Source organism: Globicephala melas, chromosome 17, assembly GCF_963455315.2.
Source record: "Globicephala melas chromosome 17, mGloMel1.2, whole genome shotgun sequence".
Taxonomy (NCBI): Eukaryota; Metazoa; Chordata; class Mammalia; order Artiodactyla; family Delphinidae; genus Globicephala; species Globicephala melas.
Genome location: NC_083330.1, coordinates 23,584,500 through 23,872,857, shown reverse-complemented (window position 1 = coordinate 23,872,857; position 288,358 = coordinate 23,584,500). Strand labels below are relative to the sequence as shown.

The 288,358-nt window shown below is 41.5% G+C and overlaps 1 protein-coding gene across 1 annotated transcript; it reads left to right on the top strand.

Moving 5' to 3' along the window:
- Window positions 1-56,512: 56,512 nt before the first annotated feature.
- Window positions 56,513-262,674, top strand: ZNF704 (zinc finger protein 704). The gene is made up of 9 exons (XM_030839175.2): window positions 56,513-57,016; window positions 101,082-101,323; window positions 224,597-224,700; window positions 229,489-229,721; window positions 242,915-243,015; window positions 250,603-250,870; window positions 253,027-253,131; window positions 260,733-260,830; window positions 261,540-262,674. The coding sequence occupies exons 1-9, from the start codon at window positions 56,513-56,515 to the stop codon at window positions 261,649-261,651; spliced, it is 1,767 nt and encodes a 588-aa protein (XP_030695035.1). The 3' UTR covers window positions 261,652-262,674.
- Window positions 262,675-288,358: the final 25,684 nt, after the last annotated feature.

Genomic DNA, 288,358 nt, shown 5'->3' with positions numbered 1-288,358 from the left:
CTATCAATAATCACTTTAAATGTCAATAGACTAAATGTGCCAATCCAAAGGCGTAGGGTGGCTGATTGGATAAAAAAAAAAAAAAAAAAAGACATCTATATACTGCCTACAAGAGACTTACTTCAGAGTTAAACTCATATACATATTGAAAGAGAGGAGATGGAAAAAGGTATTACATGCAGATGGAAATGAAGAGAAAATTGGGGAGACAATACTCATAGCAGACAAAGTAGAATTTAAAACAAAGTCTAGAATCACCTCACACCTGTCAAAATGGCTATCAACAAAACGTCTACAAATGACAAATGCTGGCAAGGATGTGGAGAAAGGGAACCCTAATATACTGTTGGTGGGGATGAAAATTGGTACAGCTGCTATGGAAAACAGTATGGCAGTTCCTCAAAAAACTAAAAATAGAACTACCATGTGATCCATCAATTCCACTCCTGGGTATATATTTGAAGAAAACAAAAACACTAATTAGAAAAGATATATGTATCCCAATGTTCATAGCAGCATTATTTACAATAGCCGAGATATGGAAGCAACCTAAGTGTCCATCAAGAAATGAATGGATAAAGCAGATATATATATATACACACACACAAACACACACAACATACCTGCAACAACATGGGTGGACCTGGAGGGTATTATACTTTTTTCAGGCAAAGACACATACTGTATGTTTTCACTTATATGTGACATCTAAAAAATAAAATAAAACAGAAACAGACTCACAGATACAGAGAACAAACTAGTGGTTACCAGTGGGGAGAGGGGGAGGGGGAGGGGCAAGATAGGGCAAGGGGATTAAGAGGTACAGACTACTAGATATAAAATAAATAAAGTACAAGGACATAATGTACAGCACAAAGAATATAGTCAATACTTTATAACTTTATTTATTTATTTATTTTTTGCTGTGTTGGGGCTTCATTGTTGCATATGGTATGGGCTTTCTCTAGTTGCAGCGAGTGGAGGCTACTCTTCATTGCTGTGCGCAGGCTTCTCATTGCCGTGGCTTCTCTTGTTGCAGAGCATGGGCCCTAGACCACACAGGCGCCCATGTTCCCTGCATTAGCAGGCAGATTCTTAACCACTGTGCCACCAAGGAAGTCCCAATATTTTATAACTTTAAATGGAGTGTAATCTATAAAAATATCAAATCACTATGTTCTACACCTGAAATTAATATAGTATTGTAAATCATTTGTACTTTAATTTAAAATAAATGAAGGTTTTAGTGGAACAGCTTTTTTAGTCTTTGCTGCAAATAAGGATCTTGCCTCTTACCGGTTTCTCCATTCCAAAAACTCCATTCCAAAAAACTCATAATCCTTTAACCAAACATGACTCATCAGTTGGCTATTCATGATGAGGAATTTTCCAGGAGGCTTCTTGTTTCCATGTGCACCCAGCCCTCTCTATAAAGTTTCCAGATGTTCTCAAATGTGCTGAACACTGAATATCACAGCCTGCCCCTTGCCATAAACCTCGGTTGCAAACATATAAGACTGTATGTCCAGCTAATGAAGTTTCTAATCCATTTCAAACAAACAAACAAAACCTCATACAATAAATAAGTAAATTTAGCAAGGTTACAGAATACTAGATCGATATTTGAAATCAAAAGGATTGCTATAGCAACAAAAAATTAGAAGATAAAATTTTAGAAAAGATCATTTACAGTAGCATAAAAAATGAAATGTTTAGGAATAAATTTAACAAAATACATGAGATATGTAAACCAAAAACCTTAAAACATTGATGAGAGAAATTAAAGAAGAACCAAATAAATTGATATACAATGTTCATGGATCAGAAGACTCAATATCCCTGAGATGTAAGGTCTCTGCAAATTGATTTATAGATTTAATGCATCAAGACCCCAGCAAGTTTTCTGTAGAAATTGATAAATGATAAAAGAGCAAAATTGGAAAATTTATACTCTCTTATTTCAAGACTCACTATGAAGCTACGTAATCAAGACAGTATGGCACTAGTAAAAGGAGAGAAATAGAGATCAATGCTTCAGAATGGAAACAGAGACACACATATAGGATAAGTTGATTTTTTTTAACAGAGGTGCCGAGATAATTCAATGGAGAAAGGATAGTGTTTTCAACAACTGATGCGACAACTAGATACCTTTGGGGTAAAAAAGAATGTACATTGACCTTTATCTTAAAATAAGTGTAAAAAGTAACTCAAAGTAGATCATAGACCCAAATGTAAGAGGTAAAACTATAAAACTCTTAAAGGAGTTTAAGAGAAACTCCTCAGAGAAAAATCTATGAGATCTTGGAGTAAGAAAAAGTGAATACATATGTCAAAATTGATTGAATTTTATTCTTAAACTACATGCATTTTATTTTACATAAATTATACTTCAATAAAGTTGACCAAAATTAAAAAAAAAAAAAGAAAGAAAAGAAAACCAGTCCATCTAAATTTGGAGCTTAAATGGATAATTTCCTGTTTTCTTTCTCCTTTTATTCTGCGTTAGCCACTCTTACCTTCATTCTAATCTCGACCTCAAAGTCTTAGCTCTTGCTGTTCTTGTGCCTAGAATGTTCTGCTTCCACCTTCACAGGACTGGCTGTTTCTCATCATTCAGCCCTGGTTCAGATGCAGTTTCCACAGAGAGGTTTCCTCTAACTGTCCTAGATGGTCCTCACTGAGTCCACATCCAGTCCACACCAGTCATGATCTATCTTATTTCTCTGTTCACATTCTTAATAAGAATTGTTGCCAATAATAAAAAAACTGATTAATTTCTTTTATATAAATTGTCTGTCTCCCACTGGAAAGTGAACTGCACGAGGGCAGGGACTGTCTCTTCACCACTCTATTCCTAGCACATAGAACAGTTCCTGGTATACAGCAGGGAGTTTAATAATTTTTTTAATGAATGAATAAATGGATATGATCTAGACAAATTTACCAGTGTGAAACTTCCCTTTTTCCTTAGTGATTTTAGATCAGTGAGGTGTTACTGGACCCGCTATGCTATAATTTTCCTTTGGATCACAAATGACCTGCTTTCTCATATAAAGTACATCCTTTTAATATCCTATTTAATTCAATCTTGGTCTGGGAAGCTTCTGTGTCAAAGATTAGTCTTTTCTTTCCCCGCATACACAGTCAAGTCTGAATTAAGTACTTCCTTGTGCCCTAATACAGATGTGAGAAGGGCAAACTTCTCTGAGACCTTTAAAAAAATCCAAGATGACAACTGTGTCTATTTTATGTTCATCCTGGCACTAAAACCTTTCAAGATTTCCAGACATCTATAAAGTCATGGTCTTCCCTTCCTAAATCCCAGGGAGTTTTATTGAAACAAATTGTGCTTCTCTAACATCCTCCCTCTACAATTTCTACCACTTCCAACAATGAAAATCAGAGCTATTCTATTGGATCAAGGGCTCATTTACATTTCCTCTACACTTTACACTTCCTAATGGATTAGTAGAGCTCTATTCCTGCTACTCTATTAATGTGTTAGTATCTGATGTCGTGAAACAATATATGAGGCTCACCTAAAAGTACATATTATTTTGAATAAACTTGACTCATCCAAGTGAGAGAATTTAAATGTAAAGTGAGTTTAGATCAGATTACAATTGTAAAAGAAAGATGAATATCTTGGGACCAAAGTTGCTCCGGTAAAAATTATCTTCTTAGAAGAGCTCCAAGCCATATTCCAAGCAGAGAGGACTAAAGAATGAAGATGTCTCTTACTTTGATTTGTTTTTAAAGAAATCTAGGGACAGAAGGATGAATTATTTTACTCTAGACTTGGAAGAGCTACATGAGCTTCAAAAGGAAGATCAAATAAAAAATATTTGAAAGCACACTAAGGGCTGCCAACCAAAAACTTTAACCCTAGAAAAAGCAAAAGCAAATTTCTGTGAGTGGAATATAAAGATAATACTATATTTTTCTTGGAAAATACTGAAACTGCCTGGGTGCCATCTCATCTGAACTTATGGGTAAGTCCTGAAGAAGCCAGAAAGAAAGGACGTATAATTAACATTCAGAGAAAATAAGAGTTAGGGGGGCTCTGGTGTGTACCCTATAATTGCTTACATTGCAGTAAAGTGGTTTAGCAAGTCTCTAACTAATTGAAGACGTATTTTATTCTCCATCTAGTCATCTTTCATTCATTGTATTTTTAGTCCCAGTGATATGACACATACTGTCCAGGACCTGTAGGAAGGATCTTGTAAAAAATAAAAAGATTTTGCTCCCTAGGACAAAATCATCATAGGAGAAACCCATGAGCCATTGGGTAGCAAAAGAATTTATAAACAGAAGAGTAATATAGAAGCTTGAGGAAGAGAGTAATGTGCTGTACTACATAGGGATAAGATGGCTCTTATACTCCCAAGTACTCAAAATAAATTTCAGGAAACCGTTCCTGAAAGGAAAATCAGGGGGTTTTACCAGAAGGGGAAATAGGTGCTGGACATGTGAAAACAATAGCTTTATGCTCTCTAGCCACTGAGCTCTCTGCTCATCTGACTGGAGCCCCCCTGCCCCCACCCAATGGCTGGCCACTGAGAATTAGGATAGACACTCTGGTGTCCCTTAGGCACTGACAAGGATGTAGCAGTGAGTCTCAACTTTTTCTATTCATGGAATCCTTTCAAATGTTAGAATTGTGGGCAGTACTCTCAAAAGGAGTAATACTTCAAAACAACACTAAACAAGTTAGTAATAATGATGACACCATCCCTACGAGAGTTTAGCAATGTCTCACAGTGTTTATAAAACAATCCACTACTTACAGGGTCACAAGGATTTAGGGGTCTAACCGCCCTGTCTTTTCTACTCTTAAAGTGGCATTTTGGGTGTTTTAGTAAACGTTCAATTGGTGGCTCTCTCCTTTTGCCTCCTGCTAGCAGACAGTTGAACCCTGCTCTCTATCGTGTCCTGCTCAGCTCAGTGTTCCATTTAAAAGATTTATTGCCACACCATACATACTCGTTAGTAGCAAAAACACACTCTACACCTTGACCCCAATGACAGCAAAGCCATATAAACCATCTTTGATCTATAACCCAATATGGCAGTTTCCAAACAGCCATCTCCTGCAGGATGTCAATATTTGTGATGTTACATGGGCGAAGAGGGGTTTCATCAGTCAAATAAGTCTGAGAAATACTGTATCGAACAAAGTTAAACCAATTTCTATCCTGCAGAGCCTTTGATATACCAATGTGCCTACAAATCTCCAAGATGTAATTATCAGTGTTTACCAAAGTTATCTGACCATGAAATTCTTTGATTTACAAAAATATCTTAGGGCCAATGGACCATGGAATCTGCTTTGGCCTCCTCACTCTTCCCCGTCTTTATGCTTTCATGATGATGAGGCTTCTGATCAAATATCCCTCTTCCTTCCTCTTTCTCACCTCCTTTCCCACCCTGGTAATATTTTCTGCCTGGTATCCCATGCTCTAACCACAATAAGCTTGCCACTCCCCAAAATATCCAAGTACGTTAAAAAAAAACAAAAAAACACAGGTTGGAATATATTGCACTTCCACTTCTGCCTTGGGAAGCTTCCTAGCTCTCTTAGGAAAAAAAAATCCATCACTGCCTCCTCTGTACTCCTTCTACTATTAAAGTGTGCATTTATTACTACAATTATATTTTGCTGTAATTATTTCTTTGTACGTCTTCTTTTCCACTGTATTTATAACTACCCATAGGCAGACAATATATTACTTATATATGTATTTCCAGTGCCTAGCACAAGGCTAGCTGTAGCAGAACGAGAAAAATTCTGAATTTAATTCAGTTGAGATAATCGTGCAAATAGCCATTTGTAGGAAAAAAAGAATCCAGAGGCCAGTACTATTAGTTTGCTTAATATGACTGTGCCCAATATAATATAATGGTTAGTTTATTGACTCATTCATTCATTTGAAGATTATTATTCAGTGAACATATGTTTTGTGCAGGCTTCTCAGGAGATATGCAAAGTTTAATCAAGCATAGTTACAATCTCAAAGCTTTGGGAAAGTCTGAAAAGTAGACATCATCCTTGACAGTGCCCTCACCTGGCTGCTTATATCCAATCCATCATCCAGGATCATCCATCTTAAGTATTTCTCAACTCTGACACTTCTCCATCACCACTGCTACCTCCCTAGTCCAAGGAATCAGTCTCTCTCACCTGGACCACTGTGATCACCTGGTTTCCCCACAACAACTCTAACTCCATCCAATCCCTTCTCCACACACAAGCAGAATGATCTTTTCTAAATGCCAATCCAAGTTTGTCACCCCACTGCTTAAAATCCTTCAATGGCTCCCTATTGCTCTTACGTAAAGACCAAAATCGTTAAAATACCTGCAAGGTCTTGAATGGTCCATCCCCTGCAAATGGCCAATTTTATCGTGTAACACTGGCCCCTTGTTTCCCATATTGTAGACAAACTGAACTCCTTTTCATCCATCAAAGCTGTGTTCTTTTTTTTTTCTTTCTTTTTTCTTTTTGCGGCACGCGGGCCTCTCACTGTTGTGGCCTCTCCCGTTGCGGAGCACAGGCTCCGGATGCGCAGGCTCAGCGGTCATGGCTCACGGGCCCAGCCGCTCCGCGGCATGTGGGATCCTCCTGGACCAGGGCAGGAACCCGTGTCCCCTGCATCTGCAGGCGGACTCTCAACCACTGCGCCACCAGGGAAGCCCAAACCTGTGTTCATTTTATCTGGAATGATCTTCCTTCTCACTAAATGCTTACATAACTCCTCATCTTTTAGAATTAAACCCCAGTATTTATTCCTTAGGGAAGACTCCCTGTCCCCCACCTCCAGTCTAGGTCAGTTTATTTTTTAATTTGCCTTCAATTTGTCAGTTTATTTTTTAATTTGCCTTTAATTTGCCGTGTTTCTTTCTTTCACAGCAGATAATTCAGTTTGTAATCATACATTTATATAATTGTGTAATTAATATCTGTCTCTTCCACTTAACTGCAAGCTTCATGAAAGCGGTTAGTTTTGGGGGCTTGTGCTTGTTACTGTATACTCAGCATCTAGCACAAATAATATATATAACAATATAAATAACATAACGTAGAAATAAACAGGTGTCATAACAAAAGTTCATTAAAATGTTAACTGAGCTCAGAAGTGGAAGAGGTTTCATTTAGCTGAAATAATCAGATAAGGCTCTATGGCACTGAAAGACAACTGGGCTGCACCCTGGAGTCATGTGGGGAACTTTAAGGCATATTGATGTAGGGGCCTCAAATAGAATTACCATATGATCCACCAATTCCACTTATGGGTATATACACAAAAGAAATGAGAGCAAAGACTCGAACACATATTTATACACCAATGTCCATAGCAGTATATTCACAATAGCCAAAAGGTAAAAACAATCCAAGTGTCCACCAACAGGCAGTGTGGTATATAGCAATACATACAATGGAATATTGTTCACCCTTAAAAAGTAAGGAAATTCTGATATATTACAACATGGATGAAACTTGAAGACATTATGCTAAGTGAATAAGGCAGACATGAAAGGACGAATGTATGATTCCGCTTCTGTGAGGTACCTCGAATTGGCAAATTCTTAGAGACAGAAAGTAGAATAGTAGTTACCAGGTTGGAGAGGAAAATGGAAGGAAGAGTTAGTGTTCAACGGGAACAAAGTTTCTGTTTGGGATGATGAAGTTCTGGATACGGATGTTGTTGATGGTTGCACAACTCATGAATGTACTTAAGTGAATGATTAATGAACTTGACCCTGGAGAATGGATGAAGTGGTAAATTTTATCTATCTTTATTTCACCACCTTAAGAAAAAAGGTCTCAAAAAAGAAAAAAGTCCTGATGACCACATCCAACCTCTGTAGGTTCTGACTGAATTGGTCTGGGGTGTGGTTTGGACATTGGGATTTTTCTTAAAACTTTTGTGCAGTCAAGGGTGAGAAACACTGTTGCTGGAGCCCAGGAAGCACACTTGGCTGTGAGAGACTGAAAAATGACGGAACAGGGCAGTGACATCAGCAAGATGGCAGACTAGGAAGCTACAGGCACTGTTCTCCCATAGAAACACCAGGTAAACAACATACACATCAAAGCACTTTTGTGGGAACTGTACACATCAGTTGGGATCTATACCAACAAGGCAAATCCCTAAACAAGAAGAAGCCACAGTCAGAATGGTAGGAAATTTCAGTGTTTTTGTTCACCCTTGCCCCATTTCCATCCCAGCGTGATGAAATAAGGAGGAAGCCACCCAATTCCCAGTTCCTTTCTCAGGATGAAATGAAAAAAAGTGGAACTTGTTTGCACCCTTCAGGCTTGTCTGGGGGTTACCAAAGTGACTGGTTTCACTCTTGCCTGACACAGAGGGCTGCTAGGAATCGTGCTATAATTGGGATATCAAACTGGAGGTGGCTGAAAGCAGTGGCCATAGGGAGAGCTGCAGGAGGACTGCAGCCCAAGAGATTACAGGCAGAAGAGTGCAATAGAATATCTAAGGCCCTGAGAAAAAGCAGAAGTGAGATTCTAAGGGAAATTATGACATCTAAAAGTAGTCATGTATGTGGGTGAATTGGGGTGGCAGGGGAGAGGAACAGGACACGCATAGGCCCAGGGAAGAGGCATCAGCAACTACCATGAGAATAGACATATAGCTCAATGGAACAAAACTGAGAGTTCAGGGGTGAAAAAAACACCTTCATATTTGTGGTCAATTGATTTTTGGCAAGGATACCAAGGCAGTGCAACAGGGAAAGAATAGTCATTTCAACAAATGATGCTGGAACAACTGAATATTCACATACAAAAGAATGAAATTGGACCCTTAACTTACAGCATACACAAAAATTATCCCAGAAACTCTTAGAAGAAAACACAGGCATAAATTTTCATGACTTTGGATTAGACGGTAATTTCTTAGATATGACAAAAGCACAAGCAACAAAACAAAAAATAGATAAATTGGACTTCATCAAAATTAAAAACTTTTATGCTTCAAAGAACACCATTGAGAAAGTGAAAAACAACTCACAAAATTGGAGAAATTATTTTTAAATCATGAGATTTAACAAGAGACTTGTGTTTAGAATATATAAAGAACTCACAACTCAATAACAAGACAATAACCCAATTTAAAAATGAGCAAAGGGCTTTCCTGGTGGCGCAGCGGTTGGGAGTCCACCTGCCGATGCAGGGGACACGGGTTCGTGCCCCAGTCTGGGAAGATCTCACATGCCGCAGAGTGGCTGGGCCTGTGAGCCATGGCCGCTGAGTCTGCGTGTCCAGAGCCTGTGCTCCACAATGGGAGAGGCCACAACAGTGAGAGGCCCGCGTACCGCCAAAAAAAAAAAAAAAAGAGCAAAAATTTGAATAGATATTTGGGCAAAGAAGACATATGAATGGCCAAAAAGGACATAAAAACGTGCTCAATATCATTAACCATCAGAGAAATGCAAATTAAAAACACAATGGAATACCATTCTACTCCTGGTGAAAATGCTGTGAATTGTTGAAATGTCAATAAAGGATTGAGAATATTACATACACTTAGTTGATAAAGCAGTGTCAGGGTTTCAGAAGATTGACTTCAATTTTGAAAGAAGGTATACTGTGGGTAAGATGCTATCAAACAGCATTGTATGCTACAGAGAAATCTTCTATGAAATCAATCAACGCAGAAAACCTCATTATTTTCTTGTTTTAAGAAGTTGCTATAGCCACCCCAACCATCAGCAACCACCACCCTGATTAGTCAGTAGCCATCAGCACCAAGGCAAGACCCTACATCACCTCTGAAGGCTCAGATGTTGGTTAACATTTTTTAGCAAGAAAGTATTTTTTTTTTTTTTTTTTTTTTTTTGCTGTACGCGGGCCTCTCACTGTTGTGGCCTCTCCCGTTGCAGAGCACAGGCTCCGGACGCACAGGCTCAGCGGCCATGGCTCACAGGCCCAGCCGTTCCATGGCATGTGGGACCTTCCCGGACCGAGGCACGAACCCGTGTCCCCTGCATCAGCAGGCGGACTCTCAACCGCTGCGCCACCAGGGAAGCCCAAGAAAGTATTTTTAAATTGAGGTATGTACATTGTTTTATTAGACATAATGGTATTGCACACTTAATAGACTACATTATGATATAAACATAACTTTTATATATACTGAGAAACCAAAAAATTCATGTGACTTGCTTCATTGCAATATTCAGTTTGTTGCAGTGGTCTGGAACCAAACCCAAAATAGTTTTGAGATATGCCTATACCAGAAAAACTGGGGAAATCAGAATAAAATCGGTTGTAGTAATGTCAATACCCTAGTTGTGATATTGTACTACAGTTTTTACAAGATGTTATTACTGAGGGAAACTGACAAAGAATACCTTAAATTTCTCTGTATTATTTCTTACAACTGCATGTACATCTACAATTATCTTGAAATAAAAAGGTTAATTAAAAATACATAAAAGAATACAATAAAATAAATATACAATAAAATAAAAATTTTGACTTAAAAAACATTAAGCAGAAGAAAATAAAGGGAGAAAAAGACATCATAGCGTGCAAAAGACAAAAAGTCTAATCTAGATAAAAATTTAACTCAAGCTACAGAAGCATATTACTCCACTCCCTTCTCAATATAGCACAACCAAATAAAAACATCAAATCCGTAAGGAAGGCAATAAGATTTTTAAAAGGACAATTTCTAGATGAAGTAAACAAGTTGAAAGACAAAACAGCAACATTTTAGAGCTAAAAAAATTAAGACAGAATAAAAACTGCTGAAAATTAAATTACTGAGCCAGTGAATGCAAATGAAAAAAACAAAACAATTATACAGAAGACAATATATATGGTAGATAAACATAATCCAATATAAGAATAATTGATACATGAGTCAAAAAAACCTCAAAATAGGAGATATATTCAAAGATATAATACAAGAGAATTGTCTGAATTTTAAGATATTACTGAAACTATAGATGAAAAGTGAATACCATGTTCTGGAAACATTTAAATTAGAATATCAATATCAAAGTTTATTCTAAGTACACCACTGAACTTGAAGAAAATCTTCAGGCATCTACCAGGAAAAATAAATCACCTATAAAGAAGAAAATCAAGTTGGTCTCAGACTTGCCTCAAACTCATTTACTGCCAAAAATAATGGAATGATGAAATTCGATTTGCTCACTACAAAATATGGCTCTGTATACTTCTTTTCCCAGGTAAGTATAAGTAATAGACACAGTAACCAGAATACTGGAGCCATAATTCATGTCGTAGCAATATAGGAAAGGAGCATGAGACATAGAAAGGAGCTCATGTTCTGAAACTGTCGGTGGTACCAAATTAATAGTGAGCTATTATCAGTAGTTTAGGGGATAAGACACAGATATTATCAATCAGTGATTATTTTGTACCCCAAAACTTTGCCACAGCTTTCCAACACTTCTAGAACACAGGTGTCTCACTTTACAGAGAGAAAATTAATGCTAAGGTAGAAGAATCATACTACATTCAGAGCATACATTGCTCTGAATCATACCGTTAAACCTGTTGTTTGAATTTTGTTCTACCTAACTCAAAGTCGATTCTTACCTAACAGTGTAATCATGTCTAGATAGAATACACAATTTTAATTTTCTTCTTTTGGCTTATTTTGTTCTAAAGTTTCAACAATGACATGTGTTGCTTTTCCTATTTAAAAAAAAAAGTAGGCTTTTAAAAGATTCACGCAAATGTTCTTTTTCATAGATATAATATATAAATCTAATCCTTGGCATTTTAAATCTCTTGATGCCAGTATGGCAGTTGAAATTGGTTGGTCATTTGAAAGCTTAGTGCACATAGTTTTTCTCACTTTTTAACTCATTTTAAGAGGGTTAAATACAAAATAAATACGGAAATAATGGTCACATGGCTTGGACATATATACACTACCAAATGTAAAATAGATAGCTAGTGGGAAGCAGCTGCATAGCACAGGGAGATCAGCTCAGTGCTTTGTGACCACCTAGAGGGGTAGGATAGGGAGGGTGGGAGGGAGGGAGATGCAAGGGGGAAGAGATATGGGGACATATGTATATATGTATAACTGATTCACTTTGTTATAAAGCAGAAACTAACACACCATTGTAAAGCAATTATACTCCAATAAAGATGTGGAAAAAAAAAAAGAAAGAAATAATGGTCACAAATTCAGAAATTAAATTGGCTGGATTTTACTAGTCTAGACTAACACAGTCTGTTTCCTGGAAATGTGTCTAAGCCTTCTGTCTTTTTTTTTTTTTTTTAACTGTTTGGATAAAACACACACACACACACCACACACACACACACACACACACACACACACACACACACACACACACACACACACACACACCACAGTACCACTATTCCTGTGGTGCAGTATGAAGCTGTATGGATTAGGACGCCAGAGGGATCCAGGCCTCACCCAATTCAGGGCCATTGCCACCCATGATGGGCAAAGGTCTTCTCCCATAGAACAGAGCATTGTAAGCCTAGTTGGAAACAAGCTTCCCTGGAAGGGGACAGATGATTCCCGCATGAGATGGCAGACTCAGCCTGGCCAGTTGACATCTCTCGCCAGACAAGCAGCCTCTGTCTGTCAAGTTCCTTGAACTTTGAGTCACTGGCTTGGGCGCCAAGCTAAGAACATGGCCAAGTCCTGAGCAGAACGCCTTTTCTCCCCGAAGAGCCAGCGAGGAATCAATGATGAGGAACCTGCCAATTTTCTGTCGCTTGGAAGGCTTCCAAACCCAGGATCATACTCAGGGAACCAAAGTCCCAGAGGCCTGTGTATGGAAGCAAACAGGACTCTTTTTCCTCTTTCAAAACATTGCTACAAGTAGGTCTGAAATACTGTGAGGAAATAATGTATTTCTAATTTGTCAGATAAGCAAAAGCAGGCAGTTAGCAGAGAAAAAGTGATCTCATGAACTGGCAAGTTTTTCTTCCTTCCCTCTCGGTCACACTCATTTATGTTGGGGTAAATCATTTTAAACAATTTCCTCTGACTTGGAAGTTTTGAAACAGAAGGGAATTCAAAGCACAGTTTTTGGTTTGGTTTGGTTTGCTTTGGTAGCTGTTCCTCAGAGTTCATTAAGGAAGGAGACAGTGGGACGTTGAGAGATTTAATGTCCCAGACTGTTTTTAAAGCCAAGGTTTAAGAAATGTTACCTCATACATAAACAGGAATGTTCAGTTACACTCAGGCAATTCTGTTATACTGTGGCCTTGTAAAGGGTCCATGATCTGGGGCAGTTTGTGGTTCCCTCTTCCTACCCCCCATTTTAAACAAGTACCCCTAGAGCAATCCCTATGATCACACAATGGATGAGGTAACAGCTAGAAATGATCTTTGAAGAAGTGATGATTTCACCAGAACAGGGGCTCAGATGATAACACTGTAACCTTTTGAAAGTCTGAAAGCAGTAATTAGAGGGTTACTTTCTGAGGGGCTGTCTTTATTTTCTTAGACTAGAAAACATCCATTTTCGAAAACAAGAAAAAAAATGGATACCTTAAAATGAGCAGAGCCCTTTGTAACTATGGTCATGGTAAATGGACTAAATGAAACTCTCACCTAGTTTATGACAAGACCTTCAATTTCCCTGAAATTTCATTTGGAAAGCAAGGAGGAGATAGCTGGTTGAATGAATGAATGCCTCTGGCATTCCTAAATCAATTGATCTCAAGTCCTTTTAAGAGTTCTCCTAACTTTCGAACTTCCCAGGACATTGGCTGCTTCTACAACTGTGGGTAGGTTTCAACTCATGTTCACAGAAGGGGAGGGGCAATTTCTCTGAAAGAAACGTGATTTGCAGAGATACAGCTCCATCTGACTGAACCACAGAAAACCAGGGCTCCTGCAGAGACAGCCCCTTTAAGCATCTCAGTCTAAATCATACAGAACAAGTTTCCAATGTCTCACAGGAGAGTTCAGCTTCTCAGAGCTATTGGCTTCTCATCGATCTTTATTTCATTCAATGGTCTTTGAATCACTTGGGTTTCTTTCTTAGAACAAAGAGAATTTATACCAGGGGGTATTCAAGTCTCTACATTTATTGTGTAACCCAAATATAAGCAGATCTCCTGTGGTCTCATCTCTATATTCAAAGGACCAGTCCAGCTGCCAGGTAGCAATTTAAGAGGATTTGAATCTTTATTTGCATCTCTCTCAGAGGTTCTAACTGAGAAGCCCCAAGCCCCTTCTTCCCCAGCCACAGGTTTTGTAACTCCTGCAGAGCCTGCAAAAGCCAGAATCCCCTCTCCAGCACAGCCCACTGCACCATCTCTCCCCTCTTCTTCTTGTGTAGCTCTGCATTGCCATGCTAAGAAATTTGCCCCATCTTCCTCCCTTTCTACCAACCTTTCCATCTCAGCCCTCAATTCTCTGACCCCTTTTTTATCTAGTCTACCCTCTTCCGTTCTCCCAAGTTTTCTTCATAAACCATCCAGGAACCCAGCTGGATTCTCACTTAGTAGGTGGGAAGGGAGAAGCAGAAATCCATGGATAAGTTGAGGGCCTGGGAAGGAAGAAACTGAATACATTTGTCCATAAAAACTCCACCCACCGCACTTGCAAGACAGAAGCACAGCTTGCAAGCACAGCTGATACCATCTTTCCCCAGATCCTAGAGCACCCATCAAAACCTCCTGGACCCTAACCTGCTGCAAATCTGTATTCTATTTCCCCTCTCAAGGGAGCATCTGCCAGAAAGAAGCTTCTAAGCACCAAGAAGCAAGGAGCAAGATAGCTGTGAATCCCAAGGGTCTGTAGCCACTCATACCTTCTTTCCTCCCCCTTCTCCCTTCTGCATTTTGACCCTAAGAATTACAGTTTTTTCTTGTGTGCAATTTATGGAATTCACACCCAATCTAACATGGCCAGAATATTGGGGGAGGGGGGGAGGGTGAAGGAGGGTAGAGGAGATGTGGAAATCTTTTCATTAAAGGACCCTCCGAGCCAATTTGGGTGGCAATCCCAGTCACTGGGCTTGCTGTTCTTTCCCCCGGAATCACATCTTGGAAGGTGCTTATTGAGAACGCTCTATAATCAGACCTGCTGCTCCGCAGAGGTAGAGCCAAATATTAGAGCCTCATGTCCTGAAATCTGTTGTACTGTCTGGTAAATGTGTCAATACTCACCAAAGTGCCCTGACTACTCTTTCTTTATTGCACCCAGGAATGTTAAAATATGAGGCCCCTTGATGTGAACATTCTCTCTAAAACTGAAACGTGGATTACTTCACAAGTCAGGGCTTGCAAAGCTATGCATGTGGCACTAGATTTATTGACTTTCTTCTCACCACAGAGTATCAACCATGCCATTGACTTTAAGATGGCTTTGTGTAAACTAGTCCATTGCTTAGAGTTTAATGGAAAAGTTGCTCTATCTCCCTCTCATTTAATACACACACGCATACATTTTTTTCCCATTCGCATCACCTTTATTATGTCCTCCTACATAATTCCTGGGCTCATCTCTTATGCCTGGCCACCCAAGCCTCAACTTATTTCTTCCCTCATCCACCTTTTCAATCCTGAATTACCTGACCCCCCCGGCCTTTCTTTCTTCTCCCATTTATCTCCCTTTATCCCGGCCAATACCGTCATTGACAACAATTATTTGGTGCTTAGTAAGTGCTCCTCACAACTCTGTTCATTTGGAGAAACACCAATCAGAGGTTTCCAAAGAGCGGCAGCACGCCCTGAAAATAAAGCTCAGAACAGGCCGTCTCGTGTCTATGCTTGAATAAATCCAGATCTCTCGGACCTTGTTGCTAAGTTTGGGTAAAACAAGAAGGCAGGTTCTGATTCAAGTCAGCAAATTTTTAAAGGAAATTAAGCAAATGGGTGCAGGTCAAGAGATTAAACTGAACTACTCTCTATGGAAGAGCTTCCGGCCAGTGACTTTACCCTGGTACCCCTCCTGAGGGATGGATGCGCTGGCATGGTGCGTGGACCTGCTGTTTTATTTGTTTGATTGTTTTGACCATCATACACTTCACTCATTCAAACCAGGGTTTCCTGAGTGGTGTTGCTTTCCAGGAGTGCAGGTGTGCAACAGGGAGAAAGGGGCCTTAATGGGGAATGAGGCATCCAGAGATCTGAGTTCATCAAATTGCTTAAACCTCGCTGGGTCTCAGTTTTATCTATAAAGTAAGGAAGTCACATCGAGTGACCCCCTAGATTCCTTGCAGAGCTGCTGATCTGTGATTCTTATTGGTTAACAACTGCAGTGCTGTTTGCTAGCATATAACGTGCAAAGTAATGCATTGTAGTTCGATGGCTCTGCAGGTAAGTCGTGAGGGGCGGGCATGAGAAAAGCAAAGTCAGGAAGTCTACAGTGTTTTGGCATTTGTAGACGAAAAGTTGTATATTCAAAATCCTGCCCTCACATAGGAAAGGAAAGCTACAGAATGGTAATTTATTTACTTATAATAGAAAGCTAGATTAGCCCAAATTGAGAATGTATTAGCTGTTTAGGTTGTGATTATGATTGCTGAGGAAAAAAAAGCTTTAAAATGCTTTGGGGGAGATCTAATTTAAAAGAAACAAATAGATTACATTTTCTTAATTTAGCAGTCAGTTAACTGTGACTCATCCTCCTTTCTCTGCTCATGTGACCAGGATAGTAAATACGGTATTGACAAGAAAATCTAGCCCGCCTGTCAGAAGATGCCAACCCTCCTCAGACTGAAACCCCAGTGAAAATGCGTTTATTTCCTGTTTTCTTTGCATAACCCAATTGCAGGGACGATGCCAGTGTTTATTATAGTGCCCTATGTGAAAAGGGGCTGATTGCTTATTTCTAACTTATGAACTGCAAATATTGTGACAAACCCTTGCGCCTTCCACTTCCTGCTTTTAGAGAGCCCTGAGTCTGAATGAATAGAGATGAATAGGTGCTTGTCTGCCTCCAGTTCCTGAGGGGATCTGCCCAAGCTCTGGAAAATCTCCTTTTCCTTCAAGGTGTTTTTCAACAATAAGAGCTTTAAGACAGATGTGCACTGGTTCATAAACCAGCTCTGCCTCCTAGAGTCTGTGGGACTTTGGGAAAGTTACTGATACTCTCATTGCTTGGTTTCCTCATCTACAAAGAAGATAAAAGTACACTTCTTTCATACAAACGTTGAAAGTAAATGGTACGAATTTTAAAGTACTTACAAGCATTGTATCTTTAGGGTAAATGTTGACGATGATATAGTAACTACTGCTGGTGTAATCATAGCAAACATTCATTGGTATGAGTTGTAATTAAGGTAATAATATAAATACACCCCCAACAGAAATACAGAGACGTGTACCTATATGGAGAGAAACCATCCCGCTCCATGCAGGGTAGCAAGCAGGGGTTTTTGTTTCCTCAAGGAGAAAATGTGGATCCACTTACTGTGTTTTTTTTTGTTTGGTTTTTTGGTGTTTTTTTCCCACTTACTGTGTTTGGAACCAAAGGACTCCAAGGTGAGTTGATATTGCTGCATTTGAGCAATGATTGGTAATGCTACACAAGTACCAGTGAGACAGGCTGGGACCTGGGACCTGGGACCCTTTGCTGCAGTGCTTGTACCTGGACAACCATCTCCTGGAACAAAATACAAAGAAACTCTAAGGGACTAAAAATAACTGTGTGCTTGCCCAGCTGGGGCAAATCATGAACAACAAGGTACAAAAAGACCAAAAACCTAACTGCCACTTCTGAAGAGCCAGGAGCAAAAGCAGGGTACTGCGCACGCCCCATGCACACACCACCACCAAAGGGGTGGGCAAACAACCTAAGACACCCCTCCGGCCAAACCTGGACGCACCCCTATCCTCCCGGCCGCCCCCCACGCCCCTGCCCCAGGGAGGGAGCAAGGGAACTTGTCGCTTGTTCTCACTCCCCCACTGCTGCAGCAGGAGCCCCAATAAAGCCTTGCCGGAATTTCTTGTCTGGCTTCTTGTCAATTTCTATTGCTTAAGGAGGCCAAGAGCCCTGGTCAGTAATACCAGGCAAGCAGGAAAGCGGCTGTCTTGCGCTTGGGCCAAATATGGAAGGACACCAGGGAGCCTCTTCCTACCGTGCTAGTATGGGAGTTAGGCTCTCTGCTTTCTTAGTCTAACGAGAGAAGGAATTGGTTGTGGAGTTGCAATTGCCAGGAGCCTGAACAGTAAAATTTGAGGTACCTCTCCTTTCTTCTCCTTCCCTTCTCCCTCACCCCCAACCAAGCAAACCAAAACGATTTCTCCTCCTAGCCTGTCATAAAGCTTAACTCCTGGAGAGTGATGATGTATTTGTTTGGAACTCAAGAGTTTGAAATTTTCAAAAGTCTTCTATGAAAATGCAAAGACCAATGGAACGCATACACACTCAAATCGTAGTACCCCAAGAAACGTAAAGAAAATATAATATAATGCCCTTATTTTTCCAAACTCAAAAAGTGAAACCCAAAAGCATTCAGTGATTTGTTTAAAACTACACAGTGGGATGGTGGCAGAGATGGGAGGACATTGCTCAGTCAAATACTCTTTCTACTGCCTCTTCAGAGCCATCATCAGCTGTGAATATTCTTGGGGAGGTAGGAATATTCGTAGCGTGGCCTATAACACTGGTTTTCAAGCTCAGTGTGGGCCAGAGCAACAGCTCTTTAATCTCATACACATGTTGTCCCTATAAGGCTTTGTTTCAGGAATAGTCTATGATTTAAAATGTATGGTTTTATGGTATCCCTTTGCAGCCATGAAGACCTGCTGGACAGCCGGCCTTGCTGAAGAAAACACAAAATACGTTGTCATGTGGATTGTGGTAAGAAGTGGAGAAGGAAACCCAGAGCTCTCGGTTCTAGAGAGGGAAGCTTAGTAAAATTAACACCATGAGGGGGTCTGTGCAGTGAGGGCAGCACCAGACGCATGAGGACTTGGGAGCAGAGGAGAAGCTGAGAGGGAGAGGAATGAAAAGAAGAGAAAAAAGGGCCACAAAAATGTTTTTTGCTACAGTTACATTGTAAATCCATGTGCATTTCATTCTGGTTTGTTAATGGTGTGCAACAGAAATGCACCCTGATTATTTTACATAAAAGGTCATATATTGGGCTTCCCTGGTCATGTGCTCACTTCCTGGCTGCAGGAGAGGAGGCTCTGGCCCCTCATCTTCACTAGTAGGAGGCAGGTATTACTCTCCACCCAGGCCATATCGTTTGGGGGAAAGGAATTTTCTGAAAAAAGAATTAGAGGTTCTTGAGTACAAATCTGCATCTTAGTTGGTGGATAGGAGGACGATTCTGAATACAGAATGGCACCTGTCATGTGGCCCTGACCCCTACCCTGGTCCCCATGCACTTCTAGTTGAGTCAGACAGCAGATGGGCTGTAAACGAAAAGCAAAAGAGCTTTTCTTACATTTTTAGGAAAACACTAAAATTACAGCTCTAGACATCAGGGTACCAGGGCACAAGCAGCACTGCTTGAGTTAAGGCTGATGTGAGTCCTCCCCCTTCCCCGTTTGCCACAGACCACTGGACAATATGCCCCATGGGGGAGGGAATCCCACGGAGGCAGCGGTGCTGCCACAGCACAGGAGCAGCTCCCAGCAAGAGAAGAAGTGTGTGAGCCAGGCTCATGCAGGTGGGAATGCCAGCCATTGACATCCGAGTTATTACCATCAATGTGACCTCATTAGATTCCGAAGCCTAATGAGGAAAAATTCAATATGTCCTCCAAAGAAAATTTTGAAGAGGAATGAAAGGGGCGTTGGGGCTACCTGGAGTGCCCAGGGGCTCTCCTTCTTACAAGCTGAGTCATCTTGGGCAAGTTACAGAATGCCTTTGAGATTCAGTTCCCTTGACTGTAAAATGGAAACCCTAATCCCCTGGGTTATTGTGAAAATTAACTGAGGTTGCCTGCTAAAAGTTGGCACCTGCCATCTGCCGCTACAAGGATTAAGTCGCTCGCTGCTGCAGTCCCTGACCTTCAACACACCCTGAAGGGAGTTCAGGGTGGAGATCAGGCATGAGGCACCCTGTGCTCTGGGAAAAACTGGCAGAACAGGTATTTAGGTAGTTAGATATTTTCAGAAGATTTTATGAGCCCAAATTCTTGCATCTCCACGTATCTAGAAAAGCACTAAAATCATTATCGGAGACATCTGCTCCTTGTGACTAGCAGTAAACGTCAGGAGACTAGCAGCAACATTCCACGAAAATGTGTGCTTGACTGCACGTCTCCCCCTTCACAAAATCACGTATGCACTGGCTTCCCCACTGCCTGCCTGCTCGGAGCAGTTCCTTAGCGTTACCTGAGATGCTGTCTCCCAGGCTATAGTCCTCATTGTGCCCCAAATAAAACTTAACTCATAACTTTTTTTTTTTTGCGGTATGCGAGCCCCTCACCGCTGCGGCCTCTCCCGTTGCAGAGCACAGGCTCCAGACGCGCAGGTTCAGCGGCCATGGCTCACGGGCCCAGCCGCTCCGCGGCACGTGGGACCCTCCCAGACCGGGGCACAAACCCGTATTCCCTGCATCGGCAGGTGGACTCTCAACCACTGTGCCACCAGGGAAGCCCTTAACTCATAACTCTTACATTGTGCATAATCTTTTCAGTTGACAAGATGAAAGGATCAAACACAGCCCAATATGCAGTAATGCTCAACACTTGGGAGAGAAATGTCTACATAATAATCACCATAAAATGCTAACAACTCACTGAGTGCTTCCTCTGCTCAGGCAGACTGTAGTTCTACCTCTGCTGTCAGACATCCCAGGTTCAAAATCCTGCACCTGCTACTCAGGAGCTAGCTGCGGGGCCTTTAGGCATGTTCCTCAACCTCTCTGAGTTCTCAGGGTCCACCTGCATGCTCTTACTTACCTCACCGGTTTGTTGAGAAGATTAACTGAGATGAAACGTGTAGAGCAGATGAAACAATGCCTGACATATACTAAGCTCTCAATAATGTGAGACATTATTGCTTCTGGTATTACCCTTATTTTCCACAATGCTACCTACCCAATATAAATAAAGGGGCTGCACTACCCTCACCTCAGTACATTCCTCCCCATATTTGGCCCACTGAGTTAAAGCAACAAAGGGTGACCAAAGATGTTGACATCATGGAGGAGAGGGGAAAATAAGGCCAGAGGAGATGAGGGCAAAGAGGGATAAGAGAAGAACTTGGTGCATTGATATCTGATCGTGGGAGATGGGCCCCCAAGTCACATTCATACACCTGTTTGGGCTCCAGCATTTTCCACCAAGCCCTGTAGTCTAGAAGAGCCCTTTGAATGTGATTTTTTTCTAAAGTTTGTAAGCAGGTAGGGTAGGGCTCCCCGAAGAAAGAGAGCCAGGCATGACTTTCTTGACCTAAGAGAAGCCAATGGTGTCCTAAGCCATTTTGTGATGTAAGCCTGGCCACAGTGTTTGCCCTTGAAGAGCTCTCAGTAATGATCTTAAGGGAAGTAAGGGAATGCAGGAACAAAGGAAAAGCAGTCAGGAAACAATAGTTCTGTGATAAACAGGGTCCTATTTCCTCCTAAGGGATATACATAATAATCTGGCCCTCATGACTTCAATCAGCTAAAGCTTGGACTCTGGCAACCTTTGCCCCAATTCTATGCTGAATTCTCCTCTGCTCAAGACCCTTTAAGCATGTACCCTTAGCTTAAAACTTCCCCAATTTTACTCCTTGGAGAGACACTGCTTTGGGAAAAATCCTCGGTGTTCTCCTTACTCGCTGCCAGCAATACGTCCTTTCTTCTCCCAATCTTTGGCTTGGTTGTGTCTTTTGGGTCAACACCCACCAAGAGGTGAACCCAGCTTTCGGGTAACAATATGACTGATCTTAGGAAGCAAATATTTAATTAGTACTCTCTAAGTGTGAGGGCTGCTACAGAGGTATTAAATTGATGGACATCCGGGCAAGATTTAAGGAGGAAGAGCCTTATTTGGGGGAAAAGTGATTCCAGTGCAATGATTAATGACTGGATTAGAAACGTGTAGTGCTCAGGGAAAACCATCTGTATATTTGAGATGCCCCGAAGTGCCTGGTATCAAGACTGTTTACAAAACATTGTAAAATCTTGAGAGATGTATGTATGAGGAAAAAGGAACACTGAAAAATAAAAAGAGAAAGAAGCTTAAAAATAGCAAGATGACCAAACCCAACTGCCTGCATTGTTTCAGGCTTTTAAGTAATGAGTGAAGGAGACATTTAGAATCAGGCAATTGAAAGAAGAGAAAAAAAGTTCCAGACGATGGTAAAATTACTAAACATATAACAAATTCAAAAGGGAGAGCACACAAAAAACATGTCATTTAGGAATACATGGGTGTCTGCTGTCTTGAACATCTTTGAGATCAGCGAAGCAGAGAGATTCAAGGAGACAGCAGGGCTCAAAATCAACTCAACTCCAAGAGCAGACTGATATTCAAAGAGAAATGGAGCAGAAGTCTTTGTTAATCATAATAAAGAATTTGCTGTATTCAAATGAAATAACAGCAAAGTGGAAGTATGCCAGGGCAATACCAGTTTTCCAAGCAGGAATAAAGGGAACGCTAGGAAATTACAGAGCATTCATCTCAATGTCTGTAATTTGCAAAATAATGGAAACAATAGCAGGGTAAGTTTGCCAAATGCATTTACAAATGAGTATCATTCCCTTTAATCAAGCTAGAGATAACCAACAAAGCAGGATAGAGGACTGGGGGGTTTGAATCTCTCTCTCTCGCTCTCTCTTTTTTGATGGGGCTATGACACAATTAATAATTACATATGACTTATTTAACTTTAATGTCCAGATTATTTTTATATAGTAGCTACTTCTCATGTGGCCATTAGAGACGAGAGTAAGATAAAAGTAAAGCAGAGAAAGATAGAGTACTCTGTCTCCATTGTATGGGATGTACTACTATATATTTTTTTGCTTAACAGCAAACTGTGGCAGAGAGCTAAAAGGGAATGTAAAAAATCCAAATAAGCCATCTTCTGAGCATGGAATCAGACCCCCCTGAGGTGCATTTATTCCTGAGGGCAGGTTGCTCTCTCAGCCCGCTCTTAGAACATCCTTCTTTCTTGACACTTTGCTGCAATTTAAGACCATTTTCTATTGTCCTGTCTTCAGTGAAGACCAAACTGCTAGACAGCGTCCTCCTGATGCTGGAAAACTTGCCTTTGGTCACCACTGGCAAGAGTCCACAGATTCAATGATTTCGCCATACTCCTTTGGCATTGGTTTTATATTAATTTATTAACTTGAATACTTAGCTCATTGGGAAAGAACCCTGAGCTTCTAGGAATTAGACAGCATGGAGAAACCAGGCTACTAACCCAGGTCAAGTGTGTCTGACCCGGGTTGGTACTGTGAGATGAGCAAAGCACTTGAACCTCTGGACGGCTGGCTGACAGGTGTCCCCACTAACCCATGATCTCTCCAGTGGTTCCAATACCCCATTAGTTCCACTTTGTTTCATTCATCCAATGTCCACAGCAGGTATAAAAACATTGCCCTCCAGTTCCTATCCTCTTTCTCGATTCTTCAGCCTTGAAAATGGCCTTCTTCTTGAGTAATGGAAACCACTGGGTTTTAAAGCTCCTAAATTTTCCTTACACATACACACAACCTTTTTACGTCCATTGCCGTTCTTACCATTTCAGGAGAAGATGCATTCTTTTCCTCGTTGAAGATTAATGTCTCCAACTGTGTGCTTCGGAATCCACCCCCTTCTGTCCCTCTGAGAGCCTCTCGCTCTTCAGCCTCCTTTTCAGCAGGCTCTAACCCTCCATCTATAAGCATTTTCAAGACTCTGACACATAAAATGCTTCCCAAAACCCAGTGCCACCTTCTAACTACTGACTGTTTTCTCTCCCTGCCTTCAAAGCTAAGATTCTTGACGAAATAATCTCTACTCACAGCGGCATTTCTTCACCCCCAAACCTGGATGTAACTAGTTTCCCATTCCTAACAATGCAGGGAAAGATACTCCAGCAAAGATTTCCAGCCTAGTTTATAGTGCCCAGGAACGCCCTGAGTAAGTGATACAGTTGCCAGATGAATGATGGCTGTTCTGTCTTACGGTAGTAGACTGCCACTCCATAGGGCTGTTTAAAAAATCTGTGTGGGGCTTCCCTGGTGGCGCAGTTGTTGAGAGTCCGCCTGCCGATGCAGGGGACGCGGGTTCGTGCCCCGGTCCGGGAAGATCCCACATGCCGCGGAGCGGCTGGGCCCGTGAGCCATGGCCGCTGAGCCTGCGCGTCCGGAGCCTGTGCTCCGCAACGGGAGAGGCCACAGCAGTGAGAGGCCCGCGCACCACAAAAAAACAAAAACAAACAAACAAACAAAATCTGTGTGTTTGGTCACTGCATAAGAACATGTAGATGTGTCATTACATATTAGTGAAAAACATGGGGAGGTTGGCCCACCAATCCCCTTCCCTGAGAACTCGGGGGTGAGATGCTAGAGTCACGTGTGATCCCCCCCACATGCTCCTCCCTCCAAGCTGTGAGTCTCAGCCAATTCAGCAAGGAATTAACAAGGGTGGGGTGGGGGGAGATTCAGTCTCCCCCCATGAGATTCAGTCTCCTCTGGGTTTTCGAACTTGGAAGATCAGGTAAGGTCCAATCTGGGATTCAGAGACAGCAGAGCATGCCTTCACGGGCATGTGAAGGAGGCGGGGAAAGAATGTGAGGGAGAGAGAGAAACAAAGAAAGAGACAGAGACAGAGAGAGGGTAGCTTTCCAGGCCAGGCTCCAGGCTTTCCTGAGGCCCAGCTGTGCTTCCAGACTTCGGGTTCTGTAAGCCACCATGTGTCCTCCTGAAGAATTATCTCCGTCTACTTTGGCTCCTATGTATGGAGCAACCAGAGTGATTTTTTTTAAAAAAACATCAAATCTGGTAATGGCCACACTGGCCTTCTTTTAATCTCTCCAACTCTCCATGTCCTCTCTGGCTACAGGACCTTGGCATGTGATGTCCTCTTTATCTAGACGTGCCTCCACCCCTGACTCCAGCCCTAACTTTTCTTCTCTAGCGCACGGTGGTAACTTTACATTTATTTATATGATTCTTTGACGTCTGACTCCTTTGTGTAGTCACCCATCAGCGTCGCTCAAATGCTTGGGCCAGTGCCAAACACAGAGTACACACTCAATGGTTTGTTGAAGGAAGGAAGAAAGAAAATATCAAAGTCACTGATTTTGCTGTGGTTGGAGATTTTCTGTTAAGTCCCCAAAATACCTCCCTTAGGTCATCCCATGATTTTAGATTTATTTCTCCCATTAGAGAGCGGACCTTCCAGGTTAGCAAGCGTCTTCTCCTCTCAGTACATCGTCTTTCACATGTTGAGACAGAGACCAGTCCTCTCTAAGGGTCTCTGAACACAAGCAAGTTTGGGGACACAAGCAAGAAAGGAAGGGGAAAGGCATCAAAGCAAGCCTTCCAAAGCTCACTTGTTACAGAGAGACACAGAGAGAGAGAGACAGAGAGAGCCATAAGACACTAAAGTAAATTAAAATACACATAATAAGCCACACGCTTCTGCAAAGAGCTTACAAATTTCTTTCCCATAAGCATATCAATAGAGAGGTGATTTCTTCTCACCCACAGAAATATGGTGTGAGGGTTTTTTTTTGTTTTTGGGGTTTTTTTCTTGTCTTCTGGGAATTAGAATAAGGTGAGGAAAGTGTCCTCTACTTTTTTTTTTTTTGCAGTACGCGGGCCTCTCACTGTTGTGGCCTCTCCCATCGTGGAGCACAGGCTCCGGATGCGCAGGCTCAGCGGCCATGGCTCACGGGCCCAGCCACTCCGCGGCATGTGGGATCTTCCCGGACCGGGGCACGAACCCGTGTCCCCTGCATCGGCAGGCGGACTCTCAATCACTGCGCCACCAGGGAAGCCCTGTACTTTCTACTAATCCACCACTGAGCCCCTGGCAGAGCATGACCTGCCACTTCCCTTGGGAAGCTCTCATTATGCTCCATCTGAGAGTGAGAAAGAATAAGGAGGAGAGGAAAACAAAGTGTGCTTTCCTACCTTCTTTTTATTTTGATTCCATAATTGACTTGGTATACCTAGCAGGGTTTCCATCTCCTTCTCCCTCACAAAATGGGATTTGGGGGTTTGGAAGGGAACTTCCACTGGAGTAGTAAAAATTCTTAGTTACTGTATGTCTTTAATATCAGTACAAGAAGATAGTATATCCAAAGAACACGCTTAATTACTCAAGTGCTTCCCACCGGGATCAAAGAATTCCCTTGTCTTCCCTTGAAAATCTTAAAAATTCTCTCCCATGTGTTAAAGCCTTCAAGTTCTTTACCTCCCAAGGAGGACCACTTTCCCTCCTTACCCTGAACCAGCACAATTCACTACTCACTACTCCAGAAAGTTTGCCTTTGATTAGCTTTAACCTACGTATGATGATGATGATGACAATGATGATTCAATCCACTCCGATCTGTGAGCCATCAGTGCTCATTTAATTGGTTTGCAGTAGACCACTGGACTTTTTTTTTTTTTTTTTTTTTTGCGGTACGCGGGCCTCTCACTGCTGTGGCCCCTCCCGTTGCGGAGCACAGGCTCAGGACGCGCAGGCTCACGGGCCCAGCCGCTCCGCGGCATGTGGGGTCTTCCCGGACCGGGGCACGAACCCGTGTCCCCTGCATCGGCAGGCAGACTCTCAACCACTGCGCCACCAGGGAAGCCCTGGACATTTGTTTATAATCATGAGATTCTTAATTGTTCTCATGTGCTTGTTTCTTTATTCAGTGACTGAAGTCCTTAAAGAAAAGGATCTTTATATATACACGCAGCACACACACACACACACACAGATACTTCTAATTCAATTACATTCCAAAAGCATTTATTCCATGGTACCAGTACCTGGCACATGGCTAAGGGCATACTGTGTACAGAATATACAGTAACTACCGAAGAAAACATTTTTAGAGTAGGTGAGACACTCCTTGCCTTGGGTATGTTGATAGACACCTAATTCTGTAGGAAATATATATGTATATATATATATGCATGTTTTATGTATATTCATATACACATGGGAAATAGGTCAAAAATTTTAGCTGACTTGTAAACATACGTGAACGTATAGAATGCACACATATCGGAACCAATAAGCACAATGAGAGATCATAAAAGCTGCTGAGGGGGTCGGGAAACCCTGCAGAAACAACACCTGAGCTGGGTATAGACAGATGAAGAACTTCCCAAGGAGAAGAGGAGAAGCTTCATCCCAGGTGAGAGAAGAACCGTACAGAAGCTAAGAGGAGACATAGAAAACTGGAGGTTAGGAGAGCAGGGAAAAGTTGGACGTGACTTGTGATGCAGAGATACATTTTAGTGAGGGAAAGCCTATGAAATGGGTCTGGAAAGACAGGCTGGGACCTGTTTGTTAAGAAATGTGTTCTTTACCCTACAGATAAAGAGCCTTGGAAGGCTTCTCGGTAGACATGAGAAAGGAGAGAATATGTGTTTCAACAAGATCTTCCCTGGCAGCAGTTTGGAGGATGACTGGAGGCAGTGGTTTGTGAAACTATAGAACAGTTAGGTGATGTGGCTGATAATAACCACATGAAGGCAGTGGCAGTGAAAGGGGTGAGAAGAGAAGGGCATCTCAGAGGAGGACTGAGGACCCATGGGTGGAGGCAGGCAGGTGTGGAGGACTTGGCAGTGAGTCCCCTTGAAGCTGCACAGCTTGCTTGGTGACAGAATTCCTTAATCTTGTAGAGCTATGGGTGGCTGAGTTTCTGCACCTATTAATATAGGAGTGGCATCCAGCTTTTCTGGGACCTGAAGTTTAATTAACTTGAAGAGCCCTCTTAGGAAAAAAATACAAGATAGGTACAAAAATGAATATTCATTTAGAAGGAGAGAAGACATCACAACAAATTACAAATAAAAAGCTGAAAAGCCCCACAAAATTCAGAAAATGACATCATAACTTTATTATAACCATTATTAATTAGCTGCCTGACACACCTCTACAACCCTTTTCCCCTACATCTTTTCTCTGAATTCAGGTAAAAGTTATATAACATAAAGTTCACTGTTTGAAAGCATACAATTTAGTGGTTTTTAGTTTATTCACGGTCATGTAAGCATCACCACTATCTAATTGCAAACTATTTCTATCACTCCCCCAAAATCTCTGTTACTATTAGCAGTCAGGCCCAATCCCCCCACCTCCCTGTCCCTGGGGAGCACTAATCTATTTTTTGTCCTTATGGATTTGCCCATCCTGGACCTTTCATATAAATGGTATCATAGAGTATGTGATCTTTTTTGTCTGGCTTCTTTCATAACATTTTAAGGTTCATCCATGCTGTAAGGACTTTATATCTTTTAAAATTTTTATTGAAGTGAAATTTACATCACATAAAATTAACCATTTTAGAGTGAGAAATTCAAGTGGGATTTAGTACTGATACATTCTCAGTGTTGTGCAACCATCACTTCTATCTAGTTCCGGAACAGTTTTATCACCCCCAGAGGAAACCCCATACACATCAAGCAGTTATTTCCCATTTCTCCCTCCCCCAACTTCTGGCAACCAACAATCTACTCTCTGCCTCAACGGATTTACCTACTCTGGGTATCTCACATAAACGGAATTGTGTTGTATGTGACCGTCTGTGTCTGGTTTCTGTCACTTCGCGTAATGTTTTGTAGCAGGTATTGGTACTTAATTGCTTTTTATGGCTGAATAATATACCATTGCATGAATATATCATAATTTGTTTATCCATTCATATGTTGATGGAAATATGGGTTTTTTCCTGCCTTTTGGCTATTGTAAATAGGACTACTACGAACATGAGTGTACATGGATTTCTTTGAGTAGCCATTTTCAATTATTTGGGGTATATACCTAGGAGTGGAATTGCTGAGTCATATGGTAATTCTTTGTTAACTTTTTGAAGAAGTGCCAAATCATTTTCTGAAGTAACTATACCATTTTATGTTCCTATCTGAATGTATAAGAGTTCTAATTCCTCCACATCTTCCTCAGCACTTGTTGTTTTTTTTTTTCTCATTATAGTCTTCCTAGTGGATGTGAAGTGGTATCTCATTATTGTTTTGACTTGCATGTTACTAATAACTAACGATGTTGGGCATCTTTATGCATACTTGTTGACCATTTGCATATCTTCTTTGGAGAAATATATATTCAGATCCTTTACTCATTTTTAATTAGGGTGTTTGTCCTTTTGTTGTTGAGTCATAAATGTTCTTTATTGTGTTCTTTGCTACCTATCAATTCTTCTATTTCCTTGCTGATCTTCTGTCTAGTTGTAGCCATTATTGAAAGTGGGACACGGAAGTCTCCCACAATTACTGTTGAATTGTTTATTTCTTCCTTCAATTCCGTTAGCTTTTGTTTCAGTATTTTGGAGCTCCATTGTTAGGTGTATGTATGTTTATAATTGTTATATCTTCCTGATGGATTGATTCTTCTATTATTATAAAATATCCTTTGCTCTAGTAACAATTGAAGTCTATTTTGTCTGATATTTCTATAGCAACTTGAGCTCTTTTTGTTACCATTTATACAGAATATCTTTTTCCATCCTTTTACTTTCAACCTACTTGTATTCTTTGGATCTAAAATGTGTCTTTTGTAGGACGACATATAGTTGGATCTTTTTTTAAGTCTGCTTTATCAATTTCTGTCTCTTAATTGGAGAGTTTAATTCATTTACATTTAATGTAACTACTTATAAGGAAGGAGAATTTCTGCCATTTTGCTATTTGTTTTCTATATGTCTTAGACATTTTTTGTCCCTCAATTCCTCTATTACTGCTCTCTTTTATGTTAAATAGGTATTTTCTATGTGGCATTTTAATTCCCTGGTCATTCCTTTTACTACATATTTTTGAATTATTTTCCTAGTGGTTGCCCTGGGGATTAAAATAAACCTCTTAATTTATAACAATCTAGTTTAGAGTAACATCAACTGAATTTTTTTTTAATAAATTTATTTATTTATTTTTGGCTGCATTGGGTCTTTGTTGCTGTGAGCAGGCTTTCTCTAGTTGTGGCAAGTGGGGGCTACTCTTTGTTGTGGTGCACGAGCTTCTCATTGTTTTGGCTTCTGTTGTTGCACAAGCTTCTCATTGAGGTGGTTTGTCTTTTTGCAGAGCACAGGCTCTAGGCACATGGGCTTCAGTAGTTGTGGCTCACGGGCTCTAGAGTGCAGGCTCAGTAGTTGTGGTGCATGGGCTTAGTTGCTCTGCGGCATGTGGGATCTTCCTGGACCAGGGCTGGAACTCGTGTCCCCTGCATTGGCATGTGTATTCTTAACCACTGCACCACCAGGAAAGTCCCTAACGTCAACTGAATTTTAGTATTCCAAATCTTTGCTCCTACATAGTTCAATTTTCCCTTCTCTCCTGCTCAGCATTGTTACTATTACAAATTACATCTTCATACATTGTGTGCCCATTAACAGATCGATAAATATTGCTTTATGCAGTTGCCTTTAAATCAGATAGAAAAAAAATAGTTTCAAACAAAAAATACAGTCATACCGTCTTTTTTTTTTCGCGGTATGCGGGCCTCTCACTGTTGTGGCCTTTCCCGTGGCAGAGCACAGATTTCAGACGTGCAGGCTCAGCAGCCATGGCTCATGGGCCCAGTCACTCCGCGGCATGTGGGATCTTCCCGGACCGGGGCACGAACCTGTGTCCCCTGCATCGGCAGGTGGACTCTCAACCACTGTGCCACCAGGGAAGCCCCCGTCTTTTATATTTACTCATGTAATTATCTTTATCAGAGATCTTTATTTCTTCATATGGCCACAAATTACCATCTAGGTGTCCTTTTATTTCAGCCTAAAAGACTTTCTTTAGCATTTCTTGTAGGATAAGTCTGCTAACAACAGACTCTCTTTTTGTTTATCTGGGAATATCTTAATTTCTCTTCATTTTTAAAAGATACTTTTGCCAGATATAAAATTTTTCATTGACTTTTTTTCTCTTTGAGCACTTTGAATGCCTTCTTCCACTGCTTCCTAGCCTCCATGGTTTCTGATGAGAAATCAGCTGTTTATCTTATTGAGGGGCACTTGTAGATGATTAGTCATTTTTCCCTTTGTGCACTCAAGATTCTTTGTCTTTTGATTGGTTAATTATGATGTGTATTATTGTGGATCTCTTTGAGTTTACCCTACTTGGAGGTTATTGAGATTCTTGGATTTGTAGACAATGCTTTTCATCAAATTTTAGTTTTCTAGCATTATTTCTTCAAATACTTTTCTCATCCTTTCACTTTTTCCTCTCCTAGGACTAACACTATGCATATGATGGTGCCCCACAGGTTCCTAAAACTTTATTCACTTTTTGCTTCATTCTTTTTTTCTTTTGTTCCTCATACTGGATAATCTCAATTGACTTGTGTCTGCAAGTTGTTGACTCTTCTACCTGCTCATACCTGCTGTTGAACTCCTCTGGTAAATATTTTTATTTCAGTCATTGCACTTTTCAGTTCTAGAATTTCTATTTGGTTCTTTTTTTTTTTTTTTTTTTTTGTGGTACGCGGGCCTCTCACTGTTGTGGCCTCTCCTGTTGCGGAGCACAGGCTCTGGATGCGCAGGCTCAGCGGCCATGGCTCACGGGCCTAGCTGCTCCGCGGCATGTGGGATCTTCCCAGACCGGGGCACGAACCTGTGTCCCCTGCCTCGGCAGGCGGACTCTTAACCACTGCGCCACCAGGGAAGCCCTCTATTTGGTTCTTTTAAAAATATAATTTCTTTTTATTGATATTCTTTATTTGATAAGACATCATTCTGATACTTTCCTTTAGTTCTTTAGATATGGTTTCCTTTAGCTCTTTGAACATATTTCAAGTAGTTTATTTAAAGTCTTTTACTAGTAAGTCCAGTGTCTGGACTTCCTCAGGGACAGCTTCTTTTAATGCTTCCTTTTCCTGTTTTCACCATTATTTTTTCTTTGCATGCTTCATAATTTTTAGTTGAAAATTGGGCATTTTGTATATTATAATGTGGAAGCACTAGTAATCAGGTTCTCTCCTCTTTTCAAGATTTGTTGTTTGCTGTTTATTTTACTTATTTTTCTCTATTTATTTAATGACTTTTATGAACTAATTCTGAAAACTCTGTATTCTTTGTCACATGTGGCCACTGAAGTCACTGTTCTGCTAGATTGGTAGTCAGCTAATGATTAAACAGATATTTCCTTAAATAACTCATACCAAAAATATTTCAAGTTTTTGGCCAAGGGGCTCTGTGTGTGTGGTTGGCATGCCTTCATCACTCAGCCTGGTAGTTTACAACTCTGCCTTAGCCTTCACTTTCTCTAGTGTAGAACCTCAAGGTCAGCCAGAGGTCAGATCCTACAGCCTTCTCATGTTGTTCCTGAGCACCCAGGGCATTCTAGGTTTCCAGGAATATGTGTGAGTTTTTCAAAGCCTTTATGGACATCTCATTTCCCAGTCTTTTCTCCCAAGCTTTGTGGTTTATGCCAACTGTTATCTATAGCCTCAGGCAGCAGCAGCTAAAACATTTGCCTTTAAATGCTTTGGACAAATGCCCCACTCCCTCCCAGTAGCTTTTGAACTGGACCAGTTCCAAATCAGGGCAAATAAAGACAAGTGTTTTGAGCTGGTCTTCCATGGAGCCACCAGATAAAAAGGAAATAATTACAATTCTTTGCAAATAATGTCCATTCTGTCCCTCCAGTACTGAAAATATGGGCTGTTTTTTCAAGGCTACCTCTGAGCTGGGGTGTGGGGAAGGTCCCAGGCTAGAATAAAATGCCACAAAGCTCACTGTTCCTACTGAGATTCGCCACTTTCCTTGAATAAGCACTTCCTGATTACTGCAAGCCCTTCGTTAATTTCCAGGGTTGTGGAAAAGTTGATTCTGACAATTTTTGCCAGGTTTTTCTTTTCTTTTTTTTTTTTTTTTTGCAGTACACGGGCCTCTCACTGCTGTGGCCTCTCCCAATGCGGAGCACAGGCTCCGGACGCGCAGGCTGAGTGGCCATGGCTCACGGGCCCAGGCACTCCACAGCATGTGGGATCTTCCCAGACTGGGGCATGAACCCGTGTCCCCTGCATCGGCAGGCAGATATTTAACCACTGCACCACCAGGGAAGCCCCCAGGTTTTTCTTTGTTTTTATGGAGAAGAAGAATATTGGCATTCTTTTCCACTTTCACTGACACCACCACTTCTCTCTGTATACTCTTTTATTATTTCTTCATATGAAAACAAGTTTGTAATGTGTTTCTATTGAAAAATTAGAAGGATAGTCCAGTCTTTCTTTTAGCATAGTTGATCAAACTTTAAAAAAGATTGACAGTTTAGAACAATTTCTTGCAGCTACGTGGAATGCCACATTTATAACTTCCTCCAGTTTCTTGTTCGGGCAGGGCTTCTTGCTAGAGCAAGCCCTCAGAGAACTCCAGCTCTTTGATCATAGTTGGCATGACTCCTGCAACTAGTACCCTAGCAGCTGGTTAGGTTTGGTCAGGTCCTTTCACCTCTTCCTCATATTCCTACCCACATTGGGCTGGTCCTGGGGTTGACGGAAGACACCTGGAAGCCTGGGTCTTAAAGTACCCTGGGCGCAGCGCAGCCTCAGTCTCAGACCCTTCTCCAAGGCTCAAAATTGAAGTCCAAACGCTCCCTGACAACTGCCAGAGGCAAGGTGTCACAAGAGGCCAGGTGGATATGAAGGTAGTGCTGGCAGTCTGTCAACCCTACCCACAACTCTTGGACCACCAGTAGGGCACATACAAAATAGACACAAAAGTGATTATACAATCAACCCAAATACCCATCAATTGATGACTGGATAAAGAAAATGTGGTCTATCCATACCATGGACTATTACTTGGCAGTAAAAACAGATAAAGTTCTGGTACATATTGCAACATAGGTGAACCTTGAAAACTTTATGTTAAACGAAAGAAGCCAGTCACAAAAAAGCACATGTTATATGATTCCCTTTATATGAAATGTCCAGAATGGGCAAATCTATAGAAAGAGAAGGTAGATCAGTGGTTGCCTGAGTTAAGGGTGTGAGAGTGGGAATGGGGAGAGACTGCTAATGGATCCTGGGTTTCTTTTTCGGGATGATGAAATGTACTAACATTAGATTATGGTGTTGGTTGCACAGCTCTGAATATACTAAAAGACACTCAATTGTACAGTTTAAATGGATGTGTTTTATGTTATGTGTATAATATCTTAGTAAAGCTGTTAAAAATTATGTATATAGAGGGGAAGCCCAGGCTAGGGCAGCACTCTTGTCCTCAGGCACGTGCTAGAGCTACTGCTTCTTTTGCTTCTCTCTGGAGGAGAGCATGCAACCTCGGAAGGGGCACTGATCAGTGAGGGGCCCTGAAGCTTGAGCTACATTCACTCCACTCCAAGGAAATCTGTCTTTGGATATGCTCCCAACATTCTTCTCCTTTCTTTTATTCTTTCTTTTTTTCTTTCTTTTCTTTCCCTTCCTTCCTTCCTTTCTCTGTTGGTTATGTGACTCCTTCAGGTTGGCAAAACTTTTTTTTAATGTTGGCAGATACATACTCAGTTAAATGAACATTCCCATCTTCACTGACTCATTTGTTGGGAACAAGCTACAGGTTAGGGTGAAGGGAAGTGGATGGCAGGGCCCAGAGAGATGAAAGGAGGAGTGACATTTTTAAAAATATCAATATGAGTGATACCTCCTCAATTTAAAACAATGAAAATCCATCAAACCAATCTTTTCTTTCATTTGTCTACAGGCCCTAGGACAGATGGTGACATTGGGGGCAGCAACCAGAAAATCCAAGTTGGCCTCAGAAGCAATGGTAGATTTGACGGTACCTTTGGAATCACATCTAAGGGATGCCTCGGCTCATGGAATTCCATCCCAGCCCCCGCCCTATAGATCCCAAGTCCCCTTTGAACAAGCACAGACATCTTTTCCTGATTCTTCCATAGTCATTTCCAGAACTGTGCCCAGGCTTTCCTATAAACCATTTTGATCTGGTTAACTTTGGGCTGAGTCATAGACCCTTATAGGACTAGAACGTTCTGACAGTTTTGGTGAATGCCCCTCTTGGGATGGGGAGCACTGTCAGTCTCTTTCCCATTCTCTCATCACCATCACTATTTGTGAAGAGAGCCTTGCCTCTGTGACCCTGGGGTTTGGCAAGGCACCAAAAGGTCCGTTTTTGTCAAGGAGCTTACCTCCCAAAAGGAGAGTGTGTTGTGGCACAATGTGTCAGCAGCCCCCAAACCTGCTTCCCCTACACCCTGGACACACGCAGAGTCAGGCTACATTTCTCAGTCTGACTGACAGTTCGCTGGGATCGTTTTACTGAGGTCTGGTCAAGTAGAATGCGGCAGAAATGATAGGCGCCACCTCCAGGTCTGTTCCCCTACCAAAACAGCTAAGCCCATGGCTCCGCTCTGCAGTTTTCACCTGGCTGGCGACCTGAACAGCCGTAAGTTAAAGACGGCAGAGCCAAAAGCAAAAAGGGGCTGAGGCCCTGAATCACCATCAGAAGACTGCCCACATTGGACTGTTAAAAGAATGGAACTTTTTTTTTTTTTTTTTGCGGTACGCTGGCCTCTCACTGTTGTGGCCTCTCCCGTTGCGGAGCACAGGCTCCGGACGCGCAGGCTCAGTGTCCATGGCTCACAGGCCCAGCCACTCCGCGGCATGTGATCTTCCCGGACTGGGGCACGAACCCTTGTCCCCTGCATCGGCAGGTGGACCCTCAACCCCTGCACCACCAGGGAAGCCCAAAAGAATGGAACTTTTATTGCATCAGACATTGATATTTGGAGGTTTCTCTGGACCTAGGGATGCCCTAACTAGAACAAATGTATTTTAAATGGGCCTGACCATATTACAATCAAATTTCATTGCTGTGTAACAGATTTCCTCAAAATGTAGTGACTTAAGACAACACACATGTGTTATCTCCTATTTTCTGGGGGTCAGGAATTCATGGTGTCTCTAGCTCCGGGGCTCACAAGGCTGCAGTCATTTCACGGCTCTCATGGCAGAGAAGCCACCCCCAAGCTCAGTCTTGTGGCTGTTGACAGCTGTTAGTTCCATGGCTACACACATGGCTATTAAATTCAGTTCCTCAGTCATACTAACCACATTTCAGTGCTGAATAACCACATGTGGCTAGTGGCTACTGTTTTGGAACAGTGTGGATCTAGGACATTTCCACTGTCACAGAAAGTTCTTCGGGACCGTACTGCAAAACCAAAACAAAACAAAAAAACTGCTCTCTCTAAAACGCTGACTTTTCCCAGAATTATGAAGCAATAAACATCTATGTTCTGAGGCGCCCAAACTCTCTTTTTCTGCCTCCATTGCCACTCATATTCTTCCTCTGTCTCTCTTTTCAGGAACTCAGCTGCAACTAGTTTCTCTCCTTCTTGAAAACCTGCTCTCAAGGAAGAAGTGATTAAACTCATTCACACTGAGGTGTAAGTGACTACCTTTGAACCTCATAATGTCCTCGAAAACATCTTCATTCCAACAAGACCGAGTCTACAGCTGAAGGAATAAATTTTTAATTGTAACACTTTATTTTTTTTAACATCTTTATTGGAGTATAATTGCGTTACAATGGTGTGTTAGTTTCTGCCTTATAACAAAGTGAATCAGCTATACATATACATATATCCCCATATCTCCTCCCTCTTGCATCTCCCTCCCACCCCCTCTATCCCACCCCTCTAGGTGGTCACAAAGCACCGAGCTGATCTCCCCCAGCGATGCGGCTGCTTCCCACTTGCTATCTATTTTACATTTGGTAGTGTATATAGGTCCATGACACTCTCTCACTTTGTCCCAGCTTACCCTTCCCCTCCCCCAATTGTAACACTTTAAATAGCCGCAGGGCTCATTGAGGTGGAGCTCACCCCACTGCCCAGCTGCACACCACCCACCCACCCCAGACTGGGAGTGGTTGGGGGATGGAATCCTCAAGTCTTACTAAATGCTTTTGGAACTTGAAGAATCCTTTCTGAAATGAGAATAGTCACCCCTAATCTATCTGGTTTATGATTCAGAGTTTCACACAGGAATTTCCCCGAAGTAGGTAACAATTTGGATATGGATGTGTTCGAACTTAGCAAAAAGCAAACACATCATATAGTAGAGACTGTCTCTCTATATTTATAACAAGAGGGCACAGATCGGGTGAACAGCGTTACGACGTTCAATGCTTAGCTTTTCTTCCTAGCATAAATGAATCCATCATTTAACTTGTTTCAGCCAGAAGGCCAGCCTTTCAATCGCAGAGGGGAAACAAGTTCATGGACAGAAGAGGCAGAAAGCGCAGGAAAGGACTCCGTTGGTTACCACCCAGGTGCTTTTCCACCTGAGCTCACAGGCCGCTTATTAGAGCCTGGCGCTCAATATTCACCCTGGAGGCTTGAGCAAGGTCGTGGCGGGTACGCACATAATTTGCCACATTGCCTCCCCGTGATCGTTCGGAAGCGAGAGGGGCTGTCTCTAATGACAGGTCACGAACATTCGCCAGGCGGTTCCTTTATGCCTGCCTCGTCGGGCTGGGCGCTGGCAGCCCTGCCATTCAGGCACTTGTTTTTGTTATGGAACAAAAGCCTCACTCCCAGCTGTGGCGCCAAAATCTAGCTCACACTGTACGTGTAACTGACAGCTCGGCAGCCGGCGGAGGGGAGGCCGGGCTGGGCTCCTCCAATCGAGGCACCCCTGCTTGCAACCCCGCGTGTTTACAGGCAGCCGTTGCCGGGTAGGCAGCCCGGGGAAAACCAGGACGTGGAGTAGCTCGGAGTGGGCGGGCGCCCCAGGAGAAAAGTGAAAGTGTGCGGCCAGCGACTCGCGAGGAAGACACGTTGTCACCCCGGGCCCGCGGCAAGGTGCTGTGAGTGTATTTGGTTAACGCCTGCAAGCAATTTCCCTGGCAAATCCTTCTAACTCCGTGTGCACAATCTCTGTGATTATAGGGCGATACAGTAGCAGAATGTGTCCTCTTCACTGGGGCGGGGGAGGGGAGGGGGAAGGAAGGGACTGATAGATACCCAGTTAAGACCTCCATACCCCATCAGGTGCTCTGCAGTGACACAGGTGAGAGAAAACTGAAGGAGTTGATGGCTTATAGGTTTGAGATGTTGATTGCTTCCTGCAACCCTTCAAAGCAGAATGTCATTGCCATCATCACGATGATGCTTATTAAACATTAAATCGTGTTTGCCGCTGTGTGCTCAAGCCACAGGTTCTTTTTACTTACATGGTTCAATAACTTGTCTGAGCCTTGAGTAGTGAATAGAGTAACATAGCAAAGAAAGTTCCCAGAGAGTGCTTTGCAAAATGAATATGCAAGATCTGTATCTGTTACACAGCAGGCAAAATAAAACAGATTCATGCCTACTCAGTGGACACCAGGAGACTGAAAAGCATTTAGCTTTGGGGGCAATTAAATGATTGTGAGTTTGGAGTTTCTGGGTTGGAGGCAGTAGAGCTCAGAGGCTGAACAGTAGCTCTGTAGTCTGCCCACCCAAGGGCTGCTGCTGCTTCTGCACCTGCTGGTTGTGTGATTTTGGACAAGACTTCACCTCCATTTTCTTATCAATAAAGTGAAGATAATACATCCAGACTTGCTGGGAAGGTTTAACAGAATAATTTATGTAACGTGGCTGGCACTTAGAAAGCGCACAAAAAATGAATGTGTTTATTTGATGCCAATGTATAATGGAGACTTTTCCACAGATAATGATATGATGATAGGCACATTCTTCCGCATGAAGAAAAAAGCATTTAGGGCAGTATACCTGGCACGTATGAGCACCCACTTACTGTTGGTGATGCTGCTGCTGAAATCAGACAGATCCTAGCTCTGCCTGGCTCTGCCAGTGCCTTAATTTTCTCATCTGTAATGTGGATGTGATAATAGTACCTATCTCATAGGACCACTGAGAGGATCAAGTGACATAACTCATGAAACTGACACCTGGCAACACTCAGTAAGTGTCAGCTATTATTACTACCTTCAGCATCTGATGGGTGATCATTCTAGAAATGATGGCTTGGTGATAGACTATATTTTCCTTGTAGTATAATTTAAGGACAGGAAGAGAATGAAGTTTTCCTTAGGAACATGTCCCATCATGTCTGTGCCCCTCTTCCCTTTAGATCTGGGTTCTCTCTTTTTCTCTAGGCTCCTACTGCCCTTTCGATGCCCCAGCTGCCCAGGACTCTGCATTCTGACATCACCCAGACCTTTCCTCTCTGTAGCACTTCTTTTTTAAATGCTTGTTTTGAGATCATTGTAGATTCACATGCAGTTGTAAGAAATCACACAGAGAGACCCTGTGTACCCTTCACCCAGTTTCCCCCAATGGTAGCATCTAGTACAATAGTATAATATCACAACCAGGATATCATCATTGATACAATACACCTTATTCAGATCTTACCAGTTTTACATGCAGTTGTGTGTGTGTGTGTGTGTGTGTAGTTAGTTCTATGCAATTCTGTCGTATGTGTAGATTTGTATGATCACCACAACAGTCAAGATTCAGAACAATTCTGTCACAAGGGTCCCTTGTCTGCCACTGTTTTTACCCTAGACCTTCTCTGATCCCACCTCCCCACCATTTTCACAAAACTTTTCTCTCCTGAAGTCAAAGACCTGCTAAGAGTGTGTGTAACCCATCACAGATAAATTCTGGCTAGGGGATTATTGGATGATAAATGTTGAATGGAGCATACCCCCAAGATCATTGTATTCTCAGAGAGAGCTTCAATAATTTTGCTCTGAGCAGTAGGAGAATATCAAGGGAGAAAGCAGAAGGAAAATGGGGCTCAGAATTATCACTCGACTTTTAATGTGCATGAAAAAGGTTGGGGTGGGGAAGAAACATAGAAGTCTCTTATAGGACCAGAAGTGTACTAGAATGATCCATCTAAATGGAAGTTAACACACACACACACACACACACACACACACACACACACACACTGTCTTAGTCTGTTTGGGTTTCTACAACAAAGTACCATAGATTGGGTGGCTTACAAATGGCAAACATTTGCTTTTCACAGTTCTGCAAGCTGGAAAGCACAAGATCATGACATTGGCAAATTCAGTGTCTGCTGAGGACCCACTTCCTCATAGACAGAGGTCTTCTCATTGCAACCTCACATAGTAGGAAGGGTGAAGGAGCTCTCTCACCCCTCTTTTATTAGGGCACTAATCCCATTCATGAGGATCCTGCCCTCATGACCTATTCACCTCCCAAAGCCCCTACCTCCTAATACCATCCCCTTGGGGGTTAGGTTTCAACATATAAACTTTGGGAAGGACATGAACATTCAGACCATAGCATACATCTTTAAAATGAGGTGTCTTGGGCTTCCCTGGTGGTGCAGTGGTTGAGAATCTGCCTGCTAATGCAGGGGACACGGGTTCGAGCCCTTTTCTGGGAGGATCCCATATGCCATGGAGCAACTAGGCCCATGAGCCACAACTACTGAGCCTGCGCGTCTGGAGCCTGTGCTCCATAACAAGAGAGGCCGCGATAGTGAGAGACCCGCGCACCGCGATCGAGAGTGGTCCCCGCTTGCCACAACTAGAGAAAGCCCTCGCACAGAAACGAAGACCCAACACAGCAAAAATAAATAAATAAATTACTAAACTCCTACCCCCAACATCTTCTAAAAAAAAAAAAAATGAGGTGGCTTTCAGAAACTTCTCCCCTTCAGCACACCCCCATTACCTATTGGAACAAATAAGAAGTCTATTTGCTGCAGCTCAAGAACTGAATCTCTTTCCTGTTCCCTCTGAAAAGCACAGGTCAGAAGTTAAACAACGAGTCAATGCCTAGACTTGCAATCTCCACCGCAGAGCCCTGTTTGATTACCTGTGGCCAGCCACAGCCTTTAAGTGCTGGTGACCCTGACATATTCTACAAGGCACAGAAAGCACTGGCTTAAAGCCTGACAGGGTGTGAGGGTGAAAAGCATTCCCTTTACAAATTTTGACATAATTAGAATGCATAATTTTCCACAAGTATTTTTTTTTGTCCCACAGACTTCTTTCAGAATGTGACTACAGGGCAAAACCCGGAGAGTGAGAAGTGGAGGCCTTGGGCTTCGTATCACAAAGATGCCTTTCTATCGAGGAGCAGAGCCCAGGCACAAATCCTCCTGGCTTTCTGTGATGCTACTGGCAATTGCAGAAAGGGTAGTGGGGTTGGGAGAGACAGGTGAGAAGGAGGGACACCGCTGGAGGGGATGTTCGGCGCAGATGTCTCTTATGTTCTGAAACTGTGGTACCTGTATCAGCACCACCCCCATTTGCGGAATCAGAGATTTTGAGGCTTGTGCCATTAACCTGTGGGGTTTTTTTTTCATTTCCTTCCCTGGTGGCGCAGTGGTTGAGAGTCCGCCTGCCGATGCGGGGGACATGGGTTCGTGCCCCGGTCCGGGCAGATCCCACATGCTGCAGAGCGGCTGGGCCCGTGAGCCATGGCCGCTGAGCCTGCGCGTCCGGAGCCTGTGCTCCGCAACGGGAGAGACCACAGCAGTGAGGGGCCCGCGTACCACAAAAAAAATAAATAAAATAAAATAAATTTAAAAAAATTAAAAAATAAAATAAATAAAATTTTATTTTAAAGAAAACTCAAGCATTAAATCACAGTTCATACTTTATATGGAGATTCAAAGATATACAAAGTTCCAAGTATAATTAAGTACTGGTTTTACTAATCTCAACGCCTACTTATTACTAACCCATTATGTTTGTTTGAACCTGTGTTTTAATAAACGCTCTGGGTGCTTCTGAGGCACGGCTGAAGTTTGAGAACCACTGAAGCTTACCACAAAAAGATGCAAAAATCAGTTTGTCAGCTCACTAGACTGGATAATCGTTCTTCTAGGGATGGAGATGGAAGAGTCGAGTATGACTTTAAATTCAGGAAAGAAATGTTTGAGCATCTACAAATGCTAGGTGCTATTCTAGCAAGATTGATGATGTCTTAACCTCACGGAGCTTGTCTTCTAGCTGCTGGTAATAAGTGCTCTAAAGAAAAAAAAAGCATCAGATTTGGAGGGCGGTTTTAGCAGGGGGGTGAGGAAAGGCCTCTTTAAGGACATGACATTTGAGCAGACGCCTGAGTGGAGTGCAGGAGCCAGTAGCCATGCTAAGATCTGAAGGAAGGGCACTCTGGCAGAAGGGACTAGAAGAGTGGACAGCCTGACATGAACATGAGTCTGGTGTGATCAAGAAAGACTGAGAAGGCTCTGTGGACAGAAGGGAAGGAGAGGAGAGCAGGTGAGTGAGAGGTGGGATTCTACAGGGTGTTCTAGGCCTTTCAAGGATGTTTCTATTTCTTCTGAGTCTGATGGGAAATTATCGGAGGTTCTTGGATAGGAGAGAGGTGTACTTTGTTTTCTGTACTTAAGACTGTTTGGCTGCTATGTGAAACCCTTTCCCTCACCTGGGTACACATTAGGGTGCCCTTAGCCACACTGAGTGGAGAAAAGAGATTGTCAAATGTTTCCAAATATGAGTATTCACATTTCTCTGTGGCACTGAAATCATGGTTCCCGGATTGAGAAGAGGAGAGGATGTGGCAATGGAGGGGTTCCTCCGCAGACCATCTAACACGTCTTGATTTCCCCGCTCTGGACCGTTGGTCCTTGTGTGAAGTGAATGATGGCAGTGCCGCTGCCACTGCTGAAGGCTTCCATCAGGCAGCTGAGCCACAAACCTGCACAGAAAGAGTTGTGCTCAAAAGTAAGACGACATAGACTTTGGAGGGGAAACATCAAAAAGAACTGTTATTTTAATGAGATGTGTCCTGGCATTGCCAAACATGTATTCCCATCCCCTGGGTGGAGTTCCTGAATTTTCTGTGCTGCCCCTGTGCCTCTGCCTCCATGCTGCCTCTCCCTGGAATGTCCTTCCTGCCACTTCATCATCTGGTGGATCCCCACTCACCTTGTAACACTTGGCTTCAGCAGGACCTCATTCCACAAGCCTTCTCTGACCTACCCTGCCCAGACTGGCTTCCTCCTTCTCCATCATCCCCAAATACCCTTGTAGACCATGCTTATGTCTTTACCAGAGGCACTGTACTAATGTGATCCCGTGGCTGTGTCCTCCGTTAGACCAGGAGCTCCTGAGTGCAGTAACTGGGTAATGGTCTGGGCATCTCAGAGTCCAGCAAAGACCTTGGCACACACAGGAGACACTCAATAGCCTTTTTTAAAGGATTGGCCTTCATGGCTGCATTTGGTTCGATTTGGTTTCATATTTTCAAATCTTGGTCTCGTGTAATCCATGGAAGGAGACAGAATGTGTACTATGTGGTGTCATTTGAAATGTGTGGGTATATGGTGTCAGGCAGGGTTCTTAGCCTCCCAATGTGACATGTCCCCTGCCATCTAAACTGAACCTGAAATTACTCCATTAAAAGTCACCCCTTAATTTAAACTCCACTGGCTAATCTGTAAATACCCCTCGAGAGCATAAACTTCCAAGTTCAGTGCTTCTTAACGAAACGTGCTTACAAACTACCTGGGGATCTTGTTAAAACCCAGATTCTGATTCTGGGGGCAGGAAGGTTAAGATTCTGCATTTCAAATTAGTTGCTTGTCTGCAGATCACACCGTGGTGGCCATGGTCTAGGCAGTGGTTCTCAAACCTTAGAGTGTATCAGAATCACCTGGGGGGGCTTCTTAAACCCTGCCCCCAGATTTTCTGATTCATTAGGTCTAGGGCATAGCTTAAGATTTTGCGTCTAAGAGGTTTCCGGGTAATGCTGCTGGTCAATGGAGAACCACAGCACATGTCAAATGTGTTTGCCTTCTTCACTCTTACACCAGCTCTGAGAGAAACTGGAGAACTTCCCACAGTTCAACAGTGGAAACACCATTTGTGGGAGCCAATTTCAGCTGCTGCTTCCTCATGCCATGATTTGACCCTGACCTGTATCTGCTATTTCTCCCATTCTCCTGAGGGACCAGTGCTGATTTCCACCACTCTTTGGAAACCCACCAGCACAGAGAAAATAGAAGCCCTTGGGTTTGAAGTAAATCAAATTCTTATCTGGCCTCCTACTTACAAAAATATCTGCAATCTATATCATTCTTGAGGTTCTTTCTCTCGTATGAGACAAATAAGTAACCCTCTACTAATGCAGTCAGTTTATCCACTGGGCTCTTAGGGTCTTTTGTCTTCAGTTACTCCTCTTAATTCCTATTTCTTTTCTATTTTATTCTAATCATATCCAAGTCTTTCTCATCTTCAAAAAATCCTCTTTATCCTATCTCCTTCCCTCCTTCCTTTAAGAGTTAAATTTCTAGAAAACAATAAAAACCTGAAATGTACACTAATTACTTCCTTAATTCTCAGCCATTTTTTAAATCCACTGCAATCTGACTTTCATTTTTAGGAGTCCCCTGAAAAATGCTCTTGTTAATATCACCAACTTGTTACCAAACTCAATTGGCAATTTTCAGTCCTCATCTGCCATCACAAAACATGTTCAATTACATTAGCAAACATCTACATATGCTAATGAGTCCTGTACCAGGCAAGATGCAAGCAGGGAAAGAGAAAACACTCTAAATTTTAATATATAAGGAATTTCATCCCCCCTGGTGATGGAAGAGCTGAGCAAACAAACAAGAGTTGTTGAGACAACCCAGAAAGTAGTGACTGGAAGCTGCTATCCCCTAGGCTTGAGGGATGACAGGAAGAGGTGGGGCCATACCGTGGTCAATGGTTCTAGTGATCTGGTGAAAACTGGAGCCGCTGGTCTATGTGGGGCAACTGGAGCCTTGGAGGAGACGAGCCCAGCGGGAGGACACCTCTAGAGCAGAGACGGGGGAGGCATTTCCTGGCTTCTGCCTTCTCTCTAATCTCCCATCAATGCCTCTCTTTGGCTAAACCCAGTTAGCAGCCCCTGCAAAGAGTGTCTGAGAGAAACAGCTTGCAGAGATTGACAACCTACAATAAAGAGCAAATTGGGGGAAGAGTGAGGAATGGATCCAATGGCAAATTGGCCAAGGATCAGCAAAGCTCCTAAGTCAATATACCCAAAACATGATCACACAACTTGCCCTGGATGCCCATGAGCACCTCAAACTCAACATTTCCCCAAATGGTACTATCTTCCCCACTAAGCCTGCTTCCCTCTGCTCCCCTACCCACTGTGACTCTCACTAGGCTCAACCTAGTCCCATGCGTTGGAAACAAACAATTTTTCTTTGTTCCTTCTTCTCCCGTGTTGACCAATCCTATTGGTCAAGAGGTTTTGTTGATTTCTGTTTTGCATATTTCTTAAAGCTACCCTCTCCTCGCTTTACCCTGTGTTGCAGCTTTAGTTCCAACTGTCTTTGTTTCTCACTGGACTAAGGAAGAACTCCCTGCCTCTACGACCATTCCCTTCCAGTTTATGTTCTGGGCTGCTGCCGGAATAACCTTCCTAACATGCACATTGAACTGCATTCCTCCTCTGCTCAAAAATTCTTCAGTGTCCCCAACAAGCTCCCAAGTCCTCCTAGAACAGGTAGGTTCTGAATCTCCCACAGGCCCAAGCACAAGATAGCTCTCAGTTCCTAACGCAGAATTCTCCTTCGCCAAGGAAAGAGAAGAAACTGGAGAACAGGAAGTGGAAGAAACCATAAGTGTATTGTACCCACCCCTCCCAGTGTCACAGGACTAACCTGGAAATGGGGCTCACTTCATGCACTTGCCGACTGTCACCCAGGGCCCCATGCTTAGAAGATGCCACGTTTGGTTTAGTGCTCTGCTGTCTGTCTTGAAATTTATGGTCATTTTGAGCAAGGAGCCCTGCATATGTATCTTTCATTAGGCTCCGCAAATTATGTAGCTAATCCCGGCCAGGAATATCTACAGTCCTAAGTAACACAAGCTAAATGCTCTTCTAAAAGGTGACAGCTCATATACCCAGGGTGATATCTGATTTTAGATTCTAGAAGATAGGGAATGAGTGATGATTTTCAAGGTATTAAAAGGAATACAGAGGTCATTGAGAACAAGAAATTGAACATGAAGTGAGAATGGGAGAGAGGTATTTAAAGCTAACAAGAAAACAGTATCACTAACAGAATAATATAGAAGTAGTGAAAAAAAAAAAACTTCATGAAACAACTTGGGTGAAATGACTATGGCATCATGACTGAAACTCTGTATTGAAAACCCATAGGGAAAGATTTTAAAACTAGTAAAGATCATTATTTTTATTTTTATTTTTTTTGCGGTACACGGGCCTCTCACTGTTGTGGCCTCTCCCGTTGCAGAGCACAGGTTCCGGACGCGCAGGCTCAGCGGCCATGGCTCACGGGTCCAGCTGCTCCGTGGCACGTGGGATCCTCCCAGACCGGGACACGAACCCGCGTCCCCTGCATCGGCAGGCGGACTCTCAACCACTGCGCCACCAGGGAAGCCCATGATCATTATTTTTATATCCAAGGTCCCAACTAGCAGTTTTTTCTTTTCAGTGAGAATTGAATAAGGGAAATTAGCCCTAATTTTCTGAAGGACACACTTAGGCTAAATAGAAGAAAAACTTTTATGTGTGGATTTTTATATATAACATAGTAAATTACCAAAGATCCAAGACTATTCTCATAGTTTTTGCTGCTCACCCTTCTTGTCCCTGCCTCTTTTTTCTCCTTCCTTTTCTGTTTCTCTTCATTTTTCTTCTCTTCCCTTCCCTTAACTTCTGGAAAGGAGCAAGAAACAACAGTATTTATACCAGGTTTTGTTTGAAATTTCAGTTTAGGCCAAAGGTCTTGGAATCAGCTTTGTCGTGTGGAAGTAACATATCAAGTGGCAGTTACTGGCTGTGACTAGGTAAGGATGAAGTTACTGGGGGCATGCGGATAGCGGGGTTTATATATAGAAGGTGGTGGGACAAGAAGTTTTGCCATCGCTTTTAAAGAAATGACAGAAAAAACTTGCAAGTAATCTCTGCATCCCTAATGAAAGAAATTGAAGACAATAAAGGCTGATACTCCCCACCCCCTGCCCTCCTTCACTCCAGGCATGTGGGCCAGATGGACAGTCTCTATATCTACACTGGTTTAGGGAAAATTCTAGACCTAGTATTGAGGGTATAGAGCACCTAGGAATTTTTAGACAGTTTGCAAAATTCTGTCTTTTATTTTTCATACTAACAGGCATGATATTACCAACAACAAAAAGAAATTTACAACTAGCTTTTAAGAAATCCCAGGGGCATTTATATCAACACGTGTTAATGTCTCATTATATTTTATGGCTTTCAAGACTCTTATAATAGGTTACTGGGGTTAATTCAGGTACTTCTTTCCTTGGAATAGCTTGAGAATAAAATAACAAACATAGGAACTAAAATGGTGTAGATAAAAATAATTCTGGAAGCAGTGGGGATACATTAGGTGCTTTTGATAGCTCACCACCCTTCAACCTGAAAATAGCCTAATTGGAAGCCTGATGAAGGTAATAAATGAGAATTGTTAAATATAAGCTAACAGTTCAAAAACATTAGGTTTTTTTTTCCTTTTCTTTTCTTGCGGTACGCGGGCTTCTCACTGTTGTGGCCTCTCCCGCTGCAGAGCACAGGCTCCGGACAGGCAGGCTCAGCGGCCATGGCTCACGGGCCCAGCCGCTCCGTGGCATGTGGGATCCTCCCGGACCGGGGCACGAACCCGTGTCCCCTGCATCGGCAGGCGGACTCTCAACCACTGCGCCACCAGGGAAGCCCAAAACATTAGCTTTTTTAAAATTAGGTAAGTAGATGAGGAAACACAGTTTGGATTTTAGACTTGCAGCAAAGTTTCATGAGCGTAATTTGTTTCCTTCATTAGCTCTGTCACATTCACCTAAAAATGGATCTGTAAAGTAGAAAATGACCCTTGAAAGGTCTGAGCCTGCACTATCCAACCCCATAGCCACTAGCTACATGTGGCTATTTAAACTTAATGAAAATTAAATGCAATTTAAAATTTAGTTCTTATTTGTACTAGCCACATTTCAAGTGCTCCATAGCTACATGTGGCTAGTGGCTACCATATTGGACAGCGCAGATATAAACCAATTCCATTTTTATAGAATGTGCTAGCAGATGAACCATTTGTATGCTCACATTTATATTCATGTCAAATACTTTAAAGAGGTTAAGTTTAGTATTTTAAAAAACATTACTTATTAGAGATATTATTGTTTGGATGATAATTATTTAAACTTAAAAATATTTCTATTAAAATGAAGGATTGGGTTTCCCTGGTGGCGCAGTGGTTGAGAGTCCGCCTGCTGATGCAGGGAACACGGGTTCGTGCCCTGGCCCGGGAAGACCCCACATGCCGCGGAGCGGCTGGGTCCGTGAGCCATGGCCACTGAGCCTGCGCGTCCGGAGCCTGTGCTCCGCAATGGGAGAGGCCACAACAGTGAGAGGCCCACGTACCGCAAAAAAAAAAAAAAAAAGAAGGATTAAGCAAGAGTTATTAACTTAAAATACAGACAGGAAGGCATGTAATCAATACTAAGTAAATGAGAATCAAATTTGAAAACTTAATTTTAAGAATAATCAATTAGCACATTCTGTAGTATAAGGAAGTTAGTATGTTGGATAACATATAAACAAAATTGAAATGAAGACTTGCAGCAAAAATAAATAAATAAATTAAAAGAATTGAAGGAAAATGACAAAGGATGAAGTCTAGCAGAGGTTATTAGTACAAACCTCAGGGGAAAACAGTGATAGGAATTTGTAAATAAAATCAGCAAAGAAGGAAAAAGAAAGGCCCATAGATACATCTAAAGCTTTGGGGAAGAAAACATGAAGAAATTTAAAGAGAAAGAGCAAAGCTAGGGAAGTATCTACAAAAACTATGACGAGAGGACTTTTAATGTGGAGCACTTATACCAGTGGAGCGGAAAACCCAGACTCTTATAGGAATATGGGCAAAGGATAAGAAAAGAATTTGCAGAAGAGGAAATAAAACTTGAACACATGGGGAAATACTTTGTTAATGATCAAAGGAAGAAATTAAACCAAAATGAGATTTGATGGAACATTTATCAAAGTAGCAAAGAGAGGGAAAGATGGAAAGAATGAGATATGATATGATCAAAGCAAGGGAGAGTGCAGAAAATCGGCCACTTTCCCATGGTTGTCAGAATGTCAATTGTGGTAACTCCTTTGGAAAGCCATCTAGTGAAATGTATCAAGAAAATGTGCACACCCTGGGACCACTGATTCCACTTCTGGCTCTGATCCTAAGGAAGGAATCCAGAAGATGTATAATGTTTTCTGTACAAAAGTTGGCAGTGCCCTGTTGAAAATAGCAAGACATGGTGAAATCATAGCACAACAGCTGGACAGAATATTCTGTAGTAAAAATTATGCTATGAAGAGTTTTTACTCTTTATTTTAAAGTGACCTATATAATATCTGAACACAAATTCAAGTTTATAAAAAATCCAAAAATACAGAAAGTAGGAGGCCTCCTTTACCTCTTCCCTCAGTCCCGTTCACCTCTCCCAGGGCTGGGAGGTAACTTTCAGTCACTTTCCCATCTATCTATCTACTTTTCCATCTGAAATCACATTATGTAGAGTGTACATTATACTCTGTGGGATTTTGCTTTAAACACAAATGAGATCATGTATAAATATAATTTTACATCTTGCCTTTTCCATTTAAAACTTTGAGCCTCTTCCCTTTTAGTACAGAGAGACCTCCCTCACTTTTTTTAGCTGCTGCATAGTGGTTCCCTTGTTGTCAAAGGCTTCTTTTTAAACCCTTCTCCTTTTGATGAGTATTTACGCTGCTTTCAATATTCTATTAAAACCAGTGCCGTAACAAGGACCCCCTCTGTGCTCCTTTGTGCTCATGTACCAATATTTCTCTAGGGTCCACAGCTAGAAGTGAAATCACTAGTTTCCAATGGTAAGTGCATTTTAGAATTATGGTAAATACTGCAACAGTATCCATGAGGCCCCATTTCTCCATACTGTCAGTCACACTGAATATTATCAAAGCTTTAACATTTCTACCAGTCTGATAGGTGAATATTATACTTAATTGTTTTAATGAAACTGAATTGTTTGTACTTGGCTGTATATTAATCCTTGATTTTATGTTGAAAACCAACGATCTTTTGCCTTTTAAAACTCTTTAATGGTACTTTTGCCATAAAGTTTAAAGTTTTTTTTGTGTGTGTGATCAAATTTATCAGCCTTTTGCTATGGCTCTGACTTGACATCCTGTTTATAATGGCTGTCATTCCCCAGGGTTTATAAAAATATTCATGCACATTTTCTTGTAATATTTTCACAATTTATTTTTTCCTACTAGCTCACAATCCATCTACAAGTTATATTGCCATATGTGAGCAAAAGCTTAAATTATAAAACCAGGTGGAAAAACAAAACAAAAAAAACATGCATAGAAAATTTTTTAAAAAATACCAAAACAATACCAGTAGTTGTCTTTTGGTAGGGAGATTAGATTAGATGTGTTGTTTTTCCTTTGACTCATTTTTACGTTTCAGATTTTAGATAATATTGGTTATATTTATAAGACATGGTGGCCTTTTATGTTCTTTTTCTGCCCAGGACAGTAACCATCCTTCTTCCCTTTAACCATGTGGTTTGGTGAAGGCTGCCAATCACAGCACTCCACCCTTGGCCACAGACACGGACTCATAACCCAGAGGGCCACCCAGGGTCCTTTGCAGGGATTTCCTTAACTACTGCAGGCAGCAAAGAACTCCTCTCCTCCTGGTCACAAGGCTGATAGGTGTATGGCCAGAGCTGCCTATGACTTGGGTCTAGTCGACCAGATAACGAAACAAGTCACACAGACACACACACACACAGACACACACACACACACACACAGAAAGATAGAGGACCACACATCACATAAGCCCCGAATCTAATTTTCCCCAAACTGAGGCCCATCTGTGGTTGAGTTATCCAAACTGATAAATCCCTTCCCTCCTTTTTATTTTGGGTGAGTGGGGATTTCGGTTACTTGTACCAGAAGGATCTTAGATGAAAAAAAGCGATAGGAAAAGAAAGATGAGAGCAAAACTGCAGAGATATGAAAATACCATTAGTAGGAAGTAAATATACATCTTGGGTGGAGGCAATCCTCAGTTTATAGAAAGAGATGTTAATACAAATAATACAAAATAGCAACTACTTGGTTTGTAGTCATTAGGGCAACTTATCACCAAAGAGATAACTAGTAAAATAAGATGGTAGCAAGTGTTTGCACAGTTTCAAAATTTTGCATTCCCAGCAAAGCAGCGAGGGCCAATGAAATTAAGGGTGAGGTTGATAGGAACAGAGACGGCAGTCCTAAAATACAGCATGTCACATTGGGTTAGAGGGGATGTCTATATGAGATCCTACATACATTTGTAGGTATACATGTTAGACTCCATTCGTGGATTTTAATAATGGGCATTTGGCTTAATCTCAAACTTAAATCATACTCCGGGTCCATATCTTACATAATGGATCGCGAAAGCTGAAAGACCTTAAAGACTACAACTCGTTAATCTTACAGTGGTGAACCCTGCCAAGATTAGGGGACTTAACTATTCATATGGCAAGTAATCCTCAGATCTGGATTCAAACTCACGTCTCTGGGATCCCAGTCCAGTATTCTTTCCATTGCCTTTCAAGTGCCAATATGAGATGACTAAAATGATCAGGAAACAAACAAAATCACTCTCTCGTCTACACACACACACACACACACACACACACACACACACCCCACACCACCTCAAAATAGCAAATGTGTCACATAAAAAAGAAAGTAATTCTATCAGTTTTATGCTCACTAAAAAAAATAATAAATTGAAAAAACAATCCAAGTCTCTGGGAGCTATTTTAAAGAACTGTGTAGAAAGTACATTGTATTGTTAAAGAGGGTTTGAGTTAATTGCTCATGGAAGAAACATTTATCTGGGTGGAGGTTTATGCTTGACTTACACAGGCTTTCAGCCTGAAGGGTGTAATAGCTGAATGATTCTCTAAACCTTAATCTATTTTTCATACGGTGCGATGACAGTCATCATCTGAAATCATTTTTACGTTTCCCAGAAGTGTGGAAAAGCTAACTTAATCTTACTTTTATAACTTGTTTAAAGGGCACCTTTTTACTTTTAGTTTTAAAATAATTTTTGAAAGGAGCTGCCACTCTCAAGGAATCCATCTATTTAAGGTTCTCAAGGACATAAATGAGCTCTTGTGGAAGGGTAGACATTTGTTATATTTCTGCCGCGGTTATGGTTATCCTTGATGATTTGGGGAGTGTGATTATTCTTTTTCTGACTCTCGAATTTTTTTTTTTTTTTTTGCGGTACGCGGGCCTCTCACTGTTGTGGCCTCTCCCGTTGCGGAGCATAGGCTCCGGACGCGCAGGCTCAGCGGCCACGGCTCACGGGCCCAGCCGCTCCGCGGCATGTGGGATCTTCCCGGACCAGGGCATGAACCCGTGTCCCCTGCATCGGCAGGCGGACTCTCAACCACTGCGCCACCAGGGAAGCCCCTCAATCAACTTTTACATTATGATCCGTACTGTTCGTAGGTTTGTTTTAATATATTTATTTATATTAAATATAATATGAAATATATATTCGAGAAATACATAATAAATTTTAATAAATATAATTATAGATCATTATCAATAAATATAATAAATTACAAATAAGAAATTAAATAAATATTAAATATAAATATTTACTTCTTTATATTAAACTTCCAGCACTCTCTACCCCTCTTGTGCTTTATTTTCCTCTATAGCACTTATGGCATCTATGAAATCATAGAGTTCACTTATATTCTTTGGTGGTGTCTACTCTCCTCCCAGTGAGGGTTATTTTGTTCACTGCTGCACACCAGTGCCAAGAACAATGCGTGGCATTTAGCAGGGCTCAATAAATACATATTGAATGAATTGGTGGCGTGTTGTAAATGATGTTAAACCAGATTCTCTGGAAGACGTGCCTTCTGTGTCCCATGACTTAGAGGCACACCTCATCCTCAGTGACAATTGTTCCCAGTACTAGAAGTAAAAACATGTTACGTTTGGGGAACAGAGGAGAGGGAAGCAACACTGGCTCCTCCCCACGTGCCTGGCATCACGAGATATTTCTTGATTTCTGAGCCATGAGTTCCATAAGCAGTGCTCCACGAGCCCATGTAATGACACATTTCTTGATTCCTGATGAATCAGGTAATTTGAGTTTATTTCTCGCTATACGTGCTCTGATTTCATGAGGTTGGTCTGCAGTGGCCTGAATTTGCCTGGATAATACTGGTCTCCCTGCCCATCTAGATCCTTCTCTCCCTGCCCATCTAGATCCTTCTCTTCTCTCAAAGCCCAGCTTGCACCAAACCTCTTTTGTGACATTAGCCTTAACTTAGTGGTCCCAATATCAAGGTCAGTCTTTTTCTCCTGCTCAGAGGGCAGCATCTTGGGCCCAGTGAAGCCAGGGAATGGATGTGTGTGGGCTCCACTGAGGTGGCCTGAGAGAAAGAACAAGTTGATTTCAAAGTACATGTAGCAATTTTGAAAGAAAGTACAATGGTGTAAATTAGTACCTCCTCCACTAAACCACAAACACCAATCAGGAACTCATTTTACTCCTCTGTCTTTCCTCTCAGTTTTCAGGAAAACACTTACTTTCCATCATCTATGACAGTTTTAGACATAAAAAGCTTACCTTTGGCCTGCCCATAGCCCCTTGATAAGATGTAGTCAGGCTTTAAATGCAGGTTCTTGTAGTCACTGACAGTTCTGAGCTCGCTAAAAGACAGCTACCTTGTTATTCTTTGACAGTACCCCAAAATACCTTGTTTATACACCACCATCAATACATTTAATGTAACAAGCCTTTATATAGATCTTCCTTGTGCCAGGCACTCTTCTAAGATGATTACACATATTAACTCATTATCCTACAAAACAACTTTACTATTAGGAAGGTTCTACTATTATCCCCATTTTACAGATGAGGAAACTGAGGCACAGAGAGGGTGAGTAAAGCCATATAGCTGGTAAATCCAGAACTGGGATTCAGACCCAGGTACTCTGGCTCCTGAGACCACGTGTTTAACCATTAGTCCACTTGTCTCACCTTTGTTCTTCTCCACCAGCCTCCCTGTACCTATCAGCCAACCCCTTGCCACTGATCTTTTCTTTGCGGTACACGGGCCTCTCACTGTTGTGGCCTCTCCCGTCGCGGAGCAACAGGCTCCGGATGCGCAGGCTCAGCGGCCATGGCTCATGGGCCCAGCCGCTCCGCGGCACGTGGGATCTTCCCGGAGCGGGGCACGAACCCGTGTCCCCTGCATCGGCAGGCGGACTCTCAACCACTGCGCCACCAGGGAAGCCCCTTTGCCTCTGATCTTTATTCTTCCTGGTCAGAGAAAGACCCTGCGGCCTTTTTCTAAAATCATCCCTCAAATGGACCAAGGTAAATTTCTTGCAATTGAAATCATTTCAGTGACCTTCATTCTTCACAAACACTCACCGATGCTGATTAGTTTACTTCTTGGCTGACCCCTGCTTTTCCATGCTTTGATCAAACACAACCATCTCTTAAAATGCTCAGACCATTTTCTTTTCTCTTTCTGCGTTCTCCAATGAAATGTTGGCAAATGGAAAGTTCAACCGGAAAATGCCTTGATCTGAATGAAGTTTGGGGAAGATGAATCCAGTGCTGATGGTTGGAGGGGGTCAGGGCAGGGTGTGTTATTGAGAAACTGGGTGTAGAAAGCTTGTTAGATAGAAACTTTAACTTTTGTGGTCATGAAATTCTGTAGGAACTTTGGGAATGGAAAGGAAGGGGTGGATTCAAGAGGCATTTCAGAAAGAACAATGGATTGGACTTGTGGGCAACTGCCTCTAGGAATAAGGTGGAGAAGGGAGTGAACATGATACCGCTATTTTGGGCCTGAATGATTATAATGAGAGTGTCGTTACTTGAAATAGGTCTATCAGGAAGCTACTCTGATTCAGGAAGAAGAAAAAGTTCATTTTAGAATTTTTGTCATCATCCCACTGGAAATGTTCAACAGTTGGAAGACACCATAAGTGAGCATTTAATGAGCTGCCTTCAAGTGTCTAACAGGGCACATGATGTTAAATCTCCTACAGTAATTACCATGAAGGGGAGCTGAGGGTGAGGTCACCTTTTACACTGGCCTCATGGAGGCACTTGCCAGAGTGTGTGGTGAGTGAGATCCTCTCCAGCTCTCAGCTACGGAGGTGGAATTTGGCTTATGATTTGAACGTAAAGGACACGGCTTACCATACAGCCTAACCCCAAACAGTAGCAAATGACTTTTCTTTGTCACACCTAAAAATCCTTAGAAAGTGACAGTGCCATTAGTTATGTGGCAAACTGGTTCTGTGTTTGATCTTACTTCGTATTAATTTTTACAATAACAAACTCAAGTGATCTTGAGCCCTCGCCCCGGTTTGTTTCTCCAAAGGCCCGGACAGTGCCAGCAGTCTACACGTTGAATGGTGAGAACCGAAGGCTTCTTGAAATTTAGCCTTATAATCAGGCACTCAAGGTAAAAATGCAGAAATAAAAGCTGCAAGTCTTAGCATAGCGCCAAAAGAGCTCAATAGGAAGGGCCTAGAATGGTGTGTTCAAGGAGACGGAGAGATTGGCGGGCAATGTCCTGAAACAGTACCTCAACAATCCAAAGGAGTCTGATGATTCAGGTTAGGAATTAACGCCAAATCTCGGGTTGGTACACCATCCCCGATTTCATATAAGCTCAAGAGTAGTCGCCTTGCCCGGCAGAGACCATTAAATGACTTGCGGCAAATCTCTTCCTTCAAAAGTCTGACTTTGACCGCCAACCTTACTTCCAGCCAAGTCGATCCTCCTCCCTCCAAAGGGGATAAGCGGCCACGGCTTAGCGTGGGCCCTCGCGGCTGGGCCGACTGTTCGGAAGCACCCGATTTTCGGAGGCTGTGGGACGGAAAAATAAATCCAGTCCGGGTTTTGTCTGCGCGGGGCGACCGGAGGGCTGCGAGGAATGGCTCGAGAAGAGGGGGGCGGTAGTGGAAAATACACAACACAAACAGCTCGCGCCGGGGCACGGCAGCTGCAGGCCCGGAGCGCGCGGGCCCGGTAGCCGGCCGCATGGAGCGAAGCGCGGCCCGCGGCTCCGGGGCGGCGGCGGCGGCGAAGGCGGCAGCGCGCCGCTCGCTCACACCCACCCCCGCCCGCGGCCGCCGCGCCGCCCCGCCGTAGCCGCCGGCCGCCGGCGTCCCCACGGGCCGGTCCAGCGAAGGCGGCGCCCGCGCCTCTGCAGCCAGTGGCAGCCGGCGGCCCGGGGAGGCGGCCCCCGCAGCCCCCCGCAGCCCCGCGCCCCGGGCGCCTGCGACCACAGCGGCCGCCCGGGGAGGAAGAGGAGGAGGAGGAGGACGAGGGGGGAGGTGACAAACTCCGGCTCGGCGCGGCGGCAAGCAGCCCGCGGTCAGGCATGCAGGCGCGGCGTCTAGCCAAGCGCTCCAGCCTGGGCAGCCGCCGGGGGAACGCCGCGCTGCAGCCGCCAGGCCCCGCGCCCGCCCGGGAAGGCGCGCTGCCCGGGCTCCCGCTTCCCGCCCCGGCCCCGGCCCCGGCGCCGGCCCCAGCCCCGGTCCCGGAGAGCTGGAGGCCGCCACTGCCGCCGCCGCGCAGCGCCGGGACCGGCCCCCCTCGGGCCGCCGGGGCCGCCGCCGCCGCCTCGTCTCCGGTGCTGCTGCTTCTGGGGGAGGAAGACGAGGACGAAGAGGGCGGGAGCAGGCGGCGGAGGGGGCTCGGGCGGGTGCAGCCGAAGCCCCGAGGGGGCGCGGAGGAGGAGGATGACGACGAGGAAGACGAGGACGAGGAGGTGGTCGTCGAGGTGGTGGACGGCGACGACGACGACGAGGACGGCGAGGAGCGCTTCGTGGCCCTCGGCCCCGGCCGCCAGCTCCCCAAGGGCCCGGGCCGGGGAGCATTGAAGGTGTGTGCGGGTTGCGGGGACTAGCGCGCGCGGGACCCTCCTGCGCGGTGAGGGGACGGGCCCGGGGGCCCGGCGCGGAGCGGGTTGAGGCCGGTACCGGGGACCGCAGAGGCCGGGCCGGGAGGGGTGTGTCCGGCGGCTCGGGTGGCCGCGCGGGCAGAGCCAGGGGGCTGATGAGCTCACCGCTCGGGCCCCAGCACCTTCACCGGGCGGCCGCTCCCTCTTTCCTCCAAGGCCGAGGCCGGCGTGCTGTCTGATGTGGGTGCGGGCAAAGGACGCTTCTCCCGAGCGAGGCGGGGAACTTGGCGATGGGACGAGGTAGGCGCCGGTCTGCGCCCGGTGGGGACGGGCGAGGTAGGGAGGCAGTGAGGTTGTAGTCCTTCCCGAGGAAGCACGAGTGGCCCCCTTCCCCTTATTCTGAGGACTAGTCAAGCTCATAGGAACTAGCAAACAGCTTCTCTTCTCAATCTCTCAACCCCTCCTGCCTCCAAGAACAATTGTGGATGAGTTTCCGTCAAAAGCGCCTGTGAGGGAACCGGTAAACCCAGAAGAGCAAAAAACCAAGTCCCGGTGTATACATGCATTTTGCTGGCAGCTTTTGGCAATGCCGCCCCGCCCACCCCGTACCCGCGGCTTAAAACTCGACATTGTTTGGCATTGGGTTTTTTTCCCCCTCCTCAACATAGCAAATGGGAAAAAAAAAATAGGAAACCAGAGAAAGTGGGGGGGAATTTGCCATTTAAAATAGACGTGAGTTTCTGCTGAGAATTCAAGCAAAGGCCCTTGTGTACTGAAGCACCGAGAGATCTTTCCGTTTGTATATCTTAAGGAGATAAGGGCTTTATTATTACACAACTGACTGGCTGGGCTTTCAGGCATGTGATTGGCCAACGCAAACCACGTTGAGGTTCTTGCACAGTGTATGTTGCTAAGAAGTTTTGAGGGCAGCAAGTGGGAAGCAATGGAGAGAGTGATTTTTTTCTGAAGAGTGGTGCTTAAAATCAACTGGATAAAACTATTGATCGGAGTTTTCAGAAGATATTGGTATTTCAGGAAGAAAAACACATAAACAAATGAGCTTACTAGTTAGAGACTATGAAAAAAAAATCTTCAGGGGCTTGCAGAAAAAAGTCAGCTCCTCAAAGCATGAAATTGCAGTTCCAAAGAAATATTAAACGTCAGCATTTAGAATAGCCCCAGAGTAGACATGGGCACAGATTTCTTTCCTAGACCACCCTGGAAATACCAACTCTGGGAGTGAGAAATTTTCAGCAAGTAGTCGTTTGGGATGATAGTTTTTGACAGTTGCTTGTTGGAATTCAGACCATGACCACCATCATTACCGTGGTCTAATAAAAAGCCTGCATCGTATGGCTACAGGATATAGCTGGATTTGGAATTAAATCACATGACATCAGTGACATTAAGGAACAAAAGTAGGACTTCTTAGCATTTTTGTCCAGAAATACTGAAAAGATGTCTTGTGGTTTGGACGGTGGTTGCACAGTTTGTGATAGAAAAGTTGATTATAATTTATGGTCCGTGCTCAAAGCAAACTCAATGTAGAAAAAAAAATCAAATATATAAGAATAAAAGAACTAGGGTGTGATCATTCACACTATCAGGAAAGATTTTTCACATCTCCGAGCAAATTTCTGCTTAATTCTTTCAAAAGGGGCTTCATTTTATACTGTTGTTGTTTGCCCACAACTTTTCAGGAATTTATATATTGAGGTATAATTTTTATAATCTTTTCCTGCTTTAAAGCCATCTTGACACTGCATCTGAAGAGGTTTTTCTGATGAATAAAATAGTATCATCTTATTCGAATGCATAGATGAATGTCAATATCTTATATATATTTAGGCATTCATTTATTCGCATATTTATCGAGCACCTAATATGTGTCAAGGACTATTCTAGAACACAGCAGTAAGCACCTTCCAGATGCCCACATCCAGCAAGAGAAGCTGGAAGCAGAGCAAGAAGCAACCAAACAGACAAATAAATAAGCATGGTGCTTGAGATCGTGATGCATGCCATGAGGGAAATAATGATACCTCAGTGTCTAGGAGGAAGGAGACAGCTTGTAGGGAGAAGGCCTCTCTGAGGAGGGGACATTTGATCTGAGATTTGAGACATGCAACTTGGGAAGATCCTTCCGGAATAACAGTTGCAAAAGTCTTGAGGTGGGAAGGAGAAGAGGATGAGTATGGCTGGATCTTGCTGGAGATATGTCAGGGAGGCAGGTAAAGGCCAGCGACGTAGAGCCTGGTGGACCTTTTTAAAGTAGAGTAAGAAGTCTTTGGAATGTTTTAAACATGCAAAATGTTTTGTATTTTTAATAAGGTCACGCTGTGTGGAGTATAGAGGACAGCAGGGAGGAGCAGGGGTCCAGTTCGATGGCGATCGTTGAAGTCCACGTGAGAGGCGAGGGCACTTTGGACTAGGAGTGGTGTTAGAGAGGAGGGAACAAATTCAGGATCGATCGTGAAGATCCACCTGCAATAACTTGCTGATGGATTATGTGGCGGGGCGGGAGGGTGACAGAAAGAAGGGAATGCAGGATGAGGCCCCAGCGTAAAGGTTGGCCAAATGTGCCATTTGCTGAGATTGGGCAAACTGGGAGAACAACAGGTTTTTGCGAAGAGAAAAATCAAGTCTTCTCTTTGGGGCCTGTTAAGTCCGAGATGACGCTTAGACACCGGCATGGAAACTTCAAGTAGGCAGATGGCTGTAAGGTGTGGAGCTGAGGGGAGAGGCCACGGCTAGAGAGAGAAATTTGGGAGATGTGTTGATGTCATTTAAAGCTGGGGATGAGAAGGAGAGTACAGCAGGCCAGAGGAGAGTACAGCCTTGGGCCGGACTCTGGGGCACAGCACTGTTTAAGTTTGGGTGTGGGAGGAGAAGCCAGCAAAGACGATTGAGAAGCAGCAGCTAAACATGTCAAAGGAAAACTAGAAAATGGAAAGTCCATTTAGTTCCAGAAGTAGGGAGTAATGAACTGTGTTGAATACCACTGGGATATGCGTAAGATAAGGACAGAGACATGTTCATGTGGATTCGATAATATGGAACGTATGGGTATCCGTAACCAAAGAATGTGAAGTCAGGGATGCGACCCAAGTGGGCTGAGCAGTGAGTAGAGGCAAGGACATAGTGAAAAACTCTCTTGTTGGAAAGGAGAACAGAGAGAAGGGGGAGAGAGCATATGGTTTAGATTGTTTTGAAGATAGGATACTGTAGACTCTAATGTGACTACAGCATGTTGGGAATGATCTGTTGTGTGTGTAGGAAGTGTATTTGTTTTCTGTCGCTGTGTAACAAAGCACCACAAACCTCTTGGCTCACATCCATCCTCCCGGTATCTGTGGGTTAGGAGTCGGGGCCAGGCTTGGCTGGGTCTGCTGATGAGTCTCACAGGGCTGCAGTCAAAATGTTGGGTGGGCTGTGGTCTCTTTGGGAGGCTTGACTGGGGAAGAATTCACTTCTCAGCTCCCCCAGGTTGTTAGCAGAATTCATTCCCTTGCATCTGTAGGTGTGAGGATCCAGCTTCTTGCTGCCTGTTACCTGTAGGCTGCCCTCAGCTCCTAGAGCCCCTCTCCCCCAGCCACTCTCCCCCACCCCACCTCTACTCCTGCAGTACTTTATTACATGGTTTCCTCAACATGGCCTCTTACTTCATCAAGTCAGCAAGGAGAATCTTAGCCCCTGTCTGCTGGCAAGATGGAGACTCATATAAGGCACTGTAATCACAGAAGCAGTACTCCATCATCTTTGCCATATTCTATTGGTTAGAAGTGAATCATGGGTTCCACCCACACTTAAGCGGGGGAGATATGCAAGGGCATGAATACCAAGAGGTGAGGGTCGTCAGGGGTTACCGTGGGGAGGAACCGAAGATGCAGAGAAAAGAGGGATAAGTTCAGGAGGAAGGTCCTTAGAAAAGTCATAGGGCAGGGGACCTGGAACCCAAGTATAGGGATTGGTCTTTGACAGAAGCAAAGACCCTTCTTCCATTAGGGAGAAGGTAGAGAAAGTAAATCCAGATGTGGGTAGTTGTATATTGGATGGTGGTCAGATGAAGTAGTATTCACCTGATGGCTTCTGTTTTCCCCCTGCAGCAGGAGGGAAGGCCATCAGCTGAGAGCAAAAGAGATTTGGGATAAGAGCTAAAGAGATAGTGTTGTGGGAGAGTGGGAGAGCAAATGTACCAGGGAAATCAGATAGAGTTGCTAGACGGTATCAAGGGCCCATCTGATGTTTGTGGTTCTACTTGTACAGTGTAAGCAGTCTGTCTGGGTATGTGATTTTCCCCACCTTCATTCCATTAGCTCAAGCATAGAGTGATAATAACAAACAGAATGCCAGCTAACGTTTATTAAGTTATTTAATTACCATGCTAGTGCAAGTCTAAGTGTACAGTCTCATTTAAACTTCATTACCTATCCCTGAGTCAGGCATTATTATAGCATCCTCATTTTACTGAAGTGATAAGCAGTTTACTTAAAGATACACAGGTGTTAGGTGGCAGAGCAAGGTTTTGAGCCCTGGGCAGTCTCACTCCAGAGCTAGTACCATGAGGCCTTACACTTCACTGTCTCTTGGAGACAAAGCAGAGAGCTGGATTCAGCAGAGATGCAGTTTAGCCAGGTGGGTGAGCAATGACAAGAGAGAGAACACACTGTTGACGAAGTTGGCACTGCTGTGACTATAATGATGGACTATGGGATCTAAGAAAAGTAAGGACAGGAAGGGGCCATGGGCTGGTAAAAAAGTCAGGGGTCAGTGGATTGGAGAAAACAAAGAGGAATCAATAAAATCATTAAAAGAATGGGAATGAAATGCAGGACAACTTGGGTTCCAAGGTAATGTTAATATGAATGAATATTTGCTGAATACTTATAAGCCAAGAGCTGCACTAAATGCTTTCTATGAAGGAGGATCTATGAGAAATTATGGTTTGGGAATCAATATTCTCCAGCTGAGTATACTGACTTGGATGTGAATTAGCACACCTGAGGCTGTATGGGCACAAGCAGAGCCCTGGTTCACATCCATAGCCTGTGCTTTTAATCTCCCTCTATTTATTTGTGATGTTTATGCCCACTTATATCCAGGAGTATTTGGGAAGGCTGAAGAAATAGAGGAATAGATGCTACTAAGTATCTGAGATGCTTGATTACTGTAATGGCTGCTAATTTGGGCTTTAAATGAGACAAGAAGACAAACTGGGTATTACACAGTTTTCAATTTCTGATCGAGGAAGCTTACATATTTATGGGCAGTGATAAGATTCCACACACCCCCAAAAAACAAAAAAATAGCCTCCTGGGCCCTTGAATGAGGAACACCAGGTAAATAATGTCTCCAACCAGAGCTTAATAATAAAATTTTAAAAAAAATACAAGGACACTGTCAAACGGAGGAAGGATTCTAAAATAAGTTGCTACTCAGTGGGCAAAACAGTAGGGGGCTGAGATAACTAGGCTCAGAGCTGTGCTCTGCGATGCTGTGTATTAGTTATGGACAAGAGCCAGAGAGTCTGAAGGGATTGATAGTGTAGTGTCATAATAAGGTTAGGAGACACCTGGACCTGAAAGACCGCTATTAGTTCTATCAAGAGTACATCTGTTGGAAAACTGGGAAGAAAGTTTGTTTTTTTTTTAATTTTTAAATTTTTAAAACAAATTTAGTTATTTATTTATTTTGGCTGTATTGGGTCTTCGTTGCTGCGCGCGGGCTTTCTCTGGTTGTGGTGAGCGGGGGCTACTCTTCTTTATGGTGCGCGGGCTTCTCATTGCAGTGGCTTCTCTTGTTGCGGAGCGTGGGCTCTGGGCACCCAGGCTTCAGTAGTTGTGGCACATGGGCTCAGTAGCTGTGGCGCACGGGCTTAGTTGCTCCGTGCGGCATGTGAGATCTTCCTGGACCAGGGCTCGAACCCATGTCCCCTGCATTGGCAGGCAGATTCTTAACCACTGCGCCACCAGAGAAGTCCAAGGGAAGAAAGGTGGTTGTTTTTTTTTGCGGTACGCGGGCCTCTCACCGTTGTGGCCTCTCCCGTTGCGGAGCACAGGCTCCGGACGCGCAGGCTCAGCGGCCATGGCTCACGGGCCCATCCGATCCGCGGCATGTGGGATCTTCCCGGGCCGGGGCACGAACCCGTGTCCCCTGCATCGGCAGGCGGACTCTCAACCACTGTGCCACCAGGGAAGCCCGGAAGAAAGGTTTTTAAGTGAGATAATATATGTCAGAGTGCCCACCTTCAGTGCTTAATAAATATTAACGGAGAGGAATCTGTTTCATGTGTGCCAGCTCTTTGGGGTGGTTAGCACATCTATTAGACTGTCTCTGGGCTATCAGATGGCTTTAAGAAGCCTTTGGCAGGGACCCGTGCAGCAAGCACTGAATTCCAGTTTGCTGATAAGTATGTGTGTTGCAAATGGTCTGCGTTGGCTCGAGGGGAAGGCATGTGCATCTGATACCAGGCAAAGTTGTCATTCACTGAATTGTCGACTGCCAGACTTGGAAGGGAAACAGAGATTATCTGGTAACCTGACACCCCCTTTAGACTGCTCAGGACACCGGGACTAGGGAAGGTGAAATGCCTTGTCTGGCTAGGGCTGCTTAGCCACTTAGGTGGGACCAGGATTAGCACCCTGGTCTGCCCAACCCCAAGTTCTCGCCCTCCTTGCTGGGTTAGTCCTTTGTGCCTGGAATGATCTGCGGTTAGTTCACTGCCTTAGAGTTGTGGTGAGAGAAATCACAGTTCCCTGAAGTCATCTACCACTCACTGCTTATCAACTTCTATTTTCGGAATGCTTTTCCTTCCTAAAGTACCTCAGGGAGAGGTGGTCTCATTTCTGGCTGTGGGAGGTGGGCAGGACCCTCTGTGAATCCTGTCCAGGTCAGTCCCCCTCCCTGTGCAGTTCCCAGGGGACACGTGTGCTCAGAGGATGATAGAGAATGGCAAATGAGCCCCATTTCATCGTGAACCGAGTTCCCTTCATCTCTGGCTTGGTGTGCCTGGTAGACTGGCCTGGAAGACGTAGTTTATACTCAGCCCTTAACTAGGGCCTCTCCTCCACCAGATTTGACTGCTGGTTGGGCCTGCAGTGCCCCGTAGCACAAGGGTTAGAAAAGGAGGAAAAGCGAGAAGTCAGCCCTGCCTGGAATCCCCTCACCTGAGCTTAGTGAGGAGGCGCCAGGGAGCTACCGCTGGGATGTCCTTGATCTCTGAGAGCCCCCGGAGCCTATTCATTGGTAAATGGGCCCTGGTCACATTACCCTGTCTTCCTGCTCATGGGTGCTCAAAGGGAAGAAGAGTGGGAGCCTCTCCCTGCCCACTGCAGTGTGCGCAGTCAGAACTTCTGGTCTGCACACAACAACCAGTCTTGTACCATGGCTTGATACAATGTCTGCTAAAGCTGAGGAAACTTGACCTTTAATTGTCCTGTCCCATCTCTATGAAGGTAAATGCATGGTTTCCATTAGACTTTCTGAAATATTTGAGAATACTTAGAGACCCTTATAGCCAACCTTCCAGCCTAGTCGAATCTCTGAAATAAGAATGATTTTCTTTGGGTTTGCTGTCCATGTTTCTGGTCATTCCCTCAGGAGATGTTTATTATGGGCCATGGCTTGCCATGTTCCTGATATGCATGTGGGAAACAGCAGTCAATAAGGCCGACTTCCACTTCCGGGGAGCCTACAGCCTGGCAAATTCCTGCCAGATTGTCGATAAAGAAGTTCAAAGCCCCGTTTCCTCTTTATCCCCAAGATGAAGGTTACATCTGCCGAGAGACCTTGCTAGGCTACCACAGTTTGGGATGTAATTTTGATGCATATCCTAAAACATTTGTAGCCAGTCTATATGAAGAAGATTATATGGGCTGGCCAGGAGGTAATTCCTGAATAGCTAGTCAAAGGATGAGTTTAGATCACCAAATCTGGCACATAACTTCAGTTGGTCTCATTTACTGGATGAAGTGGAACGGAATATAACTCTGAGATTCGTGTAGTGGAATTAGAGTGATTCAGTTCTCACACTTCATTGAAGATACTATTTGGAAAACCCAGTGTTATAATTTATACATAGGGAAAATAGGCTTGGCTCTAGAGTTTTGAAGGAGAGTCTGTAGTTTTAGGGTAAGAACTTTGCAGTAACATACAAGAGGGGATCTCATCTTGAAGAAGACCATGGAGCCTTGAGGTGCAAAGAATTAAAAGGATTCTGCCTGTCCATGGCTCCATGAGGACTAAGAGTGTATAGTCTCCATGCTACACATGGCAATTTCCAGTGACACACTTGCTTTCCTTACGTTCTTGTCATAATGGAAGGCTGAGTGAAAGTAAAGCCTCACTGATGCGAACTAATTGGGGATGGCTGGTCTCTCCTTGTGGTGATGGAAGTGTTCTGTATTTTGCCTGTGGTGGTGGATACACATACCTACATATGATAAAATTGCATAGAACTAAATAATATGCACTTGCACACATACACAAGTGAATACACGTAAAACTGGAAAAATCTGAATAAGGTTGGTAGATTATATCAATGTCAATTTCCTGGTTGTAATATTGTACTATTATTTTGCAAGAGTTACCACTGGAGGAAAAAAAAAAAGTGCTCCAACATTTTAAATTAAATCCAATTTTTTCAAGGCAATGTGCCTTGAAATATCATTTAATAAAACGTACAGACAGGATAATTTTAGTCCATTAATATGACCTGTGTAGTGGGCTTGTTAGTAAGATGGGAGGGAACATGGTTGAGTCAAAGCAGATGATTCCTCTATCTGGCCCCCTCCCCACTATTTCCTCTGTGAGGTAACAGGCCCTGAGTTCAAATTCTGGCTTCTCCCCTTGCTAGTTGCATGGCCTTATCAAGTAACTTGATGTCTCAGTGCTTCAGTGTTAGCAAAGAAAATTGGTATAATATTGTTCTGTCTTTGCCTATTGTTATTAAATATGGCCCACAGACCTCCTGCAATTAGACATGGATGGCAATTTATCGCCTTTATGGTTCCAGAAAAGAATCTTTTGTAAAACTTCGTTCAAGGCTTCAAAATCCTACAGTTAGTTTGACCGTTACAACCGCCTGCCTGTTCCACACTACCAAGGTATTTCAGAGAGCTGCTTCCTGAAGTGACTTCGTTCATCTGAACTCTGGGGTGTTCCATTGTATCAGTGGTGAGCTTGAATCTTCCCTTTCATCTCAGGAAGCTGTGAGTCATTTATCTACTTGTGCGAAGAGGACAGAAACATTCTAGCTCTCAGGCTCATCAGTCTGTTCAGATCTATAGCTCTTATATTGGAAAAAACCTGGCTAGTAGCCATACAGGTGGGAAAAGGCTTACCACGCACGTTGAATTATGTGTCTATGTGTCGTTGAAGCCTGCGATGGAAATACAGTGATGTCACCTTTCACCTCTAACTTGCATGTGGCTGAGAACCCCTGAGGTGTGAATTCGCCCTTTCCATCCTCCTCTGCACTGGTGTCTACGACCTGTTGTGCTTTTGTTTGGTGAAGAACTCACTGTTCTTTGGGTAGATGGGGATGCAGAGCCCAAAGTATACTTCTAAACTCTTGTAAATACTTGCTTCTACTATTGGAAGATATCTAGATGGAGGAGAAATGGACTCTGGTTAAACAGCATGGGGAAATTCCAGTTAAAAAGAGAGATACAGATTTTTTTTTAAGTTATAAAATGTTTTAAACATAGAGGAAATTGAATGAGTAGTACAACACCCATATACCTATGAAGAAGTTATTGACTCTAGATGCCAAGGGCCATTTTGAATTTCTAAGAAGGTGAATATAGATTGTGGCATTCATGTATTTATTGGACTACAGAGCCTTTTTTTTTTTTCCTAGAACGTCTTTCCCTTGGGATACATTTTGGGAAATACCAGTTTAAAATTATTTTTCTAAATGGGAAACCCATGGATAAGTGGCTTATACTTGGGATAACTTACTAAAACTACATGATTAAAGAAATAAATTGTCATACGCACAGAGAAAGGTTAAAATATTGTTAGTGGGTCCAGCAAACTTTGAAATATTCTTTCTCATAAAGCTGCTAATTTCTTCAGTATCAAGTTTCTAAAAAAAAAAAAAAAAGGAGTATTTTATGTGGTGAATTTTCACTTGTGTATCCGTGAATACCATTCCTGTGGGTGAAATTTAAAAACCGGTAGCAAACCCTACTTCTCTTGGCAAATCAGGCTCCATGATGGGTCTAGTGGAGGAGATAGGAGGTATGGGAAGTGCTATCATGACAGAATTACAAGGTTCCCAGGGAGCAGAAAAACACACGGTGCTGATACTCAGGCAGGTATATTTAATAATATGTTTTCCACATTCTAGAAGAAAAAAGATTGAAAGTATCACAATTGTTTAAATGAAGAGAATGTATAAATTCAGTAGGAGACTAGGATTGACACATTTTCTGTCAACAACAGTATGACTACTGCAAATAAAGGGGTTAAGCGTTTGTGAACACAGTACCTTGTGTAAGGACTCTTTACTAGCTATTGTTCAACATTTATTTCAGTATTACCCAACATTTAATGCATTATAATTTTTAGGGGGCTCTCATAGCTAACTTGGTAATCTTGGAAGGTGAATTTTATTATCTCCATGCTATACATGTGGAAAATAAGTGTTGGAGAAGAATGGAGCAGTTTCTGTGGACAAAAAAATAGAGAGAGAATTTTTTTTTTTTACCAAATGACGTATTTGTCAAACATTTCAGAAAACATTTGGGGCCAACAGATTTAAAAAATAATTGGAATTGTTACCTAAGCAACAATGGAAATTTAAGGAAAGAAGGGCTTTATTTTGCAGTAAATTTTAAATTAAAAGAACATGAAATACAATTTTCATAGGTTGCCATAATCACTTTCATGTAGCTTATTTATTCTTTGAAAGTCGCTACAAGTGCTTGCTGAAGAACAAACCTCACTAATTTGTATCAGTTTGGGTTAGGATCCAAAGTTTAACTTAAAGAACATTTTTTTTTTTAAATGTAAGCTTTTGACAGTGTTTCAGTGAACAAGTTCGTATACTTACAACTCAAAACTAGTTTAACAAAATGTTAGAAAAATAGTAGAAATATTAGCATAAGGATCTTACGACTTACAAAAAAATGAATATGTGGAGAGTATCTGAAGGAAAAATTGTCTTTTTCATCAGATATTACTTGCAATAAAAATTATCTCAGAAAAAGGAGGAAAATGGGCCTCTGAGCCTATGTAAGCATCCACCGCACACTATAGCATCTTAGAGTGGGAAAGAGGAGGTGGACAGTATGGGAGGAGCCACTAGAAGGTTTGAAATGACCCAAGGTAGGGTTTATGGAAAGGGAAGAGGAACTGCCATGCCTGGTGGATGTTTATGAGGTTCTGAAAATGTGCTCTTAGCCATCTGTTGGGTGACAGCAATATTCTTCAGCTCTTTATTCTTATTCTAAAAGAGAGTTCTATTCAAATAGGTCTCTCAACTCTCTGTATTGATTTTGTCACTTGAAATTTTCTTGCAATCTAGCACAGAGGTTATAAGAGAAAATTCTTTTTACTTTAAAAACTATCATAGAAATAATGTAGTTTTCACTGCTTGTGAACTATGGCTATCTTTATGTGTTAAAATTGAGTTATCTCAGAGATCTTCTTTAAATTCAGTGACAAGTTAATGGTTTGATTGTTTAAAAAATTTGCGTGGCAGGTGGTTGCTACTTCATTCAATCCCATGGTTATTTCATTCAACAACTATTCACTGAGCTCCTACTCTTTGTCAGCTCCAAGGACACAGGAGAGAAGAGACGTCGGAAGGGTTCCCGTTCACATTCTAGCTGGAGAGACAGACAGTAAACTTTGCGGATGGTTGTGCGTTGCTAAGCTCGGAACGCATGGAGGAAGAGAAGAGTTGGGTTGGAAAGGGGAATCGAGTTCTGTCTTAACTATGTTAAGTGTGAGATGCCTGTAAGACCCCCATGTGGAGATGTCAGGTAGGCTGGAGGTAGGTGAAGAAGACAGAACTAATGATAAAAATCAGAAGTCATGGGCACATGGACAATATTTAAAGTGATGGGATTGGGTGAGAATACCTACAGCGCAGGTAGAAAGAGAAGGTGCCTAGGACTGGGCCCTGGAATGCTTCAAATGTAATTCTCCATCTCTCTATTTCTCTCTCTCAACACCTTTCTTATGATTTAATTCAGGTAACATACCATATAATGCTCCCTTTTAAAATACACAAGTCAATGTTTTCTAGTACAGTCACAGAGCTATACAGCCATCACCACAATCAAATTTTGGAATATTTTGTCACCCCAAAAAGAAGCACTGTACCCATTAGCAGTCACTACTCCGTACTGCTTTGTATGCACCTATACTTGTGTTGTTTTACTTTATCTTTCAGTGCCAGTAAGTCTTTATTCATTCATTGTGCTTCTTCAGGAAGAAAAGAAAGCAGGAGGGAGAGAAGGGTTAACATGCGTTAGAAAACAGTAAGAGGAGGGAGAGAAAAGAAAAATCCAGTACAGCAAACTCAACCATTTAATGAATAAACCCCAATGATGGGGTCACCACAGCCCAAGGGAGTCTAGTCTACTGCAGTTCAGGAAAAAGGGGAAAGGAATCAGAGAAAGGATACAGACAGGTCCTCATTTTCCTCCCCCACTCTCTTGCTTCTTGTAAATTCCAGATAAAACTTTGGTTTCTAGCAGTAAACATGGAGTTGAATTACATCCAGTCTACATCCTATTAGATGATCTTGCATTCACTTTGACATCAGATTCTTGCATCAGCAGAGGAGTCCCTGAGTGCATTGGATAGACTTTCTTTCCCTTCTCAGTCTCCCACTCTGAGTTTCTATGGGGAAGCCCCTTGCTATGCGTTGGAAATGAGGGCTAAAGAATTCCTAGTTTATTCAGGTTTTATGCAAGTCTTTTAGGGTTTAGAGTCATCCCGAGGATTAAATATGTATGTGTGTCTTGTTGTTTGTTTTGGCTAAAGGTGGGACAGGAGGCAAGTTTTCAGGACAGAAGAACTTGTCCAAAATAGGAAGTAAGGGAAGGAGAAGGATGAGAAAATGGGCAAGGAAGTCCTGCTTTGTGAAAAGTGGCACTGAGCTTATAGTTCACATCTTCTGGCCTGGTGCAGACTCTTTTGACAAAAATGCTTTGATTATTTTTCTTTCAATACAGAAAGAAATGTGTAAACAAGAAAACCCCAAAACAACATAAGAAAGACCAACATATTATATTTACACAAACTAGATCACATAGCAGTCACCAAACCAGCCACTGGTGATGTCCTACAAAGCTTGGATAAATCCAGAAACTGGAGGGAGCTCGATTTTGGAAGACGGCACCCAGGATGATACACCTCGCCCACTGTTTTCTGTTACATTTGCCATATTTCAGCACACAGTGCTCGGCGAGGTAGGTCTGTGCTGCTCTCCCAGTTTGTCAGTAGAGTTCTCTTTTCTCCATTAGCTACCCGGGCACTGTTGTTACCCCTGCAGCAGGGGACACTGGCCCTGGAACCACAAAGAAGCTCTTGTTTAGAGGACCATCTGGAAGCCACACAGAAGTACAGAGTTTTGAAAGGTTAAGGATTCTAAATTTTGTTCCAGGCATACATCCCAGGCAGCATGGGAGAGTACAGAAGTTTCATTCTTAAAATCTTGCTTACCTAACACTATCTTGAGATTTTTATACATGCAAGAGTGCGTGTGCTTACACACACACACACACACACACACACACACACCCCTACACACACCTTTGTGTAGTGTAGACTTAGCCTAATCCAACGGAAGATAAGATCTCATGTGGAAAGTGAGCCAGTGTCCCAGAATTAAAGGTTTGGTCAGGAATCCTTAAAAAAATAATAAACACACACACACAGGCCTTACTCTTTGTTTTCACTCAGACCCTTTGGTCAACTCTGACCTGTTCTAACCTCTCTGTGTCACCTTCCTGTTCAGGGCTGATTTACAGTCATCCGGTTGCGAGGTAAGTCAAAGTCGTTCTTTAGAGTAAAGTTATTCCTGCTCTGGAGCCCTGAGATTCCTCCTATACCTGAGCACACAGTGTGCAAATGAGGGCCTCTCAGAATAATGTATTCAAAAATACAAAGCCAAAAGAGTTATGCTAAGAAAAATAAAGAAAAAGATTTAAGTACACAACAACTGTCATTCCTACATAGCTAGTACTTTGGCATCCTGAGGGGAAGCATGACCCAAGTTAGAGTTATGAGCAAAGAAAATTGTAATAGATCAGAATGGCAGGGGAGTGAACCCTCGTGGTAGCAGGCCTTCAGGTGGTCCCCCAACACCCTTTTTTCTACTATCATAACCCGTGGCTTAGGATAGCTCCTCTATGACCCTGTACCTGTGGGTCATAGAGGAGACAAGACACGGAAGAACCCTGCCCTACCCCGAGAGAGTCCCTATCACACAAAGTAGTAGCTTCTTGAACCTATTAACCTGGTCTTAACGTTTTATCTTTTTATTGATACTGTAGCATAGGACATAGATCCCTCTTCAAAAGGAAAACAGCTTCCCTATCTAGGCCATTTTCTAGCCTAGAACCTAAGACCTATGATCAGAGATAAAGAAGAATATCTCATAAAGTTAAAAGAGTCAATTTATCAAGAAGGCATAAAACCCTAAATATTTATACACCTAATACAGCGTCAAAATATGTGAAGCAAAAGCCTACAGAACCAAAGGGAGAAATAGACAAATCTACAGTTATAGCTGAATATTTTAATTACACTCAATTATTGATGGTTGGTAGCAAGAAAATGTAAGAATATAGAATATTTGAACAATATTGTCAGCCAACTTAACCTAATTAACATTTATAGAACACTACACTGAATAATTGAAAAATACTGCTTTTAATTGTATAATAAATATTTACAGAGATATACTGTATACTGGAGGGAAAGCCAAGTCTCAGTAAATTTCAAAGGATTGAATTAAACAGAGTAAATTCTTTAACCACAATGGAATTAAATTTAAAAATCATTTAAAAAGTCACTAGAGGGCTTCCCTGGTGGCGCAGTGGTTGAGAGTCCGCCTGCCGATGCGGGGACACGGGTTTGTGCCCCGGTCCGGGAGGATCCCACATGTCGCAGAGCGGTTGGGCCCGTGAGCCATGGCTGCTGAGCCTGCGCGTCCGGAGCCTGTGCTCCGCAACGGGAGAGGCCACAACAGTGAGAGGCCTGCGTACCACAAAAAAAAAAAAAAAGGTCACTAGAAAATCCCCAAATATATGAAAGTTGGTCAGTATTCTTCTAAATAATCACTTGGAAGAAAGAAGAAATCACAATGGTAATTAGAGCTTTAATTGAAAATTAAAATGCATCCTATCAAAGTTTGCAGAAGTTAAATCACAGCTTAGAGGGAAATATATAGCTTTAAATCAGTGATCTAATCTGCCATCCAAAGAAGCTAGAAAAAGAAGAGGAAAGAAATAAAAAAAGGTATGGTGGGAAATCAATGAAATAAGAAATAAAAAACAATAGGGAAAATATATGAAACCAAAAGCTGATTCTTTGAGAAGATCAAATCCTAGTTATACCGATTTTATAAAGAGAGAAAGCACAAACTGCCAAAATCCAGAATGAAAGAGGATGTCGTACAGATCTACAGACTTTAAAAGCTTAATTAGGACATATTACTTTATGTTAGTAGAGGACTTTATGCCAGTATGTTTGACAGCTTGGATGAAATGGGAAAATTCCTTGAAAAACCTAAATTAACAAAACTGACCACCAGAAGTAACAGGATGTTTGAATAACCTACCATCTGTTAAAGAAATGGAATTTATAATTGAGAACCTTTGCACGTGGAAAACTCCAGGCCTGGATGCTTCACTAATGAACTCTATCAAATACTTAAGGAAGACATACGTAATACTAATCTTACAAAACCCTTTACCAAAAAAAAGGAAGATGGTATATTCCCAATAAATTTTATGAGGCCAACATAACCCTAATACTAAAAACATACAATGACATTACATATAAAGAACATTATAGAACTTTAATATACATAGATACAAAAATACTAAACAAAATATTAGCAAATCAAATCTAGCCATATAAAAATGGATAATACATTATGACCAAAGTTTCTTTTTTTTCTTCCAGGAATATAATTTTTGTTAAATACTTGAAAATCAATTGGTGTAATTAACTATATTAATTAGATAGAAAGGAAAAAGCCACATGATCATGTCAATAGATGTAGAGAAAACAAAGTTCAACACCTATTCATGATTTAAAAAAAAAAAAACCTCTCAACAAATTAGAAGTAGGATGGAAATTCTCGAATTGATAAAGAGCATATATAAGAAACGTATAACATCACACTTAACAGCAAAAGACAATTTCCTCCACCAATATTAGGAACAAGACAAGGATGTATGCTCTAACTCCTTTGTTCAACATAGTGCTAGAGGTTTAGCCAGTGTGATAAGGCAAGAAAAATAAATGAAAGGCATAAAGATTAGGAAAAAAAGAAAGTAAAACTGTCTCTGTGTGCAGATGATATGATCATCTATGGAGAAAATCCTAAGGAATAACAAAACTACCAGAAATGATGAGTGAACTGAGAAAGGTCACAGTATACAAGGTCAGTTTACAAAAATCAGTTTCATGTACTGCATTGAAAAAATGAAATTTAAAAAAATGTTTATAATGGCATCAAAATCTAAACACTTACAGATAAAATTAATGAAAATATACAAAAAATATGTGTGAAATCTATTAGACAGTGATGGGAGTAGTTAAAGAAGACCTAAACAAATGAATTGACCTACCATGTTCAATTAGTAAGCTCAATATGGTTAAGATGTCAGTTCTTCACAAATTGATGTATAGATTCAGTGCCATTCCCAGTGAAAATCTCAGCAGGACTTTTTGTAGTAATTCACAAGCTAATAGAAAATGTCTGTGGAAATACAAAATATCAATATATAATAGAAAAATAAGAACAAAATTACAAGACTTACTCTACTTGATTTCAGGACTTACTATAAAGTGAGAGTTATCCAGACATTGTGCAACTGGTGCTACAGGATAGAAAGGTAGAGTCATGCAACAGAATAGAGAGGCCAAATACAGACTGACATAGAAATGGCTTAACAAAGTCACCAAAGAAATTCAGTGGAGAAGTCTTTTCAACTAACGGTCATAGAGAGAAAAGAAAAAACCTCTATCCCTACCTTGCACCATACACAAAAATTACTTCAAAATGAATCATATATATAAATATAAAAGCTAAAACTTATAAACTTCTTGAAGAAAATAGAGGAGAAATCTTTTCAACCTCAGGGTAGGTGAAGAATTTCTAGACAAGAAAGTACTAACTATAAAAGAAAAAAAATTAATGAATTAGATGTTATCAAATTTAAATATGTATGACCATCAAAGGACACAATTAAGAAACTAGATTAATAATTAAATAGATTTCCTCTGTTATTACTTTTACCTGGGAATATCCAAACATTGCATTCATTTTTTGCCTACTCTGTACCAGTCCCTTTGCTGGATGCAGAGAATATACTGTTGGACAAGAAAGATGTGGTCCTCATGGAACATTCAGTTTAGTGGGAGAAATAGACAACCAAATAAATAATTACAATATGAAATGACAACTGCAAGGATGGGAAAAGTATAACACTCATATTATGGTTTTCATTTTACAAATGTAGAAACCTGGCAGTGGTTAAGAATTTACTAAGGTGCAAAGGCAGTCTTAGCTCATACTTGCTGACTCCTATTCTCCCCCTTGCCCTCCACCTTTTTTTTTTTTTCTTTCCATTCTAAGCAAAGGGAGCAGAATTTTAAACTTAAGCTTAGTGGCCAGGATCAAGTAGCAAATGGTATTCACGCTTTTAGTATACTAGGAAGAGAAATGGAATTGTAGCTATTTAAGGAAATTCCATTTCAATGTTGCTGTTTTAAAGCCTTGTTTTAAAGTTAGTTTTTCAGACTATGAGGTCGACATCAAAGTTAGGCAAGTTTCTCAAAGGATATTCTCTTGCTGTATAGTGCCCAGTGAGTTGCAAAGGAGAGCTCTGTGCAGGCAGCCCGTCTGATCTTTGCTTTGCTAACTAGTTTTGGTGTATCCTTTTTTTAAAAGTTGGCAAAGTTAACAGGAAGGTGCTGGGAAGCAGAAGTAGAGAAAAATATAGGACTTGGAGCATCTCACTTGGGAGAGAAGACTTTACGTTTTAAAGTAAATGTGTAATGGGAAATGCATGCTTTTGTCCTTCTTTTTACCCTTGCATTTGTGACAACAAAATATTTATTGTGTCTTGTGCTCTTACAGTGCTTTGTACTCTTTAGATCATTTCACATACAGTACCTTTTGTATTTCTTATGTTTTTGACAGTCACCATCATTTCAGTTTAATCATGAGGCAACCCTGGGCAGAGGTTAAATGGCTATTTCAGGATGACTTCATAAACAACTTTGAATCCTTTCTTTCTGATTTTCCCCCTGTTTTTGTCTCATCTGCCATATATTTGTAGATTTTCATGTTGATATGTTTCATTATGACTCATTCTTGCTTTAGTCTTCTGTTTTCCCATGTCGAACTAGTGATACTTATCTTGTCTCCCAGTGACTTCCAAGCCATCATTGTCTTTCCTTCCTCCAAAAAGTCCTATTATTCTGATTTTCTCTATTGTTAGTGGTACCAGACCCCATTAAAGATACTTGAGTAGGAGTGATTGCTCAATAAACGTTTATGTGCGTAGAAAATGAAAGAACAAGCATGCCATTGTACATTTTCTGTTGATTTTCCTCTACCACCTTCCTTCTCTGTATCTCATTTATTACCAAGCCATATTTATTTTTTCTACCATGTTTTTTTCTTCCCTAATAATTACTCTCTTTATTCCTATAGTATCCTCATTGCGTACTTTCTGCTTCCATTCCCTCCTCATTAAAGTCTGTTTTCCACAAACCTGCTAAAATAATCTTTGGTTTTATGTAACTTTTTCATATCATAGAAGTAACATTTGTCCTTATAATTCACAAGTCCCCATAAGAAGAAGGAAGGAATTAATAATCACCTAGAATTCCACTCATCTTTCACCTTGCTGTGTATATTCTTCCGGACCACAAAAATGATATCATTTATAGGGAGATCACTTATCTGGCAACCTCTGTTCTTGGTGGCCTACCTTAAAAGAAAATTAAGCTAACAATGCCTGAGGAACTGAAATAGATGTAAAAATACAGCTCATATGTGTTTAATTCAAATCAGAAAACATTTATTTAGGGCCATGGTATACAAAACACCATGCTAGGCACTCTGAGGGCTCAAAGGTAGCAATGATTATTTATTTTCTAGGAATAGTCAGTCCAGTGAGAAGCGCCAGCCTGTTGCCTTATTCACGCTTAACACTCAGTCCCAACAAATGTGGTTATGTGGTTTCTTGGCCCACAGCAAATGAAAAGTTGGGAATTAGCAGAAAGAGAATACATCTCTCCATTAACCGTCAGTGTCCTGAGAGCAGCAAGCGTAAAACTGATGTTGATGGAGCGTATGGAACCTATATTAAAAACACTGTGCAAGAGATCATATGAAATAAAAAGTTTTAAATCTCTGGATCCGTTTAACATCGTAGCAAGGAGTTCCTGAGGGCATATCACTCTATGTTACAGTTTAATAACCTTTCTATAACATTGTACCATCAAGCGAAGTTTGTTATGCTCAGTAGAGAAGCAAGAAAGCAACTAATACATTTCTGAGAAATTTACAACAAAAATTATTAAAGTTTATCAGCCAAAGCAGTAGAAACTTCCTTTATTAAAAATTGATTTATGTGGCGTAAGTGTACTAACATTGTTAGGCTTCTCATTTTTACCATGAGTACATCAGTATGGAGGTACGTCCCCAAATAATTTCATTCATCCCCAACAGTTGTCTAAGGGTCCTTGTCACCAAAGCCCCATGTTGTTTCCCTGCCCTTCCTTTCCAGGTGCAAATCTTAAAGATACAAGAGGTGATATTCTAACCTTAGTGTCCAGAGTACACTGGACATATAACATGGAGTGCGTTTTTTCAAGAGGATCCCTATTGACTGAGGGCACTGGATTTCTTTCTTAGCTATTGCTTTCCAAGTTGTATTGCCTTCTAGATTCACCTACCAGAAAAGTAAGTCCCACCCTACATGGCTACTAGCATACAGGATTCTGAACAAGCATGGCTTTTCTCTCTCAGCTCTTACTTCTAAATGGGAGTCCTGAGAGATCCCTGCCTGGGTCAGCTGGAAAAAACAAAAATGTCCCAGCCTGTGTACTTGGCGCATGCCTTTTTCCTAGATCATGAGAATAAACTTGCCCCTGTTTTCCAAAAACGAAACAATAGCCTAATCTATCAGGCCAATGGTTGGGGCCAATCAGGAAGCAAGCCTGCTCAGTGTGTCACCTGCTTTATGTCAGGCGCTTTCCCACGGTCCCCACCTGAGGTGTTTCTGTCAAATAGGGGAAACAAACATGTTTGCGATATTCACAGTCCAGCCTTTTGAGTTCTGTAGGAACAAGCTCAGAAGTGTTCTGGGAACACAGAAAGGGGGAAATGACTACTCACGGGAGTCCATGAGGGCTTTGGAGTAAATGATGTTAGAACTAAGTCTAAAGGCTGAGAAAGAGATTGTAAAGTGAGAAGGGGGAGAATGCCACTCTAGGCAAAAAGCAAAGCAAAATAAAACAACAGCGGGAAGCACAGAGCAAGTGCAGAGACCAGGGGACAGGAAGGAGCCTGGTGGAAGGACAGGGTGAGGGTGGCAGGCCTTAGTGACAGACTGCATCCGTTTTGCTGACTTTACCGGTGACATGCCATCATCTAAGAAGCATTTCGAGGTTATAGGGAGATTTTTTTTTTTTAAATTTTGGAGGGAGGGGGATGCTTAAGTACTTTTTATCCCATGCATGTATTATACATGATTTTTAAGTTGTGTTTCTATAAATACAGAAATAACGAGCTGTGGAAAGATTGTGATAGCCTGTCAATTCTGAAAACAAAAAAAACCCCAACAATGTGCAAACAGTGAAGTTTCTATGTTAGAGGATACAAACAGAAAACAAACAAACAAAAAAACCCTCATGGTATGGTGAGTTTAATCCCATACCATGCATGTGATATAAAGCAAATAATGGGGCTGTAATTTAAAAGCAAGCCACAATAATAGTCAAGATTAAGAATGAATTTCTATCCAGTACATGATTGAAAAGCAAATATAAAGGTACAAAGTCATCAAAGTTACAAAAAAAATGAGTAGGAACCTGAAAGTTACCATTGAATATGAATGCAAAAAAATATTTCCGAAAAAAAATATTTCAGGAAAAACTGATGTGAAACACAGCAAAACAAACTGAATGGAATCCTGGTATGTGATGCTCATGGAACAATAAAAACACATATTTTATCGGGCAAGAAAAATTGATTTCTAAAAAGAAACATATTTCAGTGAACTTTAAAGCTATATAACAAGCTCCTAAAATGGTAACAGAACTATCATAAAAGTTTTAATCTTCATCCTCAGAGCTGAAAAGTCCATCATCTTCAGAGCCAGGTAAACAGAGCCTGAAAATCCACCATCATTACCAAAATCCAAATCATTATTGGAACTCACTGCAGTGCAAATTTAGTCAGCCCCCTATGCAGGTTACCACTCTCCAGTTCCTTATAGTGTTTTGTTGCAAAGTTTCTACTGTTAAGATGGAACTGAGTATTATAGTAATGCCTTTGTCATCATCTTTGGGCCACAGATTACAATAGTAATAAATTTAAATCTTAAGTGTGAGGGAAATAATTAATTCCACCTCAGATGAGCTGGACTTATTTGTTGCATGTGGCTTATTTCTGTGAAGAAAAGGACCGACCTGTGTCTTTCCTAGGATGTTTTGTGTTGCTGGGCTTGCCACTGAGGAGGGCAGGGGCAGGGTAGTGCAGTGGTGTCTGGTAACCAGTAGCTGGTGATTACCATCTCCTGTGGCGGTCCACCTTCTGCCCATAACATGGTATCCTAAGCATAGAACATATTTGGAGGTAAATCTGGGCATCTGAATAGAAGTCTCTTTCATACGTGTTATCGTATATAAATGAGGTTACTTGCCTTGAATTTGTTCAGATTTGCAGTAGAATTGTGTGACAAATATAAGTCTGTACCTTTTTTCTCTGAGTTATTATATTCTTCTTATTATATATATTCTTATTATATTTAAGATAGAACCGTATAATACTTAAATGTAGTACTCACTTATCCCCTTAATATTATTCCATGTATCCTCAACTACAGTTTTAGCTGCTTGAAGGTACCTTTATTATTTTAATCCCCCAGTATGGGGTGGGACAGTAGTGATTGATTATTTTATTATTTGTGTTAAGGACTGTGACATAGTGGGAAATTCAGAGGCCTAAATCTTATTTTTAACCTAGCTCTTAACTAAAAGATTACAGTGTAATCTTGAGTAAATTTCTTTACTGCTTGTTCCTTTGTTCACCTGTAAAATGGGAGTAGACTATATATTTTTCTTTCTTACATTTTTTTAACTTTAAAAAAAAGCTTTAAAAGATAATTGTAAATTCACCCACAGTAGTTCTAAGAAATAATACAGAGAGATCCTGTATATACTTCACCCAGTTGCCTCCAGTGGGACCATCTTGCATAATTCCAGTGCAATATCACAACCAGGAAATTGACATTGATAACAGTTCACTGACCTTATTCACATTTTACCAGTTTACATGCATCTGTGTGTGTGCGCAACGTTGTCACACGTGTAGATTCATGCGACCAATACCACAGTGAACATAAAGAGCAGTCCCATCACAAGGATCCCTCTTGTTGCCATTTATTTATTGATTTATTTAGGCCATGCATGGTCTTAGTTGCGGCACATGGGATCTTCATTTGTGGCATGTGGGATCTTTAGTTGTGGCATGTTGCCCTTTTATAGCCACAGCTACCTCTTTCCCACCTCTAAATCCCTAACCCCTAGAAACCACTAATCTGTTTTCCATGTCTATAACTTTATCACTCAAGAATGTTATATAAATAGAATTGTATAGTCTGTAACCTTTTGAGATTGGCTCTTTTCATGCAACACAATTCCCTTGCAATCCACCCAAGTGTTGGAGGAGGTCATCGAGAGGATGTGACCACCGGTTGACCCCAGAGTTGGCCCTGGGCCATTGGAGGCTCCTCACCCCCGCCCCTGTCCTTGGGATGTACATTCTGCCCACTGTTTGCACACTAGGAGCTGTTTCAAGAATGCAGCCTTAAGAGAGAAAGGTGTTGCTGAGACCACCTGGACTAGATAGTGGCTGAACCCAGTTAAGGCCTCTGTACAAGCTCTTAAGATTCTGGTGGGTGTGTGGAGATTTAGTCATCTTGCAGTCGCCCAAGGGAAGCCTCCTGTGTAAGTTCCCTCGCTTATTAAAACCACCACCCAACAATCTGGAGTGGCTGCCTCTTTCTTCTCTCTCTCCCTGCCCTCTGTGTATGGGGACCAGTTCCAGATTTTACCTGGGAAGCCCCCAAGGTTTTGAACGAACCCCAAGTAGTTGCATGTATCAGTAGTTTGTTCCTTTTAATTACTGAGTGGTATTCCATGGTACGGATGTATCACAGTTTGTTTAATTGAAAGACATTTGGTTTGTTTCCTGTTTCCGGCTATTATGTATAAAGCTACTGTGAACATTCATGTACACATTGAATTTGGTGTACACTTTGCTGTATACCTGAAACTAACACAACATTGTAAATAAACTATACTTCAATTAAAAAAAATTTAGGGACTTCCCTGCTGGCGCAGTGGTTAAGAATCTGCCTGCCAATGCAGGGGACACGGGTTCAATCCCTGGTCCAGGAAGATCCCACCTGCCGTGGAGCAACTAAGTCCATGCGCCACAACTACTGAGCCTACGCTCTAGAGCCTGTGAGCCACAACTACTGAAGTCCGTGCGCCTGGAGCCCATGCTCTGCAACAAGAGAAGCCACTGCAATGAGAAGCCCGTGCACCACAATGAAGAGTAGCCCCCTCTCGCCACAACTAGAGAAAGCCCACACGCAGCAACGAAGACCCAACGCAGCCATAAATTAATTAATTAATTAATTTAAAAAATGAAAAAAAAAACTTTGCTGGGATTTTGATAAACCTACATTGACAACTTTACTAGGTTGGGTCTTCCAATCCACTGCCTCAATATGTCTCTGCATATATTTATGTCTTCCTTCATTTCTTTCAGCAGTACTTTTGAATTTTCAGGAAACAGATTATTCTGTATATGTTTTTGCTAGATTTATATCTAAGTATTTCGTTTTGAGTGATTGTAAGTGTAACTGTGTTTTAAATTTCAGTTTCCATGTGTTTGTTCTAAGTATATAGAAATGTGATTGTTTCTTGCATTGTTAATCTTGTGTCCTATGATCTTGGTGAGCTAGATTTGGAGTCCTTTTAGCTCTGAAAATCTAAAAGTACACTGACTAATTATTCTTCATCTCCAATGAAGATGGAATGAGTGGAAACCAAGTTGAGTTTCTCTGGAGTGGAAACCAGGTTAAGTCCAACCAAAGAAGAACTTATTAACCAAAAACAGGACCACTTCAATAGACCACCTAGAAAATGCCTCCTTGTCTGAGAGTTTTGACAGTGCTATAGTTAGCTTTTCATGGAAGACATACTGCTTGGCTTTAGATAATCTATTTAGTTCCCCAGTAAACCCCAAAGATCTCTTGATTCCTTTAAAAATGGTCTGGTAACAGTATCCTCAAAGTAGGAGAATTAAGACTTGAATATGTGTGTGTGTGTGTGTGTGTGTGTATTAGGTCTCTTTACTTTAAAATCTGGGTTACTCAGTAAGTCTGGAATGTTTTTTAGTTGTACCCTCCAAAATAAATATCAATTATATTTTCAAGTTTCTGCTTAGGAAATAAATAGTTGCTGCTGGAAACTACATGCACGTTTCACTCACAAGCACCTGCTAAAAAACACCAGTGAAGAGTATGTAAGTCGTTGTCAATGAAACGAGTCCCTCAGTATGGCCCTGGATTACTTTGGTAGGGATGCAGATCTCTGCAAAACCAAAAGGCTGAGCTAGTCATGCATGATTCATGAACAGTGTTTCCTGATAACAGTCCAAGGTAGCTTCGTCCTGTCCTTCAAAAGCTTGAACATCCAACACATAAACCCAGCAATATAGAAATCAACAAGACATTCTTTATTTCATTTATTTAGTATTACTATAAACGAATAGTGCAACACAGTTTTTGGTGTCGCAGAGGTTAGGGGTTCAGGCATTTGACTTTAGCAATTAAAAAAAAATCTTCTAAAATTAAAGCACATACTTCCCTCCCCACTGAGAATGAACATGGTGACTTAGGAATATCAGGTACTGGGGTTTTAATGTGGAGACTCTTATGTCATTCAGAGTTATTAACATCTGAGTGAAATGGCCCCTAATTGCTAAATTTTGCAGATTTTTTTTTGTGTGTTCTTCCTTTGGGGGTATTTGGTTGTGCCTCTTCTGCTTCAAAATCTTACTTGATAATCAAGTCTAAATTCATGATTCTGAGGATGGTTTCTTATCATCTTACTAACAGTAAAGCCCACAGTCTTGAAGACTGATGGTTCCTTTCTCAATGCTGAGAGACCTTCCAAATTCTTGGTGATGTTTGTAGAAGTCTGTGTCTAGATGTGTGGAGTACTTCTGTCCTTAAAAGAGGAACGCAGAGTATTGGAGTATACCAGCTCTTTTTTGTTCTGATATAAGCTAGGCAATTAGTGAGAGAGACGCAAACAGCACAAGTCACATCAGCACCACTTTTAATCATCAAGTGCTTGAACCTAAGTGTAGCCAAGACCCTTCTTATCAGCAGGGTCAGCTTCCGGTGTGAGGAAATTGAAGTGCAAGTGCAGGAAATGACCTGCATTACATTTGGCATCGAGAAGGCCCTACTGATGACTGTGTTTGCCTAGAGCTCAGTGGGATCAGAGTCACTACAAAAGCGAGGAAGGGTGTGGCATAGGTGCTGTAGGGCTATATATTATGAAGTAATATGTGTTCTTCTATGTATATTAGGTTTCGGTGGTCTTAAGAGGCTAAAAGTTTATTGAGGAGAGCATAAATATATGATAAGCAAATAGAACAGAAGAGAAGAATATAGGTCCTCTGTAGCTTCCATTTGTAAATCTTTATGGTAAGCACCTCAGGGGCTCCAGGCTTTCTTGAAATCAAAGTCAAGAAATATTTCACATGCAGAAATAATTTTTAAACTGAGGGTTTTGATCGTCTCCACATAAAATTTTAATAGCCTATTTAGCTTGGAGGTAGCATTTTAAAATTTAAACTCCAAGATGAAGTAAAATGAGAAAAACAGCTTTTGTTTCCTGCCTTCAGATCTTTAAATGCCTTGTCAGATCCCTGACTCCCAAAGTGGGATGGTAGAGCCACCGCTCTGCCCGTATTTGGAGGTTGTAGGAGGGAAGTAAAGAGCACAAACGCTTCTCACTGGTTCCCTCTCCTTCACTTCTCCCCCAAATCAAACCTGGCACCCACTCCTGTTGATTTTACTTCCTGAGTATTTCTCAAGTCAGTCTCCTCGCCATCCGTGCCATCACTATCCAAGCATCTCTCCACTAGGCTGCTGCCTACAGCCCCCTGGCTGATCTCCCTGTGTATTAGGGTTCTGCTGCCGTTGTAAGAGGTTACTGTACCACAAGTTTAGTGGCTTAAACCAACGCAGATGTATTCTGATTTGGAGGTCAGAGGTCCACAGTGGTTCTGACTTGGGTAAAGTCAAGGTGTTGTCAGGGGTGGTTCCTTCTGGAGGCTGTAGGGGTAGCAAGATCCTTAATCCCATCTGCAGAGTTACTTTTGCCGTAATAAGGTAACATTCACAGGTTCCTGGCATTAGCATGTGGATGTCTTTGGGGGCCATTATTCAGCCTACCGTATCTTGCATCCACTTCGCCTCTCTGCTGTTCACCTTGACACTGCAGCCAGAGCAAATGGTACATCTGATCTATAACCCTTCCTCTTCCCAGTTTAAACCCCATCCATGAATTCCATGATCTTAGGATCAAGACCATAGTTTTTACCATTCCTTGCTAAGGCTGCCATAACCAAATGCCATAGACTCTGGTACCTAGGCAACAGAAATTTCTATTCTCACACTTCTGGGGGCTCGAAATCCACGATCAAGGTTCTGGCAGGTTTGGTTTCTTCTGAGCTCTGTCTCTCCTTGGCTTGAAGATGGCCACTTTCTCTCTGTGTCCTCACATGTTCATCCTTTGGTCTGCATGTTTTCTCTGTCCCAGTCTCCTTTTCTTCGGAGGACACCAGTCATATTGGATTGGGGCCCACCTATAAGACCTCATTTTGTATTAATTACCTCTTGAAAGGCCCTGTCTCCAAATACAGCTACATTCTGAGGTACTAGGAATGAGGATTTCAACATATGAATTTGGGGCATGGGGGGACACAATTCAGCTTCTAACACATGGTCTAGCCCCCTCTCTCTCGTGTCCTCATCTCATACTCCACACCATGCTTTACTCTGGTCTCCAGCCTTACTGACTCTCTTTCAAGTTCTTAAGCTCGCCGTGCTTTCCTGACACAACCACTCATCACCTGGTAGCTCCACCTCTCATCAGACCTCAGTCCATCCGTCACTTCCTGCTATGGACTGAGTGTTTGTGTCCTCCGCCCCCAGCCCCAAATTCATATGTTGAAGTCTAATACCCAATGTGATGGTGTTTGGAGATGGGACCTTTGGGAGGTATTCGACTTGGATGAGGTCTTGGGGTAGAGCCCCATGATGGAAATGATATCCTTATAAAGTCCGGCGCTCTCTCTCTCTGCCACAGAGGACACAGCTGTCTATGAACCAGGAAGCTAGCCCTCACCAGGTACCAAACCTTCCAGGGACTGGATCTTGGACTTGTCAACCTCCAGAACTGTGAAGAATAAATGTTTATTGTTTAAGCCATCCAGTCTATGGTATTTTTGTTATAGCAGCACAAACCGACAAAGATGCTTTCTCAGACCTCTCTGATTTTTCACCTTTCATGTGCTCATAGCTCATATACTTCTCTATCAGAGCATTTGTTGCAGTTGTAGTATTATTTATGTTTGTGTGGTTCATTTATTTCTGACCCTCCTTCCCACTGATCTCAAGCTCCATGAGTATAGCGACCTTTGTACTTTTTTAATGTATGGATATATGTATTTATCACTCTTATCTCTTGTGCCTACAGTACCTAGTAGAAATATTTGTTAAATGAATGCCTACTTTTCAAGCAAACACTCTTCTCAAAGGTCTACTAAAATACCTTTCTTTCTTATTATCACTAGGAAAAAGGAGATGGATTTATGTGTGGGTTGGAATAAATATTCAAGCTTTCGAATTTTTATCTCCTTTAAAATCTTTTATACAACCTCTTTTAGAAAGTGTTCCAGGAAAATGATCTTTAAATAAGAAAATTAAGAGATGTTTTAGTTGGGAATTAATGTATTAACATATACTTTAAAATTGTGTGTTATACAGAGATACAGAAGGTGTTTATATAGTGTCTATCACTGGTCTGCTGTTTTCCTGGAAGAATGTACATGCTTCTGGCTGTAAACAACTTATTTGCCTTTTGAAGCTAGAGAATAAATTGTGGCTTATTCATATTTTACCTTTTTCCTTTAACAGAATATCCTTTAAATAGCTTAACATATGAACAAAAGAGTTCAACTTTTAAAAACCTGAATGTGTGCTCTTTGACATTCATAAACATATGACATATGAATCATTTGCTCTGTGTAGGGTCCTGTGATAAGTATTATTTGGCTGCCAGCCAAGTTTCATTTCTTCTACTAGGGATGTCAGGGCCACATGGTTGTGTTTATCAGGTGAATTTTAGTATACAACGCCTGTCAAACTACTTACAGAATCCCACCGTCTACAAATTCTGTCTTTGAAAGTAGTAAATTAGATGCCACCATTCTAGAATATACGTTCCTCTTTCATTAACTTAGTAAAGTTTATACTAATACAAAGCTCCTGGTTTTTTTAAAAAAAAAACTATAAATTGAATTAATCCATAGGCTAAATATCTTTTAAAAATTTTTCTTCCATATGATTTGCAGCAGTAAACAGCCATAGATACGTTTTAATATACGAGATACGTTTTAGCAACAGCCAAAGTAGAGTTGTCTTTTTGCTCATTTCTTGAGTTGAAGATGAAAGCAGATGTCTGCAGGTGAGAAGGTGAACCTCTATTTGGCATGTTTTCTAGCTCGTAGGCTTGCCCTCTGTGTCTGTTAGGGAGACTCGTGCAGGATCCTGTTGATGTGAAGAAGATTGCTACTGTTGTTGAACGAGGTTTGGGATGTAGAGCAGAGCAAGGGATGATGTGCTATCACTGAACACTTCCTCTTCCTTCATCCTGCCCTTCCTGTGCGTTCCTGAGTAAGGTTAGAGTTGAAGAAGTGGGATGGTTTGGACCATATGGTCAGAGACACTGATGGCACCCCACTGGGCTCACTCCAGGCAAAACTTCTAAGGGAGAGATGGGTTTCGTTATCTCTTCCTGGGTTTTTTTTTTTTTTTTTTTTTGCTATTTCTATTTTTCTTATGACCCGTTTCCCACTCAAGGCTTCCAGAAGCCTTACCTACCTCTAGCTGTCCCTGGTGACCCAAACTCTTCTCTCTGAGCAGAGCCCCATCTCCCCCACCGGAACCTCCTGTTTTTGTATGTTTGCGTGTCCTCTGATGCACTAAACCTGTGTCAGATTGCTACAGTACTTTGTCTTTCACTTCCCAGCACACTGGATATTAACTAGTCTCACAAACTAATTCTCAGTAAGGTATTGCCAGAGAGAAATGATGTCTATTTACCGTGCATCAGTCACTTTACTAGATATTCCCCTTTGGTCCTTTCTACCAACCTATCATCCCTGTGTTATAGGTGAGGACCAGACCTTGAAGTGCAGACAGGTTAATAAACTTTCCCCAGATCAACTACCTAGCAAGTGGCAGGACTGGGATTTGATTTCAGTTGTACATGATTTCACAACAAACATAGACTCCTTTTCCTGGTTTAGTTATAGTTTAACCAAGGATGCTGGGTTAATGATATAATGAACCCTATGATTTAACCCTATTGATAATATTTCTGGCATTCTTAGCCATTGGAACGTATATCTCAACCAGGTATCTTTATGGCATCTTCAAGTTGTATCACATAGGTAGTTGCCTAATTAAATGATGTTTTTAAAAGTTTTATAGCTATAACTAAGAACACTAGTTTATTAGCATTAATTTTTAAATGGTATGTTAAAATTATGAAATCTTCTTTCTTATTTTATTCTCTCAATAACATTCTGAGAAGTTAAGAGTAGAAGTGGGTAGATTAGACCAGAAGTTATTGTAGTAGTCCAAAAAAAAAATGATGGTGGCAATAAAAACAGAGAAAAGTACATAGATTAAAAATATGTGTTGGGGGTAGCAGATAGAGGAGGCTGCAAAGAAAAAAAAGAAAGAAATCCGGAAACGTGTGGTGGCATGGCAATACTGTACATTGGCTCGTTCAACACCTCTGTATCCCCTTCGTATATTATTTTTCTGTGCTGCTGTAGCTGGAACTTCCCAGATACCTTGCAGCTAGAATTCTGTGTGACTTAGGTTCTGTCAAAGCAATGCACCCACCTGAGGCATGTGACTAGGCACAAATAAGGCAGTGAGGGGTAGCCATGTACAGAATCGACCTTCTGGCAAAACACAGTGTCAGAGTTTCCTGGCTCTGCAGGAGCATCTGTTGTGGAAGTTGTAGCTTTCGGTACCTGTTGTCGTGTGGTACTTCTGCTAGTTCAGACTTGGGATGTGGTCAGACCTTCCTCCCGGCTCTGTGAAGTTGAACATCCCAGCCTGACTCTCCAGGGTTCTTAAAGAGTCTGTTGTCTTGCTCTGCAAATAAGAATTGGCACTGGGGCTTCCCTGGTGGCACAGTGGTTGAGCGTACGCCTGCCGATGCAGGGGACACGGGTTCGTGCCCCAGTCCGGGAAGATCCCACATGCTGCGGAGCGGCTGGGCCCGTGAGACATGGCCGCTGAGCCTGCGCGTCCGGAGCCTGTGCTCCGCAATGGGAGAGGCCACAACAGTGAGAGGCCCGCGTACCACAAAAAAAAAAAAAAAAAAAAAAAAAAAAAGAATTGGCACTGGTCCTGCTATCATAAAGCCAAGAGAAGATGATGCTTCAAGGAGGCTAGTTGTGTTTAGTACTGAGAGAATGGAAATTTTAAAGTATGTATTTATTACATTTAGTGATATACTCTGTATAGTTCACTGTGACTCTAGCAAAAGCATGATTTCTTTTTGTTTTGGAGGAAGTAGAAATCAATGACAATAAGCTGAAGAGTAAATAGGAGGCAGGGAGTGAAGACAGCTCATGTACACATCTCTACTGATAACTCGACTTCAACAGGGAATACAGCAGAGATGCAGTAGTTGAGGAGGATCAGAGGTCCAAATAAGGTGGGTTCTTTTTTTAAAGATAGGGGATATTGGAGAATGTTTGATTGCTGATGGGAAGTATCCAGTAGAGAGGAGAGAGCAATGAGGGCAAAGACCTATGAGACCTCGAGTCAGTTACGTAGTAATTTTAGTTTTAGTTTTCTTATCTATAGTTTTCTTACCTATAAAGTTTGGTTAATAAGATCTTCCTCTTAGGATTTTTTGGGACTGGAATGAAATAATGTATATGAAGAAATTTTAATGCAGTGTCTTGTACTTAGTAAGGGTTTAATAAATGTGGCCATTGTTATTATTCCTACTACTTTTGCTGTTGTTATTGTCTTCTGTATACTTCAGAGTATTGTGAGTATGGAATCACTTCTGTCTCCAGATTTTACAAGTCTTCCTTTCGGCTCCTATAGGCTGGCCCCATTGCTGTCTTATCATCACTTAATTACATTAGTTAAGCAAACATTTACCAAGCACCTTGAATGTGCCAAGTGTGCATACATCAGGTGTCTGGGATACAAAACTGAGCAAAACTTGTTCTCTGCGTCTAAGTAGCATCTGGACCACTAGAGGAGAGGTCTAGGGGAAGCATGACTACCTTATACAAGTTTTATATTGTATCAGTCAGGGTTCTAACAGGAGCAGAACTGCTAGGAGGTATGTGTGGGTGTGTGTATGTGTGTTGTATTTTTTCATTTGTACGTACATGCATGCACACACACATACAGCCACACATTTGCTTATTTATTATAGCTGGCTAAGCAAGCCTGAAGTCCACGGCCAGCAAGGCAGGCAGGAAGGATCGTGACCAGACTGAAACCCCACGAGCACACCTTTCTATCTTAAGGTCTTCCTAAAGCTCATTGTCATGGGTTAGCCCAGCTCTTCCGTTGAGCCATCTACCTTCTTATGAAGGACTGTGTTGAAGTGGAACGTATTTCTCTCTCATGTTTCCATCTACTCTCTCATACACCTGTTGGACCTTTATTCTAAAGAATTAAATTTATGATAAGCAGATTTACAGATTTATTCTAATATGTACTGTTTAATTTCTTGAATACACTCTAGCTGCATTTATTAGCAGATTTTATTTAGTCATCTGTGCAGCTAGTAGAAGTAATTGGCTGTCTGTGAATTAAGAGCCACATGCAAGCTAAAATGTGAATTCATTAGCTTTCAACTTGAGTTCTTAATTTCACCTGCTGTTTACTGCGCAAAGGAATGACAAATTGTATTTAAATAAAATGTATATTTAAGGAAGAACACTTAGCAACTGACAATTCTTTTTTACTTAAAAGCTGCTTCTTAATCTGCTCTGAACATTAAAGAAGTTGTGTTAGCCTGTGGCAACCACCGATGAACTGGAAATGCTGCATTTATAGTTCTTATTGCCAGAGGAATTCAAGGCATTGGGTTAGTTAGTCCAACTCTTTTTGTTGCAAGAAGTTGAAACCAGCTCAGGTTTTGCAAAAAAAGAAAGGTGGGGGGGGGGCGCGGAGATTCTGATAATGAGGCGGGAGATGCAGGTGTCCAGGCACAGAGGCGACCTACAGACAGTCCACTCAGGCTCAGGGTGGACAAGGACTTGGGGGGCGGGGGGATGAGGCAGCTGTCAGACGCCTGGTCTGAGGACTTTCCTGCCCTCTGTTCCTATTTCTCTCCAAAGTGTTCCTCACTCTTTCCTGGTTTCCTCTACTTTCTCACATGCCCGTGGCCTGACCTGGTCACCCATGCTGTCACTCCGAGCCACCAGCACTAATTGACATCAGTTTCTGGTCTCTCAGATTAGGTTCTTGAAAGAAAGGATTTTCTTGGTCCTGTTTGTGCCCAGAGAAATTGTGCATTGTCCTTTTCGAGAACTGATTTGTCCTTTAATTTATACGTATCAGGAGTACATTCTCAAACTTACCAAAAAGTTCTGTTCTAACCACTTCTGGGAAATGTGTGGTTTGGTCAGAAAAATCATGTTTTAAAGTCTCGTTTGGTTCCCAGGTCAATGGCAAACAACCATATAAACCCATGAAGAAAATGAACTCAAACACATTGCTTGAATTGCCAAGAATCTCTTCTTTTTTGCTGTGTATGTTTGTGCCTAGGATTCAGGCCAGGTGGGGACAAGGTTGCTCAGAGACCCTCAGTAGGGGAGGAGAGGAGACTTCAGGGAGATGGGGATGGGCTCCAGTAGGCGGCCACGGAAGAGGCTCTGTGAAGTATACAGTCTCCAGAGTAGCTCTCTGTTTCGTGTGATGGGCAGAGGAAGGTTCCAGTGAGAGGAGACTGTGAGATTCGCCTGGGGCGAAATTACAATGAGGAAAGGTCAGAGACAGTGATGCCTGTTTTGTGCCCAGGGGCCCCGGTCCTCCTGGCAGTGGTGGTGGGCAGTGGCAATCGTGGGCTCTATGTGGCAGTCACAGCAATTGGTATGGACAAGTCTTCCATAGGTTAGCTGCCCCTCAGCAAAACAGCTATCTGTTCTCCTTCAGAAAGAAACTTCTAAGAAAATACTTCAGGTGGGACCCAAACCCTATCATCAGAAATAGTTACTATGAACCAAATGTGGAAGAAATGAAAGATGACATTGAATTTCATATTGTTATTATTTTTATTTTTATTTTTTTTGCCGTACGCGGGCCTCTCACTGCTGTGGCCTCTCCCGTTGCGGAGCACAGGCTCCGGACGCGCAGGCTCAGCGGCCATGGCTCACAGGCCCAGCCGCTCCGCGGCATGTGGGATCTTCCCGGACCAGGGCACGAACCCGTGTCCCCTGCATCGGCAGGCGGACCCTCAACCACTGCGCCACCAGGGAAGCCCTATATTGTTATTCTTGACTATAAATGTTAGAATTGATTGGGAGAATAAGTGGCCTGGATTTGCTATGAGCCTCAGATAGGTGTGGGAAGTGTTTCTGGGCATCCCTGGGGACCAGACTGCTCCATGTCCTGCCCCTTATAGGAATCTCCACTCCCCAGGAGTTTTGAAAATTATAGAACTTTATAACTGTGACTTGGTTGTGAAATTCTGCCTTATCTCTCTACAGGTTTGTCCTGGATTAACTGGGTGATATTTGTAGAAGGAAAGTTCAGAGTCCCTTAATTTAAAAGTAAAACAAACCCTATTTTCTTTATAGATTTTATTATACAATAAAGATCGCATTCCTGGAGATAAAATCCTCCATGAAATAAAATTCAACACTTGATAAGGAAAGGAGTAATATAGGCCATCCTGTAATTACTTCTCACCTCTTCTCCAAATTATAGCACAATTCACTCTTTCCTTCTTGGTAGCTTAGGAAATTTCTATTGACTATGACCCCACTCTTTGCAGGTCCAGGAACTTGGCATCCATCCTCCTCAGATTTTATTAGTAGGTGCTACCCTATAGCACATACAATCACCTAAAACTGCATTCATTTATTGACTCCCTAAATGCCTATTGAGGGCACCCTCTGTTTCAGAGACTCTTCCAGGTACTGGAAACATCAGTACACAAAATAAAACTACCCTCGTAGAGCAAGATTCTGGCAATGCAGCCTGGACAATAAACATAATAGATAATAAATTATGCAGTTTGTTGTAAGTGCTGTAGAACAACAGTAGAATAGAATATGGGAGATGAAGAGTGGGAGATGCGCACTGCAATTTATATAGGAGGGTCAGAGTTGGCTTCACTGAGAAAGAGATGTTTGAACAAAGGCTGAAAGGGTGAGGAAGCCAGCAGTGTGGATGTATTGATATGAAGGAAGAACAGTCCTGGGAGATGGGGCAGCCAGTGAGAAGGCCTGAGGCAGGGGTGTGCCTGGCCTGCTCAAGGCCAGCAAGGGTCGAGGGAGAGGTAAGAGGGGAGGCAGGAAGTAGGAGAGGGTAAAAAGAAGGATTTGGGGGGGCCAAACCAAATGGGGCCTTGGAGGCCACCGCAAGGACCTTGGCTTTTATTCTTTGTCAAATGGGGAGCCACTGGAGGGTGCTGAGCTGGGGAGGGGCATGATCTGACTCTGGTTGGTAAGGGACAAGGTGGCTACTGTTATTCAGAAGGAACTGGGGGGTGGGAAAGGCATGGCAAGGAAGGAGACAGGGATCCAGGGAGGAGACTATTGTACACATTCAGGCAAGAGATAATGGTGGCTTGACCAAGATGGTAACTGTGGAGGTGATAAGAAGTGACTGGATTCTGGATATATTCTGAAGGTAAAGGCCACAGGGTTTTCACATGACTGGGTGTGATTGGTTGAATTAAACTCTGACTTATGTAAAATAAATGGAATACCTAATTACTGTATTAAGTTCAAAATTCTCTATACTAAAGTTAAATCCAGTGAGGTAGATCCCTATTGATATTTCCTCTCTCTCCTTACACCTGGTTGGAAAAAATACACAGGTGACTTTAGCCCGGCTTGAAGTTAATATTGAACTTTATAGAAATAGGTATTTCCATTCAGGATTTTAGAAAGGATTTTTTAAAATACGCAGTTTGTTCTCACTTGCATCATGTTAATAGAAGGCTTGAAACTTCAGCCAAGTAGTCGTCCACCAAAAATGTTTGCAATAACTTTCCTAAATGTGTGTCTGACTCATCTGCCATTAGGCAAACCAAGTCATGCTTTGTTGAATATTAAACCGTCAAGATATTAGAGGTGAAACGTGCTGTAGTAAACCCGGCGTTAACAACACTGATCGCTGCGGTAGTGTAGCTGTGTGGCTGCCATCACAGTGAGGGTCTCAGCACTCTCGTGCTGAGTTTTACTTCTCGCACCATCATCACACCAGCAAACCAGAATGATTTTCACCAGCTAGTTACTCTGTCTTGGTATAGAGAGATAATAAACTTGAGGGTAAAGCAGTCAAAAAACACTTCATTGTTTTCAGAGGGCTAAGGGAATAATATAATCAAGGGGCTAGCAATTGGAAGCAATTATTTTTAAAGTGTTTCTACTACAGCTATTCATTAGGACTGGATAGATTTGCCATCCAACTTATTTTTCTGTGTACATAGCATGAAATTTGAAGCATTTAATTTGAAGTGATGAGTAAAGTTCTGTTGACTGTTTTTGGACACAGTCTTTGTCAGTCGACTCAAGAGTCTGGTCTTTCTTTGAGCATGACCCTTAGTAGTAATATTTTAAATTAACTTAAAAATCAATTGTTCCTATTATTAACATAACCTTTGCTTCTTTTGTAGCATGTTTCAAATTCTGGGAGTCTGATTACGTGCTCCACACTGTAGTTGGCGTGTCATTGTCATCTGTTACTAAATATGTATATTTATGTGTTTTGAAAGCAAGTTTAAAAAATAAATCCTAAGGTGGGGAAACACAATCTGAAATAGGGAAAATTCTCTTATAGTTTGTCAGCTGGGACTGTGTGGTTGCCTGGTGAATGCAAGAGTCTTAAAGCGTTGCTTGGCCAAATGGACCATTCACTTGCCTCCCGTGGCTCGCTCTCCGAGAGTGGTTTTTGCTGTGGCCTGAATTTCATTTCCTTTTCCAAAATTTCTATACTACTTTCTTACTATTCAGAAAGCCCCAGAAGGCAAATGGGTTGACTTTTTGCAGATTATTCCTGGAAATCCAGTTAATCTCCAGAGCCAATTCCTCAAATCTTATTGGGTTGAGATGAGTAAGTGAGGACAGTTTCCAAGAGTGAGTGTTGACACATGCGTTTTGGCATCTTATTACCGTATATTCATGGGGAGGGTGTTGGGATTAAGGTAGCTTGGAATGCACTTGAGTGTAGACAGAAGGAAGGATTGACCAAGCAAGTGGACTGATGCTAGAAGCCATTCTGTTTTCTGATGTGCTGTTAGAATCCTCCTATGGAAACCAGATGTTTTTGTATTGAGAAAAGCTGACGAGCTTCAGTCCAGTTTACAAAGGACACCATTTAGAGAAATTCAGGATTGAAATAGATACTGTTAACTTCTTGTTTAAAAAATTGCAATTTTCCCCAGTATATCATATTTACAGTTAAGCTGTTTATCTTCATTTAGGAAAACAAAAGCTGTTCGTTGGAATAAAAATTTTGAGTTTTATTTGTCAGTTAGCTCAAGCTTTGTCCCCTTGCAGGAAATTACACTGGATAAAGCGTGTGTCTGTGATGTGCTATTGAAGGGCTTCTGTGTTGGGTAGGAAGAAGGAATTCAATGGTAGTGCTTGTAATACAGTATAGCTGAGAGGTGCTGGTAAGCAAGGAAAGTAATAGTGCAGTTGGATGGATCATTTTAAGTAATTCATTTTTCCCCTTTAGTATGTGCATATATACTAGTAACTGAAAGCTAAGTAGAAGAAAAAGGTATTAGTTATATAAATGCCAGATTCTTGAGAAACTTAATTATGTAAAAATGATGTGTATTTTTTTAAGAACAGAATAACTTTATAAATTTTAAAATACCAAACTATACACGAACATTGTAAAAATTGCAAAATTGGACTGTAATTCTGCTTCCAAGGAGAACCATTCTTAACATTTTGGAATGTCCTTTCAGAATTGTTTTCCTCTTTATATATATACATCCCTCCTCCCCGAGATTATATTGCATAAACTCATTTGGATTTCCTTTTTTCAATTAATGTATTAAATGTCTTTCCGTTTCAATAAATAAAGAAATATATCTTTGTTTTTAACTATACATTTTATTTGTTCATATTTAACCCCAAATTTATTGATGGATGTTTAGGGAATTTGCATTTTTTTAATATTGTAAGAAATTCTGTGCTAAATATTCTTGTGTGCTTTTCTAGGTAATTTTTTTCCCCTTAGATGTAGAATTGCTAAATCAGAGGGGTGCACCATTAAATTCGCTGCCTTTTGCCATGCTGTCCTCCTTCAACATGTATATCCCTACCAACAGGTGTTGAGAGTGCCAGTTCCCTCATATGTTGACCAGCACGGAGGATTATTCCTCCTACTTTTTGTGAACCTCTAAAAAATTCTCTTTGTATTAATTTTTAAAATTTGAAAACCTTAAAAAAGTAAAAAAATCCCCCATAATCTCACCACTTGGAAGTTGTGTGTGTGTCTGTATGTGTGTACGCGTGTATCTAATTATACAAGAAAAGAAGTAGAAGAACCTTCTTGGCCCAGAAGGTGTGTAGCTTTTTAGCAAACTACTTTGTTTTTGAAAAGCAGTGAAATCACGCCTAACATGCTAGTCTGCAACTTACCTGTTTCTCTTAGTAGATCATGAGCAAATGTGTTCCTCTTAATAGATTGTGGATTTATTCTGATGCCCTTCTTTTTAGTGACTTCATGGTTAAGTCCATTGTATGGGCGTTCCATAGTTTGTTCCCCCATAAAGAAAATTTTGGTTGGTTGAGTCAGCAATTCGAACCTCCACGTTTTCCTACAAAAATGCTTGCACAAGTATAAAGGTACATGCGTACATACAACAAGGATGTTCATTGTGGCATTATGTTTAACGATGAAAAATTGAAAAATACCTCAATGTCTGTGAGGAAGGGATGGGTTAAAAAATATGATCCTGTGAAATGTTATAGTATTCAAAAATTTTTAATATAGTACAACTAACATGAAAAGATGCCCATGATTTATTGTGTATTGCAGAGCAATACATGCAGTATAAGCACATTCATGTTTAGACACTCCAGACAGTATATATACGCAGATAGGTATTTAATGCCTTTTAAGTAAGTTGAAGTTTTGCAGTAAATTGTTAAAAGCTATTCTTTCTAGGGGTTAGACCTGAGGGTGGGGAAGAATAGAAAACTGTCCCCATTTTATTTTATACACATTTTTACTGAAATTTTAACAACAAGCATATATTTTGTAGTAAATGGACATTTGAAAAAATGAAAAGTGCATTCAGATTCTATAGGAATAGTGCAAAATAAAATGTTTATGTGAGACTAGGTAGTCTCTGAGATTCCACCTGCTTAACAGATTATGAGTCCATGAAATCACAGTCAAGTAAAAAGTAGTAAATCTTTCTTATAGATACAAAATGTCTCATTCACAGTGTGGTGGAAGAGTGAGAAGAAAAGAGGAAGAGAGAGTAAACCATAAGGTCAGAATGCGGTCAGCCAGAAGCAAGAGTGGGCACCACTGATCCTGGTTCCGGAGGAGCACGGAACTCAAATTCCTCTTCAAAAGGGCTCTAACACGTATTTAAGAGAAGCTATGGGGGCCTTAAACCTTCTGTTTTTTAGATGAAATATGCCCAGATTTCTCCCAATAAGATCCTTTGTCATCCTGATCACCCTGCTGTGTTTATTCCGATTTGTCAATGTCCATCTTGAAATTTGACAACCAGAATCATATTCTACTGCCTTCCAATTTACAGTCTTGTCACTGTGGGATACAGTCAGATTAACCCTTCCTCATGCAGGAGACACTTTAAAAAAAATCTAGACTAAGATTATTCCCAAACCTCTGCCTTGTATTTTCTCCTCGAAATGCCTGGTTAAGAGTTTTGCTGTTTTTTCTTCATTATTTGCCACCTAGGGCTTCTAGATTTGGGGCATTTGTTTGTTTTCTCTGGTTGTCTTCTATTGTTGAACCTTTGCCTCCCCTTGAGCTGTTTCACAGAGAGATTTCTCAGATTTCCCCAACTTTTCTTTTAACAAAAATATCAGCTCATGTGAGTCACATCATTAATTGATATCGGCTTCAAGGAAGGAAGCTAACTCGGCCCAGGCCCTGCAGATCACCAGAAGGGTTTCCTTTTGTCACCAGGGCATTGTGCAAGTTGGGAAAAAAATAAGTAAGAGTGCCCTCTCTGGGCAGATGAAGTACAAAAAGTTCTTCTCCGGGTGGATGAATTAGAAAAATGTCCCTTTTCCATGGGTGAGGAGGCCTGGGGACCTGGCTTGAGTGGGGACTGGATTTTAGCTGATCTTTCTTGTGCGCAGGGTATAACAGCACAGCTACTTGCAGCAGCCTGGGTTGTCAAGCACCTCGTGGCTGCCTCTTTGTGGCACCGTTTCCCAGTTTCTGGTCCAGGTGGTTCTTGGGGAATATACTTTCTACACCAGTTACTGCTGGTTTGGTTCTTTCCTCCTTTCCTTTTTTTTTTTTTAAATCAACAGTACTATCGAGGTATAATTTACATACCATAATATTCATCCCATTGTAAGAATACAGTTCAGGGATTTTTGATAAATTCATAGCATTGTACAAATCACTACAGTCTAGTTCCAGAACATTTCCATCATGGCAAAAAGTTCTCCGGTGCCCGTTTGCAATCAGTTCCTGCTCTCAACCCCAGCCCCAGGCAATCACCGGTCTGCTTTGTGTCTTTATGGATTTGCCTTTTCCGGAAATCTCATATAAATGGGCTCATATCTTCCTTTATCTGCTTTCCTCGGCTGATCTGCTGGAGGTGCAATGGCTGCCCCCTTTTACTCCTCCTCCAAACCCTCACTCATCTCTTCCTTTCCATCCTGCCTCAGCATTCAAATGTGCTCTATTACCTCCCATCTTAGAGCATTCTCCTTTGTCCAGCATCCGACCCAGCCACCACCCTATTTCTCTGGGCCATTTCTGAGCCCATGTCTTAAGATTTGACTTCATATACTTGCTCCATTCTCTTCTCTCCGTGTACTCTCCTTTTAAAAAATATTTTTAAATATAATATCTGATATGAATAAAAGAACATTAAAAAGAAACTATAGGGGCTTCCCTGGTGGCGCAGTAGTTAAGAATCCGCCTGCCAATGCAGGGGACACAGGTTCGATTCCCTGGTCCGGGAAGATCCCACATGCCATGGAGCAAGTACACCTGTGCGCCACAGCTACTGAGCCTGCTCTCTAGGGCCCCAGTGGCATAACTACTGACCCCGCATGCTGCAACTGCTGAGGCCCACGCGCCTAGAGCCCGTGCTCCGCAGCAAGAGAAGCCACCGCAATGAGAAGCCCGCGCACCACAACGAAGGGTATCCCCCGCTCACTGCAACTAGAGAAAGCCTGTGCACAGCAATAAAGACCCAACGCAGCCAAAAATAACTAAATAAAATAAATTTAAAAAAGAGAACATGTAATATACATATACATTTAAGGCATAGTGATATAATGAACATCTACACCTGTGACCCACTCCTTCCACCAGCCTTACAAACAGTGGAACCTATGACTCAAAGTATCTAAAGTGTCTTGCTCACCTCTACACTTTTTTCTCTTCTTTGATCATTTCTAACTCATTTTAATTCCACTTTTAAAAAGGAGTCTGGGCTAAGTAGTCTTTGAAATTCATTACATTGCTAAAATTTCCTGATTATTATTGAGAGATTAATTTTATGTTTAGAATGTATTATGGAAGATTTATAGCTTACATTGTTGAATATTACCATAATTTATTTTATTATGAAGTCTCAGCTAAGAGCATGACATACAATTATAATATAATTTCTATAGGAAGTTTATTCTACTTTGTATTAATTTGCTTTAGATGCTGGCTTTTTTCCCCAAATATTTGGAGCTAAAAGCTAAACTTTCTGTAATGTTCTCCCTCAACCCTCCTCTCTTTGGATTGAATTCATTTAACCAGTCCAGTTGACCCCAAGGGAGGTATGGATGTCAATTATTGCTACAACTTAATACTAATGACTACTTAAATATTTAATTACTGTAACACTTGACACTTAGGGAGAAACTATTTATAATCATCAAAACCACGCCTTTGTTTTCATCTTTCATGCCTGGCGTTTGGCATATTCCTGTTGTTACATCGCTGGGAATGAGCTGCTCTAGAGGTGGAAAAAATGCCTCCCTCTCTCTTCCACCTCCAGGCAGAAGAAGTTGCACTGAAAGTGATTAGTGATGGATATTTTAAAAATTTATAATTACATTAGTCAGTTTTCCAAACTACGTTTTTATTGAAAATTTATTGCATTTTAGAAGTGTGAAATATTTTCTTATTCCTTTCTATTGAGTATCGACGTCATTTAAACAGTTAGCTCTTAAAAGCACTCATTTTTCTTGGACTCTTACTTTGCTTCATTAACTAGTGCATTCTAAGAAATATGGTAACTCTTTAATGAGTTGCAAGTAGACCCAGGTGGCTGACCATTGTCCTGTGGAGCTGGGGCTCGGTCTGGCAGGAACACCATGGAAGATACTCTCTTTTTCCTGACAAGTGCAGGCCAAGGAGAGCAGGGAGCTCAGTTTAGGGCTCTGTGTTCTTGTGAAAGATACATTCCAGCCAAGGCAATCCTGAGGCACAAGTCATCCCTGGGCTCGGGAAGAATACATATGTGAGCAGGTCCTGTGACTCCCAACACACATATACTTCAGAGTTTTCCTTTAGTCTGAGAGTTTCTAGTCATTAATACCATACTTTGCCAGTCTCTGCTGTTACTGGGCCCACATATTCTCATTTTATTCTGAAGATGCTGCATGTTTATGGCTTTAGCTCCTATTATTCTAAATCTGTTTGATCACATGCTTTGTGCTTTTCCTCCTAACTAAAATTAAAAAGAAACAAATAAGCATATCCTCTATTTAAGTGGGCGAGTGAAGCTTTACTGACTATGTACACTGACTTCATGAAAGGGAGAGACTGTCTCTGGACCTGTGAAATGTCTTATAGATGCACATATTTTGAAACATACTCTGCTGATGAGTGAGGCTCTGGGTTGCCAGATAGTCTGGTTCTTCTTTGTATACTTAGGACTTTAACAAGTTCACTCCAGACCTCATTTACAGCACCAATGACATTACAAAATCCTTTTTCTTTTTTAACTTTAGTCTCCTTTTTCAGTCATCACAGTCCTAAAATCTGAAATGTTCCTTTTCTACCGATTCACTTTTTGTAATTAGAATTTCATTTCTTTTTATATGAAATCAAAAGTATCTTCTCTAGAAAAATACATATTTTTCTATTCTTCTACCAAATTTGTCAAACTTTATAAAATTATAGGCCTCTTTATTTTCCTTAACCAGTTTTAATTCCTTGAGGTCTAAATTCATATTTGTCTTAAACTTTAATCACCATTGCATTTAGTAAAAAATCATTAGAAAAATTAATATGACTTTTTAATTGTCATACTAATGAAGGATTTCATTAAGATCTTAACTGCTATAAATAAAGGATAAAAAACAATTCTTCATTAGATAAAGAGTGTAGTTAAGATCAGTATCCTAGTCAAAGATATAAGGCTTGATTTTATATATATAGCTCTCTTCATTAAACATAATCAGCATGAAATATTTAAGAATTTATTTACTTAATTGAGTTTTCTCAGTTGTAGAAGAGAAAACAATAATGTTTTAAATTTTTAGATTTTTCTAAGTCTCACGCTTTCAAGCCTTCGAAGTTTTTGCACATCTGAAAGGCTTTTCTTGTGCTTGCGATGCTTCTTGTTTGCATTATGACAGGTGGTGCCTCAATTGTGCATTACTTTGTAATGTCAGTTATTTGATTTCTGTGTGACTTTTTTCCCATTTAAACTATAAAATCTTCAAGATGAACAGGGACAGCAGAGTCTGTGGTCTCCCGTCATGGCCATCTGCACATAGTCATGCAAAGCTGATATTTTGGGTGACTAAGAATTTTTGCATTTCATTTCACAGGTGGGGAGCATTAAGCGGGAAATGGCCTTCACATTTCAACCAGAGGACTTAAAACGTGACTCTAGTAAAAAACTGTCTCATCAACACTTGTTCCCCTTGGCCATGGAGGAGGATGTGAAAACAGCAGACACCAAAAAAGTCAACCGAGTCCTTGACCATGAAAAAGAAAACACTCGTTCCATCTGTCTCCTTGAACAAAAACGAAAAGTTGTTTCTTCCAATATTGACGTTCCTCCAGCAAGGTAAGGGACCGTTAGACCTTATATGTGTCTGCTCCAGGAAGTCAGTGGAGAGCATGTATAGTCTCCGCCGTATCTCTCTAAAGTATAGACTTAGGAAGGTTTTTCTGCCAAGAACATTTTTCTGTTGCTTGTGTGAAATAGAGCAGGTGGCCGTGCTCTTCAGAACTGACTCAGGCTGTAGTAGTTGGAACTACTGTGGCTCTAGAAAAGAATGTTTTATTAGATTTTGGCAAATGAACAACAAGAGCAAAAGAATAAATATAAAAAAATAAAAGAAACATGAAATGTATGACTGAGCATAGCCACTTAAAAGCAAGAATACTCATATCTTTTGGTCAGGTGTTGGAGAGCTATGGCTGTAGGGCAGATTCAGCCCCTGGCCTGTTTTTGTTTGGCCTGCCAGATAAGAATAGTTTTACATTTTTAAAGGGAAAAATAAGTGTAGAATATGGGATATAGATCATAGATGGCCTGCAAAGCCTAAAATATTTATGTGTGACTCATTATAGAAAAAGTTTGGTGATCCCAGGTTTATATCATGGTAATCCTTTTAAGACAGATCTAGCTTAGAACTGGGCCAAGAGGGTTTATCTGAAATATTAAAAGGCTTTTATTACATTGTAATTCTATTTAAACCACATCGAGCGCCATTGAACCACAGGACAATATTATGGCAGAATGACAGTGGAATAGAATACATGCTAGACCTTTTACTTATTTTCTTGCTTGTCATTTATCTCACCTAGAAAGTAAGTGCCATGTTGGCCGTGATTTTAGTCCATCTTGTTCAGTGGTGTAGCCCTAGTATTAGAACCATGTAGAATTATATATTAAGAGCTCAATAAATATTTGTTGAATGAAGAAAAGAAAGGAGATGCTGTAGCATGAAAGCTTGCTTATTTTTAATATGTGAAATATATTTTGTTACCAAAAAACATCTATAATGAAACTTCATAAGCAATTGTTTGAGAAGTTCTGCGTTTGTTTGAGTGGTTTCTGATAGCTAACTAGGAAAATAGTATCTTTGGAAAAGGAATAAATGTTCCTTTTCTACTGATTCACTTTTTGTAATTAGAATTTCATTTCTTTTTATATGAAATCAAAAGTATCTTCTCTAGAAAAATACGTATTTTTCTATTCTTTTACCAAATTTGTCAAACTTTATAAAATTATAGGCCTCTTTATTTTCCTTAACTTTTAATTGAAACTTTTCATATATTCATTACCTCTGTTTAACTACTTGGAATTATTTGCTTTTCTCATTTGTTCATATAAAGTACATGCTGAATTCTTTAGGATTAGTTCCTGTAACTGGGGGTTCATTATGAAATGTCTTATCATGCCCTGAACCTGGTAGGCACCTCAGTTCATATCTGTTATTTGGTTGACTCATAGGTAAAATGACATGTCATTTGAAATGTGAAGAGCTATGGTTTTATTTTTTTCCTAAGCCTGTAGGGCAAGAATTAGACTTCCCAATATTACATAGTTTAGGGCCCACTTGCAATTCTGTAGAACTTACTCTACATAAAATTTTCATTAGACCATTTTATATGTTGGAAGACCTGGAATTCATAATTTTAACTTGTCATCAATTGTTTTAGGTATATCTTTATTCTTTAATTTTTACCCACTTGCAGTAGTTTCTGGGGAAAATAATGAAGAGAGGAAGGAGAAAAATGTTTTCTGCCTTTTCTGGCTCTGTTGTGTGGAATATTCTTTCTTCCCTCTCAAATTCACTGAGTGCACTTAAAAGTCAAGCCAGTGTTATTATGGAGTTCTTTAAACAATATTGGGAAATTAATTGGAAACCCAGTTAATGTGCAGCAAAAATTCCCCAATGACAAGGTATAGCTTAGATGTGTTAATCTATTATGGGAAAGACTAGTTAAAGCTTCATTGTTTGAGATCTCCACGAATACACTTATTTTCATTGCTGTAGTAAGAGTTTAATTATCACAAATATGCCAACAGTTGGTGAAATAAATTACTCTTTTTTAAAGTGATGATGAAGGAATCAGAAGTTCTGGAGTTCATCTAACTCTCCACTCTTTCTGTTCTATTTTCTTTTACTGTTATCAAGTTATTTTGTAAATGTAAACTTTCCACTATCATCTAAATAGATCAATATTTTGTTTACTTGTTTACTCCTTTACTTGACATGTAGGAAGATACAGGATTTTTCTTTTTGTTTTTTTTAGAAGAAATAGTTATATCTGTTGGCAGTACGTAAATAATGAGGCTTGAGTAAGTCTATGGGTATACGGGAATATTGGTATGAGTAAACCTTTATATCTATATCTTATATAGTATATCATATATAACACACGTGTATTATATATACCCCATATACATATTCTGTATCGCTATATCTAGCCACATGGTTATTGCAACTTATTACTCTTCTAAATCCAGACATTAGGTATTGGCCAGCTCTTAGAAGGGCAGGACAACGATTTTAGGTGAATAGAGTATGACTGGTGCAGAGCTCCTCATTGGTTTAAAATCAGTTCTCTATAATCTTTCTCACTTTATATTTTGCTTATTGCCACTGTAGCTAACAGGATTTTTGTTGAACTTCACTTTCTGTGGTTTGTAGGATGAAATATGAAGTTTTTTCTATGGTTTGTGTAATGAAAACAATGGGTATATTTTATATGTTTTTTCATATCCCTAGAAAGTTCTGAGAACCACGCCCCTCTTTAATCACTGTACCTCACTGCAATTAAGCATTACTGATTTCATCTCCATTCAATAGACATTTATTGAGTACCTGCTATGAACTCAGTACTCAGTAAAAAAGTGAATGAGGCAGCATGCTAACCCTCCAGGACCTTACCATCAGAGAGCCAGACACCTAAGTGGTTAATATCAAATAACTTGCTCTCTTCTCATTAGAACTGGGTGAATTTGTATGTAATGGAGAATCTCTTAGTATTAGGAAAGTTGTTAGTGTGACACAACTATTTAAAAGCCTAATTCCCTTTTATTAGTATCTTTTTCAAGATGGGGATAAATGGAACAGAGGAGGAACTCTGTATCTGAGATCTGCATTACAAAATCCGTTTCTTTACCCATTTTCTGAGGACCCACTTAAGAGCTGCTAGTTTCAGGAAAACATAAATTTAAGTAAGTTATTAATCCAGATGTGTCAGGCTGGGTCATCTGAGAAGACAAATGCCAAGATAGGATTGAACGTGCAAGTGTTTTATTAGGATAAACACCTGGGGTGGGTGGAGGCAGGGAAGGCAGGAGGTGTGAGTCAGACTAAGGTGCAGGTCTGAGCCCAGTGAGGGAGAGGGGTGAGGGAAGGCTGGATGGAAGTGTCTGAGACTGTCTCGCAAGGCCACCAGGACTCCTGCATTATATTAATTACATGAGTTATATTAATGCAAGAGAGTCCACTTACCCACGGGATGTTGCTTGATTGATTTCAGGAAGAAACAGTGTTTTTTTTCTTTTTTTGTTTCCGGTGGGGGGCAGGCGGGGGGTGGTGCAGAGGGGTGAATGCATTATAAGGTGAGGTCCTCAAAATATCCCTTGAATTATTCCAGGTTCTTCAGGGGAGAAAACTAAATAGGAAGAGCACAAGAGTATGTAAGAGAGCATGTGAATGAGCAGTGTTCGTCTTTGGACCTAAAGATCTATCATTGATGGAAAAAAAATTCTTCCCAATTTTAAAGATTATGGAGGAGGAATAATTTGGTGGGGCGTGAGGTGACCTGTACGAGGCGTGTCAGTGCTAACAGTGGGGACAGCAGCCTTTAAATGACTGATCCCTCTCTCTGAAGGTTTCATCACTTATTCATTTAGTAATGTCTGGTTATAAAAGATAACAGCTCCCTCCGAAAGAGACTGTGAATTGAAAATGAGGAGTTACTAATTATAAACATGTTATCTTAAGTATTTTTTAATCTTCAGGGAAAATACTAGCTTTAGTGATCTCTATGGCGAGTTAGGAAAATGAGCTTTAAGAGGATAAGGAGAGGAATACAAAGAGACGGGGGTGTGAAGAGTTGAGCCAGAATGAAAATCCAATACTGTAGTTTGGCCCAAGAAGTGAATAGGAGGCCAAGGTCAGTAAAGACAAAGGCCAGTCAGAGATTTCCTGTGGGCAGAGCTCAGTGGTCCATTAGCCAAGACAGTATTTTAGCCTCATTGGAAAAAGATGATGAGCCTGGGCCCAGATAATCAATGAAACATGCCCAGTTTAGTGGTGGAAATTTGGGGAAAAGAAAGAAAGATTTGAAATACAGAGTAGGGAATTTAAAGATTTTTCCAGGGATGTAGGGCGTAGAACTAGTCGGAAGGAATGGTTCAGTTCTTGGGATGTGTGCCAAGCTATTGCAGTAGCACGAGACTTCTGTGAATTGGCCTGACTAAATACCGTTGGTAACACCAGATTCTTTCAAAGTCCAAGTAATGCTCATTTCAGTGTTTGACCTGTCCTGATGGGTAAACTAGGCATGTTGGTAAAGCCTGTAAGTACCAGAAAATAAAACATAAAGGACTCAGGAGAGCCACTTTTGGAGGAGAAATTTTCTACTCATTTTAACTCTGCCTGGTTATAGGTAAGGATTGAGGTTTCTTTTTATTTTCCCATATGGATATCCAATTGTTACAGTTGTTGGACAGATTATCCTTTCCCCATTGCATTACCTTGACATCTTTTTCAAAATCAACTAACCATATATGTGCGTGTCTAGCTCTGGACTCTCCTCTGTTCTGTATCTGTGTGTCTATCCTTATGCCAGTACTACAGTCTCTTTTTTTTTAACATCTTTATTGGAGTATAATTGCTTTACAATGTTGTGTTAGTTTCTGCCGTACAACAAAGTGAATCAGCTATAGGCATACATATATCCCCGTATCCCCTCCCTCTTGTGTCTCCCTCCCACCCTCCTTATCCCACCCCTCTAGGTGGTCACAAAGCACCGAGCTGATATCCCTGTGCTCTGCAGCTGCTTCGCACTAGCTATCTGTTTTACATTTGGTAGTGTATATATGTCAGTGTTACTCTCTCACTTCATCCCAGCTTACCCTTCCCCCTCCCCATGTCCTCAAGCCCATTCTCTGTGTCTGTGTCTTTATTCCTGTCCTGCCCCTAGGTTCATCAGAACCATTTTTTTTTTAGATTCCATATATATATGTGTTAGCATATGATATTTGTTTTTCTCTTTCTGACTTACTTCACTCTGTATGACAGACTCTAGGTCCCTCTTGATTGCTGTACTCTTTTTTTTTTTTGTAGTAAGTCTTGATAGTAGGTAGTATGAGTATGCCAACCTTGTTCTGCTTTTTTAAACATATCTTTCTAGGTTTGCTGGATTTCCATATAGATTTTAGAATATTCTACCATTTTCTACCCTTCAAAAAAGCCTATTGGAATTTTAATTGTTATTACATTTGAATCTATAGGTCAGTTTAGGGTGAATTGATATCATAAAAACATCAAATCTTCCAATTTATAGATAGAATATGTCTTTACATTCACCCAGTTCTTTTATTCTTCTCAGTAGCATTTGTAGTTTTCAGTGCTTAGATCTTGCATTATTTTGTTAACTTAATTTGTATGTACTTTATGTTTTTAGATACTGTTCTAAATAATATTTAATTTTTTTTGGTAATCTTTTTTCTTCCAGTTTTATTAAGATATAATTGACATACAGCACTGTATAAGTTAAGATGTACAGCATAATGATTTGACTTACATCATGAAATGATTAGAAATCTAGTGATTAGCACAATAAGTTTAGAGAACATCCATCATCTCATATAGATACATTAAATAAATATAAAATTACCTTTCCTTGGGATGAGAACTCTTAGGGTTTGCTTTCTTAGCTTTCATATATAACATACAACAGTGTTAATTATATTTATCATGTTGTACATTACATCCCTAGCACTTATTTATCTTATACCTGGAAGTTTGTACCTTTTGACTGCCTTCATCTAATTCTCCCTCCCCAACTACCTGCCTCTGGGTAACCACAAATCTGATCTCTTTTTCTATGAGAGAGTTTGTTTTTGAAGTATAATTGACCTACAGCACAATGTTAGTTCTTACTACATGACAGAGTGATTGAATATTTCTGTACATTTCAAAATGATCACTGTGATAAGTCTGGTTATTATCTGTCACCATACTAAGACATTACATAGTTTTTGACTGTATTCCCTACACTGCATATTGAATATCTGTGACTCATTTATTTTGTAACTGGAAGTTTGTACCTCTTATTCTCCCTTACCTATTTCTTTCCTCTTCCCCCCGGCCCTGCTCCGGCAATCACCTGTTTTTTTCTCTGTATCTATAGCTATTTCTGTTTTGTTATATTTGTTCATTTGTTTTGTTTTCTAGATTTTACATATAAGTGAAATCATACAGTATTTTTCTTTCTCTGTGACTTATTTCACTTAGCATGATACCCTCTAGGCCCATCCATGTTGTCACAAATGGCAAGATTCCATTCTTTTTTATGGCTGTGTAATATTCCAGTGTGTGTGTGTGATATCTTCTTTATCCATCTATCTATTGATGGGCACTTATGTTGCTTCCATATCCTGGCTAGTGTAAACAATGCTGCAATGCACACAGGGTGCATATATCTTTTTGAATTAGTGTTTGTTTTCTCATCGGAAAAATACCCAGGAGTGGAATTACTGGATCTTATGGCAGGTCTATTTTTAATTTTTTGAGGAATTTCCATACTGTTCTCCATAGTGGCTGTAACAGTTTACATTCCCACCAACACTGCACAAGGGTTTCCTTTTCTCCACATCTTTACCAACACTTGTTATTTCTTGCCTTTTTGATAATAGCCGTTCTGACAGGTATGAAGTGATATCTCATTGTGGTTTTGATTTGCATTTTCCTGATGATCTCTGATGTTGAGCATCCTTTCATATGTATGTTGGCCGTCCGTATGTCTTCTTTGGAAAAATGTGTAATCAGTTCCTCTGCCCAATTTTTAACAGGGTTGTTGGGCAACTTTTGATACTGAGTTCAATGAGTTCTTTGTTTATTTTGGATATTAACCCCTTGTTGGATATATCATTTGCAAATATTTTATTGGCATATAATTGTTCATGGTAATCTTTTATGATCTTTTGTACTTCTGTGGTGTCAGTTGTAACTTCTCCTTTTTAATTTCTGATTTTATTGACTTGGGCCCTGTCTCCTTTTTTCTTGATGAATCTGAGTAAAGGTTTATTAATTTTGTTTATCTGTTCAAAGAACCAGCTCTTAGTTTTTTTGTCTCTATTTCATTTATTTCTGCTCTCATCTTTATCATTTCTTTTCTTCTACTAACTGGGTTTTGTTTGTTTTTCTAATTCCTTTAAGTGTAAGGTTAGGTTGTTTCTTTGAGGTTTTCTTGTTCCTGAGGTGGGCTTGTATCACTGTAAACTTCGCTCTTAGAACTGTTTTTGCTGCTTCGCATAGATTTGGGATCATTATGTTTTCATTTTCATTTGCCTCCAGGTATTTTTAAATTTTCTTTCATTTCTTTAGTGATCCATTGGTTGTTTAGTCGCATATTGTTTAGCCTTCATGTGTTTGTGTTCTTGCGGGTTTTTCCTTGTAGTTGATTTCTAGTCTCATGGCATTGTGGTCAGAAAAGATTCTTGATATGATTTTTATTTTCTTAAGTTTACTCTGTGTGGCCAGGGCCCAGAGAGTGTTGGGGCTGATGCCTTGTCCACTGGTGGGTGAGGCTGGTCCCAGGGCTAGTGCCAGCCCATTAGTAGGTGGAGCCAGGTTGTGGGTCCAGTGTGGAGCCAGGGCCCTGTGAGTCCAGGGGTTGGTATCAGCCTGCCAGTGGGCAGGGCCAGCTGTGGAGATGGCTGGCTGTGGGACCCTGGGGGATTCTAGGCCTAGTTTCAGGTCTTGGGCCCTCTGGTGGACAGGGCTGGGTCCTGGGGCAGCTGTGGGTTCGGGGGTCTTAAAGAAGCCCGCCTGCTTGTGGGTGGGGCTCTGTCCCTGCCCAGCTAGCTACTTGGCCTGAGGTGTCCCAGTACTGATGCCTGCAGGCTGGTGGGTGAGGCAAGCAAGGTCCTGGTGCTAACATGCTCGAGGGAGGATTCCAAAGTGACACTTGCCAGCCCCAATGTCCTTTTGGTAGAATGAGCTCTCAAAATGGTTGCTACCAGTGTCTGTGTCCCCACGCTGAGCTCTAGATGCCTCCTGCCTCTCAGGAAGTCTCTCCAAGATCAGCAGGTAGGTCTGACTCAGATTTCTTTCAAACTACTGCTTCTGCTCTGGGTCCCAGAACGTGTGAGATTTTGTGTGCGCCCTTTAAGAGTGGAGTCTCTATTTCTCCAGCCCTCTGGCTCTCCTGAAAGTAAGCCCTGCTGGCCTTCAAAGCCAAATGTTCTGGGAGCTCGTCTTGCTGGTACCGGAAACCCAGGGTGGGGAGGCCGGTGTGAGGCCTGGACCCCTTTCGCCTTGGGGAGAACCTCTGCAGTTGTAATTATCCTATCATGTGTGGGTTGCCTACCCGGGGTTATGGCCTCTTGACTGTACCACATCTTTGCCCTGCTTACCCATCTCACTGTGGTTCCTTCTTTATATCTTTAGTTGTAGCAGATCTTTTCCACTTTTCTTCTGGTCATTCACATCAATAGTTGCTCTGTAAATAGTTGTCGTTTCGGTGTGCCCGTGGCAAGAGGTGAACTCAGGGTCTTCCTGCTCTGCCGTCTTGGCCACTCCCCCACCAAATGATATTATTATTATTATTATTTTTTTTTTTTTCTGGTATGCGGCCTCTCCCGCCGCAGAGCACAGGCCCCGGATGCGCAGGCTCAGCGGCCAAGGCCCACGGGCCTAGCCGCCCCACGGCATATGGGACTCTCCCGGACCGGGGCACGAACCTGCGTCCCCTGCATCGGCAGGCGGACCCGCAACCACTGCGCCACCAGGGAAGCCTGATGATATTATTTTAAATGTCAACTTCAAGTTATTCATTGCTGATACAGAGAAATACAATTTATATTTTGACCAACTATACTGAAAACTTACTAAACTCAGGCATTAGGTTTTTTAGCTTTTTTGGTAGATTTGTTTTTAGGAGGGTCTACATAAATGATCATGCTGCCTGCAAATAAAGACAACTCATTACTCTTCCTCTCCCGTATGTATACCTTTCATTTATGTTTTGTCTTTTTGCACTGGCTTGCACCTCCAACGTAAGACTGAATATAAGTGGCAAAAATGGGTATCCTTATCTTGTTCTTCAAGGGGAAAGCACTCAGTATATTTCACTGTTAAGAATGATGATAGCTGCAGGATTGTTTTCTTTCTTTATGAGAGCATGGAAGTACTCTTCCATTTCTAATTAGCTGATGAGAGTTTTTATCATCAGTAAATGTTGAATATTGTAAAAAAAAAAAAGCATCTATCTACGTGAGCATACTTAACAATTATTTTAATGTGTCGAGTTACATTGATTGGTCTTCGACCATTGAGTCAGCTTTGGATTCCGGAGCTAAAACCACCTTAAATATCAAAGGGTCAATTTTTGTTAAAATTCTATTAAGGGTTCATTCATTTCCATCCACTGACCTATCATTTTATTTACTTGGATATTGTTGTGTGGTTTTGATATCAGTTTAATGATGGCCTCATAAAATGGGTTAGGAAGTGTTCCCTCCTCCTTGTTTTCTGAATTTGTTTTAGGACTGGTATTACTTCTTCCTTAAAGGGTAGGTCTACTGGTGAAGCCATCTGGACCTGGAGTTTTCTTTATGGGAGTGTTTTTCATTACAGATTCAGTTTTTAAGATTGAGATACAGTTGACCCTTGCACAGCACAGGTTTGAACTGTGTGGGTCCACTTATACACAGATCTTTTCAATGGTAAATACTGTAATACTACATGGTCCACAGTTGGTTAAATCTGTAGATGTGGAGGAACCGTGAAAACGGAAGGCCGACTATATTATACGCAGGTTAACCCCCTCGTTGTTCAAGGGTCAACTGTAGTGCTATTCAGCTTTCATGTTTCTTTTTGAATCAGTTTTGGTAACTTGTGTCTTTCAAGGAATTTATCCATTACATATAAATTGTCAAATTTGTTAGCATGGAGTTGTTCATAATATTGCCTTTTTAAAAAAGACAGAGAATCTACAGTAATGTTCCCTCTCCCATTTCTGATATTGGTCAGTGTGTCATCTTTTTTTTTTAACCAGTCTAACTAGCAGTTTATCAATGTTATGGCTGTTGTCAAGGAGCCAGCTTTCACATATATTGATTTTCTCTATTGTTTGTCCATTTTCTATTTCATTGTTTCTTCTTTTATTATTTCCTTCCTTCTGCTTATTTTGAGTGTAAATTCCTCCTCTTTTTCTAGTTTCTTCAGGTAGAATTTTAGACTGTTAATTGTAGACTTTTCTTCTTTTATGTTATAAGGATTTAATGATATAACTCCTAAGCACTTCTTTATATGCACCTCCCAATTTTTGTTAGGTTGATATTTTAATATTAGATTTTTTAATATTAGATTTTTAATATTTTTTATTAGATTATTAATATTTTTTAATATTTAATCTTTTATATTAGATTGTTAGATTTAATATTTTTATTATTAGATTATTTAATATTTTAATATTTTTAATATTAGATTATTATAATTAGATTTTATTTTAAAAAGTAAGAGATACAAAACATTTTTCATCTTATTATTTATAATTGAGAAAATAATCCAGAGAATAGAAATATAGAGTATATTCTTGAAATAGGATATTTTACTCACTGTATTCATTATAGTTACTGATATGTTTAGAATTTTTCACCATCTTAATTTTTTTTTTCCCCCCGATACGCGGGCCTCTCACTGTTGTGGCCTCTCCCGTTGCGGAGCACAGGCTCCGGACGCACAGGCTCAGCGGCCATGGCTCACGGGCCCAGCCGCTCCGCGGCATGTGGGATCTTCCCAGACCGAGGCACGAACCCGTGTCCCCTGCATCGGCAGGCGGACTCTCAACCAGTGTGCCACCAGGGAAGTCCTTTATTTCTTTTTTTTTTTTTTTTTGCGGTACGCGGACCTCTCACTCTTGTGGCCTCTCCCGTTGCAGAGCACAGGCTCCGGACGCACAGGCTCAGCGGCCATGGCTCACGGGCCTAGCCGCTCCGCGGCATGTGGGATCTTCCCAGACCGGGACACGAACCCGTGTCCCCTGCATCGGCAGGTGGACTCTCAACCACTGCGCCACCAGGGAAGCCCTCTTTTTTTCTTTTTTAAACCATGCTTTACTATGTTTTCTTTTTCCTACCTTTTGTTTTATTGATCTAGCTTGATTAGAAAGTTATATATTCTGTTTCTTTTTTCTTTTTTTTAAGATTTGTTCCTCAATACCTTATTTTTTAAAAGACTTTATTTTTCAGAGCAGTTCTAGGTTCACAACAAAATTGAGACGCAGTTACAGAGATTTCCCATATACCCTCTGTCCCCACACACGCAGAGCACCCCTCCTGTTATCAACATCTGTCATCGTTTTTGTCCTCAAGTTTACTTCCCTAAATGTTAGTGTTGTATATTAAATGGGTTTGGACAAATATATAAGGACATGTATCCCTCATTATAGTACCATCCAGGGTATTTTCACTGCCCTAAAAAATTCTCTGTGCCCTGCTTATTGATCCCTTCCCCTACCCTGAACTCCTGGAAACCACTAATCTTTTTACTGTCTCCATAGTTTTGCCTTTTTCAGAATGTCTATAGTTGGAATAATATAATATGCAGCTTTTTCAGATTGGCTTCTTTCACTGAGTAATGTGCATTTTTTAAATTTATTCAACATCTTTATTAATTAAGTGGATTTTATGTGCCAGCTACTGGAATACAAGGTAGAATAAATAGACATATTTCCTGCCCAGGTAGAATTGAGGAGAGAGAGAGATTCTAAACAACACAAATATAAACACATAATTATACATTATAATAATTTTAATAGATGGAATGTACAGGGTATTATGAGGTCCATAAGTAGGAAGACTTATTTTAGAATGAGGCATGAGGAAAGGCCTCTTTAATGCAAGTACATTTTAGCTGAGACCTAAAGAATGAGGAGGTGTTAGACAGACTGACTAGAGAGGAAGGTATTCCAGGTAGGAGAGAGTATGCCTGCAAGCCTCAAGGTAAGAAAGAAGGCCAGTGTGGCTGAAGCACAGAGAATGGGGGAGAGCGGCAAGAGATGAGGTTGGAGAGGCACCCAGGAGGCAAATCATATTGAGCTATATTGATTGTGTTAAAGATTTTTAAAGTATATATTTAGATCAATTAGAAGAATTTTATGGAGAAGAATGATTAATGTTCCTTTTGTATTTAGGAATGATCACATTAACTGTTATATGTACATTGGGTTTGAGAAGGACAAGGTGGGTGCAGGGAGACTAGTCGGGAAGCTGCTCCTTTAGTGCAGAACAGATGTCATGGGAGTCTGGACTGCATAGAGTGGTGACAGCTGAGATGAAGACAAGTGGACAGACTTGAGATGCATTTTTGAAGTAGACGTGAGGCTTCTTGGTTGTAAGCAACAGAAAATGACTAGCTGATTTAACAAAGGATGGAGTTTTCTGAAAGACTTACAAAGTTTCTAGGGAGGCGGTTAGAAAGTGGGCAGGAGGGTGGGGAGCTAGAAACACAGTTATGTGCATTCATTCTACCAGGGCCTGCAACTGAGCTTTTTGGCTTCTAAAGCAAGAGATGTATGTGTTTGGAAATTCTCCGGGCACTGGAAATAAATTCAGGCACTGGAGCACAAATTTAACAAATGACAGACCTAAGACTGGGAGGTTTCTGACCCCAAGTGAATTTTTGTTTCTTATTACCATCATTAGTGTTTATCAGAGAACATTAATTTATTGTCAGTTGCAAATGTGATGCCTTAAAATACATTGATAATTCTAATATCACTTGCTGTCCAGACTCTAAAAAACAATAAAAACTCAACTGTTAGGAAAACATTATTAGATAACCTGGATCATTAGAGCATGGCATTTGTTATCCTCTTTTTGCCAGACATTGTTTTTTTTGGAAGTACTGATGCTTAAACTGATTGGATTTCACCCAAACAGCAATTACAATTTGATTACGCAAAGTAGAGACTGTCTTCTAATTATAACTCTAAAGCGAAAGAAATCTATTAGCAAACCAGTTGTAACAAGGGAAAAAGAAAAGTTTGGCCAAAAATATTCCTAACAACAATTTATTAGAATACTCCAGATTGTTAGTTTGCTGTTGGAAAAAAATTGAACCATACGGCACTGTTTGTTTTGCAGGGTTTTAAAATACAGTGATGTCATATATATCACTTGCTGGGTAAAATGAAGTCATCTTCTCCTTATAGAATGCCTCTTTGGGAACTGTATCGTTTAGAAAGAACTTGAGAAACTCATTAACCTTTGAGTTCAAAGTTAGGAAATGACCCGAGCTTCAAGCAATATCTCATGTTGACAATGGAAAATTGTGAACTTATTTGGGCTACCATTTTCAGTGGTCTCTACATTTTCTCCTTTGTCTTTTATGTACTATATATTACTTATAGAAAAGTCTTTTATGTCAGACTTGGAATTAAGTGAGAGATAAGGCAAAATTGGTATCATTATTTCTGAATCTCCAGAAGCATAGCAGTTTCTGGAGCAAATGTTTAATGTTTAAATGTATTAAAAACTTCTTAGGTCACAAACTCTGTAACCAATATGAAACTACTGAAAAGACGGAAAAGTTTAAAAGGTCTCTAAGCTTATCTCATTGAACATTTTCTTTTTAAAAAAATATATTGGGGGCTTCCCTGGCGGCACAGTGGTTGGGAGTCCGCCTGCCGATGCAGGGGACACGGGTTCGTGCCCCGGTCCGGGAGGATCCCACATGCCGCAGAGCGGCTGGGCCCGTGGGCCATGGCCACTGGGCCTGCACGTCTGGGGCCTGTGCTCCGCAACAGGAGAGGCCACAGCAGTGAGAGGCCCGCGTACCACAAAACAAAACAAAATTGGGAGGGCAATATAAATGTGCCTACCCATGTTGGAGAAAGACTAATACTATGTAATTGTTAAGAACCAAAGCAATCTCCTCAAAGTAGCTATGAAGACCATCTTTTCCAGAAAACCTTTTTTTTTAATTTTATTTTTTATTTATTTATTTTTTGGCTGTATTGTGTCTTCGTTGCTGCATGCGGGCTTTCTCTAGTTGCAGTGAGCAGGGGCTTCTCTTCGTTGCGGTGCATGGGCTTCTCATTGCGGTGGCTTCTCTTGTTGCGGAGTACAGGCTCTAGGTACGCGGGCTTCAGTAGTTGTGGCTCGCGGGCTGTAGAGCGCAGTCTCAGTAGTTGTGGCGCACAGGCTTAGTTGTTCCGCGGCATGTGGGATCTTCTCAGACCAGGGCTCGAACCTGTGTCCCCTGCATTGGCAGGTGGATTCTTAACCACTGTGCCATGAGGGAAGTCCCCTCCAGGAAACCTTTATCCACTTCCATCCCTTCCCATCCTTTTAGTAATTCAGGTCAGCAAGTAACTGTTGTTCCTGTTTTCTTGCTTCAGTCTGTCTGTTTGTTACACAGCAGCCAAAATGATCTTCCCAAAGCACAAGTATAATCATGTGGATAGAGGGACGGAAACAGGAAATTGCTAGGAACCGACATAGTTGACATTATGACTTAATGAAACACATTGTGCCATCAGAACACAATCAAGTCACCTCTTGCTGGGGATTTGATTCTAAAGTCAACAAATAAATCAAGATTCAGTAGAAACAAAATTATTATTTACAACGTCTTTGATCACCTGTGAGTCCAGAACCCACTATGAAAGACTTGAGATTGGAAACCAATTGAAAAAAAGACAATTATTCTCCCCCTTCCTACTCAGAATTTCATTGAACGGAATGGTGGAATTTATGCCTTTTTTTTTTTTTAGTAAAAGAATGGATTCATTTATTAGCATCTGTAAAAGAGACGTACAACTTGAATAAAAGAAGGATGAAACCATGTAACATGATGTTCTGAAGTATTTGAGGCTTGCCAATTTCTTTTCTACTTCTAGAGGCAAGAACCATGAAGTTCTAGATTAGAAATGGTCTCTCTTCTAATGTTCTGTCCATTGTAAGTCTGAGCTAAGAATGAGAAGACATGGTAGGATGCTGATGAAGTTGATCGTTTTTATGCTGTCTCTTCAACTTACTATCATATGAACTTCTAGTTCTTGGCAGAATCTGGGGCAGCCTTGAGCCATAGGTCTCTGGGGATGAGGTTCAGTCTAAGATTTCCCTCGGATTGTTTCACTCCTCTAATATCTCCTCAATTTAAATCTTGTATACCCTGTTACAGCACCTGAACTAAGCATCTTAGTGAAGTTCTAGCAAATAATACTCATAACCCTCGCTCTGAAAACAGTCCAGGACTGAATAAGATCTCAGATGAAGACACGATCTTAGCTCTGCCACCCACACCCCACCTCTGCTTATGGAGACAGTTATACGGGGGGCCCGGGGAAAGCACCAGGGAGGAGAGGCGGCATACCATCAGTGCTGACCAAGAGTTCACAACAGGAAGTGGACGATCAGAGCACCTTTAGTTTACCTGTGTTTTCAAACAATTAATAACGTAACGTAAGGAAGAAGTGAATTAGGGGGAAAACTTGTAAATATCCGTGAGACTGACAAGGCCCATGTTCTCCAAAGGATGTTTGGGGCCATAAAGCTGAGAATAATTATTAAAGCTTTTTAAAAAATATATAGGTATCTGGTGTTGAGGTAGGGGAAATTTTCCCCTTGACCTCTCTTGAGTTTTTGTGACTGAACTAATATTAAAATTTACACAAGACAAATTAGCAAGAGAAAAGGAAATAATTTTTAATTCATGTGCACAGAGGTCTCATAGAAATGGGACCTAAGAAGTGGTCAAAGCAGGGAGCTTTTATACTTTTTAGACAAAGAAACGATACATTTGAGAGGAATTGATAGGACAAAGAAGCTTAGGTTTGGGGTGCTGGATTCGTGAAGAATCTAAACAGAGTTTGGGCCTGAGGTGGTAAATAAAATAAGTAACAAGGTTTGTTTATATAGGCTTCTAAGCCCCGAATTCCCTCTCTCTGGCAAAAAGGGTGTCCTTCTACCTCCAGATGCAAGGAGTATACCTCTCATGTGCGAGATTTATTTCCTACTTTCAGGAAGACAGAAATATACATGGAAAAGAATATGAAAAAATATGAATAAGGATATATCCTTTTTCATATTTTTTTCCATTATGGTTTATCACAGGATATTGAATATAGTTCCCTGTGCTCTACAGTAGGACCTTGTTGTTTATCCATTCTATATATAATAGTTTGCATCTGCTAACCCCAAACTCCCAATCCTTCCATCGCTTATTCTTAAGTAACTTTAATTCAAAATAATCAATATGCCATTGTGGCATATTTAGGGGCAGCCCCCCGAAGCCCTAACACTGGTATGAACCTCCTTAACAGTGTCCCTTTTCTTAAAATCATTTCAGAGAGATGGGAAATGACCAGATTCTCAGGGAACAGCCTTGGCATTTGGCTTTGTGTAAAGAAGTCTGGTGAGTGGAGAAGAGATTTTTCCTGCAACCATAGGCCAGGAAAAGTCCCTACAGGAAGCTCCTTGGTGTTGTTCCTGGACGCCTCCCTACCTTTAAGGAAAGACAGGAGGTCTGTTATGAGTTATAGCCTTGAGACCACAGTCTTACAGAACATTCATTAACAACATCTTGTCTCACAATGTTTTACACACAGCTATGCATCAGGCTAGAGAGCAAGTTACTTACTCCTTTATTTGGTCTGAGGCCAAGTGACCCGGAGTTAAGAATTGAGAGAGACTGAACATGGATAGAAAGTCGAATCCCTGTTGTTTTTTTAAAGTTCTCTCTTCTCTCCTTCCAAATGCTTATAGTTGAATTTCTGTAATTTAAATGAACATATGCTACAACTCTATTCTCATAATATTCTACAAAATTATTAAGGAAGTTGGGGGGGATGGGAGGGAGATCCAAGAGGGAGGGGATATATGTATACATATAACTGATTCAATTCGTTGTACAGCAGAAACTAACACAACATTGTAAAGCAATTATACTCCAATTTTAAAAAAATGATTAAAAAATTATGAAGGAAGTTAATAAGGTGAGTCAGAGAACCAGCAGTTCTAAACCAGCAGTTCTCTTTCCCGTACTGACACCTATAGCATTGACTGACATTATCTTTATTTTCTTAGTGATGACTTAGGAAAGCTTGTGTTTTGTGACATAAATTTGGCTCAGTTAGTGTATGTGTGTGTGTTTGAGAGAAAACTTTACACACTTGTTTGTGTTGACTTTATTTTTTTTATTGGAGTATAATTGCTTTACAATGTTGTGTTAGTTTCTACTGTACAATTAAGTGAATCAGCTATATGTATACATATATCCCCTCCCTCTTGGATGTCCCTCCCCCCTCCATCCCACCCATCTAGGTCATCATCACAGAGCACCAAGCTCCCTGTACTATACAGTAGGTTCCCACTAGCTATCTATTTTACACATGGTAGTGTATTTATGTCCAATTCATCCCACCCTCCTCTTCCCCCCACTGTGTCCTCATGTCCATTCTCTATGTCTACGTCTCTATTCCTATCCTGCAAACAGTTTCATCTGTACCATTTTTCTAGATTCCACATATATGCGTTAATATACGATATTTGTTTTTCTCTTTCTGGCTTACTTCACTCTGTGTGACAGACTCTAGGTCCATCCACATCTCTACAAATGACCCAATTTCATTCCTTTTATGGTTGAGTAATATTCCATTGTATATATGTGCCACATCTTCTTTATCCATTCATCTGTTGTTGGACATTTAGTTTGTTTCCATGACCTGGCTATTGTAAATAGTGCTGCAATGAACACTGGGGTGCATGTGTCTTTTTCAGTTATGGTTTTCTCTGGGTATATGACCAGTAGTGGTATTGCTGGGTCATATGGTAATTCTATTTTAGTTTTCTAAGGAACCTCCATACTGTTCTCCATAGTGGCTGTATCATTTATATTCCCACCAACAGTGCAGGAGGGTTCCCTTTTCTCCACACCCTCTCCAGCATTTATTGTTTGTAGGTTTTTTGATGATGGCCATTCTGACTGGTGCAAGGTGATACTTCATTGTAGTTTTGATTTGCATTTCTCTAATAATTAGTGATGTTGAGCATCTTTTCATGTGCCTCTTGGCCACCTGTATGTCTTCTTTGGTGAAATGTCTATTTAGGTCTTCTGCCCATGTTTTTAATGGGTTGTTTGTTTTTTTGATATTGAGCTCCATGAGCTGTTTGTATAGTTTGGAGATTAATCCTTTGTCCGTTGATTCGTTTGCAAATATTTTCTCCCATTCTGAGGGTTGTCTTTTTGTCTTGTTCATGGTTTCCTTTGCTGTGCAAAAGCTTTTAAGTTTCATTAGGTCCCATTTGTTTATTTTTATTTTCATTACTCTAGGAGGTGAGTCAAAAAAGATCTCGCCATGGTTTATGTCAAAGAGTGTCTTTCCTATGTTTTCCTCTAAGAGTTTTATAGTATCCAGCCCTACGTTTAGGTCTTTAATCCATTTTGAGTTGATTTTTGTGTATGGTGTTAGGGAGTGTTCTAATTTCATTCTTTTACGTGTAGCTGTCCAGTTTTCCCCGCACCACTTACTGAAGAGGCTGTCCTTTCTCCATTGTGTGTTCTTGCCTCGACATTTAAAATTCACCTATTTCCAATCATTTTGTTTTACATCCCTTTATTATAAGCACACATTAGTACCAAACTAGAATGTACCACCTGTTTATAATTGCATTTTGAATTTTGGTTATTAATATGGAGTTTTAAAATAATAATTTATGACACTTTGCTATTAATAAAGGATATGCTCTCTGCTTCAATTGGGTAGTATTGAATAAAATACTGAAAGTGTAACCCAGAGTATATTATGCTTACTGAAATAAGTCAGACAGAGAAAGACAAATACTGTATGATATCATTTATATGTGGAATCCAAAAAATAATACGAATGAATCTATATGCAAACCAGAAACAGACTCACAGACATAGAAAACAAATCTATGGTTACCAAACGGGAGAGGGGAGGGGGATAAATTAGGGGTGTAGGATTAACAGATACAAACTACTATACATAAAATGGATATAAAACGAGGATTTACTCTATAGCACAGGGAATCATACCCTATATCTTATAATAATCTATCATGGAGTATACTCCTAAAAGAACAAAAACAAACAAACAGAATCACTATGCTGAACATATGAAACTAATCCTGTATTGTATATCAACTATACTTCAGTTTTTAAAAAGTGTGACATTCAGGCATTTGCTGGCATCACTTTCAGAGAGTCTTTGGATAGTTAATAAATACTCTTCCGTCTAAATCATTTATGGCAGCAAAATGGAGAAAATTTAACCCCCGAAACTTCAGGTGGACCAGTAGCTCTGTTGTGCTACAGTGGACCGCTGACTTTGTTGCACAGGTTGGGTATATGGGGATATTCCAGAATGCTTAGGAGCGCCATTATTCTGCCTTCCCGACGCCACTGGTTGCCTCTGAAGAATTGGTTTATGTTTAGATTTTACACATCTTTTTTTTCTCTCTACTTCTGTTCAAAATTTAAACAGGTAGTAGAAATAATTGGATTTCCACTACCTTCCACTCCCCACCTCCTCCTGCCAGTATAAATTCTATATTCTGCTTTTATCACAGTAAGGCAAATAATAAACAAGATGTTTGTCATTCACTTATTTCAAAAGAATCACGTTTGAGCAGCGTTTTACAATACAAATTTAATGAGCTATATATGTAATTTTAAAATTTCCAATAGCTGCTTTAAAAACAGGGTAAAGGGCTTCCCTGGTGGTGCAGTAGTTGAGAATCTGCCTGCCAATGCAGGGGACACGGGTTCGAGCCCCGGTCTGGGAAGATCCCACATGCCGCGGAGCAACTGGGCCCGTGAGCCACAACTACTGAGCCTGCGCGTCCGGAGCCTGTGCTCCGCAACAAGAGAGGCCGCGATAGAGGCCCGCGCTCTGTGATGAAGAGTGGCCCCCGCTTGCCACAACTAGAGAAAGCCCTCACACAGAAATGAAGACCCAACACAGCCATAAATAAATTAATTAATTAATTAAAAAAAAAAAAACAGGGTAAAGAAACAGGTGAAAATAATTTTAATACTGTATATTATTTAACTCAACATATCCCAAATATCATTATTTCAGATAATCAGTATAAGGTAGCCAGAATGGTTAGTGACGACTGTTGAATGGTGCAGGTTCAGAGTGAAGCATCGGTTAATTATACATTTCAGTCCAGCTTATCATTTATCCCTAAGACGGTGCTTTCTCTTTTTTTCTGCTCTGACGACACACGTGAAGAAAATGCCTCACTCACACTGATAGGGTGGAATAGTAGCTTTCTAAGGCAGTGTTTCTTAAGGGTTAGGGAGGGTGGAAGGAGCATCCCATGTAAGGAGAGAGACATTTCAGCATCTGTGGGTCAGGAAAAAATCTACAGCGCAATTCCAGGATGTCTCCTAAAAGGAAAGTCAGTCCCACTTGTGAATAACTGTTGTTTTTGTACAATTATAATTACTATGAAGATGTTTAAATTTCATCTAAGTAAAAGAAAGGTTAAAGTGATATAGCCACAGTTCTCGTTTTTAAAAAATATGAAAGCAGCTTCATTTCCAGAATTTGAAAGGGCCTCTTTACTTGTTACCAGATACTCTGACATTCCTTACGGTAGCAACTGTTACCAGTTTTAACAGGCCAAGTCAAGGACTTTAGGCTTGGACGTGGGTTGTCACACTTAATGCATTTCTTATATTTTTTTATATAGTAACAGTTAATGAATACATGCTGCTTGTAAAGTAGGAAATGCAACAGATAAAACATTTTTTAGAAAGACTCCTAGGAACAATGGGTTTACTTTGTTTCTAGCTTAAACTGTTATTGATTCTTCTTTTAAATATTAACCTATGTTCTTCCCCACTCCACACCCCAGCCTAAATAGAGTTCTGGGTGGGGAAGTGTTAAAGGGATAAGGCTGGAGAGTTAGGCTTAACTTGGAATACTTTCAGAATTTGATTTTTATCTGTTAGGTTATGGAGAGCTATTCAAGTGATAACTTAGACTGACATTTCAGAAAAGTCTTCTGGTATCTGTGGAGATGAGGAGGTAGGGAGGATGTGTATATCAGTTTTGACACCAAAGGCAGAAAGAAGAAGAGGCAGATGTAGAAATCTGAGAGAGATCATTGTGAAACCTTTAACTAGTACAGAAGCATCACAGAAGAGGGCTGTGTTCAAGAGAGTGTGAAGTGCGGATTCTACAGAACTTGGGGGAATAAAGCAGATGGGAAGCTCAGTAAGTACTCGGGATGGTTCCAGAATTTCTGGCATGGGCATCTGGATGGATAAAGTGGTTGGTAATGCTCTTAAAAAAAAGAAGTAATTCAGAAGTAATACAAAAGAAAATAGATTGGGTGGAGGGAAGGGGTTTGGTTTTAGACATGCTAAATCCAAGTTGCCTTTAGCAATAAAACTGTAGTAACAAAGACCTGCACACTTTAAGCAAAAGTCATATGCATAATAAATGTGTTTATGAATAATGGTATATAGACCAACTTAAATAGTCAAAACATAATCATAATGTAAACACATTACTAAAAGTGCTTGCTAGTTTAAGAAATTTTGTTTTAAAATAAATACTACCTCCCTACATTTTGATTTATATATATTGGCTTTTCTTGAGGCGAGCTTTAATTGTACAGCTTAATCCCTAAATGATGAAAAGATTTTTTATTAATTAATTAATTAATTTATTTATTTTTGGCTGCATTGGGTCTTTGTTGCTGCGCGCAGGCTTCTACTCTTTGTTGCAGTGCACAGGCTTCTCATTGTGGTGGCTTCTCTTGTTGTGGAGCATGGGTTCTAAGTATGCGGACTTCAGTAGTTGTGGCATGCAGGCTCAGTAGTTGTGGCCCATGGGCTTAGTTGCTCCGCGGCATGTGGAATCTTCCCAGACCAGGGCTCAAACCCATGTTGCCTGCATTGGCAGGCGGATTCTTAACCACTGCGCCACGAGGAAAGTCCTGATGAAAAGATTTTTTTTTTGCGGTACGCGGGCCTCTCACTGTTGTGGCCTCTCCCATTGCAGAGCACAGGCTCTGGACGCCCAGGCTCAGCGGCCATGGCTCACGGGCCTAGCCGCTCCACAGCATGTGGGATCTTCCTGGACCGGGGCACAAACCCGTGTCACCTGCAGTGGCAGGTGGACTCTCAACCACTGCGCCACCAGGGAAGCCCCTGATGAAAAGATTTTGATGGCTCTCCCCCACTCAGGATTTGTTTTGACTTGATTTGGCAAACGTTCACTTCTTCAGTGGAGCGCATGAACTCCCCTTTCCTAAATGAACCCTCAAGTTCAGTCACATGATAGATTTGCCTAATTTCACTGCCCCTTTGTAAGAAGAATATCTCATAAGGTCATCTGCTATTTTCTATATCCAATATGCGACCACATACTAAAAATTAAATAAAATGTGTCTTTCATCTTCAGAAAGTGAGATTTCATCAAATCACATTAGAAACTTTCATTTTTGTTCCCTGGGATTGATTACATCAGGATAACTCTAATCTTTAATGTTACTTGGATGTGACCAGACCGTTCCAAGTTCTGCGGAAGCCACTGAATAAAACACAACACTGAATCTTAGATACTGGTAATTGTGAGCTGTTTTTGGAAAAACTGTATTCTCTAACCACAGTTGGTAAATACATTAACCATGTGGTTTTCAAAAATATCACCTCAGTTCTTTGCACATGCAATGTAATTTCACAAATACTAAGCAGGTAGCATTAATGATCATACAGAACTATCACTGGCAAAAGTGCCAGACAGCTGCACCACATTTATAACGAGGGCTGGGGGCATGGGGAGCATGGCATTTAGCCTGTATTGTGCCTCGTAACCTTCATAGAAAGCATTACCCCCATTGAAAGCTATATTTAAGAGTTGTGTTCCCCACATGTTTAATTTTCAGAGCTAATAAGCTTCCCTTTTGATTCGTTCCTAACAACTAAACTGTGCCATCATATTTTCCACATATCTGCAGATAATGACACAGAGTGAAAATTAACATTTGCATTTGTAGAGAAACTGCTACAAACCTAAGAAGAAATGAATTTTTGTGATTTGCCACCAGTATTTTGTCTCAAATCCATCTTCACATTCAATTAATAACTCTCCCTGTCTCTGTAGGCCACTTAAACAAAATAAAGTAAAATTCTCAAAAAAAAAAAAATCTTCCGTAACTTTCAGATCACTTTGGGAAGAGTATAATTTTAAGGAATAAGGGAGTTCTTGAAGAGCATACCTCAACATAGTAAAGGCCACATATGACAAACCTACAGCCAACATCATACTCAGTGGTGAAAAGATGAAAGCATTTCCTCTAAGATCAGAAGCAAGAGAAGAGTGTCCACTCTCGCCACTTTTATTCAACATTGTATTGGAAGTTCTAGCCACAGCAATCAGAGAAGAAAAAGAAATAAAATAAATTCAAATTGGAAAGGAAGAAGTAAAACTGTCACTGTTTGCAGGTGACATGATACTATATATAGAAAAACTTAACAGCACCAAAAAAACTATTAGAACTAATAAATGAATTCAATAAAGTTGAAGAAATATGTTGTGCTTCTGTACACTAACTAATGAGTTATCAAAGAGAGAAATGAAAAAAAAAAATCCCATTTACAATTGCATCAAAGAGAATAAAATACCTAGGAATAAATCTAACCAAAGAGGTGAAAGATTTGTACTCGGAAAACTAAAAGACATTGATGAAACAAATTGAAGACGACAAAAACATTGGAAAGATATACCTTGCTCATGAATTGCAAGAATTAATATTGTTAAAATGGCCATACTCCCCAAGGCAAGCTACAGATTCAGTACAATCCCTATGAAAATACTAATGGCATTTTCCACAGAATTAGAACAAATAATTCTAAAATTTGCATGGAAACACAAAAGACCCTGAATACCCAAGGTGATCTTGAGAAAAAAAAAGCTGGTCGTATCATGAGCCCTGATATCAAAATATACTACAAAGCTACACCAATCAAAACGTATGGTAACATGGTCAAAAGGCACATGAAAAGATGCTCAACATTGCTAATTATCAGAGAAATGCAAATCAAAACTACAAGAGGTATTATCTCACACCAATCAGAATGGCCATCATCAAAAAGTCTACAAATAATAAATGCTGGAGAGAGCGTGAGGAAAAGGGAACCCTCCTACACTGTTGTTGGAAATGTAAATTGGTACAACCACTATGGAGAACAGTATGGAGGTTCCTCAAAAAACTAAAAATAGAGCTACCGTATGATCCTGCAGTCCCACTCCTGGGCATGTTCCCAGAGGAAACCATAATTCAAAAAGATACATGAGTTCCAATGTTCATACCAGCACTATTTATACAATAGCCAAGACATGGAAACAACTTAAATGTCCATTGACAGATGAATGGATAAAGAAGATGTGGTGTATGTATACAATGGAATGCCATGCAGCCTTAAAAAAAAGAATGAAATAATGCCATTTGCAGCTACATGGTTGGACCTAGAGATTATCATACAACTAAGTCAGAGAAAGGCAAATATCATATGATATCACTTATATGTGGAATCTTAAAAAATGATACAAATGAACTTATTTACAAAACAGAAACAGACTCACAGGTATAGAAAACAACCTTATGGTTACCAAAGGGGTAAGGTGGGAAGATGGATAAATTAGGATTTGGGGAATAACATATACACATTACTATATATAAAACAGATAAACAACAAGGACCCACTGTATAGCACAGGGAGCTATACTCAATATTTTATAATAACCTCTACGGGAAAAGAATCTGAAAAAGAATGTGTGTGTGTGTGTGTGTGTGTGTGTGTGTGTATGTAGGTATGTATAACTGAATCACTTTGCTGAACACTTGAAACTAATACAACATTGTAAATCAACTATACATCAATAAAAAAATTAATGAGTTTTTTAAACTACAAAAAAACCCACAACAGTATGGTACTGGTACAAAAACAGACACATAGTTCAATGGAACAGAACAGAGAACCCACAAAAGAACTCATACTCTATGGACAGTTAATCCGTGACAAAGGAGGTAAGGATATACAATGGGGAAAAGACAGCTTTTTCAATAATGGTTTTGGGAAAACTGTACAGCTACGTGCAAAAGAATCAAACTGGACTACGTTATCACACTGTGTACGAAAAATAACCCAACATGGATTAAAGAGCTAAGTCTAAGATGTGAAACCGTTAAACTTCTAGAAGAAAACACAGGCAATATGCTTTTTAACATCGGTCTTAGTAATATTTTTTTGGATCTGTCTCCTCAGGCAAGGGAAACAAAAGCAAAAATAAACAAATGTGATTACATAATGCTAAAAATGTTTTGCATAGCAAAGCAAACTCTAAACAAAACAAAAATCCACCTACTGAATGGGAGAAGATATTTGCAAACAACATAACTGATAAAGGGTTAATATCCAAAATATACAAATAGCTCATACAACTCAACATCAAAAAACAAACAAACCCAAACAACCCAATTAAAAAATGGGCAAAGGACCTGAAAAGACGTTTAAGAAGATATACAGATGGCCAGCAGGCATACGAAAAGATGCACATCACTAATCATCAGGGAAATGCAAATCAAAACCACAATGAGATAGTACCTCACACCTGTCAGAATGGCTGTCATCAAAAAACAAAAAATGACAAGTGTTGGCAAGGATGTGGAGAAAAGGGAACCCTTGTGCACTGTTGGTGGGAATGTAAATTGATGCAGCTACTATGGAAAACAGTATGGAGATTCCTCAAAAAGTTAAAAATAGGGCTACCGTATGATCCAGCAATCCCACTTACGGGTTTTTACCCAAAGGAAACAAAAGCAGTATTTGAAAAGATATGTGCACCCCAGTGTTTACTGCAGCATTATTTACAATAGCCAACATATGGAAGCAACCTAAGTGTCCATCAGTCGGTGAATGGATAAAGAAGATGTGGCATATATACACAGTGGAATTTTGTCAGCCATAAAAAAAAATGAAATTTTGCCTTTTGCGACAACATGGGTGGATCTAGAAGTTATTACGCTAAGTGAAATGTCAGACAGAGAAAGACAAATACCACATAATCTCACTTATATGTTGTATCTAAACAAACAAACAAAACAAAACATAAACAGAGTCATAGATACAGAGAACAAATGCCTGGCTGCCAGAAGGGAGGGGTAGGAGAGTAGGGAAAATAGGTGAAGGGGATTAAGAAACACAAACCTCCAGTTATAAAATAAATGAGTCACAGGTTTGTACTATACAGTATAAGGAATATGGTCAATAATATTGTAATAACTTTGGGGATAGATGGTTACTAGACTTACCATGGTGATCATTTCATAATATATGCAAATGTCTAATCATCAAGTATTACACCTAAAATTAACATAATATTCTACATCAATTAATATATTTCTTTTTTTTTTAAAAAACACACTTTTCTGCACTGAATAGGTGTTCTGTAGGAATCTGATTAAGTGGGCTCTTATCCATTGCTCTTGGCCATGAGGGCTCCCTGGTCATTCATCACATCATGGCAAACTCTACTTAGCAGTGGCAAAGAGTAGCAGCCACTGAACCCACCTGAATGTGCCACCCAGGGACAAGGTTATTGCCTACTCTCTGGACAAGTAGGAGGCCAGGGCAACACATCCAGTAAGGAACAGGTTTCCACAGCTTTTCATTGATGTTTTTGAAGTTTCCGGACTCAACATTTTCTATATGTACTGAATCATTCCTTCTGTTACCACCCTTGTAAATAGAGGGAGGCACTCTTATGCTGGAATTATAAAGCTGCTTGCATTTCCTTCGGAATCATGCCCCGCGGAGCTGACTGAGTCTAATGTTGGCTTCCTTTGATCTCAAATGTGAATCCACCAGTTTGCAAATTTGCTCCAGCATCCACGGCAAAAAAAATGTAACTTCTGCTTCAGCCATTCCTTCAGTGTATGGTGAAACTATGTGCAAACATGGAAAACAATTTCTTTGTGTGTCTATGGCATCAAGCTGATGATAGCATGGCCCTCGGTAGCAGTTGTCACATCTGGAAGTTACCCAATGGCAGAGGTGTTTGCCGAGAAGGGCATCACTCTACTTGGTGTCAGTCTTCTTCTTTCTTAGCCCCAGTCAAAACTGGCAGAATTCCCTGCATTTGCAGGGATCTGTTGGTGGCAGAGGGACAGTTCCCACTCTTGGTTATGGTGTTTTGTCTTCACATTATTGAAAGTTCACGTGTCCTATTTGGCTTCAGAGAAACCGACCTTAATAGGGGGAAAAAAACCTTCTTTCAAGAACAGAAATGAAAAAACACTAAGTTTTTCTGAGTCTATAGCTGAAACTTCAAAGTCCAAATATGATTGTTGCTTGCTCTTTATTTCCCAGACTCTGAGTACTTTAATTATATAAATTCTAATTATCCACAGAAAGCGAAAACACAAGCCCTTTATTCTGCCTTCCTGGGCTAGAAATGAAATAGGCTATTTCGTCTGGATGATACCTCTAAAACGTGTCAGGCATCTGCACTGTATGTGCCAGAGTAGTGCTGTGTGTGATGGTCATCATGTTATGCCAGGATGTTGTCACAAATGTCAGATTTTCTATCTCACAGAGCAAAAAGATGTATGCGCATCTTGAAAATCATCTGGTCTCTCCACATTATTTGAAAGATGGGAAAACCGGTTAAAAAAAAAAAAAGCTCAGAGGTTGGGTTTGAAAGATGGACTGAAACACTTTCTAAAAGCTGATTTTTCAGATTTTGCCACATTTTCATTTGTGAGGCAGCACTTAAAATTCATCGAGCACGACTTTATTTGCTGATGTGCTAATAGTCTTCCTTCTTGTTTGAAAGGAAGAGATACTACTTTCTGCTCCATCCTCTGAAACACACCACCTGCTTTACCAAGCTGGAATGTGGTATTTTTCCACTGAGGAGGGCACTTGTTTTTGCAGTTAGAACACAGCAGTGCTGTTTGAAGACTACACTGCTGATGGCAAAGGATCAAAGGTGGGAGGCGATAGCAGGTGGCAGCTTAAGGGGTGATCAATGCAACCAGTGTGATGCATTGCAGCATGCAGATGCACGGGAGCCCAGCGAGAATCCTAGGGTAAAGGAGAAAAGCTGAAAATCAAAGGCAGGCTATAGTTTCATGTAAATCTGATCATTCTAGGTAATATTAAAAAGGCCACTGTTACTCTACTTAGAATTATGATCCATCTCTTGGAAAACGGATTGTTTAAGTCAATGGATAGAACACTTATCTTTGTTCTCTTATTCCTGTACCTTTGGACACTAAAAACAAGTGAAACAAATTTCAAAAATTCAGTGAGAAAGAAAAAAATTTGTAAACCTATAGGGAGAGAGATGGAGTATCTAGGTTTTTTTGGTTTTATTTTGTTTTTTTAATTGAAGTTTTTAAAATTGATTTACAGTGTTAGTTTCAGGTATACAGCAACGTGATTCAGTTATACATACATATATACCTGTTCTTTTTTTTTTCTTTCTTTCTTTTTTGCGGTACGCGGGCCTCTCACTGCTGTGGCCTGTCCCGCTGCGGAGCACAGGCTCCGGACGCGCAGGCCTAGCGGCCATGGCTCACGGGCCCAGCCGCTCCGCGGCATGTGGGATCTTCCCGGACCGGGGCACGAACCGGTGTCCCCTGCATCGGCAGACGGACTCTCAACCACTGCGCCACCAAGGAAGCCCTATACCTGTTCTTTTTCAGATTCCTTTTCCTTATAGGTTATTACAAAATATTGAGTATAGTTTCCTGTACTATACAGTAAGCCCTTGTTGGTTATCTATTTTATATATAGTAGTGTGTTTATGTTAATTCCAAACTCTAGTTTTAACGTTCATTCCTTTTCTCTCGGGGACTTTCTTTCTCTTAGTTAACTGAAATTACTCCCAAGAAACATTTCCTGTGTTATCTAAGAGGAGATGTTAGATCAAGGCTAGGTCCCCCATGATTCCACTAAAGACTCTGCTGTTGAGTTGGTGTTGGTCCCAGGTTGTAGACTCAGGAACGCAGGGCAGTGTCTTTTCAGAGAGCGGGGAGTTCCTAGCTCCACTTTGTTTTCCACGTTTGCCAGAGCTGCACATCACAAGCCAAAAGTGCTGAGGAAAAGCATGGGATGACTGCTTCAAAGGCAATGATAATTTAGTTAAATGACAAGGTAGATCCCCAAGCTTGAAACTTCCACAGCAGGCAACTGATCTGTTGAGGAAGAATGAAATTTTATATACCTAGACTTGGCCTTCTTCAGTGGTAAGATATTTAATTTTTATTTGGTCACGTACCGATAGTTACATCCCAGTAGCATTTTTAAAAGAAGACCTAATAAACCTTAGTGGTCATTGACTGAATGCCTGCAATGGGGATCAGAAATAAGGAACTGGTAAAATAATCAAGTGGTATATTGGAGCCTATACACACTGGTCCATGATGAAGTTTTCAGCCTAATGGGCAGTCTTTTGTGTAGCTGCTACATTTTTTGGTGTTAGCATGGCTTTTCTTTTATGAAGTCATCATGATAGGTGACAGGGTGTTTTTCATCTTTAAACTGTGGACAACTTAGTGACCTCTTGTTAGTTTTCAATTTTTTTAAATATCGTGAGGTCTTGAAATCCCAAAATTTGCAAACGAAAGGAAAGAACTCCCCTAAAAGTCCAGAGACTTGGATTCTTCCGTTTTGTTGATTGCATACCCTTGGCTTATAAGAACCTCCACTTTGTCACCTGTTTTTACAGATGTCTTAGGCAGTTGGACCAGTTGAGCTCTTAAAATCCCTTCCAGCATGGAGAGTCAAGAAACATCAGGATTCCTTATTAAATACTGTCTTGTTTCAGGAGAAATCAGCCTTTACCTTACGGTTCAGGCCTATAAATTAAAAGATAAATCCGATTAAACTCTAAAACATTTTATGATTGAATACTTCAGCATAATGCATTATTATAATTATTCCTTGCAAATTTTATACGTATTATTAGAAGCCTACAATTGGGAATGTTAACAGTATTTCCAGGTTTTATTTGGTTTCTAAATATGGATCCACTTTTCAAAGAAGCAAATGGTTATGCCAGTTAAAGAACACAGATATCACAACAGTCAAAATCAATTGTTTTCGCTAGGTGATTATTGTCATCCCTACCACAAAACCTCATTCCACTCAGGAAACATTTAGAAATGTTTAGGAGGCAGTTTTGGTTGTGCAAAATAGTCCGGCACAAGGAGGAATTCTCTTGCCCCAAATACCAGCCCACCCTCACTGAGGAACATTGGTTGCTTTCATATTTATGACGAAATGGTAGAATAACAGCTGAATATAATTTGATTATGAAATTAACTGCACAAAATACTGAGCATAAAGGGTAGTTTATTGTCAGGTGAGCCTTGCTGTGAATCAGAACACAGATGCAGTCTTTTGAGACATTTCATTTTTTAGCTTAACATAACGTAAAACTGTGCTTTCCATGTTCCAGTCAGTCCTAGATATATTTGGCTGATAGTTTGAAGAAATAAAATCTTCCTGCAGCCTTCAGTTATTAAAATAGAACCAACCACCCACTCATTTTATTACATTCTGTGGAATGTTTTTGAATGACAGTCTAAGTATTTTAATTGGTCTCCCGCTGATTTATAACCCCTTGTTTTCTGTTTCACATTTTATATCTCAAAATTACAAGTTACAGTGCCATTTTTATACTGTACCATTTAAACAGAGCGAACAGCATTTTTTAGAAAGAAAAAGTTTCATTCAGAAACCCAAGGGTCATTCATTTGCATTGTCTGTCATTTCTGGTGCTGGTGCTTCTTGGCTGTCCCAGCTGCTTATCTCTGGCTGCTATTCATGTAGGTTCTCCGTGTGTGTTGGGGGTTAGGGGAAAGACAGCTGGATCCTCTCTACATCCGGGAAGTAAGATATGTCACTCATTTCCTGGTTTTGAATGCAGACTCGCTCAGTTCTGTGTTCACCTTCTGCAGTTCTGTCCCCATGCGATGCTTCATGTGCCATACATTTATGCCGTGGTTCCTCACTTCTGTTTTCATAAACTTGCATGAAAAAAGTTCCTTAGAATTCTACTCATTGGACCATAGAAACCAGGCAGGGAAAATAATCCTAAAAATTTTCCTCCAGCCCTAAGCCTTAGTTACAGTTTCATCATTTTACATGTTTACCATCAATGGTTCACTTATTCAAAACTTATTCACATCCACTTGTTGGTTTGTACCCAGACACAGCTTTGTGTGTGTCTAAACAGAAGCAGAATCTGTAATTAACTCTGCATTTGTTTGCAAAGACCTTGGTAGTTTTAGTGTTTGAGTTCCTTGGTCTAGGAGCTGTTGTTTCAGGTTCATAGCTTTCTCCCTGAGAATAAGGGAGACAGGTTGGGAAATTAAAATTACTTTTTATACTCAGCCATAAAAAAGAATGAAATAATTCCATTTGCAGCAACATAGATGGACCTAGAGATTATCCTACAAGTGAAGCAAGTCAGACAAAGACAGATATCATATGATATTACTTATATGTGGAATCTAAAAAAATGATACAAATGAACTTATTTACAAAAGGGAAATAGACAGAAGACAAAGGGGAGAGAGGGGGAGGGATAAATTAGGAGTTTGGGCTTAACAGATAGATACACACTACTATATATAAAATAGATAAACAACAGGACTTACTGTATAGCACAGGGATCTATATTCAGTATCTGTAATAACCTATAATGGAAAAGAATTTGAAAAAAAGAATATATAGATACACACACACACATATATATATGTATGTATAACTGTACATAGTTTGCTGTACACCTGAAACATTGTAAATCAACTGTACTTCAATTTTTTTAATGCAAAAAAAAAAATAACATTTTAGTTTTTTTCAGTGTGATATCTTGCTGCCCCAAAGAGTTGATTTGTCTCCTGAAGAGTTTTTTATAAATTTTATTTATTTATTTATTTATTTGGCTGTGTTGGGTCTTCGTTTCTGTGCGAGGGCTTTCTCTAGTTGCGGCGAGCGGGGGCCACTCTTCATCGCGGTGCGTGGGCCTCTCACTGTCGCGGGCTCTCTTGTTGCGGAGCACAGGCTCCAGACGCACAGGCTCAGTAGTTGTGGCTCATGGGCCCAGTTGCTCCGCAGCATGTGGGATCTTCCCAGACCAGGGCTCGAACCTGTGTCCCCTGCATTGGCAGGTGGATTCCTAACCACTGCGCCACCAGGGAAGCCCCTGAAGAGTATTTTTATATTGGGTGGTTGTCTTTTTTTATGGGCTGTTTCCTAGAAAAATTTTTGAAATGTTGAGCTACAAAATGAACAACAGTTCTCTTTGATAGTTAACTTGATCTAATACTTTTCTTACATAATTATCATTAGAATCAAACTTTGAATGATTACTGTATGGATATATTTTTTAATAAGGCCAATACAATGGAAGGAACTCAAGTTCCTGCCCTAAAATTACCTGTATTCTGAAGAAAGAGATCAGCCAGGCCCAAAAAAAAAAAAAAAAAAAAAATCAAAACAGTATTAAGATTTCCTTAGCAACAACACATTTCTCTTCCTCTGTGGTGTGTACACATCTTGTCTATTTGTATTTGCACTGCCTGGTTCCTCTCATTTTTGTAACTTTGTTACCTCTGTTTTGTCCAATTGATGTCAATTTTCTTATTATTTATACCATGTATCAATTTTAGATGTTGTCCATGTAATCCTATTCATTTGTAGCAATTATGATGTCTCTGTAACATTCTTTGAAATTCTTCTATTTCTTTGTTTATATTATATACCATCAAGTACATCCAGCCAGTAGGAACTAATCACTTACCCTTCTTACACTGATTAAGAGATGATGCCACATTGTCTTAGTTAACCAGTTGTTTCTTTCCGGCCAAATCAAATCAAATAACTCTTCTCAGTTTTCACCGTGGCACATAGAAGGCAATCAATAAAAAGAATGAATGAAACCTCCTTAATTTATCATGGTATTCTATGTTTTTGATGATCCCCATTTATTGTTCTTTTCCTCTTACTCATACATTTAATTGTGCTTTTTATTATCATGCAGTCCACAGTCATTTTAAACAATTGTGAGTATAGATAAGCAGAAGAAAGACAACCAAAAAACCCAAAACACGCTTAAGGCAATGATTTGATGATAACTACTATTAACACCTTTCTATGTATAATCCTACTCACTCCTTTATATTTGCACATGTATAAAACATATTTATTCCAAATAATGGTTTTGTGGCACAGAATATTTTGGACTTTTAAAAAATATAATGAATACACTGCAGACATATTTCATAAGTATTTATATTCATCTATAGCATAATTTTAATAGGTGAATTATACCATATTTGTATACTTTTTTATTCAGCCAATACCTGGTCATTTTGGTTTGTTTCCATTTATTTCTTATTACACATAGCACTGTAGTTAACTCAGTTATCTATTGCTGCATAAAACATTAACTCTAAAACCTATTGGTTTAAGGGAACCCACAGTTTCTGTGGGTCAAGAATCTGGGCGTGGCTTAGCTGAGCCCTCTGCTTCAGGATGTCTTACAAGTCTGCAATTAAGGTGTTATTAGAACTGAGTCTTATCTGAAGGCTCAACCAAGGACCCATGCACTTCTAAGCTCATGTGATGGTTGCACAGTTCACTTCATCAAAGGCTGCTGGACTGAGGACCTCAGTTCCTAGCTGGCTGCGGGCTGGAGGTGGTTCTCAGTTCCTTGCCGTATGGGTCTTCCCAGCACGCCACTTTGCTTTAGCAAAGCCAGCAAGAGGAATCCTTCATTACCCTGGACGTGTTCAAATGATAGCATGCACTTACTGTGCTGGGGAGAGTGAGAGCAAGATAGAAGTCACAGTCTTACGTAGCCTAATCAAAGAAGTGATATCCCATCCCCTTTGCCGCATTCTCTTTGTTAGAAGGAAGTCACTAGTGCAGCCCCGCACTCAAGGGAAAGAAAGGTATTTTACAAGGGTGTGAATACCAGGAGGCAGAGATCATTGGGATTCATCTTAGAGCATCCCAGCCACGTTAACTATTCTGTAGCTAAGTCTTGTGCACGTTCTTTCATACTTCCAAATGATAAACTCAAGAAAAAGTATGCCTGAGTAAAAGCTGTGCATACGTTGGGAAGGTTTTGATGTCTGTTGCCAGATGGCTTTGTAAACGCTGTTCAGGCTCACATCCCCAGCAGCCATTGCACTCCCCAAAAACCTGAGCGGTTCTCCCTAGTGACAATCTTTATCAATCTAATAAGTGAAAATGGGACTACCCAGAATTACTCCCCTTGACTTTCATGGTGTTGAACTTTCCAGAAGTCCCACCCACTGACCATCTCCTTTCCGTCTCTTTTCTTTAACTCTTCTTTCTACTCCCCCGCCCCCCGCCCCCATTAGAGGTGCCCCGAGGCTCATCTGCTCCAGTCATTCAGCAGATGTTTGAGGGCCCACAATGTGCTGTGCCTGTAGTAAGCTCACCCACTCACGGGACAGGGAGCCCCCACTGAGAGCAGATTCCCAAGCAGAAGTCCAGCCTGGCCCTTCTCCTGGGCTCTGCGCCTATTATTCCGACCACCTACAGCTGTGCCTGCCTGGATGTTCTGGACATACCTTAGACTTAACCTCTCCAACTAAGCGCATCACTTCCTTGGTCCTTCCTCCCCACGAAACCTGCTTCCCTTCCTGGCCTGTCCCCTGCTGCCTTGCTGACAGGGCTGCCACCATTCTTCCAGCCCAGGTAACTGCACACAGAAGACAGCAGCGGGGTGGGGGTCGGGGGGCCTCAGCAGATTTTCCCTGCAAAGAGTAAGGAAGTGTTTTGAGGTTTAGATAGGAGTCCCTCTTGGGGTAGGGGAGTTCAGTGAGCCTTGTAGGCCTGTGAATCAGTCTGCTAATAAGACAGTAATGGGCTCCTGTGGCTGAACGCCCATGGGTGAGCCACCAAGCGCCCTATCATTTCCTGCCCCTGGGGTAGCCTTCACCTCTGATAGTTTGTAACTCTGGATCTCGCACTTATCACCTGCTCTGGCTGGAGATGAAAATCTCTTTACCCTTTTCAGGGAAGATTCTGTATTTATTTCTGCTTAAGGATCTCCAGGGACAGGGACTGCACTAACTAATGACACACTAATTTCCCGCTTCACCCCTATACATGCTCCTCTCTCACAAGGGCCGAGCATGAACAGAAGGTCCTTGTTATCTATCTCCTTCTACCCCAAAGTGCAAGTAAGTTTGCACATGGAAAATATTCTTTTACATCCCGTACTCTCATCCCATTTCACCTGTATATATTGGGCAGAGCAATCGTTTTTCACTCTCCATGAGCTGTAAGATCTCATGCATTTACCAAACCAGCTCCACTCCAACCTGTAATTCTTTGCTGGAGTGCCCACTTTTCCCTTCCCACCCCCAACCTCATACAGCATCTTTAAATACTGTGTGGGCTCTGTTCCTTCATTCACCCTCCCTCCCCGCTGAGACAGGGTCCTTGCAATGTACAGTTTCTTTTTCCCTTTTCACAGGGTTCTCTCAACCTGGATTTTTGGTTCCCTCTTTCTTAGTTGTCTACAGCTCCTTCAATGGCTCTTTTCATTTTGTTCCTCCCCCTTTTCCTTTGGTGTCCCCAGCATCCTCCAGTGATCTTGGTTCCGTGCCCCCAAAGGTTCTTTTCTCCAGGTTACCCACTCTGCCTAGTTTGCCCCCGTTCAAGTCATTCCACCTGGGACGCTGCTCTTCCTGCTACTGTATCTCTGCACTGGCCCTAATCCATTATGCTCCTCGCCTTACTATTGTTGTCACCTGGTCACTTCCTTTCCCAGAATTTTCCATTTCCTACCACTGTGTTTTTTTTGGTTTTTTTTGGGTTTTTTTTTGCGGTACGCGGACCTCTCACTGCTGTGGCCTCTTCCGTCATGGAGCACAGGCTCCGGACGCGCAGGCTCCGTGGCCATGGCTCACGGGCCCAGCCGCTCCGCGGCATGTGGGATCTTCCCAGACCGGGGCACGAACCCGCGTCCCCCACATCGGCAGGCGGACTCCCAACCACTGCGCCAACAGGGAAGCCCCCTACCACTGTTTTTAAAAATGTCTATGAACTGGTCCCATCTTACATATGTATGTATCATATGTATTTTTTATTTCCCAGAACTTTCTAATACACTCTCTCCACTGTTCATCACTGTTTTTTGCCCTTGGTCATTCCTTCCTCCATCCCTTTTCTATTTCCCCTTCTAGAATACTCATCTTCCTTCTCCCCACTGATCTATTGTGCTGCCCATCCCCAAGGTCCAGCTCAAGGCCCATCCCCTAACACTCCAGCCCAGGGAATCTCAACCCTAACTGACATCAGAATCACCTGAGGTGTTTTTTTAAATAATATTTTACCTGGACTGGGTCCTGGAACAGTTGAAACCTGAACTCTTGTGTGGGATGCAGGCATCTTTGTTTTTGGTCTATATCCCCCCCCAGGTGATGCTGACGCATGCTCAGGAATGAGAACAGCAGCTTCCAGCTGATACAACACGCTGGCAGTGCTGTGGCATTTATACGCAGCTCCACGCAGCCCCACACTGATTTTTTTCCCCACCTCGTTTACCTTTATTCTCCGACCAGATGCTGAAGTGCCTACTTGTCAGTAAATATCTGTTGATCGACGTGTTGATTTTAATATACAGATAACACATTTGTGAATATCTAGCCTTCCTCTGACTATTTCTTCTCAACCACGTTTGTTGAGTCTAATAATCTTTATCCCCATCAAACAGAAGCACAACCTTGGGAGAACGGCAGAAGCTTGGAGGACACTTCATTGTATTCGTCCAGCATTAATTGTTGAACCTGAACCCCAGGGCTTGGTTTTGGTTATTATATATGATCTTTGTAGTGTTCTTGGTGTTTGCCATCTTTAACAATCAATTTAATTTAGCCCGTTACAGTACTTCATCTAAATTTACAGTATATTCTATCTTTGTTGATACGCCAATCTAAGTATGATAACTAAAATTAGACGTGATAATCAATAGCTAGTTCCTGTCCCACCAAGAGCCTGACGCAGTTTCGCTGAGACCCTCTCAGAAGCACGTGTTGATAGACACACAGTGTAACTCCCCACAAAGTTAGGCCAGTTTTTAATTGTCTCTTCACTTTAAAATGCTCATCAAAAATGCTGTGAAACACAGCATTTTCTTTCACAGACTCATTCTGGTTTCTCCCTAATGAGTGTTTTTGGAGTATGTTTACTGATGTTTTCTCTTGGGTTTAGCATCGTGTCATTGTATAGGAAAAGCTCAATAACTGAAACTAATTACTGCACACATAACAGTATTTCATTTTACTTGAAATACACAGCATTTCACTGTGTAATGCTTTGGCACACATCATCCCTCAAACAATGACAATTTTAATTTTAAAATATTCTTAATGGAAACAGTACATTACTTTCAGGAGCACATATTTATTCAAACTCAGCCAGCAATATTTCAGAGTAGAGGTCCTCAGGAGATCTGCTGTGAGAACAGTTGGGTAGTGGTTAGTCTATCAGCTGCTTTCAAGTGGGTATTTTTAAATTACTTGAGGGTGCTCGGCATTAGCTTTATAGTTAAAATTGGTTTGGCAACATGCAGTAGAAATCTCACTAAGAGTGGCTTAAACAAATTAGTTTTTTCCCCCTTTCATGTAATAAGACATCTTAAAGAACCACTACATGGTTTATACAATAGCTCAGGATGTCATAGGAGACCCTTGCTTCTTGACGTCGCTCTCCACCTTCCTTCCTAGGTGGCTATCATCCTCCTAGACTCAAGATCCTTTCTGTAGTTTCCAACATTGAACTTTTTTCCAGGCAGAGACAAGGGGAAAGGCAGAGAGCAAAAGGTGAAAAGTTGAGCTTGCTCTTTTAAACAACTTTCCCTGAATTTCCCTTCCCTGAAGGCTACCCTGTGCCTTCCAATTACATCTCATTGGACAGAATTGTCACTTGGCCACTTCCACAGCCTGGGAAATGTAATTGTTTAGCTGAAAACATTGCCGTCTCAAATAAGCCAAACATCCTGGTAGTAAGAAAGAAGGGCAGACTGATTATAGAATTGGTAGCTGGCAGTGTCTTCAATTTCATTGATTATTTTAATTTTTCTATCATAATTTGTTGCTAAAAGTTATGAACTTTATCATCTTAAAAGAGTTATTAACTCAAGACTGGCATTTGCTAGATTTTTATAAATTATAAATGAGTTGGGTTCAACTGCGTAGAGTTTTACTCTATTGGTTTTCCTTTTTTCTATGTTTATAGAAGTATCCAAATACTTTAATTGTTCCAAAACTTTTTAAAAATCATGTCAACTGCATTTGTACATAATTCTGATTATCGTCATGCATGGAATTTTATTAATAAAAATAAAATGTGTCATTAAATTCATAGTGCCTGGTGTTTTGATTTTGAGATTTGAAAATATTCTTGAAATCCCTGCTAATATGGGAAAATAGGAACCTGCTGAATCGTTATGGCTACAATACGGCAAAGAAACTGTTTCTCTCCTTTCAACAGAGTGGGCATTTTTAGATGGAAATCTATTGTAGTTAAGATTTTATAAAAGATCATTTTTTAAAGAAATAAATTTCTTTATAGTTTTTTTCTTCTCTCATTACAACATACTGGTGGTACCCATGGGCCATTTTCAGTCGCAAGCTCCATTGTGGCCCTTGGACCCCAGTTATTGGAAAGATGGAGAGTGGAACTGAGTTTGTCACCACAAAATATACTGGAAAGGGATGAACACGAGGCAATAAAAATTTGCCTTGCTGTTAAAAAATTTAAAAAGAAGGAAAATTAGATGAGTCAGCCATTCTCATTGACTCAGTTGAAGTACTTTTTTTTTTTTCATTTAAATTCCTGACGACTTCATCCTGCATAGTTCATAAGGACATAGGTACCTGTGTAAATACAGTTACCCTCTACATGATGCCATGGCCGTGTTTATTGAAAGCTTACCTTAGGAAGCTCTTTCATCTCCTGTTGTAGGGTTTGTGTTATTCTTTTCCTGAATAGGAACATCTGGGTTGCTAGTGATGTGTTGGTGACATGATTAGATCTTTATCACTTACTTAAGGAGAGTGAAAGTGTATGTGTGCGCCTGCACCTACACGTGCTCCCATATGCGTAATTTTTGAGGAGGAGGAGAGGTAAAGAGAATAAAAAAACCTGGCAGCATTTCTGGAAAAGGTGTTCAGAATTACCTGATTTCCTTGGATGCTCTCCCAGAAGCTTCTCATCAGATGAACTAGCACACAGCGTACAGCAGATGTAAAATAACGCTTGAAATCTTTTCTCTGCATGAGGTTATTGCAATGGTTCAAATATTTGCTGTAATCTTAGCAATTAAAGTACATACTATCCACCTCTACTTCAGTCACACTTATTCAATAAAAACAAGCCTCTTCTGTTCTTTAGCATATTTTACTTCCATATTTAACAACTAAAGGAGACTTACTAAAATATGGGGGGTTTTTTGTATAATAATAATCAGGAGTTTTATTTATTCATTTCTTGATAATAAATCTCAATCTTTGGGGATTAGATTTTGGTCTTAGAATTTAACACCATTTTTATAAAAGCAGCTCTTATTTTAAGACTCATGGCTCTCAGTGAGTCCAGTATATGCCCAGTACCAGAATCTCCACCATAACGTCCAGGACAAGCTAGTGGTGATCCAGCCTCTGAGCACATCTATTTATACAGAGTTTATGACTTTCAAGACCAGCTCATTCCTTTTTAAAATAACGTTCTGATTTGTACATATTTTTTCTTAATGTTAACTTCAAATTGTCTTCCATAAAAAGCTTAATGGTTGGTTCTGGTTCTGTCCTATGGAGCTACCCCACATGATCTCTCTTTTATGCAACACTTACTCAGATATTTGAATGCAACTATTATATCTTTCTAAATATTTTCTTCTCCAGACTGAAAATCCCCGTGGGTGTTTGAAGCAAGGGAGGAGTAGTGTGTAGCAGGGCATTTTTTCAAGTAAAGGCCAGTAGGCTTAAGGCAGACACAGAAGCTGGATCTCTTTAGAATTGACCAGGTAATTGCAGGTGACGCACCACCTAGGCAGCTCACATGAGAAGGCGGTTTAAATGCAGATGCCACATTTATAGATATGTCTGTATACGTGAGTGAGTAGACACGCATATATGTCCTTCTTCTATCAGCTGAGATGGCCGAGAGGCAACAACACTCCTGCAGCAGCAAGCACACCACACACTCGGATCTTGGTTTTCAATACTGTTCTCTCCTAAAAGGAACAGAGGATTGGAAAAATGACCAATGCTAGGACTGAGGCAAGAAATATACCAGATGAGCCTGGAGCCTCTCATCATGCAAGAAGGTAAGAAGTAGAAAAGAAACAAACAAAAAAACACATTGCTAGGTACACGTTGAAGAGCCCAGATGCAACAGAACGCACTTCCAACGTCCAAAGCGGGGCTTCCCTGGTGGTGCAGTGGTTGAGAATCCGCCTGCCGATGCAGGGGACACGGGTTCGTGCCCCGGTCCGGGAAGATCCCACGTGCTGCAGAGCGGCTGGGCCCATGAGCCATGGCCGCTGAGCCTGCGCGTCCGGAGGCTGTGCTCCGCAACAGGAGAGGCCACACAGTGAGAGGCCTGCGTACCGCGGAAAAAAAAAAAAAAAAAAAGAAAACAAAGCGGAAACAATTTAAACAACAAAATAAAGCAGAGTCAGATGATAACCCAAAGTATTGGATAAATATCCATGAGCCTATATATATATAGAAACAATTTGATAAATAAATTACAGGGGAGAAATTAAACAAATCTCTTGGCAGAAGAATTCCAAAGAATTTATGTAAATACTCCCACCTCAAGGACATAGAGCATAACATACTCTTCCATTCCTTCCGTATAAACTACTTAGAAGGTGACTTCCTTGTAAAGAGTACCGTATAGAAAGGAGGCAAAAGAGGTAATTGGTGGAGAAGACTAACAAATACAGTTCAGCCAGGTTATCAAGGTCATCATCAACAGGGATAAGTCATGTTATGCATACTGTACACTTGATATGATGTGACCAAAACGGCATTTTATACTTCTGTGGTCTTCTTCCCCCAAACCAATAACCCCAGTATAATCATGCAAAAAACATCATACAAATCCCAAATGAGGACATTCTATAATGTACTTGACCTGTATGCCTCAAAACTGCAAGGTCACCAAGAACAAGGAAAGTCTGAGAAACTATCACAGCCAAGGGGAGCCTAAGGAGACGAGACTGTATTTAGTGTTGGTATCCCGGATAGGATCCAGAAAAGAGAAAGGACATTAGACAAACTAAGGAAATCTGAATAAGAATTATGGACTTCAGTAAATAATAATGTATCGATACTAGTTTATGAATTGTTCCAAAAGTATAATACTAATGTAAGTAGTTAGTAATAGGGGAAACTGGATGAGGGGGTTTAGAGGAGCTCTGTACTATCTTTTCAATTTTTCTGTAAATCTCAAATTGTTCTAAAAGGTAAAGTTTACTTAAAAAAAATATTAAAAGATTCCTAGGAGAAAACCTGGAAGATCTTAGGTATGGTGAAGCCTTTTTAGACACAACATCAAAGGCATAGTACGTGAAAGAGATCATTGATAAGCTGGACCTCATTAAAATTGAAAACTTCTGCTCTGTGAAAGACAATGACAAGAGAATGAGAAGACAAGCCACAGACTGGGAGAAAATATTTGCAAAAGGCACATCTGATAAAGGACTTTTATCCAAAATATACAAAGAACCCTTAAAACTCAGTAATAAGAAAACAAACAACCCGATTTAAAAATGGACAAAAGACCTTAGCTGACCCCTCGCTAAAGAAGATATATAGATGGAAAATAAGCATATGAAAAGATATTCGTCATATGTCATTGGGAAATTGCAAATTAAAACAACAATAAGATACCACTACACATCTATTAGAATGGCCAAAATCTGGGACACTGGCGACACCAAATGCTGGCGGGGTGTGGAGCAACAGGAACTCTCGTTCATTGCTGGGAATGCAAACTGATACAGCCACTTCAAAGACAGTTTAGCAGTTTCTTACAGAACTGAACATACGCTTACCATATGATCCAGCAAACACACTCCTTGGTATTTACCCAAAGAAGTTAAAAACTTGTGTTCACCCAAAGACATGAACACAGATGTTTATAGCAGCTTTATTCATAATTTCCAAAACTTGGAAGCAACCAAGATGTCGTTCAGTAGGTGAATGGATAAATAAACTGGGATTCATCCAGACAATGGAATATTATTCAGCACTAAAAAGAAATGAGCTCTCAAGCCATGACAAGACATGGAGGACCCTGAAATGCATATTACTAAGTGAAAGAAGCCATTCTGAAAGGAATCACACATACTGTGTGATTCTGACTATAGGACATTCTGGAAAAGGCAAAACTGTGGAGACAGTAAGAAGATCAGTGGTCTCCAAGAGTAAGGGAAGGATGAATAAGCAAAGCACGGAGGATTTGTAGAACAAATCTGTACTGTATGATACTACAGGGGTGCATACGGGTCATCATGCAGTTGTGAAAACCCACGAGGAGTGTACAACACCAAGTGTGAACCCTAATATAAACCGTGGACTTTGGGTGATAATGATGTGTCAGTGTAGGTTCATCGATTGTAACAAATGTACCACTGTAACAGGGGATGCCAGTAGTGGGTGAGGTTGTCCGTGTGGTAGGATGCGGGGTGGAGGGTATATGGGAACTTTCTGTGCTTTCCACTTGGTTTTGCTGTGAGCCTAAAACCATTCTAAAAAATAAAGTTTATTCATTTTTCAAATAAGCAATGCATTACATTCTCTCCTGGTGGGCAGGCTGAATCAAGGTCATATCATCCCCGGCTTAACCAGGTTGCTAGAACATGGAATAAGGACAAGAAGAGACTTAAGTTGTATGATTTAAATTGTGAAATGACTTCAAACCCCAATAATAGAATGTTCTCATCTTTCTCTGATGGACAGGCCTTCTCTCCCTGTGCAGTGCAGGATGGGCAAGACGAGTGTCTGCTTCTGTGGCTCCCTTTTGCTCCTGCCTCCTGGTAGACAGCCACACCTCTGCTGGAGCACACATTATGTTCTACATTGTACCTTCAGATCTGCTTTCCAGGAGCCAAATGGATAGACTTTATGCATTTATGGCTTTGACCCATTATGCTTTGATTGTGTAGTTTAACTTTCAAAATGTGATATTTCTTCTGTTTGCAAATATTTCCAAGCGCTTCCTCAAAAGCACTGCTGACAACTCCAACCCCTTCAAATATTCTCAATGAAATATATTTTTCAGTTTCTCTCTTACCCTATTCTTCCTCCTTTGTTTACACTCCTATTACTAAATACCTTTCCTACTATTTTATTTTAATGTTCCTTTTAAAACCTAATGCCCAGCATTGCCAAAGGACTCTACACGTCATCTGATTACTTCAGAGTACAGTGGACTCTTGTATTCATCTGGACATTGTAATTGCATTAATGCAACCAAAAATTATATTAAGTACTTTAGCAGCCCCATCTCACTAGCTCTTGTTGAGACTTAGTTAAAAACATCCCTGAGGCCTTTATCCTGTGAACTGGTGCATCACACAGCTGCTCATAAAGTCTCTCCTCCAACTTGTGCTTTTATAATCAAATCTCTTTAAATGTAAATGCAGACAATTACATTGGTCCTAGTTAAATTTCATCTTATTATTTTGAGCCGGGAGTTTCAGCCTGTTGAGATCTTACTGAATCTTCGTTCGGTCATAGATTTCTGTTATGTTTACTTGCTTCTGTCTACAACCCGTACAGAGGAAGTTTGCAAAGAAATCCATGCAGCTGGACTAACTCAAAGCCAGAGGAACAGAGAGGAGACAGCAGTGATGATTGCCCAGGAAGGGAGAAGGCAACGTGCCTTCTCTAACAAAGTAGCAGTTCTCTAATATTTTTAGTGGCAGGTTACAATTCGACCTTGTGAAATATATTGAAAGTCGTTTGTTGCTAATTGCATTTAACAAATTGAAATTTATAAAGGACTTAAAAATTAGAGTGAACTTGGGACCATCTCTGTCATCCCTCCTACTCCCTTGCATTCTCCAAGACATTCTTCAATGGGAGAGAAAGGTGGAATGAAACCATTGGAAACCAAGCTTTCTCATGTAGGCTCCAGCCTGTGCGCTGGGTTTGCCCATCACTGCTCCAGCACAATGGCCCTCAGTCTATTTTTAAGTCCATGGCACGCCTGGAGGATCATGTTCGCACGAGTGACACCCTTTCTCAGTGTGATTGCACATCACGGCTGCTGCTTTAGCATAGGCTGCCAACATGCTGGGGGTGATCCTGGTGCATCAGATGTTCACCTGTCCTCTCTCTCCTGCTGCTTCGTGACATGCCACTGGCTAGAAAAATCTCAGCTCTAACATTTAAAGCAGCAATTTGCCAACTACAGCATGTTAAAGCTGGGATTGGCAAACTGTGGCCCGTGGACCAAATCTGGCTCACCACCGGTTTTCGTAGATTGTTAAATGGTTGAGGGGGGAAAAAAATTAAAGAATAATATTTCATGACACATGAACATTATATGAAATTCAAATTTCAGTGTGCATAATAAAATTCGATTGGAATGCAGCCCCTCTCATTTGTTATATATTGTCAGTGGCTGCTTTTGAACCACAATAGCAGATTCAGGTACTTGCAACAGAGACTTTATGGCCCATAAATGCTAAAATATTTACTATCTGGCCCTTCATAGAAAAAGTTTTCTGACTTCTATGTTAAAGGATCATTTGCGTCAGACTCACAAGGGATGCTTTTGAAACTGTATTTCTGAGCCCACCCCTGACCAAAGGGATCAGAATCTGGAGATATGGGGTCCAAGAATGTGCCTTTAAAGCAAGCTCATGTATTGCACAGCTAGACGAACACTAAGGCAAAACTAATGATAATGAACTAGGATATGGGGAAGGAAGAGATTCTGCCCTGCTTTTTCTGCCCAACTTACTGTCTTATCCTATGGGCCATATTTTTTCTACAAACTGTGTAAATCATACTGGTCAGTTTTTAAGCACTTCTCAAAATCAGCTCTCTTCCAGACTTTTCTGTCTTATAGTAAGAATGCTTTTATTCATCTCCTAGGGCCACCATACAAATTACCACAAATCGGATGACTTAAAACTACAGAAATATATTCTCTCACAGTTCTAGAGGCCAGAGTTCCAAATATCCAGCAGACCTGTGTTCCCTCTGGGGGGCCTCAGGGGAGAGTCCATCCTTTGCCTCTAACAGAGTCTGGTGGCTGTTGGCATTCCTTGACTTGTGGCCTCATCACTCCAATCTCTGCCTTATGGCCACCTTGCCTCCTCTTCTTCTCTACATCTTTTCTCTCTGTCTCAAATCTTGCCCTGCCTTGCTCTTATAAGGGCACTTATTGTTGGGTATACGGCCCACACAGATAATCCAAAAGGATCTCATCTCAAGATCCTCAACTTAATTGCATCTACAAAGACATTTTTTTCCAAATAAGGTCAGGGATTAGGACATGGATGTATTTTGTGGGGACGCCACCATTCAACCCAGTACAGGTGCCATTGTCCTCCCCTCCCCCCAACAACCATTCAATTTCCAAATCTTGAAGATTCCGTCCCACCTTCTCCAGTACCATTATGATTCCATTCTGTCAACAGGAATTCCTGACTTCGAAGTTTATAATGGTGTCCTACTGTTTGCAAAATTCCAGATACATTTCTGAGCCTGGAATTAGGAGCTTTCTGCAGTCATGTTGCCAGCGGTATTTTCCATTTCCTTCTCCCTCTTTTTCCCTATGTGTCCCTTAACTTCCAGCCACACTGTGCTATTTGCTGTCACCCTCCCTGCTCCTGCCCTATTCCTGAACTCACCCACACTGTTCCTTCCTCCTAGAAGACTGGGAGACTGGCTCTTCCTCCATCATCATCACCACCCTTGCATCACCTAAGACCTAAGCATCTTTTAAAGTCCATTTGCGGTCCTGATTCCCCATGGGAGCGTCACTGCTTCTTCACACTGGATGTGAATCTCAGAGCCTTCTGCACCTTTTATAGTATTTAGCTTATCCCGCCTTATGTCATAGTGTCTGTACTTGCATTGTCATGGCTTTAGATGTAAACCTCCTCTAGATTAAACTCCTTAGGTCAGGGACTGTGAGAGACAGTCTTACTCAGTGGTTAAGAACTAGGGCTCTGAGTCAGACTGCCTGATAGACCTCGAGTCATTTACCGCCATGTATCCTTGGGCAGGTTTTTTAAGGTCTCCTTGCTATAGTTTTTTCATCATAAATGGGGATAATAATAATAACTCCTTCCTGGGATTACTGTAAGGATTAAATGAGAAAATGCATTGTAGAGTACCTGGAATACAGTAAACATGCAAAATTTAGCTGTCATTATTGTCTTATCTCTATTTCCTGATGCTAATACAAGGACTTCTCTAAGTAGGTACTGAATAAATGCTTATAGAGTTTAACTGATAAAATTCAAACCTGAGACCAGAAACAGTGACCTGAGTTCTTCTGTTGGAACCCCATCTCTAGGTATGACATGTCTTTAGCAAGAACCAACATAAATAAACCAACTTTCTGTCTTTTGCTGGATATGAGTATTCTTAAAATTCTGTTACGATGTTCTTTTTGATGCTCTTTCTTTTCAACAAATGGATAGTTGGTGGTTAAATATGGTTTTCATTTTTTAGTGATCTCTATCATACAGCCTAGTTTGTAGCCAAACAACAAATAGCCTGAAGTAACCAAAGGGTAGAGACTTTCATTTTTATGAAGTTCTTTGATGGGAGCAAGTGCCTGGGAAAGGAAAGGGACTGTGGGCCTATGATACCTGCCAGTTACTAGTAATGTATAGATTTCTTTTCAGCCTTGTAGTGATACTCATAAGGAAGAGCGCCCTTGTAGCAAGTCCCACTAAATATGGCCCTCGAATACTGCACTTGCTTCATGATTCATGATCTAACAAGCTCTTCTGTAGGACAGGGGTTCCAGGTAGAGGACACTCCTGGTAGCTGCAGGGGGTACCCAGCTCTGGCAAACCCTGGGGCCGGATGAGTTTAGAAGGTGGCTGGTCTTTAAGACTTTTAGCCTAGTTGATGACCATGGTTATAAAGAGGATTTAAAATGTGTTTTTCAAAACATCAGTTCTGGGTGTCATGGTCGGAAGTAGTAAAGGAATGTGGGCAGAGCTGTGGCTTAGAACCAAATTTTGAACACATTTTGGAGGAGTTGCTCTGATTATAGAACTTGGCAATACAGTTGGATTGCCAAGGTCAATCTGCCCCAATACGAGACTGCAGTTTATAAAGAAAGGACCTGATTAAGCTGATACTGGGTTCTGGTGTTGGGCTTTCTGGTTTCACAGGATTTTGCTCTTTGAAAGTTCTCTGGAATTTTACTGAACAATCCTATTGCAGGCCCTTTTAGATATTATTAAACTTCTTTCAGACATACATAAATTCCCCAACAAATGGATTGTCCTTATTTATGAATCGTTTATTATGGAATTCAATGTATGTTTTTCCCATGGAAGCAAAGTTATTAAGGTCACTTCAAAGGATAATAAAAAAAACAAAACCATGTTTAACCCATAATGTAGCCAAAATGTAATACATTGGCAATAAAACGTATCCTTAAAAACATACTATTTGTCAGTCTTTCCCCACCCTACCTATCCACAGGGAGGACCTTGACACTTGGCAGGAATCTCACCCCTCAGAAACCAGGGAAGAATAGACAAGTAGATAATTTTCAGCTTTCTCTCCAACTCTCTCCTTGTACTGGGCTCTGGAAAGTCTGTTGGTTAAAAACTAAAGCTGTCGAGATTTTAGGGACAGTGTCCCTAAAATAGTAGCTTCGTTTGCACAGTTTGTGCCCAGGTCTGGTATATGGCGTTTCTCATTCAACCTGGAAACTCTGTGCCTAAAGAATAACTATTATAATGATTTTAGAAATAATAACTAATACACATATAGCACTTACTCTACACCAAGCATGGTTCCAAACACTTTACATATGTCTCTATGGGATTCATTTAGTCTCTACAACTCTATGAGATTTGTTTGCACCATTTTCTGGATATGGGAAACCAAAGCACTAGAGAAGTTAAGAAAGATGCTAAGATCAAACAGCTAACAAAACCAGATGCAGGATTCCAACTGAGGCCATCCATCCCCACTGTCCAAGCTCTAGACACTGTCTGACCATCACTCATTCCTCTATGGCAACCCTAGATGCTTTTTTCTAGTTACTGCTGTACTCTGCATATAACACTCTGACCTCAGGAAATGAGCCGTACACATGTTCCATTCCCAGGGATGCCCCACTGCCCTCCACTGCATTACCTGGAGCTGCCATTGGCCTTTGCATTGCCCTGCCCCTTGTTTGTACGTGACTGGTGATGTTGCCCCTTTCCCAGAGCCGCTGCTTTTGCCATGGACTTTCCAAAACTCCAGCTTCTCCTATTTGTCCCTCGTCCATGTCCATTTTCCTCCCCTCCAGGCCTGTGTCATGCAGGTGATGATGTGGTGTCCCCTAGCCCTTCTGATACCCAAAGCTGGACCCATTTAATACCACTTATTCAAAGAAAGCAAAACAGCACAAAGAGCTAAGAAGATGAACTTTCCTACTCTTTTTTTTGGCTGCACCGTGCAACATGCAGGATCTTAGTTCCCCGACCAGGGATCAAACCCATGTCCCCTGCATTGGGAGCACAAAGTCTTAACCACTGGACCACCAGGGAAGTCCTGAACTTTCCTACTCTTGATGCTAATAAGGAAAGAAAAACGAGTTTAACCAGAGGAATATGTAGGGTGAGAATGTAGGGAGGGATTTGTGAGAGTCAACAGGAAACTTAGTTTTTTTCAATGACATAAAGCTTCAAAGAACTGAAGCTTTATTAGATCTCATTTCACTTCATTTCTTATAGTGCAGTCTTCTCAGTACTTGTCTTAGGGAGCTGAGGAGTGATTTTCGTGAGATACATAGGAAAGCGTGGAAGCAGAACCTGTGTGAAGCCCTCATGCCCTGAGTAACAGCCTCTTGTGATGACTTTGATGCTTTATGTTTGTTGGAAGGGAAAACATGGCTTGTACATGATCTTTTTAAGGTAGAAAAAATGGTGACGTAAGGAAGAGAGGTATTGTGGCTTGTGTGGGATTCTGGGGCAGCAGTGCTGACAGGAGAGGTAGGGCTGGGGTAGAGCAGGGATGGGGGTAGAGATGGCCGTGTGCCAGGCAGCTGCTAACACTTGTTTTGTCAGCAACTTGACTTACACCCTGGGCATTGTCTATAAGTACGTACATCTGATTATAGACACAAAGTAATACAAAATACTTTCTATTTTCTCAGTGCATGCATTACTTTTATTTTAAAAGTTCTTTGAAAAAAAATGTGCTGGATTGTGGCTAAAATAGACATATGAAGTGTATCCAAAATTAAACGTTTAAACAAAAAAATACAAGAATTTATTCCATCAAAGGAGAGTTGTAAATTAAAATACTGGTATGGTTATTAAGTAATTGTAATTCCTGGCTTTCAGAAAGGCTGCTTTTGTTCAAAATGTTTTTGGAATTCTTTTAGAAGCATCTTTTCTCAGTGTCTTTAAGAGAGAAGAACGATCACTATCATATTCATATTTAATATTGTTTTAGAAAATTTTGGTCACATAGATAATATGTATATGAGAAAGAAGAGATAAAATTATTATTATTGTAAACAGATATTTTGATTGCATACCTAGAAAAATTTAAATAATAAGAAATTAATAGAAGTAATTCTAGAGTTTAGTAAAGTGCCTGCAAATAAGACAAATACAAAGAAGAAAGCAGTCGCCCTCTAGTTAGAGGGTGACTCCAGTTTATAACTAGTAAGAAAATATAACTTTAAAAAATTCTCAATAGCCAAATAATGTAACTAATGTTACAAAATAATACTACTAAGTATGTGATCTATATGAAGAAGTTAAAAAAATTTTTGAGTTACAAAAGAAGATGTAGAAGAAGACTTTTAAATTATATAAAAATATCCATTCTTCATAAATTTGTTGTTAAGAGTCAGTGCAGTTTTCTCTGGACTACTTCAAAATTTTATTTGTATAATTACAGTAGGATCCAAATTCCAATAGGATTTTGAAGGTAGAATTGCACATGAAGAGAGGAAGAGATGAGACTGGAGCTTAGAATAATTCCAAAATTTATTAAAAATAATACTCAAGTGAGGACATTGTCAGAGAAATCCAAAGTTTAAAATATTCTGTGAAACAGCTGGCCTGGACCTTTAAAAAATGTCATGTCATGAAAGTTAAAGAGAGAGAGAGAGAGAGATGGAGAGAAAGAGTGAGAGAGAGAAGAAGGTAGAAGAGGAGAGAAGAAGGGAGGGAGGGGGAAAAGAGTGAGGCAAAGAGAGAAAGAGAAGAAAGATGGTCAGAGGACCTGTATTAAAAGAGATTAAAGAGACAGGACATCAACTAAATGTAATGGATGATTCTTGGTCGGATTTTTTTTAAGCTGTAAAGTTACCTGTGGATGAATTGAGGGAATTTAAATATTGACTGTGTAGTGGATAATGATATTGAATATAATAATGTATTGTGGTTATAAAGGAGAATGGCTTTGTTCTTAAGAGATGTATACTGAAATATTTAGAGATGAGGTGTCATGATGTCTCCAGGTTACTTTCAAAGAGTTCAGAAAAATAAAAAGTGTATTTACATGTACTGTTGTATACAAATATGTAGAGAGAAAATAAAATGTGACAAAATGTTATTAATTGTTGAATCCAGATAAAGGTATACAGGTGTTCATTGTAGCCTTCTTTCAACTTCTCTGTAGATTTGAGATTGTTCAAAATAAAATGTTGGGGAGGGTGGAGACTAACACACATGAGAGAGAATATTAGGGAAAATTCTTAAACATTAGTGATGAGGGCTACTAGCCCTGTGAGATTCTGTATTCATTGAACAAGTAGTCAGTGACTGCATGCTATGTTCTGTATTGCTGCAGTAGTTAAAACAGTAATGGCTCAAGGTTAAATAGGGATCAGTGGGCCGAAATAGACAGGCAGAGGACTTGGCAGAACTAAGAATTTCTCACATGATAAATCAAGAATGAAGGGCAGGATTATTCATGAAATCATAGTGAGATAAATTCTTAGCAATTTTCAAAAAACACTCCATCAGCTTTGCCCTTCCATTCAAAACAAACACTTAACTAGATTATATTGGATAGAAAGTTTAAAACATACATAAATATAAAAAGAAAAAGAAGAGCAGAATTATAGTGAATGACATTCTAAGCCTAGAATAAACTGAACAAATCGCAAAGAAAAGAATCAGAAATTTTAACTTTATAGAAATGAAAACCTTATTACATTAAGAAATATTAAAGACTGATTTGGAAAACAATTTTCAGGTTAATATTTTAAGTATTATAAAGAATTCATTCAAATCGATTTAATATAATCCCCAAATCCGAGGAGATGAATGGCAAAGGCCAACCACAGATATTACACAGAAGAAATAAAACTAGTAAACAACTGCCAACTCAAGCATTGCAAATTAAGCAATTAATATTTCAACTCTAAAGTCACTTTCTGTTTTTCAATAACAGTGACTTGCTGGAAAGGATGCAGACAAGCTCCTCTTCTCTTAACATTGTTGGTGGTGTTACAAAGCCATTCAAGTCTGTTGGGAAATAATTTAACAGTTCTTATTATGAGTCATAAGAACCATCATACCACCAGTTCAGTAATACTATTTCATGGGCTCTAGCTTAAGAAAGTAATCCAAAGTAGTGGGTAGGGTGAAAACTATGTACAAAAACTTGCCACTCATTTTATTATTTATAAAAGTAAAATGTTGCAAGTGAGTTAAATGTTTAGCAATAATGGACTATTTAATGAATTATGATATGCTGCCCAAAGGAATATTGTGCAGCTATTAAAAATAATGATTATACAGATTGCATGAAAAAATTATTTTGAAATGTGAAGTTTTAAAATGTTGAAAAATTACATGTATAATACAAATGATATTTTTAAAGCCAACTTTATGAACTGCTCTTTATCATTAAGATAAATCTTCATTCAGCTTACCAAAGTTTTTCCCTAAAGGTATATCTTTTTCCCCAATCAAGGAAGAAAAATAATTCAATGAAATCTCCCACGTAAGTCATTTATCTATATATTAGAGCAAATTTTTATCACTTGCCATTTCACGCTAGAATTGTCCAGAAAGATAAGTGTTCAAACGACTATATTTTACTGTCGCTCTTGCTGTATAATTTTCTCATCTTTCCACCCTATCATTTTTACCACACTCTGAGTAAATCAACAAGCAGACTGAGGGAAGATATTCCCAGAGAATGATATATTTGGAATATTCCACTAAATAAGGGTTACTATTCTAACATTTTTGCCTATCATAGATTTGGCCCCATCTGTGTACAGACTACACAGGTCTACCTATACAGCTGAGTATAGTCTGTACCAAGCTACTCTGTAAACTGAAAAATAACTTGTTGAAAACAACTTTATGATTTATTTTGCCTTCAACCTCTTTTTGTGGCTTCTCAGGTGCCACTACTATACATTTAGAAAGGCAGAATGATAGAACACCCAAATCATTAGCATCCATGCTTTTATCTAACTGTAGGTAGAGAAGTTTATATTCTAATTTAAAAACTATTCTATGTCATGTAAATAGAGAATGAAGCAAAGATCACAAAACCCAAAATCTTCTCTACAGATATTGTCAGTAAATTCTTTGCAGTTAATCTAAGAGAAATCATGTTTTTATAAGCAAACTATTTGATGCTTCATAATTATGGCAAGAATATCAACTGATTTGTTGGGATCCAGTGGTGGGGTTTTTTGTTTTTATTTTTTGGGGGTTTTGTTTTTTGTTTTTTATTCCTAAGGTGACAAAGTAGTTAAAAAAAAAATAGCTGAGTGGGAGTCCAGCTTTCCAGAAGATGGGGTAAATATACTTTTGCCTATTCCTTCTCCTAAGAACAACTAAAACTTCTGGACATTTTATATAAAACTAACATAAAGGTGAACAATGGAGACAAGGCAGACTGGCTAGAGACCTCTGGACCAGAGGAATAATGGGGGTGAATTCCCTGGGTTTTCTTTTTGCTTCATATACCCCAGACTTGCTGCTGAAGAAGCTGGCAAACAGGAGATGCCAACGGCACAGACAAAAAAAGCTCTAGCAAACAACAAAAAAGCCGCTCTCTCTTAGCCCAAAGACAGGAAAGGGACAACCTAGGAAGACAGAAAACTTTTAGACAATAACCATTCTACTTCAGCCGAACACCACAGAAAAAACTGTGGGCCCAGCCCCACCCACACCAACACAAGGACAGTGGGGAGTCTAGACCTCCACCCTCGTGAAGCTATGAGGGCCCCACCGGGGTGTTCCAGAGAAGACCAGGTAGGGGGCCTAGATTTTCATCCCACTGGGCAGTAATGACCCCCCGCAGTGGAGCCCAAGTGGAGAACTGAAACTCCCACCACCAACCAGCAGGAGCCTCCACCTCAGATGTCAACAGGCCCTTTGGGGGACCTTGACTTCTGCCTCCACTTTGCAGTAACCAGACAGGACCTCCCCACTTCCCTCGCCAGAGGCATGCCAAGGAAAGCCAGTTAAAACAGGAGGGTTAAATGACATCCAGAGTTTCATCACACAATACAAAAATGTCCAGGTTTCAATTGAAAGTCACGCATACTACAAAAAAAACAAGATCTCAAACTGAATGAAAAAGGCAATCAGTAGAGGCTAACACCAAGGCAAGAGAGATGTTAGGATTATCTGACAAAGATTTAAAAGGAGTCATGATAAAAATGATTCAGTGAAAAATTATGAACATGCTTGAAACAAAAGAAAAATAGAAAGCCTCAGCAAAGACATAGAAGATATAAAAAAGAACCAAGTGGAAATTTCAGAGCTGAAAAATACAATAACCTAAATAAAAAGCTCAGTGTATGGACAGAAGAGCAGACTGGAGGGGTCAGAGGAAAGAATTAGTGAACTGGAAGGTAGAACAATAGAAATTACTGAGCCTGAACAACAGAGAGGAAATAGGCTAAAAAGAAATGAACAGAGCCTCAGAGACCTATGGTCCTATAGGAAAAGATCTAGCATCTGTGTCATCAGATCACTGGAAGGAGAGAAGAGAGAGAGGCTGAATAATGGCTAAAAACCATTATTGGAAAGAGACTTAGCCCTATAGCTTTAAGATACTCACCGAACCTCAAATAGAATAAATCTAAAAAAATCCATGCCAAATGTATTAGTAAAGGTTCTCTCTCCCTCCCTCCCTCTCTCCGCTTCCCTCTCTCTCTCTCTCTCTCACACACACACACACACACACACACACATCCTATTGGTTCTGTCTACCTTACAGATTTTGGACTTGACAATGTCCACAATAATGTAAGCCAATTCCTTAAAATAAATCTCTCTCTCTCTCTCTCTTTCTCAGAGCTACAGAACTAATAGAATGTGTGTGCATTTATATTTTTTTTTACATATATGTGTGTTATATATACAAGTATATATAACACAAATATATATGTGTAACCTATATGCATGTATGTATATGTGTGTATTATATATGTAATACACACATATATACACATACAAATATATATGTATATATAATACACACACATAGAGAGAATACATATACACATACACCCGTACACACACATCCTGTTGGTTCTGTCTCTCGGAGAGATTTATTTTAAGGAATTAGCTCACATGACTGTGGAGGCTGACAGGTCCAAAAATATGTGTAAATACAATAGGCTTTTCTGCTCTTGAAGTTAATATTACCCAGATACCAAAACCAGACAAAGACAGTACAAAAAAAGAAAACTACCAAGCAATATCTCTCATGAATATAAAATTGAAAGTCCTTAGCACAATATTAGCAAATAGAATTCAGCAATATATAAAACAAGTTTTACATTATGGCTAAATGGCATTTATTTTAGGGATAAAAGGATGATTCAATGTTTGAAAATCAGTCACTGCAATCTACCACATTGACAGTCTAAAGAAGAAAAATCATATCATATCAATGCAGAAAAAGCATTTGACAAAATTCAGCACTCATTCATGAAAAAACTCTAAGAAAAATAGGAATAGAGGCACCTTCCCAAACCTGATAAATAGCAACTAATATTATATATAATGGTGAGAAACTGCTTTCCCTGTAAAATTGGAAACAAGACAAGGATGTCTGTTCTCAACACTCTTATTCCACATACTGCTGGAAGTTCTAGCCAATGCAATATGGCAAGAAAATGAACTAAAGACATACATGTTGGAAAAGAAAAGAACTGGCCTTATTTGCAGATGACATAATTGCCTATGTAGTACATTCCAAGGAATCTACACACACACACACACACACACACACACACACACACACACACACACACACACACAGACCCTCCTAGAACTAACAGGTGAGTTAAGTGCAGTCACAGGATACAAGATAAACATACAATTGTATTTCTGTATGCTAGCAATGGACACTGAAATTAAAAATACAGTATCACTTACAATTGCTCAAAGCAGAACATGTATACTTAGGTGTAAATCTAACAAAACATGCATAGAACTTATGTCCTAAAAACTACAAAACTAATGAAATAAATCAAAGAATATCTGAATAAATGAAGAGATCAGTTCTCCCAAATTGAGATACAGGTTTAACATTACTGTCAAAATCCCAACAAGATATTTTGTAGTTGTACATAATAGTATTCTAAAATTAAATGGAAAGGCAAAGGAACTAGAATAGCTAAAACAATTTTGGAAAAAAAAAAAGGATCAAGTAGAAGAATAAATTTCAAGTCATATAGACACATATATGTGTCTATTTGCAGAGAGATGGTCACATAGATCAATAGATCAGAATAGAGAACCTAGAAATAGACATACACAAAAATGCCTGATTTTTGAAAAAGGTGTAAAAGCAATTCAATGTAGGAAAAGACAACATTTTCAACAAACAGTGGTGGAGCAATTGGACATACAAAGGACAAAAAAAAAAGGACCTTAGCCTAAGTCTCATATAAAAATTAACTTAAAATGTCTCATGAATTTAAATGTAAAATATACAACTAGAAAAAAATCGGGGAAAAACTTTGCAATGTAGGGCTAGGCAAAGAGGTCTCAGATTTGGCCCAAAAGTACAGTTAATAAAAGAAAAATTGTAAATTAGACTTTATTAAAATTAAAAACTTTTATTTGCAAAGGACTCTGTTAAGAGGATATAAAGGCAAGCTAAAGAGTGGGAGAAAATATGTGCAAACCACATACCCAACAAAAGGCTAATATCTAAAATATATAAAAATTTTCAGCACTCAACAGTAGAAAAAAGCCAAGTGATCAAAGTAAAACATGGGCAAAAGACGTGAACAGACCTCCTTTCATTGAGGATATACAGATAGTCAAATAAACACATGGAAAGATACTCAAAATCATTAGCCATCAGGGAAATGCAAATTAAGACTGCAATAAGATATTACTATGTCTATCAGAATGGCTAAAATAAAAAATAGTGACAACACTGAATGCTGGAGAAGATGCAGAGAAACTGGATCATTCATATATTTGCAGATGGAAATGTAAAATGTTGCAGCCACTCTGTAAAACAATTTCTTAAAAAACTAAACATGTGGGACTTCCCTGGTGGTGCAGTGGATAAGATTCTGTGCTCCCAGTGCAGGGGCCCAGGTTCGTTCCCTGGTCAGGGAACTAGATCCCACATGCATGCTGCAACTAAGAGTTCTCATGCCACAACTAAGGAGCCTGCAAGCCACAACTAAGGAGCCCACCTGCAGCAACTAAGACCCGGCTCAACCAAATAAATAAAAATAGATATTTAAACAAACAAACAAACAAACAAAAAACTAAACATGCAGCTACCATGTGACCCAGCAATTGTACTAAGAGGCATTCATCCCAGAGAAATGAAGACTTATATTGACCCAAAAAGCTATACATGAATGTTTTATAGTGGTTTTATTCATAATAGCCAAAAACTGGAAGCAGCCAAATAGCCTTCAGTAGATGAATGATTAAATAAGCTGTGGAACATCCATACCATGGAATACTACTCAGCAATAAAAAGGACTTGCCAGTGAATTATGCTGGGTGGAAAAAAAAGCCAATTCCCAAATGTTACACACTGTACAATTCCATTTATTTAACATTTTTGAGATGACAATACTACAGAAATGAAAAACAGACTACGTAGTAGTTGCCGGGGGTTAAGGAGAGGGTCAGGGTGGGAGGTGAGGGGGTGTGGCTGTAATAGGTCAACATGAGGGACTTGAAGTGATGGAAATGTTCTGTTTCTTGATTGTATCAGTGTCAACATCCTGACAGTGATATTGTGCTATAGTTTTGCAAAGTATGATAAAGTAGTAAAGGGCAGTGGATAAAGGATACGTGGAGTCTCTCTGTATTCTCTCTTACAACTTCATGTGACTCTACGGTTATCTCCAAATAAAAGTTTAATTTAAAAAATAGCTGAGTGAGTGTGCCACGCTATTGTTAGATCACCAAATCAAATATTTCAACAGTTAGTCTTTATACTTTCAAAAAAAAGGGCATATTTTTTTAGATTCCATTTCATTGTCTAATAGAGTTTTTTAGAATCCGTCAAGATTCTGACACCATCAAGGACTATCTAACTCAGCTGGGATAGACTAGAATTTTAACTGGTCCATACATTTTAGTAAACTAAGCTATAAGCTATTTTATGGCACAGACTGTAGGTTGTCTTTGTACCCTCAAAGTTTATCACAAGATCTAGCTTGCACACATTAGACTTCAATAAAAACTTGTTAGATGGATGGATGAATGGATGAAAACAGTGTTTTGTTGGCAAATGTTTAATAATTAGCACTCCAGAAGAAAAAGAAAGCCCTGATTTGCATCATTTGCTGATTTCTCTGGTGTAAATACTCCTACTTGGCCATTTTCAACCAACTCACAATCTCTAAACACGAAGTCAGGAAGAGGTGTTAATGATCGCCCTTCATGAGCAAGTATGAACTGGGTGGAACTGAGTTGGATAGTGTGTGATGCCAAGTGCCCTTATTTTCTGATGTCAACCTTGTGTCGTCCAGTTAAAATTACAGAGAAAACTGGGTGTCAGCTTATTGTCTAGTCTCTTCCACAAGGATAGTACGTTGGTTTAAGAGATCCAATGAGAATTAGTAAGTAGTTGGCTCAAAGTAAACCTATGATCTCCACCTAGCAAATAAAAATAGAAAAGAACATGGCTTATTGTTGGTGAATACAGACCTTTTCATGATGGATAGGATGTTTGAGTGGAGAGCTGAGAAAGGTGTGAATTACAGCGATTTACACTAGTCCAGCTACGGTGGAAGCAGGCTAATTTTTCCTGCTTAGCCTTTTGATTTCTTCTTGGGGGTGATTACTTATGGGTGATGTACTTGAAAGGACATACAATATAAAGCTTTCTGTTTTTAAGGAGTCTAAAAAGGAGAAATCTCCTGTCGGCTTTGTACTGTGGGTTTGTTTCTCAGCATTAAAGCCTTACTTCCGACATCTGAGTAATCGCACTTACCTTCTGCTTGTTTTCAGTCTTGTTGAATGTTTCTGAAAAGTGTTTCAGAAACAGTATTTTCTCTTCACTCTGTCCTGCAGCTGCTACCTAATCTACACTCAAAGCTTGTGTTGCATCACACATGCCCTTGGGCCACAATCTCTGCTTGCTTTGGCATGGTTTATCTATTCCAAAGGTATCTGTACATTGGGGTTGTTATAGAGACTTCAAGTCAGCTAAACTGTCCAAGAAAACCTCAGAGAAGGCAGTTTAGTATCTTCTGAAACTCAAGGTGATTAACAGACCTGGATACTAAAAATTGTGCTTAAAATTTGTGCTGCAAGCAAAGGAACCCATAGCAAGTGTGATTTACTGACACTGGCTTGAGAGGGCAATTTTGAAAGCAGCAAAACAGCTGAGTAGAGGGAAGTGGGAGAATTTCTTTGTAAACACGGTTATGAGAGAACACCCAGGGTGTTGATTAACATATTAAGGTCTGTTTCTTTGGGAGATTGGATTTTAACTGCTCAGTATTAAAAAGTGTATAAAAACTAGCCTAAGAATTAAATAATTCAAGGTCATTGCTTATATCAACTTCAGACCTAAGACATGAGTCATTGTTTTCTTTCTGCCTTTCTGTATTTTCATATTTCCTTTAATATGTAGTATCTTATGATTTAAAATCATACATGATTAGAAAATGAAACAGCATTATTGATTATTAAATAAATGTAATTATTCTTATTATTTGTGTAGCAAATATTACACAGTCTAGAAGTGAAATGGTTAAAGTAAACCAGAGTATAGATTAGTAAACACAGAGTCCCTTATATTTAATTAATTTGAAAACTGGTGACCATGTGTTTTTCATGTGGTTAGAATCAGGAATGAGTACTTTTATGGGTGAAATCAAATAAACTGTTCTTAAGTTCTATGTTATTTATTAATTAACCAAGTTAATTACAAGTCTTTGAAAGGTGACAGATTTGTGAGGGAGCTTTATAACAAAAGTCAAATTCTTTAAATTAAGCCTCTATAAAATCTTCAAAGTAATGCTATATGATAGACATCACTCACTGGAATGGGTACAGAAGGTCAAGTTTTAGGAAATTCTGGCATGAACTAACTTTTAGCTTGGAAAGTAGCTTCACTATAAAGGAGGTGCAGTTTCCTCCTTTATAAATGGAAATCAGACCATATAACCCCTAATGTCTCTCTCACTTTAACATTCTGTGGTACAGCAATCAGCTGGGTGTGGTGTAATTTAGTAATAGAACAATTATTTTTAGACAAATATGAGGGGCCCAGATATTTCAAAACATCAATAACATAGATCAGGAAAGGACAGTCTGAAATAGTGAAAAATCTTCATCCATGTATTACCTAAGTCTTCTTCAGTGGCGGTGACTGAATCTCAGTGGATCCTTGCTAGGATCTTAGAGTGAGTTTACAGTTAGGTTTCTGTGACCTGGAGAAAGGGCAAGGGTGCAGCTGGACTTCGGGAACTCCATCAGCAAGGACTGGAAGGAACCAGGCTCTCCCTGCCTGTCTCTGCTTCTGAGTATCAGGCTGTTCTCTCCTCCTATAGAATGTTTTCCTGCAAATTGCAGGGAGCACGGCCATTCAAGCTGGTCTCTCACAGCTTTAGAACTCAAGAAGGACTCTCCGTTACTCTCTCTTGCCTCACATGAAAACAAAATCTTGGAGAAAGATTCTTGTTAGCCCATCCTTGGTTGATGAGGTGCCCAACCTTGGATCAGTCACTGTGATCGGTGAAATGAGTTAGATAAGATAAAGACCCACTAGAACAACGTGACTGGAGTTAGCGGAAGTAGCATTTTCTAGGAGGAAAGGTTACGTTTACCAAGAGAAGGGGAGTAGTTAGACAATAAAATGATAAAGTCCACTAACCTTTTTGAAAAATTGTCAAATGAAATGAATATTTAATATTTCTTGTATATGCAGTAACTATACTAATGAACTGTTGCTTGGTAAATGTGGCCCTTGATTCGCTAATACCATGCTAGAATTTACCTAGTGGGTGCTCAGTAAGTGGTAGTGGGTGCTCAATAAGTAAGTGGTAGCTGTTATTTTTCAGATGTAACCAAGACATTAAAATCACAATTGGAATATTTTGGTATCAACTATTTGAGAACATCGTAAAGTTCCACGACACAAAGAAATTTACCTTTTCACCAAGTGTATTAGTTATTTATTACTGCAGAACAAATTACCACAGACTTGGCAGTGTAAAATAACACACATTTTTTATCTCATAGTTTCTGTGGGTCAGAAATCTGGGCACAGCTTAGCTGGGCCACCTGCTTGGGGACTCTCTCGTGAGGTTGCATTTAAGGTGTTGGCCAAGGCTAAGGTCTCATCTGGAAGCTCAATTAGGGAGGGATCCTCTCTCAAGCTCATCTAGGCGGTTATCGTCAGGATTCACTTCCTTTAAGGTTGCTGGATTGTGGACCTCAGTTCCTAGCTGGCTGTTGTCCAGAGGCAGCTCTCAGTTTCTTGCCATGTGCGCCTCCCCAGTATGGCAGATTGCTTCACTGAAGGCAGTAAAACGGAGAGTCTGCTGAAAAGATGGAATTCACAATCTTAAATAGGCTAATCACTAAGGTGACAGTCCATCACTCTTGCCATATTCTGTTGGTTACAAGTAAATCACAGGTTCTACCCACACTCATGGGGAGGGTGTTACACAGGGTGTGAATAGTAGGAGGGGAAGACCGTTGGCGGCCATCTCAGCATCTGTCTGTCCCACCAAAATGTTGATTTAAATAGTACTCACCCAGGGCTTCCCTGGTGGCGCAGTGGTTGAGAATCTGCCTGCTAATGCAGGGGACACGGGTTTGAGCCCTGGTCTGGAAGGATCCCACATGCCGCGGAGCAACTAGGCCCGAGAGCCACAACTGCTGAGCCTGCGTGTCTGGAGCCTGTGCTCTGCAACAAGAGAGGCAGCGATAGTGAGAGGCCCGCACACCACGATGAAGAGTGGCCCCCACTTGCCACAACTAGAGAAAGCCCTCACGCAGAAACGAAGACCCAACACAGCAAAAATAAATAAAATAAATTAATAAACTCCTACCCCCAACATCTTAAAAAAAAATAGTACTCACCCAGTGTAAGGCTAGGAGTGAGATATTTAGCTAGTAAAAAAACAGTGCTTAGTGGAAAAAAAATAGCCCTGTAAAGGAAGTCCAGGCTTAGATCTGCTATTACTCTAGAGTCCATCAAAAAGGTACTAAGCTAAACATTCTAGTTAACGGCTCAGATACCCACAGTCCCTAGTTAGTCCTATGAAAAGCTGTCTTACTCATCTCTGTACCCCCAGCATTCCCAGCTTGGTGGCTAACTCATAGTGGATGCTAAGTGCTGAAAGAATAAATGTTTATTAAGCCTGCATTTCCATGTGGTGGGAAGCAGTATAGTGTACCAGTTCAGAGCACGAACTTCGGAGCCAGAAAAAGCTGGGATCACATCCTTGCTCTGCCATTTACTTGCTGTGTGACCTTGGGCCAGATGCTCAAATTCTCCAAGCCTCAGTTTCTTCATCTGTGAAATGGGGCTAATCATACCATATTTTTTTCATCTGGGGCACCATGGATTTTAGAATATAGCATCATTTTATGTGTAATTCATAAAGAAAAATTGCTACCAAGTAAACTATGATATAACTGTCTTTAAATTGAAGTATAGTTGATTTATAATGCTGTGTTCATTTCTGCTGTACAGCAAAGTGATTCAGTTATACGTATATATACATTCTTTTTCATATTCTTTTCCATTATGGTTTATCACAGGATATTGAATATAGTTCCCTGTGCTATACAGTAGGACCTTGTTGTTTGTCCATTCTATATATAATAGTTTGTATCTGCTAACCCCAAACTCCCAATCCATTCCTCCCCCTTGGCAACCGCAAGTCTTTTCTCTATGTCCATGCGTCTTAAACTGTGATATAACTTGATTGATTATAAGATGTACCCTGTTTGCAAACACATTAGAATATGGAAAAACATGTGTGCTTTAGAATTGATGTATTGTGCTGGTGCTGACCTGATGTGGTTTTTATAAAGTTTAAATGAGATGGCATGCATCAAACACCTAGCAAATGGTACCTTTCATATAGTAAGAGCCTAATAAGTATTAGCTATTATCCTTAGCAATTATGGTCATCTTGCAAATCCTAAAACAAATCATTGTGTGTTGTTTTCTTTTTTAATATCTGAAATCAAGTTGCAGAACATATCTACAGAGCCAGTGTTGATTTTTGCAAATAAGGAGTGAGGTATCAGCAAAATGTCTGTATCAGACCTGTGATTCTGTCCAAAAAGCTTAAGTGTGACACTTGACAAAGGGCTTTTGGTGGGAAGTGTGCTTCCCACATTTCATGTCTTGAACAAAGGTAGAATAAAGGCCCAAATTATGCTTAGTAACTCAACAAGTTGAAAGCCAGCTTTTAATGCAGCTCTGCTCTGCTTGCCTGCTCCTGTGATAGCTGATAATTTGATGACTAGCTGAGCAGTTGCTCCACAGTAAACCACAGGAAGGCCTTTATGCCCAAAGCCAGCAATGCTTCAAATGACAATGAAGAGCTGTTTGAAGCAACATGATATTGATACCAGTTGCTCTGAAGGTAGAGCTATAAGACAGCACCAGAGAAGGACAAAGCCTGGACAGAGAGAGTGTATGTTAAATTGACTGCAGTTATAAGAAACAAAGCCCAATGCACTTCAAGTGTATGGAAGGACAGCTGACCATTCTTTGTCTCCATGGACACCTTGAAAGACTTCATAATACTTGTCCCATCATACCCCTAAGCACACGATTCTTGCTATTTAATTGCCTGTGTGTCTAGCTGGACTCTAAGCTCAGAGGGGGGTGTGATTGTGTCTCTCCTGCTCCCATTCTATCTGCAGTAACTAGCACTCAGAAGGTTCTAAAATCTTCACTGGATAATTGATTGAATACTGTTTAACCTTAAGCAGAGGAGTGAATAATGTATAATGATGCCAAACTCTGTCAAAACTTCAATTTAAAATAAATCCATTTGAATTTGAACAGAAAGGATTCGTCAATATGTATTTGTCAAAATTCTGCGTTATGGTCTACCATTAAGGCATGTTCTTTCGATTAAAGCAAGTTCCTGGGAAATAGGTATTGTGACGATGGGAAGAGCAATAGAGAATTGTTGCAAACCACCTGTCCCTCAGCTTTACTCCAGGTGATGGGGCAGATTGTGAACACCTCTGTTCTCCTTGTTCTTCAGTGATGTTCATAGCCATGTGATGGTGGGCAGGTCACTTAAACTTGTAGTCTGAATCGCCTAGTCTCTAAAATGGAAATGATAATAATACCTCCTCATGGGGTTGATGTGAGGATAAAAGGAAACCGTATCTTTAAAACACCTAATATTATTCCTGGTGCATAGTAAGCAGTGAGTGAATGGTAAATAACATATCATCATCACAGTGGAAACACATGCATTCATATATCTGGGTACAAAGAGACTTCGGATGTTCTTAGGGGGAGAGAGATTGTATGGTGCCCTTGAATATTCTCTCCTGGTATCCAAAAGACTTGGGTTTCTGATGTTCTTTGAGGGACTCCAATGATACTCTTGCTAACACACCCCATATATCTATAGTGTCCCTTAGCCCAGTTGACTTTCCACCCCGACCCTGAATCTATACTGACCTTGTGCTCAGAGTGGGACCCCTGACTCCCTGACTGTTAAACAGTCACATACTATAGTTTTATAGGAATTAGAACTACTGCTTCTGGTTACTCCAGGGATGGAATACTAACAGGATGAGATGACCAATGAACCATGGATTGGGAATGTGTTCTGCTGCTGGACTAGGGGAAAAGTGACAACCCCAGTACCTAAGGACACTCATTTCATGTAACATGAACATGCTAGTTAACGGCACTGTTGTTGGTGTATTTCCTTCTTTCCTGGAATATTTAATGTCCCAGGACTGAAAATAACCAGAGCCCAGAAATGTGAAGCCATGGTTCTCAAGCCGGGAGACCACAGGGGGAGACTGGGAAGAAGTACAGATGCCTGAATTCTAACTGGAACCAAGTAAATCTGAATCTTTGGAGCTGGGCCCAGATGAGCACTCAGTGTTGAGAACATTGGATTTAGAGATTCTAGGAATCACTTTGTTTCTCAGCATTCATGTCTGTTTTCCTTAGCTGGACCCTTTCTGTTTTGTTTTTTCTTAAGTGTTTTATTTGCTTTGAGTTGTTTTTTTTTTCTTTTTTTTTTTTTTTGCGGTACGCGGGCCTCTCACTGTTGTGGCCTCTCCCATTGCGGAGCGCGGGCTCAGCGGCCATGGGCCCAGCCGCTCCGCGGCATGTGGGATCCTCCCGGACCAGGACACGAACCCGCGTCCCCTGCATCGGCAGGCAGACTCTCAACCACTGCGCCACCGGGGAAGCCCTGCTTTGAGTTTCGATAGAGCTGCTAGGAGATATCATAGAAGTTGACTAGCTATGAATATTAAGCTGTGGTGGCTTGGGGGCCCTTGTAAGGATGGACTTGGGTGCCTTCTTGGTACCAGGACCTGTGACACAATTACCTTCTGCTAATTATTATTAATCGTTTCCTCATTTACTATATTGATCAGTTAGGCTTGGTTTGCTGTGGTAACAAGCAACCCCCAAATCTCGTTGGATTCCAACAAAGGTTTATTTCTGGCTTACATGCTTCATGTCCGTCTAGGACTCGGGTAAATGTAGGCGAGGAAGAGAGCACAGAGGCCTGAGCACCGGTATTAGAAAGGTGACATGTGTCGCTGCCACTCACATTCCTCTGACCCAAGCAAATCATGTGCCGTGCCCAGCTTCAGGGGGGCAGGGCTTGAATTCCACCCTGGGCCTGGAGGAAGGAGGCCTTGTGAACAGTCCCAAAGACCCAGACACTGAGAGTGTCTTTTTGTTTGACAGCTAGTCAGTTTCCTTTGCATTTGTCCACTTATGAAATCCCAAACTAGAAGAGGTTTTATATAAAGCTATAACTTTCAGATGTGTTCACACCTCACATCCAGTGAGCCTATCTTGCATCCATATCATTTAGTATTTTTAAGAAATTGGGGGGAGAGTTTTTTTAATTTAATACTTATTTTAGTTTTTGTCATAATATTAATTTTAGGGTGGGAGAATGGCCGCAGAGCTGCAGCTCTTTTAGTATATTTGTTGCAGTCATTAGAGGTGATGGCGCACGCCAACGTGGAGGAAATACTCCCTCAAACCACTGAACGGCTGTGCTGCTTGACGCTGTGTTTATGGACGAGCTTGGCTGTCCTGCTACTACATTTCTAGGCAGCGAGTGCCATGGCAGGATATTGAGCAAAAGGAATTGTTGAAATTAACTCAGTAAATACGATTGTAAGAAAAAATACACTGGAAGAAAAAAGTCGGGAAGGGCCTTTAGGTTGGAGAGAGCTGTTTGCTTTGCTCATTTCTCATACGGCCTGGCATTCCACGGTTTGGAATGGGCGTGGGTAGGACTTGCAGCTACTAGCTCAGGCGGTGTGTATCAAGGCCTCTGCCCATGTCACTTCTCTTCCTGGTAAAGAACCCAGATGGTCCCAAATGCCAGATGTTCCTGTGGCAAAACAGCAGAATACTAGGGAGTGTTTCTCGCTGGGTCTGCATTTGAGGTCTGGAGAGGCCTGGCAAGTTAGCACTGCATGTTCTTTTCCCATCAGCTCTGCAGCTAGCTTTGGCATGTAACTTTGTGCAGGGGCTAACACATCTTTGGGGAAGTCGACAGTGCCAGCCTGGATGATATTACTTAAAAAATTTCAAAACATTCTGTCCTTTTTATAGAAATTTGCTTCACTGCTTCCTTTAGAGTGTAGGACACATTTTACCGATTAGAATTACGAGAAAAAAAGCATTCTTCAGTGCCACATCCAGTACTCACTGCTTTTGAAGAAGGAGTGATGTTTGACACAGAAATGCATCAGTGGGGAAGGGCACATTTAACGTTTGTTGTTTGGGTTCAGCGCTGGAACCAAACCAGTTTTTCTTGTCTCCCCCTTTTTTTTTTCCTGTCTGAGTGGCAGAAAGCCCAGAAATATAAGCTTGCATGCCAAGAGATGGCTCTAAATATAGTGCTGGGTGGGCAGGAAGATTGTTTCCTCATGAATGCAACTGGTGTGTGCTGAGTATTCCTCACTACCCTCCAGTGGGAAGGGGCTGCTTTAGTTGCGCTGCTCTCCAGACGCGGGCTCTTCTTCTGACTGCAGAGGACAGAAACGTGAGCCTGAACAGGTTTGCTTTGCACTCGCATCTCCAGCCAAGGGGTGTAGATCAAACAATCACTACCTAGCTGGCTTCTTTACTCTTCAGGATTGAGACAAGTAATTAAACACGTAACAATGGCCAGCTTTTAGAGACTGGGGAGAAGGTATTGTGGATGCCTTGTTTAAACACAGATTGTTTATAAGAGGTAGAAAAAATGTTGCTTTGCCTGTGTTTGCTTGGCAATACAGGAGGGTGTTGCTGGCTACTGTCTACCAGCCACCTGTGAAACTTGACTATTTTTCTCTTGTTCTCCAGGGTGGCTTTTTATCCTTCCTACCTATTTACTCTTGATGCAGTTGAAAGGAAATAGAGCTAGCAGGATTAGTAGACCAGCTTGAAAGTGCCAACTTTAAAAGGTTGTTTTTCAGTTTTCCCCAAAAGCAGAGCAGGTCAGTACAATAAAGAGCTTAGCTCAAAAACACCTCCCGAGCTCTTGCCCTCAGCAATTAAATAAAATATAATTTAGAACCTCAGTTTATAAATCAGATTGCCCGGAGGGAATGGAGAAAACTGGTTTGATAACTGTTTGGGTCCAGTTTCTTGTTAAAGGTTTACTTTATCTCACATTGCTTTTTTCATTTTTCTCTTGGCAGTGGACATAAAATGACAGCTTTGCAGATTAACGTGGACTTGGTTTTTAAAATCAACGTTCATAAAATGACAGCTTGCAGATTAACGTTGATTTCGGTTTTGGTAAAAGCTTATTATGCCTAAGGAAATACTGCAAAGTAGCAGGTACATGTTATATAATGCAATCATCTATGTTGAATGTATTAGCGTTGAGCAGTCAATCTCAGCATGCTGTTGGTCCTAAACCAGTGTTTCTTAACCAGAAACATGAACTCAATAACAAAGAAGCAGTGGGAGGTTCCCATCTCAGGAGAACCCTGGCTGACAATGAGCTGTACCACTTGAAGGAGAGCGAAACTGTGATCTGATGCGGACCAACTCGGTAAATAGTCGTTTGTGATACCGCAAGGCCACACCTCAGCATCAGGCAATTTCACAAATCCTCACACATACTTTTAGATTCCATCAATTGCAGGAAATGCAAGGGAGAGATAACTGCTAGTAATTCATTAATACTTTTACATTAACTTTTATCTTACTCATTATAATATCTTCCATCTATATTTGGGAAATAGTACAAATACGTGGGACACAACGTGCAGCCCCTGAAACAGTGCTCACCTCATAATTAGCAGTCAGTAAATCGTTCTGACTGAAAATTAAACATTATACAGTCAAGGGACAATAGTTAGTGTCCAGGCAGACTCAAACACATCAGGGCCCACAGGTTGGAAACCAGGATGCAGTCTATTTCTGTGCCACTTTCTGGGACTCTTGTCTTGCCACTGTAAACAAAGATCCAGAAAGAAGCAGTGGGCAGGCTGACGGAATCATCCTTTGGTCAGGGCAGAATGCCCCAGCGCTGAGAAGCATCGTGCTGCCCACTTCACTTGGCAGTGTGATCATTATTGTGCTTGCCAGCTGAAAGTTGAAAAAACGTCCTCAGCTTTGCCACTTCTCACATGTGTCCAGATATTAAGATTTTAGTGGCTGAAAAGGCGCACAAGTTTCACAAGAACATTCTTTTGTCCAAATAAAGTTAGTAATCAATGTTGCAAAAAATAGTTTTCCACACGGAATTTATTAGAGCTATTATTTTGTAAACACTTTATTTTTCCTAAATTAATGTTTATACAAAAATTTATCTTTGAACAAGATGTCCTGAGAGATTTCACTAAACTCCTTAGAGCTGAGCTCTCCAGTACAGTTGCCATGGGCCTCAGTGGCTGTTGAGTTTTGAGACGTAGCTGGTCAGAACTGAGATGTGCTCACACAGTGGGTTCTGAAGACTTTGTAAGGGAAAAAGGATGAAAAATATCTCAGTAATTTTTATCTTAATTACATGTCGAAATGACAATATTTTACATATGTTATGCTAAATAAAATACATTATTAAAGTTAATTCCTCCTTTACCTTTTTTTTATAATGTGACTGCTAGAAAATTCAAAATGACGTATGCAGCTTGTGTTGTTTTTCTATTGGACAGGTGTTTACTGAATGCTGCCTGAGAATATGAGGAGACCCCCCACCCCAAGTCAGTGAGAGTGAGGAATAATAGCTGGCCCCCAATTCGACACCACTCAGCACTCGTTGCCTCTTCTAGGAGTAGACTGGGTGGATCTAAGTGACCCCAAGGGATCATTTCCTGTGCCAACCCTGATGAGTGTCACAGCTGCCTGAGGGGTGTGTTAGGGAGGAATATGGGGCCATACCTTGGTTGAGCGGGAAAGAGCGCTCTGAACTCCTAGCCTCAACTCACTTGCCCACCCAGGAGGAGTTCTTGATCCGCCTAAAGGATTTTTTTTTTTTTTTTTTTTGCGGTACGCGGGCCTCACACTGTTGTGACCTCTCCCGTTGCAGAGCACAGGCTCCGGACGCGCAGGCTCAGCGGCCATGGCTCACGGGCCCAGCCGCTCCGTGGCATGTGGGATCTTCCCGGACCGGGGCACGAACCCGTGTCCCCTGCATCGGCAGGCGGACTCTCAACCACTGCGCCACCAGGGAAGCCCGCATGTAAATTTTTTAGAGTATTCTGTGTACTAATATTATAAGTTTAAGGTATCTCCCTCATTTAAATAAACTTTGGCTGCCATGGGTGGTCGACATATTAAGATACTGGACATTATCAACACATAGTGTTATGTGTCCTGGAAGATTTTATGCCCGTCTGTAGTTAGACTGCTCTTTAGAACAGTTTTCTGGTGCTGGAACTTAGCTGCATAATTGCCACAGCCCTATCAACCGTAACTAAGGAATTTCCCTCTGTGCTCAGGGGATTCTTTGAATTGAAATTTCTCTTTTTATCTTGATTGTCTTTGAAATTTAATACAGTAGATAATAACATGGAAGAAGTAAGGGATGCCATCAGAAATATAATGTTAACGCCGCTTTAAAATTCCACAGGGGCTCAAAAGAAGTAAAATTATTTAGTTCCTTAATTATTAATTTGGGAACTTTAAATTTTTTATATTAAGTATGTTGAGATGGTGATACCTATACTTAAATTATATTATGGAAAAATCAGAAACAGAATACTACGTGCTGTGATTGATAGGAATGGAAGAGATGGGTCTCCTTTAAAAAAAAAAAACCCACAATTTTTATTCTAAACTTAGTTACACCTTTTAAAAGTTAACCATTCCAAATGTAAATGTTTTTCTTAAATGACTGACCATAGATTTCGTCAAAAGAGAGTTTGTCAGTGCATACAGGGGCTGTTTCTCTTTGTCTGTTTGTTTTGTATTGTTTTGATTACTTTTTATAGCAATTTACTACCACAAGGGAATAAGTTAAAAGTTTAGGAGCTACTGAGTTTTGAGGGTCCGTCAAAAATAGAGATTCATCTGTTTATCCTCTAGTTCAAATAAACCATGTAATTAGCTATGTGAATATTTGATATTGGTTAGTTCATGTATGTCTACCCATTACCTCTAGCCTCCCCAGCAGTAAAAGGGACAGTCCCTTAGTTAAGCACATTATTTTAAGCAAAGATAACCCTTTCCCTGGCTCTGTGCATAAATAAGTGTATTTGTGCCAGTTGAGTGCATTTGTGGATTTTGATAAAAATGTCATGCATTAAATTGCAGCCAGATTATATCAAGACAAATATAGCAGGGATGACAAGAACATTTCTTGAATGGATATTTGAAATTTTCCGTGATTTGAAAGTCCCTAAGCTCTTTGCTCTCATAAGTGATTACGCACTGCAACAGGGGAGACTATATTTAATGATTTGATAAGCAGTTTGTGCATATTTGGCTTCATGCTCCCTTGTAATTGAGTTACTTTCAAGCAGTATCTTAGGGAGATGCATTAACTCTTACATGGCCGAGGGTATAATTCATTGAAGTATTTCTCTCAATTCTATTTCAGTGTTCTAGAATGGCTCAGTCCAAAAATATATATTGCAAGACACATATGTAATTTTAAGTTTTCTGGTAGCCACATTTTAAAAAGTGAAAAGAAACAAGTGAAATTAACTTTAATAAATTCTATTTTATCTAACCCAACATGTCCAAAACATTATCATTTCAACATGTAATCAATATTTTTAAATTATTAATGGGATGTTTTAGATTTTTTTTTTTTTCAAAATGAGTCTTCAAAATCCGGCATTTGTTTTATACTTACAACACACCTCCGTTTAGGCTAGCCTCATTTCAAGTCTAGAAAGATCTCCCTATCCTGCTGCCTGGAAGCCACTCACTTGGTTTTGTCCTGAACATTCCTAACTTTTTTCCTTAATTTTCCACATTTCACTATCCTGAAGTCTTAAGATCATTAGAAAGGGACGTTTTGATAATTATACAAGCCATCACATACTGAACCATCCACTGTGCTAATAAGCATGTGTTGCATTAATTAGTTATCTCATTTACTCTCATGTGACCCTATGCAGTTAGGCACCGATATCTCTATGTTACACACGAGGAAACTGAGATTCAGAGAGATTGATTCACCTGGCTAAGGTCACCTGGGTAGTAGGTGACAGGGTCAAGGTTGGAACCTCAGTATGCTGGGCCCTCCCCAGCTCACTGTGCTGACAACGATGGGCTGGAGAGGAGACTCCGGGCTGATTGAGCTACCAGGAGCCCTCAGATATCCGCTAGAACGGAGAGGGTGCAGAATGGCACAGCACAGCTGAGCGAACTGCTAGGTCAGCTCTGAAACCTACCAGCTTTTCTGAACATCCCTGGGCCCATGCTTCTCTCTGTCCAGACCACGTTTTAGTTCGTATTTACTTAGTGGGACATGGAAGGATATTTACGCACTAACATCATAGAGACACGTCCTTAAGCATATTTATAAATTCTCCTCAGTCCTCACACCCCACATTGTTTGGTGGAGAGGCTTTTTCTCTTTCTCTGGAGTCTGTAAGGATGTAGACCTGAGAGTCTCTCAACTATAGACGTAGGCGAGGAAGTAACCTCCCCCTCCTTTTCTCCTGCTCCAGGAGAGAGAGAGAAACCAGACGTGGCTTCTGAACATACTTTCCTGCTAAAAGGCTGAAGAGAAGGAAAACATTTTGCAGTGTAACTGATCTGATGAACTTCCCTAAGTTCGTTAGCACGTTAACCGTATCCGCAGCTGGCCCCTTCCTTTGGACTACTTCCGTTTGTCCATCTACACAGCAAACAGGACAAGGTCAGGAAGGATGGGGAGAGAAGATTGGAGCTTTGCTGCCTTCCTCTCCAGAGGAAAGGTTCGCTTCTGCATCCCAGGGAGACAGGGTGTTCCAATTAAACCGAAGTATGGGACACCCACCCACCTGAGCCGTCTGGATACCTGCCATGTAAGAAAGGTTGACAGAAAGACTAATGGTTTCCTGGAATCTAGACTCCCAAATACCCAAGATTTGGAGAAAATGACTTATTATGTATGACCCAGAAACATGATTCCTAATCCTTGGTGGGATGAAAACAATGCCCTACTATAGAAACCCCAAAATTATACTCATAGCCTGAGTGGATCTCTGGGCTGAGCATTCGTTAAATAACCCAAATTGGTATCTGCTCTCATCATAATTGCTCATTAAAGTAGCAACAGAAAGAGGGAAAACTTTAACATTTGTGGCTTTTCCTACAGTTCTAGCCTGATCCCCAGGTTCTATTCAGTCCTTCTGGTGTGAACCTGTCGTATCTCGGCTCTTAGCCCTGGGTCTGGGCATGAAGGGATCAACCACTGTGAGTTTTGGTGTCTCCTGGTAGCCACTCAAGACAGTGTGGGAAACAGTGAGGAAAAGGAGTCACTTTCTTTTCAGGCAGGAAGTATTTCCTGAGTACCTGTGTATTAGGTGCTCAGGGGAGACAAAGTATATAAAACTATGTCCCTGCTTTCAAAGTCTGATTGAGAAAGTCAGACATACATCAGGGAAACAATATGCAACAAGATATAAGCAAGCAAGCCCTGCATTGCCCTTTCTAACAAGTTACTGGGAATTTTGTAGAATATTAAAAATATGTTTGAATGGTACTAAAAACAAGTTCTTAGTAGTGCAAAGGTTAAGGGGCTCAGTAAAAGAACGTAGACTCTGATCAAACCAACCTCATGTTAAATGCCAGGTCTTACTAGCTTTGCACACCTTTATGTGCAGACCTTTAAAATATGTCCACCCAAATGTTCTCTACAAAGAATCCCAAATAATTTAGGTAGATACCCCTCCTCCAGGAGGTAGATGTTAACTCCCCTCATTTTGAGTATGGGCTAGACGTAGTGATTCACTTCCAAAGGAGAGAGCATGGAAAAGGAAAAATACTAAATTTACAGTGGAGAAGCCTGGTAGATACCCCTTTAACCAAATGATCAAGGCTGACATGATGAGAGAGACGTCATGTTGATTTTATCTCCCTTCTGAAGGGATGTGATGAGAAAAGCACTTTACCTCTGTGGTAATCCCTCCAAAAACGCATAACCACAGTCTAATCATGAGAAAATACATCAGACGAACCTAAATTGAGGGACATTTTACAAAATAAATGACCAGTACCTCTTAAAACCAGTCAAGGTGTTGAAAAACTTGGAAAAATTGAGAAACCATCACAGGTCAGAGGAAACATGGCAACTAAATGCAATGTGGTAACCTGGATAGATCTTGGAAGAGAAAAAAGACATTCATGAAAAAAGTCGGGAAATCCAAATAAAGTCTGGAGTTTAGTTAGTAGTAATGTACTAATGTTGGTTTCTTAACTTTGACAAACATACCAGAGTACTGTGAGATGATAACATTAAGGGTAAGTGAAACTAGGGGTGTACGGGAAATCTCTGTATTGTTTTTTCAACTTTTCCATACATCTATTTGGAAAATTGTTCCAAATAAAAAGTTAATTTTAAAAAACATACGTCCATTTATTTTATGCAAATATATAGAAAGGCCTCATATCATACATGGTGCTCATTGATAATAATGGTCACCTGGAGGGAAGGGCCTGGAAATTAAATGTGATGGTGAAGTAAGACTTAGTTTTATCATAATATTTGCATATTTTACAATGAGACTACATTTACATATTCACTATTATTTGTATAATAAAACAAAACTTTAACATATTTTGGCATGTTTAGACTCAGCTGGAATGGGTTTCAGGAGGTATCTCTATCCAGCAGCTTAGCTAGTGTGGCAGACAGAATAATGGTCCCCCCAAAATGTCCATGTCCTAATCCTTGAAACATGTGAATATGTTACCTTACATTGAAAATGGGACTTTACAGATGTGCTGATTTAAAGATATTGAGTTGTGAGATTATCCTGAAATATCTGGGTGGGCCCAATGTAGTCATAAAGGTCCTTATAAGAGGGATGCAGGAGGGTCAATCAGAAGCCGATGTGACAGTGGAAGTAGGGAGAGAGACTGGAAGATGCTACACTGGCTGCTGGCTTTGAAGATGGAGGAAAGAGCCACAAGCCAAGGAATGTAGGCTGCCCGTAGAAGCGGGAAAAGGAAAGGAACCGTGTTCTCCCCTAGCATCTCCAGGAGGAATGCAGCCCTGATGATGCGTTTTTGAACTTCTGACTTCCAGAATTATTGTAATTAACAAATTTGTGTTTGTTTTAAACGTATATATACATATATATATATATATGTATCTATACGTATGTATAGATACATATATATATATATACACAAATTCTTGGATACCTCCGAGTTTGACTGCCTTCCCCTTGGGTGGACTGTATTTAGTGAGACTTCTAGCGAATAAAATGTGGCGTAATTGATGATACGTAATTTCCAAGACTATGTCATAAAAGGCAAGTGACTTCCTCCTTGCTGTCTCTGGGATCACTTGCTTTGGAGAAAGCCAGCTGCCATGTTGTGGAGTCACTCAAGCAGCTCTGTGAAGAGGCTCACCTGATAAGGAACTGAGCCCTCCTGCCAGCAGTCATTACATTTTCCTGCCAACCCCCTTGCCACTGAGCCTTTCTATAAAAGGGCTGTCCAGCCCCAATCAGGCCTTCAGATGACTGCAGTCATGGCTGATATCTTGCCTACAACCTCAAGAGAAGCCTTGAACCAGAACACCAAGCTAGGTGACTCCCAAATTTCTGACCACAGAAACTGTGAGACACAAATGCTTGTTGTTTAAGCCATTAAGCTTTAGGGTCATCTGTTATGCAGAAATAGGTAATTGATATAGTATGAAACATGGTTAACATGCTGCCTGGTATACATGTATAAGTACTGAATAAATTATAGTTTTTATTCTTATTGTTAAGAAACTTATTTTTCTTCCCCTGTTATTCTAGTCTTCCCATTTTCTCTCCACTTGGAACAGTGATCCTTAACCATAACTGCACATTAAAATCAAAAAACAAAACAAAACAAACAAACAGAAAAAAAACAAAAACAAAACTAAAAAAAGCCATAGGGCCCAAAGCCTTAGGCCAGATTAATTAAATTAAAAATTCTGGATGGGCTCAAACATCAATATATTTTGAAAATTACTGTAGCAGTTTTCATGGACAGGGAGGGTAAAGGGCCACTGCTATAGAAACAGTAACATTTAAATAAGGACTGCTAAAATTCTATGACCTCTGAACTTAAGAGCATAAAGTTGTATTTCTTGCTAATTCATCAAAATAGGCTTTACACACTGAGGAAAATGTGTTGCAAAAAAAAAAAAAAAAACAGTTTAAAAACTGTCCACTGAAATAACATGTGATCTTATAGCCAGCCTCCTTTGAAAGGAATGAAGCAATCTTTAACTAGAGGAGTTTATCAACTAGGCAGAGAGACCACAGGATAATTCTGTTGACCTTGCAGCAGCAAAATGGACTATTTGTGGATTGTATTCCAAAGGACAGTTAATGTTTTCCTTGGTTAATGTGCTGAACTGGAATTCCTTCTTTCCTGTTTATATTTTCTTTCTCTCTGTCAAGCATAAGTACCAAAGAAACATTTGCTGAATACGAATTATCTGCTTAAGGCATCTAGGAAAAAATTAATTACGAATTTGTTTAAATATCTTTTAGTTGATTAAAAAAAAAGGTCTGCATATTTCATACTGAAAATACGGAGCCACGAAATAGGGAATCTATAATTAACATAGAAGAGTTTGTCATTTCATCCCCTTGCATAACCCAGGGAAAGAAATAATCCACCAGGAGTCAGGTCTCTACCAAAATGAGTTTTTACCTTTCTATCTTGTCATCTGGGTAGCTCATTGGCAAAGGAGTGAATCATATGGTAATTCCTGGGCTAAGCAGGCTCATTATGGTCCAATGAAAGTCTGTTACTAAGAGTTGGACACTAAGTTGCATATATTTAAAAGGCATTTTGTTGAATGTAGATTTTGTGGGTGGCGCTTTAGAAGATTATGAAGATTCTGCCCCTGACTCAGCAGGTTTGCAACACCATTGACAAAATGAAAGTTGGTATGTAATGCACTTCAAGTTTTTGCATTTTAAACCATGAATAAAATATAATTTCAAAGAAAAGGATTACAAGCATGGATCAAGTTTGATAGAGAAGGTAAGTAGGAGAAGGCAGTATTTGGTTCTAATAAGTAAGAGTGCTAGGTCCTTGGTATTTGATGACCAGATCATGATATAGTTGGAATAAATAAGGAGAAAGGAGAGCATCTAGGCTGGAAGAGAATCACAAAAGCAAAAATAAGCATCACGTGGGGAGTAGTGAAATGACTGACTTATATAAAGTGGAAGTTTAGTTGAAAAGGAGTAAGGAATAAGGAGACCAAGACCATATGATGTTGAAGCCTTGAAGACCAGGCTGAGTACCCAGAAGTCACTGAAGATTCTTGAACAGATTGAAATTGGGGGGATGTGTACAGAGAAGAGGGTAAGCGGAGTAATCAATATGCTGGATGATTTGGAAAGAGTAGAAAATTAGAGAGAGAGAGACAAATCTCAGACATGGTAGAGATGAATCAAGAAACTTGACTTGCTGATTAATTAGATAAATAGTCTTCCTTTAGTGGGTATGTTTTACCCTGAGGACCAGCTTCATGTGGCCAATAGCCATCAATAGATAGTGATGGAGATAAAAATGTAATCAACAAATAATTTACTTTGTACCATATCTTCATTATCCATTCCATTCTTTATCCATATCCATGGAAGCAACATGGTTGCTTCCATGTCTTGGCTACTGTAAGTTTTTTGGGGGGGGGGTTGTTTGTTTTTTGGCCGTGCTGCACAGCATATGGGATCTTAGTTCCCCGATGATCAACCAGGGATCGAACCCACGCGCCTTGTATTGGAAGTGTGGAGTCTTAACCACTGGACCACTAGGGAAGTCCCTGATGTCTTGGCTATTGTAAACAGTGCTGCAATGAACATTGGGGTGCATGTATCCTTTTGGAGCATGTTTTTCTCTGGATATATGCCCAGGAGTGGGATTGCAGGATCATATGGTAGCTCCATTTTTAGTTTTTTAAAGAACCTCCATACTGTTCTCCACAGTGGCTGTACCAATTTACATTCCCACCAACACTGCAAGAGGGTTCCCTTTTCTCCACACCCTCTCCAGCATTTATTGTTGGCAGATTTTTTGATGATAGCCATTTTGACTGGTGTGAGGTGATATCTCATCATAGTTTTGATTTGCATTTCTCTAAGAATTAGCGATGTTGAGCATCTTTTCATGTGCTTCTTGGCCATCTGTATGTCTTCTTTGGAGAAATATCTATTTAGGTCTTCTGCCCATTTTTTGATTGGTTGTTTGTTTTGATGATACTAAGCCACATGAGCTGTTTGTAAATTTTTGGAGACTAATCCCTGTCGGTCACATCACTTGCAAATATTTTCTCCCATTCTGTGGGTTGTCTTTTCATTTTGTTTATGGTTTCCTTTGCTGTGCAAAAGCTTTTGAGTTTAATTAGGTCCCTTTTGTTTATATTTGTTTTTATTTCCATTACTCTGGGAGATGGATTGAAAACGATATTGCTGCGATTTATGACAGAAAGTGTTCTTTCTGCCTATGTTTTCCTCTAAGAGTTTTATAGTGTCCGGTCTCACATTTAGGTCTTTAATCTATCTTGAGCTTATTTTTGTGTATGGTGTTAAAGAATTTTCTAATGTCATTTTTTTACATATAGCTGTCCAGTTTTCCCAGCACTATTTATTGAAGAGACTGTCTTTCCACTATTGTATAGTCTTGCCTCCTTTGTCATAGATTAATTGACCATAGGTGCATGGGTTTATTTCTGGGCTTTATATCCTGTTCCATGGATCTATATTTCTATTCTATTACTCAGCCATTAAAAAGAATGAAATAATGCCATTTGCAGCAACATGGATGGACCTAGAGATTGTCATACTGAGTGAAGTAAGTCAGACAGAGAAAGAGAAATATAGTATGATATTGCTTATATGCAGAATCTATTGATAAAAAGAAATGATTCAAATGAATTTATTTACAAAACAGAAACAGACTCACAGATTTAGAGAATGAACTTATGGTTACCAGGGGCGGGGGTGGGGGGAAGGGTGGGGAGAAGTGATAGGGAGTTTGGAATTGACATGTACACACTGCTATATTTAAAATGGAGAACCAACAAGGACCTACTGTATAGCACAGGGAACTCTACTCAATATTACATAACAACCTAAATGGGAAAAGAATTTGAAAAAGAATAGATACATGTATATGTATAACTGAATCACTTTGTTGTACACCTGAAACTAACACAACATTGTTAATCAGCTGCACTCCAATATAAAATAAAAAGTTAAAACAAAACAAAGAAAAACCAAATAACCTACTTTGAACATTTGAGTCACAAATCTATAAATCAGGAGTGTGATTCTGTAGTCCTGTAATTCTTGTAAAATCCTGTAATTCAGTTGGAATACATGGAAAAACTTGCAAAGACATTTTCAGTAAATGTCCATCTTTTTCTTTTAGATGAACTATATTTCAGCAGAAAAAAAGGTTTCGACTGTGATACATACTTAAAATATTCCTTTTAAAATGACATTGTTACATGTAGGAATTTGTTTCCTCCATTCCTAATCAAAAGTACCTGACATTTTAAGTTCTAGTTTATCTTGTTTGATCTTATACTAGACATCTAGTACTCTAAGTGGGAGGGTTGGTCTAAATTTTGTCCCTTACAAGAAGTGTATATTGTTATTAATAGTCATATTACTATAAAAATAAGATTTCCTTATGTGTTTGAAACATTTCTTTCTTTCTTTTGCTCAGTAACTAACTTTTAGGTAGGCTTTCTGATGTAATGATAGTATCAAATGATCCAGAAAACAGTGGGGAATATTCTCAGTGGCCTGTAGGCCTCTCCATAGTGCTGATTGAGTGTCCTCACAACATGGCTACTAGGTTCTCCACAGAACTAGAGCCTATGCCCTTTTCTGAAGGCTAAATGTGCGGAGCAGTGGCCTCCCTGTCTAGTGATTTGGCCTTGGAGGAATTTGCTTAACATTCTCTAGAAACGGTTTATTTCTAACAATAGGGGTTTTTTCATATTCTCTTCTGACCAGCTGACTTGTCGTAAATGAGTGGATTGGCAGCTGTTTACAACTTTATTTAAAGAATACTAGTTCCTGTAGTATGAAAGTGGTTTGAAGAAGTAATGCTATTAGACCCTTAGCAAAACAAAGTACATCTTTTGTTTTTGTTTTCTGATGTAACTGTATTCTAGATTAGCTAATAAAACAATGCGAGAACTTCCACTTCTCGTAAGGGTCAAAATTTAGGCCAGTCCTCCTACTGAGAACAATAAAAGCTGGACAAAATATACTTGCTTGGAATTGCTTGGAGACATCAGAGATCTAACAAGGCAGAATTATGGGAAAGACATAGAAAATAAGAAAATCTAGAGAGGTGAGCCTGCCATAAGGGGCAGGACTTTTTCACTCAGATGTCTGCTGACCCCAGAAAACATACCTGAAAGGCTGAGAAACTGAACAGGGCTCCTGACAGCCCTATGAAATAGAGGAATAAAACTGGAGTCTAGAACCCTCCAAAGCTGGGGTGAGTCTGGTAAATACCCCAGGCTTTGGATTGAGACACTGCATAGCTACCCACTAGGAGTAAGAATGAACTGTAAGTAGACTGTCCTCTCAGAACCTAAAGCTCAACTTCAAGTCAGTTTTAATCCTTGAAATTGAATCAAGCTGATCTCAGGTTGCTGGTTTCTAAACCTGCTGATAGCAAAGTCAAGTCTCTCTCAAGGAAGAGAATGTCATCAAGGTCTCAAATTATTTCTACAAATGTTCACATACCATGTCCACTATTTTAATAATAGTCAGACTCATGAGGAGATAAAACAGGACGGATGAAAAAAACAATAAAAATAGAAGGTAATGGAAACATGGGGCTCCACATAATAAATTTAGCACACACAGACTTTTAAAAAATACTCTTAACATGTTCTGTGAGATTTTTAAAAAGACTGGAAATTTGTGAAGAGAACTAGACACGATACAAAATGAACCAACTGAAAAATTCAAGAACTGTATTTTAAAACTTGATTGATGGGTGGATTAGCTATTTATTGCTATGTAACAAATCATCACAAGACTTAGTAACTTAAAGCAGCAATAATCACCTAATCTTTCTCATAGTTTCTGTGAGTCAGAAATTCAGGAATTCTCTTATGAGGTTTCCATCAGTTATTGGCTGGGGGACAGTTATCTAAAGACATAACTGGGGCTGGAGCCATCTTGAGGGGGTTCACTTATATGGATTGGAAGTTGGTTCCTTTCAATGTGAGCTTCTCCAAGGAACTACTCGAGTGTCCTCATGACATGGTGGCTGGTTTTCCTCAGAACTAGAAATCCAATAGCATGAGGCAGAAGATGGAATGCTTTTGATGACCTAGCCTCAAAAGTCTCACACCACCACTTCTGATATACCCTATGATATTCTATCATACCTATCTGGTCATATAAATCAGCACTGATCTAACGTAAGAGGAAGCTACCCACGGGTGTAAATACTAGATGGTGAGAGTTTTGGGGGTTGGAGGGCCCACTTGTTAACTGGCTACTGTGAGTAGACACAGCAGAAGAATTAGTAAACAGGGAAAGGGAATTAGTGAACAGACTAGAATACAAAGAAACAAAAGGATAGAAAATCCAGAAGAGGGGGTATGGATATGACATGTAATTGGATTTTCAGAGGAGAGGAGAGAGACTAAGGCGGAAGCAGTATTTGAAGAGATAACAACTGTGAATCTCCCAAAACTAATGAAAGATATGAAGGTACAAATTCAAGAAGCCCTATGAATTCCAAGCAGGATAAAAGTGCAAAACCATTGTCTCTCCCACACTATATGCACATATAATTGGTCTTTGCTTAAAATTTTTAGCCTCTATTTGAAAACATTATTGCTGGTTTGAATGCGTTGTTCATTTTTATAATTTTGGAAGAGTCCTGCCTTAATATGATGTGAGGGTTTGGTATTGTTTGTATTTCATTCTTAATTGTTCCTAGTCCTTGGTTATTAGCCTTTGGATCAGCCTGAAGCACTATATAAAGGGAAAATGTACATTATGACAAAGAATAAAACTCTCATTAACTTGATGTTATCTAGCTATCTAGCATTCAACTATTACTAACTGGTACTTTCATACATGTAGAAAGCGGTGACAGTTGAAATTTATGAAAATGATTTTGAAGTGTTGAAATCCCATCAGAATCTTTCTTTTAACATTATGATGTATTTATTATATTTGGGAGGTTCAATACATCATCATGTAATCCAGTTGGTTAGAAATTGACCGTATGTATAACTTTAGTAACTGAGTATCTGAATAACCACAGACACCATTCCTTGGCCATGCTGTATCAACAACAGTTAACTTGCTATATACCTGACTCTTTTGTTTAGAAACACTGCTACTCTTGCTTCTACTAGTTGTTTTCAAATGGCAATTATTTTAAGTGATGGCAAGAATTTAACAATAGAAATTGATTAACATCAAGCCCCCGAAATGTTGGGGGGATTAGTACGGAGTGTCCATTTAGAGGATGCTGTCCATTTTGAGATGGCATCTGGTTCTTGTTCATGACAGGTAGGGATGGCTATTCCAGCTTAACGAGTAATTTGGTGGCTGTCATAAGGAAGCAACTACCTTAAAACAGATTGGATTTAGCCCATTATCTCCTAGACTGGCCTCTCTTTCATTCAAAAAAAAAAAATCCTCAGATGAACTTGATTTTCTCTAAATATAAGAGCATTTAAAATAAGTGTCTTAAGAAGTCAGTTTCCGTTATCAAACTATATGATTCTATTTGTTTCTTCAAAGTTTAATAAAAAAACTTGGGCATATGAGGCATCCATATTACACCTTTCATTTCCCAATTTGTAACAAATTCAACTCATGTTGTTTGACGGTTTTCAATTTCATTACAAAGAATGACTTCATCCTAGTATAAACCACCAGCTTTACTGTACCAGGGCAAAGTTCAGAAGTAATGTTGTTTGTAAACATCCAGTTTAAAATAGTGGGGAAGGAGATGCTCCCACAGTTGGAGAAAATAAATCTAACCTTTGTAATTAGAAATTAAAGTACATTTTTTACTGTTGGTAATTATTATGCTTTATCATCTGAGACCACAAATAGCTAAATCCACAACTGTTATGAAGGACTGCCAAACCAATACAGCATGATTTCAGATATCATGAAGTGTACAAACAATATTTTCTGGAAGGGTGTGTACTTCTCCTTTTAAGTGTAAGAGAAGAAATGCTTTCATAGGAATTACATTTTTTAAGTCTACTTCCTCGCCATGTGACTGAAGTTTAAAGTTCCTTTCTTAGTGCATCTCCCCAGGAATGTTCTGTTTCTGGCACCCTGTGGCACAGATTTTGGTGCTGTTAAAAATCAAGCTGCCTAATTAGTTTAATAGGTGTTAGAAGTGGTCATGTAATTTTATAGACAGATATCTTAGGCACAGATAAGAAGTCACCCTCCAGGTGATTCTGTGCTATAGGGCTGATCAGAAATTTGATCCTGGCTCTGGGTGGGTTCCCATAGTAATCAAAATCTATTCTCCATGCGTGAGATTTCATTATACCTAATCAGCCCAGATTTAATGAAATCTCACACATCGTGTACAGATTCTGTATTCCGTTGGAATCCCCCAGAGCCATGATTGCGCTTCTGATCAGTGATCAGCTCTACAGCTGAACTGAAGTGCTCAGTTACCTGCCAACTGGGTGATGCTTCCACACTGCAACCAGTGTTGGAACTAAAATGCTTGGAAGAGAGTGGGCTGGGAGTGAAAGTGTTTCTGGTGGAAAAGATCTTCCGCCAAATTCACAGAAAAGTGATCGGTTCCCACTTAATCCAGTGAAACATGGTTACTCTCTGTGAACCAAGAGGATGCCGGGTTTCCAGCACCAAGAAGGGGATTCTAGGTTTCTACCCTTAGTCATCCTGCCCTGCTGTTTACTGAGCACACCAGGCACTAGGTTCAGAACTGTGCTTTATCTTATTTGATCTTCACAATAACACAATGAGGAGTGTATTATCACCCCCATTTTACAGATAAGAAAACTGAGGCTCAAAGCCTTTGAGTCTATTGCACGAGGCCACCGAACTTTTGTAGTAGAGCTTGTACCCAAACCTAAATCCTCCAGACCCTCAAACCCTACACATAACCATTATGCCACATCGCATTTCCTCTCCTTTCAGTAGTTTTCATCCCACCTTCTCTGTCTACTCTTCCTTCTCCTCCACTGGCATCTGAAGTGAGGCAAGGGGCTCAGTCACCCAAGATCGCCCCCCTACTTCCAGCACCAATCACAAGTCTAGGTTTTACCTGTACTTCTAAGCAGTCAGCTACAAATCAAAGGTTCCCACAAGCCCTTCCTCAGGTTCATTTAATTTGCTAGAGCAGTTCACAGTCCTTGGGGAAAACAGTTTACCTACTCTTTACCAGTTTATTATAAAAGGACCAGGGGAGGGGGTTGGAGGAGGGATGGAGTGGGAGGTCGAGGTCAGCAGAGGCAGGCTTTTACATATGAAATGGATAAGCAGCAAGGTCCTACTGTATGGCACAGAGAACTATGTTCAGTATCCTGTGATAAACCATAATGGAAAAGAGTAATTTTAAAAAGAATGTAGATAAAAATAAATAAATAAAAGGATCAGATAAAGGATACGGATGGAAGGCATGCACAGGGCAAGGTGTGTGGGGAGGTGTGAGGAGCATCTCCATGTGTTCATGAACCTGGAAGCTCTCTGAACTTTGGGGGATTTTTATTTTTATTTTCACATAGGCATGATCAATTATTAACTCCGTTTCCAGCCCGTCCCCTCTCTGGACACTGGGGGGTAGGGCTGAAATTTTCAAGCCCCTAATCATCGCTCGGTCTTTCTGGTGACCGGAGCCCACCCAGGAGCCCACCAGGAGTTACCCCATTAGAGCAAAAGACACTCCTATCACCCAGAAAATTCCAAGGGATTTAGGAGCTCTGTGCTAGGAGCCAGGGGCAGAGATGAATATATATTTTTCCTACTATTTCACAGTAGGTTCTTAATAAATACTCCTCTCCCCGCCGTTCCCCTTTACAAGATGGGGTGTCTAATGAGGTGAGAAATGCCAAGCATGGCAGATACCTCAGCTTTGGCCTGTGATTTCTTGGGAGAAACAATCCTCTCTTCTCTATTTTATTGAGTTGTTATTACACAGACCTGTCCTGGGGCCTACAGAGCAAGGTAGCATAGTGATTAACAATATGGGCTTTGGACTGGAATCCCTTGGCTTTGCCAATTGCTGCTGTCTGACCTTGGCAAATTACCTACCTCTCCAGGCCTCCGTTTGCTCATGTTTAAAGTGTAGGGAGGGAGGGAATGGGGGATATGCCTACTTTGTAAGGTTGTAACAGGGACTAAATTAAATAACATATATAAAACATTTAGTACGGTTCCCAGTATACAGTGAGCTAAATAAATGATAATGATTATTACTATTATTTAATATTATTGCTATGGTTATTCTTTTTATACTCTTCGGCTAAATAACTTTAAAGAAATGCCGAGACTATCTCTTGCCATTTTAATTGGACCCTGTTTTTGAAGAAAGCCGCTTACCTTCCTAGTCTGATAAGGGCAGTAATCAGTGACTTATTTACTGATAAGCTCTGTTTTCCTTTGGCACAGAAGCTGATCCTAACGCAGGCAGTGTGTTCTGTTTCCCACGACACCTTTGAATAAAATGCCATTTCCTCAGGAACAGCTAGAAATACCGATGCTAATTTTTCCTGAGCTCAGGAAAAGCAAGAGCGCTCCCACTGTGGTGGGCTGAAGGAGCTCTCCAGAAGCATTACGTCATCCTAATTTGCACTGCCAGGGGATGAGCTCATGGGGCGGGGTCTCACGGGGCTGCAGCTGTGCCGGTTCCTCACTTGCGGGATGTGCGTCCTCCAACTCGCCTCTCCCTGCTGCCCGCCCCACCCACCCACTGCCGCCTGCGCCTCACAAGAGGCACTGCGTGATGAATGATTTAAAACGGGAGGTGAAGTCCTGCAAAATATACTCAGGCATCAGAAGGCACAAAAAAGGCAAACTGCATTTTCGTCATTTTGTATTACTTTAGAAAGAACACACACACAACTGCAGAACAGTTGTCAATGAGAAGAGACTTGTGTTGGTTGTCTTTGCTTGTCTTTGTCTAGAGCAGCATCTTTCCGCTTTTCTGCTTCACACAACAGCTTGATCTGTGGCTGAACCCAGGCTGGATCTGAGAGGATCACAAGTCTGGCCCTGAGCCATAGCTGTGGCAAGGGTGAAACATGCGAGCCATTTCCCCTTCTTTTCATTATTATATGTATTGTGAGTATATTTATACTCCTGCTAATCTACCTGGCAGTATAGGGAAGGGTTAAACACACAGACTTCAGAGTCAGGCAGCCTGAGCCTGGATCTCAATACAGACACATGCACTATCTTTAGGACAGTGAGAACTGTCACCTCTGCAAGCCTCAGTTTTCCACCTGCAAAATGGGGATAATAGTGAAGACTAGATCAAAAGACTGCTGCAGATATTAACTGAATATTGCATGGTAATCCCTAAGCACAGTGCCTGGTCCATGGAATGTACTCAGTAAATTGTGAGTGATCATTAATAAGATAAACATGCTCAACTGCTCTATTAACTAGTCACTGCAAGAGTATATATATATGTACAAATATATATATTTAAAATATAAATTGGAAGGTGGATGTAAATGTATTATAAGATATACTTCCAAGGAAATTATTCATTCATGAAAAAGACCTGTTTTTTTACCTTTTATTATAGAAATTTTCAAACATACACTGAAATCGAATCATATACTCAACCCCTCACATACCCATCACCCCAGTTCAAAAATCATCAACATTTTGGCAGCTTTGTTTCATCTACTCCCCACCCTTTCTTTTTTTAAAAAAACATTTTTTTAAATTTATTTATTTATTTATTTTTGGCATTGGGTCTTCGTTGCTGCACGCGGGCTTTCTCTAGTGCAGAGAGAGGGGGCTACTCTTCGCTGTAGTTCGCAGGCTTCTCATTGCGGTGGTTTCTCTTGTTGCAGAGCACAGGCTCTAGGCTCACGGGCTTCAGTAGTTGTGGCACGCAGGCTCAGTAGTTGTGGCTTACGGGCTCTAGAGCGCAGGCTCAGTAGTTGTGGCGCACGGGCGCAGTTGCTCTGCGGCATGTGGGATCTTCCGGGACCAGGGATCGAACCTGTGTCCCATGCATTGGCAGGCGGATTCTTAACCACTGCGCCACCAGGGAAGTCCCACACGCTTTCTTTTCAAGTGGAGTATTTTAAGGGCAAATCCCAGATATTATATCATTGTACCTGTAATACTTGAGTGTGCGCTTCTAACAGAAAAGGATTTTATTTTTAATTTAACCCTACAACGTAAAATAATTCCTTATTATCATCTAATGTCCGGTCCATATTCAAATTTCCACAATTATTCAAAAGTGTTTTCTTCTACCTTAAAAAAAATCACAGAAAATGTTCCTCAATGCGTTTCTAAATATGTGAATTCTTGGCTTTTTCAGAGCTATATTTCAAACATTAATAAACACAGATATTGATATTCATGCAGTAGGACCAAAACAGATTACTAATTTGTTTTTGTTAATTGTTAATCTGAATGATTTGTCTTAAAGTAAGAGGCTCTGTGTTGGTTAGAATGACTAAATAAATAATGAATATGTGTTAATTTTTTAGTCGTTAATTTTATATCTGTGATTCAGACGGCCAGTATTTTAATGTGCTCGTTATCTAAACATATGACTTTAAAATCTTACTTAAACCAACACTTAGTGTATAAACAAGATCATAATTTATTCTTTTTGCTGCAGATACTAGCTTGTTTCATCTTAATTTAATGTCTGTGAATCACTATACAGTAGAAATTTATTTGGAAGGTATTTTAACGTTCAGATTGCCAATAGCTGTTCTTGGTTAAATGTAAACATTTAATTTAACTTTCAGAAAATACATCTTTTTCCATTTAAGGGGAAGCTCTGTATGACTCCTGATGTGTTTAAAATTCATATAATCAGTGTTACAGTACATCTCCAGGGAGGCATGAGTTATGTCCACAAAAATTTATGTGTGTGCTCTATTTTTCATAAAGGATAGAGTCTCTCACTGCAGAACATAAGTTCCCAGGATGACATCATGTTCTTTGACAAGTCAAGGTCACTCAAAGCCTCTGTGATCTGGCCTCATTCCTTCCCTAGCAGTATGCCGCATAACTTCCGCTTTCCCCCATCCCCCATATACCTAAGACTCCAGCTGTGTTGGACAACTGGCCTTTCTCTTTGTGCTTTTCCATCCCTGCTCTCTTCTCAAGCTATTCCACATACCTGAGGCAGAGTTGCCAAATGTAGTAAATAAAAATACAGGAGGCCCAGTTAATTTTGAATCTCAGCTAAACAATGAATACATTTTTAGTGTAAGTATATCCCCAGTATTGCATGGGACATACTAATACAAAAATGTTATTTGCTGTTTATCTGAAATTCAGATTTAACTGACAGAGTCCCGGGTTTTGTCTGGTGATGCTAACCTAAGGAAACTTTTCAAGGGCTGGCTTTTCTTCCAAGTAGCCTTCCTGAGTGCCACCCTGCTACCACAGCATTTTGCTGGAACCTCTAATTACATATAGAAGCACCCCAGTATTTTTTAACTAGTCGTATGTATGTGTGTCTCCTTACCACTTTATAACACAAACACCGTGTCTTAATCCTAGAGTTCTGGGATTTAGCATTTACACCCCACTCCCCCTTCCCGCTCCAGAGGTTGGATAACATTAACCCCTCACAGCATTTTTCCCAGTGCTTTTGCGGTTTTTTTTGTTTTGTTTTGTTTTCTTCATGTAAATCTGTATGGCCTATATTCACCATTATTGATTCCTAACGATGTACCAGGCACTGTGATAAGCAGTGGACGTAAAGAGGCAAATTAGATAAGTTCTGACCATTAGGAACTCACAGTTCATGGTCTCAAGGTAGAAACACATAACTAGATAGGTATTTTGGTAGATATGATGTATTTGATAGATATTTATTAAAAACCCAGTATATGTCAGGCACTGTTCTAGGCACTGAGCGTGCAGCCAACACAAGGAAAGCCCATGTTCTCCTGGAGTTCATTTCCTGAAGAAGGACTATCCAATGGCTAGATGTGAGTGAGAGTTTCCAGGTAACCTTCCAAGACTTCTCATGAATAGCTGAGTCCTAAAGTAAAGTAGGAGTTTGCTAGACAGGTGAGGGGTGGGAAATGAGCACTTCAGGAAGAAAACTGGACAAATGCAAAGGAATGGACTAAAAAAGCCCAGAATAGAGCCTCTGTAAGGACAGGGACTTGGTCATGTCTGCACTGATATGTCCCCATGCATTGACTTGTGATGGGCACAGAGGAAGCACTTGATAAATAGTTGAAGGAATGAATGAAGGCAAGCATGGTGTACTCAGGGAAAAGAAAGGGGATTGGAATGACCCAGGGCTAAAAGCTGGGAAGTGTCACTGTAAAAGCAGACGATGGGCAGATGATGAAGGGCTTTATAAAACATACTTAGAAATGTGAATTCAAATTATAAACATTGGAGAGACACTGGAAAATTTTCAGATCTAGAGTGGCACGATTCCATTTAACTTCTGAAGAGGTTGCTTGGATGGCATTGGGGACAATAGGTTAAATGGCATGGAGACCAGGGAGACCAGCTAAGTGGCTATTGTTTTAGGAGGATGGACAAGGGCCAGTATTAGGCGGTGGTGGTGAAATATCAAAATGGGAGACAGATTTTAGGGTTATTTCTAAAGTAAAATCAACAAAAGGTTGGATCAGTTGGGTCTAAGGGGTCAAGAAGGGGGACAAGGCCTGGACAGCTCCCACATTTCTGGCTTCTACAACTGACTGGACAAAGGTTCCATTAGGGCACAACAGGAGTACAGTTTTAGAACATCTGGACAGGAGATATTGGGGGAAATCATCAGTGACTATTGAGAGTTAAAGCCATGATGATGGATGAAGCCAGCCAGAGAGAGTATATAAAATTAAATTAGAAGGGGGCCTGGGGAATGCCATTTTGCAGATATGTATTTGTCATGTACACACACACACACACACACACACACACACACGTATGTGTGTGTGTATATATAGATATATATATTTATTTATTTATTTATTTATTTATGTATTTGCATATGGTTGAATGAGCCCAAACCTAACATCAGCTTGGAAAGGGAATAGCAAGTCATTAATATGGCCTTGCTATTCTATATCCAGAATGTTTTTATAAATAGGAAGAGTCATTGGTTTTATTCGATTTACTGTTGACACCATCTTTGACTTCCTATGGAAAGATCACTTAACCCCTTTCTGACTACCTCCTACATATTTCATCAGGCTTTGTTAAAGACGGATTGAATACAGTCTACAAAGTACTTTGAATAGCACGGGAGAGAAAAAAATGAAAATTCCAAAATCATAAGATAATTATTGATGACGATAAAATATTATTTAAAAGCAATCCCTTCTGTGAATCTTCAAAGCAGCCCTATTTTTATGTACATGCAAAATATAATACAGTTCCACCTAAAGGCTTGTAATGGCTTTGGAAGTGTAAAAGCTGATAAGAATCAGGGTGTGAGTCACCACCAAATAGCATTTCCCTCATTAATAACTAAGTAATGATGATAAAGGTCTTTTGAAACTTTAGAACTGTAGAATGTCTTTGAACTGACTCCCTGGATTAACCAGTGTTTTTCGTTCTGATACTGAAAACTCAAAGCTGACAGGCTACTCTCGGGATGATCGTCTACAAAAGTTCTTGCTCATGAATTCTGAGCAAAGTCTAGAGAATGTTGAAAACTGTGCACCCCTCACACATTTTAAAGGTGACGTCTTAAATTGTGCATAATAGATTTAAGTAGGAATTTAATTTCATTTCATTAGAATTTAAATAATAATATGGATATTTTGATTAAAAAATGGTAGCATGACTTTTAAAATATCCAATAAAATCTAAATACCATAGAGATTTGATTCCACCATCATCCATTTTTCACAATACACGAATAAACTTTTTAACTGGCAGAAAGTCTACTTGTTCCTTTTCTTTTTAACTCAGTTTCCATTCCACCTTCTCCACAGAACTTTATCCTAATGTAATATATTTATGCTTTAAAGGTTTTTATTGATCACCCTACCATAATTCTCTGCAAAATATATATATATATATATATTTATACATTGAAATTGAAATAGTTTACATTTCGTGTGACTGTATGATTCTGAGTACTTAACATTTTGTCTGGTATAAGCTATACTTAAAATTATTAGTAGTGCACACTTGACCAACACAACACACTAAAATTTTGATAAGCAAGTGAATATAAAAAAAGTTTTATTAAAACTCTATCTCTAATGAGATACAGGATTTTTTTAAAAATTATTTATCTGCTTTTAAATATTACATATTACTAGAATGAGACACTATTCAGCATCATCTTTAGTCCCATTTTTCATTTTTAATGTGAACACTGAAAAAACGCTTGTACACACAGGTAGATGGGAAGAAAAAGGGTTTCATTATATCAGTGTCACTCAATGAATTGAATTGCTTTCAAGTGAGATAAGTGGCAAATATCACAGCACTGTATCATCAAAAACTATTTTTAATGATCTAACTTGATTAGGTTCTCCTTCAGTTCTCTTGAAACCAAAGAACTGGAAACCACTTGAATTGTAAAAGAACTTTTTAAATCCAATACGCAGTCATTCACTTTTTCTGACACCGACACTAATTTTTCTAATTGACTCGAGTCGCCACCTAGGAGGTCTTACCACACTGAAAACAGATGAAAAGTTGCCTTTTTTCATAAAGTGAGAGAAGGCGCTTTGGGGTACAGACAAAAAGAACTCACCCTTCCCAATAGCAAATATATTCTCAGACCAGCTGTAGAAGATGTACATACAAGTTAAGGATTGTAGTAACAAATCACTTCTATAAAAACGAAGTTGATTCCTTTGAAAAAGGCAAGTTGCTTTAAAAATTGATGACAAACTAGGTGCTACGAAACGTTATAGAAGACTGGAAAAATCTTTAAATTAGGCGCTTCTCTTGCTTGGTAAATGTCTTTACATTCTTGTTTCCCTTTAAATCACAACAACATATTCTATACAATGCATGATTTATGCAACAATAATTAACACTTATTACGAGGTTACCATGTGCCAGGAACTGTCCTAGTTAATTTGTTTGTGTTCATTATGTAATCCTCACAACAAACCCATGAGGTAGATAGCTTTTCAGTCCCATTTTACAGGTAGGAAACTGAGATGGAGAGAAAGTCACTTGCTCAAGATCTCACAGCTAATAGTGATACAACCAGGCAGTCTTGCTCTTAAGAGTCTACGTTCTTAATCAGCAAGCCTCAGCGCAGAGATCTTGATTTTGAATTAAAAATAAAATGTATAAGGTCCATATATAGCACTTTTGTGATTTCCCCCCCTTTTTTTTTTTTGTTTCTTGTTTTGTTTTGGGGTTTTTTTGGCGGTACGCGGGCCTCTCACTGTTGTGGCCTCTCCCGTTGCGGAGCACAGGCTCCGGACGTGCAGGCTCAGCGGCCATGGCTCACGGGCCCAGCCGCTCCGCGGCATGTGGGATCTTCCCGGACCGGGGCACGAACCCGTGTCCCCTGCATCAGCAGGCAGACTCTCAACCACTGCGCCACCAGGGAAGCCCGATTTTTCCCTTTAATAAGCTTTCTTGATTAACTGATCGAGCAAGCATGTTAAGTGGTTCTCCACTGGACCATAAATGTTAAATAATAACCTATGGTTATTATTTTAGAAACTGCAAGTCAGGAATGATGCAGGGCATCTCTTAGTGTCCCAAAACTGCTTAGTCAGTTTGGTTACAACAGCATAATAAATCATTGTATACATGGTGAAAATGGATATTAAAGTATTTTCTGCAACTCTGAACAAGTTCTCCTAATTTTTGCCCAGAGTGATATCTATTCCTCTCATTTTAGTGTGCCTTTCGAAAAACTATTCTCAGGGTACCTTTAGGCACATCACAGAGTATGGTTGACACTGTAAATATCAATATATTTTAATTAAACAGACAAACCCCAGTGCAACTTCTAATACAAAGCATCTGAGACCACTTCTTTCCTCTTCTACTCCACCTTCCATGCCTTCCCTAATTCCCTGCTTTCATTTAGACTAAGATATTCAGACTGTAACATCTGCATATTTCCTTCCTTTTCATATTAAGGAAGCTCAAGCTTCCTCCTCTTTCTATTTCCTTAAAGTTACATCATTCCAAGTAAATTTAGTTTCTGCAAAATTTAACACTTAATTTGCAACTCTCTATTCAAGCATTACCTACAGGCCAGACTCTGTTAGGTTCTGGATATAGAGCAAGGAACAAAAAAGAAAGTGCTTTGTCCTTCACAGAGCTTATAGTCAAGAAGGTGTGAGCCACTGAGCCACAATCAAATACATGAAAACTGATACAAGATGGGTAGTGGGCATACTTTGCGAAAGGTGCCCTGGCAGGGCCTAGAAGATGAGGCATCGAATATCAGCCTTTGTGTTGTAAATGCCTGACCCCTGCCTGGCCCAGTAGCATCTGACTGCCTGGTTGACTGACTGATGAGTTCACTAACTCCCTTGTTGACTAGTTGGTTGACAGAGATTGATGAGACTAACCAAAGGGCAGTGGCTGATTAACCTTTGAATGGCTCGTTGCAGGATTTTGGTCCCAGCTTTTAAGTTTTCCCTTCTGGATGAGAACGTAGGGCTGACGGAAGCTGTCCTTCTATTTCCTACTTTGCCATTGAGGGGAATGAGAAGAGCTTTCTGCAGGTTCCTCTCCTCCCTCATGGCTTTGGCAGCTCTTACTGCCGCTGCTACGTGTGGCTGAAAGGAAAAGGCCACAGACAGCAGGAGAATGACTCCTTTCCTCACGCAGACACTTAGCCTCCTCCATGCTGAGTTACTGAAGTGGAACATTCTGAACTAATGCAGGAAGAAATTTATATAGAAAGTTCCTGTGGCCACAGCACAGAGACTATTAACTAGTCTTGAAAATGCACCTCGTACTTTAGCATTTCCTATGTACAAACATGTATAAAAAGGAAGTTCTCTCATAACCTGCATGATCTTGGCTGTGAAACTTTGAGAACTGGTAGGAAAAAGGAAGGAAAGACAAAGTGGCTTGGTGGCTGGGTCTGAAAGACTTAAGGGCTGATTTCCAGTGGAGGTGGAGCACAGAAATATACATCTCCTTGTAGGGGGCTTGAAAACCTCAGAGACAACCTGGGCTGAGGCTGCTATCCAAGGAGTCACATCTGGCTATAGAAGAAGGCACCAGGGATCACAATGGGAGGCAGTGGTGTCCTGGGAAGAGCATGGGTTTTAGAGGCAGACAGACAGACTTGAATTCAAACCCAAGCTTTACCGTTTAATACTCATTCATCCTTGGATAAATTAGCATCTTTAAAGCTCTTCCTGGGGCTTCCCTGGTGGGCCATTGGTTAAGACTTCACCTTCCAATGCAGGGGATGCGGGTTCCATCCCTGGTCTGCGAGCTAAGATCCCATATGCCTCATGGCCAAAAAACCAAAACATAAAACAGAAGCAGTATTGTAACAAATTCAGTAAAGACTTTAAAAATGGTCCACATCAAAACAAAAAAATCGAAAAAAAAATTAAAAAAATAAAGCTCTTCCCTTTTCCCATGGTATTAGGGTAAGGATGAAATGAGACGGTGTGTATAGAATACTAGACCAATGACTGCATCCCATCAGTACTGGTTTCCTCCATGTCAAGTAAGCTAAGAGATTTCCTGAGTCAGTTGGTTCTATGGAAGCCAGTCTGCGCTGGAAGGCAGACCCAGTTCTCAGTCTGGAGTCGGCTCATTGCTCAAGTACTCAGTAACCTACTTCTGTCAGCTGCAACGGTGACCTGCTTTCTCCCAGCCCTCAGCACCTAACACATTTCCTAAAAACAAAGTGGTAAACAGACCTCTTTTGAGTTAAACAGCCATGAACTAGCCAAAATCCTTGGTGAAAAGGAAGAAAATGCCCACCAAAAAAGATCTGTGGAAGCTAGAAACCCTTTTGAGCACATGTCAGAGACCCCCAAATCTGCAATTTATAAGACAAGTCGTGGCTCCTTTGTCCCAGCTCCTTAAAGCTTTGTGATAATTGACCTATGTCACACTGTGAAAAGAGTAACCCTGCCATTATTGGCCTAGCAACTAAGAGTTATTTGTGTACTAATCAGTAGTTATTGTTACTTTGATCTTTCCTGGAAGCGTTCCATGGAAGCTTGTCAAATTGTTTTGGTACCGCCATGCGGGGCACGCTAGGTAGTCTTTGATGATAATCAAGACATCACTAACCAGTAGCTCCCTCTGTTGATTTTAAACCTTAATAAATTGTTTGTTATCTAATTGAAACCGACAACAATGTATAGAATGCCCACTGGGTGCAAGAATCTGAGTCGCTAAAGAATACAAAGATGAAGCGTGTGGTTCCTGCCTACCGGAAGGAACAGACCTGTGTACATGAAAAGCTAAAATACAAAAACTGTATCAGCTAGCTGTTGGCACAGCAATACCAAAGAGCAAAACACCCCAAAGTCAGTGACTTGAAACAACAGTTGTATATCCTCACTCATTCGTATGTAAGTTGGCTGGGGGTCCGTTTGTCTAGACTGGATTTGGTAGGGCTGGGCGTCAGTGTGCAGGTTGAGTTCAGGTTTGTTTCACATGACTCTCATCCTCTTTGGACCAGCAAGTTAGCCAGAGCGTATTCTTCTCACAGCGATGACAGAAGTGCCACAGAGGTGAATGGAAACGTGCAATGGCCCTTGAAGCCTAGGTTCAGAACTGACACACCCAAAACAATGGGGTGAGGAAGAATGCTCGACCTCTAGAGTAAGGAAAACAGGGTCAACTCAAAAAGGGCATGGACACAGGGAAAAGCGAGGGACTGGGAAGAATGTTGCAAACTATCACAATAATATAAATTAAGTTCAAAGTGTCAGGGGGCATAATATAGAGAGTAATTAATTCTAACTGGGGAATCAGTTGTCACTTTCTGAGGAACATGGAATTTGAGATAACCTTACAGAGTGGGTAGGATCTAGATAAGCCAAGCTGGGGGTTTGTGCACTCCAGGTAGAGTGGACTCCATGGAGAACATCATAGGTTAACACTGACTTTAATAAGCAAATGAAAAATCTTTTGGGGGTGGCTAGAGCAAGGGATCATTGGAAGGTGGGAACAAAGACAAGGCAGGCACAGTTTAGCCATTTGTAAACATTCCAAAACCCAAGTTCATTTGAGAATTTGTTGTTCATTGGTCCCTACCATGTGCAACTTTGTGCATGCTCTGAAGCATTATACTAGAAAAATGCACATAATGCACTCTTAAACGTATGGAAGTTCAGCCCTATAAATACATGAGAAGGAAGGAGACAGTTCTATAATGTGCAACAGGATATTTGAATCTCACAACGCTAAGTAATAGCCCTGCTGTTAAGGCAGGAATTATGGAATGATGGGTGGACTGTAGTTGGACTTAAGACATTGCACATATATTTTTTTCTGCTTAAACCTTTCCCTGCCAAGGAGGCTTTCACATTAGCTAAAAGTATTCAGAGAGTCTTTAACTGCTGGAGTTATTTAAAGAGTATGGAATGCCTTTGCAACTTAAAAATGGATGTGTGATAAAGTTTAAGCAGTGTTTTAATTGGCCTTTCTTAGTTTTCCCTGAGGCAGATAAACCAAACCATCAGAAGAAGCTGACAGTGAATAACAGCAAGTAATAAATCTCGCTGATCTGGCACTTAGGTATTGCTCCTGACAGCACAGGCCTACCATGTAGAATTTAATATAAAGCTCCCTCAGTAGATAAAACTGATGAATATTGTAATCCCAGTTTGAATAGACTCTTGAGTTCTTTCTTGTTTTCAGATTTTAGGAACAGACGTGCAGTCTTAAGGATACAGAACAGAGACCAGTGCCAAAAATGTAGCTCTTTTGCTTGAAATTGCTAAGTTATGAGCAAAAACAGATTAAATGACTCAAAATGGATTAGTTGAAGTTTTCTGGACATGCAATGAGACATCTGTCCCAAAACTCCTCCTGTGAATCAGGTCCTGACATAGTAAGTTTCCTGAGCGCAATCGGTATCAGCTGTAGTGTTTAAGGATGGTCAATGTCTTCTTGAATACTTTGGCTCCAGAGGTTAGAAGGCTAAGGGAAGATGTCTTTGGGTGATCCAAGGGTAGAGGGTCTCAGACGAACTAAGATGTCTTCTGTGAGTCACTGCTTTCTTCTTAATTGATCTGATTTCCTTTGACCCTATCAAGGGAAAGAAGTATTTTTTTAGAAAGCAGGCTGGGCAGAAGGATATGGATCCTGTTAAGTATTGGAGAGAATCCTAAAGTTTTTTGACCTATAAGCACCAACAAGGCCTTTGCAATTAAACTCCCATAATTCCAGTGTGTCACGTGACTTGGTTTAATGCTCCTATTCCTGTTTATAATGAAAGAGGAAAGAAATTAAATGATATCAAGAGAGTCCCTCTGCAAGGAGTTGGTAGAAGTCCCCAGCCCCTTGTCATGAGGATTTCCTCATCTGTTAACCCCTGAATCAGACTCCGTAGTTCTTAACCTAAGCCACACATTAGTCTCCTGGGAAGTTTTAAAAGTGTCAGTGCCCCAAGGCCCACCCTAGAGATTCTGATTTAATTAGTCTGGGATGGAGCTGGGCATCTAGACAAAGGAACCTAATGTGCATGAAGGTAAGGGGAATACAGGATTAGATCAATTTTATAAGCAAGACTCTGAAAGGTGGGCATGAATGAACCTCTGGCCTCACCCCCTCCCTTGGGCCTTATGCTCCCCTGTAACCCCGCATCCCCCCAAAACAGAAGTCTGAAGCCACAGTACCGAGGGCCTAGGAGTGTGCCACTTTAATCCAAAGAGCAAAATCACTGCCATAGATGAGCTGTTGCCTGGGGATATTGTCCCCAAAATACTGTGCCCACAGGAACCTGTTCTGAAGCCCACAGAGCCCTCCTATGGGGTCTCAGTGCCCCTGTCTTAGGGGAGCACAAAAACATGCATCTCAGACAGTCTCATGGAAAACAAAGGACAAGGTCAAATTTAATTCACATCTTGTGTGGGCTTAATAAATTAATAGTGATCCTAGAAATGCATCCTGTACTGCTGCCCATGAGAGCAGGGGAGTGAATTCTTCTTTCGTGATATTATCTCATTCCCTGCCCTGATAGACATCAGTACCTGAATGCAGGGTATGCGTTTCTGGCCTGTATTTTACTGAGTGATTTAATTTGATGAGTCAGAATTTTGGTTTTTGCAGCCAAGAAGTATGATCAGCATGCATCCATAATTCTTTTTCATCTTAGAAATCACTATTGTTTCCATGGAATCCGTTGAATTGATGAATATTAAATCTGACTTCTCCTTGTGTGCATGGAGGCAAAATGGCAGAGAAGAAAGATCAGTGGCAATAGAGAGATTTTCTGTTAAACAAAATATATACTTACTGAAATATCACAGTCGTGGCTCTATCAGCCTCCTATTGCCATCCACTTTATGTGACCTATAGTGGGACCGGTATGTTATTCACAATTGCGCTTTATGAGATGACATCAATCAAATGGAAACCAGTGGTTGATAAGAGAAACTCAGTTCTGGAGCCCTCTTTTCTTGCAGAAAACTGCTGATGTAAATATGTGAAGCCAGGAAGAAAAAGCTCAAAGGTACCCAGAGGAGACCATTAAATAGCATCCAGTAATCTCACGGAAAGAGATTGTCTAAAGGTACCAAAAGCTCCCAGACAGTCACTAATACCCTCTTAGAGGCTTGGGAGTAGTCAATGGTCCATTAATCAAGAAGGAATTTAAAAACAAAATTGAAAAAAAAAAAAAAACAGAAAGCTTGATACTCAGATGAACTTTTAAAAAGTCTCATGCGGGGCTTCCCTGGTGGCGCAGTGGTTGAGAGTCCGCCTGCCGATGCAGGGGACACGGGTTCGTGCCCCGGTCCGGGAAGATCCCACATGCCACAGAGCGGCTGGGCCCGTGAGCCATGGCCGCTGAGCCTGCGCGTCCGGAGCCCGTGCTCCGCAACAGGAGAGGCCACGACAGTGAGAGACCCGTGTACCGCAAAAAAAAAAAAAAAAAAAAAAAAAGTCTCATGGGAACCCTCCTACAGTGTTGGTGGGAATGTAAATTAGTACAGCCACTATGGAGAACAGTATGGAGGTTTCCTGAAAAACTAAACACAGAGCTACCATATGATCCAGCAATCCCACTCCTGGGCATATATCCAGAGAAAACCATAATTTGAAAAGATACATGTACCCCAATGTTCATTGCAGCACTATTTACAATAGCCAGGACATGGAAGCAACCTAAATGTCCATGAACAGATGAATGGATAAAGAAGAGGTGATACATAATATACAATGGAATACTACTCAGCCATAAAGAAGAATGAAATAATGCCATTTTCAGTGACATGGATGGATGTAGAGATGGTGATACTGAGTGAAGTAAGTCAGACAGAGAAAGACAAACATCATGTGTATCACTTATATGTGGGATCTAAGAAAATGGTACAAATGAACTTATTTACGAAACAAAAATAGAGTCATAGATGTAGAAAACAAACTTATGGTTACCAAGGGGGAACGGGGTGGGGTAATTGAGTTTGACATATACACACTACTGCCTATAAGATAGATAACTAATAAGAACCTACTGTATAGCACAAGGAACTCTACTCAATACTCTGTAATGACCTATATGGGAGAAGAATCTAAAAAAGAGTGGATATATGTATATGTATAACTGATTACTTTGCTGTACAGCAGAAACTAACACAACATTGTAAATCAACTATACTCCAACAAAAATTAATTTAAAAAAGAAGTCACATGAACGAGAACCTACAGAAGAAGCCAAAGTTTTGAACCGTGCAGAAATTTTCCTTGATTCCCTCGCTTGTTCAACAAATATTTGTTGAATGCATCAGGTATTATTTTCAGCTCTAGGGACAAGGCTGTTACTCTTCAGTATTGATAGACTTTCATCCCAGACGTGAGAGAGGTTAGGAGTAGGTTTTCCCTTGGTATATCTCATTTGTATTAGCTTCAGTCGGACTTCCTCCTAAGTCGAATATTATTCTCTGTTGACTCTACAAACTTCCCGCAAAGTGGTATTTTCAACAGAGAGGAAGAATATGCTTGTAGTGTTGTGGTTGCCTGTGAAAAAATTTGGACCAAAGCTCCAGTCGGCTAGTATCATTTATCCAGGAAAAAGTGGCAGCAGTGTTATCAGGCCCTCTCTAATATAACGATTTGAAGGAGTCATTTTAGGATTGCAGTGTATTCTTCTAGAATCTGAAACAAGACTCTGCTGAGTGAGGCTCGTGGACCAGCCATCCCTGCCATGTGCCCTTCTGAGTGATACCAGAGAGGATATTCTCCTTCATATCCACATCAGATACAAGGAGGGCCTTCTCAAAGTGCACCACTCTCTGAAATGAATCTTAAGCAATGGCCTTTAGACATGACTGGCTCCTAAGATGATAGCAGAGACATAATTGCAACCAAAAGCAATTGTAAATTAAAGAGATTCCCCTAAATGACCCCTTACGGAAGAAGCTCACTATTTGAAATTATCTTGTTAGTTTACTTCTGTGTTATCTGTCTTCTCTATGCCTCCTCCATGAGGGCAGGTACCTTGTCTTCTTCACCAACCTAGACCAGTTGCCTGGTAAGAACTTTATTAAATATTCCATGACTGAGCTGAATAACTGATGATATAGAGGATACAAACCTGGGAGGGACATCAGACTCCACATCGCAACGCTCTCAACTTAGTGGAATGACCAGCTGAAATGAAAAGGTGACATTTAAGAGCAATAAAGCTGAAGTCTCTCATCTGGGCCCCAATTTCCATCTGCACAAGGGCAGCATGGGGGAAGCCTGGCTTAACAGCAGTACCTATGAAACACTTACAGGAATTAGTTGACAATAAACTCAGTATGAGTCAACAGCATGAAAAGCAAATGTCCAATATCGTTACTAGAAAATGAGCCCCCCACTGCAGTCAACTGATTTTCCACAAGGGGGCCAAGGTAATTCAAGAATCGTCTTTTCAACAAACGGTGCTGAGACAGAGTATCTACATGCAGAAGAATAAAGTTAGACCCATACCTCAACCATATAAAAAAATTAACTCAAAATGGTTAAAGACCAAATGTAAGAGGTCAAACTAGGAAACTCTTAGAAGAAAGCATAGGAGTAAAGTTCATGACCTTGAGTTAGGCAATGGTTTCTTAGGTGTGACACCAGAAACACACGTGACAAAAGGAAATTAGATGCATGGGGCTTCATCAAAGTTAAAAACTTTAGTGCTGCAGAAGACACTATCAAGAAAGTGAAAAGACAGCCCACAGAATGGGAGAAAATATTTGCAAATCATATATCTGATCCTGGTCTAATATTGAGAATTTATAAAAGCTCTTACAACTCAATAATAAAAATACAACCCAATTAAAAAGGGTAAAAGACTTAAATAGACATTTTCCAAGGAAGGTATACAAATGGAAAATGAGCACACATAAAGATGTTCGACATCATTAGTCACTTGGGACTAATCAAGGCAAATCAAAAGTGGTTTCACACCCACTATGATGGCTATTATCAAAAATATAGGGCTTCCCTGGTGGCGCAGTGGTTGAGGGTCTGCCTGCCGATGCAGGGGACATGGGTTCGTGCCCCGGTCCGGGAAGATCCCACATGCAGCGGAGCGGCTGGGCCCATGGGCCATGGCCGCTGAGCCTGCGCATCCGGAGCCTGTGCTCCGCAACGGGAGAGGCCACAACAGTGAGAGGCCCGCGTACAGGTAAAAATAAATAAATAAATAAATAAATAAATAAAGATAATAACAAGTGTTGGGGAGGGTATGGAGGAATTGGAACCTTCATACATTGATGATAGAATTATAAAATGGTCCAGCCAGTGTGGAAAACATTGTCATTTCCATTTTGTCAGAAGGTTAAACATGGAGTTACCATACAACCCAGCAATTTCACTCCTAAGTACATACCAAAGAGAATCGAAAACATATGGCCGCACAAACACTTGGATAGGAATATTCATAAAAATATTATTCATTATAGTCAAAAATTAGAAACAGCACAAAAGTCTATCAGCTGATGAATGGATAAATAAAACCTGATATATCCATACAATGGAATATTATTCAGCAATAAAGAGCAACAAAGTTCTGATACAGGTTGTAATGTGGATGAAGCTTGAAAATATTAGCCTGCTAAGTGAAAAAAGGCCGTCACCAAATATCACATGTTATATGAGCCCATTTATGTGAAACGTCCAGAAGAGACAAATCTATACAGAAAAGATTAGTGGTTGCCAGAGTGTGGGGAATAAGTTGTGACTGCTAATGGGTATGGGGCTTCTCTGGGAGGTGATGCAAATGTTCTGGAAGTGGTAATGGCTGCATAACTCTGTAGACATACTAAAAACCACAAAAAATACTGAATTTTACATTTTAAAAGCATGAATTTTGTGGCATATAAATTATATCTTAATAAAGCTGTTATACAAAAGGGAGTCCCCCGGAACAAGGTCCCCTTCATAGAGCACTTGTCACATCCTGCCTGAAATACTGAATTCAGTCCTGGGCATAGGACAGAAGCAAAGTAAAACTATCTGACCAATGGAAAAGCAGCTTCAATAATTAGGACATTTAGACTTGTTCCGAGCAAAACATTGAAGACATACCGGATGTTTAACCTGTTTTAAAAAGAAAAAAACAGCAGACACATGCTAGTTCTTCAAATTTGGGTGACATTTCTGTGGGAGAGGAATCAGAATTGCGCTCCGTTATGCTGGAACACTGAGCTACCTAAGGAAAAGGCTGGTGTTGCCTCAACACGAAGGAGAACTTTTGAAACATTGAATTGTCTGAATGAAGAAGGGGCTCCCTCTGGACATGAGGAGTTCCTCACCGTGAGAGCAAGGGGTCAGAGTTCATGCGATCAGGATGCTATGGAAGGTGGCTGCGGCTTCAGATGACAGGTCGGACTGGCTGACCCCGAGATAATTTTCCTTTGAATGGATTCTATCATTTAATCCCAGGAAACTCTTGTGGGTTGTAACTGATCGCTCAGATCTCATATGCCTGGAAGTTTGTGATACTTTTTTTTTCTAAATGCATTTATTACCTTGCAGTTTCTCACATTCACATGTACCAATGTTTTTGTCTATTTAACATAATCTTAAAATATCTTCTGAAATCCATCCTTGTCAACTAGAAGTCAGGATCATCAGCAAATCCAAACATTTTTCTGTGCCCTCATCCAGATCATTTATAAAATGGTCTAAGCAGCAGCTTCGCAGGAACGTGGTTGTTAACATGTCTCCACGCAGAGAGGTGTCCATTCATTTCCACCTTGTTTCCTGTCTGTAAGCTGGTTCTCTGTTCATGACAAGGCTCCCTCAATCCCCTGATAACTCCACTTTTTAAAAATAGTCCGTGAGGTGGAATTGTACTAAAGGCTTTTTTTTTTTTTTTTTTTTTTTGGTGGTACGCGGGCCTCTCACTGTTTTGGCCTCTCCCGTTGCGGAGCACAGGCTCTGGACGTGCAGGCTCAGCCGCCATGGCTCACGGGCCCAGCCACTCCGCGGCATGTGGGATCTTCCCGGACCGGGGCACGAACCCGTGTCCCCTGCATCGGCAGGCGGACTCTCAACCACTGCGCCACCAGGGAAGCCCTAAAGGCATTTTTAAAGACTGAAGGGGGGGTTACCTTCAGCATCTTTACTGCTGCCAACTTGAAGTGGTTTGGAAGCCGTGTGGGGTCTAACCCACTAGATACTATCGCTAAACATCAGTAGGGAAGATGGAGGGCTGTGAACTATTACCTTCACCGCCTCCACTCTACCCATGTGCATATTCATCTCCTCAAGGATTTATAACAGGTGCATCAGGCATAATTTGCTTTTGCAGAAGTCATGTCATTTGCTTAGGGTTCTGTGGCCGTCCTCTTTTACTTTCACCAGCATAAAAGATAAAAAAGCTGACCCTCAGTAGTCGGTGGTTTCCACAACCCCCAGGACTCCTTCTTACAAAACAGTTATACTAGTATTCTGCCCTTTAGCACAGGGCCAGTTAAAGACAGGTTATATATCTTGAGCTCCATAGGTTCTCTCTTAAGTTTCTTTAAACAGTGAGTTTTTAACCTGCTGGAGGCTGTGGATCAATTTCAAGGAATCCATCGATTCACTGAAATAATATACAAAATCTTGTGCACATGTATATATCCCTTTTTCTTTCCTGATGCAGAGTGTACACCTGACCTGCCATTCACAGTGGATTTCTCTATTCTCATTTAGTCCCACTATCCACGAGACTGTGGCTGTTTGCCACTATTCTCTTCTGTTGCCACTGCTGCTACTATCAAAACTGTCACTGTCATCAGGACTGTTGTCAGTTTCCATCTTCCCAGTTGCTTATAGTCTCTGACATCCGTCACTAGCAGGCTAGAACATGCACAGCTCTCGAGGCAATTCAGATTGTGGCCAGAAGTACACTGGGAACCACCATTGGATGGTACCAGGAAGAGCTGTGTTTGCCCTGGCCTAAGATTCCAGGTGCCTGCCCTGCAGTGCTGCCGTGCACCCCGAGCTCATCAAGGTGAGCCCTTTCCCTCCCTGCTGCCAAGCTGGCCCAGCTTGTACAGTGAGTGTGTCACTGGTCTCCAGATTGTGGCACACTGCACTCACATGTCTGGCACCCTATCCACTTGAGGTTTTGCCAACCCTTTCCCTAGCATACTGGGTAAAAACACTGTCTTAGCTCAGGCTGTGCAATATCGTAATTTATAAGAAATATACATATTTGGTCATTCAGATGACCAAATATATATGTTTCTCACATATATTCGGTCTTCACCTACTGTTCCTGACTCACAATGCCCAGAACCCTTGGAATTTCCTGAGCAGTAAGAGCAATGGAATAATATTTGGGCTCTCATCCTCACTTCCTGAAAATGCTTCAGGAAAGATGACTTTTGGATCCTAGCAAAGGATGCGGGCTGGCTTCCAGGAGAACCAATTGTGTGATTAGAGAGTTGAAACTTTCAGTCTCACCCTGTCCTTAGGGAGGGGAGAGGGCCTGGAGGTTGAACTAATCACCAAGGGTCAAAATTTAATCATTTGTGCTTATGTAATGAAGCCACTATAAAAACCCAGAAGAATGGGGGTTCAGAGAGCTTCCAGGTTGGTGAACACGTGGAAACTGGGGAAAGTGTCACACCTGGAGAGAGCATGGAAGCTCTGTGCCCTTTCCTCATGCCTTGCCCTATGTGTCTCTTCATCTGCTGATTCAGATCCTCTAATATCTTTGTAGAATAAATCAGTAATCTAGTGAGTGAAAGCCTTTTCCTGGGTTCTGTGAGCTGTTCTAGCAAATTAATCAAACCGGAGGAGGGGGTCATGGGAGCCTCCAGTTTGTAGCAGGTTAGTCAGAAACACCTGGTTAGTCAGTAACTACCTGGACTTGCAGTGGGCATCCTGAGTTGGAGGGGTCTTGTGGGACTGAGCCCTTTACCTGTGGATGCTGATTCTAGCCCAGGTAGATAGTGTCAGAATTGAGTTGAATTCTCAGATACCCTGCTGGCACCTGAGAACTGCCTGCTGGTGTGGGGAAGCCTCCACCTTTACACATTGGAGTTGGGTCCAGAAACCCCTTTGCAGGCTGCTTTAACAAAATACCAGAGACTGGGTGGCTTAAACAACAGACATTTACTTCTCACGGTTCTGGAGGCTGGGAAATCCAAGCTCCAGAGGCCAACTCATTCAGTTCTTGGTGAGGGCCCTCTTCCTGGTTTGCAGATGGCTGCCTTCTTGCTCTTGTGTCTCTTTCTCTTATTATAAGGACGCTAATCCCATCATGGGGCTTCACCATCATAACCTCTTCTAAACCTAATTACCTCCCAAACGCTGTGCCTCCTAATACCATCACATCGAGGGTTAGGCCTTCAACATAAGAATTTGGGAAGGACACAAACATTCAGTCAGAAACACAGACGATGGTGTCCAACTGCCTAGATGGGAATGCAGTATCCACCACTTACTTTGCCTTTCCTCTCTGTGCCTCAGTTTCCTCATCCCTAAAAATGGGGGTAATAATAGTATTGACCTCATAGACTTATTATGAAGATTAATGGAGTTCATGAAAGTAAAACCTAGAGCAGTGGCTGGCATATAGCAACTGCTACATAAATGTTAAATATTATGATTTATTTAAGGAGGTAGGTTATACCCTGGGTTTGACCCTGTAGGGCCACAATCCAAAGGAGTTATAGTAAAGGTAACTTTGGGGCAAATATCAGAGTGGTCTTTGGACAGTTCTGGAGACAGGAAATCCTCCCACATGCTTTATTTAACTTGAATGTCTTTTTCCTCTGTACCATGACAGCAAGTATAACCCATGCCAGGTCAGGAAAAACACATAGGTAGACAGCTGGTCCTCAAGGAATGTATCTCAGGGAAGGTGTCCAGCCTGGGGATTTTCGAGCTTTGTCTGAAAGCAACAAGATCCCTGTGTTAAATTGCATAATCACCAAAAAGAAATAGTACTTGTGGAGGGCATGGAAATACACCACTCAGATCTTCTTTCAAAATGAAGCTGCAGCTGCAGGGAGCACAGTTGCTGGCCAGCCTCTTGCTGCCACTACTTTGAATCCGCCGCACCTGGTAAGATCATGCCTTCCCCTGGGCTGCTTGTCTCCAAGGACCCGGCACAGCAGGGCTCCTAGAACTGGGTCATTCTGCCCGACACGGGGCTTCTCTACCGGGCAGCCTCTGCTCAGGGCGCCATCAGCTTGAGCTGAGACTTTCTTAGAACTGCTCCAAAGTACTTCCCAGCCAGTCCTTCTGTCCTCACTCCTTCCTGACAGGTGTCAGACCTGGCGGGTGGCCTGCAGGCTCCCCTGCCTTCTCGAGCTCCCACCCCCTCTCCCTTCATAGGCATCTTCCCTAGTAAGTCACTTACAGAACTGCTCTTGTCTCGGTGACCGCTTCTGGGAGGACTCAGACTGACAGAGCAGCTATTACTACCTCTCTGAACTTCTAGAAGATTTACCTGCCTACGAATGAAAGCGGGTGCTTATTTCTGTCTGTGCTGGTTGAACCTTCATAGAAATAGCATACCAAGTGAGAAAAGAAATGTCCATGAAGTAAGTGACGTGTCATACTGAAAGGGTTTTTCTCTACAATTTTATAATCATTTTAATTGGCTCATTTTCTCATCAGATTTCAAATAAACCCAGATTCTTAGTCCGTATGCATGTTAATTCCTTATCATAAGATTATTGGTTCATTTCAAGTAGGTAGAAAAGCAAATGTATAAGCCTTCCTAATGATTCAAAAAAAAGGAAAAAAGACAGATAGGTAACCACTGAGCTGTTGACTAATAGGGGCCTATTTGTATGTGAAATATTTAGAACTTCATAATAGCACAGAATTGAAAGATATATTGAATGGGTAATTCCACCGTAGTTTAATCAACATGCTATTACAGTAAGTGCACCTATAAACTGCTGCTGTGCTCGTATGACAATTTAAACGAGTGAAAAATTACCAGCAGAGGTGGAAATTATTATTTATACCTGATAGCTATACAATTGTTTTCAGGAATGCTCTTTACATTAAATATTAATTCCAGCATCCTAGGCTTATAAGCCATTTATATTGTTTTCAGAAGAAATGTGAAAGAGTAGCTACAATGCTTTGCTTCCCCTGCACTGTAGACTTCTCTTGGCTTTAGCCTAAGCCTTGTTTGGCATTACTAACCTGTATTCATCCACCTCTTATTACAGGAAACTGGATATGCCCTGGCCAGTAGCCATCCAGCCATGTTACTGATCTGCTGTTATGTCCAGCAGTAACCTTTGCATTGTGTTCCTGACTGTATCAGTTTCTCCTGCTTATTCCTTTGGGGAAGTCATGTTCCTTGTACACAGAGTAGACACAGCTAAATGTGCAGTTGTTCAGCCTTTGGGTGTTCAATAAATAGGTTTGATTTCATAGTGCTTAGATTGTACTGTTATAAACACTTTAAGAATGATAGAGTTACCATTTTCTAGGGACAAGATACCTAACTGACAGTTTGAATTGATCTGTCACCAAATAATAGCTGTATGAATTGACAGAAACATATAACCTTAAGATGGTTAAAATATAAACGAGAGAACACAGGAAACAGAGCCACTGATGTTGGGGTGTGTGTGTGTGTGTGTGTGTGTGTGTGTGTGTGTGTGAGAATGAGGATCCTCTGGAGGGCGGTGTAGGTGCTTCCACTCATCTCCCAGAATCTCAACATTCCAAGTGTCTCGTGTAGAACATTGACAAGGTATGGGGCAAGGAATTCTGCCTAAAGCAGTACTTTGCACATAGTAGACATTGAATTGAAGCTTGTTTGAATTATATTAACAGGAGATTATCTTCAATAAAAGCCAACTCCAGAAATAAAATTACCCACAGTACATAACTCAGGAAAGAGAACCACTGTCTGGTTCATTGATCTGAAACAATCAATTTAAAAGGCTAGTTTCTAGCCTTGAAACTAAAGATAAATGTTTAATAAGAGCAAATATCAGATTGAACCATATGAAACTACCACTTTTGTAGATTAAAAAAAGAGTGAATATCAGCAATTTCATATGGTTTAACCTAACAGTATAAAACAGGTATTTATTTGGGTAGGGGTTACAATTTGGGTAGATGAGTTGAATTGAAATTTAATCATTCAAAACATTTTAAGAATATTGTAAGAATTCTATTTAAAGAAAATCCATAGAGAATCTTTTTGAAAGCAAAACACTTTTTTTAATAGGAGTAAAAAGCTTAAATTCAATCTATTTTTGTCGACTTCAACTTTTATTTTCTATGTTCTCATTAATGTGGAATCACCCATGTATATAAAAGAAATCCTTTTCAAGGATTATCTTAAGATAATTTTTTTTTTTTTTTTTTGCGGTACGCGGGCCTCTCACTGTCGTGGCGTCTCCCATTGTGGAGCACAGGCTCCGGACACGCAGGCTCAGCGGCCATGGCTCACGGGCCCAGCTGCTCCGCGGCATGTGGGATCCTCCCGGACCGGGTCACGAACCCACGTCCCCTGCATCGGCAGGCGGACTCTCAACCACTGCGCCACCAGGGAAGCCCAAGATAATTTTAAGTGTAATACAGAAAAAAAATGTATATTCTAAAACATACTGCATTAACTTCACAAATATATTTCAATTATAGAAGATGACAAGCATGTCTTGAATTTAAAACAAGGTTATAAAGAAGACCATGAAAATGGCATTAGTGTGGGGTGTGAAGACCCCACTGGGTCACTGGAATAAGGTAGGGCTAGCAGAATGGCCAAGTGCTCTTAGGAAATTACCAAAGTCTCCACATTTGTAAAATGGGGCAGTAACATCAATAAATTTAAGTGAAAACTTAAAATAATGTACATACAGCATCTGGCGTTGGGAATGCTCAATAAATATTAGCTATTATTAGAAAGAAGATGCAGTTTTTTAAAAAAGTATTGATTAGGGCTTCCCTGGTGGCGCAGTGGTTGAGGGTCCGCCTGCCGATGCAGGGGACACGGGTTCGTGCCGCGGTCCGGGAAGATCCCACATGCTGCGGAGCGGCCGGAGCCTGTGCTCCGCAACGGGAGAGGCCACAACAGTGAGAGGCCCGCGTACCGCAAAACAAACAAACAAAAAAGTATTGATTACATGTTTTCTTTTTTTAAGCCGAATCTGGAACTTGAGCAGCTTAAAAAGGAGTTAATTCAGTTACACCCATACCAGTTGGTCCCCTCTTTATAGCATAAGACAGTGGAGGCACCAGTCCTGCCAAAGGTGTAGCCGAAGTCTGCAAGCAGGTCCCACACAGGCTAAACGTGAAATAAACCAAAATTTTAAAATATAACAACAAGCCCTAAATTCCCCCTTAGCCTAGAGCAGGGGAGCAGATTAGCCCATTGACTTGCTAACAGCTCTCCTCTGCCTAGCTTGAGCGGCCGCCCCTGGAGGGCAGGGCACGTACCCCAGCGCCTGCAGTACGTGGGCAGTGATGGCTCCAGAGCTGCTTTCTCCCCACGAGGGGGCTCCCTCTCTCACTCCCAGGAAGCCTGCTGGGGCGGCTTGGTTGGGAACAATATGAACCTCTGTCTTTGGAAAAACAGGTAAGATGGCATCAGCGGTCACTCCTAGCCCACGTTTAGGCCTGTTGCCAACATAAAAATGTCACCATAGTAATGTCACCATAATAATGTCTCCATAATGAAAGAGGAGAAGTAACAGAAATAAGAAAGTCTTTTTTAACCTTATTTTTTAAAAAAAAATCTAGAGAAAAATATCACCTCTTTTCCCCTTAACTGGCAAAGCAGAAAACACTAGATTTGTTTTCTCCCAACTGCCCTTGTGAAATAACTTTCATCACCATAAAGATAGCTAGAAGTTCTTTACATTATTGAGACCTAAATGGATTTCAGGCCTCAGAGCAATAATACAATTAAGCCCACCAGAAAGTCTGGTATGACCCGACTTGGACATAAAAGTAAGAGTGAGAGATGCAATTGTGATTACAGTTTTCTTCTTGAGGGCAGCTGTGACGTTTGACCTGCAGCCTGTTAACCTGCAGATGGCCCGAATGACTCGGGGCTTCAACTCCATTAGCCTGGGCCCCACTGCCTCTGCACACAGGGCAGGCCCCGCCCGACGAGTTGCTCCCCAGGGCTCAGGGACTGACCAGCTGACGGCCCACAGCAGCCCAACCAGAAGCTGGCTGAAACATCCATGAGCCCTTTCCAGACAGTCTGACTACCTTGCTTTGGCCATTGCTGAGTAGCAGGCAGGTGCTTCATGGGATGTAAAGGGTCGGCAAGGACCTTGCCATTCCGGAGGCCAGGAAGAAAGAGACCAGCAGGCCCCGGGCAGGAGACAGGGTCTGGGGCCATGGTCATCTGCAGCTCCCTGCATCTCCTCCTCTGTGCACAGAGTGCACATGAGTCCACATGTAGACACTCACACACAGACCCAGACACAAAGCTACACAAACACACACACACACTCTCACAGACACACAGAAAGACACACACTGACCCACACAGGACATCAACCCAGGCAGACACAGACACGGAGATAAACACACACGCAGGACACATACACACTCACACATTCACAGACACACAGAGATATTCACACAGAGACATGAAGATATACACAAATACACGTACACATTCGCAGACACGCAGAGACATTCACACACAGACCCACATAGGACATCAACCCACACAGACACAGACACGAAGATATACACACACACACAGATTCACAGGTACTCACAGACACACAGAGAGACACACACAGACCCACACAGGACATCAGCGCACACACACAGAACCACATAGGACATCAACCCACACAGACACGAAGATACACACACACACATACACACACAGGTTCACAGATACTCACAGACACACAGAGAGACACTCACGCACAGACCCACACAGGACGTAAGCCCACATGGTCACACACACACACACATACACACAGGTTACAAGAGGGGATTTGATGTGTGCCCTCTGGTCTTCTATCATCTGCTGTCTAAAGGGCCATCCCAGAAGGGCACTTCCATGTTCACAGAAGGCTTTGTGTTCGGAGAAACCTGCGTGGATTTAAGACCAGACTCGTGGCTCCCGGGAGAACATGTTGGCTGCGATCAAAAGCGCCAAATGTACACAGAAAGAAGGCCATCCAGGGATGTTCACGGCGCTTCACAGAGCTACACTCCGCAGCTTACTCACATCCAGAAGTCCAGCTAATCCCACAGAATTGTTTTCAGGGGATTTGGAACTTATTATTTAATAATGTTATTGCTGCCGTTCCAGAGTTCACAGATGGGTCTGCGAGCCTTGGTGAATACAGGAGAATGAGCCCAGACACTGGAACCACATCAGTTCTGCAGAGATAGGCCAACATCTTGTTAGGACCAGTAAAAAAAAAAAGAAAGAAAATTCATGTGAATGATTTATTTAATAGCTGAATTTTTGAGAAATTGTTTTCCACACGAGGAACTGAATGCATTACCAGGTCTAATGAGCTGAGGGAGAGCGGGCAGAAGAAATCTGCAGAAGTTCTTCAGATCTGCCTTCTGTGCTGCCCCCTGCCAACCCTCAGCCGCTGCCGACCGCCACTACTTAACGCCAGTTTGTCCCAAAACCCTTCAAGAATTTACTTTAGGGCTTCCCTGGTGGCGCAGTGGTTGAGAGTCCGCCTGCCGATGCAGGGGACACGGGTTCGTGCCCCGGTCCGGGAGGATCCCACATGCCGCGGAGCAGCTGGGCCCGTGGGCCATGGCCGCTGAGCCTGCGCGTCCGGAGTCTGTGCTCCGCAACGGGAGAGGCCGCAACAGTGAGAGGCCCGCGTACTGAAAAAAAAAAGAATTTACTTTAAGCAAGATTTCATGCTAGATGTTGGAAACAGATGCCAGACTGAGTCGTGATGCACGGGGGAGGAGCGAGCACAAGCAACTCAGACGACACAGCGGGGCACCTGGCATGGCTGGGTGGGTATCAGCAGGCTTCCCGGGAGTGGGACGGAGCTGCTGACGGCAGGGTGAGGAGAAACAGGCCAGGTGGAAAGGGGAGGAAGCTTGATCCAAAAGCAGAGGGCGTAGCTTGTGCTCAGGTACGGAGAGGAAGGTGCGTCTTCTTGTGGAGAACTGCTACGAGTGGGGAGCTGCTCTGCAGGGCACCTGTGCTGATATGGGGGCAAGATGGGGAGACTCCGCTAGAAAGGGCCACGTGCTTCCTGTACAGGGCTTTGAATCTTATCCTGAAGGCTGTGGGAACCTCCCAAGAGCGTATGTCTCCACATCGCCACTGCTGTCCGCAAGCTGTTACCTCCTGAACTCTCTTGTAAACCTCCTGCTGCCCCTCCACCTATCCCCTTCCTTGACTCTCCAGACATCCTGGTCATTCACCCTTTATTAAAAGCTTGAGCCACCTGCTCACAGCTTTCCTCTCCTGGATGACATGAGTGACCATTACATACGTGGCCTCACCATGCACGATGCAGTGACCTCCACCCCTCCCCCGCCTCTGCCCTCTCCTCCTGCGGCTGAACCTTGGCCCTGCCATCTCCCAGGATTTCTCTGTCTCTGGAATTCCATCTCTGGGATTCCCTTCCTGCTCAGAACCTCCTGTTCTTCCAGCTCTTTCTCTCTTTTGCTCCCACCACACTTGTGTTCAGACCTCATTAAGATCTCTGGTTTCTCTTCATTTGCTCTCCCATCTTTTGGTCCCCTCCAGCCTTCACTCATTTCCTAAGCCAGCCAAGATCCACGACACTCTCTCCAAATGCAGTTTTACCAAAACCTCCCACACCTCTTCGTTGTCCCCCCAGGAAAAGCCAGCGGCTGCTCCCACGCATCCCAGCTCCAGCTCTCAGCCCCCCACCCCACCTCCAGTCACCATCATGAGAGGATCAAGGTTTCCAACCTCAGCAGAGCCTTCCCTGCTGCCTGTCTTTGGGTGTCCCGTTCGGGTTTCTGTCCCGTTACCCCTAACAGCGATGTCAAACCTTCCGCCCTCCAGGGTCCCCTCCCCCACTCCCCACGGAGAAACGTGTCTGCTTCTGAGGAAGGAATTAAAGCAGAAACCTCCAAAAAGAGACATCGTCAAGTGCCCGAGCCCCACGCCTACTCATGTGCCTACGCCCAGGCCACCTCTGTTCTCGTCGTTCCAGTTATAGGGGACTGATGCCCCTCCTTCTGTGTAAAGTGAATTCCACCTGAGCCCAGGACCCCGCTCTGGGCAGCCTCAGTAAAGACCTTGTCCGCTTATTGTCCATCCTCTCCTGGATCTTAAACCTCTGCACGCCACTGGCTCTTTCCTGTCAGCATCTCAATGTACTAGAGTCCCATTCATTTGAAGGAAAAACAAAGACTGTCTAACTTCCTCCAGGAAATGCAGTCTTCTTTCCATCATGGCCAAGCTTCTTTAAAAAGTCGATTACGATCCCTGCCTCCAATTTCTCACCTCCTAGTAACCATTCACTCCTCAACCCACAGCAATGCCACTTCCTTTCCTGCTAAAGTTTCTGCTACTGCCCGGCGACCCGCTGGTCCTGATGGGCTTGGTGTCCACCTCCTTTGATACTGTGAGCCTGTCCCTCCTTGAGAGTCTCTTGTCTCTTGTGTTCTCCAACCACTGCCCTCACTCCTGTTCTACCCCTGTCAATTCCTGTTCAGTGTCCCTGAGCGCAGGTGGGAAGAAACACTTAAGCATGTTAGGGGACTGAGAAAAAGCAAAGTGGGCACAGGAGAAGGGGCAGGATGAAGAGGGGGATGAAGTTGGTACAGATGGAGGCATGGCTTCAAGCAGGAAAAGCAACACTTGAACCACCTGTGAGGCCGAGGAAAGGAGGTGAAGAGGCAAAGTGTGAGAGAGGTCCTGCCTGTAGGCCTCAATTTGCTCTAAAATGTAGGAGGTTAGAGTATCTGCTGTTTACTAAAAACACTAATTCAAAAAGATACATGAAGCCCAGTATTCATGGCAGCATTATTTACCATAGCCGAGATATGGGAGCAACCTAACGGACCATCAGGAGATGAATGGATAGAGAAGATGTGGTACATGGATATGACGGAATATACTCAGCCATAAAAAAGAATGAGATTTTGCCATTCGCAGCAACATGGATGGGCTTGGAGGGCATTATGCTAAATGAAGTAAATCAGACAGAGAAAGACAAATACTGCACGATATCATTTATATGTAGAATCTAAAAAATACAACAAACGAGTGAATATAACCGAAAAAAAGAGCAGACTCAGATATGGAGAGCAAACTAGTGATTACCAGTGGGGAGGGGGAAGGGGCAATATACAGGTGGAGGAGTGGGAGGTACAAACTGTTGGGTGTAAGATAGGCTCAAGGGGCTTCCCTGGTGGCGCAGTGGTTGAGATGCAGGGGACGCGGGTTCATGCCCCAGTCCAGGAAGATCCCACATGCTGCGGAGCGGCTGGGCCTGTGAGCCATGGCCACTGAGCCTGTGTGTCCGGAGCCTGTGCTCCGCAACGGGAGAGGCCACAACAGTGAGAGGCCCATGGACCGCAAAAAAAAAAAAAAAAAAAAGGAAAAAAAGTTAGGCTCAAGGATGTATTATAGAGCATGGGGAATATAGACAGTAGTTTGTAATAACTGTAAATGGCGTGTAACCTTTAAAAATTATCTAAAATTTTTTAAAAACTTTTTAAACCGTGTAGTATTGGCAGAAAAACGAGTATCTGCTATATGGGTTTGCAGGAGTTGAACCTTGAAGAGAGAGGTAAAGATAGAGGATAATCCTGGGTGTAGATGGAGCGTGTGCTGACCAAGGACAGATGAAGGGCCTGTCGAGGAGAAGCACAGGTGGGATCTATGCTGAGGCTGGACCCACTCAGCAGGGTCTCTGGTGGTTTCCATCAGCACTTGGCTGCCCCAGCGAAGGAGTAAAAAGCAGCCGGGGAGGATCCCACCAGGGTTTGGTTCTTCTGGGCCAGTGAAGCAAAAGGCTAGAAAGGCCAGGGATTCAAGGATGCTGATGAAAGACGCGTCCAGGGCATCAACTAGTGAACCCAACCGTAGGGAAGGGGTAGACAGCGGCAAGCTGGTAACCTGGGGGAAATCGGAAGAAGCAAGAGACCGGCTGTCTCTGGGGGCAGAAGAGCAGGTGCGGTGGCAGTAAGGCAGTGTGAGCTAGAGAGCAGGGGAGTGTGAGGCTGGGGGAGAGAAATAACAAATCGTGGCCCAAATCCAGATTTGTGTTCTTGTTTTTGACTTGTATTGTGGAAGTTTCAAATATGCATAGAAGTAGAGCCAATGGTCTAATGAATCCCTCAATACCCATCTCATAGCCTCAACAAGTACTAACATTTTGCCCACCTTATATCACTTTTGGGGATGGGGGAGAGGGAGGCTGTAGTATATGAAAGCAAATCCTAGTTTCCGTGTTATTTCACCTATAAATACTTCAGTAGGTTTAATTCAGGTTTTTAACCTGAGAAAAGTTCACTGAAATAAGAGTTTGGATAAAGGATAATGATAATAATAATTATTATTCACTGAGTGTTTAGTATATGTCAGGTATTTTACATAAGTTATTTAATTCTTCCAAAACCCTGTGAGGTCAGTATTATTATCATTCCCATCTTATGCATGAGGAATGAAGCTACACAAAGCTACGAGATTTGCCTGAAATCACTCAGCTAGTAAATGGAGTTTCTGGGGATTAAACCTCAGTCTCTCTGACTGCAGTGTCTTTCCCTCAAGTTCAGCCAGCACTCTGCTGCATGTTTTGGGGGCTAAGGGGCCAGAAATTAGGATAGTGGGTGCTTTCAGTAGATCTCCTAGGATTGTAATTCCAGGCAAGGTAAAAATAATGGCTATAATTTATGTGCCAAAATATTCAATGACTGTTAGGCGAGAGAGGTGCCGATGGAAAGGCTGGTGATGGCTAAAATAGGAAGAGGGAGAGAGAACTGCACAGCCGAGCCTCCGAAACCCAGGAGTTTTTGCATGAGGGTGAAGAGGGATGGTCTCCTAGGGGGCAGGTCAAAAGCCAGCATCCTCTCCTGACATCAGTGGGGGGTGACAGGAGAAGTAACCCCAACGGAAAAGAGGAGTAACTTCAGAGGAGAACCCACGTACAGTACAGGGGAGAGGGTGAGGGATCATCGACAATGGGATGCGGGGCCCAGGGTGCAGAGTGACAACGGCCGAGAGAGAGAAGTCAGTGGTGGGAGGGGCCCAAGAGGAGCAGAGCGGCAAGTGGGGGACAGAGGGACAGGACTGGATGCTGTCTTTTCAGGCAAAGTGAGATGGACATCAAAGCAATTGTCTAGTTCCACGTACTCAACGTGCAGTCCATGGACCGGTGCCGGTCTGCACTCCGTTACCAGCCCGCAGTGAGCTGGGTGCAGAAATCGAGAGGAAGCAGCAGTTTAGAAATGTACATAGAAATTTAACGTGGCCACATCTTCCACAGCCCATTTTTCCCTTGTATTTTACGAAAGTATTGATCCATGACAGATTAGAAATTTCTTAAAAATGATCCTTCCCCACAGGTCGTCTCAGAAGTACTGGCCTGTGTTGCCTTACCTATTATGATGTGTTTGCTCTCATTTTTCCATCTTGTTTAATCAAGGCCACTGGACACTTTAGTGCACTGGAGGCAGCTTCTTTAATCTTCCCTATAGTCTTAAAGGAAACAACAGCTGAAATGAAATTGGAGGAGGTAGCACTGACCACTTTTGCTACAAGATCCCTTTAGAAAGAAAATGAAGTTTTTGTGCTTAATCACATTTAACAGTTACTGAATCCAGTTTTCCAAATTCTCAGGAAAAGCTTTCCCAGAATTCCAAGATTGGGGATGTCACTGTGGCCTTTCTAGGGAAAGAGACTTTATTTTCAGACTTTACTCCTTGTTTGAAGGTTACCACAAGTTTTAAAAGTAGTTGAACTCAGTCTAGACAGCAGATTTTGGTAGTTGCTGAGGAGCTGGATCGGTGCTAATCTAAGAAATGTATTCTTCATTTTTATTTCCGTTTATTACTACCACACTTTAATTGCAGTTAAATGTCTTTTATGGCTCTCTTGGGTGTAAAACACTTCTCTCTTAGCTGGTGGGTTAGCCAGGGGAGACCGTATTTGTATGCACCCTGCAAGCAGATGGCATTCAGGCATGAAGTGTTATCAAAAGAAGAAAAATGCTTCTTGTGGCGTGAACAATAGCCGGGCTTCTCGGCGCAGGCCACGGCCGAGCGCTCGGGGCCACACCAGCAGCGCCCACCCATGTGGGAGACCCCGGGCCCGGGGCCGTGTCCTCTGCTGCTGCACACCCCCGCAACTGCCTCTTTATGTCACAAGTGATGTCCTTCTGCAACCTGCTGCCACAGTCACCAGGCAATCAATTCTTCCGATAAAAGATCGGTTGTCAAACCCCAGAAACTCATTTTCCACATGGCAACCAGAGTGAGCTTTTTGAAAAGCACATCTGATAGCATCACCCCAAGCTGACCTGACCTCTCCCAACCCCACCCCACTTGAAACAATTCAGTGCTTCCCAGGGCCTTTAAGATAAGGGCCTTACACAACTTCACAGGCCCTACTTGTGCAAGGGCCACCCCGCTTGGCCTTGTCATTCCTTTGATGGCAGCCTGGCCTGCACTCTCGCACTGCCCAGCCCCAGGCTCGTCCACGGCCTCAGCGAGGCAACACCAATGCCCCTTCGAGCCCCCCTGAGCCGGGAGTTCTCCCCTTAGCCAGCAGCACCGAATCCATCCACTCCTTCCTGGCATTTGTCACGTCTGTAAGTTTACATTTATTTGTGTGTATCCTATGAAAGTCTGGTTCTTCAACAGACTGGAGCTCCAGAGGGCAGAGACTCTGCCGAATTTTCTTGAGACTGTATTTCCAGGAACTAAAGGAGCTCTGAGCACACAGCTACTACTGCAGGAGTGAGGGTTGAAAGCAGAAAGTTTTTCAAAATTAAATCCAAACGGGCACTCAAGGCTTTGGCAACTTGTGGACCGTCCTCAAGAGCCATGATGTCATGAGCTGTATCCTTGCCAAGGCTCCAATGTGAAGCTCTAGCGAGGGACCCAGCAGCTGCTCTTCCCCGCGCCAGTGTTACCACCTCTTACTCTTGTGAAGTTTGTGTCTTTATGAAAAATAACACCACCAGCACAAGCCACCCTACCCTACCCCCGCAAAAAAAGAAAAGTAGGGCTTCCCTGGTGGCGCAGTGGTTGAGAGTCCGCATGCCGATGCAGGGGACACGGGTTCGTGATCCGGTCCGGGAAGATCCCACATGCCGCGGAGCGGCTGGGCCCGTGAGCCATGGCCGCTGAGACTGCGCGTCCGGAGCCTGTGCTCTGCAACGGGAGAGGCCACAACAGCGAGAGGCCCGCGTACCGCAAAAAAAAAAAAAGAAAAGAAAAGAAAAGTAACAACTGCTAGTGTTGGTGCTGAATAGGAAGAGCAAGTGAAGTAACCTAACACTTTCCTCTTTGCTGTGGGGTTATGTGCTATGGGCGTGTTCATGAACTTGAAGGTTAATAATAGCTAACATCCACGGAACCCTTACTGTAGTGAGGCTGTGTGCTTGTGCTTGCATACGTTTTCTCATTTAACCTTCTCAACAGATCTATTTTTATCTTCCTCTTTCTAATAAAGAAACAGAGAGTCTGAGATGTTAAGTAATTTACCCAAGGTCACACAGCTAGTAATGGCAGAGTGGATTTGAAGCCACATGATCTAACTCATTCCAAAGTCTGTGCTCTTCACCATTACCATTACTGCCTCTCCCAGAGAGGCCCAGGACACCTCTTTAGCAGATATGTAGGGAGTCTGTCCTCAAAGACTAAATGCTATCTGTTCATCGAGCAACAGATGTCTCTTAGTCTATTACTTTGGGTTTGAATTACGGTTTAACTAAAAACAGCTAAACAGCCTACCTTTAGCTTCTTCCCTTTCCATTACATTTTCCATTTTGACCCTTCTCTAAAATACAGATTGATCATCTGTCTCTCCGCCAGTTTCATGAAGGTTCAATGGCTTCCCTCTGCTTACAACAATACGACAAGCCACTTAGCCTGGCACATGAGGCCCCATGAACTGGCCCAGGCTCTGTGTTCTCATCTCCCATCCTTCAAATAGGACTCCTAAGTGGATTACAAGGCAAGGACTTGCCTAATTCCTTGCCTGAAATGTGATTCTCCCTTCTTGAAATCCTATTCATCCATCGAAGCCAGGTCAGCCTCAGGGGCAAATCACATATAGAGTAACAATGAATATTACTATTTTTTTAAAAAAATTCTAAATGTTATTAAGTCCCATATTACTCAACTAAGTCTGAGAGAAAAGATTAATTGAAAAAGGTCTCAACCTTTTGTAAACACGTGATTAGTAAGGTTTTCAACAGTAGATTCAAATTCAGTTTCAAATTAGGAGAGAATAGGTAGTATCACCTCCAGTGTTTTTTTTTTTTCCAGCCTCAACAACTCTAAATCTACCAGAAGGCCTTTGTAGCGATTCTCTCAAAGTGTAACAAATTCTACTTTGTGTATCATCTATTTGTGTTTAATTATAAGGATTTGAATTTACAGCACCAGTGAATCAGTAATTAGATAGTACTGTACCAAAAGAAATTAAAGATAAAAACAAAAACACAGCTCAGCACAAGGCCATACCATCCGGTAATGTTTCATGTAGCAGGATAAAAATACTTCCTGAGAAATACAAGTTAATTGAATCATTAGCAATGTATTCCTTTGATTTGTTGTTATTGGTAATAAACTCCAATGCCAATGGGAAACTTAAAGGTAATCCAAATTCAGAAACACTCTGATTATACTAATGTTTATTCCCCTTTCTACTCTTTTTTTTTTTTTTTTTGCTGTACGCGGGCCTCTCACTGTTGCGGCCTCTCCCGTTGTGGAGCACAGGCTCTGGACGCGCAGGCTCAGTGGCCATGGCTCACAAGCCCAGCCGCTCCACGGCATGTGGGATCTTCCCAGACCGGGGCACGAACCCGTGTCCCCTGCATCGGCAGGCGGACTCTCAACCACTGCGCCACCAGGGAAGCCCTCCCCTTTCTACTCTTCATCAGAAATACGCTCTATGACAGGCAATAATTATTTTGAAACGTCAGCTTTTGGAAATGCGAAATAAAAATGCATATTTTGTAATGCTATGTGCTCTATTGATCTCCATATTTAAAGAACACACAAATCAGCTTTTAAGTTAATTATCAGTGAGTCTAAAACAAAATGTGCATGTTAGATGGGAAAAATCAAAAAAGCTACAGAGCAGATTGAGGAAGGAAAAATGAAGGTCCCTGAAACCAAGAGAGGAAAACCATGACTGCATAGCAGGTCCCATTAGGGATCGGGGCAGGTGGCAAGGGGACCTTCTCCCTACAGAGTCATGCCATTTCCCTGTGCCAGGCTCATGGGCCTCTTTCCCAGGTTCTTACACCTTTTGTTAACAAAAGAGAAGGAGAAGACTGGCAGTGGGAAAGAGAAGTCAGCAGCTCCTGTAATTCAGTCTTTGAAGAGATGGCAGCACAGCCTGTTCAGGTGCGCCCCCCCCCCCCCGCCAGCCTGGAGTGATCCTGACAGCTGGGCTCTGGGCCGGTGGCCGGTCAGAGGAGCCCCACCATCTACAGAACAGTCTCTGTAGCAAGCCTTTCTCCTTCAAGGCCCCCAAGTAACTCAGTCCCCCTGTGACCATGACTACATGGGAAGGTTGAGCCATAAAACACTTCAAGTTACCTTAAGGTGCTTTAAGTTCTTTCCCTGGCTGTTTCAGGAGCCCTCATTTCTGGGGCCAGGGGGGAAATGGCATCACTTTTACTCCCAAGTCCAAGGATCTTATAAATTGTGGATACTGTAAAATCCTTTCATGGTATGCCAAATGAGTGACTAGTTTCTTCCCTAAGTGTATGCAACTGTCTTGAAAACTTCTGTGCAATAAATTTCATTGTGTGCTCCCAAGCTCGCTTTCTAGAAGTATTTTTCTCTGAAACAAGTAATTTGTCTTTTGATGGATCCGTTGGCCAAGAGCGAGCATAAGTTACTTTGAGAAGAACTCTAGAAGAAAATTTCAAAGATTCCCATCTTTGGTACCTTAGATTGAAAGAGTATGCTTTGCTTAGTAATTCAGCACCTTGGTGAACATCAGAGAGCCAAACTGTAATCATTCTTGTAACTTCATGTTGAAATTAATCCAACCCACCTAAACTGGGAACCATTTGATTTTTCTCCGATTCAGGAATCTCTTTTCCCATTGTTGTTGTGAAGCAATGCCATAAAGTTTCTCTGAGGGTTCATCGCTTTTACAAATTGTACAGCACACCTGTGAATGAAAGCCACATTTGTCAAAGTGTCAGTTCCTTTGTCGATATGCCTCATTAATCCTCTGGGGCTTCTTCAACTGTTCCCTTATTCGAAATGTTCATCTCTCAGGAAATGGTACAATTTATCTGATGTCAAGGTACCGCATACATTTTTGCCTCTCGATATTAACTTCTTTACTGAAATCAACTCCAGCTGGCTTCAGTTCACTGTGATCATTATCTGATGAACCTTTATTCGGGGTTAACTGGCCAAGATTAATGAACCAGAGTAACCTCTTCTTCTCAGTGGCTCTTCACTTTAACCACACGGTGACTACCCCCTGACCTAGCCTTTCTTTAGTAGAGTGTTGTGAAGCAGAGCACTGGAGTTTATACACCCCTAACTGCGTTTTCCTCCACTCTCTCCATCTCGGTAAATGGCTCTAGTTAATGCTCAAGCCAAAGACCTGGGTGCCTGCCCTTCTTCTCACCCCGCACACCAAGTACAGCAGCCGGTCCTGCCAGACCACCTGCTACTGCCCCCAACCTAGTCCCTGCCACTGTTTCCTCTTGTCTGGACTCCTAGCAATCATGTCCTAACTGGCCTCCCTGCTTCTATTCTGCCTTCCCTAAAATCTGCTCTCCGTGTAGCAGCTTGGGTCATGAACTTAAAAATATTAATCATTTTATGTCACTAGACCTGATTCAAGCCTTCTAGGGACTTCCTGTTGCATCTGGAATAAAACCGAAACACCTTCCATGGCCACACGACCCCACAAGACCAGCTTGGCACCACTCTCTCCTTCTCACACCAGTGGGTCTCTCTTGAGATATCCGGTGCTGATTTCTGCTGCCTCGCCTTCACACAGCTGTCTCTGCTGCTTGGGGTCCATTTCCCCTTCCCCTCCTCCCTTCACACTTCACCTCAGACATCACCTTCTCGGAGAACCTTTCCTGACCCCAATAAGTGCAGCTGCCCACAGCCGTCGTCATGTCAAAATGTCTGTGCCCTACATAGCACTTGTCACTATCAGAAATTATTCTGTTCCTTTTTGGTTGTTTACTGATCACTGTGTCTCTTCCCACCAGCCTTGTGTGTGGTTTACCATGCATCACCTATGCCTAGAAGTGCCTAGCCCGGTACTGTACTCTCAGTAAACACCTGTTAGATGAATGACCAGTGAATGAAACCATCACTTCCTAATACTGTAGGATTTTTTTAATAAATCAGATTTTTTTAATTTAATTTAATTTTTTTTTTTTGCCACGGCGCGCAGCATGTGGGATCTTAGTTCCCTGACCAGGGATTGCGCCTGCGCCCCTTGCGGTGGAAGCGCAGAGTCTTAACCACGGGACCGCCACGGAAGTCCCCTGATACTACACGATTTTGACTTATGGAGTTCGGCTTCCTTACCTGTACAGTAAAACTAACAAAACACTGGGTTTTCATTGGGACAAGCTAAAGGAGTAAATGTGTATGGTAGCCTGTGGTCCTTGGCGTGGTAGGTGCAGAATGAGCACAGTTAACAACGCCCCTCCCTGTTTTCCAGGAAATCCTCAGAGGAACTGGACATGGACAAGGTGACAGCAGCGATGGTACTAACCAGCTTGTCCACCAGCCCTTTGGTTCGGAGCCCTCCTGTGCGGCAGAATGGTGAGGCTGGGGTATGGGGCACAGGGAGGACCCTCTGACCCCGAGAGCAGAGCTTCTCTTTGAGGGGTCTCATTCCCGCCACACGCAGTGAACAATTAACGCTCACCCGTCCGTAGGAAGTGAGGAGAAATGCGGAAGAAGTGGACCCCAGAGCTATCAGCCTCCTCTCCGTCATCCCAAAGACCCCACTGCATCTCGTTCATGCGTCCATCCTTTCACTACCCATTTATTGATCCCCATCACCTTTCCAGAACACGTCTTTGAGAACCTGTGTTCCTTTTCCCCCCAGGTAAATGGAGACTGGTCTAATGAAGTTACTTCCCCAGCTTTTTTTGTCTGTTTGGTTGGAGAGGGAGTTGGACCAAAGAGCTCTGAAGATTAAATATTTTGAAAAAGCATTATCCTAGGCTTCTTAATCTGTTCTTTCATTCAGTATATATTTATTAGGTACCATAATAGATGGTTTGAATACATCACTGAAACAGTGTCCATACTCCCAGGTAGTGTACAGTCTCTTTGCAGGGGTGGGGGGGGGGGCGGGAAAGATGATCACAGCTGTATTAATGGCTAGCATTTATTGAGCACTTACTATGTGCCAAGTACTAAGTTTGCTTTATCTCATGTAATTCTCACAACAGTTCTATGAGATGTTATCACTGTTTTACAGATGAGTGAACTGAGGCACTTGGGGATTAATTAACTTGTAAAGAGCAGAGCTGAAATTCTATTCTATCTTCCTGATTCCAGATCTCCTTAGTCATGATATAATATTGACTTGCATAATTCAATATGATGAATCAGGAGGGCAGTAGGAGATGAAGTTGGAGAGCCTGGCAGGAAATCAGGGGGCCATGTATGCCTGGTTATGAGTTTGGACATTAATCTGAGGCTATAGGAGAGCTATTAAATGATTTAGGCACTAGAAAGTTATAACTGGATTTACAGGGCAAAACAAAAAATAAACAAGAAAATCACATGTGGGTGTCCTGAATCTTGGTGGTCACAGTGTGGATACATATAGGGCATAACTGAGAAATGTGAAAAAGGCAGAATCAACAGGAGTTGGTGATGGACAGAGAGGATGAAGGAGGGGGAGTGATAAGGGTGACTTCTGTGAAGTTGCTGTGCTTCCGCAAGGAAGCGCATTCCCTGAGATGGGGAACAAAGGCAGAAGAAGACACCTGTTAGTGAATGTTTGGAGCAAGAAGTGGGGTTGCTGAAGATGATAGGTCCAGCTTGAAACACGTTTAGTGCGGAGTACCTGAGGATCATTCATTCAAGAGGCAGCATCTGATGGGGATCTGGGCGCAGCCTGGGAGAGAGGTCTGGGCTGATGTGGAATTGGAAGGCAACATTTTGAAGCCATGAGCACAGATGAAATGACCCTGAGAGGGTTGTAGAGAAGTGGAGGGAGAAGAGAAGGTGGCTAAGAGGGAAGTCGTAAACCTTCTCATCATGGAAGGAAAAGAACCCAGGGAGAGGCGGAGGGAGGGGTAACTGGAGAAGCAGAGATTAGGAGAGTGTGACTTCCTGAAAGTCAAGGGAAAAGCTTGTTTCAGGGAGCAACCTCTGATGCTTCAGAAGGTCAAGCATGAGAAGGACTCAGTTCTGCCTCACAAAGAATTTTGTGGCTTTGGCAAGAGCATTCACAGTGGATGGCCCATGGCAGAAGCCATATTGCACTCCAGTGAATGTAATGTACTGAGACCACCGGATGGAACTTAACTGTCAGGGAAGACCTTCTCTCAAAGACCAGCCTAGTCAATGATGAGCTAGCGCTAGGGTTCACCCGTAATCTGGTTGTAAGCAAGAGGTGTTAAAATAAATTTGTGGAACGTCCACTGAATCCTCACCAAAACTTACTCCAATCCATTTGTAAGTGGGAAGAATGGTCAAGATACTGGGAATTCAGATGAATACCAGAAATCAGGAGGGCCCACCGTCATTATTCACCTCAAGCTGGGGTGATGTCACCTCCTCACACAGAGTAGACACCGTGCTCTTGAGATGAGCAAGATTTCTCCTGATGTCCCTCTCAGCGTGGCAGAGCTGCTAAAGAAAGATGATAGGAAAAGCAAAAGTGAAGTCATCCCCAAAACCTATTCTAGGAAAAAGGAATTACAGAATTTCACGGAATCCTCAGGGGAAAACAGTAATTTTGATGTAATCGTTCTTTTTACCATTGAATATTTTTAATTTGAGAACATTTTTAATATTTCTTTGTATTGAAATGTTAGAATCAAAATAAACCTTTTGCTTCTTCAATACAAACTTTTCTTAGCATAGTTATAAAGAAAGTGTTCATTATGACTTAAAAAATAACTATCCAAATAGTAATCCCAGATTTCTGATATCTCTCATTTATTCTGCAAAGGGGAGGAAATTCTTAAAAAGGGGAAGCAATTTATGATAATGAAGGCTTTTTTTTTTTTAGAAATAAAAATTATCTCCAGAATGATTGTATATCAGTGAATTTTTGGAAACTGTTGTGATCCTTTGCTGTGCTGGAAAAGGATCATTTTGTTAGGATGTGGGTCGGCAAAGAGGGTGAGATTCAGCAAAATGCCTGTCTGCATTTTTAGCAAACACATGTTTAAGATAAGGAGACACTGCTCCCTGAAAAATATTATGAATTGGTTCTGACTTTTTTCTGAAGAATTTTCTGAAAAATATATTTCTAGATTCCATTGTCCTTCTGATTAAATAGTGTTTGTTTTTTAAATATTTATTTGGCTGCATCGGGTCTTAGTTGTGGCACTTGGGATCTTCAGTTCGGCACGCGGGATATTTCGTTGCAGCGCATGGGCGCAGTAGTTTTGGCACGTGGGCTCTCTAGTTGTGGTGCGCGGGCTTCAGAGCGCGTGGGCTCAGTAGTTGCAGCATGCGGGCTAGTTGCCCCATGGCACGTGGGATCTTAGTTCCCCAACCAGGGATTGAATCCGAGTCCCTTGCATTGGAAGGTGGATTCTTAAGCACTGGACCACCAGGGAGGTCCCTAAATAGTGTTTCTAAAGGAAATGTCATTCACGGGTAAACAAACAAATTAACTTTTGGCATTGGCATGAAGCAGTATAACCACACTGTAACAATTGTTGGTTCTCAAAATAATTTCAGTTCCTCATACTTGACATGATTACAGATCTTGCACTATGCACTTGTTTTATTTACAAGTGCATGCTGTGATATATTTGTAAGCCTCCTGGGCCTGCCACGTGAGTTGGTCGCACCAGGTAGTATTACCTAAGGCCTTACACTGGGCTCCTCTTGAATTCATGTTGTATTGAATGGGGCTTTCAGAGGCAACTTGGGTCCAGGGAGTATATCAGTCTCTGTGGAGACTACAGGGACTGAGATGCTGATTTGGTTTCGTTGCTGCTGTCAAGGTGTGAGCCTGCATAAATGACCATGTAATTCTGTTAGAGCCTGGCTTTAAGGAGATGGTCAACTTACTTCTGCTATTCAACTTAAAACTTCATTCATCTAACTGAAATTTTTGCTTGATATAAGTTGTGGAATATTCTGGAAGCCTATAATTAGGTGAAGGTAGTTGAGAAATTTTTCCATGAATGCTAGTCTGCTATTTGTCTTCTCTTCATTACTAATTACACAGATGTTAACAGCATTTTTGTAATGAGTCATTTTGGGATTTTTTTCCTCCTTGGAGTTAAAATATAGTTTAATATATTCAAAATGTGCATTAATATGGAGAAGAAATTATCCAAAAAGAAAGTCAAATTTATACAAATGCTAATTAAGATTGGGCATTTTGAAAAGTAAAGCACATCTTCTGTGATTAAAATAGCCCCCTGAAGACATTAAACTGAGCAAAGATCTCTCTATATTAGCAAGCGTTTCATCATGTTTTCCCCCACAAGTGGAAAGGTAAAATTCAACACCAGTCTTATCAGTAATTATTACCAATAACTTCTTTTACGATATCAGCTTTGCCAGAGAGAAGGGAGGATGCTCACAACACAGGGCCTGCATGCCCTGAAGGAGAAAGAAGGCCAACTGGTATACCAAGGTTTGGGGCCCTGGCCCGTCCAAGTTATATACTAATCATGGTGAAATGGCAAATCACTTAAATTCCTGGTGACTCAGGGTCCTTGTCTGTAAAAGGGGCATGATAATCCTTACCCTGAAAGATATTGTGAGAATGCAGGAGATTGTGTGAATAAGCTTTGTAAGATGTAAAACACACACCAAATGTAAGGCACGATTATTTCTTAGAAAAAGCAGGATGGTAAATGGCTTTAGGTAACTAATCAGAAATTCGTTCTCTTAGGTTCTTAAATCTTAGACTAACTCTTTCTAAAAATGTATTCCAAGAATCACAGTCCTGTAAGAAATTCCTTTTAAAGTGTTAAAATGTGGAGGTGTGGCGTGTGGGGAAATACCGCAAATGACTTCTCCCTTAGGGATACAGTCCATAAACGCCGGTCTTCCCAAACTTACGGAACCAGAACATCTTTTTTTCCCCTCGTTTTTATGTAATCTCCACTCTCATCCGAAAGAACTAGTGTTGCACAAAGCAACACCCATCAGAAAACTCTTAGAGAAACCTGTTATCGTGTGGCTAAAATAAATGTTTATAAATTATAATGGGTTTTTTTTTTTTTGGAAGTATAAATAGAGTAAAACATACATGCACAGCTGTTGCAAATTGCCAAGTGGGCTGCAGGTGCCTTCACCGTCATGGAATCGGGCCCCCGTTTCCCCTCTTACCCATGCCTGGGCTCCCCGGGGTCCGGGACTGGGTACTGACGCTGTGCTTGTGTGAACGGACAGAGGGCCTGAGCGGATCGTGGAAGGAGGGAGGCGGCGTGCCTTCCAGCACGAGCAGCAGCGGCTACTGGAGCTGGAGCGCCCCCAGCGACCAGTCCAACCCGTCCACGCCGTCGCCGCCGCTGTCCGCCGACAGCTTCAAGCCCTTCCGCAGCCCCGCGCCCCCGGACGATGGCATCGACGAGGCGGAGGCCAGCAACCTTCTCTTTGACGAGCCCATTCCCAGGAAACGAAAGGTTGGTTTCGGGTTTCAGTTGCGGGACGGTGCTTTCCCTCCGCCCGCTAAGGGCGGGTTTGATCCTGGGGTGGCGATTTTGGTACTTCTCCAACCCACGCCCCTTCCTCTCTTCCCCTCTAATGTTCTTGAAGTTTCAAAATAAATTAAGGGTCGTGGCTAAAGACAGATAGAAACGACTAAAATATTAATATGTTTCTTCCAAGGACGCATTCCCCCCATCCCATCCCCATGCTCTCCCCTGGTTGTAAGTTGCTGCACTGGTTAAGAGTTAACATCAGATTACCTGGGACTTACCAGTATTTGGAAGTCAGAAAATTGGACTTCAGGCTTGGTTTGGTAATTAACTCACTCTCTTCCTGGCACTTAACTTCTTCATCTGTAAAATAAAATTAATATGTTTTTCTCTTTTCCGCTTCACTGAGCCCTGAAGCGTTGTTGGAAAGAATATTTTGCATCTTATTTTTATAAAACCAGGTGTGAAATATACATGAAAGCTAACATATAAACGTAGGTAGTATATAAGTAATATACCCCAAATTATACATTTATTAAATTAGAAGTGAAAAAGGAGGTCTAATTAATTGATTTAATAAATTAACTGATTACACTTTTATTTAATCCTCACAGCAGTCCTGTACGGTAAGTATTATTTTCCTGTCTTGAGAGGAGGAGATTGAGGACCAGGGAGATTATACGTTTAAGTCTCTCTTGTCCTGCAGGTTAGGAAGGGCCAGAGCCGCCATTCAAACCAGGTCTGCCTTAAGCGAAAACTCATATTCTTTTCATTCTCTTCACATACATTTAAATCATTATGTTCACTCACAATTTTAAAAAGCATTTCTGTTTCATTGAATAAAGAAGTTCTACTGCTCTATCTAGAAAACATTTTAACAATATTTTTTAAATCTCCGTGTAAATATGAAACTGTTATTATCTATTACTCTTTTAATTTGCAATTGGCAGCTTCATTATTAATGACTATTCACAAACAAAAATCCAAAGAAAACCCCGAGGACTGCAGTGCAACCTTTTTTTCCCCCAGTTCATTTCAAAGAGAAAAACAAAGAGATGGCACTGATCCAACACCGTCCCTCCCTGCGTCTCTCTTAGCATCACGCAGCATGTGTAGCAGGGGAGGTGGTGTACGCACTCTCTCTGCCCAGAGAACAGGGCATTAATGTAGTCTGCTATCCTTCCCGGAGGCAGTGGCATGAAGAGTTGCTGTTTTACACTCCAGTCCATTGGGCAGGGGGCCTGGAGTTGTTCCGGCATCCCGTGGGTCCCCACAGACACTGCGTCTTCGCTTGACTAGACGGGGAGAGAGGCTAGCACTTTTATCAGTGGGAACCCATAGGCGAGACGGCTGCGTGGACCTGGAGTCTTGTTGTGTTGCTTCAGGCTGCACAGACTTTCTCTCTGGGGCCTTCAGAGTGTGTGGCCTTGGCTCTCAGCAAGCGTGGCCCAGCCTTGTGGCAAGGACTCACAGCACAGGGAACCCCCAATGCTTGGAAGATGCGCTGCTGAAGGCCCATCACAGCCTTTCCTTTCTACTCTAGCCACGAGCCAACATTCATACTCTTGCACCGCAATTAGGTTGCATTAGTCAGACTCGTATTTAAGGTCTGTAGGCTTCAACTCAATTAGGGGATAGTCAAGTCACCAAGGGAAAAGACAAAAAAAAAAAATCATTACCTAGTGGCATTTATTTGAAGGGCACAGACCCACTCTGCAGGAGTCGGGATAGCAGGGATACATGAATGAGTGAAAACCAAGTTCCTCCTTTCTTTACGACTTCTCCCTCTGGATTTCCGCCCCCCACCCCCACCCCGTAATACCAACAGGATGAAGCTAATAGACTCTAATTTTTAACGAGAGGATTTTACATAGACCAAGCCGTTTCCTTTTTTATATATATATATATATATACAGCAGGTTCTTATTAGTCATCAGTTTTATACACAGCAGTGTATACATGTCAATCCCAATCGCCCAATTCATCACACCCGCCCCCCTGCCGCTTTAGTCGTTGCCTTTTGAACTTAATGGTACTTTGAATAGTGAGCGTAACAGGAAAGTAGGATGGTTGCAATTCATTTTTTTAATGTGTTAAGTGAACCAATATTTGTTGAGCACCCAGCAAGCACAGTGCTCAATGCCCTGAGATTAAGGCATAGCCCCTTCCTTCAAGGTTGAAAGTTGGGTGGGTGGACACTAATGTGTAAAGAGGCAATAATAATTATGAGTGATAAATGCTGTGCTCACGATGTGGTAGAAACACAGTAACTGTAATGCAGCTATTTTAGAGTTTTAAAAATTATATTTCACAAGATTTCTGAGAGTTAATTGTGTAATCCATTAGGCAATATGTTCTAGTTGGTGAAACTTTCTGAATTCATTTTATTTTCCTCTTCATTCCCTCAGATTCATAATATCCATTTGAGACCATGGGCAGTTGTGATGGTCACGTATCCTGTGGGGATTGTTTGAGAACCTTCTAGATCAGTATTTTCCAAACTGCAGGTCTCAATCCACTAGTGGGTTGTGAATCGGTTTAATGAGCCGTGAACAGCACATCTTTAATGAATAGGACAGAATAGGGTGCAACGTACATAATCAGGATAAGTACTGTTTCTTGACGCTTTGGTTCAGTTGTACACTTACATGTCTACTGTACAAAATGTATCTCTTACTGTGGCTCCTGGTCAAAAAAGTTTGGAAGCCCCTGTTCCTTATTATAAAGAGGGAACCTAGGGCTTCCCTGGTGGCGCAGTGGTTGAGAGTCCGCCTGCCGGTGCAGGGGACGCGCGTTCGTGCCCCGATCCGGGAAGATCCCACATGCCGCGGAGCGGCTGGGCCCGTGAGCCATGGCCGCTGAGCCTGCGCGTCCGGAGCCTGTGCTCCGCAACGGGAGAGGCCACAACAGGGAGAGGCCCGCGTACCGCAAAAAAAAAAAAAAAAGAGGGAACATATAAGTGGTAAATGAAGGAGCCCTGATCGGAAATCCAAAGATCCACATTCTCAACTCAACTTTGCTACCCTGAGAACTTAAGGAAAACACTTCGTCCCTCTCATCATCAGCTTCTTAATCTGTCAAACAGGCAAACAGGCATTATCAAACCTCTCTCAAGACAATCACGAAGATTAAGTGTGACCAACCATAAGTAGAAAGGGCTTACAAGCCCTAAAACCCCATGTACTGGAAGGAATGTAGCAACTTTGTAATGGACATTTTAGGACCCCAGAACAAAGGGGGAGGAGGCATACCCTATACTGATTATGAAGCAATGACCCTCATCTTCCTCCACATTATAGAAACTCCTTATCGCTTTTCCTCACTGTCACCTCTTACGTGATCCGTGTTCCACTTGTGTAAAGAGGAAGAGAGACCCGTTGCCTAGACAAGGCGTTATCTCCTACTCTCAGTAGTAAGCAAGCAACAATTGCTGACAATAACTACATTTGCATATTTTGTTACAGTTTACAAAATGCTTTTAAGCGCAGCGTGTCATTTAATCATCACAAAAATCCTTGGCCTAGTCATATCCCTATTGTGCAGAAGAGTCTCGCTGAGGTTATGTGATTTGCCCCAAATCCTGTATCTTAAATGTGTTAGAAATAAGATCAGTTTCGCTGAAAGAGCAAAGATGACTCTGGAGGCAAATTAATTGAAGGAATCCACATTTCCCTCTGCCGCCCAGAAGAAAACAACATGGAAAGAAAACAGACCCAGCTACAGCCAACATTACATGGCAGGGCGGGAGCGGGGTGCAAAGGGTTCGCAAAGAAATTGAAGACAGAGAGAGGCACTCCAGGCTGTCTGGTGGGGGCGCGACTTCCCGCAGGAAGCGCCCATCGCTCTTAACAGGCCCTTCAGCCAAGGTGCGTGGGGTGCGAGGAGGGGAAATGAAAGGCTTCTTTCTCCCGGCTCTGGAGATCAGCCAGTCAACTGCGTCAAGCCCCGTTCTAGAAGAATTTTTCCTCTGGAATTTCAGACTGACAGTACTTCGAGGCTGCTCGGAGAAAAGCCTGGTAGTATGAGCCAGGATTCTGGGACTACGGGGAAGGTGCAGTTCCCATCATGACCACAAGGTGGTGCAATGGCCCTAAATAACAGCCGCTCCAGGCGTCTGGGAGGAAACAATTCTCTGGAAGGCCAAGAGTTAACCATCAATTCCTGACGACCTCTGGAAAAATCAAGAGGGGCTGATAGCTAATTACTAACGTGCTTCTTTCCATGTCAGATTCCTAATTCAGTCAGATTTTGGATTTGTCCATTGCTAAACAGGATAAAACAGTTCGGGCTCTGGAATTAGCACCCCAGCTGCCGTACTCGTGTGACCTTAGCAAATCCCTTGACCTCTCTAAGCCTCAGTTTCCTCATCTGTACAATATGGAGAATGATAGCACCATATTGATCATGTTGTTGTGAGGACTGTGTGAGCAGTAAATGCCGGCTGCTAATATTTTGCTTTCCTTTTTACCCGTTTGACAACAGACCGAATGGAATTTGAGAACTGTGGGTGTGGAGAGAGAAGGCTGCCTGCCTCCGTCCTCCATCCTGACCCATCCTGACCAGGTCAGGGCCGCTGCAGCCCTTCGGCCATCTCAGCCACCTTGGGCTTATTTAGGGTTAATGGAAGGGGCCAGACTACGTCAGGTGAGGGGTGAAGGAAGCAATGACAGTGGCAGAAATCAGGGCCCTGTGAGGAAATATGACTCAGGACCCTGCATTTCAGAACATCAGCACAAATCAAAAGCAATCACAAAATTCCAGCCTTTGTCATTTTCATTTATTTCACTGGTGTCTTGACCATGAACCACTTTACCTGTGGACTGGAGAGAATCTCGAGTCAGAGAAAAAACAGCTCAGTTCACATAAGCTGCTTCGGTCATAGTTGTACAGTAGTAAACAGTAAACAGTAGAATTAATCATTTGCTCCATCTACGTGTTCCGTCTTTCAGAATCAGAGAGCAGCGAATCACTTTAAATTGTGAATGACTGCTCCGGAAAGAAAACAGACCCTCAAGGCCCTCACGAATACACCTGTTGCCAGTCTGCATGGACTTAATTCCTAACCCACTAATTTTGAGCAGAGAGGTGCCTTCTGTGAGAAGAACTGCTGCTCCAGAAATAGACCCGTCTGTTAGAACTGCTGGGGAGGGTGGTGCTAAGAAAAGCAGCTCAGGGTCCCACTGTACGGGGTTTCACGGTGATGACACAGCATTGCCAGCCAGAGCCCGGGAGCTGATTAACCTCAGGGAGGATCAGGGTAAAGAAGAGAGATCTAGGCAATTTAATGACAGCATCTTAGAATAGTCTGCCGGGCAGTGTGTGGTCCAGGAGCTTGAAGGACTTCAGAAATCATCGAGCCCAGGCTCAACCTTTCCAAGTTACAGGACCGCTTGATCATGTCTGGAAATGTACAGATGTCCCCAAAGGCGAGATGCACTTTTAGAAATCACTGATCGAGAAAATATATAATGACTAGGGATTTCTATTAATTCAGGAATACTTTTGATGTGGTTTTAGAAATCGTTTTAAATCTACTCTATATTTAGGTATCATTTCCACGTGATAAAATGAACTCGCTTTAAATGTATATAGTTCAGTGAGTTTTGACTAATGTCTCCACCTGAGTAACCACCACTGTGATCCAGGCCAGCAATCCTTGTGTTGTCCTCTGCAGTCAGATGCCACCCCCCACCCCAGACAGGCAGCCACTGCCCTGACTTCTGTCACTAGAGATTAATTTTGCCTGTTGAAAATGGAATCATACGGTGTGCACTTTTTGGTGTACAGAATACCAGATGTTGGCAACAGGAACCCTCATTCATCGCTCTTGAGAATGTAAAATGGTACAACCACTTTGTAAAGCAGTCTGGCATTTTCTTATAAAGATAAATATAAAAATAAATACATAAATAAATAAATTTTTAAAAAGGTAAATATATATTCACCATATGACCCAGTAATTCCACTCTTAGATATTTACCTAAGAGATAAGAAAGGATGTCCACAAAAACACTTGTAGACAAATTTCATAGCAGTTTTATTCATTGCCACCCCAAACTGGAAACCTGTGGTATGTTATAAAATGGAATACTACACCACGATAAAAGGCAACTAATGACTGACATAAGGAGCAGTGGGTGAATCTCAAAAAAAATTAAGCTAAGGTATAGAAGCCAGATACAAGGGGATACATTCTGTTATTATTCCATTTACAAAACTCTTTTTGTTATTTTTAAATTTTATTACCACAGAATCTATAAATGGCACATACAGGTGAGAGATGTTTGATCCCTGCTTGGTATACATTGGAATTTACCCACACACCTCACAGATCCAAAATCACTAATCTTGTTCAGTCCTCTTGTTTTACGAATAAAGAAAGTCCCAAGGTGGTGAGGTGACATGTATAAGGCTGCTCTCCCAGTAAAGAAAAGAATTGGAATTCCTACAACTTCTAACAGTTACTGGTTTTTTTTAGGACAGCATTTATCAGCCTTTGGAACCTGCTGAAGGTCTGAGTAGACGTGTTGGTTCTGAAAGAGCCGTTGCAGCCTCTGCCAGGGGCGTGGCTTCCCATAAGTCAGGCTGAGGAAGCATGTGTGAGGCAGCACACTCACCTGTGCAGAATAATTGGACCCTCTTCTCTCTGGGAAGCCTGGATGCATGAGTGTCCACCCCTCGCCCATCCCAACACACACACACACACACACACACACACACACACACACACACACACACCAATTGCCAAATAAAACATACATCAGGGGCTTCCTTGGTGGCGCAGTGGTTGAGAGTCCGCCTGCCGATGCAGGGGACACGGGTTCGTGCCCCGGTCCGGGAAGATTCCACATGCCGCGGAGCGGCTGGGCCCGTGAGCCATGGCCGCTGAGCCTGTGCGTCCGGAGCCTGTGCTCCACAGCGGGAGAGGCCACAACAGTGAGAGGCCCGCGTACAGGAAACAAAAAAAAAAAACACATCAGGATCTTCTCAGTTGCCTTAGAAAAGGCAACTTGACGTTAACTCCAGGCAGCTGTCTGGTAAACTGGTCATGTGATGCTCAAAGCCATGCTTATGTACCTCCTGGAATATAGCTATAATTGAACTTATCCCTGGACTTGTCATATAATACTCCAAAATCCAGCTGTGTTTGCACTCTTGGAACTGAAGGTGACCTTCAGCAGTCATCTTGTCAGTCCTGTGTACCAGTCTGGGTTCTATCAGGAAAATAGAAACTACTCCACGTACCCTGAGTACGAAATAATTCAAAACCAGCATGGATGTTTGCCATGGAAAGGGAAGCAGAGAGAAGATGAAGAAGGAAGCCTTGGTCAAAGATCTTTCTTGGCCAAAGAAGGAAACCTAGAGCCCCAAAGCAGTCGGTATGAGAGACATTCTGGAAGCTGCTTTCCCAACCGTCCCCAGGAAGTTCTTTCCAACCGTCGTAGCCCACGAGGCCAAAGTTGGGTGGTTCTAAAGAGCTTTCCTGGGTGATGCTGTGAATATCACATTGGGCATGTGTGAGATTCCGTGAGTCTGCTTGTCAACTGCCAGGAACTTCAGCTTAATCAGGCAGATGTGTGGAGGACCCTAGCACGCTGTGCTTCCCAACCGACAGTGACCCCTCTCTCCCTCGGACATCCCAGCTTTGTGAACGTCTGTTCGAGCTGAGAGGAGAAGCCAGGACTGAAGCACAGAGGGGCACGTTCAGACTTGGAGGCTGCAGCTCCCCCGGCAGCTTTGCTTGTTTTGGCTCTTTGGGCAAGCTTGGATCCATGTGGCACTCTGGGTGTTTATTTAGCTGTTTTCTCCCTGTTCTCCTCCTCCCGTGGCTGGCTTTCCTTTAGCATAACAGTGAGTAGTCTGTAGACAAAGGCTTTGTCTCCATTGGATGTAGTCAGGGGACTTTGAAAAGTACTTAAGCACCGTTTAAGGGGCCTCTGGTTCCACCCAGAACATTCTTCACCTAGGTAGAGAGAAGTCGCTTGATTTCATTAAAGTCAAGGTGCTCATGCTAGTATACTTTCATTCTCCAAAAATGAATCAAGCAAGTGTTACAGGGTGACTTTCATTTTAAATTTAAAATAGGGTCATTTTTATGTTCGCAAATTAATGTCAAAATAAGATACCCTTCCCCAATATTTCTACCGTGCAATTTCTACCACGTAATTATTTGTATTACATACCCTCCCAAATATATAATGTTGTTTATATTCTTTTATAACCTACTTTTTGCCCGTTTCAATCAAGGTCCTGGGGGAAGCTGGTGGTGTTCTCAAGTGGGGTGATTGAGAAGAGTTCAATGAAGAGGCTCTTTGTAAAAGTGTCGAGAGGGCTAGAAGGAATCAGAAGGGACGGCGTGGTGCCCCACGGGCAAAGGAGAAAAGCAGGGAGGAAGCAAAGTTGATCATTTTTCTTCATTTCCATTACCTACTTTTCTTTGGGCAACAGATTTCTTTGGAGCCCTTAGCAGGGGCCCAAAAAAGTATGGGCGTAATTGAGGAGATGACACACAAACACTTGCAATTGGTAGGTCTCCAAATTCCAAGGGATTTAGAGAGGATGTTGGCCCAGCTTCATCGTATTTTGGGAATTCAATACCTCTATGCCAGCTGTTCCCTCCTAACTAAGGAAAGGAGTTATACCAATGACATTTATTTTTCTATAATCAGTACCAAGCTTTAGTAATCAATTCAAGAAGCAAATGCTTGACGTATTATTGCAAAGACTAGGAACAGAATGTTACACATAATGCTTGTTATGGCACAGAAATACCACTGTGATTGTCAGTTCCTAAAACGATCAGCAGTGTGACCCTTTACAAAATTCCGAAGATGTAGAATGAATTTGGTTCTATATGTTGTGTAATACTATTATATTCATTTCCAAAGACTTTATCTAACTGACTAATTGGTAGGAATCATCAGGTGATACTGGATAAGTCACATATCCCTTCTTACACCACTTTCTTCTGTTTGTGCTGGTAATACCACACTGTCTGGATTACTACCACTTTCCCCACCCTCTCTCTCTCTGGCTGCCCTTTCCTCTCCTACATGAAATATTGGATCCTGGGCCTTCTCGTCATCTCTAGCTGCATTTTTTTCCCTAGAGGATCTCATCCAGGTCTGTTTTAAGAAATCCTTCAGCTCCTGACTCCAAATGTACATCTCTCGCCCTGACTGCCCCTCAGTTCCAGGCTCATAGATCCACGGTCCTACTTGCCAGCTCCTCTTGATCAATAACAGGTATCTCAAAATGAGCATATCCCAAACAGAACCACGACTCACAAAGCTGTAGAAGTCATCCTTAACACCACCCCTTTTAACATTCCTCACGCTCAGCCCAACAGCAAGTATTGTGTCATCTGCCTCAAAAATTGATCTTTTTTTTTTTATTGGAGGAGAGCTGATTTACGATGTTGTGTTAGTTTCAGGTGTACAGCAAGGTGGATCAGTTATACATATGCATATATCCACTCTTTTTTAGATTCTTTTCCCGCATAGGCCATTACAGAGCAGCAGAATGGATCTTGACTGTGTCTACTTTTCTCCATTCTCACTGCCTAAACCTCCTTCCAGCCGCCCTCTTCTCTGACCTGTGGGAGCATCACACTGGTGACCTTATTGTTCTCTCCCCAGAAGAGAGTGATGTTTTCTTAAAGCCTAAATCATATAATGTTGTTCCCCTCCTTAAACCCCTTCAGTAGCTTCTTTATTTTAGAATAAAATCCAAATTCCTTACCTTCTCCTACAAGACCCTGCATGATCTGGCCCTCCTTGCCTCTCCACATTATTTCAAACAGATCACAGCCTCTCTCCTTTCCCTCTAAATTCACTGTCCTTTCTTGCCCTACAATATGTCAAGCTCTGCCCCATCTTCACACCTTTGCATTAACTCTTCCCTCTGCCTGGAAAACTCTAGCTCATAGCATGACTTGCTTCTTCTCCAACCTTCAGGTCCCAGCTCAGAAGTCACTTTCTAGAGGCTTTGTCTGACCTGCAGCCCACCCCCATTTCCAGTGACCTTACCATACCTGAAACCATCGTCATTTATTATCATTTCTCTGTCTCTCCCACTAGGATCTAAGTTCCTGGAGCACAGCTTCTTAGATTTCTTTCTGTCACCAGCCACTGGACTATTCCTTGCTAAATAGCTACCTGGTTTAATGAATAAAGGACTACCATCAGCAAAAAGGCTTGGAATGAATCAGAAAGTGTTTTCATCTATCATGACTTCACTTCCAGAAGGATATTTGGACTCTCAGATACCTGTAATTTTGGTTCGAGTCATTAATTCCCTTAAGTGGAGGATAATTTTTAATAGTATAGCTTCATTGTTTGAAAAACGGGCAGAAAGCATTCCTAGGGTGAGGATTTGTTCATTCATACTGTTAAGTTGTCATATGCTTTGAATAAAAAACACCAAGCAGAATTCTTTTTTGTGAACCTTGGGGTTGGGGTGGGGGGCAGGGCAAGATTTAAACTCTCCCCCTTTGGTTTATCTTACATCTCAGGCATTTGGATCAGTGGCTCAAGGAGATCAGGGAGCCTGAAATCTGTGAACTGTCTCCTTAGAATAAACACCGATGCATCAGGATCGTGTACTTTAAAGTCTCCTAATTCTGTCTCTGCTTCTCAGCTCCCCTCACATCCCTCTCTCACCTTCTGCTCCCTCTCTTCGCTGCTGCAGCTCCTAGGGCTCAGTACTGCCCATCGCAGCGGGGAGCACAGGCAGGCTATCTGAGATGCCCGGGAGCTACAGTGGGAATGGCTAGGTTGCTGTGTCAGGAACGCCGGCCACCTGGCCAGAGCCCCTGGGACCCCTAGGCCACTGGGCTCATGAAGCCCACAGGAGGCGTGGGCTCCTTCTGCTGTCACTAATCTTTCCCAGCAGACTGTGGCCATGTGCCACCACGCTCTGTCCTCCACTTGCCACGCTGTAAGTGACCATTCCCAACACACAGGGTATCCTCACTCCGCGAAGTTGCCAGGTACCTTGTTTCAACTGAGAAACCTAGAGAAAGACTTGGGTGCGGGTGGGTGGCTGGCTGGATCAGGATATTAATCCCATCATAATAGCTGATGAATCATCCTCTAAATGTGTAAATGATTGCTTTCTAGAACAGGGCTTGAGGGCAGAAATCCTCCTAGACTTGTAAACAAAGCTACATCAGTTCTGTCGTCAGTTCAAGGAAGGTGTCATGAGTACTATGTTGACTGGTCAGGGTAGGCTTACGGTTGAAATAACCCATTCCCAAACGTCAGTGGCTTAACCCCGTAAAGGACTTCTCGTGTCACAATCCAGTCAGGTCAGCGGGGGTGGTGAAGGGGTGTCTCTGCCCCACGCAATCCTCCAGGGACCCAGGCTCCTTCCTCCTGGTACAGAGGTTCTTAACCTGGAGTCCACAGGTCCCGGAAAGGGGGTGGACAGAATTCAGGGAGTCTGTGAACTTGGATGGGAGAAGAAGTATATCTTTATTGTCATGAATCTTTTAACTATAATATAGCATTTCCTGCAATTATGATCGAAGACATCAAACCACAATAAAGTTAATGCCACATGTGACTTTAGTATCAATAGAAATCATGGATATTTTCATATCACCTTTCAATTTTAGCAGATATCATGAAATATCATTTATGCTTAACACTACTTTGAAATTATGGTAGTTACTAGACTCACTTAAAGATCTTGTTATTTAATGGGTTAAAGAGTACATATATTACCATTTCACAAAATTTTAAAATATTTTGATAGCTGTTTCAGTACTCTTGCAGTTTTTCGTAATCCTATGTATTTTATTTTAAACATTAAAAAACATTATTCAAGAAGGGGGCCATGGAATTTAACAGACTGCCAGAAGGGTTCATGGCAAACAAAAGATTAAAAATCCCTGATCTAAACAACAAGGTCTGACTATATAGCACAGGGAACTATATTCAATATCCTATGATAAACCATAATGGAAAAGAATATTTAGAAAAAGAATGTGTGTGTGTGTGTGTGTGTGTGTGTGTGTGTGTATAAAACTGAATCACTTTGTTATACAGCAGAAATAAACACGACATTGTAAATCAACTATACTTCAATTTTAAAAATATTGAAAATTTAAAAATCTCTGATCTAGTGGTTCTACTGTCCCCTAAGTCCTTGGGTATCCCCTACCTCTAGTCAGCAGAGGGGGCTTGAGTGACATTGAGAAGTAGTTTAGGGACAAGGCTTAGAAGGAATGTGTGTCACTTCTGCCCATGTTCCCCTGGCCCTGACCCCACCTAACTGCAAGGGAGGCTGGGAAGTGAAGTCTAGTCTGTTCCCAGGCGAAAACGGGATGGGGCTTGGTGAGTACATGGAAGTGATTGTCACCGTGCCCATGGAAACAATTAGCAAAGAGACAGCAGTCCAACGACAAGCACCCTCCCTGGAGAAAACTCACTCCCTGTCAAATTCACTCCGGGAAGTATAATCATAATAAGACCATAATAGCTGCCATTGGTTGAATAATTACTCCCGTCAGTATTGCGCTAAATGATTCACTTTCATGACCTCATTCAATCCTCATAATAACCTTATGAGACAGGTACTATTGTTCCTACTTGATAAATAAGGAAACCAGGACCTGAGAAAGGCAGTCCAGAATCGGTGCTCTCAATTCCTGTGCTGGACTGTTTTGGAAAACTTCTGAGATCCTTGTAAGAGAAGATGGAACCGTATCCTGGTGGAGAGAGTGGTTCCTGGAACCAGACTCCCAAACTTCATATCCCAGCTTTGCTGGAAGCTGGCTCGTAGCCAGGGCAAGTTTTCCTGAAAGCTTTCCATGAATCTGTAAAATGGTGATAATAATAGCTTCCATCTTTTAGGATTAAGTGAGATAAATTCTTAGACTAGCACCTGGCATGTGGTAAGTGCCCAGTGAATGTTAGACACTGTCATTAATGCCTAAATGACACTGTGACCACCTCAATGAAAGTGAACTAAATGTTCCAGCAGGGCTCAGTATTCATGAAGGATGCAAGAAAATCTCTGAGGTCACCAAGATCCTCCCCAGCCAGGGGGTTTCCTAGAATGGTGTGCTGAGTTATAGTCAAGAGAATGGGACGCTGCTTCTTTTCTAATGAAGGAAAAAATTAAAATTGTTGGGTTAGTTTTCATTTTAATGTAACTTTCTCTCCCATGTATAGAACTCCATGAAGGTGATGTTCAAATGCCTCTGGAAAAACTGTGGGAAGGTTCTGAGCACTGCAGTGGGTATGCAGAAGCACATCCGGACCATTCATCTTGGGTAAGGCAGCCCTCCCTTCAGAGCTTGGCGTGTCTGCATCAGTTCGATCCAGGTCACTTGCACTCAGAATTACACACCACACTGTGCCTTAAAAATTCTGAACACAGGACTAGGGACTCAGCCAGCTGGATCTTCCTGATCACCATGGAGATGCCCACGGCAGATAACATAGGCCAGTATGGCAAGTGGAAAGAAGGTGACTCACATTTGTAAAGCCTCCCTAATATACTCACTAAGTCAGGGGTCCCCAATCCCAGGACCGAGGATCGGCACCCGTCCGTGGCCTGTTAGGAACCGGGCTGCACAGCAGGAGGTGAGCGGCGGGCAAGTGAGCGAAGCTTCACCTGCATTTACAGCCGCTCCCCATCGCTCGCGTTACCGCCTGAACCATCCTCCTCCACCACCCGCCCTGTGGAAAAATTGTCTTCCAGAAACTTTGGTCCCTGGTGCCAAAAATGTTGGGGACCGCTGCACTAAGTGACATTAAACACGTCGCTGCTTGGAGCCTTAGGTCCTTCTGAAAATGAGGCTAATTATATCAGCCCTGCAGCGGCATGTGTGAGGGTCAAAACTAAAATGTATGCTAGAATAATTTGTAAAAGATGGGCCACTAGGGTAGGGTAGGGTAGGGTAGGGTAAGGGGTCCTTGAACCCCCTGAAATTGTCTGTAAAGTTAGATGTGCACTTTTTTCCCAGTGGAGTGTATTCGTGACTTTGAGCCTCAAAGGCAGATATAACCTGAAAAGGGTTTAAGAACCACAGTGACAATCAGTGCTGCTGTTGCTATTCTTATGATGCCTGATGACCTGCTCTATCATTTTCTGTTGCCCAGATAAGTCCTTTATTTGTACAACTGACACTTCCTTGTGTTATATAGAAACCATTCTAAGGAAAGATGAAACTAAGTTTCTAGCAACAGGGATTAGGGGGCCACTCCAGAGGGGTAGTGCAGTTGCCTTGTGCTCTAGTCTCTGGGTTTTTCTTGTCCAGGAATCTGGGACTGAGAAGAGACCTTGAGAAGCTGTAAGTCATAACCAGTGTGCATAAGGCAAATCCAGATACATGACCAGCCCCCAAAATGCTTGGACACAGAGGAGCCCTTTCAAAAAGATGAGTGTTGAGAAATCAACACTACAGTCGCTTTGCCCAGCAAGGGATAAATTTAGGGAATGCATAATCCATTAAAAAAAGTGGTAGAGGGCTTCCCTGGTGGCGCAGTGGTTGAGAGTCCACCTGCCGATGCAGGGGACACGGGTTCGTGCCCCGACCCGGGAAGATCCCACATGCCGTGGAGCGGCTGGGCCCATGAGCCATGGCCGCTGAGCCTGCGCGTCCGGAGCCTGTGTTCCGCAGCGGGAGACGCCACAACAGTGAGAGGCCCGCGTACCGCAAAAAAAAAAAAAAAAAAAAAAGTGGTAGAAAAAGAAAACAAGAACTGGTTCTAAGGTGATTTTGCTGATTGGTGTGGCTCGGCCCCTTCAGTGACTGGAGAGAAGCAGAGATCTATCTCCCTAACCTGTAGGCTTGGGATGCTGGAGACACAGCCAGACCCTTCCAGGGCACAGCACGTGGAAAGTCACCAAGCGCCGTGGGTGCGGCCCAGCAAAGCAGGGAGTCTGCTCCGCTAGCCTGAGGGTCCACTTCATCCTCCAGGAAACACCACACTGAAACACTGCGGGGCAGAATGCCTTCCTATTCCTAAAGGCTTCGGAGAAGGAGATCCTGCAGCTTCTCCCCTCAAACCTCACTGTCAGCACAGCTCACAGAGTAAATAGCTCAGAGTTCTTTAAAGGTTTAGGAAGGGCTTCTGGAAGCTATAATCAGGACTTGGGGTGTTTGTTTTAAGGTCTCTCTGCCCAACGATTCGAATCCTATTCAGCACTACACAGAAACACATGCCACATATATGTATTTATAGACTATAAACGGCATCACAGGATTTTCCTTTGAGCTTCTGGGGTGCTCTCGTGGTGGGTGAAATTCAGCGTGCAGCTGCTGTATTCACTGCCCTGGGATTCCCTTTTTACTCTGTGTGCTTCACATCGCCTTGGTGAATTAGGATTCACATCCCTGCCAGCCATCGCCCAGGAATGGGCCTGCGTTAGCAGGACTCCAAGGCTGCTCTGTCTGTGTATGAAGCTCTCATGGACCTGGGTGGGGTTCGGAAGGGGACCGCCTTTGCCTTAACCCATGTCCTCCATGATGTGACTGTAGGAGGATGGGGCATTTTTAATGAGTGTTGGCTGTGGGACCTAGGGGAAGAAGGGGGCATTCCAGAACCCCCAAATATGTGTCTTGCATCTGATGTAGCTGCAGTGCACACCATGTCAGTATAAAAAGTACACTGTTTTTCTCTTAAGTCTCACTCCATTCTTATACACCAGGGGCTGGTCCTGATTTATCCCCGTGTAGGACACACAGTTTCCCCCAGGCCTGTGTGTCTATTAGGTGGCACTCAGGCAGCCAGTAGCAACTCGGCCTGCCCTTTACTGGAGAGGAAGTGGGGACAGGAATAGAACAGGCGCACATTCTTCAGCCCACTCTCTGGGGTCTTCCGTGCTCTGCTTGTAGGAAAGCCAAGCCCAGCCTGACCTGGTACAGTGCAGACACCTCCCTAGACGCCTCCGCCTGAGACCTCAGGGGAAATGGAACGAGGCTGGGAGAAGCCCCCGATGTGGCTAAACCGAAAGGCCGAGGAGAAGGGGAGACTTGTGTTTTAAGTTCTATACAGGGATTGTAAGTGGGAAAAAAGTTTATTCCGAGTCAGTGTCCTGCGCCTGCTGGATGTGGTCATGAAATTTGGGGATGCCCCAGGGAAGGGAGATGTGCAGAGGCTATCCCATAAAACCAAGTGGCCAGATGTGCACCATTTCCCTAGAAATTCATAAATCCAATGAATGTTATTATTTACTCGACAGTTATTTTATGCAAAGCTTTCTGTGGAAAAGTACAATTTTCCATGTCTCCGGGAGAAAAACTGCGGAAGTACTAGAAGATATTTTTCCTGGTGATAGTAAACATTGAGGCTTTTTTTTGTACATATAAATTTATTTATTAATTTTTGGCTGCCTTGGGTCTTCGTTGCTGCCTGTGGTCTTTCTCTAGTTGCAGCGAGCGGGGGCTACTCTTCATTGCGGTGCGCAGGCTTCTCATTGCGGTGGCTTCTCTTGTTACAGAGCACGGGCTCTAGGCGCGCGGGCTCCAGTAGCTGTGGCACGCAGGCTCAGTAGTTGTGGCTCACGGGCTTAGTTGCTCCACGGCATGTGGGATCTTCCTGGACCAGGGACTGAACCTGCGTCCCCTGCGTTGGCAGGCGGATTCTTAACCACTGCACCACCAGGGAAGTCACAACATTGAGGCCTTTTAACATCAGCCTTATTTTTATTTAATGCGCACTCAGTGCTTATTATGTGTGCGGTACACTTCTAAGCATGTATGCAGTAGGCCTCCATACCTGCAGCTGCGGAACCCACAGATATGGTGGGCCAGCTGTGCTATGTCATTTTTTTTGTTGTTGTTTGTTTGTTTGTTTGTTTGCTGTACGCGGGCCTCTCCCTATTGCGGCCTCTCCCATTGCGGAGCACAGGCTCCGGACGCGCAGGCTCAGCGGCCATGGCTCACGGGTCCAGCCGCTCTGCGGCATGTGGGATCCTCCCGGACCGGTATGTCATTTTATATAAGGGTGCAGGCTGCCAAAATCACACACACAGCTAGAAGCTGTCAGGATTTGAACCCAGGAGATCCGACTCCAGAATTCATGCTGGGAATCACTGTGCTATAACATCAGCTTCCTTCGTTCATTCATTCAACATTTAATAGGCACCTACTGTAGGCCAGATGCGCTGATATATGTGTAGTGTGACACAAAGATGAACAAGACATAGCCCTAGAGAATCAGTCTTAGGGAGGCGACAGGGGTTTAAAAAAAAATTGCAGAAATGTACCAAGTCATTACATAAAGTGAATTAAATAAACTGAACGCACCTCACAGGGAGCTCAGAGGATCTAACAGTTCGGAATTAAATCCTAACACCTAACGTGCAAAATACTTCCCCGATTTGAGAGCTCAGGTCACTTCCACCTCCCACCTCTCGCCCGGCCACTGTCAACTGCTCCACAGTCTGCTCGCTGGCCTCCCACCCCTCTTGCCCTCCTCTCCTCTATTCTCTCTCCAGACAATTGCCAGAGTGATCCTTTTAAAAAGTAACTTATGAGGGCTTCCCTGGTGGCTCAGTGGTTGAGAGTCCACCTGCCGATGCAGGGGACACGGGTTCGTGCCCCGGTCCGGGAAGATCCCACATGCCGCGGAGCGGCTGGGCCCGTGAGCCATGGCCGCTGAGCCTGCGCGTCCGGAGCCTGTGCTCTGCAACGGGAGAGGCCACAACAGTGGGAGGCCCGCATACCGCAAAAAAAAAAAAAAAAAAAAAAGTAACTTATGAGTCTATTTCTGTTTTGTAAATAAGTTCATTGGTATCATTTTTTTAGATTCCATATATAAGTGGTAGCATATGATATTTGTCTTTGTCTATCTTACTTCACTTAATATGAAAATCTGTAGGTCCATCCATGTTGCTACAAATGGCATTAGATGGCATTAGAAAACAAACTTATGGCTACCACAGGGCATAGCATGAGAGGGGGTGAACTGGGGAGAGATAAGTTAGGAGCTTAGGATTAACAAATACACAGTACTGTATATAAAACAGATAAACAACAAGGACTTACTGTATAGCACAGGGAACTATGCTCAATCTCTTGTAATAACCTATAATGGAAAAGAGTCTGAAAAAGAATATATATGTGCTTTATATATATATATATAATAAAAATATATGTATGTAATTACTTTGCTGTATACCTGAAACTAACACAACATTGTGAATTAACTATACTTCAATTTTAAAAAATAAAAAAATAATAAAAAGTAACTCAGAGTCCTCAAAATCCCTGGAAGCTTCCATCACATTCAGGACAAAATCCCGTCTTTCCCCAGGGCTACAAGGCCCTGTGCGATCTTGCCTCTGCCTTCCTTGCCACGCTCCTCTCCTTACTCTCTGCCTGGTGCCCTGAGCACCAGCCGCCTGCCTCTCTGCCCTTCTTGGAAAGTGCCAGGACAGCCCACCCCAGGACTCCGTGCATTCTTCCCACATGGTTCCCACATGGGTTTCTCCCTCACCTCATATAGACGTCTGCTTAAATATTACCTCCTCGGAGAGTCTTCCTCTGAACACACTATTTAAAATAATGCCCCCGTCATTTAAGCTGATTAAGGACACTCTTAATGCTGCTTAATTTTTCTTTCTGGGATGTATCACTACCTGATGTATTAAATGTCTATTTCCTTGTGGGTTTACCTTTTTTATGAGTTATAGTCGATGTACAATATTTTATAAGTTACAGATGTACATTCTGGTAACTCACAATTTTTTAAGGTTATACTCCATTTATAGTTGTTACAAATATTGGCTATATTCCCTGTATTGTCCAGTAATATATCCTTGTAGCTTATTTTATACATAATAGTTTGTACCTCTTAATCCTCTACCCATATACTGCCCCTCCTCCTTCCCCTCTCCCCACTGATAACTACTGGTTTGTTCTCTATATCTGTGAGTCTGCTTCTTTTCTGTTATATTCACTAGTTTGTTGTGTGTTTTAGATTCCATATATAAGTAACATCATACAGTATTTGTCTTTCTCAATCTGACTTATTTCACTTAGCGTAATACCCTCCAAGTCCATTCATGTTGTTACAAATGGCAAAAACTTCATTCTTTCTTAATGCCTGAGTAGTATTCCATTGTGTGTGTGTGTGTGTGTGTGTGTGTGTGTATCTCACATCTTCTATATCCTTCATCTGTTGATGGACACTTAGGTTGCTTCCATATCTTGGCAATTGTACATAATACTGCTATGAACATTGGGGTGCATGTATCTTTTTGAATTACTGTTTTGTTTTTTTTTTTTTTAGATATATACCCAGGAGTGGAATTGCTGGGTCATATGGTAGTTCTATTTTTAGTTTTTGGAGAAACCTCCATACTATTTTCCACAGTGACTACACCAATTTACATTCCCACCAACAGTGTACAAGTGTTCCCTTTTCTCCATATTCTTGCCAACATTTGTTATTTTTGTTCTTTTTGATGATAGTCATTCTGACAGGTTTAAGGTGATACCTCATTTTGGTTTTGATTTGCATTTCCCTGATGATTAGTGATGTTGAGCATCTTTTCATGTGCCTGTTGGCCATCTTCATGTCCTCTTTGGAAAAACATCTATTCAGATCTTCTGCCCACTTTTAAATAGGGTTGTTTTTTTTTTTAATGTTGAGTTAATGAGCTATTTATATATTTTGGATAGTAACCCCTTATCGGTCATATCACTTGCAAATATTTTCTCCCATTCAATAGGTTGTCTTTTTGTTTTGTCAGTGGATTCCTTTGCTATGCAAAAGTTTTCAAGTTTAATTAGGTCCCATTTCTTTATTTTTTACTTATATTTCCTTTGCTTGGAGACAGATCCGAAAATTATTGCTACAATTTATGTCAAAGAGTGTTCTGCCTATGTTTTCCTCTAGCAGTTTTATGGTGTCATGTCTTACATTTAGGTCTTTAATCCATTTTTAGTTTATTTTTGTGTATGGTATTAGGGAGTGTTCTTATTTCATTCTTTTACATGTTGCTGTCCAGTTTTCCCAGCACCACTTATGGAAGAGACTGCCTTTTCTCCATTGTATATTCTTGCCTCCTTTGTCGCAGGTTAATTGACCACAAGTGTGTGAGTCTATTTCTGGGCTCTCTATTCTTTTCCATTGATCTATGTGTCTGCTTTTGTGCCAGTGCCATACTATTTTGATTACTGTAGCTTTATACTGAAGTCAGGGAGCATGATTCTTCCAGCTCTGTTCTTTCTGAAGATTGTTTTAGCTATTTGGAATCTTCTGTGTTTTCATACAAATTTTAAAATTATCTGTTCTAGTTCAGTGAAAAATACCATTGGTATTTTGACAGGGATTACATTGAATCTGTAGATGCCCTTGGAGAGTGTGGTCATTTTAACAATATTAATTCTTCCAATCCAAGAACACGGTATATTTTTCCATCTGTTTGTGTTGTCTTCAATTTCTTTCATCAGTGTCATACAGTTTTTTGAGTACAGGTCTTTTACCTCTTTAGGTAGGTTTATTCCTACGTATTTTGTTCTTTTTGATGTGTTCCATTATGGGTTTCTTGTCTGCCTCTCCCCCTAGACTGGATGTTCCATCAGGGCAGAGTCTATTTATGTTTTGTTCACTGTAATAGTGGGACTCTAAAAAAAGAGCCAGGACATAGTAGACTCTCAGTGAATTGTTGTTGAATAATTGATTGATTGATTGGTTGATTAATTGAATAAATTGCTTTAGGAAGTTAAGGAAGGCTTCCCTGGAAGTGGACAGCTGAGTGTTGCAGGATAGGTAAGAGTTTGCCAGGCAGACAGAACAGAGGAAAAGCATTCCAGACAGAAGGACCAGCATGTGATGTGCCAGATTTCAAGGCAAGAAAATGGCTTGGGTGAGTAGGATTGTTTTGCTCTCTTTTGCATTAGGCGTGTTGGGGAGTCTGACTACAGTGATGGAGAAGAAGACTTTTACTACACTGAGATCAAGCTCAACACAGACTCGGTGGCAGACGGACTGAGCAGCCTGGCCCCGGTTTCGCCCTCCCAGTCCCTGGCTTCGCCTCCTACTTTCCCCATCCCAGATTCCAGCAGAACAGAAACTCCTTGTGCCAAAACTGAGACAAAATTGATGACACCCTTGAGCCGCTCTGCTCCCACCACCCTCTACCTCGTGCACACCGACCACGCTTACCAGGTGACTGGCAAGGGACCGTGAGAGTAATCACTTTACTCCTGACCAAAAGCAGTAGCATTCTGACTCTTTTTCTCCTTTTAAAGCCAGAATCTCGCACAGATGAAACCCTGTAGGTCCTTGGACTTTGCAGTACTGATTGAAGATCTGATCCCTGAGACGCTGTTATGAGAATTAAAATCCTTAATACTGTAAAACTCTCAGAAGGGAGCCTGGCACATGATATAAGTGCCTGTTAAATAAAAAATAAAATAAGTGAAAAGATGAGCATTGAAAAGTGCTGACACAATGCCACTTTCGTCCTGCACCCCAGTCTGGGACTTAGTGCACTCCCTTCTGAATTGGTAACTCACTCTCTCAGACTGGAGCTCTGGTTGTCAGTGTTCCCCAAATCAACAGTGTCAGCATCACCTGGAAACTTGTTAGAAATGTATATTTCTTGGGTTTGCCCCAGACCTGTGGGACCAGAAGGAGGGGTGGGGCTGAGCAGTCTGTGTTTAACAGACCTTCTAGGGGATTCTCCTTCACTCCAAAGTCTCATAAGACCTTAGAGACAAATCCTGCAAATACAGGACACGGCTAAAGCTCCTTTTCCCCCAGCAATTATGAACTCTTTTAAGTGTTGATTTAGTAAGATTTCAATACACTCAGATTTTTAAAAAAATTTTCCCATAATTATCAACCACCTTATGTAACTTTTTAGAAGAAAAATCTCCTGTACATATTTGTAATTGTGTTCTCCCACCCTTGTTTTATAAACACTTTCCGTAGAACTGAATATATAACCGAATTCAATTAAATAAAAACATTAAATGGTTTTAATCATTCTTTTTGTTAGGGATCTACTTTTTAGTCTATCCAGCTTTTTAATTGTCATTAGTAAATCTACAGAGGATACCTCTGTGCCAGTAGCTTTATTTTTTCCTTAGATTTCCAGAAGAGTAATTATTGAATCTTAGGCTATAACATGAACAGCTATGTATTGCCAGTTACAAAACCACTGTCACTAGCAGCTGTATGTATAAAAGTAGAAAAACTAAAGCAGTAGAGGAAGAATTCAGCCATTTATTTAGTAGACTTCAACTCAAGAGCAATAGAATAGAGCTACTTATTAAATTAGTTGATGCAATAACTTTCATTCCTGACTCTTCTTAACGGCGGTCAAAAGAATTATTCATTCCTTTGTTCTTGTTTGTCAGTGTTGCATTTAGGTCCGAAATCGTGGGCTTGAACCAACTTAATTAAATTATTTTGCTTATCTATATAATGAGAGTTGGAACACACACTAAGGGGTCTAGAAATTCCTTCCCAAACCATATATTCACAGTATTGGGATTTTTCTGTTTACAGATATTATAAATGCTCAGCATAAAAATATTAGAAACATAAGCAAAGAAAGAAAATCCATCCTTAGTCCCAACAACAAGAAAGCCCCTTGGTTCATATTTTTGGTATGTCCTTCAAAAGTATTCTATGTGTGTATGTATACTCATTTTTTAAAAAAAAATGGAATCTATTGTAGTACTGTTTTCACTGTGCTTTGTTTTTTCCACTTAATATCCCATGAACATTTTCCCACGCCAATGAGTATTCTTCAACAACATCATTTTTAATGGCTCCGTGGCTATATCATGATATATCTACCCTTTTCCCTATTATTGGACATGTGTTTCCAGTTTTGTTAAATATAATACATAGTTCTGCAATGAACATCCTTATATCCATTTCCTGAGGATAAATTCTAGAAGTGGAATAGCTAACATATAGAACGCTAAAAATTTTTATATGTATTGCCAAATTACCCTCCCAAAGTGTTGTAATTTACAACCTACCATCACTGCATTAAAAAGTGACTCCCCAACTTGATAGTGAGGAATTGTATACCACAGATGTCCTAAAATAGGTATATGTATGTATAAGCAAATTTCTTTTCAGAAATCAGTAGTCAAAAACTCTCTCCTTTTATACCTTCAATTGCTTAGATAGATAAAAAGTTTATCTCTAGCTACTCTCTTTGACTGTGTTTAATTTCCTCCTGTTGTAATTTAGTCATTAATATAGCTGAGATTAGTTCTGAGGCCCTACTTTGGAAATGACAGCTTAAGACTCTGAGGTGAACTGTTCTTTCATAACAACTTCCTCTGTTTTCTATTTGACAGGCCACGCCCCCTGTGAACATTCCAGGATCGGCCAAGTTCACCCCCAATGGCAGCAGCTTCAGCATATCTTGGCAGTCTCCTCCAGTTACCTTCACAGGCATTCCAGTAAGTAAAAAAGCAAAAAGCCAGAAATCTGGTCAAAGCCAAACGTATATTTAGAGAACAAATTGTAGAAACATGCAAGAAAAAGATGAAAATTGGAATGCCAGAAGAATTCTTTTTTTTTTTTTTTAAATGATATTTGTAAACTCAGCGAGGTGTCTCGTGGTCCAGACAGCCCCAACTTCTTTGTAAAAAGGTGTTTTGACTGGAATTTTAGAAACTAAAAGACAGTTTCATCTGTTGATAAACAACTTGTTGGAAATATATCAAGATATTTTGTGTGGGTGGTGTATTTGTATGTTTCCAAAAAGCTTTATAAAATTAATAGCTGAACTCAGACCCTGAACATAAAAGAAAGAGATCCTATACGTAAATGGCATTTATCATTATGAGTAACTTTATAAGATCTGACTTTGAAATTGTTTGTGGGTATGTCATTTTGCAAGTTCAAATAGTAGAAATTGAAATCACTTTTTTTCTTCCAAAGCCTGAATAGCCCATGCTGAGGGGTAATTTGCAAATAAATGAGTGCTGAAATATGCCATCGGGTTTAAGTAGTATATAAGAATTGATTTGATATGGTAAATGATTACTGTCTGAAAACTCAGCATGAATGTGCTTGATTCTTAACTATTCATTTCAAAAGATATCGGGTCTTTTATAGCTTATCACAGAATAGCCATAGACCCCCATACCGCTGATGCTCAAGGGGGTTTATAACTCCTGATAAGGTTCAGGAAAGTGGCTTATGATGATAGACATTAACCTTATTTTCTCCTCTCCACCCCTCTCCCTATGGACCTCACAAAAGCTTCTTATTGCAACCACTGGCAACTCCCAGAGGTTTCCAGCAAATACCAAGGCCTCCTGTGGAGCTGATAAAAATGAAAGTGGCTCAGTCAATTACGCTGTGCTCTGTCAATGAATATTTATTAAATTCCCTAGAGGAATAGTCAACAATAAAAAGCATCCTGCTGGCAGCAATTCAAGGAGAATTTGTGGCTTCCAGAAAAGACTCCTAGAATAGGATTTTTAAACAGGATCATGGATCTGGAATAATTATGAAAGGTGCCTCCTTCACAAAGAGTGGAAGTGCTGGTTGTTCTCAAAAAGCAAGAATACGATGAATGCCCTGTTAGTAAACATTTAAAAAGAATAGCTTAGACATGTAGGTATTAGTTTTGTTTCTGGCAGGAACAGTGATCCCCTAAGGTGGGTGTCAGAGGTAAGCAATCAGCCCTTTTGGCGACTTTTTTTTTTTTTTGGATAGACATAAAAAGACCCAGAGTGGCTCTGGACATGACATTTGAGACAACCCTTCTAAGCCAGCAAGGCAGCTACAATCACAGAATGACAGAGACCTGCTATTCTGAATTCTGTTCCTTCCCTTCTTCGATTTGAGCAGAATTTTCAAGAGCATCTCCCTAAAGCTCGTCTGGTTTAAAAACAAGTATAGTGTGTAGACAGAACAGCCCAGTTCAGACTTCCTTTCAAATTACCTCTATGACCAGCCCAAATGGAGTATTTTCCCCTTTGTTCTATTAATTAAATCATCTCCTTCTGAAGTATAGTGTGACATCACGCCGTGTGGTTGTTTTTTTTTTAAACTGGGGTATAGTTGCTTTACAATGTTGTATTCGTTTCTACTGTACAGTGAAGTGGAGTTCCCTGTGCTATACAGCAGGTTCTCATTACTTATCTATTTTATACATATTAGTGTATACATGTCAGTCCCAATCTCCCAGTTCATCCCACCACCACCCCTGCTTTCCCCCCTTGGTGTCCATACATTTGTTCTCTACGTCTGTGTCTCTATTTCTACCTTGTAAACCGGTTCATCTCTACCATTTTTCTAGATTCCACATATATGTGTTAATATACGATGTTTGTTTTTCTCTCTCTGACATTTCACTAGTTCCATGTCCTCCAAAGTTCCTAAATGTCTTACACGGTAGGATACCAGCCAGGATACCTCCTCTTGTTGGTTTTTTTAACAGTGAAATTTTAAAACTCTTCTCTCTGTGGACACTGTGGACAGAGTCCCTCATTTTGCTATCGATTGGTTACCAGGGATGTTCTGGACTAGAGCTTTGACAGAAAGTACATAGAGTAACTGAGTTAACTAGGTATCCCACTAAAATCCTATGTGAGCTTCTAATTTATCCTTTCGCCAGAGAATTCCCAATCTATCTGGTTTTAGACTGTTTCAGCAGTTAAACTTGCCATCGCTATCTAAAAATAAAGGTAAGGGGATGGAGGGAGCTGCCATTTTCGAAGGCTTTTGTTTAATTCTAGAAAGAAGACAAGGAGGCTTACTACTAAAAATGTTCTTCATGTTGCCCTACTCTCTATCAATGCTTTTTTTAAAAGAAAAAAAAACTGGCTGTTTGCTGTCCGCCCCCTTCTACAGGGAGCTGGATCTCACAACTCCACACCACCCAGGCATAGGACTGTCACATGTCCACTGGCTGGGTGCCAGCAACCATCCCTGAATTCTCCAGGGGTGCTAGTCTCGCCTCTAGAAGACAGGGAACCAGGCTGACTCTGAGAACATGTGAATCCCCACCTCCTAAATTCGTGTAATAGGATTTTCAGACAGAACCTCTAAAAGTTTTAAATGATAAGGTACTAGTATCCGTGGTGGCTTCAACTTTATCCCGACTGAAGAACAGAGCAGTTGCCATTTTATTAAATCCTCATTAAAGAACACATTTCTTGTTGTACTCCAAAGCAAGTACTCTGAGGTTGTCAACCCCATTTAAGGTTTCCTTTTCTCCCATGTCTTTGAGACCTGGTATTGAAGAGGGGATGCTTTTGTATGCTTCCTAGAAAGTAGAAATAATCTCCTTCCGCGAAATCCCAAGGTTTGAAGAATTTTATTTATTCATTTGCCTACACTGGACTTCCTGAATTTGGGGCTTTAATAAGTTCCCTGGGTAAGACCTCTTCCCGGAGGTGTATAGCCCAGAAGGTCGATCTGCATATTCACCAATGGAACGTTTCAGTCTTTTCTAGCCCAAGGCTGTGGACCTAGGGGTAGGGAGAAGACCATGGTTAATTACTGCTTTCTTTGACCTGTTTTCCCCCAATGACCCCTAATTATCTCCATTTCTTTCCCTCTCTTTTCATGGCAGAAAGCTGAGAGCTCTTGGCCCTTGTGTGTTAGTCTACCATAATAGACTGGGTGGCTTAAGCATCCCACATTTATTTTCTCACAATTCTGGAGGCCAAAAGTCTCAGATCAGTGTGCTAGCTGATTCAGTTCTTGGTGAGGGCTCTCCTGCTGCCTTGTCAGGGGCCAACTTTTTGATATGTCCTCACATGGCCTTTTCTTTTGGGGGGTAGGGAGACAGAGAGAGAGCCCTTTGGTGTCTCTTCTTCTAAGGGCACTAATCCTATTGGATCAGGGTCCCACCCTTTGGACCTCATTTGTCTTTAATTACTTCCTTAGAGACCCCATCTCCAAATACAACCACACTGAGAATTAGGGCTTCAACATGTGAAGGGGGGTGGAGCGGACACAAAATCCAGTCCATAATAGGCCCCATGCAAGCAAATAGGAGCTAATCAACCTGCTATCCAAGGGCCATTCCAAGAGGCTTCAGGCCAGAAAGACAGTCTCCAGACCTGAAATAGTAGTGCTTAATTGTTAGCTCTTTAGCTGGTTTGTTTTTTATTAACACTTTGATGGAGGGTTCAGAATATTATGTTAGAAGAGATTAAAACCAAGACAAGGGGCTCTTTTTCTTTTTTTTTCCCATTTGGGAGATAGAAAATCACAAAGAAAAGAAATTTCTCCAACATAGTTACAGAAGGACACAACCTCTGTATTACTGCTCTGGTGTGAGGCAAGTCCTGACTGGGATTTACAAGCCGTGACCTCTAGCCGGTCACAGGACCTCTTTCAAGCAATGCCCTTGACTCAGCTCTACGACAACCACCTTGTATCGTTGTATCATTGAACACAGTGCCTGGCACTGGCTGACATTATGTTGTACTTCCTAGTGTTGTTATCTGTGACATGTCTCATTACTGTAAAACCGGGGGCAGAGAAAGTGGATTCTCCCTATCTGGGGTTGACTCATATAACACAAATATACTCAACATATGGGAAAAATTAGCCACGATTTTTGCAGACTATGATTTAGAATTCTTTAAACTCTTCTGAGGTCACACCTAATCAAGAGACAAATTACAGGCATATATAGCCCATTTTAGTTATTTAGAAATAATACCATACAGCACTCTCTCTAAGTGTATTATATGCTTTATAAAACATGTCCCCAAATAGAACTTAAAAATGGTTAAGATGTAAAACAAATAACTCTGGAATGTGGAGGCCAGTGGGAGAAGGAGCCGAATCATGTTTTCCAGGGCTTTATTCCAGGGCACACAATACTGCCATCAGTTACGAGGCAGGATGGAAGAGAGAAAAAGTGGGGCTTTGACACCATTCAGAACCAAGTTCCAAGGTCGGCTGGTGTCAGACAGCCCATATTCAAATCCCGGGTCCGCCATTTACTTTTTGCGTGGCCTCAGCAACTTCCTTAACTTCTCCATTTCCTCATCTATAAAGTGGAAGTGAGGGCTTCCCTGGTGGCGCAGTGGTTGAGGGTCCGCCTGCCGATGCAGGGGATGTGGGTTCGTGCCCCGCTCCGGGAAGATGCCACCTGCCGCGGAGCGGCTGGGCCCGTGAGCCATGGCCGCTGAGCCTGCGCGTCCGGAGCCTGTGCTCCGCGACGGGAGAGGCCACAGCAGTGAGAGGCCCGCGTACCGCAAAAAAAAGAAAAATCTCCAGGAAAGCTCCCGATCAATAGCCGGAGGATATTGATCCTCCCACAGAACTAAGCCGCACGCTGGTGTGTGAACAGGGTCCTGGCTTCCACTATGCTGCAGCCTGTAGAAACCCAGGTCTGTTGTAGAACGGGAGGGGCTGCCATCAGACAGGACTAGACACGAAACACGTGTGCCCTCAACTCCAGACTTAAGAAAGCCGTTAGCAGAAATAAGGTAGAGAAGGGTTCTTCCTGCAGTGGGTCCAAACCTGCCCCTCATTCCTCCCCTAAACCTATGAGGTCACCAGTTTTCTAATTTCAGTTAAGTGGCACCCTCATCCCTCCAGCCTCTCAGGCCAGGACCTAGGAGGCATCCTTGATTCATCGAAAGATTTGTCCTCTTATTTTCTGTCCTATATCCCATCTATCAGCAAGTCCCGGACTCTGCCTCTACAGGATACGAATCCAGCCCCTTTTCCCCACCACTACCACATTCTCATCTAAATCACCAGTATGTTTTTCTCCTGAAACAAAAGGCTCTTAAGCGGTCCTCGGGGTTCCTGTCCAGGCTCTTGCTAACCCATTCTCCAAGGAGCCAGAACGATCTTTGTAAAGCGTTAACCAGATGTCTCACTTTCTTAAAACGCTCCACTGGCTTCCTTTGCACTTAGAATCACCTTCAAATTCCTCATCACAGCTCCAAGACATGACCTGAACCCACCACCTCCCGTCCTCCCGCCTTCCTCCTGCCTCCCATGCATTGTCTCCCGGCCCCACTGGCACTCTGCACCTGGGAGGCCTTGGCCCTTGCCCGCCCCCTTTCCCCGGAGTGCTCTGTAGATCAAAGGTAACCTCCCCAAGAAGGCTTCCCTCACCACCCTGAACAAATATGTCCTCTCCTTCCATCACGCTTGGCCTGGTAGCCTATTTTATTTTCTTCAGGCACTTATCACTAAAATGCCCTTACTTGTTTTTGTAGTTATTGTCTATCTCCCCACTAGAATGTACACTCCATGAGGGCAGAGACTTTGTCTTGTTCAGTACTGTATCCCCACAATCTAGAACAGTGCCTGGGGCATAGTAAGTATTTAATAAATATTTGTTGAATGAAGAGCATTTTATAATCTCATATCACCCCACACAAAATTGACATATAGCAATTCTGCAACCTTAGAACCTTCCACGTTATCCCTGGCTGATGGAAACAGTGTCACTGTTGTGTCACCTAAACATTTCCAGTTCTCTGACTGAATAAAGAGGTACTCTTGGGATTCTACAAGTTCTACAATAATTTTTAGAACAAAAATTTTTTTCATTGTCCTGAGCACTTAAAAACAAGTCATATGAGGATATTCTAGATCATCTACAGTGGTAGTAAACTCTGAAGCGTTCACTCCCTCTACTGTGCTAATATGCATCCTGGTCCCAATGGGATGGGGGATGCGAGTGGGAGGTGGGGATTCTGCTTCTGGAAGAACCCACATCAAATGCAGACACTGAACTCCAAAGCTTTGGTTTTTAAAAAATTATGTATGTCACTCACCTCTGCTGGCCCTCAATCCACCTAACTTTAGCAAAAAGTAAAGACCAATGGTACAGAATAAATGAGACTCATGGCAATAATGGTTTAAAATGTTAGGGTTTTTTTTTCTTACGTGTTTAATTTTTTTTTAATTAATGACTAGGAAAATAACACTTATGTACATTCCTTTACATTGAAAGAAAATAGAAAATACTGGTCCCTGTACTAGAGAAAATCAATTCTATGGAATGTTCCCATGACTGTTGGTTGGTACTGGTATTTCTGTGGTCATGTTGGCTTCTAAGTGATTCAGTTGATCAATTTATTAGATGTTTGCTCTTTTGTATATGTCAATATTGTATATTTACTTGAAACATCATTTATCTTTTGTTATAAAATTAGTTTTGTGTAGCTTTTGAGAATCCCATTTGCTGGGAAGATATTTAGTGCTAGGTGAGCACGTGATACAAAGAGAATAAGTGAGAAATGCAAGAGGAATGGAGAACAAAGGGGACCCTCCCATCATTATGACTGAGAGGTGGGGCATAAGGGGGTTAAACACATGCTCTGGCATCAGGGAGAGCTCACTGCAGCCCTGGCCATTGCAAGTTCCATGACCTGGGGCAAGTTATTTAACCTCCCTGTGCTTGGTTTCCTCATCTATAAAATAGGAACAGTGAGTACTTATCAGGTGGAGTAGATGTAAAAGTAAAGCTGTTGTCAGTGACCCTGGCACATAGTGGGTGCTCACTAAGTACTACAAGGTTGACATTCATTCTTGATTTGCTCGGGATCTTTGCTTCTTGCCATTATCCCTGTTCAGACCCCAGAGTTTGCTATATGGACGTCTTATGCAAGAAGCCATTTATTTACTGGCTGTGAATGATCTAACTGAATAAACAGAAGGCAGAGATCCACATTGTGTGTTGCCACTGACTAGCTGTATAATCTCAGAGAACTCTCTTAACTTCTTTTCTTCTTTAAAAGAGAGACAGATGAGGCTTGGAATAGGAATTTGCTTTAAGGTTTAAAATATTCAAGTGAAAATGGGCAACTGGGAATGCAGAGATGTTGTGAAGTCATGAGATTTGTAAAGTATTCATTGTTGCTGGGTCTTTTCTGTTGGGGGATGCCTTTAAATTCCACCATGAGCATCACCCCATCCATTTTAACATGTGGTCTCTGTGAAGGAAGCACAGCCTCTCCGTGTCTGATGGTTGGGTACCCCTGCCCACGTGGCAAAGGCTAACGAAATGCATGGTGAGGAGAGCCTGCCCCGTTAACTTTGTTTTCCATGTGCTCACTAGGTGTCACCAACCCACAGTCACCCAGTGGGCACAGGAGAGCAGAGACAGCACACTCACACCGTCTTGTCCTCCCCACCCAGAGGGACGGTCAGCCTAAGGTATGACTGCTTGAAACCCCACAATGCCTCCTCTCCAGGGAATTAACTGAAAAATAGAACAGCGAGGAAAAGAGAAACCAGAGATACAATCTTCATAAAATTCCCCTGAAATGGATGAAACACCCTTTCTTTTGTTCCCATGGTTTTCCCCATCTATTAACTCTTGATAAAGATTTGTTATTTTTCTGGGGTCACAGTTGACAGTAAATTTTCTTGCAGAATAGGTAATGCTGATTACAGCGTCTCTTTAAAGCCGTGTTGCATTAACGTCTGTATGAAATGAAGTACAAAATAGAGTTTTTAATCCAGATCAAGGAGGTCCTCGCCAGGATTCCCTTAACCAGAAGACTAGAAATTTGAGAAGCAAGAGAGCATTTGAAAGTACATATTTAAAAACTTGAAAGAATAATGCTCTCTACTGGTATTTCTTGTATTACTTATTTAATTCAGTGTTATGAAGATGCCCAAATGGACATGTCTACAAATGGACAGATAGAAGCTGAAGAGTACTGGAAGTACTAAAGTAGCAAGTTTTAACATTTCGGTGTCGTGGCTGTGAAAACATCCCACACAGGTTAACGGCCGAACCTATAGAGACCCCCTACTATGTTTCCTAACTTTTTCTAGATTTTTCCAGGGATTTTGAGCCCCGCAAAGGATGCCCATTGAATCCCTCACACTGAATACTGTTTCCTGGCCTGTCTTACAGGAAGCCCCGGGGAGAGGGCAAGAAGTGCCGGAAGGTGTACGGCATGGAGAACCGTGACATGTGGTGCACGGCCTGCCGCTGGAAGAAGGCCTGCCAGCGGTTCATTGACTAACGCACAGGCCCCTGATCGTTGCCCAGACACTCCTGCCCTTGACTTGTGCTGAGGGTGTTGGAAAGCGCTTTTCCTTCTGAATAAAACACACTTGAAACCCAGGGAAAGCACTTCCGGGAACCTTGGTGAAATCACAGCAAAAAACAAAAAAGGTCACCACCCTCACTGTTCTTGCTGAGAACCCAGCTGAGAGCAGCTGTAACTACTTTTTTCCTTAAAAATTCAACTTTTTTTTTTTTTTTGCTGTATGTCTAGCTCTGAAAACTATGGACTTCTGCAGCAGTCGAACCAACCAAGCCCATTTTTCCTGGAAAGGAGGCCTATTTTGATAACCTTTCTGGATAATGCCGTTTCTGAGGTTTTTTGGTGTTTTTTTTTTGACACTTAAAAAAAAAAAGCTACATGTTATTCAGTAGCATTTGTACAAAGAGCGATACCTGTTTTCATTGTGAATAGTCTTTTGCCTGTTCTCCATCGGACTTCTGGGAGCAGTACACATCACGATGTGTTGCCAGGAAACGGCAGCACTCTGGGTATCTTTTCTATGTCTTTTTTGTTTGTTTATTTTGTTTTAAAGAATGGCCCCAAACTGAACCACGGTAGAGCCGTTAGCTTGAAGGGCCCAGGAGGGCATAAGCTTGAAAAGAGACTGACAATGGACATCACCAGCAGACTTCAGCCCCAGCTGAGTTCAGGACATCCCGCTGTCACTGTTGGGAAACGTCTGGGAGTCTTCCTCGGAAGCCTTCCCTGAGGGGTGGCCTGGCCCACTCTCTCCCGGCCACAATGCACTCAAGACCTGGCACGCATTGCCATCTGGGTAAGCCTCAAAGCTTCCTTCAGGGATGCGACGCCAACCACAGCTCGGATCTCTTCATCACTGCTTATCTGACAGTTGTTGCCAGGTCAGTGGCTCATCAGGCCTTCCTTCCCTCAAAACGCCACCGCTGACTGTTTTCAGAAAAGGTAGAGAACTCCAGACCATCCCGGCAGGCGTGCTTTATTCACACAGCAGAGCACAGCCTCCACGTACCTATGTGTTCAGAAAGTTATGTGAGGTCAGCATCCATTCTGAGTGCACTTTTATAGGTTTTATGCTTTAGCATGTCTGGGAGATGGGTTAATGAACAATATAAAGATTATATGGGGAAAAGGAAGGTCCAAACCTTTATTTTTCTTATCAAAATATTGGAGCTATTCATTAAGAATTTGCTCAGAAGGGAAGATACAGAACACCAAAAGGAAAATGCGTGTTGGTATAGGAATCTCTCAATTTAATAGGACCAGGGCTTGCACTGTGTTCCATTTATTAGACTTTCTAGCGTGGTATTTGTTTGTTTGTCTGTCTTGGTGGTAGTGGTGCGGGGACAGGGGAGTAGTTGTCAAGCCCTATGAATAAGCTCATTCTCTGTCTACCCTACTCTTGATTGCCCTGCTAAAGTTATTCCTCCTATACCTATGCAAAGAAGTAAGAGCACCTTATAGGATGCACTGTGTCGGGACGGGGGCCTAGGATTAGCCATAGGAATGTTAAATGAAATTGCACAGAGCAAAGTTTAATATATTTAGAGATTGTACATATGCTTTTTTTGAAAGAGTAGAAAGAAGTCATCTAGTCATAAGAGCTGTCCTCTTTTTTTTTTTAATAAGCAAGGGAAAAAGAAGGAGGTTCTACAGTGTAACATCTGCAACCTGTGCATTCGTATATTTTGGCAATTTTATTTTTTAAACTCTCACGTGACATTGGAAGCATTATTCCTTGAAAGAGATCCTGTTTCCCTCCTTCATTTATTTTTTTCTTTAAAAACACTTATTTTAAGAGCAGAGAAAGAGCTTCATTTAATATCACATCGTGATTACCAATCAATACAGCACCAGCTATAATGTATGTTTGAGCACTAAAAGTCAGCCAGGAAAGGGTTTTTAAGTGCAGAAACGTATTTGCATCCTCTACCCCAGCCTGTCTTTTCTCCTCCCTGGTGTCTTGTAGCTTCACCCACAAGCGTCTCTGCGGGGAGGTGATGCTCTGGCCTGGTCCAGATGGCCCTGCACTGTGGCTGGATTGCCCAGTGGCCACGGTGAGTCCAAGGCTGGTCAGCCATTTCAGCAGGCTCACCGTGGACTTCAGTGATGGTCGGGGTGCAGTCGTGGAGCAGAGGGTTTTCTCTTCAGCAAAGTTCCATGGCCCTTGATCCTTGGATTAAGTCACTAATCAAAAGAGATTAAAGTGACGAGGGGCTCAATCCATCCCCTACTCCCAGAACTTTGGGACACAAGGAGGGAGAGATGGAGGCTGTGGAGCAGTTCTAGAGTGAGGCTCTGTGGCCCTGACCCCAGAGGTACAGCCCATGACTAGTGCTAGGCTCTGGCCTGGTTGCAAGGGTATTAGCCAATGCACCGATACAAGCAAAGGGTAGAACTGGATGCAGCTTCCTTGTGATTTCTTCTCCTTTCTAAAGCCTTCTTCACACACACTCTCTGCATCTCACACTCACGCGGGGCTCCTTTCTGCTGGCCAGCCCGGGGCTCTCTGTGTCCTCTTCTCTAGCTCTGAGGTGGGCACAGACCCTCAGTACCTTCTGCACACAGACACTGATTCCCTGTACCAAGGCATGTAATGACTAAGGAACTACCAGGCTTCACCTGCCTGGCCTTGAAGAAAAGGGATGAAACTTCTTTTAAGCCACCCAGAAAGCTACAAATTGCAATATAAAGCACTGATTATAAATGCTAAAATTAAAAAAAAATGTAGAGCTATTTTGTTACATTTTGGAACTAAATGAAGTGCAAAGTTAAGTCCAAGTTTTTTTTAATGCCTCCTCTTTTTTTTTTTTTAAAGATTTTCTGATGTGGACCATTTTTAAAGTCTTTATTTAATTTGTTACAGTATTGCTTCTGTTTTATGTTTTGGTTTTTTGGCCCCAAGGCATGTGGGATTTTAGCTCCCCAACCAGGGATTGAAGCCACACCCCCTGCATTGGAAGGCAAAGTCTTAACCACTGGACCACCAGGGAAGTCCCTGTTTTATTCCTTCTCTGTGGTACCACGTTCTTTTCTGTGTTCATTTGGCAGGGGGAGGGGAGTATGGGTGGGAAGGGAAGCCCCAGGGCATGTGGCTGCTTAACCGAAGCCTCACCCGTCACGGGCACCTGTCTGTGCAAAAGGAACGGCAATGCAGTGGGTTCTGGCCCCAGAGTCTTTCTGAAGAAGGCATGTGGTAGCCTTTGACTTTTCTCTCCCCGTTACCCTTTCCTGTTTCTCATCTCTCTCCAAAGAAGGCATTTCCTGGTGATGGACAGGCTTCTCCAGATAGCTGCACAGCAGAGAACAGTCATTTTGAGCCTTAGTTCTTCCCAGAGAACGTGCAACCAATTTATGGGAGGCAGTGTGACAACCTGGAGGAAACACCCGGGTAGCAAGTAGGTGGAGAGCCACAGAGGAGATACAGGAGGGCTGTGGACACCTGGCTCGGGCTCACCATCCTAGAGCCAATCAGCTGGTGGTGACTGTCCCTGGGCACCTCCGAGGGAGCTGCCAGGTTCCCGCTCTGGGAGCAGCTGATTGAAGCAAGGAGAGAGCTCCTTTGCGGGAAGCACTCAGGCCAGGGATGCAGGACTGCTGTGCGCATCTCGGGTGGGCACAGACTGCTCTCCTCCTCACTTGCTGGGAAGTTTCCTCCCTTGTTTGGCAAAAGCCAGTGTCAGGAAGAGGGCAGTGGGCAAGAATGTGCATGCCTGTCAGCAGCTCCGTGCACCAACAGGGTGGGTGCCCTTTATGAGACGATTCTTTGTCCAGGCATAACTGTGTTGCAGATGAAAACTTTCAATATGATGTGTGTTACAGTTCTTGGGCTTTCCAACAAAACTTTTAAAAAAAATAGTTACGTGTATGTTGCAAAAGATTTCTGAAACTGACATGCCCTCTATCAAATTTCAAGATCACTTAAGTTGAAGTCCACTGTCGCCGGTGTCACACTTAGCCACACTTGAAAGCAGTCCTGGGTTCTGAATTAGCCGGCACTGCTAAAACCCATTTCCGCCTTCGTCCGACTTCAATAGAAAAGGAAAGCGCAGCATTCACTTGTGAATGGTTAGAGAAAAGTGACAGAACCTGTACATATGGGAGAGAATACCTTGAGAATAGTAGCAAAATACTGTAAAAAATATTCTTTTCCTCAGGGAAAACTAAAGGGTATGTGAAAAATAGATCTGGAGGATCCTAAGACTAGAAAGGTTTTTATGATCTCCAGCATCTTTTCTAGTCAGAACAGTTTTTGTTTGTTTGTTTGTCTTTTAATGAACGTGATACCATTTCAAGGCAAATTGCCATGAACTGGACAGTACCGACTTTTTGAGGTGTGGAGGAATGCTCTTTGAAACAGAACAGTTTCTTTGTTTCTTAGACCTGCGTTCTAAGGCTGACATCTGAACCACAGCACAGTCCCTGGTGGGTTTTTACAGACTCATGTCAAGGCTGTTTGTGAATGTCATTATGAATAGGACACCTTGGTGTTCCCTTTTATGATCAGCCGGTTGGATGACCGGTTATTAGCTGTACACAGAATTCTATAGGTGAGGGGCGTGAAGGACGTGCATTTTACTTTAACAGCAGGTTAAGGAGCAAACTTCCGTGGACTTTTGTGGACAAGGTGCTGCTTTTTCTCATGACCCTGTAGAATTTCTGTCAACCACATCAACTGTAGCTCTGACCTGTACGAACGCAGGGAAGAATTTGTGCATACAAATGAGTAGAAACAGAGCACGATTCATGAATATGGATGAGGATGTGAATCATTTTGGAGAAAGCGCTGGGCACACGGGTCAACTGGAAATTTCATTTCTCTAAGAAAATAACCCAACCAGCAGCATATACGCTTTCCCTGTTCCCCATACCTGTGGGAATTCCTCCAGAGCGGAACTGCTTCCTTGTGTCTTTTGCATTGTAACTAGTCAAACCGGAAGTCAGTACATAAAACGAGCTTAGCACTTTTAGGCACCAATTGTATCACTAAGTCATGCACACCACTAGAGCAAGAAAGTGTAAAATGCATTTAAAACCGACTGGTTTGCTTATTTTGACTGACTTTGAAAAAGTCCAGATCCAATCAATGATATACATGCTTTAAAAGGTGTATCTATCATAGGACCAGAAATCAAAATGGGAATTTTACTTTTGGTCCTGTTTTTGTAAATAGTTCCTTTTTTTTTTTTTTTAAGACAATCTCATGTTTTATAACTTTTCTTGTGAGTCTGAGAATCACAATGGTAATGTGTTATGTCAAAATGTAATCTTAAATACCATAATAATTATAACGTAATGTTCCAAATAAGACAAGAAATATACTGCATAGGCTTCTACAATTCTGAGAGATGTGACACTTTTATAAATAAGCATTAGTACTTCTCAAGTTAACAGAACTGGAAATATTTTACAAGATGCAGTGTTTTGTAATCACAAAGAACATGAACATTTTGTGGGAAATGACCTTGGTTTTATACATTGTAGCTTATTTTTTAAAATACAGTAATTTACCAGACAGGAAGTGTTAATATTATAAGCAATTCCTGCTCTCCAAACAAAGGGCTATGCCTCTTTTAAGCAAGTGTTCTGATGCATATCTTTTCAATTAACCCTCTGCAGCAAGGGTAGAAATGCAGATCAGTTGGAAGATTATTACAAGAGAATCAAGATGGCAACAGCTACTCCTTTTATCTTTACCAGTGTGTTTTCAAAGTACTTAGGGGGGAAAAAAAAACTTTAAGAATCATCTTATGTATCTTAAATATTTAAAATGTTAATAGATATGCTTATAGGCAATGGGAGAAATGTACTTGTAAATTCTTTAGTGTAAAATGATAGATTCCTGTCACAAGGACAAACTTATTCCTCAACCTAACCAGAACCACAAAGCTGCTTTTAACCGGCAAGTATCATTTGATGGAAATTTCTAAAATCATGGTGTGTAAAGCCCAAAGATAGAATTCTTAGGTGATCAGCGATGTTTAAAATAATTTTGTCCTCAGCACTAACTAAATAACTTGAAATTCCTTACCAGAACAAGTGCTTGATTTTTCACATGAAGAATTCAGACAGGCAAGTCTGAGATCAGAAAGTCACTGTATTCCCAAGAGTCGGGAAACAAGAAAGGCAGCCGTGGAGAGTTGATTAACCATACAAATAATTTTGAGCTTTGCCAAAACCATTTCATAATGCTCTACAGTTTTTTCTAGCCCACTCACTGTTAAAGCAAGAAAGCATCTTTTCTTTCTAAGATTTTGGTAATTCAAAAGCTAGACTAATTAGTCAAGTATGCAGATAGCATCAGAAGAAAAGCTGGGATAGAATGGTCGTCCCCCCGTTGGGCAGCCCCTATAAGGTGGTCAGAGGGTCACTCTGACTTTGCTTTCTAATAGGCTTTAGAATCTGCACACATGAGGACTAGAAATGCACAGAGTTAGGGGAAGATGTATACAGCCTCATCTTTGAGATGAAGCAGCCCAAATCTCTATCTTCATTCTCTTGGAATATCTCTAATGTTGGCATTAAAAGTTCCCAAGAAGTGTTTATTGCTGCATGGTTTTGAACCAAATGAGTCTTGCTTCCTATTTAAATAGAAGCTTCCTAATCCTTTCTAAGCAGACGCCTTGGAAAGAACAGGCAGATTCTGTAAATGAGCGATTCAGATCAGGCAGAAGAAGGACCCTAAAGAATGACGGAGATCATGGTGAACCAGAGGACACACACCCCCTCTAAAGGGGCATTCCAGCTCTAGACAATCAGAACCATGCAGAAATCAGGCCTGGGGCTGCTAGATCTTCTGACTTGGAAATATAATGTTACCTGACACTTAAGCTAAACTCAAATTCTTGGCCAACCGTGTGCAGACCAAAGAGAACGTGTATGTGGGCAGATGCAGCCTTTGGCCACCAGTTTCAACTGTTGGGAAAAGCAGATTTCACCTTCCAGAGCCATCAGGCCAAGTTCTTCCATCAGCCCTACAAACTCACCCATGGGTACCATCTGGGCAACTAAAATCAAAGAAGGGAAAGAGGCCAGTTCTCCCCAGAAATCATTCTCATGGAAGACTTGAAGATAAAAATACAATATCCTTAAACTAGCCTTGCCTCTGATCAAAATATACGGAAACATTATTCAGCTGTCACTCTGCCTCCTGGCGTGCCCAGGCCAGGCCCCAAAGCATGGAATGACTGTAATCCTAACTTGCTTACTGTTTTCACTGCCGTGACCACTGTGATGAGGGCTGGCAAAGAACAGCCTTGTGCCTTTGGAGAAGGCAGCCAGGAGCCCCTGCAGTTTAAGATAGCTCACATTGCCTCCTTGTGCCAAAGCCCGTCGCCAACCCTTCCACACCCTCTCCCACTCCATCCTGCCTCGTGAGTTTGCATCCCAGGATAAAAGTTCCTTTGTTTCACCTCTGACGTGGCAAAATCCTTGCTTCAGAACTGGTAGGTACTTAGGTATTTTAGAGTGTCCAGTAACCTCGAAATGGAGTTTTTCCACGTAGAAAACCTTAACACCTTTCCCTGAGGGCAAAGACAAAATGGGAATAAATGTGTCATGGAAAAAAATTAGACGTTGCTTCCTTCATTTGGATGAACTAAGTTATTTTAGACTGTGTCTTACACCAGAGTCCTGACGGTGTTGGGATAATCACTAACCCTTTCGCATATAAAAGACAGTATGTCTCTTTCAGATACATGACTTCATTTGACCTTCCCTAGAACCCAGTGTAAAATAAGAATATTTAAGATTACCATCACCACCTCCAAGGCCAACCTGGTTCAAGTGGTCTTCAACCTGTGACTCGGCCCCATTACTGCCTGGAGGGAGGAGGGAAAGGGCGTGTGAAAGAGCTCGCTCAGACCTCAGTCTTCCATAATGATTCTAGACCTGAGAAGACCCAGGGACCCATGTTCTTCACCCATCCTTACAATCCAGGTACTTCAGCATAGAAATAAAGCCCACTCCTTCGCATTGTCAAATGCACACTCAATCACCCCCGAATTTATCCCTTCAGCGTACCTACCAGACCCCTATTCCCTAAATTCCAACTATCTAAGTAATTAATTATACGAGTTGATTAGCTGGTGCCATGTTCTGAGTAAAACTTTTGACTCCTTGGAAAAAAGTTATTTTGCCACTAGCATTCGACATCTGTTATCCATGTAAACTTACACTGATGCCCCCAAATTTGAAAACAGCTCAGATTTACAATTTGTAATGATCACATTGCAAACTACTGTCAGCTCAATGTTGGAAACACCCGGTAATATGGTTAGGTCAAGTTTAAATATGGATACAGTTTCAACAACATGGGCAGTGCCTGAGATTTCTGTCGTTGTGAGTGATTAAAAGGTTGACCAGTCCATGAACGGATTTCATCTTCCCCTTCTCCCATCAGCTCCCAGGTGTCACATCCTGAGTTTAGGGTAAAGTCCCTCCCAAGTTTAGTCATGGGGCCTAAACCTTTTTGGCCCATCACCTGCTTCGTTAACAGGCTTTTTGATAAAAGATACTTTTATTACGTTTCGGAAGCAATACAGTACTAGAGGAAGGAGCAGTGAGCTTTCCTCCTCGGCTGGAAAAGAAGCCCGTTTTGCAGTGGTAAGCACCAATGCCATGACAGCGGCAGGACTTCAAAGGACCCAAGGTCTAGGGAAGAAGAAAGAAGCTACCACTCAAAAAAAAAACAAACTATAGATTTTTGAAAGAAGGTGGAGATGATGAATTCAACACTTAAACTGTAGTCCTTGTTTCTTAAAAATATTGTTTCCTATTGAGCACCGTCCACATAATTATTAACTGCGAGCTTCCAAAGGAAAGATCCCCTTTACTTATATTATGAAAGTGTTAAAAAATTAATTCTCAAGTCTGATTAACCGTTACATTTACATACTTACTAGGGGCAGTTCTCTCAATTTTTAATTCAGAAAAATTAGCCAGGGGAGCAAGTAACAACTCCTGAAAAAGGCAAGGGCACTATCATGAAAGAACATAATTTTATTAAAAAATTAAAAAGTGGCTCATTTATGTTCTTCTGAATTCTCTTTACGTCTCCGATTAAGAGGAGAAACCAGCATTCAGAAGAAGAAATTGAGCGTTAAGGGAGAGAAAGGACAGTTCCCGTTCTAGTTACCAGTCTTGTTTTCCCATCTTGGCATCCACCTCGAATTCGCTAGTAAAATGTTACCCTCTCCTCTTTGCTTTTATCCACCCAAGCCAGAGGCCATGCTGTTATGTATGTTTGCTTCCAGAAGCGCTGGATGAAACGTTTTCGCTTCTGTGTTCCCGATTTCTCACTCTTCATTAAGGTCCAAGGGAATAAATATTACCGGGACCGGTATGTTAGGCGTAGCCTATGAGGCTATTCCCTTCCTTCCAGGAAATGCTTCCATTTGTCTGAACAGTTTTGGGTGATCATTCAGAGAGCAGGTCGGTCAGCAGGCAACCTGCCACACTCATCACAAAAGATTTGGTCAGACTAACTGATAAAGAATGACAAGGCAGATACCTAATCCTTTCACTTTGACTCAAAGCCCCCCTCCCAAGTCCCCCACCCCACCAGTCCCCTCCAGAGCAAAGCCAATGGAGTGATCAGGGCAGAGGAAGAGAGCTTCACATTCATGGCTCTAGGCCCTGACCTCTGCCCAGGATTACAGAGCATGAAAATGGAATTGACCTTTATTATGTGAAAAGGTAGTGGCTCCTGCAGGGTATAATTGTTTTACGTTTATATTTATGCAAAGAGAAAACTCATCCAATCTGCTCGTGTTGTGAAGCACGTGTCTCTCACCCTGGTGGAGCCCCCTTCCCGTGTTTTGGGCACAGATGGCCAAGACAGAAAGGAAAGAGGCAGAGCTTTGGGGGCCAGTGGCTCCAGAGATGGGATTACCCCTCAGGGATATACAGTGTAGCATAATCCATAAACTACTCCCACCCAAGGGAAATTAAAAAAAAAAAAACAAAAAAACGGATGCATCACGGGGTGTACTTCCCTGGCGGTCCAGTGGTTAAGACTCTGCTCTTCCAATGAGACATGTGTTCGATCCCTGGTCCCCAGTTGGAGAACTAAGATCCTGTGTGCCGTGCAGTGCGGCCAAAAGAAAAAGGTGCATCACTTTGCAGATTACAAATGCTTGCTTTGCTTATGCCTTTTCCCCTACACTCTGCTAATTGGAAAGCAATGACTGTGAATTGACCAAGCCCTGTGATGATAGCAAAGCTTCTTCTTCCAAAGTATCCCGACTGTTTGGGGGAACCTCTGTGATCACTGGTAGAAAGCTTTAGAAAAGATTTAGATTTTTAGGGAAGAACTCAATACCCCCCCCCAAATATACTAATTCTGTGACTTCAATAACTGAAAATGTCCTGGGTGTAAAATAACCCAGGCGTGCGGATCATACACGTTTTTTAAAAATGCCATTAATCAGTATTTTCCTACAACATGACCTTAAATTCCTATTTTTATAATGAATGGTTGGGCGATAGTCAGCCATTGAAACATAAGCTCTCTGGAATAACCAGACACTAGTGTAGTTTCCAAAGTGTTTCATATATCAAAATCTATATACTTAGAGGAAGAACTCAGGATAAGAAAAAATCGCTAGGTCCCAAAGGGTTTGTGACTATCATCAAATACAACAGCCGAGTGGCCAGCGGTCATCTTTTTCAAACGAGGGAGCCGGGGAGTGAGAGAACCACAGTCAATACAAAACCTCTGTTGCCCTTCATCCATGATAGGGTTTAAAAACATTCTACTTTTAAGAATTAAGCCATCTTTCAAATTGTCTTCTACACCAAATCTAACCTATTAAAATGAAATTATAAAATAGCTAAAATGGGGTATTTAATGGAAATTGCTGAGAGTAGAAAGCGTTGCTTTTTAGTGCCTGCTAAACAAAAAAGAGAAAGACAGAAGCTGCAGCCCTTCCTGTACGATGCGGGTGTTTACATGACCGGCATTAACTCGGAATCGGGCACTAATTCAAAAGCAATGAGACAATGCTCTCCAATTTTTAGAGATCTTTCAAAATGCAATCTTACCACCATTTGGAGGTAAGTACTGGCTTAACAAAAGACTTTAATATTAGTGAATGAATGTAAAAAGTTACAAACTATGCATTTTCAAAGAGTAATGTTATTTTGTATCCAATCCAAGTCAGTTTTTTTCATAGAGACTTACCACAACTGAAAATTGTTCAAAACACACTTGAATGCATATCATTATGGGGTTGTAGGACTTCCATCTATATAGTTCTAACTGATGTTTTTAAAGACAGTGCATTGAAATTTCAGGCTCTAAACAAATTCAGCCATGAAGGTGAATAAAGGAGAAACGGTTTATACTTTACTTCTTCAGCAGAAATGGGAAATGTGGGCTGTTACAAAAATGGGCCCAGTTCTTTTAGAGGTGACTGTTCTAGTAACACTGGATCAACAAGCAAACAAAACTACATGAAGTTAATGAGTATTGCCTTGGATGAATATAGCATAGGTTGTGTCTATTGTGTTTTAAGTCGCAATCTAAGGGAAAAAACTCTTCTCCAAAGGGTTTGGATTATATAGTTTTGAAGAACAAAACATCAAAATATTGTCCAGCAGAGCAAAATCATTGGTCTTTTTTTCAAAATTATTTGGAGATCATTACTTGTATTTTTTGGAAAGTCCATATAAAACATACACACACTTCTTCAGCCCTCTTTTAGATTTTGTATTTCCATGAAAACTTTTTCGCTAATAATTTATCTTTGCTCCTTAATCAGTACTTTCCTACATTACTCAGCATGAAAAAAATTCCTTCCTTCATCTGGCAATGTTGAAATAAAGAACTCCATTTCCCTGCCATTCCGGATCTCTTCTGTGTCCACTGAGATATTTTCTCAGCTGTTTGTATGTAAAATATGGAAAAACACACTTCTACACCTGGTACTTGTGGTTATACTGGATATGTTCGCTACCTATTTAGAAGTTATTGGGGGTGGGGATGTGTCTTTTTATATGATTTTTAGCCAAATTCAGATGTTCTGATACTACGTTTCTGAATACCTATCCGACTGTAAATACAGCCTGACGAGGTTCAGGTTAATAAACCTTTCATGTGACTGTTCTTAGCCATGCTCCTTGCCAGCTCTGGGCACCTTGTACATAGATTTGTCGAATGTTTAAATGATGTTGTTTTTCTAAATGCTGTTCTCTAAAACAACTTTTTGAATGTTTTTTGCTTTCCATTGTTTGGGACTTTGTGTGTTGGTTAAACAAAAAAATGTTTCCTAAATATTTAACACCAGGAAAACTATTTCAAATAAACTGGTGCTAATTGAAAGAGAAGAAAAAGTTCAGATGGAAGATTGACAATATAAAATGTTGACACCAGTTAAACTAAACTGCACTTTCCCAAGGGGACAGCTGGCATCTACCTGCAGTGGGCATCACGAGGACCACTGAATGTTTACAGTTTCTGTGGCCCATTTAAGCATAAAATATAGAAATGGTGCTGTCCCCCCAGAGTTGAGGATTTGCTACGTCGGTCCTATGGAAGCATTTAAGTAGAGGTAAAAGTCTGTAGTAAGAATCACTTTAGTAATAGTCTTCTGGTCTTTGGACTTTCATGTTCTGTAATGCTTAGCTGTAACAATGACTATGGTGTTGCAATCTAGTCTGACGTCATCGTTGCCCTGTATTTCCTGCGTGTATGGTTCTACCTTGGGTTGCACTGGCACGTGCCGAGCCAGAACACTGGACTTTCAGGAAGACCATTCTGACTTCTACGGTGTCCACACACATGCATTTAAATGCACTCGTAACTGGTTAATTACCATGAAGTCTAACTTCCACTTAATAAAAGTTTTTGTGTATCTGCTTCTACTTGGGGGCTGTTTATTTGAGTAAAGGATAACTAACTGGTATCCAAGAAAGGTTCACAGGGGTTAGAGGGTTTGAGGCTTTACCTACAGTTGTAAAAATAATTTAAAACCAAAGGGATATCTTCCCCATGTCAACTGCTCGCCATGAAGGCTGTTTTTAGAAACCGGTTGTAGGTACATCTCTCATCTAGAGCAGTGGTCCCCAACCTTTTTGGCACCAGGGACCGGTTTCATGGAAGAAAATTTTTCCACAGACAGGGTTGCAGAGGGAGGGGGTTGGTTCAGGAGGTAATGCGAGCGATGGGGAGCGGCAGATGAAGCTTTGCTGGACCCCGCCACTCACCTCCTTCTGTGCAACCCGGTTCCTAACAGGCCGCAGACCGGCACCGGTCCAAGGCCCAGGGATCGGAGACCCCCGGTCTAGAGTTCAGCCCTGATAATTACAACTCAAACCCATTCCCTTGGCAACGACTGCCCAGATGCATTAGCTGCTCATGCAACGCCGCTGGTCCTGTTGCCTGGGTCATGTAAACACAAGCTGGCAAACAGAGGAAAGGCAATGTCTATTCTGATGCCAAGCCAGCCTGGAGACCCTCCTCTAGGCCAAGGCCATGTCCACTAGAACTTGACCTATTCACCTGCAAAGACCAAGCATATGTATTTGTGTAGCAAGGCAGCAGGCTTTGGAGTTCAACAGTCTTGGACACAAATCCGAGTTTTGCCTCTTGCAAGATAGATAACTGGACATTTGATTTAACCTTTTTTAAGTCTTGTTTTTATATTAGGAATGATAATACAAGAGATGAAAACTAATTAGTCGGGCTTGGACAATATCCTAGTCCAATCTGCCTTAGCTGGGGTTAGGAGAGCTATGACTCATGGTCTACTGCCTGCTTCCAAGAAGTTCCTACCTCATGCGGCTATTGTGAGAATTACTTGAAATAACATGTCGTCACTCACAGAGAAGAATTCCCCAAATGGAAGCCAAAATACTCAAATACTGGAATTCTCAGAGATCCAGGATGAGTGCTTTCAAACTCATGAGCGCCTTCAGAATTTTTTCAATTTCTTAAGCAGATTCTTTAAGATAAAAATGTCCGGCCTTAGTAAGTAGCTTACATACTACATCTGAATGATTTCTTGGTTACACCATTATTTCATCAATTAATAGACTGGGCAGTGGAGACAGTTTCACAGCCCAGCCTATTCAAGAACTAGAAGATTGTGCAGTTGGACACCCGCTGCTTTCTTCCACACCAACCCCAGCCCCAGCCCATCTCCCCATCATTGAACATCTGTGATTCCCTTGTATTCGGCACAGGGTCCCTGAGCCCTTTGACCTTTCCTGAGATGCAGTGGGATGGGAGATAGGACTTGCTTTGCTCCTACAGCACAGTGCCAGGCGATGTGCCGGATGCTTCCATGTGATCATATCATTTACGCTCACAGCAGCTCTGTGTGGGGAAACCACTATTCCCATTTTATGCAGAGCTTAGGCCAAGGCCACAGAGCTTAGGATGGAAGTGGACATCCCCCAGGACACTGCCCAGTAGACGTTCTGTGTTTCGAGGGGCTATCACCTGTGGGTCTGCTGCACGTGATCAAAGGCAGCTCTCCTCTCTGTTCTCGCTGCTTGTTGGTTTCCTCCACCTTTTAACCAGGTGAGGGCTGCTCTTCACCCCAGGCCGCGTTCCCTCTCCATCCTGTCCTCCTGCCTCTTTGCCGCTGTCCATTCTTATCACTTCTTTGGCCGGTTTCTCCCCACAAGCAGGGAAAGCACGGCCCTGTATTCATATCCATCAGTAAGAGTTCTTTCTCCCTGTTCTTCCCCCGGCATGTCTGCCAAGCCTGCGACCACATCAGATGCCTCATCCTTCCCCACAAAGCACTGTCATCCTCAGGCCTGAGGGTTCTTGAAGATGATTGCTGGACAGTTGACTTTTAGTGCCCACATGTTTGCCAGGAAGGAGGATGGACGTAACAACCTCTATGAATGGTGTTCAAACTGCACATTCCAGCTTCTTCCAGGCCTTCCTGCCAAGGTCCCAGGAAGTTCAGCTCCTCGGAGAGTCACCCAGGAAGCTGCATGGCCCTTAGGGGTAGGGAGCAGAAGAAGATATTGGGAATCTGGACTGGTGATGTTGTCCTGCAAAGTTGTGTATCAGTCATATTTGCAAAACAAGTTTTGACCAAATGCCTGCTATCTGAAGAGACGCTGCAGCAAACATCTAATGAAGTAATGGATTTTTTTTTTTTCTTTTTGCGGTACACGGGACTCTCACTGTTGTGGCCTCTCCCGTTGTGGAGCACAGGCTCCGGACGCGCAGGCTCAGCGGCCACGGCTCACGGGCCCAGCCGCTCCGCGGCACGTGGGATCTTCCCAGACCAGGGCACGAACCCGTGTCCCCTGTATCGGCAGGCGGACTCTCAACCACTGCGCCACCAGGGAAGCCCTATAATGGATTTTTTTTTTTTTTTTTTGGCCACACCTCGCATCGTGCGGGATGTTAGTCCCCCGACCAGGGATCAAACCCGTGCCCCCTCCAGTGGAAGCACGGAGTCTTAACCACTGGACCACCAGGGAAGTTCCAGTAATGGATTCTTTTAATGTAAAAAAATGAAAGCTACCTTCCCCGCAAAAAAATACCCTCCAAGATCTTACACTTCTTACACCGGCATGTAGTATGTGCTCAATAACTTTTTAAAAATAAATTTACTTACTTATTGATTTATTTTTTTGGCTGCGTTGGGTCTTCGTTGCTGTGCACAGGCTTTCTCTAGTTGCGGCGAGCTGGGGCTATTCATCATTGCAGTGCGCGGGCTTCTCATTGCAGTGGCTTCTCTTGTTGCGGAGCACGGGCTATAGGCACGTGGACTTCAGTAGTTGTGGCACGTGGGCTCAGTAGTTGTGGCTCGTGGGCTTAGTTGCTCCGCGGCATGTGGGATCCTCCCGGACTAGGGCTTGAACCCGTGTCCCCTGCATTGGCAGGCAGATTCTTAGCCACTGCGCCACCAGGGAAGCCCTGCTCAGTAAATTTTTAAGTGAATGAATGAAAAACTGTTCAGATGGATCACATCTTCAGGCTGTAGATACACTCTCTGCTTTCCATCTACCATTGCCTGAACAAAGCACAGAGGCAAGAAGTGAACATTCTGAAGCCTGGCATAGACATTTATTTGGTCTTAAGTGGCATTTTTAAAGTTTCTTTAGAAGATGTACATTCTCAAAATCACCAACTCCAAATGACTCTATTGATTACCTAGTAATTAGCTCATATAGGACAAAGTGTCCAGTTAACATACACTATTTTTATGTAGAAGTTCCTTGCACATAGCAAGAATTCAATAAACGGGTAAGTGAAAAAGAAATGAATGCTTCTAAACGAAATAAATTGCAGCATAGGTCTGTGCCATTAAAATCATGCAGAGTAAACGGAACAAGGCCAATAGGATTTGAGTCAAAAACACAGGAGAGAGAATCTAGGCTGGCACTAAAAAATAAACACTATTTTTATGATTGGGATCTGGGTATGATAGTGATTGCTTGTATCCAGGTAATATATGTACACAGTAAAAAAAAAAAAAAAAAGTCAGGGCAGTAAACTGCTTGTATTGAAAGCAAGCCCTGCTGCTCTGCCCCTTTCCACCCCTTCATCACACTCCCCAAAGCAGCCACTTCTAACTCATTTAACTTGATTCTATTTTTTCTGAATTATATGCAAGTGCTGCCGGGCAAACAGAAAGACCAGCCCAGGCCGAGGCAGCAACGGTATCAGAAACAAGAGAGACAAGGCCTGGCATGATGCTGCAGGAGGCACAGGGACTGGCAAAGTGCCCAGCACAGGTCAGTGCCTCTGCTCCGAGGGGGTCTCTGCACAGGGCTCAGTTGCGATGTAAAGTTCTGAGTAACACATACTTCTCTCTTCCTGGGCACCAAGACGCTGCCCTACTGGATGATCCAGGGATCTCTCACGAGATGGCTATGAATCAACCCCCCCAAAGCACGGTGAGCCCTGGGTAACCTGAAAACAACCAAGAGTCCTCGGCTCCAAGTTAAACCTGCAAACTAGCCTTGGACCCCTGACCAAAACCTTCAGCCAACAAGCTGGCTAGTGGATCCCTTGCCATCTCTTTTAATACCATCTTCACTGCCACTTCTGGCTCTCAGTATGTTCCTTATTCTGGTTGATTTCATGATAATGCCCAGATCATCACAGGAAAACATGTCAAGTCAGATTTTGCAAAAGGGCTCGGGGACCAGCTGCACACATGTGTCTCACATGGCTGGAAGCAAGTAATAATCCCATTCGAACTATATTAAGCAAACACAAGTGGAGGATTTATTGAGACAAGGTCTCTCATAGGATCCAAGGTCAGACAGTGTTGCCAGACCTCGTGGAGTCCTAGAATCAAGATCAAGAAAGCCATTGGGAAACAAGAAAGCCACACTCTCCACCTTGTCAGGCCCGTCCCCTCACCCAGCCTCCTTGGGGTGGCAGAATCAGGATTCCTCTCTTCTCTGTAACAGGTCTCTTTTCTTCTCTCTCTACATAGCTGCCTTCTTTGCTTCTCTAGCACATGGTGAAAAATGGCCACGAGAGGCCCACATTGAACTTGCAGCACATGTGGTCGAGTGGGCTAGATTCTTGGAGCACCAGTCCCGAATTCAGGAATCATTGGCCAGGCTTGGGCGAGATATCTTCCCCTGCTCCCATCAGCTAGGCTTGGGGGAGGAGTGGTGTCAGGGGTCAGGTGGGAGGGTCTCTAATAAAAAAGTGTGAGGTTCAGGGTTTCCCTGGTGGCGCAGTGGTTGAGAGTCCGCCTGCCGATGCAGGGGACGTGGGTTCGTGCCCCGGTCCGGGAGGATCCCACATGCCGCGGGGCGGCTGTGCCCGTGAGCCATGGCCGCTGAGCCTGCGCGTCCGGAGCCTGTGCTCCGCAACGGGAGAGGCCACAACAGTGAGAGGCCCGCGTACCGCCAAAAAAAAAAAAAAAGAAAAAGAAGCATGGGTAGATTGCTGCATTTTTTTCAAACTATTTCCATGCATATTTATTTGCATAGTTGTGATCACACTGTATATATAATTTAACATGTTGCTCTTAACCGCTTAACATTATAGCATATGCATTTTCCCATGTCATTAAATATTTTCAAATGCCTGTATTTTAATGGCTGGGTAATAGTACAGCATGTAGATATATACTGGTTTCCTAAAATAGTCCCCTATTTGGAAAACATAAGTTATTTCCAATTTTAAACTCTTTGAAACCCTTAATCCAGATTGTCAAATTGCTCTCCAAATGATCTGGCTCAATTTTCTCTCCCATCAGCAAAATGAATGTTTTCCTGTATGCTCAACTGAAATGAGTATTATCATTATTTAAATCTTTCCTAAGTTAACAGATATTAAAAGCCATGTCATTGTTGTTTTAAGTTATATTTCTTGGACTTCCCTGAGGGTCCAGTGGTTAAGACTCCGCACTTCTACTGAAAGGGCGCGGGTTTGATCCCTGGTCGGGGAAGTAAGATCCTGCATGCCCCACGGCGAGGCCCAAAAAAAATTTTTTTCAATTAAAAAAATAAAATTAAAAAAAATAAATAAAAATAAAATTAAACTAAAAAAAATTATATTTCTTGAATACCAGCTGATGATATTAAATATTTTTTCTAAGTCAACCCTTTACATTTTCTATTTACAACATGTTAGTTCATGTCCTTTCCTTATTTATCATTTGAAATCTTACCCTTTCCTTATGTAGTGGCATTCTTTAGATTGTTAGGCTGTAAACTTCTGTCTTATTTGCTATAATAGTTTTCTCCATTTATGTGCATTTTTGATTGATTTATAGTTGTTTTACAATATTGTGTTAATTTCAAATGTAGTGCATAGGGATTCAGTATTTTTGCAGATTATATTCTGTTATAGGTTATTACAAGATAATGGGTATAATTCTCTGTGCCATACAGTATATCCTTTTTGCTTATCTATTTTATATACAGTAGTTTGTATCTGTTAATCCCATACCCCTAATTTGTCCCTCCCCCTTCTTTCCTCCCTTCAGTAACCATGTTTGTTTTCTATGTCTGTGTATCTGTTTCTGTTTTGCATTTACATTGAGTAGTAGTATTTTTTAGATTCCACATGTAAGTGATATATAGTATTTGTCTTTCTTTGACTTATTTCACTAAGCATAATGTTCTCTAGGTCCACCCACATTGCTGAAAATGGCGGTATTTCATTCTTTTTTATGGCTGAGTAATATCAAATTTCTGTGCATTTTCAATTCAGACATTTTTGCTTGCACATTTTAAATCTTTATATCATTAAGTCTGTCAATGTTTTTCTTTAAAATTTTACCTCTTGCTTATAGCTTAGATGGGCCCCTCACGTTCAAGTATCGGGAAATACTCCCTTATATTTTCTTTCAGGTTTTATTTGTGCTATTTTTTCCCTTGCTATCTAGAATTATTTGGGTATAGGTAAAGGTTAAAATGTATTTTTTTCTTCCCAAATAGCTGGCTAATTATCCCAATCTCATTTATAATTAACCCATCCATTCTCCAGATCTGATTATCATTAGCTACAGAATTGTTATAAAATCATGGATCTTCTCAAGGCTCTTCTGTTCCTGATTAAACTCAGTTAACCCAAGTTATCCCTGCCTCCTTTCTCTTTGGACATTTGCACATGATCAGGCATGAAGATGGTGAGGTGGACAGTTTCTGGTCCTGGAAAGTCATGTGCTGTTTTCTGCTAATTCCGTCTGGTCTTTGGACTCCTGTCTCTACCATCCCATCATCCGCTCTGTTTTTTTTTTTTAATACATATATTCTTTTTCATATTCTTTCCCATCATGGTTTGTCACAGGATATTGAATATAGTTCTCTGTGCTATACAGTAGGACTTTGTTATTTACCCATCCTATATACAATAGTTTGCCTCTGCTAATCCCAACCTCCCAGTCCTTCCCTCCCCCACCTCCCTTCCTCCCTGGCAACCACAAGTCTGTTCTCTATGTCTGTGAGTCTGTTTTTGTTTTGTAGATACTTTGATGTGTATCATATTTTAGATTCCATATAGAAGTGATATCATATGGCATTTGTCTTTCTCTTTCTGACTTACTTCACTTAGTATGATGATCTCTATGTCCATCCGTGTAGCTGCAAGTGGCATGATTTCATTCTTTTTGACCATCATCCACTCCTGACTCATCATCCCATCATGACTCTGCTGTGGACTCTAGTTGACACAGTCCACGGTTCATCTACTGACAGTTCCCCATGTCACTCCCTCCAGGACCCTTCCAGCCTCCTGGCCTTGTTACAACCCCTCTCCCTCTCTCCTGGGGTCCTGGGAGACTGGAGGGCTGTCTTAAGCTAGCCCAGGCCTTGGCATGCCACACTACCTCCCTTACATAGCCTCTCTGGTGCCATGATGGCTGCTGTCTGTCTGCAGCATCCTCTAGAGAGCAGGGCACAGGCCCACTCTACTTTGAAATCTCCCTAAATGTATTTGGTGTTGCTCACACCTCCCACTCCTATAGGACTTCTGGTGAGACTGCACCAGAGCTTTGTTTCTCACTCTCCTTTCTGCCTCTTTGGAACTCTTCCTCTTCCCCTCCCCCAGTTAGACTCTACCTTATAGTGTCATATGCTTCTCCCAGCCCAGTGTCATCTTTGACACCACCCTCTCCTTTACTCCTTGTGGCAAATCTGTTCCCAAGTCCATTGGATTTTACCTCATAAATATCTCATAAATATACTCAATTCTGTTTCCACTGTTCTCACCCAGGTGGAAGCCCCCATCCTCTATCACCTGTACTTGCTCAGATCTCCCTCGGCCACTTTTACATCCTTTCAATGCATTCTCCTCGCATAAGCCACTGAGATCTTAAAAACACAAATCTGATCGTGTAACTCCTCCTTTGTGCACTTTGGCAAATTTCCTTTGCCCTCACGATACAACTCCAGATCTTGCCTGGGCTGGCGCATGTGAGTCCCTGCCCACTTCAGCCGTATTCAAAGGCACCCCGCCTACCTGCTGACCCTCCAGCCCCTTACACACACATCCTGTCTCCCATCCCAGCGCCTTTGCCCTTGTTCTTCTCTCTGCCTAGAGAGCTTCCCCTAGGCTTACTGTCCTTTTCCCTGCCCTCACCTCCACCCACACCCTTTCATCTGGCTAATTCCTCACCATCTCCTCAGGGAAGCCTTCCGCTCATGCCAGAGGTTAGGTCTCTCTTAGTCACTGCCTAAGAGCTCTGTGGAGGCAGCAACTATGCTGACCTTACTTGGTACTTCTCTGGTAGGTAGCATACAATGGGTCATGAATGAATGAATGAATGCAAAGGAAGGATGCAGGAGATCCAGGTGGGAAACATGAATTAAGTCTTAAATACCTGAAGTGTTTGTCTCTAGTCAATATCCGATCATCCGTTCTTATATGTTATTTTCCCAAATCAGCACCTTAACTTATGACACTCAGCTGGTGGTTGATCAAAATTTCTAGTGGTGAATTGGGCACATGTCTTGCCTTGTGGACATAATGTCATAACTTCTGTCTACCTACTCTACCAAAAGCAGAAATGGACGTGTAAATTCCAAAGAAACTTGGGAGGAAGAGACATCAAAATGCACTTGAAAGTTTATTAAATGAATAAATAGAATAAAACTGCAAGGCTACTTCAGTCACATGGAGTCTGATCTTCCCTCGAAAAAATGGGTTACAAAAAAAGAAAACATGAAGAGCAGCTTCTCGCCTCTAAGTTTTTTTGAGGGGATAGCAATGGAAGGAAGATGGTTTCCTGAGAAAACTCAAGCAACAGATGTTTCTGAACAGAAGCTTAAAGCCTAGAACTTTTACAATCTGAAAATCATTTGGAAAAACTGCATTATCAGCATACACCCTTGGCATTGCCTAGAGGAAAGGAATAGCCTCTTTTCTCAGGCAAATGTTTGCCATCTTCTGCACTATATTTTCTAGCGTATCTCATGACCCCAAATTTTTACGTAAACCACGGTACCTTAACACGAAATTACTTATTTTAATAATAGGAAAGTTATTTTTGACTGCAATGAAACTATAATTCTGGCCTGTTTTGCTTCACTTCATTTGTTTGGATGGCCATCTGGCAAGATTATTTAACACAGTGCAGACGCTTCCCCTGTACAAGTCAAATATTTTCTATTTAAAAGTTGATGTTGTGCCGAAGCCTGAGCTGTATTTCTTTTTTCATTTTCTTTTCTTTGCTTTTTATAGCTAAATAAACAAAGGATCTGACTTTTAGAACTTCTTCTACGTCTCTATTCACCATACAATGATAAAGTAATAAAATTGCTTCCAAACGCCACATTCGAAAATCAGTGTCATAACTTTAGGGAAACCAGAACCGACTGTAGATATTTCTGCCCTCTGGGAGAGAGGGGTCATTCATCTCTAGGTAGGTAGGTCTTTGGTTTTGAGAAAAACACCTCAGAGTGCATTGATAGTTCTTTTTAGTAGAAAGAAAAGAGGCCCTTTGGGCAAGCCTGAATGGCCAAGTTTTCTACATAATAAACGAATGGAATCTGCACAGTTGAGCTGTGTGTGTGTGTGTGTGTGTGTGTGTGTGTGTGTGTGTAAGTGAGTGGAGACCTGGGACTAGGAATGGAAGTAGGGAGATATGAGGAGAGAACAGTGCTGTCCAACAGAACTTTCTGAGATGATGAAAAATGTTCTACATCTAAAAAACAAAGAAAATGTTCTGTATCTCTGCCATCCAACATGGTGGCCACTAGCCACATGTAGCCACTGAGAACTTGAAATGTGATGATATTACCAGGGAACTGAATTTTTTTTTATTTAGTTTAAATTTAAATTTCCACATGTGGCTAATGGCCACCCTACTGGACATGGCAGAAAAGAGGCCCCTTCACATCAATCCCTCCCCTTCCCCAAACTTGAGCCATGAACAGCAGTGTATGACCTGAGGAAACCAGAAAGCTCCCAGGGTAGGGATGCTAAAGGATTTTCAGGAAGCCCATGAGTGAGTGAGAGTCGAGTTTAAGTTGTTGCTTGCCCTGTGTTTCCCTCCTGTTGTCCACAAACCTTCAGGAAATGCCTCCTATACTAAGGTAACCATTCATCTCAGCTGGCCTGGGACTGCCACTTTGTGTGATGCCCTGGTGTAACTGGTAAGAGGCCCTGCTTCACTCTCAAAAGTGTCCCACTTGGACGCCCCACCTAAGCACACAGCCTTGTAGTCACAGTACCATAGAGATTTAAGGAGAGGAATGTGCAGAGAAGCTCGGACTTCCTGTCGCCTCTCCCCAGCAGCCTCGTACAAGAGCTGGGGGAGTGGGGGGTGGCACAGAGCCAGGAGCAGAGCAGCCAAAGAACATGGCAGAGCCTTCACATGGGCCTGGCCAGGACAGAAGCGAGATCAAACTGTCTTTCCCAAGTACACTAGAGGAGGGTGAAAGAGGCGAGACAGAAGAGGTGGGAGAGAGCCGGTTACAAAAAAGGAAAGAGAACTCGAGTTTTTCTGGCATTTTCAAGCATTACTAATAAAAATTGGACAGATTAAAATCTTTCCAGTTTCCTGTGCTTGATAAAATGCAGTATTAGTATGCAGGATGCTCTACTGCAGTTAAGCCCATAACAGCGCTTGTAAAATTCTTCAAGGCATAATTAAAGTTTAGAATAAAATCATCTGAGATTTCCACCAGTATATAATAAAACCAAACTAGCACGTGGAAGATAAGGTGAAACTGAAAAGTCCTAAATCCTGAGCTTTTCTCTGAAATATAAAAGTTAGTCATTAATTTCTAACTTTGGATACAACATTTTGTTTATTCTTGTGTATTTTTGTCGCACGTGCGTGCGCGCGCGCGTGTGTGTGTGCGTGCGTGTGTGTGTGGTGAGAAGGCTTAAGATCTACTCCCTTAGCAAATTTCTTCTCCCCCTTGTCCTTCTCCTTCCTCCTCTTCTTCCTTTTCTGCCTTCTTCTTTTAACTGAGATCATACGGTATTTGTCTTTGTCTGGCTTATTCACTTAGCGGACTGTCCTCCAGCTTCATCCAGGTTGTCACAAATGGCAGAATTTCCTTCTTTCTTGCGGCTAAACAATATCCCCTTGTATATACTTACCACACCTTTATCCATTCATCCATCCATGGACCCTTTTAAGCTCTTTTCGTATCTTGGCTGTCATGAATAAAGCTGCAGTGAACTTGGGATCGCAGATATCTCTCCGAGATACAGATTTCATTTACTTCTGATACATACTCAGAAGTGGGATTGCTGAATCATACGGTAGTTCTACTTTTCATTTTTTGAGGTGTGAGGTAATGTCTCATTATGGTTTTGACTTACATTTCCTTGATGATTAGTGACATTGAGCACCTTTTCATATACCTGTTAGCCATTTGTATATCTTCTTTTGAAAAATGTCTATTAGCCATTTGTATATCTTCCTTTGAAAAATGTCTATTAGCCATTTGTATATCTTCCTTTGAAAAATGTCTATTAGCCATTTGTATATCTTCTTTTGAAAAATGTCTATTCAGGTCCTCTGCCCATTTTAAAATTGGATTATTTGTGGTTTTTTGCTTTGTGTGTGTTTTTAAAGCCCTACACAGGATTTTAAGTGATTTCCCACTTAGCAGTTTTGTAAATGAGAACTAGACCTTTTCACTGCATCGGTCCTAAATCCACTGTACATATGAAACATTTGAAGAATAATTGGCTTTACTTTACTTCTAGACATACGCAAGATGTGGTTTTGTCCTTTTTATGGCCCAAGCAGATAAATGCCTAAAGTATATTTCACTGAAATATCACTGAAGTGATGGCAGCAAGAAGCAGAATGGTGGAGTGATTAAGGTGGGATCTACCATAAAAAAAAAATGGAATGATGCCATTTGCAGAAACGTGGTTGGACCTAGAGATTATCATACTAAGTGAAGTAAGTCAGACAGAGAAAGACAAATATATGATATCACTTATATGTGGAATCTAAAAAAAAAAATGATGCAAATGAACTTATTTACAAAACAGAAACAGACTCACAGACATAGAAAACAAACTTATGGTTACTAAAGGAGGAAGGGAGAGGACAAATTAGGAGTTTGGGATTATCAGATACACACTAGTATATATAAAATAGATAACCAACAAGGACCTATTGTATAGCACAGGGAACTATATTCAATATCTTGTAATAACCTATAATGGAAAAGAATCTGAAAAAGAATATTTATATATACATATATATCTACACGTATGTAACTAAATCACCTTGCTGTACACCAGAAACGAACACAACATTGTAAATCAAGTATACCTGAATTTTTTTTTAATGGATTAAAAAAAAAAAAGAAGCTGGGCTCTGGAGTCAGACTTCGGGTTTTGAATCCTGGTTGACCAACTTAGTTTTCTCATCTGTAAAATGGGGATATTTTTAGTAATTACCTTATAGGGCTGCTATGAGGATCCAGTTAGATAATCTGCATGAAGCCCCAAGCACAGGTCCTGGCAGATACGTGCTCAGTAAGTGCGAACTATGTAGAGGAGGAAGATGACAATGATTAACAAGTATTGATGTCAGTTATGCAACAATTATTGACCGAGCAACTGCCATGAGACCAGCACTGACTGTGCTAGATGCTAAGGACATATACCCGGGTCACTGTTGGGGTTCAGTGGAAGAAAATGTTGCTCACACAAAGGCAGAATATTCTTTTAGGGGCAAAAAGAAGAGATTACGTTTTTTGCATGTCACGTATAAATAAATCCAGTCTTTGCTTCCTGCAGTGTCCATTCTTTGTAGTCTTAGGCTCAGCTAAGGGAACTTAAAACAGAACCCAGGAAGCCTCACCTGATGCTGGCTTCAGTAGGGGTCCCTGCGCGGGAAGCAGCGTACTGGTAGGGATGCTCCCAGCTGACCAGGGGCTGGTTTTAAGGGTGTACTTCACAGGTCAGAGATGAGAGCCTAAGAACATGCGGGTGGGTGCAGAAGCCCCATATACATAAGGAACCATTTCCACTGTAACAGTCCTAGAGCCACAGCTTCCCGGTCCCAGTGAGGAGAAGCCCAGAGCTGTGCCCTCTCACCAGGCAGTTATATTCATTTGCAGACTTCCCAGTCTATATGCAGCTCACCAACCATGGGTCATTCTTACCAGAAGCGGTGTTGCCTGGTAACACAGCTAGCATTCACTTCTGTCAGACTTCCCGGCAAACAGCTAGAAAGGTAACCCAAGGTCATTTTTTTCATAAAGAAGAACATGCTTTGTTAACCTTTTACTCACTCACCCCCATTCTTGGCCCCTCTGAGCTCCCCAAATCTTATCAGAAACCACCAAGGAGAAGTCTCTGATGCACCGTAAACTCAATATGTGCAAGACCCACCCACGTAATTCTCTCCTGTCTCCCTCCCTGGACACCTTTTTTTTTTTTTTTTTTTTTTTTTTCCGGTCACACTGCGCAGCTTGCAGGATCTTAGCTCTTCGACCAGGGATCGAATCTGGGTCCATGGCAGGGAAAGTGCTGAGTCTTAACCACTGGACCGCCAGGGAAGTCCCTATGTTCCCGGTTTTGATTAACAGTCATCATCTATCCAATCACCCCCTGCACGGCATTCTTCCATGGTTTCCATCCCCAATTCCTGAGCATAACAATGAGAGTTCTTCCGAATCCAGACGTGGTTGGCCTCCAGCCTCTTCCACACATCCGACCCTCTAGACACAGACTGTTAGTCATTCTCCCACATGCCATGGTTAGAAAATACCAACAGCCTTTGTCCAGACCTGGAAGATCCTTCCACTGACTGCAGCTGGTCAA

Bases quoted from the DNA above. Each gene is read 5' to 3' on its own strand.
- ZNF704 (XM_030839175.2), top strand. From the start codon at position 56,513: ATGCAGGCGCGGCGTCTAGCCAAGCGCTCCAGCCTGGGCAGCCGCCGG. The intron at 229,722-242,914 runs GTTGGTTTCGGG...TCCCATGTATAG, and splicing joins CCATTCCCAGGAAACGAAAG to AACTCCATGAAGGTGATGTT. The intron at 260,831-261,539 runs GTATGACTGCTT...CCTGTCTTACAG, and splicing joins AGAGGGACGGTCAGCCTAAG to GAAGCCCCGGGGAGAGGGCA.